We start from the raw sequence: 288,358 nt of genomic DNA on the forward strand, positions 1-288,358 counted from the left end.
TACCAAGAAGCTGTGTGTCTGTTTTTGTAAAGAAGACAAATGTTTGAAACGTAAACTCCTTGATAGACGCACAGAGCTCCTTCTTTGTCGGTCCAATCTCAAACTTTACACACTAGTGGGAGGAGGGTAATATATGCCCCTGTTTTTTTATCGTTACTGCACCGCCGTGACTCTGAATGTAAGAACTAAAGGACAGGTAACTAACATCGTAGTCTGCTTGGGGAACTGTACTTTGTAAAGTTAATGTAGTTCTGAGCATGCGCGGTATGATTTCTGTCGAGCACATCCTACTGAAAGTATCTCATGCTCTGGGCACGCGCACTGAAATGGTAGAGCAGCACATGCTACCGTGTTTACTAAGAGGAGGCACTATTGTCTCTCCGGGTCTTCAGCTTGGCAGTTTTTCGTTCCCTGTGTTCAGCTTTCCGTCACTGTAAGGTAACTCCCGAAGATCAAACCCGTTTGAGGTCGTGTAGGAATGTACCGGCAACACACAGATGAGGTGAGTCGAATCTTGTATCAGGAAGTTAATTGGGACAGTGTTTGTTGAGGTGAATCTTCTCATTTTATTTCCATTTGTGTAGACTCGAACCTGCTTTAACAGCTTGAAATCAGGCATCTCTGGTCGTAACGCCACGTCTTCACCTTTGTCTACTTATTACATCTCGCAGTTGTACCCCTTTCAGTTGACATTCATTATTTCCCCAGCGATTGCCGCTGCCACCTTATTCCGCGTTAAGCATAAAGTGCAAAAACGCATAATTTATAACTTCATGTTTCTAAAAGAGTCCTCAGTATTCCTCTCCAGTGTGGCCTGCAGCCCCCGTGATGGTGTAGCATTACACAGTTGATTTCCGTTTTGTTCTTTTTATTTTATTCATATAACTCCTTACGAAATCATCTTGAATGTATATTGACACCTTCATTCGAACCCACTTCGCACATAACGCGAGGAGGAGCAAACAAAGTAGCACGAAGTTTCTGCACCCCTGGAACATTACAGACTGACTGGCGCATCTGATTCTACCCAAAGGGTGAATGGACATCATCATCTGTAGCAACCAGCCCTGCTACCACAGCACAAGGGGCCGATATGGGAGTACACTTTACGGCCCATGTAGGCCTAGGAGACAACAGCACCTTACGGGCTGTCCAAGACACCCCCAAAGCTGATGGATGTGAATTAGGCTTGCCTCGGTTAATTAAAAACAGAGGTGCTTGGTGAACCCCATATCCTGTGACTCAAAGTCCTATGTCTGTGAAGTCTATCTGAAAATCAGTCAGAAAACATAACACTCTTCTGTGAACTGCATGTTTGTGGCAGGTGCAGCCAGTTCTACTCCTAACCGTGAGGACGGCATTAGTCATGCTGACGTTTTCCGTAACTATTAGACCATGTGGGTCTCCCATAGAAAATCATCTCCCTGGGAGCGGGTTTGGGGATTACTTCTAAATCACACTTGCTCCAGTTTCAAGACATCTTTAGGGGAAGGCAAACTACCTGCTTATGAAAGTTTAAACACTCAAAAACAGATGCTAATGTTCTGAATTATTTTACATGTGAGGGGATTAGAATCCTTACCCGTTTTCACTTCTTGGTAAAATGAGAATATTCAAAGCCCTATTAAAGGCACTGAATATGCAGAGCCCCCACCCCTAAAAACCCTCAATCACCAGTGTAGACCCTTAGAGAGAAGTTGCAAGGAAATAGAGAGTATCAGCATATTCCCCAATACAGTATTAGCATTTGTCACGTAGTCTACCTCATATTTAATATCCACTCTGCATCCATCAGCATCCTCACTACACCCTTTTTATTTTTTCAGAGAAGTAGAGTTTAGTGCCCCCAACCTATATTTGTGGCTCTTTTCTGTAAAAGGGAAGGCATAATTTTGGTGGGAGGTTAATATTGAAATATGAAACTATTTCAGATTAACACCTGGGCACTGTATTCTAAGTTCTGCTAAATATTGCGGCTGAATTAACAATGTAAATGTGTGTATTTCAGGTCCCTGCCCCTTTTCATGAAGTTTCCTCTTGTTTCTCTGAAGAGGAGTGGAAGATTTTGCAGGAATGGCAGAAGGAACTTTGTGGGAACGTGATGAAAGAAATTCACCAAGCCCTAATCTTACTGGGTAATGTTACACTGTTGATCAAGAAATAGTACTGTCTACCTGAGGCAGCTCATATTATTGCAAGATTCTAAGAATGGATTTCGTTTTAAACTTCTGTATAAATTCTACGTAAATATTTGTAAGATCACATTGTATTTGTTCCCCCAGTGGACATGATTTGGTTATGTTCAAATGAGTCAGAATCCATGGATGACAGGCCGCGATAAATAAGACAGTGAGCATTAAAAGAAAGACAGCATTGATCTTGAATAGTGGTAGATTAGGAAATATAGGACTGTACAGTGATTAGACGACTGTGTAGTCAGCCAGGCAGAGAGGAAGCTCAGTAGTGATGGTTCTTTCAGGGCATTGAAGGAGATTAGAAAAATAAACAGGAAATAAGTCCTAGAAAATATATCCTAGAGTCCATGGCCTGACGGTCAGCTCTAGTTAAAATAGGTCGCCTTTTGTATCGCCAAGTTCCCTGGGACCATCCTCAAGGTGTTGTGTTACCATACATTTGGGATATGGCAAAATAGGATTCACCCATCAATATTATATTGGTGTCTAGGGAGGTGGAAAACTAAGTGTTAAATGTTTTTACCTCTAACCATTTCTATACTAGATTGTAGTTTCTTTTCAAGGTTAAACAGAGTAGTGTGAAAGTCACAAATTGTACAAAGTAAAGTCGCAGATAGAGGATGAAGGTTGCTATTCTAGCTCATCCATGTAACACACGATGATCAAATGGATAGAAAGAGGTGTTGTATGGCACCAGGAGAGGCATATATATACATTTACAACAATGTCTCATGAAATACATGCAAAATCACTGAAAACCAAACTGAGAGCTGTGGTAGAGAAAGGAAAAAAAACAATGATCAGTATCCTAGTGAATCTTCATAAATCCCAACAGTGGCCTGTCCACAGGGAATAAATGTCTCACTATTTGTTACAATAGTGCATAGAGGATCGACATATCCAAAGTCAGTGTCTACATTTTCTAGCTTTGGAGGCAGTGGAAAGAAAACTTTGATAGTATTGACTTTAGGTGGAAACACACATCAGAGATGATATGGTAGTGAGTGCCAGGGCCCTCAACCACCAACATCTCCTCTAAAGAGCAGAGAAGGCAATTGACAACTACTATATTCAAATCAAATAAAATATTTATTGTTTCAGCCAAACCGGCCATAACAATTAAAATAATGAATCCTCAAAATACATTAAAATAACCTCGAGCTTATATAAGAGCATTTTTATCAATTGCCCTGTACAATTTATTTATCGGCCAATTCATTCAGTTACATTCAAATGAGTCCATACAAACTCTCCAAGAAAGAATCTCCCAGAAAACTGATGGCCTAATGCTGCTACCCAGGCCAGGACTAGGTCGATCTTACTAACAATTGAGTGACTTTTTAACATAGGATTCGAACAACGTTTTTGCAGCCAGGGATTCATGATAATATCTAGTGTAATTCTATGCAGGTCTTGCCTGTGCACTATCTAAAAGTGCTCCGATCATGCTATGCATGCACTAATAAAACCTTTGGATGAATAAAACCCGATAAGAAGGCATTTCACCCAGAATGACCCAAAGATCAACCAATCTACAGGCCTGGAACGTTTCCATCAGCCAATACCAGGCAAACAGTAGCTATCATCATTAGAACGGATAGAAGCGGTCAGGGACGCTGCCCTTATGGCAAACATAGTATACCATATTTTCTGTACACAAAAAGCTAATCACCCCTATTCCATTATCAATGCAGTTAATTAATTTGGCAAAATTAGTACACAACTTTACACAGCTCTTTGCCAGATGGAACATCAGTCTCAAAAGGAACTTATTACAGTGTGACAGTTGTAACTTGCCAGACATTGCTACTTCTCGAATGATTTGAAACACTTGTGTACTTAATTTCCGTGCATCACAATTGTAGGCGGAGACAGCCAGCGCAATGTCTTTATCATCAGATTGAATGCACAGGGCTTCAGCCTCCTTACATTTCCTAACACCATGCTTTTGAAAAAATCGGTGTAGATACTGCTTATGACAGGAAAGCAGGAAATTGCATAACAAAAGAAAATGAGATAATGTTTCTTGTCCGCCCAAAGCACAAGGGCAACAATCAGGCCCCTCCGAACGATTTGTGGACCACCTCTTGGTCACAGAGGCCACTGGGAATGTACCCATGGAAAATTGTATATAAAGAGATATTTTTTCTGCTGGGTAGATGTTTTCAATGCGAGTGGCCTGGCCGTGGTCCTGGTTGAATGACAGGTAACAATTTAACAAAGGGCCAGGTTGATTACAAGTCATCAAAGTGTTATGATTTTAATACGCCTTTATGGCCACAGACAGGCTGGCTTTCGTAGTTTTTTCAGGATAGACCCACAGTTCTTTCAGGCCAGTGGTAGCTAGAATGTCTGACACATGCATAAACCATGGCAACTTGTGATGATTTTGTAACTTCGTAAAATCTGCTAACAATGCTCTGTACGGGGCCAGTTCGTCCTTGGGCCAAATGCGGAACCAATATTGTATCGATGCCTGAGCAATATAGTCTTCAATTTTTCCTATACGCAGGTCTATTCTTATGGCGTCCATGAGGGTACCGCAACCCAGATTTAATAATCGCTTTATAAAGTTATTTTCAGTTATTTGTATTTCCGGGATCTTCTAAAATCCCCAGATCTAAGCACCATATAGCGCTGCCGCCCTGGCCTTCATTTTGTCCGCCAATAGTGCCGAGAATGGTTGCCTCTAGATTTTTCTAATCTCGGCACCGCTCTAGCTTGCTGGGCCAAAGAGATGTAGCTTTTGTGTACCTGCTGGGACCATACTAGTTTTCTGTCCATTCAACATCCCGGGTAGCCATATGTAGTTACATGGTCCAAAGGCCCATTATTGACCTTGAAAGTGGCTCACAGCTTCCCCTTCTGGTTTAGTAACATAAATATTGTCTTCCCACTGTTAATCATCAGTTTTCTGGAAACACAAAAAGAGTCAAACCTTTCAGTAGGCGGTGCAGCAATAGCTCTGTTCTTGCCAATAACACTGCATCATCTGCGAAGAGCAGTATTGGTGTGCTCTTATTGGATAACTTCGGCACATAAAGGTTTAAGTCTTTTAAAATTTGAACAACCTCATTTATGTAGCAGTTAAATTGGGTCCGTGCCAGGATAGAGCCTTGCTTAACACCTTGTTGAATTGGAATCTCTGGTATATATTAATTCCTAGTGCTGTATCTGACCCCAGTGGTATTGCCAGTATGAAAAGAGATTATTAACTTCAAGATCTTCTCTGAGATGCTTGTTTCCGTCAAGGTTTGCCGTAAGACCGGGCAGTCAATGCTGTCAAAAGCAGTTTGGAGATCAAAGAATACCAAGTACAGTGGGGAATTTTTTAGGCAGACATATTTAGAACAAATTAGATTCATCCTGAAAAGCTGATCTATAAGGCTTTGGCCCCTCCTGAAACCTGCTTGCCCTGTTGATATTGGTCCTCTTTCTTCTATCCACTGATCTGGATGGAAAAATATGAATTTGCCAAAGATTTTACCAGCCCTGTCTAGCAGTGAGTTTGGCCTATAATTTAATACTTGATCCCTAGATCCTTTTCTATGTAGGGGCTCAATTATTAGATTTTCTCCATGATGCTGGAATTTTTTCAGTGGACCAGATGTTATTGTAGAAGCGAGTTAATATTGGTAGCAATAATGCTAGATAGTTACGATAAACATCTGTTGGAATTTTATCTGGGCCTGCTGCCTTGTGTGATTTTTGCAAGAGAATGTCTTGAGCAACTTCCTTTAAGCAGAATTCTTGAATTTGCTTCTTAGCACAGGCCTTGCCCGAGTTCTACACAGGGGCATGGGCTGGGCTTTGGCGATGATCAGCTGATCCGAACTACTATGTTGGGTCCTGCAGCCTTAACTCTGGTTAATGGAAGATAGCAAGATCCGACCTCAGCCCTGTCCTTTGAGGCCCTCACTTTGAGAAACACCCACAACCAACCTATATACCAAATAGATGGAGACACTGCCATACAGCTCTTAATTGAAACATACCAAAACATAAGACCCACTGAATGCACAGACAAGTATTAGTGGGAGTGCTTATTGTTATTATTGGCGAGCTCCACACTTTCAGTCACCCCTTGGTCTTGGCCCTTGGTTTGCCAAACCTATACTTTTAAAAACATCTTTGGGCTGAACAGTAACACAAAAATTTTTTTTTTATATAATACACAATGTCATATTCCAGTTGTATTATCTGGCACTACACTACAGCCATGAAACAGAGCAGCACTAGTGTTCAACAAATACCATGTTCCAAATGATTTAAAGGTATCAATTACGGTCTTTGCTTTCAAAATGAAGAAGCCTGCAAAGACAAGCATGCTGGGTGTTGAGGTGCAGTGGACTGATCTATGATGAGGTGTGGTGCAGAGCCAGATTTAAAGCCCTGGTATTTAATATATTTCATTTGGATAAAAACAACAAAAATACCATATTTTTCAATATTCTGTCTAATGAAATGACGTTTGGATTCTTATCTCATTGAACTGGTGACAAGTACATGGGTTAATTGAAGGCTGCAACCTCCCCCCAAACCGAGACCTAATGCTCTTACAAGTCTGTGCCTTCCCCATTGAGTGAAGTGTTTATTTACATTATTGCACTCAGCACCACGCCACCAACAGTGGTATTCACTTCATGCTTCCACATATAAAACAGATTATTTTTTAATAACTATTCAATTCTGCCTGCTCACCAATTCATTGTTATTAAGTGTATCTAGAATTATTGTCTAATGTATATATCACAGAGTGGAATCACTCCTTTTTGCTGTGTCACATTAGTACCCAGGGAACATATCAATTTGTGTTACTCTGTTATTGTTTAGATTAAAAAGATGAAAATCTCAGGGGATCTCTCAGGATGAGAGATTTCAGGTCCAGCACTAGGAATGGAGGAGAGGCAAAGGTGGTGGAAGAGTAAACGGGCAATGAAGCAGCGGGATTAGGCACAAAGAAGGCACGTTGAGAACGTTCCTCTGCGATCTCTTCCGTGTCTCAATGCTCATTAGTTCATCAAAGTGCATAAGATTCTCAGTTTAGCATATAGAGTTATGCTAAAAATGTGGTCCAAGTTTTGGAAATTTTGCCATGATAGCTACATTTAAACTGCAGATAAATAAGCAAAATTGCTCAGAGGACAGCTTTAAAGTTACAGGCTTCTATAATGACGGATCCCATCTGTGTGAGGTCCCTTATTTGTTGGACTTCAAATATTCACTTCAGCAACTTACTGAAGGGAAAAACAAATTGTTCTTAAAGTCTTGACATTACGCTAGCGCTGTCATAAATGCTGGAGAAATCACCACTCCATTCATTAGCAGTGACTGTATTGTACAGTACTTCCCTTAAGGGAAAACAGGTTTATTTATGAGTTACAAAAGGATGTATAGTCTTTTGCATCACATAAAGGAATTCAATCTTCACAGTCTTTCGCTCTGATTTTATTTTTCCTTGTCTTAATTTGCACTTTTACAAATCATTCACAAGTTTGAGATATTAGTAAAGTTTCTTGGACTCTTCTATAAAACCAGACATAGAGCTTGACTAACCTTACCACAGTTTTTGTCAAACCATTTTGGCATGAGAGATTGTTTATAGTTTGGTAAGGCTTTGTCAGGAGACTGGAAGTGTAACCCACAGTAACAGAAAAGGCCTGGGTCATTTGATTTTCCAAAAAATATCCTTAAGAAAAAGTCACAGTGCATTGTGTGCTACCAGAATATAGAATCCTACATATCGAACTATTGAAATGTCTTAGCAAGCATATTGCCACCAAGAATAAAGGGAAGAGAAGTATAGATTTGCTAAACTCCACATGTATATGATGTTATAATTTGGCTCACATTTTAAACGTACAAAACCATAAAAACTCACCTTTAATTGTTAGAGTTATCTCTAGTAACTATAGCTCGTGCCCTAAAGTAACTATAACTTGCCCTCACCATGCGTTGTTTTTGTATACTATTATTTTTATTATATTGATATTACCAATGATGTTATCAAAGATGTCATGGGTGCCGTAATTTGTGGGGTAATTAGCAGTGCATGGTGAGGGTGTGAGTTATAGTTACCTTAGTGCACAAATTATAGTAACTTGAGATAATTATAACTATATTAGGTGAATTTCTATGGTTTTGTACGTTTAAAATGTGATCCTAAATATAACATCCCTGTAACCTTTGTTTTTTTCAGTTAATTTCTATGTTATTTTTAACGTAAAGTAATTTTCAGTACTATGCCAGTAATTGTTATTACTATGCCATGCGTGGCAGTGGTTGGCTGCGACCAGGCCTGCCGGCCAGCCCCTTATAACTAAACAACCTTGCCTTCAGTCATGTGTGGTGGGGTTGCCCGCAGGGCCTGGCCTGTGGCCAGTCCCTGCAACCAACCCCCCTAACCACCCAACTCCACGCTGTGCGTGGCCCTAGGCCGTGTGCGGTGGGAGTTGCCGGCAGGTTTGCGTGGCCCCCGCTCCCCCGGCCGATTTTAGCCCCTGGAACCCAATCCCCTGTGGCCTGTCGTTAATATATTTATGTTTTTTGGAGTGGGAGGGCCAGTGGCTTCCCACCCTAGGCTGATCTTCACCTGAGGGACCGCATCCGCCATGGTCCGGCCTTCAACAAAAACATTTTCTTGGGGGGGGGATGGGAGGACCTAGGACCCAGAATTAATATTTTGGGTTTTTTTTGGAGAGAGGGCCACATGGCCCCACTTCCGGGGACCCCAACCCCGGGGCCTGGCCTAAACATTTATTTTTTTTGGGTGGAAAGGGGCCCCGTGGCCCCCCTCCCTGAGCCAATCAGAGCCAGGGGACCCCATCCCCGGGGGCCGGCCTAAACATTTTGGTGGTCATTCTGACCCTGGCGGTCTTTGACCGCCAGGGCGGAGGACCGCGGGAGCACCGCCGACAGGCCGGCGGTGCTCCAATGGGGATTCCGACCGCGGCGGTAAAGCCGCGGTCGGACCGGCACCACTGGCGGGGTCCCGCCAGTGTACCGCGGCCCCATTGAATCCTCCGCGGTGGCGCAGCTTGCTGCACCGCCGCGGGGATTCCGACCCCCCCTACCGCCATCCAGATCCCGGCGGTCGGACCGCCGAGATCCGGATGGCGGTAGGGGGGGTCGCGGGGCCCCTGGGGGCCCCTGCAGTGCCCATGCCACTGGCATGGGCATTGCAGGGGCCCCCGTAAGAGGGCCCCTAAATGTATTTCACTGTCTGCTGCGCAGACAGTGAAATACGCGACGGGTGCAACTGCACCCGTCGCACAGCTTCCACTCCGCCGGCTCGATTCCGAGCCGGCTTCATCGTGGAAGCCTCTTTCCCGCTGGGCTGGCTGGCGGTCTGAAGGCGACCGCCCGCCAGCCCAGCGGGAAAGTCAGAATTACCGCCGCGGTCTTTCGACCGCGGAACGGTAACCTGACGGCGGGACTTTGGCGGTCGGCCTCCGCCGCCCGCCAAGGTCAGAATGAGGGCCTTTATCTTTTGGCCGATCTAAGCCCCCGGGACCCCATTCCCCTGAGGCCCCGTCATGTCACCTTGCTGCCCCCACAGGGCACCCAATCAAAATGGTTGGGGACTGGGCTCCCCCTGGGGTCCGAGAAGACTCCCCGCCTCCTCCGGGAGCTGACATTGCTGTAATACATAGAGAGCTGCTATAGATATAGCTCCTTCTCTGTGAGAGCAATAGTTTCCTCTGTTTCCCTTCCTGCATTTCTGAAGGCAGGGAAACAGGGGAAACCTCAGCTTCCTGCAAGTGAGCACTGTTTGATAGCTCTCACTTGCTGGAACCGAAGTGTTTGCTCTGACTTGGCGGTGTTGGACAACCGACACCGCCAGGCTGCCGGCAGCCTGGTGGTCCCGGTGGTTGTAATCCGCCAGGGCAGCGCTGCTTGCTACGCCGCCCTGGGGATTACGAGTCCCCATACCGCCAGCCTTGAAAGGCTGTCAGAATGGGGTTGTCGGGGGCCTCTGGGGGCCCCTGCACTGTCCATGCACTTGGCAATCCTCTGAGATTGTGAAAAGAATAGAAGCGTCCATGACTGGCACTGGTGATGTAGGGACAGAGGCAGTCAAGGGGCTTTCCACAGTCTCAGTCAAACCACTCTGATCACTGACATCAGAAACTGGTGAATGATGAGACAGACGCCTCAAGTGCAAAGAATCTTGCACAATCGACTTTTCAAGGCAGTGAGCAGTCACTATGTGTCCTTTGCTAGTCACAACTTTGAAGGGTTCAGCATCAAAGGTAGCATCAGATTTGTGTTGTCTCTTTTGTCACACCAATACTAGATCTCTTTCATTGAAAATAATGCTATTGGCACATCGCCGTTTGTTGACATATGCTTTCATCTTTTGTTCACGGCACAAGTCTGTTTGGCGAAGTTCTCCTTCTGTTGTAGATCGTCTGTTGGTCCATGATGGTAACTTGGTCCCCAAGGCTCTCCTGAACATCAAGGTGGCAGGACTTTCATCTGTCGTTGAATGAGGAGCTGACCGGTAAGCTCAAAGAGTAGCACGGAGAGCTGACCTTAGATCAAGCTTCTCCAATTTAGCACGCTGGATAATCTAAGTGTGCACATACAGCATTAGACAGCGGCCATTGGTTGTGGCCAAAAAGGTGTGATCTTCTGATGCTTCACAATGAGATAATTGAGAAAGTCTAGAATTCTTGACTGTTAAAAGGCGGATCATTGTCAGACTTTAGAATCAAAGGAACACCCCATATTGCAAAAGTGCCATCTAACCATTTGATGATTATTTCTTAAGTAATCAATGAGAGATCTTCTACTAATGGAAAATGGGAGTATTCATCAGAAAGCACCAGCAGGTGATGTCCATTGTCACTAGGACCAAAGAAATCAACAGTGATCCTCTCTCATGCATGTTTTGGTAAATCCGATATGCTCAAGGTATGTTGAGTGACTTTGGGAGATAAACAATTGTACAAACGACAGACCTTCTACTCTCTTTCAACTCTTTCTTCATGATGAGGAAACAAAACTCAGTCTCGGAGAGCTCGTTTAGAGGCAACAGTTCCATGATGTTCTTCATGGGCCACTTCAATTACTTGGTATGACAACTTTTAAATCTCGTAAGAAAATATCTTCTTGAGTAACGGACAGTTTGTCATTCACATTTTGGAACTTCTGATATTCGCTGTCATGTGTGAGAGGTTGAGTGTGCAGTTTCCAGGATTGATGTGCAATAATGTCCTTTAGTATTGTTGTGTCACCTTTTTAGTTATAACTTCATACAAGTTATTTTAGCGAACTAGGCCTGCCTCTGTGCATTTTAGCCTACATATATTTTATTCAGCTTCGTTTATTATTTTAACAATAGCCATGTTTGCGGTCTTGTTTTATTTCTCTCTTTCTAGCTGTTCTTTACCTAGGTCAGCACTGCGTTCTTAAACAAGACATTTCTTTCACTCTGTGCTTTTCTCAAGGCTGCAGTAAGATAGGTTGCCACTAAACGTGGTAAGGCTTTGTCTCCATTGTTCATAGAAACATACACATCCTTATGTACGGAAATTTTCTCAGAACATCAGCTGTCTTATTATAAAAACACTTCTCTGTCCCATACACGTTAGAGGGAAATTCCAGCCAGATGACCATGAATGTATGCTGATTGCTGAAATGCTTCGCTACAGCTGCTAATGTAGACTTCAGGTCTCTTGATCATGTATGAGGGACGATGTCTTCCCAAGGAACCTGAAGGGCAGAATTAGAGCTTAATATGCTGTGCTCTAACATAGCCTTGGTAGGAATTATTTTAATGATTCTAGTGACAATATGGTGGCGTTATTTTTATGCTTTACTCTCCTTGTCACAGTTCTAATCCTGTCTTGCTTTATCGTTCTGGTTATTGCAGTACATGCTTTATTATCTAAGATGCTGTTGCTTCATTAAAACCTTATTGAAACATATACTGCCTCTAGGTGTCCTTTTATTTGTGAGACTAATGTAAGTGAGAGAAACAGATGCAATCTGAGTGACCACGATTTCCCTGAGGAGTCAATTGTGTCATGTGCTCGGCTGCCCAATCATCCCTGCATCATGCGCTTGGCTGCCCAATCATCCCTGCTCTTGGGTGGAGATGAGGGACTGCTAGTTAGCCGGAGCAAAACCCGGATTAGGTCGACAGGTGTCACCTGTAGTGGGTTCAGACTCAGTACCCCACAGCGCCGCCAACGTTTGGTCAGGCTCTAATTTTCCGGTCCTCCTGAGTATCTCTGTCTCACTACATACAAATACACCTCAGTAGTATATACAGAGACATCTCAGTAGTATATACGGAGACATCGGTGGTATTGAGGATTTTCCTCCTCAGCTAAGTAGGGAGTACCTAACTAATGCTGTTAGTTGTTCAAGCTTGAACCATTAAAAGGATAATCCCCATTTGGTATGCTTATCTCTGAACAGAATGTACCATTCATGATGGCGAACCCGCAACAGGTAGGAATTGCAGTTAATATGCGACCACCCCATACTGCACATTTATTGGCACATGGCCTAACGGCCCAGGGGGGTCAAGTCACATTTGTTGTTGAGGCTCATTCAGCCTATAGAACAGAATTTTTCTATTCTTGGATCACATTTCCAGCAGCTCATGGGAACACAAATACATTTCATCACTATACAATGGCAAATATACCTGCACAATACAGAGAATATGCATATCTGCAAATACCTCTATCTTTATCAAGAACATAATAATTGGCTTGATGGCGCCCTACCCCATACAATTCTACATGTTAGGTTAGGTCCTCTAAGTAATGATGGTCCTACCTGGCCTTAATTGGCCACATATACACCTCACCCTGATGCAGCAACCTTGGCGGTAGCTGAAGTCCGTCGCTTATATGCTGAGTTGATGGAAATATATAAACGATTAGTACAGTTTGTAATGCAAACATTAAACACAAACCCAGCACGTGCTGCTCAAGCGCAACCACATGCAGTAACGCCAGGCATTAATCTGGCGACTGTACATTCGATCATGGGTAAGTACCCACCAAACGAGAAGAGATTCGGTTTTGGTTAGCTAAAAAAATAAATGCACTGAAAACAGTATTTCCCCATACGGGACCTCAGGATAAATATAGAATATTAACTATGTGCTTGCCATTTGGGGTGGGTCCCACTATAGATAAATGCAATACTTGGGGCAAGGTATTTGCCACGCCCTATACTACTGCACATGAAACACCGACACTTGCCAACTTACCGGAAGTGTTGAAACAAATTCAAGATGAATACGGGGCGGCCCTGGACTTGGGGATGCAGCTAATGGGCAATTTTGCCACAGTATCCTCAATTATATTAAGTAACCTTAAAGGGGAAGCAGTTGCACTAGCAGTGCGACTGCGGCTCCGGGACATTCCTCCACAGGATCAAGAGCGTGAGCTGCTTAAGATTATCGCAAAGACCTACTCTAGCATTGATCGAGATAGTCTGGGGGCCAGAACAACAAAATCACAACTTCAGGGTAAATCTAATAAAGATTCAACCAAGCAAGCTTCTGAGGGTACTAAAAAACGGTGGGATAAAAAACATCAAACACCTAAAAAAGAAAGGGGAGAATCTCCACATCCAGAGACCCCACAAAATAGATCTAATCTCAGAAATAGAGATAATATAAAAACGCCTGACAGATATCAATATACTGATACACGCTAATCTCGTTCCTTTCAGGACTTACCGGAAAAACGCGGTGAGAGAGGTGGGCGATTAGAGCGAAGAACCGAGTACCTGAAACCGAGACAGGAATCACAACGCTCAATAGAAGTTTCAGTTAAAAAAGAAGAGAAAATTCCCCAACAAAAACTCCAATTCAAAAAGAAAAAAGTGGCAGCAGTTGCAGTTCGACATGCCATTCAAGAAGAAGGCTCTAATAAAGAACAAGAAGTGGACATTAGCGCTATTAGACAGCGGAGCAGAGGTCACAATAGTTCGCCGGAATCTTTTAGAGCATCTGGAGGTGAAAGCAACTGACAACTTCTTATAAGTTGAAACTGCAGACATGCGTGTCTCCACGCCTGATAGGGTGCACAAAGGAACGTTACAGTTAAAAGGAGACATTGAGCACATAATCGACGCAATCTTTTGGGACCGCATTGTAATTATATATGATATTCTATTGGCTGAAAGGGATTGGCCACCTGAATTTGTCCGTACATGCCCATGTTATCAAACCTTCTTTCTCAACCCTTGTTCCGATGAGCTCGCAGAATCCTGCGCCATCGATTGGGAATTGGCGCAGGCCCCAGCGTTATACCGCAACCAAGTAGGGTGGGATAAAGATTCCCCTTATCCTGTAATTCCTATTAAAATCAACCCCAGACACAACCCCAGTATCCAATAAAACATGATGTTAAAGCACCTGTGAGGGAAATCCTCACACAACTGGAGTACCGGGGCGTAATCAAACCCTGTGTCTCACCAGTGAATAATCCCTTATTCCCAGTAGCTAAACCGGACCATTTGTGTAGAATAGTTTTAAACTACAGACATTTAAACAGTCGTACCCGCACATAAGCTATACAAAACTCACATAGCACAGCACTCATGAACAACATAGTGCGCAAAAAAATGCAAAACAACGCTGGACATTTCCAGTGGTTTCTTCTGTAAAAATATAGCACCTGAGAGTAGAGACTTAACAAGTTTCAGTGCACTAGGCTCCCAGGCAAAATTCTGTTATTTACCGAACAGTCCAGGACTGTTCGCTGCTTGTCTGACTTCAGTATAGCACGACATTGACCCTGAAGCATTGTCCTATGTAGATGATATCTATCTCACGGATGATGAATTACTGCAACATCTAAGATGGGTAGCCTGCATTATTGTAGAATTTGCCAAATTTGGCTATAAATTCAACTTCAAGAAAAAAAAAGTAACCTTCCTTAGTGTCCTGTTTCTGTGATCCGAATTGTCAAGTGAAGGAAAGAGCCTAGCACCACAATTCTTGGAAACATTTGCAGTTACAACCTCCAAATACAATTAAAAACTCCAATCCCTAATGGTTTCCTAAATTTTGGCAGAATTTACATTCCAGACCATGCAACACGCATAAAACCTTTATATGACTTAATACGTCCTGACTTTTCCAGTAAACTTTGGACAGTCGAACAGACACACATTCTCAGAGCTTTGCAAACAGACATGCTTGCAGCACAACACTTACACACAAGGGAAAACAAAAAACATCTGCTCATCAGAGTAAGTGCTGGTACCTATGTAACTTTCAATGACGGTGAGACAGTACCGACTGCGTACAAATCACATTTGTATTTAGCAGCAGAACAACACTTAGCTCCCACTGAGAAAAGTCTCTCTGCTGTTCAGATGGCCGTCATCAAAGAAAGACCACTAACCCAGGGGAAACGCATTATTGTCGTCTCTCCATTTCCAGCCCTTGAGGCTCTTACCAAAGCAAGCATTCCGAACGCTAAAGCATTACATCCACGTTGGATTCAATGGGCAACGTCTTTGACAGCAACTGATGTTGACTACATTTTTTACTCAAAATTACAAACACAGAGAATTTTGACAATATGAACTAGAATACTCAGTTCCAGCAAACACATTGCCTATTGATCAATATCAAAGAGTCATGTACACCGATGGCTCAGCACAACCTGCAATAGGAACAAAACATCAATACTCCGCTGCTTGTGCAGTCATAAGTAGCTACATGGAGGATAATAAATTTTGTCCCCAACATACATTCACGCAAACCCTAGGGGATTGCACAGCACAACTAGCAGAGCTAAGGGCTCTGGTAATGGCACTGGAGAAAACGGATCCTGCACAGCTAACGCTGATTGTTTGTGATTTGTACTATTGTGTCCAGTCCTTCAATGAATACCTGCATTACTTGCGCCAGAATGGGTTCAGAGATTCTAAAGGCAACACCATTAAACACAGACTTGTTTGGGGGAAAGTAGCAGATCTGAAGGAAACGCTACCAAACGTCCATGTTGTACATACACTTGGACACCAGCGCGTTGCAATACATGATGCTGGAAATACACTGGCTGATGAAGCAGCCAAATCAGCAGTAGCTACGGCTGCTGTTGCTGCAGTAACCCACTCTGGAACAAAACCGGACAATGACATATGGCCTGCATGAAAGCTACTGCTGAAGGCATGCCCTATCCAAAAGCATTTCCTGCTAAATATTCCTACCAAATGGGAGGCTTCCTTGATGCTGAAGTAAAGATACCAGGTGTGGGAGTTTGGGTAATTCTCAACAAAGACATGAGATCAGAGTTGACTAAAGCAGTGCATGAGGGGGTTGCATCTGCCCATGCTGGTGTGGAGGCTACAATAGCATTATTGCAAGCACGTTATTGGTGGCCAGGTTTATACAAACAGACCAACCAGTATGTCCTTTGTTGTGACATCTGCCAACAAATTAAGGGCTCCACTACCAAATGCCCACCGTAGACACCCCTCCTAATTTCTAGCAAACCATTACAATGTGTGTACTTGGACCATTGTGGTCCCCTAATGCCGGACAGTGCATACAAATACTTCTTAGTCGCTGTTGACTCTTGCTCCAGATTTCTATGGGTGTGGTCACAATGCTCGGCTGACGCTCGGACTGTTACTAAAGATTTGCAGGTCTTTATCGGCACATATGCAGTTGCGGCTTTCCACTTGGACCAGGGCCCTGCTTTTGCCTCAAGGCCATTCAGAGATGCTGTGGCTTTGTTAGGGGTCAAACTCCATTACTCATCTCCATTTCATCCGGAGGGAAATAGTGTAGTGGAGCGACAAAACCATGATTTAAAGCAGTCCTTAACAGCCAGAGTCTTAGGTACGGGTTGTAGTTGGCTTAATCTCCTGTATGGAGTCTAGAGAGCACTTAACAATCTCCTAGAAGGTCCCTTGGGGGTCGTACTTCATACGTGTACCTGTTTGGAACACAAATGTATGTTCCAGATCTTGATGGTCCTGGCGTGGAGACGGCAGAAACACCTTTTGACATAAATGAACGTCACTGTCTTGCAGGAATTACAATAGTTCAGTGACGACAACACTTCTGCCAGTGCTGCCTCTGCAGGAATTAAGAACGTACCAATAACATCCAATGTCTGGATTCCAAAAGTTGGGGATCTAGTACGTGAAAAAGTTGCTGTGAAAAAGGAGTTTGGTTTTTCTTATCACGCAACGGTCCCAGTCTTGGGGATATACAGTACCAGAACTGTCATTCTACCACCGTTGGCTGGTGCTAAAGAAAATCGTTTTGTATCTATCAACAATGTCAAGTTACATCATGTGGCCGATCCTGCACAGCAGACCAAGAGGAGCAGCCAGTAGTTGCCGAATCCCTCTCACTACTGGTCAAGACGTCCCTCTACAAGTTTTAAGCAACAACACTGACACCTCTCCGATCTTGGGGAGGGTGGAAAATGATCTTGCATTGGTTCCACTAACATCTGTTACAACAAACAATACAGAAATTACTGATCAATTTGACACAACTTAAACACAGAAGGATGGCGTCATTTACTATGAACCACCACCGGAGACTCCTACCAGTTCTCCCCCTACAAATACGGCTCCAGCTTTTGCACAAACTGCTTCTGTATACTTTTCCGACATCAACGACACCTTCATTTGCCTCATCCACATCTGAACGGCCAGAAAAACATAAGCTGATAAATTGGCTCAAAACAAATTACTTTATTTTCCCATGGAACTATTTGTGGCTTTCTTTGACTGTGTTAACTCTCCTCCTTTGGATTGGCTTTGTCATAACATTCTTTCTATTAATACATGGTCATTTCCTTCCTGAAAGATCAACAGTTGAACTGGTGGATGAGTTCCTAAAACCCAATTTTTCTTCTCACAAGGTCCGCAGAGACTTTTCTTTCGTGAACATTTCCACTATACCAATTCCTGATGGGATTGTTTGGGATTAAGTCACATTTGACATATACGGCCCCACTGAGGTCACTCAAATACCATATGTGTTTAAACTTTCAATTAATTACGTAATAATACCCGGAGTTGTTTCTGATGACTGGGATGTGAAAACAGTTGATTCTATGATGACTGAATTGCAGTATTTCACTGTATTTGAAAGTGAAGATGTTTATCAATCTAAAGAGAATTATGGTGATATGTTTTGCTATAATTACTGTGGACATAATTTCATTCAAAGAGCAAGTACCCGAAAGACTATTTTTAATTACACACAATGGGAACATTGTTCACCACAAGGGAGCTCTAAAACATATTCTGAAAAATTTGAATATTTTTCTGGGCACAGTGGTAAAAATGCTGAGTCATATTATTTCAAATTGCTATTAATGGAAAATGTACATATATTATTGGCAGATACGAAATTCATTTTTTCGGAATCCTTTGTTTCCCGGTTGGCTATAGAAGGCTGTGAATATTGGATGGAGTCGATTGACTTAAAAAGTGTATGGGGGACAAGAAATTGGCAAATAAGGGGGAAGGAAGCTTTATTCAGAGCATGCCTGATACCTGTTCAAATGATCATTTTTAATGAAACCGCACAACAGACAAGTTGTTTAGGCTTAGCAAACATTAAGGATTTGAATGCGCCCTGTATTCCTGCCCCTGCAAAATTTTACAAATGGCAAAAGTATATAAATGCAACTGAAGATCAGCTTGATGAATGGGTCTAGAATGGCACGTTTAGTGCTTCACTGTCACGTTCTGGCGGGTGGTTATTGTGGCCAATAGATACCAATAGGTGTCACAAATGTTTTGTAAACTCCACGGGGGTTTTAGAACAAGTAGGCCGGACCCTAGCTATGTGTCACCTGAACTTCAGGGTATAGTAACAACATACAGTGTAGGGAAACTATGCCAGCAATAGTTGAAGAGTTCCTCACTAGATGCGGTTAGAGAACACTTCAGTCTCCTGTCTAATAACACTGACTTACAGGATTTCCTGTTAGGCCCCAGAAAACAATGCAGAAAGCGCTTCTTATATGCAGTCCATAATGAAATTTGGAAGCTTTCTCAACAAGAAGCTGCTGCCAGGTTAAGGCAAATAGATCAGGAAAACTTACAGAAGGCATTAGCTGTTGTAGATAATGGGATTAATACCCGGTCCGACCGGATATATACCTTAAACAACATTGTTTCTTCTGCAATAGACATAATACAAAGTGATATGTCTTCTTTATACCATGGACAGAGTCAACTAAGGTCCACTATGCAGTTGGGTTGGACACTACAAACATCGAAGGCAGGTCACGTTCCCTGGCAACACGTTAGCGCAAGGGATATATTTTCCACATTTAATTTAACGCGACAACAACATCTAAGGGCCAAGAAAGAAGCGACTTATGTCATATTAAATATTGAAAAGTTAGAAAAGTTGCCTTTTACTGTGGCTGAAATACCATCTGCTGAGTGGTTAATACACTGGGTCATTAATCTGTCTATTTCAACACTTCAATTCACGTCCTGCTTAAAACACATTCCAGTAGGAAGATATGAAAGACTAGGAGATAGTTACATCCATGAGGTGTGGGAGCTACCCTTCTCATACAAATGTGTCAGTGGCATGAAAGAGGTTTTTCTTAGCGGTAGTGAACGCAAGACTTCTGTCAGCCATTCAATGGTTTGTAAACAGCTGTCCTTGCACTGGGCGTGTAATGCTTCAGCAGCAAACTTGGCATGCTATCTGAAGGGAGTTCCAGTCCCCTTGATTAGACTTGCGTTCCAGGTGCTCTCAAATGGCAGCTATGTTCTCCTCAATAGTGAAAACTGTTGTGGGATGCGAGCTGGAATAGTTTATGTTGTTTTGGTCTCTAAGATTGTTACATGCTGCAAGAACGTACTTTTTCCTCATGCAAGACAGAGGGAAGTAGCTGAGATGTGGCCCCATATTGCTACTTCAAATGTGAATTTTGACAAGTTGAGCAGACTCAAGGTGTTATTGTTTCAAAAACATGTGGCGCTTGCATCTGCATGCAAGACCTACGTCCTTCAGGTGGCAAGGTCATCAGCAGAGATACAGTTCCTTTTAAGTACTAACGTTCAGAGACACTTTGGTGAGCTTCTGGGACGAATATTTAATGCGTCCAGTTCTACTGGAATCGCACATTTCTTTAAGCTGTTGGTTCTGGTTTCGGTCACACCTTCTCTACATTCGGTTTAATACCATCAGCCTTCCACTCAGTATTCTCCAGTATCTTCGGAGGCTTTCCAGTAACTTGGCTATAATAGGTGGCATCTTGCTATTGCTACTTTTTCTGCGCAATGGCTGTCCCGCTGCAAAAAGGAGAACTGAAAGCGCTCCCACCGGAGCAGCTGCGTCATGAACGCATGATGCAGTACTTTGGAGCAACACTCCTTGAGCAGTTAAGAGTGTGACTGGTCTGTGTCATTCAGACCGGTTTTACGTTGTGTGCAGCCCATGGTTTGGTGCCTCTGGTGCGCGTTCGAACATACACTGAAAGTTTGTCTTTCTATGCAGCGCTTGCTTTCATTGGACCCTGATCTGCTGATGTTCTCGCTGAGGGCTAATTACCAGACGTTGAGGGTGCGTTTGCTACGGGAAGCTGCTTATGAGTTGCCCTTTGTGGGGGATGCAGCTCTAATCTGATTGTTGGGTACACCACGGAATGCTGCTGCCTTGGCTGGAGCTCTGGCTTTGGAACATGAATGCCCCTTTGTTTTCCTTGGCGATTAATTTCCTACTTTTGCTGAAGTACAAAATTTCCTGTCTTCAATTATCCCTGATTCGATTGACAACTTCCAAAATGACTCTGACTCTTGAAATACGGCCTTTTTTACGCCACAAGTTACCATTTTAAATTGTTCTTTTTACACATGCTTAAGTGACTTTTAACTTGTCATTATTGACATTTTTATATATGCCTTAGGTTAGAATTTTAGTAGCTTTTTATATATAAGTAGGCTTTGAACCACCTTTGAACTGGCAAGGGGAGGGTGTTGTGTAGCCATTTTAGTTATAGCTTCATACAAGTTATTTTAGCGAACTAGGCCTTCCGCTGTGCACTTTAACCTAGATATATATTGTATTCAGCTTTGTTTATTAGTTTAACAATAGCCACATTTGCGGGTTGTTTTATTTCTCTCTATCTAGCTGTTCTTTGTCTAGGTCAGCACTGCGTTCCAAAGCAAGACTTTTCTTTCACTCCGTGCTTTTCTCAAGGCTGCAGTAAGATAGGTTGCTGGTAAACGTGATAACGCTTTGTCTTCAGTGTTCATAGAAACATACACATCCTTACGTACGGACATTTTCTCAGAACATCAGCTGTTTTATTATAAAAACACTTCTTGGTCCCATACATGTTAGAGGGAGATTCCAGTCAGATGATCACAACTGTATGCTGATTGCTGAAACGCTTCTCTACAGCTGCTTATATAGACTACAGGCCTCTTGCTCAGGTATGAGGGATGATGTCTTCTCAGGGAAACCTGAAGGGAAGAATTAGAGCTTAACATGCTGTGCTGTAACATAGCCTAGGTAGGAATTATTTTAATGATTCTAGTGACAATATGGTAGCGTTATTTTTTATGCTTTACTCTCCTTGTCACAATTCTAATCCTGTCCTGCTTTATCGTCCTGGTTATTGCAGTACATGCTTTATTATCTAAGATGCAGTTGCTTCATTAAAACCTTATTGAAACATATACTGCCTCTGATTGTCCTTGTAATGTGAGACTAATGTAAGTGAGAGCAACGGATGCGATCTGAGTGACTATGATTTCCCTGAGGAGTCAATTGTGTCATGCGCTCGGCTGCCCAATCATCCCTGTCCTTGGGTGGAGATGAGGCACTGCTAGTTAGCCGGAGCAAAACCCGGATTAGGCCGACAGGTGTCACCCTGTAGTGGGTTCAGCCTCAGTCCCCCACAGCGCAAGTGATTCTGCCGTCCAAATCCAGTAGTCTCATTAGAATAGTGAGAGCCTACGCAATAGTATCAGCATGTCGCTATCTTTGCTCGTTGCAGTAATAATTTGTTCCAAAGAAATATCGATAGGGGTATTGGACTTTATGAAGAAGGTTAAGTAAGCTTCAGCCACTTTGGAAGGAGTACCATGACACTGTACTTGCACTAATGAAAAGTAGTCAGCAAGGTTTTGAGCTTTCCCTGGTTGGTGCACAATACTGTAGCCATATTCCTGTAGTTGCAAACCCCAACGTTCAATTCTAAGAGGCTTCTTGGCTTTCGAATTGCCAGTAATGCTTGATGATCAGTTACAAGAGTGAAAGGTGTTCCATATAAGAACACATGGAAATGTTTACACGTCCTCACCACTGCGAAACATTCTTTGTTAGGATGTTTATTGGCACATTCAGCTTATGAGAAACTACTGCTTGCTTATCTCACAATATGCCATTGAGAATTTGGGTGCCCATTGTGTTGGGCAAGGAGCGCACCTAACCAAACCCGGCGTGCGTCAACAACAACCTCTGTATGAAGCTTCGGATCAAAGTATGCCATTTCAGTGGCGTTCTCAGTTGAATGCTTGATTTTCTTAAAACTTTGTTCACATTTGTGTGCCGTGTAAAATAAAGCATTTCTTTTTGTTAAGTCTCTTAAGAGAGCACTTACTATGGCTAAGACATGTATGTACCGGGAACAATAACTGGTCATACCAAGGAATCATAGTAACATAGTAACATCTTGTGAGGGATTGGTAGCTGACACGCTAGTACTTTAGCTGGATCCAGTGTCATAACCCCAGCAGAAACGATATGGCCAAATAATTATTTGAGTTTCATTTTGTGAAACTCATGTTTCTCAGTATTCAAGGTTAAACCTGCATCAGCAACTAAACAACACACTTGTGTAAGAGCTTTATCATGCTCCGAAAACCAATGTCATCACTGTTATTGAAAGCATTCATGACAGGTTGTATGATACGTCGAATGACATCTTGAAAAGGTTCTGCAGCTGATGACACACCGAAATGTAAATGTTTATATCTGAACAAACCAATGTGGGTAGAAAAGGTGGTAATGTATCTGCAATTTTCTTAGAGTTCCAATTGATAATATCCTTTTTTCAGATCACGGCGAGAGAAGGCTTTGGTACTATTTAGTTGCACTATCATGTCGGCAATGTGCAGACTGGAAGGTGTTCTCTTTCAATTGTCTTGTTGGCTTGATGCATATCAACACAGATGCGTACAGCTCCTTGACTGTCCTTTTGGGGCACTACCACTATGGGCGAAACCCTCAGAATTGGACCAGTAGATTGCCCAATGATATCATGCTTTAATAATGTCTCAAGCTCTTTCTCAACAACTTCTTGTAAATGAAATGCAATTCCTCTGTCTTTGAGCAACAGGACAAACATTCTCATTGATATACAGTTTCAATGTCATAGTCTTAAGTTTTCCTAATCCATGAAGCAACGATGGCAACTGACTTACTATTTTGTGATGAGCGTTCAGGTTGTAGTTCATAGATATCAGTCCCATATCAGCAGCAGTATTGACACTGAGTAAGCGGGCACTTGACGCAGTACCTTGAAGTATGTAAATGGGTGCTAGTTCCTTTGCCTTTTTGTGTCTCATGGTTGGTATGAATGAACCTTGACTCTTTAATGGCATTGATGCAGCTCATGTATACACTTTAGTCGCCAAACGTGTGAGACAGGCCGATGGAGACAGTTAACTCTATTTCTCCTCAGGCATATTGTTTATCGACACACTACTGTCCATAGTAATATAATATATCGAGGAGCCTTTACTGTCATTTTCAGCCTTTAGTGTTATTGTTGGACAATATTTGAATTACTTTTATGATTTTACTTGTCAACGTTTATTTGACTCAAATTCTTCATTGCAAATGGCCAGTCCGACAGGCGCACATTTTTCTGACGTAAACATCGGCTTTGCAAATCCGTCTCCTTTCTTCACTGTCACTTGACAATGAAACTGAAAAACTCTTGGGCAAAGATTTAGATGACAATCAGCTTTGTTTAGTGCTGATTTGCCTCAGCTAATGTTTCCACTTGGCCTTGTGAGCGTGCCTAGGAGTTTGGTTCTGGAACGTCCGGGCATCCATTTTGTTTTTATCGTTGTCATGCATTTAGCTTTTCCTTCTCCTTGCAAACCATTACTAAATGGTTCTCCTTCCCACAGTCTTTGCATAATTGTCCAATCCCAAGACAACTATCTTCTTGTAGAAACAAAAATCCACATCTGAAACACATTTTCTTTTTCTTTTGAGACATCGCTTTGTGTCTTTCAATTTTGTGTTTCTGCTTACTTTTGATGTTCATGACTGACTCATTCTGGGCACCTCCAGCATCCATGTCAGCAGCTTGTTGATCAGTACATACCTCAGCTCTGGCATCAATGAGAACTCGCTCCAGACTAAGGGTTTCTCTCAGCATTTGCCATGTGAATGAATCTGACAGACTTGCGTTGATAACTCTGAGAAGTATGGCTTCTTCATAATTGAATTAATTGAACCTACAATGTTTGATGAGCGTATCAAGCCTCTCAATACAGGGAGTGCAGAATTATTAGGCAAGTTGTATTTTTGAGGATTAATTTTATTATTGAACAACAACCATGTTCTCAATGAACCCAAAAAACTCATTAATATCAAAGCTGAATATTTTTGGAAGTCGTTTTTAGTTTGTTTTTAGTTTTAGCTATGTTAGGGGGATATCTGTGTGTGCAGGTGACTATTACTGTGCATAATTATTAGGCAACTTAACAAAAAAAAATATATACCCATTTCAATTATTTATTATTACCAGTGAAACCAATATAACATCTCAACATTCACAAATATACATTTCTGACATTCAAAAACAAAACAACAAAAAAATCAGTGACCAATATAGCCACCTTTCTTTGCAAGGACACTCAAAAGCCTGCCATCCATGGATTCTGTCAGTGTTTTGATCTGTTCACCATCGAAATTGCGTGCAGCAGCAACCACAGCCTCCCAGACACTGTTCAGAGAGGTGTACTGTTTTCCCTCCTTGTAAATCTCACATTTGATGATGGACCACAGGTTCTCAATGGGGTTCAGATCAGGTGAACAAGGAGGCCATGTCATTAGATTTCCTTCTTTTATACCCTTTCTTGCCAGCCACGCAGTGGAGTACTTGGACGCGTGTGATGGAGCATTGTCCTGCATGAAAATCATGTTTTTCTTGAAGGATGCAGACTTCTTCCTGTACCACTGCTTAAAGAAGGTGTCTTCCAGGAACTGGCAGTAGGACTGGGAGTTGAGCTTGACTCCATCCTTAACCCGAAAAGGCCCCACAAGCTCATCTTTGATGATACCAGCCCAAACCAGTACTCCACCTCCACCTTGCTGGCGTCTGAGTCGGACTGGAGCTCTCTGCCCTTTACCAATCCAGCCACGGGCCCATCCATCTGGCCCATCAAGACTCACTCTCATTTCATCAGTCCATAAAACCTTAGAAAAATCAGTCTTGAGATATTTCTTGGCCCAGTCTTGACGTTTCAGCTTGTGTGTCTTGTTCAGTGGTGGTCGTCTTTCAGCCTTTCTTACCTTGGCCATGTCTCTGAGTATTGCACACCTTGTGCTTTTGGGCACTCCAGTGATGTTGCAGCTCTGAAATATGGCCAAACTGGTGGCAAGTGGCATCGTGGCAGCTGCACGCTTGACTTTTCTCAGTTCGGTTTTTCCACACGCTTCTTGCGACCCTGTTGACTATTTTGAATGAAACGCTTGATTGTTCGATGATCACGCTTCAGAAGCTTTGCAATTTTAAGAGTGCTGCATCCCTCTGCAAGATATCTCACTATTTTTGACTTTTCTGAGCCTGTCAAGTCCTTCTTTTGACCCATTTTGCCAAAGGAAAGGAAGTTGCCTAATAATTATGCACACCTGATATAGGGTGTTGATGTCATTAGACCACACCCCTTCTCATTACAGAGATGCACATCACCTAATATGCTTAATTGGTAGTAGGCTTTCAAGTCTATACAGCTTGGAGTAAGACAACATGCATAAAGAGGATGATGTGGTCAAAATACTAATTTGCCTAATAATTCTGCACTCCCTGTACATTTGATGATTATTTCACCAGCTTTCTGTTCCTGACTGAATATATATGTTTTGTAATCAGCATTCAGCACTGGATTGAACTTGGGATTTAACGCTTCTTTGATTTGAGGGTATGTGGCTTTCCAGCAGTTTCTTTATTTCCACTTTTACTCCTTCCCTGGCAAGTTTTTGAGGTATTTGACAGTCTTTTTTGTTATCTGTTTCTTCCAGTGCATTGATTAAATCATCAAACATTTCTATACAGGCAGTCCATCTGTCACCAATATTTTGCTTTTTGGCAGTATCAAAAGGAGGTGGTTGCTTTAGGAATGCGGTAGCATGGCAACCTGTGGAACTTTCTGCTGTTGAGAGCGGAGCTTGCTCCGGCAGCCTCTGCTGCCCACTTGTACTGGCACTTTCGTCGAGCAATAGCTGTGTGCTACTACCTGGGTCGTCGACTCCACTGTCTGGCTGGGAGACGCTGTCTTCTTCTTTAGAGGTGAGAAGAGGTTTTGTTTCTTGAACAGGTTCTTTAGCTTTTTCACCTCTTTGCCTTGTATTTGTTTTCTTCTGCCTCTAGCGTTGGCGTACTGTCTGACTTACAGCTCAATATTGCGCAGTGGCGCATTATCTCTTTTACAGCCTTACTAGCAAGTTTCTGGCCAATGATGAGTAAAAGTCTCAGTGAAGCTTTTGTTATCTTCACACTAGCTGGTGTGGTGCTTTAACTCCACATACATCAAACGTTGATCTTCATTTTGACTGAGGCTCTTGTGGCACATGTGGCATGCACAAGCAATTTGGTGGACTATGGCAAACTCTCTATCCCCTATCTTGTCACCAGTTGTAGCGTCCTCCCAGCCTTGGTACATGTATATGAATTGACCATGGAGCTTGGCCTCACCTGTCTTTATTGCTCTGCATGTAACTGCAAACTCAACATTCTACACATGAAATCTATTCACCACTCCTGAACACTTATGTCATAGTTCTACGGAGTCCATCAGGAACAAAAAGGGCCCCGTCATCGCTAACTCACAAGATATTACAGTCTGCTGCAGAAATATCCCAAGATTTTATACATAGAATAGTTCAGCCTGTTAAGCATGCTTTAAATTACAGTAATGATACACTGGTATTTGGAATGATAGGGAAGGAGCATAATAAGGCTCTTAAAAAAGTGTGTCAATTACTCACAAATGGAGGTCTCTTGTTAAATGCAGAGAAGTGTGAATTTCACAAACCAAACTCAAGTTCTTTGGGCATGTATTTTCCGATGGGGGGATGACTCATTGCGAGAACTGACCAAACAAAATGCTCAGTTCCGTTGGTCCTTTGACTGTGACCAAAGCTTAAAAAAACATAAAGCATGCAATTGAAAATGCATCTGAGATGGCCTGTATTGATCTTAAATTGCACACTGTAATTACTGTTGATGCGAGCCCAGTGAGGTTGGGGCAATCCTTGCCCTGCACAGTGAACATCCAGATGTTGAGAGACACATTGTGACATATGCCAGCCAAACATTGGGGGTTATTACAACTTTGGAGGAGGTGTTAATCCGTCCCAAAAGTGACGGTAAAGTGACGGATATACCACCAGCCGTATTATGAGTCCATTATATCCTATGGAACTCGTAATACGGCTGGTGGTATATCCATGTCTTCAGCAACTCATGACAAAGTCATTGAGCGGCTGGATGGCATATTGGCAGTGTGGGGCAAACCGGACACTCTCAAGTCAGACAATGGTCCACCATTCAATAACAAGGAGTTTCTGACCAGATTCAATATCAAGCACCAGAAAAGTACACCCTTGTGGCCTCAGGCTAACGGTGTCATGAAACGAGTAATGCAATGTGCATCAATGGAAGGAATTGAGCTCAGTCAAGCATTATGTCAAGCCCTCCATGCCTATCGTTTGACTTCTCACTTTACCACTGGTGAGAGTCCTGCCACCTTCATGTTCGGGAGAGCTATAAGAACCAAACTAGCCCAGGGGACCACTGAACAAAGTCAGTGTGATGAAGAGGTTTGCGCTATTGAGCTGCTCAAAAACATCAAATTAAGACATGCTGATCAACTCAGAGGGCCCATTGTTTCAATGAAGGTGACCGGGTTCTCATTAAGCAAAACCGAAGCGAAAGACCGATCCCTTTTGATGTTGAGCTTCTGAAAGTTGTGATGTGCAGGGGACCCATGATAACAGCACAGGGTCCCTGCAAATCTATCTCAAGGGACTCGTCACATTTAGACATCGGTCTCGCGATATTCGGTCCCTGTAGCCCAAGATGAGGTTGCTCCACCTGAAAGCCCAGATCAGACGTTAGACCCTGTACCCTCGGTGTCCACTGCAAGTACAGTCCAACTGCCTCTTATCACGCGGGCTGGCCGTACTGTGCGAGCACCTCGACGATTGAAGAAATATAATGCTGCTATTATTTATACCTTTTTATTTAAGAAGGGGGGAGATGTAGTGTCTTGGGACTGTGAGCACTAGGACCTTGCGTCCTGGGCAGACTCAGTGAACAAATTGCGTAATCAGTTGGGAGGTGTTAAGGTGTGGTTATTAATGGTTATGAGAAGTTTAGTTTTGAACTTTGTGTGCTTATGAATAAAGATATTAGGTACGAGCTCGATGTGTGGCGTGTTCTTGTGCCCACTCGTGAGCTGGGAAGGACAACTGGCACTATTATTTTCACACTTGGATTTCCATCCATTCTTCAGCCCTTCCCCAAATGTTAGTATTTAACTTTTCCATTGTATTAGCATTTAATGAATTTGTGCCTTCCCAAAGCAACTGTGACGTTTATTGATCCCTTCCCCCTTCCGTTTATTAGCTCTAACTTCACTGCTGGGCCTAACGAAAGAGAGGTGTTCATTTTCTCTTTTGTTTGCTGCCCATGAGGCCCCCAGAACACCCTGAAGAATACTCCTGCTGCCTGAGCCAACATGTGTTGCAGCTCAACATATGTTGCACACCTGTGACACAAATCCTTCACTGCCCTGTGAGTGCTGTAAATTATTTCTGCTAGTGCTGCTGCACATCCCCTCGTCTATGTCTTGCCAGCCCTGGAAGACATAGTAGAGGTGCATTGCACTGCGGGCTGTTAAATATTCTTTATTCATTGTAAGGGTTGTATGAAGATGGAACATTGCAGGAATAGTGTACATTAATTGCAAAATAGTACAGTGAAATACTTGGAGGAATTACCTCAGTATGATCAAAATACAAATCATGGTATAGTATTATAATTTCAAATCGCAAACACACAGAAAATAAAAAATGCAAAGATTCTAATACCTTCAGAGCAATTAGGTCTACATATTAATTTAGCTGTGTGTGTAATAATATTAATACATTCAGGATAATTTCCAGCTTTATGGTGTAATACTTGATTCATAGTGCTATTTAGGCATGCAGTTCAAATAACATATAGCAGGCTCAATGGAGTTCATGGGCTAAATGAAGTGACGCCCCAAATGAAGGGGAGTTGGGAGTGAGACGTCATGCTTACGTGATCAGTCTGGGTCAGTTGTGTTACCATTCTCCTCATGGGGCTGTCAAAGTTGTTGCAGTTACACATATTTGGATGGTATCAATCTGTTTTTTGAGGTGGGAGTAGTAGAAAATGCAGGAATTACTCGTTTTTGAAGGAATGAGGGCAGAGGCAGGTAGAGAGCTGCAAAAATGCAAAAAAAAGCCACAGTTATGAGCCGTAACATTTATATTTTGTGTACTGCAAAATTTGCTAATCCATGCTGCATTATCCAGTGGTGATCTGTTTGGGGACTCTCCATATCTTGAAGATTTTGTTATTCATTTCCTTGACTGAAATGAACATTCCTTCAGACCTTTTATGTTTGTGGTTGTGCCTTGGTCCAATAGTGTTACTACTTATGTTTATTTTTTTTCATTTCTTGTGCTTTTTTTGTGGGTTAATTTCACTTCTTAGTCTCTTTGAACCATTGATCAGCTAGAGTAGAACTTTTTAACTTGCCCAAATGATCTAGCCTGGCCTATAACCCAGCTGAAATTCTGTTTAATAATTGGAAGAATTTTTTAACTGCTTGTCACAGAAAGTCAATTTCTTCAGTGCATTTATTAACATCGCTCTGCATTGCGCAGTTGCACACTCCAGCATCACTTCAACCTCATTAACTGCGATAACCCATTTACCAGCAAACACTGATACATCTGGGAGGGGAGAATTCTAAGATCCCTAAATTCAGTGTGCTTATTAGTACCCCTTTGGCACATATGCATGCCCCAGCACCCCATTCAGCCTGATCGCCTCGCCTATATCTTTGGTGACCTATTAACGAGTAGATACAAATTAATTTATATAGATCACATCCATAAGCTCAGGGGTAGTTTTTTGTTTCCTACAGAGAGGATCTTGTACAGCTACCAGGTAATCTTTTTTAACTGTTCCAATACTGCTGCTACTTAGAGGCTCTAAATGGAAAGGCGAGAAGTGATTTAGGGGGTCATTATGACCCCGGCGATCGGAGATAATGTGGCGGTAGTACCTCCAACAGGCTGGCGGTACTTACCACATTATGAATGTACCACTCCGACTGCCATAGCGGTAGCAGCCTCCGGGCTGGAGATAACCAGCCATGCCAGCAAAACACCGCCAACCGTATCATGAGCCATGATACGGCCTGGCAGTGTTTTTCTGGCGGACGTTGCTTCTGGCAGCATCGCTGTGTCCCGTCACCTGCCGGAGGACCCCCTGCAAGCAGGTAAGTCAGGTTCTCCGACAGGAGAGGGGGGTGGGAGGTGTTGTGTGCATGTGTGGGGGTGTTGTGTGTGTCTGTTTTTGTATGCATGAATGCGGGTGTGAGTCGCGTTGAATGCTTGCGTGAATGACTGAATGCGAGTGTACGTGTATGTTGTGTGTTGTGAATGCATGTGTGCGACAGTGTATGTTGGTGTGTGTTTTGGTGTGTGGGTATGTATGTGTGCATGCATGGGTGGATGTGGGTATGCGTGTGTGTATGAGTGTGTATGTGTGCACGTGTGGATGTGTAAGTGTGCGGGGGCAGGAGAGGGAGGGAGAGGGTGGGGGAGGACTCTGGGGAGGGGGCGGCAGACACCCCTATCAGTGTCAGGGAAGGAATTCCCTGGCACTGATAGTGCCTGCCGCCATGGTTTTCGTGGCGGTACGCTTGCCACGAAAACCATGGCGGTAGGCGGGGTCATAATCCCGAGGGTGGGATTGTGACAGCCACCTGGCTGGAGACCGAAGTCTCCAGCCCAGCGGCCGTTACCACCCTGCCGGACGGAGTTTTACATTGGCGGTTTGGCTTCAGCCAAACCGCCAATGTCATAATTTGGGAAAAGGTACCACCAGCCTGTTGGCAGTACCTTTCCCCAAATTACCGGCGTCTGCCAGGGTTGTAATGAGGGCCATAGTGTAGAGTGCAGCAGCATAGAGTGCAGTGGTGCAGAGTAGACTAGAGTGGCCTACAGTGGGTTGGCGTAGAGTACAGGGGCGTAAAGTTGAGTGTTACAGAGTAAAGCATTGGCATAGAGTGTATTAGGATAGTATTAGCACAGAGTGCAGTGGCTTGGAGTGCAGTGTTCCAGAGTGGCACTGAGTATATTGGCATAGAGTAGAGTTGAGCAGAGTAGAATAGATTAGAGTGGCCTAGACTGAAGTAGTGTAGACTTCAGTGGTAAACGGTGCAGGGGTGTAGATTAGAGTGGCAAAGAGTGCATTGACGTAGAATAGAGTGGTAAAGGGTAGAGTAGATAGGCATATCGTGAAGTGGCGTAGAGTGCACTAATTTAGAGAGGATGGTGCAGATTGTGGTAAAGTGGAGTAAAGTTGAGTGGTGCAGAGTTGAAAGCAGTAGTGAGAAGTGGTGCAGAGTGGGGTGGTGTAGAGTGGAGTTTTCATGGTGTGGTAGCACACTGAATAACAGACAATACGTTTTCAATTGAAATGACCGTTACATTTGCACAGACATACAGTTTTACTAATAAAACTATACAGTGCACAGGCGAAAATGTGTTGAAATTGCTTCACCTAGTGTAATGATTTGTTGTGATCATATTAAAGTATTTGATTCGAACACACGTTGGAAATGTCAAAAATGTGCTTCATTGTTTTGCTAATTTTTATATATTTTGAAATACTTCAGTTCTTTTAAATGTTGTTGTGTGCTAGAAAAAATACCCTCTTTCCTACCTCCAATATCCAGCAGGTTTGTAACATAAATCATCGCACTTTGAAGCCAGAGAAATAAAACAAGTGCACTCACAAGTCAGCGCTTTACATTTGACCTCGGTTGTGGAATGCACAGAAAATTTGATAAGTACAAGATTTACAGGCCTGTTTACAGAAAGGGAGCTCTCAGAAAGATGCTGTAACTAAGGTTTTGGCAATGGAAGGTACAAACTCAAGCTCCACAGCCTAAAACAAATAAAGCCAGCAAATGGAATGCAAGAAAACGTGGAGTGCAGAATGCATTCCTAGGTCAGCTCTCTGAATGTTCCCAAGATGTCTTTAGCAAGCCAGACAACTACACTGTCCGGTAGGATGTGACCTAAAGAAGGACTATGATGAATCCAGCCCTAGCGTGCTTTAAAAAAAAAACACTATCCCTGGCTGTGGCCTAGCACTTTTTAAAATTAGTTTTAGCCAATCTGCAAAGCAACAGTGCTGTTGAACAGCATGGCTACAAAACATTTCCAAAGACAATACCTCTCATAAGCGAGACCAATTGGCTTTGCTGCACGAACTGGAATTGTACAGTCCGCTCATAATGAGGGCCTAAGTGGTTTAAATACTGCCCCTCTAAATGAATCCTCGGTTCCACCAGTAACCAATGTTGATGAAACAGGATTGATAAGATCTATTGCCTCTGTGACCAGCTGAGCAGCTGGTATGCATCTGAGGATTTATTTTAGTAGCCAGAGACCTAAACCCTCACAATAATGCAGCCTTGAAGAGATGAGTGCAGCAGCTGGTCAGCTGTTTTATATATCTGTGAGTAATGGTTGAATGCATTTGAGAGCTGGAGAAGCATAGATTTGGACAGTGCATCGATCTGAAGAGCCAAGGACAGGATTAATAGATTACCAACCCTATATTTAAAATCCCCACCACCTTTGAGAAGCATTGATGCAGATCACTTGACTTCCTTGTAAGAGCATAGAGGCAGGTAAACATACTGTACCCCACCATGCGGATCATTCATACTTGCGGCCAGAATTCATCCAGGGTTACTTTCGCTGTTGGAAGGTGTTACAGGAGGCCGATATCTATACATGTAGCACCCTTCCATGGGTTAAATGAAATCTCAAGGTCATCATGTAGCCATTGTATCTGCCACGAGTGGAATGTTTTACTAGATACTGACACTTAAACAAGTAACACAGTACTCTGAGCCAGATGATGCACCTGTCCAGTGCCAAAACTCAGCCCGATTTTCTGACACTGATGGTACAAACACATACACTCAGATTCATTCATTTTTTCAGAACAACTTTCTGATCTAGGGTAGTAGCAGCAACTGATAAAGGTAGCTTTGTTGTGAAATGCCCCCAAGCAGCTGGATTTATCATTTATTTCCCCTTTGTTTTCCTTTCCTAAAGTGGCTGAATTTGTACATGTGGATTCAAATGTCCAGTCAATGGAGTGAGATGTGCCTCGTATGGTCATAGAGGGCATTGTTGGTGAGAAAGTAGATGTGACATTCTAAAGGCAGTGCCATCCTTTAAAGCCCTATTTGACCACCATAAACCAATAGCCACTGTTCTTCATCTCTCCCCATTCCCTTTGTCTTGAGTAGAGCGAATGTCTGGTGTGGCAGAGGCAATCCTTCCCTGGAGAAAAAAGCATCCACTGATTCCTGTATGTATTTATGTATATAGTAAGTCTATAGCACAAACGTACCCAAAAGACAGTGTAAACTCTGCCTAATTCCTTGAAAGTCTGCTCTACCGCTTCGTGTACAACGCAATCGTTTGCAGGACTCTAGGTGAATGAAATATAAAAAAATCAAAAGATTGATCTAACTTTGAGAGTTTATAAGAACAATGCATTTTGTCTTCTCTGAGCGAAGGAAAGAGGCCAGGGGTAGGGTGAAGGGATTATCACAGAAGGAGGGTAGTCAGCCTTAAAGAGCGCCCCTACCCTTGACTTTAATTACCGAGTGAAGCTGGTCTCACTATGTAACAATCCTCACCCAGGGCCTCAATACGAGTGGCCCTTGTTGGATGTAATAGTTATTGCACCTAATAAAATCCGACACCAAATTGTGCAGAATGTATTGGTTGTTATTACTATCCACCTTTCTGATTTTATTGGGGGTTACCATGCCGATTTGTGCCTGTGAGGTGCATCTAAGCCCTGTCTGAGCATGGCTTGTGGAGTTAATAGTCTTTAATATTGAAAATTGACCTAAAATAGATTTATGTATTTATGTTTTATTTTATGAATAGGTCCTCTCATTGCCACCAGTGTGTTTTCACTGAGAGTGAAGAGAGAGCAGCAACTGTACCCTGGGGACAGTCTGGAGTTTAAGAAAAGACTTGGTGTTAATAGTTTCCCAGGTAAGTGAGGAGCGCACTATGTTCGATCCAGCAATGACAGCTTTTTTCACATTCAGAATGGCACTTCCACATATGGTCATCACAATAAGTATAGGCTGAAGTAGTGAGCACACTACCACACATACACATTCTCACCACAGGAGGTGAAGCTGGCTTACAGACTGGGACTGGAGTATTGAGTAAGCCTTTATGGTGATACCCTTTCAGGTCACACTCATAGGGTGATACGCCTAAACCTTTCTCCTGCGTGAAAAATCAGTGGGTTACTTTAGAGCTGAGCTTGACACAGCAGATCAGCGTATTTATCATGTTGTGTTTTTACCATGTCTGTGTGTTGAAGAGTCTTCTCCATCTTTTTCTCGTTTCACTCAAGATTCTGATCATGAATGCTTGTATACCGTCAGGTGTTTGATTACTGTAATTCTGTTCATTTGAAGTTACCTTATGGTTCCTTACATAGACTCGAGGTGGTTCCGAATACTGCAGCTCAGATGCTACTGAGCTCATCTATGTGCAATCATATTACTCCGGCCTTAGCTAAGTTATGTTGGCAGTGGACCTTATATAAGTCCACGTGCTTAGCACATAAAGCGCTGACCATTCCAAGGGAAATCCCATTAACTCCACCATTTAAGTGGCACCGTCCGCAGTGTTCTCCAAGTTCTAATCGTCTGTTTTTACCACAGGTTTTTAAGGCCAAACAAGTTAGAATTAGGGATACAGAATACCGTGTAGTCAATGCTACTCATTGGAATCGACTCCCTCTGGCTATTCACAAGGAATCCAATTTATTTACGGCACCTAAAGCAAATGTTGCAGAATGATGCACTGAGCATACTATTACAAAGACAAACAAGGGCACGCATGACCTCCCACAACATATAAGGACTTTTAGACTGTAGCGGTCTGCAGACGAGCACAATTAGGACTTTTGACTCTTGCATTGAGGAAGCACAAGAGGCCATCATTGAGGGCACATCAGCAGGAGGACCTTAGACGGATTCGTTCATCAAATTCACCTTCCTCAGAAGCTGCGTAGCTGAATGCACCACCTTCCTGATAAGATTTCTGAAAATACACTTCAATTTGTAATTCTTTGCACAGTTTACAGCTAACGTATTTTCCAGGATGTTTCTGCAACTCTCCTACTTCTTTAAAAAAGAAAAGAAAACCATGAATTGAAAAGTTCAGCTTTCATCCGCTCTTCTAGAGTTCAGGTATTGCTGGTTGTCTGTTAAATGCAATGCACAAAGCTTTTATGGAATTATCTCTTCCTATAAATCAATGTAATAAAGTCCTGTTTTTGTCAAGTAAATCTAAAACTATTAGAAATGAACACACTGTTATTGTCTGTAGTGAAAATGAATGGGCCATTGATAAAAATGTAAGATAGGATTTCAAAAGTGCTTTTTGTATTATTTTTCTCCCTGAATGTTTAAAATAAAAACATCACTTATGCGTTTTCTCCGTGCACCCCTTATCATTTCTCAAAAAGGAAAATAACAATTTATGCGCACCTGTTACAACACCCTATAACAGAGCAATTTATTTGGGCATGACAACTGTTATATTTTGAGTTTATTTTGGATGTTTGTATATAAAATGTGCACCATAGTTGAGGTACTCGGTATTTGTCCATTGCCCCCTCAGAAGGTTACAGTGCTCGGATGGCTATTCACTATGTGATCTCGGCAGTCCATTCACTTACCATATACGTCCACTCCAGTCCTAAGAGAGAGAGAGAAAAAGAGAGAGCGAGTGGGTGTGTGTGTGTATGTATATGTATATATATATATATATATATATGTACATATATATATATATATATATATCGGTCACCACTGGGTAGTTAGGATCTGCATTTTCAGGAATTCCATTTTTGTGCTGCTAATAACAAGTTTTCCCTGTTCATTTTTCTGTAGGAACTTTAGACACTGCTAGAGCTCAAACCACTGAACAGATTTACCCCAAATGTGGCAGAAAACTAGATCTTGGTCCAGAAAGAGTGCTTTTAGTGTTTTGGTTTAAATCCGTTCAGTAGTTTTGGAAAAATTATGGTTAAAAAAATTGTATATATCATGCCGTGGAGGATCCACAGAGCCAACAGACCCCAAACTGAGATCTCATTGACTGCCACCACTCAACCAGGAAGTGGTGGTAGCCATCTTAGGGTTTGGGACTCAGTCCAGATTCTTAAACAAACGAGAAAGACAGACATTAGGGGGAAGGATAGGGATACCCTGACCCCTCCTATGCCTGGTGGTGGAGCCCTCACCTTGGGCAATTTTTTATTTTTTTTTATTTTGCCATGAACTTGCAGAGGATCCACGAATCCACTGAAAAATGCTTCTTTTTTAAAAGCCCTGGGTGGGCTTAGGCCTGGGGGACATAACATATGTTTATTTATTGAGAGGGTGGCACGTTTGGGAAGCCAGAAGGGTCCACTTGGGCTGTAAGGCTCCCTCAGCAGCCTCCAACATGTGTATGGTGGGTGCCCTAGGTGAACACCAAGGCACCCACCTTGAAATAAGATGCAGGTCACAGGGATGGGGCCCCTGGGGCCATAATAGGCTCTGGTTGGGGGGGGGGCTCACCAGTCCTTTAAAAGAGATATGGCCATGGGGAATGGGGTCCCCAGGGCCTGGGAGGCTCAGGGAGGGGGGCCATGTGACACCGCTCCAGTTTAAAAACATTTATTTTTACCTTATTATACTGTTACTTTAAACGTTGATTTTGTCGGTAAATATCTCTCTCTCTCTATATATATATATATATATATATATATATCTACTGGCGATAGCCAGTAGGTAGTTATAGTTAGGACCTAGTTTCCATAGGAAAATTATTTTTTGGTCTGCTTATTAATTTTGTGCCATTTGATCAATCTTCACTAAACTTTCCCAAAAAAGTGCCCTCCTGTGTCTTGTGTGCATGGAAAGTTTTGAGGTGATTTGTCAAGCGGGGTCGAGAAAAAGGAGGAGGGGGCAAGAAAACTACATTTCCATTGTTAATTGCCATAGAGATTTTAGACACGACTGCATCCAAAAAACACTGAATGGAATTCACCAAATTTGGCAGAAAGCTAGATCTTGGTCCAGAAAAATCTCTTTTTGTGATTTGGTGTAAGTCAGTTCAGTAGTTTTTGAAATATTAAAAGAAAAAGAAAGATATCTAGGGATGCGTATTCTACTTGGATCCAACAGATCCCAGGCTGAGATCTGATTGTCTGCCAACATTTCAAACAAGAAGCGTTGACAACAGCCATTTTGGGACTTGGATTCAGCCGAGTTAAAAAAAAAAAAAATAGAAGGGGCAGGGTAGAACTACCTTGACCCCGTAGGCCTGGTGGTGGGGTCCCATAGGGACCCTGCCAGGGCCAAAAAGCATTTTTTTTAAAACATTATTGTCAATATAATTGTGGAGGATCCGTGAATCGTGGCAAATTGTTTAAAAAAAAAGCACAGTCTTCTGCACTTGTTTAAACCTCGGCCCCCGGGTGGGTGAGGTCCTGGGGCAAATACTGATAAATATGTTGGAAATTCAATCCGGAACATTGTACCTCACCTACCATTGTCTTAGGACCCCTGTTATTGGAACAAGACTGCTGGATTTAGGGCGGCAGTACTACAGTTTGTGGGTGACTGAGTCAATCCCACACTGTGTTGGCAGCTGTTGGCCCAACCCCTTCGGCTAGCTAGCTGCACCTCACCCAAACCTGAAAGAAAAGGCGATTTGTGGCAGCCTGGAACATGACACTCTGTTGCTTCCCTGGGGAATCTGTGATCGACAAGATTCACCCCTTTCTCTTGTTAGGAAAAGGTCTTATACACACACATAGGCCAAAGAAAGAGATGCAGGATGTTTTTCAAATTAAATATGGAAAGGACTGCAATCTACGATAAAATATATGAGCTGCAATTATTAGGTCAGTGAGACATAACAGAATTAGAATGGTGGTCACCATTGAGAAGAAAATAAACAGTCCCAACTTATTGGAATAACATACATAGATGAATTCTACCTAGCCCCTAACTCATAAGCGAGGGCATAGTGGTGATAGCCCAAACTGTCCATACTTAGTCCATGAGAGGAGCACCCACTTCCATTACCTGGAAGATAGGGGTCTGCCGCCGTCTCCTCGGGTGGTTGCAGAGACAGGGCTGAGGTCAGCAGTGAAACGGCATGTAGTGTGGACGGAATCCTGGCCTGAATGGCCTCCCTTAGCCTCAACAGAGTTTTTATAAGAAACATATTTCTGTTTCATATAAAGGCCTGACGTGGGCATGTGCCTAGGTGCCAGAGTGTTTACATACTCTTGTGGCGACAGTTGCTAGCTGGATTATCATCTACTGGTCTTTTCGACCTTGGACAGAGGCACATGGTGAAATGTTGTGCACAGAATAATAATAACAGTGCTTTTGCAGAATCACAGAGTTATAGTTGATTAGAAAATAAAAACATCCAGATAAAAGCAGGCTAACTAGAACAGAGTAAAACTGAATAAAAGAAACCAGACCACATATGTATGTATTTAAGTAAATATATATATATATATATATATATATATATATATATATATATATATATATAAAATTCACTAAAAAAAATAAAAACTTTGAAATTCACTGAAACAAACAAAGGTTAAAGGGACGTTATAGTTAGGAGATAGCACTGTGGCTTCCCAGGTGAAGTCATGGTCGACAAGACATAAATAGTCCCACCCCCGCATTTCATTTGTTCTTAGCCCCGGGGAGGTGGCAGTCCCCAGGGCTGTGGAAGGGCTGCTAACCACCCACACTCAATAAGATTAAAGCACCAGGGAGGCGGCGGTCCCTAGGGCTGTGGGGGAACAATAGCTCCCCCAAGCAATGTGATGTTTGCCCTGGGGAGGTCGAGGTCCCCGGGCGGGCATTTAAAACATAAATAATCTCCTGGGAGGTGGTAGTCATTGGAGCATGAAATGCTCTAGGAGTGGGGCCCATGTGCCCCCCTACTTATTTTCAACATGCCCCGGGACCTGGCCCATCCGGGGAAAGCTCAGGAGCCCGCCAAGGTGTTTTTAATTTTAAGCAGAATCGCTGTGAAAATGTAATTTAAAAAAAAAAAAAATAGCACCAGAACTAAGGGTTCAGGGTGTCCCTATCCTGGCCTGTTTTTTAGGTTGAGCAAGTGCTGCTTTTTTGACGTGTTGGTATGTATCTGGGCTTTTAACCACGCCTATCACTATCACTCATTCATTGGCTTGCCTTTCAAAAATCCTTTGTTATTATTGGTAAATGCTTTACGTTTGTCCCTCCTTGGGGCAATTTTGTAACCACCTTGGCCATCGACCCTGTTACATGGATAATTGCACTTTTGCCGATTTTTTTGACTGCAAGCATACTTCTTTTTCCTTTTTGTCTCTGTTTCGCGCTCATGGCAGCTGTGGCGATTTGAATTGGCTTGTCTTCGCAGTATCTGGCCTTTTCACCTAATTGCTAATATTTCCACTGCAATTAACATTCCAAGATTTTTTCACAAAGGCTTGGTGTGGCATCCTAGCTTTGGTGGTCAGAGGGACATTTACCAGGGGCATGTTGTTGTTGATAAAAGTCTCCACATGCTTGCAGATGTAGGTTTTCTTGACAGACATATTGGTGGGGCATAGGCTTCGTTGAAGAAAGACCCGATAAAGAGTTTGCATTAATAAAATGACATTGACTGACAAAAGCATTCTTGATAGATAGTAAGAATGGGCTGAATAGGCAGACATATTGTTTTGGCAGACCTCTGTCTGTTTTGCTATCTTTATTTCCGTCACATTCGTGTGCTCTGGTGTCTTCAGATCGCATGCATTCAACCCCCTCTATGAAAAACAAAACAGCAGAAAATATGTCCTGGCTCTGCTTCTTTTGTCTTGCCCCCTTCTCCCTATCTTCTTTCATTATTCAATGGTTCTAAAAATATATTCCAAGATTTCTTAAGCATAAAAACGACTCTTTCACTGGTGTTATCTCGGTCATTTACAAGTAACAGGTGTATTTGTATCAAACACATCCATTGACGTACAGAGCTAAGGTGCGCTTGATAGATAACAGATGTTTAAAGTTGCCCAACGTAATGATATCCGTTCTATCGACCACGGGAGGATGAAAGGCTGAACGGCTCAGCAGACCTCAAACGTGTGACCATAGTTTCAAATGAAGAGCGCAAGAGTGCTTGCCTGTGACCTCTTAGCCACAAGACCAATCTTCCACTCTGGTTGGTATTAAATGCATATGTTTTTTCATGAGCAACTATATTGTGTGTTTGGTGTATTTTCTATTTTTCAGTTCAGTCGATTCACTCCCTAACTCCCAATTCGGGAAAAGCTAACAACGTGGGGTGGAACTGCGTTAACAACCACGTTTTACTTTATCAGTGACATTTTTTTACATGCGAGTTACAAAAAAAGTCAAAATACAAATATAAACTACATTTACTTTTATCAGAGCGAAACATTTCCCTAAGTTAAATGTTCTCACCTGCAACGTAAATCCCTTAAAGGGAGCGCCCAAAGTTTTGGTTTGCTGGACATTGTGTTTAGTGGGGGCACATCGTCTTAAGTTTAGACAGCGTGGGAGTCGGCAAGGACGTCTTTATATGCGCAGCTGTTGCAAGTGTGGTGCACATTGTTTCTTGGTTGACCACGTGTTGTATGGTAAAAACTCATCGCAACCGTCCCATGCCACTGGCACAACATGTGCACTAGCACTGCTAGCATTGGGGCATTATTTGTTCTTTCCTCATTGGGAGATACTTCCTGACTTGATGGTGTCACAAATATGAATTATTCAATTTCAATAAAACTTACTTTGTCCAGTTTGGCACTTGAAGATGATGAAAGCACTACCCATTTTAAGTTGTCATCAATGGTGTCTTCTGGGGGTAAAAGAATAAGCCCATGTCAACACTAACTCCGATTGCTGTTGTCTTTGTGTTTCTGGGGCCGGTAGTAATAATCTTGGACTTTTTAAGACCTGGGTTATCCATAAAAGTAACATACTTGACCATCAGGTGGTTTGGCCTAGTCCAGTCCTTGAAGAAGGAGAGTATTGCCCGCATAAAGACATAGTTTACCACTACTTCTGAGAGTGTCAGTGTGCTAGCTTCACTTACCCTCTCCAATCTGTTGATGCAAAGAATGAAGAGCGCAGCATCAAACAGTACATCCCTAACGACCTCTTTTACTGACCTAAATGTACAAGTGCATTCACTATTGTGTGAACCTTTTATTAAGAAGCTCACAAGTTCTTCTACCAACAAACCCCTGAGAACCTACGGGAATTTGCATCTGTTAACAGGTTGAACACATTATTCAGGTCCATAAATTCCAGTGGTAGCCCCCTTTTTTAAAACCACTATATAGCTAACCAATGGAAATAGAAGGTTAAACATTGGTCTCTCGTTTCCAGTCTTTCTTGAAAATCAATTGTTCGCCCAAAAGGTCTATTTACTTGTTTCACATTCTTGTAGTCTGCTTAATAAGATCCTTCCCTAAAGTTTAACAGTGTTGTCTAATATGGAGATTGGTCTATAACAGCTGTGGCCCTAACCCCATTCTCGGGATAATAATGGATAGACCCTCCCCCCATATTAATGGAAAATTACACATGTAACTGTTGTCAAAAGCAGTGTTCAAAGAGAGGGTTTGTGTTTATAAAATTCTACCAGAACCCCATATTTGTTGTCAGGATTGTCACCAATGAATTAGAGCAGGGGTCTTTAAACTGGGGGTGCCCCCCCTAGGGGAGCCTCAATTGAGCCTAGGGGGACGCTTGGCTCAGGCCAAAAGAAGCATTATGCAAATAACAGTGCTTTGTTTTAAGCAGAAAGACACTTATTACATTTTTAAAAAGGTAACAGAACTTAACTGCAATGTTTAAATAAGTCTAGACACATTTAAACATTGCCAACCTAATAGAATAATTGTAAAAAATTCTGAGCCGGTGGGGTTGAGTATTATTTTTTCCCCATTGGTGGGGCTCGGCATTAAAATGTTTGAAAAACACTGAATTAGAATAATTCTGTAAACTCACTAGTTTCTAGTTTAATTCTTTGTGTGGCCATTCAGCCATTGCCACTGATGACCTCTATCTGGCCTAATAAACTCCTCATGTAGCTTCGCCATCTGTCTTCAGAAATAACCACATCTAAAGCCTGTTGTTCCTGCCCAGGCCAATGTTACCATGAGGAAGCAGTTTGACCACAGAAACTGAGATTAATTACTAAAGGTTTGCTGTTGCTTCCTGGTTTGTATAGGACCTCAAACGCTTAAAGTGTTTTAAAAGTCCTGAGACTGTATCATGGTGAGGTAGGCTTTACAGTGAAATATTGTGGGACAAAATATTGTGTCAAGAATATCGAAATCAAAAATATTGTGAAGGTAAGTTTCTTTAGGTAAGCAAAGTTTTACTATATATCACTCTCAAAATATATATGTACATGATGATATATATATTTTCAAGGTACGTAGATGTGGAGTTACGAATAGTACATTTATACTTACCTATTTGTACTTTGGTCTTGGCAGTTCAAAAACCCAGGAGGCATTCTATAGAAAATATCCTTGAGGAACCACCTTCATACAGCTCTGTTATGCCTCCGTCCTTCTCTGTAGTCAAACCTTCTCAGTAAGAGCAGGAGAAAATAAAGATGATAAAGTAGAGTCTCCACTGACATTTTTAAGTGAGTCTCACGCCCACATTTCACAACAGGTCATATCTGTATCTTGTAATTGATTTGCTTGTGCTGTGTTTCATTCAGTGCAAGAATGTACTAATGTCCTCCAGAAGGGGCATCTGTTAGAATAAACAACAAAGGTGTTGTTTGAGTGGGAGGGAGGGGATAAAAATGACAGACACTAGAGGAGATGTGGTGAGTGGTACTCCAACCATCTCACACCTCTCAGTCTTACTTGCAGGAGGCACCACTTAGGAGACGTGATAGACATTGTAAACCATTTTTTTCAATAATATGTCGCTTCCTGGAATCACAAGGGGTTGGCTTTAAAGCCACATTGATTGGTCATCAGCAGTGATATCATTCCAGTATTCTCAGTCCTAGTTCCAATATAACAAAACATCTTAGAAGTTATCAGGGTTAGACACTCTCTAGACTTAAGGGCAAGTAACCCTTGACTAACATAGTACAGCATAATTTGAAAGTTCACAGACTGTTAGCAAGGAAATTAACGGGCTTGCCCCTGCCTACCCACATTCCCTCAGGCCAAGGAGATGGAAGTTACAGATTGTCTCTTAGACCAGATACCTCTGCCACTGCAATGTCCTTAGAGAATGGACCACCCCAGAAACAATATGGCCAAGCTGAGAAAAAATAATTACACTAACTATGACCTTCATCAAAGTTTACTAGCTCCTTGTTCTTTTCAGTTGTGGGAGTATTAGCCAAGCGCATCACTATTACTGTTTTCTGTAGCCATTATTCAGTGAAAGTAAACTTTTAATAAATCGCTCTAACTGCCTCAGTCAGAAAATCTTCAGTAACTGATTCTTTTGGTTTTCTGTTGTTTGCTTGGTACTGTCAGTTATCTTTATGTTTGTATTGGCCTTGATTGCTTCCAACATCTTGTAATGCTTTCATGTATAGCCACATCTTCTCTGTGTTGGAGCTAGCACCACTGGTTACCATCTTTCCCATTAAGTAATAGGAGAGCAACTTGGGACTGCACTAGAGAAAATTGGAAGATTGCTTAATTGTGAATCAGAATTTCTTCTTTCCTCTGAGGATTACAAAGAGGTGGGCTGTTGCTTACGTATGAATAATTTCTGTCTTCTTCAGTTTAAAGAGAGTTAATTTTGTGTTATTGAGTGCCTTCTTTCCTCAGAGGTCCCGAGTGGTGGATTAGAGGCAGGCTTTTATTGTCTTCTGTTCTCACAGGTTTACAGCGAGACCATAGTTTATGAATTTTACCAATACAAGCTCACTAAAAGGTATTGAAGAGAAATGAGCATAGAGGTGAAGGAGAGTGGCTGGAGAAATGGGGATGGGAACTCAAATCAGAAAGAGTATTATTTTTCCTCAGTTAAAATCATGTTTTGTCCTTGTACACCAGGTGACCATGGGACACTCAGCATAAAAAGAGAAGATTCACTTGTGAACTGTCATCAGGAAATAGAAAGAAGGGAAACACACAATTATCCTAACAAGCGTAAGTATATGGGAAGCACTGAAAATCTGTTTACTCGCAGATACCCCTGCTTTTCTGCACTTGATACGCAAAACAAGATTGCCCACATAAGGAGTATTATGCATCACCAACAATGGTAATTCATCACAAACCTCAGGATTTTAGAATGGCTTTGTGATATTAACTTAGAAACTGTTTTGTTTTTAACATTGTAGGCAAGCTATACAGAACGAGTGGTTATAATTTCCTTAGTCCCAGAATAATTGGATTTAATGATTATAAAACATTAATTGTAAATAAAGACAATTGTGGTTTCAGCACCTTAGTTAAATTCCCCCACATGGGTCCCTTCTAGATAAGTGGCCATAGAATATCTTCTTTGCCTGTTACTCCTTCTGTAGGACGAACCAGGGGGCCATGAGAACGTCTCTCTATTCTTACTTGAACAGTTTGTTCAAATCAGCTTCTCATGAGCTTGAAATGCATTGTGCATATTAGTGATCAGATTTTTACTGGTGTGGGATACACGCTTACAGTCTAGTGTGGTGCTTCCCAAATCTTTTAGAACCACAGCCCAGTTTTTAGAATGACAAACAGTTGCAACCCATCTAGCAATAAGAAACATGGCGGGCAGTTTCTTAGTGTAACTAAAGCATTGTTTGGTAGCGCACTGTAATTTACAGACAGCACTTTTTCTATTAAACTACATTTGCACAGAAGTAAAGTTACTAATAAAACTATATTGCACAAAAATGATATGTTTGATAATCGGTTTCAGTGAGTATTTATTATTGGTGCATCACCAAGTAAAGTGTCCTGATTTGTTTTGATCCTAATCAAATCTTTTTTCCATCACACTTCAGAATTACAAAAACCTGCACATATACAGTTCATTCTACATGTATTTTCATGTTGTATGTTACAAATAAATGACCTCCTACAGCCTTTTCTTTTACACACCTTTACCGCAGCTAGATTATCACATAATTTATTTCACTCTTTCAAAACTTTAATGTTGCGATCAATGGGGAAATGTACTAGGGACAATTGGTCACTTGCAGGTCAAGTTCAGTGGGACCCACTGAGGGTAAAGGTGGTGCGTGGTCCCTGGATCAAGCTCAGACAGTCAGTTGATTTTTACCTGGCTCATAGGGCCTGGGTACAGAGTTGTCCTAGCTGGCCCTGGTGCTGAACATGGGAGTCTCAGGTGCTGGATTTGCTCCTGGGACAATACTGTTGAGGAAGGGGATGCAAAATCTCGACAACTTGGCCATTGAGGCACAGGATTGAAGATGGTGCAGGGTTCCCTCGAGGTACAGCGTTGAACAAAGTTAGTGGTAGCCCAACTGGTCATCAACAACCCTTGGTAGTAGCAAATGCAGCTTTTGGTTACTTCAACTTTCTGGAGACAGCGGAAAAACAGTTTCATCTGAAGCATGTTGAAAGTCAGGACTACATCATTGCCCACAATACACTTGACCATTTACATTTGGGTGATCGTTCGGCGGGCCAGATGGCCAGTGATTCTTTGGTTCCGGGAGTGCGATTTTCCTGCCTCTAGTCAAGGGGGCTTCTGGAGTTGCCTTTGGCTTGCAGAGTGGTTCCTCTTTCCTTGGAAGCCGGTCTCTGGTCAGGATGAGTTTTGCAGTTGCAGGATGGTTGCCACAGGTGCAGGTTATTGCGCCTTTGCTTTGTGCAGGTCCTGAGGTCACAGTCACATGTCTCTTCTTTATTCTTTGTTGCAAGTTTGTCAGATCTGAGGTTCTGGTGCCAGGGGATCCCCTTTAATCTTACAATTAGGGGTTTTAGGGGTCTGGGTGCTGGTAACCAATGGGCTATTAGCCCCAGCAGTTAATCTGCCTCTAAGGTGACCACTTCAGGTGGAGGGTGGCACCTTTTCTGACCAGATGCCTCTATCCTGCCACTTTCCTAAATGGCAGCACCCATCCTCGGCTGTACAGACCAGGTAGCCCACCCTAGGGTGTTTCTAGCCTTCTGGGGGTGTATGCCTCCTGACTACCTAATTTTCCTGCCTGCCTGGGTTGCAAATGTGCATGAGGCAGAGGGTGGATTGTCCTCCTCTCGGAGGCCACCTAATAGCATATCAAAGGCAGTGTGGGCTTTGAAGCTCACCACCTTGATGTGCCACTTCACTAGCTATCCTGCCAGGAAGAGAGGTGACACCTCCTGCCCATGCAGGCCTTCATTTCTGGCTCATGAGCGTATTCATACCTCCTGGAAGGGGTCAGGTTCCTGTCTGCAGCAGCAGCTTGTAGGCTGTCAGCCAGGGCACAGCAAGCCTGGGGCAACCAGGTGGGAAACTTTTAAGGTAGCTGGGCGCATGTCACATCAAATCCAACTTGGGGAACAAGTCGGGTTTGGTGAGACAAGTTGTTTGATTCCAAACAAGACACCTTTCAATGGGACCATAATGGAGCTGGCAACCTCGGGATGCCCAGGTGCCACCACCTATAGCCCCCTGAACACTTACAATAGCCCTTAATGGGAGGAGGCTGCTATAGGGTCATATAGGCTTGCATCTTTATGTCCACACCATTAATATACTGCACCATACCTCCTAGGCCCAGCAGACCTACCTTAAGGGTGACTGACATATTTTGAAAAAGTGCTGTGACTTTGCCACTTATGGTATGGTGAGGGCAAAGTCGAGGTTGAGCAGTTTGCACTGCTCATGCAGTCTGCAATGAAAGGACTGCTATCATCCTTTTACTTGGGTCACTCAGGGTGGCACAATCAGTACTGCAGGCCCTGGTGACCCCTTTAACTCCCATGCCCTGGGTACCACTGGTACCATTTACCAGGGACGGTTAAGGGGGTTAAAGTCCTTGCCAATTGAGGATACCAGTTTACAATCATATTGTATGGAGAGAGCACTGGCACTGGGGCATGGTTAGCAGGCTTTGGTGCACTTTCAGAGTCATAACCATTAGCATTGGAGAAATAATTGTGGGGGTGACCATACAAAAAGGGCGTGTTTCCTACAGCCACTACAACACATTTTGCAGCACAAACTTGTGTTTTATGGTGCAATTCTTTGTGTTTTAGTTTTCTGACATCCCTTGGTTTATCATAGTTTAAAGCCCCAAAACCTGAGCATGTCATTAACCTATCCTGCCTCACTCCTACAATGGTTTCAGCTTCCTCTACTATAACCACCACCCTCCCATCATTATACCCTTCTATGGGGAACCCAAATGCCAGCACCCTCTGATATTGCCTTCCTTTTACATCACCCCTCCCTTTTCTCTGCCATTACCTCACTCTTGTTATCATCCTGTTATTGTATTTTATCCTCACCCCCCTCTGTCATCACCTTCACCCTCCTTTGTCATCACCCTTGTTTACCATCAACATGCACTTTGATCACTCTGTCCTCTTCTCTACCTTTATCTTACTATTCTATCACCTTACTCACCCATAACTCTCCAATCATCAGTCTGTCATTAGACTCACCTCGTTACCACCCAACTATCATTCTCCTCTGCCAGCCTCCTCACTCTCACATCACCACCCCTCTTCCATTACCCCACACTCATCTTCCATTAGCCCGCCACCCCATCCTCTGCCATCACCCAGTGCAACTAAAGTTTCCAACTCTGCCTTCTCCCCCTTCTATCATCACCCTAATCTTTAGCTGTCATAGCCCTCTTTCGTCACAGCCGCTGCCATCACCTTCACGCTCCATTGTCATCACTCTCTGCTTTCTTCACCCCATCAGTCATTACCTTAACATCCACTGCCAACACCCTTCATGGAAGCGGCTCCCCTGGTGGGTTTCTTACAGCTTTGGGGGACATGCTTGGTATCTGCTCCAAAGAACCAGGACGGGCGGGGGTCATACTATTCCAACAGTCTCTTCCGCCCACCCTCATTTAGACCACACATGCTGCTGTGGCACTGATGCCATCGGGCACGAATCCTGGTGGCAGGGAACGTGATGCAGAAGAGGGCACGGCGAGGGTACTCATGCCACTGAGCCCCAGAGGCTGTGGAGCTGAGTAGCCCCACAGGGGAATGTGTACAGGACGCTAGTGGGGTTTGGATCTGCTGCCCATGGGAAACATACTGCTCTGGGGGGCAACAATGACAGAGTGTAGTATACTTCCGTGCCTCGAACATCGTGGTGACAAATACACCAGCAAAGGACAGCTGGCTGAGGGGAGCGGGTAGATAGATGCAAGCAGAGATTGCATCCTGGGGAGTGGGGGAAGCAGCACACTTCGGTGACACATGGAGGAGCTAATTGACAGCTGGCCACGCTCTTTTCAGTGTCCCTATTTCTGAAACAGTCCGAATCCTACATGATGAGGGCGGTGTTATTCACTTTTCGTGAATACTGTGTAAACTACCATCTGTGAAAAAAGGTAAATGTCTTATCCTTAACCGGGCACTGGTATTTTATGCCGGCTTCATACCCAGATGAACAAGTTATTAGCAGAGAACATAACGTTTCCCTCCAGTTGAGTTTTGCATCTCAGCCCCTCCCACATGTATATGGTACAACATTCACATGAAACACAGCACTCTCCTGTAACCCACAATTAGCACAGCATGCCACCACAGGAATATAGTGCAAAGGGCCAGAGGAAACTAGTGCAAAGGCCCAGGCGCTATAAAGTGGGAAATCTGTAACTCACACAAAGTAATTTAACTGCGCATGCTCAGCTTGATCCGCAAGGCACACTTTAAGAAAAATATACTTTTGTGTTTTTATCTGCGCAGTTTATCGCAGGGAGTCGTTGAGATATGCTGCGCAGATTTAAGAGACAAGTCTTAAGTCCTTGCCCTCTCCCCACTGATAATTTCCACAGCAGGGAGGAGTACTGCGTCCCCTGTCAGCTTTACACTCATATTCAGGGAGACCCGAGCGCCTACAACGCAGGCAGCAAAATATATATTACTCGGTCACCAAAGCGCTGCCCAGACCAGGTTTTCCAGTGTTCTGTTTTTTTCCTCCCTGAGCATGGTAGCACAACAAAGCTGGTGAATAATGAACACCTTACTCAGATGGAGTGAGTGACCACACCCACCTGCAGACTGCTTGGGAGGTTCAATTTGTGGTAAACAGTCAGTGTGCCTTATGAAAGCCTCTTTGCCGCTGCACTCATCTCCATAATAAGGAGCGGGCGCAAAGGCAGAGTGTTTCCTTCATTTGCCTGGGGCTATGCCACGTGCAAATGCAGAAACACTCCCTTAAAATAGTGCCACCGCTATCTGTATTACAGAAGGGGCCACACAAGCGTCTGCAACCCCTTTTTTTATACTAAAGTATCCAAGGGCACAGAAAAAAGGTGTACTGACCCATTGTGTCCCCAAGGCAATATTTATAATACAGCATCAGATGTGCTCTAGTTTGCTTTTCTCGGTCTGCATCTACCACTTGACCCATCTGCTTTTGGCTACATTTGTATGAGGAGTTTTGGTGTAAGGTACCACTGAACCATAGTTTTATAGTAAGCTTCCCTGTGAGTGATACAACTGAGCCTACTGGGGTTGTCAAAGCAGAGACTGCCCTTTTCCTCCTCCTCTGTTTCCCTGTTAAGCCCCTGATTATGAGGGTGGTGGAATGGGGTTATATATTTACTGCACCTGTTAAGTATTGATCCCCCGGCATGAGGTATTCACTGGGTGAGCTACACACCTCCTGTTCTGACTGTGAAAATGAGTAATACCATGCTGATTGAGAATTTACTTCACTGAAGTATGCAGTTTTTGCCTTTTGCTAGTCTTTCTAAGTTAATCAGTGCCCCACACTTGTCCTGCCTCAGTAGAGCAGGGTTCGGGGTTCCATTCACTTTTATATGACAAAGAAGGGTTTTATGCCCTGCTTCTTTTTTTCTGGACTTGGCTGAGCAGGGTCTGGGCCTGCACCTTCTTCTCAGTTCTAGCAGTTCAGTGACATACGTCCAGCTCCGTTTTATTATATCCCACGTGGGCAGCATTCTGGCTCCTGCTCCCTTCTGTCCTGTCCCAGCATGGCATAGTATTGTATTCTGATCATGCCTTGTGTTCCTGCAGAGCTGGTGTACGGGTCTTGTGCTTTTGCCAATTCCCTGCAGGACTGGCTGCAGGATTCCGTGTCCTTTCTTGTTCTGTAACTGAACAGCCCCTCTGGCAGCATCTGGTTTGATTTGCATTTAGTGGCTGGGTTGTGTAATTCTCCAATTATCTTTCTTGCCTCTCGTGAGCGTCTAGAATAGTCCGTCTTCATCGTGCTATGTCCACAAATTGTTCTTGCCAGTAACCTATCTCTTGCATTGATCCCTGCATGGCTATCCTGCGACATCCCAGTGTTTTAAGGCCTCCTAATCTCTTTAGATAAATAATGTTGCTTTCAAATTTTATTTTTGCAATGTGTAAAACTCTGTTTGCTTAAATCCATACCTGCTGAAGACTTGTTCTATCTGCTTTCCCTTTCTCAATACTGACATTTGATTGAGGAAAGAAGAAGTACCATCTTCACCCTTTATTGCTTATCCTGATGTGAAAGTGAAAGAGGGCAGCTCTGACTTCGACACAGGTAAGCCCAGAATTTATTGCCCTTCTTTTGGTGGCCTGTATTCAGTCACTCCTTGGTACTGAGATGCTAGATGTCTACTTTAGTGTTGGACAACAGGCAGTTGCTCCTCGGTAGCAGAGAGGTTCAATTGTATCATTGTATTTCCATAGAATGTGATTGTGCCTCAGATATGTCACAAATCTACCCTTGTGTTGGACTCAGTGTGATTGTTTCTCAACTGACACGTTACAACTCTACTCCTGTGTTGGGCTGGGTGATAGCCCCTTATCTAGGAAATGTTACAAGTGTACTCTTGTGTTAAATGCATTTGTTTATCGTATTTCTACCATTTGTGTGGTCCTGATGTGCTTTTGTAATCAGGACGCCGTTTTCCCCCTCGTATTTATGATGGTCTGAGTCACAGTGGCATGCTGATCTTGTATTTGGTTGCATTGCTTAATGTACATGCAGGATAGTATTGGGTAGTGGCAATGAGGATAAATTAATTCATGTGTTGCTTGTGATAGGTTATGTAGGAACATGGCTAGCTAGATCCTGTTATTAGTTTTTGTGGAGCAGTTGTTGTGCTTGGCTGCATATGAAACACCATTGCATATGTGAGTGTGGTAGGTGTAGTTTAACTTTTCCTGAATGATTTATTGGTATAATGCCGAATGGGTGTAGTGTTGAAGTGGCAATCAATTAGCTATCTGTATAACATGAAACCATGTTATGTGTACAGTGGTGCTAGAGTTTGTGTCTACTGCGCATTGTTAATGTGGAGTGACTATAGCTTGATCTAAATGTGCCTTTGGTGGTAAATCCTTAGTCAACTAGATGTCTTAGAGCAGTATTGTGTGTATGAATAAGGTCTGGATTAGTGTCTAATATGCATGTTTGCTATGTGTCAATGTGCAAGTAAAGCTTTATCTGGATATGGTGTTGCAATATGAAGCGCTTATTGAACTAGATTGCTTGGAGGTATGTTGTGTACATGTATGTGCCGGAAGCTGTCTCTAATGAGGACTGTTGTATTGATTTAGAAATCTTGCTGTCTAGGAGCTATTCAGTGTCAGGTTAAGCTATCAGGGCGAAACATAAGAAGAAAGGGTGCTGAAGTCTTCTACCCTCAACAAGTTCTCAATTTCTGTCTCTGATTACACAACTGTGAGGAAGACCGGTGGCACTAACTTTGCATAGGGCCATGTGAACAGTTGACTGTACATGGCGTGTACGGTGTAAGGACAGCCAGTTGTGAAGAGGATGATCTCTGCTTGTACTCTTGGGGAAAGACTCACATATATATCTACTAGAAGAAGCCTGTGTTTTGGTATAAATTATACCAATCGCTTGCTTTTTGACAGCCGCAGAGGGAAGGTAGCAGGTACAAGGAAGGAGCAGAAAGGATAAAAAGAAGGAAAGTTAAAAAGAAGAAGAATGAAACGGTGGATGTGCATATGAGCTAGGAGGTTTAAGAAGAACGCTTTTGGAGTAAAAGGAAATCACAGAGGTGGGGAGAGTGTAAAGAGAATGGTGTAGGGCGAGAAAGAGAATATGGGGGAGGAATAGTGGAGAGAAACCAGACAGACAGTAGAGGATGAAACAAAGGGGAATGAGGATAATTTGGGGAGGGGCGCCTTGTCATCGGAAGTCTGAAATTTTGCATTTGAGTCACGGCTTGAATGCCCGAAAAAATGACTGGTGTAAAAGTAGAGGAAAGGTGAGAGGACAATTGAGGGAAGCTTCTATGTATAGAGTGTCTTGGAATCATCACATTTCATAAATTTAAAGATTTGTGAAAGCGTCAGTGTTATAGGTTCCTATGAACTGGTTTTAGAGGCCGAACCTGTCCTTCTTGGAAATGCCAGTAATGCGTCCTGAGAAAAGATTAGTAGAGGGTATTTTAAGTTAACAAATATGACATTTGCTCCTTTGAGAAGGGATTCCTTCTTTCAGCAGGTTTTGAGAGGTGCTTATAGTCACTTCTAAGAGGAGTAAAAATGGGAAGACCCCGTTATGAGATTGTGCTAGATTAAGACATGGTAATTTTCTCTGTGTGTGCTTAGGACTCTCAGAGGCTATTACAGAGTGATTTACTCTCAGTCCCTGGTCCCTGTTAAGGCACTGATAGACTAGCACAGGATGATCTGGTCTACCAGACCCTAGGCCTTGATGAGCCACTAGTAGACTAGAAGACAGTGACCTACTCCCAGTATCTGTACCCTCTGTTGAGACTCTGAAAGCCTGGCAGAGCATGTCTGTATATGGTGATATACTATTTTAATGCTTTGGGCACTTGGTAAAAGCATGGATTACCACAGGGTTGTAAATATCCAGGTCCTCTCCATACCTAATAGACTTTCTGATAATCTAGTCCAAGCAATCAGGGCTCCCCCAAACTGTGCATGGGCTTAATAAGATCATTGGTAAGGAATGCAAAGAGTGTCACACTCTCTCAAGACACTGGTTTTCACTGCAAAGGATGTGCCATGTTCAATAATTGATTGTTTTGTTGTATATAGAGCATGAAATTATTACATTCGTCATGAATGACGAAGAAAAAGCGGACTGCATGAACCATGATGACAGTACGAGAAAAGAAAGTATTGACAGTCTAAGAAGTGAGTAAATGGTGATGAGCCACTTCAAACTAGAAGAGTTACAAGGCCATGCTTGAAAAGGCCTGAGGAGGCGCTTTGCAGAGGCAGTGCCATTTCTGTCATCCATACACACACCTAATCATACATAGAGGTTGTGCAGTGTCCCTTCTGTCATCAGTGTGCATCTTTTGTCATACATATGCACAGTGCTGTGTCCCTTCTATCATCTGTGTGTGTGACTTCAGAGCTATGCTTTGTCCCTTCTGTCTTCTGTGTGCACCCTCAGTCACATGTATGGGTCATCTTATATTCCAGCTATGATTTATGTGCATCCTCAGTCATATCTAGGAGCCCTTCTGTGTTCCTTTTATCATCTACGTGCAGTCTCCATCAAAGGTCATCACCTTCACCCTCCTTTGTCATCACCCTTGTTTACCATCAACATGCACTTTGATCACTGTCACCTTCTCTGCCTTTATCTTACTATTCTATCACCTTACTCACCCATTACACTCCAATCATCAGTCTGTCATTAGACTCACCTCGTTATCACCCAACTGTCATTCTCCTCTGCCAGTCTCCTCACACTCACATCACCACCCCTCTTCCATTATCCCACACTCGTCTTCCATTAGCCCGCCACCCCATCCTCTGCCATCACCCAGTGCAACTAAAGTTTCCAACTCTGCCTTCTCCCCCTTCTATCATCACCCTAATCTTTAGCTGTCATAGCCCTCTTTTGTCACAGCTGCTGCCATCACCTTCAATCTCCATTGTCCTCACTCTCTGCTTCCTTCACCCCATCAGTCATTACCTTAACATCCATCGCCAACACCCTTCATGGAAGTGGCTCCCCAGGTGGGTTTCTTACGGCTTTGGAGGACATGCTTGGTATCTGCTCCAAAGTATCATATCTCTGCACTCGCAGTGGTATGGGTAGGCTGCACTGAGTCTTTTCGCTGACCTTTGTGCACCCTCATTGTTAGACCTGTCAGCTCTTGGCGTGATTCACCCTGTACTGTTTTTCATCCTGTGTTGAATTTCGTTTCTGGTAGCTTTAGGACTCTGGGCACTTTACCACTGCTGACCAGTGCTAAAGTGCAAGCGCCCTCTGTCTAAATTGGATTGATGTTTGGTTTTCTCCATGATTGGTATATTTGATTTACTAGTAAGTCCCTAGTAAAGTATACCAGCGGTGCCCAGGGCCCGTAAATCAAAGGTTATTAGTGGGTCTGCACCACTGTTTGTGCCACCCACATGAGTAGCCCTGTGAACGTGTCTCAAATCTGCCACTGCAGTTTTCTGTGTGTGCAATTTTAAACTGCCAGTTCGAGCTGGCAAGTGCACCCATTTTCCAGGCCCAAACCTTCCCTTCTACCACATGTGAGTGACCCCTAAGGTAGGCCCAATGCAGCCCCATGGGCAGGGTGCTATGTATTTAAAAGTTAAGACATGTATTAGTGTGTTAGTATCATGTCCTGATAGTGAAATACTGCTAAATTCATTTTTCACTATTGCAAGGCCTATCTCTTCCATAGGATAACATGGGGATTGCTTTAAAATATCCTTTAAGTCTAATTTCCCATTGTGAGCAAATACAGATGTGGAGTTTGGGCTCTCTGAATTCACAATTTGAAAATACATCTTTTGGTGAAGTTGGTTTTTAGATTATATGTTGGAAAATGCCACTTTCAGAAAGTGGGATTTTTCTTGCTTAACCATTATGTGTCTCTGCCTGGCTACTGAATACACACGTCTGAGTCAGACTAACAGTTGGGCTGGTTGTGAATTCACTCTAGACAGTCACACAAAGAAAGCTGAGGTGTGTCCTGCATATCCTGATGGGTCTTCCTGGGCTAGAGTGGAGGGGGAAGCTGATACTTGCACCTGAACAGGGCTATGCCTGGCCTTACACAAAGCAGTCTCCAACCCCCTGGAGTATGTCTGGGGCCAGGACAGGGAGAGGCAGGGTATTGTGCACTACAAAGACTTTACTTTGAAGTTTGCCTACTTCAAAGGCAGAAATTAGTATAAGTATTGGACTGCTGACCCCACAACTTCAGAACACCGCTGAACTGGGGACATTCTGCCAGGGAGAAGAGCTGAATGCTTGAGGAGGACCTGCCACTCAGCCTGCTGCTTTGCTGTTCTGCTTTGCTGCTGCTACTTCTGCCCTTGAAGTGAAAGGACTGGAAGTGAGTTCTGGTAGAAACAAGAAGAACCAGTCACATCGACTCCTGACGACACCAGAACCGGCGCTCCTGCTCGACTCCATGCTGCTGCCTGCATACAGAGCCGTTGAAGTGCAATGACCGTGACCAACACTGCAGACCTGACGCCGCTGGTCTGAAGCCACCACAACGCCTCTGAAGTCCCACAACACTGTGAGTATCGAGTGCAGTGTCACCCATGTCCGTGACACCTGACTCTGCCGCCGTGCCTATGGCCCCCTGGTGTGACCGCGTCCCTGAGAGGTTACCCCATCACATCTTGACCCGCCAGATTCGTCGACCCCGCCGGATCGTAAGGAACCAACGCCTTACCACCGATGCCGCATTACCTCCCCTGCAACCGTAAGGAACCAACACCTCACCTCCCCGGTAGTAGTAAGGAACTGAAGCTGCACCGGCTCCAGCAACGCCTCACCTCTCCAACTACATGCAATGTCTTTGTTTTCCTTGTTTCTAAAGGTACTGTACCTGGTGTCCGTGTGACTCCGTGATTGGTGCTGCACTCCTTCGCAATTGGCGTCGAACTGTTGGGAACAACTTCGTCAACGACGTCGTGATAGCCCCAGTAGGAGCTATTGTGTTTCTAAGCGCTTTATGGGGGTTTAGGGGGTCATTATGACCCTGGCGGTCTCCTGACCGACAGGACAAGGACAAGGTGGCGGTCTCACCGCCAACAGGCTTGCGGTGAAGACCGCCAGATTATCAGTGTGGCGGGTTGGCCTCTGCCAACCCGCTACATCTCCACTCATACCGCCATGGTGGTTGGAGACGCTGGGCCGGAGATGTGCATCTCTGACCTGACGGTCCATAGAAGACTTCCAGCAGTATTAGGAGCTTCCTTTCCACCATGGTTTCCGCAGCGGTAGCAGTGCCATGAAAATCTTGGCAGAAAGGCTACTGGTGGCAGGACAACGACCCCCCTCAGCAAGCACAATCCCCCACACCCCGCACCCCCCACCAAGTAGAACAACCCCCTCTCCCCAACTCCACCAATTAGAGCGACCCCCACACCCCTAACCCCCTTCCCGCATACATGCACACGCACACAGCCACCCACACGCATCACGCATACACTCATTCACCTACACTTACATACATGCATTCACTCACATGCATCCATACTCGCATTCACCTCAGCACACATACACACATTCAACCACGCAGGCACACACCCATCCAAACACGCAGACAACACGCATACACACATGCAGACAAACACGCATTCACCACAACACTCATACTCACAAACACACACACATACACACTTACATGCATACACACACTCACTTCTATATTCAGACACGTATACAACCACGCATTCACACATTCATGCACACACGCAGACAACACACACCCACACACAACACCTCTCACCCCTCTCCCATGTCAGACGATCAACTTACTTGGTCCGCAGAGGAGGGCGTCCGGCAGGGAACGGGAAGGGGCGCTTCCACCGCCAGCAGCACCCCGACATCAGGACACTGCCAGGCCATATTATTGCACATAATACGGCGGGCGGTGTCTGTCTGGCGGGGCGGGGTGGGCCAGTGGTGGAACAGCCCAAGCGCCTCAGCTCACCAGCACGACTACTCCTGGATTTCCCCCCAAAGTGTGGCAGAAATTCACCAGTACTCGTAATATAGTGGGCGAAAGACCGCCCGCGCTGGCGGTCTCCTGGCGCCCGCAGCTTTGGCAGTCTCTTTAAGGAAGACCTCCAAAGTCATAATGAGGGCTTTAGTCTTTAAAAATTCATATCTCTGCTTGTGTATGTTGGATTTTTGACATTTTGGTCTTGTTTTACTTAGATAAATATTGGATATTTTTCTAAAGTGGTGTGGAGTACTTTTGTGGTGTTTTCAATGTGTTACTGCATGTTTGCGTGTGTACAAATACTTAACACATTGCCTCTGCTCTGCCAAGCTACCAAGGCGGTGAGTAGGGGTTATCTTAGTTGTGTGATTCCCCTACCCTGACTAGAGTGAGGGTCCCTACTTGGACCGGGTGCAAACCACTGCCAACTATATATATATATATATATATATATATATATATATATATGTGTGTTCGTTGGCATGTGTAGCTGCAGATACACATGCTGTGCACATCCCTCCATCTAGTGTTGGGCTCGGAGTGTTACAAGTTGTTTTTCTTCGAAGAAGTCTTTTCGAGTCACGAGACCGAGGGACTCCTCCCCTTTTGGCTCCATTGCGCATGGGCGTCGACTCCATCTTAGATTGTTTTCTTTCCGCCATCGGGTTCGGACGTGTTCCTTTTCGCTCCGCGTTTCGGAAAGTTAGTTAGAATCTCGGAAAATTTGACGGTATTGTTTGCGTTCGGTATCGGGTTAGTTACAACAGATCGACACCGAATTTTGAAGAGCTCCGGTGGCCCTTCGGGGTTTTCGATCCCCCGTCGGGGCCTGGTCGGCCCGACCACGTGTCTCTTCAAGGCTAATGGAACGGACCCCATTCCGCTTCTGCCCCAAATGTCACAACAAGTATCCTTATACAGATCAGCATCTGGTCTGTAACTTGTGTTTGTCTCCAGAACACAAAGAAGATACTTGTGAAGCCTGTCGAGTGTTTCGGTCGAGAAAGACATTAAGAGACCAAAGAGCGAGAAGACTACAAATGGCGTCGGCGCCGACAGGACAAAAACACTTGGAGGAGGAAGAAGAAACCTTCTCCATCGAGGAGTCGGACTCGGACGAGGTCGATCCCGAACAGATACCGAAAACCATGAGTAAGACGTCGACACACAAAACTCACGGAAAGACCACTAAAGCCCAGGGGACGCCACCGCCAGCAGACCATGGCTTAACCCGAAAAATAGGTGACCGATCATCGGCACCGAAAAGGGAACGCATGTGTCGAAGACATCCGACTCCTGTCAAGATACCGGCACAGAGCAGACTCGACCCCGAGATAGCGGGTCAGAGCAAGTTCGGCACCGAGAGGGCGGCACCGAAGTGAGTCGGCACCGAGAGACCGGAACGCCGAAAATTACAAAAGTGTCGTCGGAGCCGAAAAAGACTGCCGAAAAAGTTTCCATTCAGAAACATCCGGCCTCGGAACCGAAAACAAACTCCTACACAGAGGAAAAGGGACTGTCCTCACAAATGCAAGGACATAGGTTCGAACAAGAACTAGAGTCAATGGAGCCAGACTACACTCAGAGAAGGCTCCACATCCAAAAGGACACAGGGAAGATAAGTACTCTTCCCCCAATTAGGATGAAAAGAAGACTTGCCTTTCAAGAAAAAGACAAGCAGCCACAGGCAAAGGTGGCAAGACAAGTAACACCGCCACCATCTCCACCACGCTCAACGCCCACATAACCGGTAGCCACTCCACCACTGATGCAGTCCCCAACTCATACTGGAATGAGTCAGGATGATCCCGACGCATGGGATCTTTATGATGCGCCAGTATCATATAACAGCCCAGACTGTTATCCAGCAAGATCGTCGCCACCTGAGGACAGTACAGCCTACACACAGGTGGTGTCAAGAGCAGCGGCGTTTCATAATGTCACCCTGCATGCAGAGCCTATTGAGGATGACTTTTTATTTAACACACTATCCTCCACACATAGCCAATACCAAAGTCTCCCTATGCTACCTGGAATGCTAAAACACTCCAAACAGGTGTTTCAGGAGCCTGTGAAGGGCAGGGCCATAACTCCAAGGGTGGAGAAGAAATACAAGCCACTGCCAACAGACCCTGTATTCATCACGCAGCAATTAACACCAGACTCTGTGGTAGTAGGGGCAGCTCGCAAGAGAGCGAACTCACACACCTCGGGAGACGCACCACCTCCAGACAAGTAGAGTCGTAAGTTCGACGCTGCAGGGAAAAGGGTTGCAGCACAAGCGGCCAACCAATGGCGCATTGCCAACTCACAGGCATTGCTGGCGAGATATGTTGGGCTCATTGGGACGAAATGCAACATTTCATTGAACACTTGCCCAAAGAGTTCCAAAAAAGGGCACGACAGGTGGTGGAGGAAGGACAGAGTATCTCGAACAATCAGATACGCTCGGCAATGGATGCAGCAGATACAGCTGCTAGGACAGTAAATACAGCAGTGACCATAAGGAGACACGCATGGCTGCGTACATCAGGATTCAAGCCGGAAATACAACAAGCCGTGCTGAATATGCCATTTAACGGACAGCAGTTGTTTGGACCAGAGGTGGACACTGCTATCGAAAAACTTAAAAAGGACACTGATACGGCCAAAGCCATGGGCGCACTCTACTCCCCACAGAGCAGAGACACATTTCGTAAAACACAGTTTCGAGGGGGGTTTCGAGGACAAAGCACAGAACCCACAACCTCACAAACAAGGCCCACTTATCAGAGCCAATATCAGCGGGGAAGTTTTCGGGGACAATATAGAGGGGGCCAATTCCAAAAGAGTAGAGGGAAGTTCCAAAGTCCCAAAACTCCTCAAAACAAGCAGTGACTTCGACGTCACAAATCCCCAACACATAACACCTGTGGGGGGGAGACTAACCAAGTTCTACAAACATTGGGAGGAAATAACAACAGACACTTGGGTCCTAGCAATTATCCAGCATGGTTATTGCATAGAATTTCTCAAATTCCCTACAAATGTCCCACCGAAAACACACAATATGTCAAAACAACACATGGATCTTCTAGAACTAGAGGTCCAAGCGTTCTTACAAAAAGAATCAATAGAACTGGTACCAATTCATCAGAGAGGAACAGGAGTTTACTCGCTGTACTTTCTCATACCCAAAAAGGACAAAACTCTAAGACCTATATTAGATCTCAGAACATTAAATACCTACATCAAATCAGATCACTTTCACATGGTGACATTACAGGACGTAATCCCATTGCTCAAACAACAAGACTACATGACAACACTAGACCTAAAGGATGCATACTTCCATATACCGATACATCCTTCACACAGAAAGTACTTAAGGTTTGTATTCCAAGGGGTACATTACCAATTCAAAGTGTTGCCATTCGGGATAACAACTGCGCCAAGAGTTTTTACAAAATGCCTTGCAGTAGTGGCTGCACATATCAGGAGGCAGCAAATACATGTGTTCCCGTACCTAGACGATTGGTTAATCAAAACCAACACGCAAGAACGGTGTTCACAACACACTAAGTACGTCATAGAAACCCTCCACAAACTAGGTTTCTCACTCAACTACGCAAAGTCACACCTTCAGCCGTGTCAAATACAGCAATACTTAGGGGCGACAATCAACACAACAAAAGGGATTGCCACTCCAAGTCCACAAAGGGTACAGGCATTTCACAATGTAATACAGGCCATGTATCCAAAACAAAAGATACAAGTCAAGATGGTGATGAAACTACTAGGCATGATGTCCTCATGCATAACCATTGTCCCAAACGCAAGGTTGCACATGCGGCCCTTACAACAGTGCCTAGCATCACAAAGGTCACAGGCACAGGGTCAACTTTTAGATCTAGTGTTGATAAACCGCCAAACATACACCTCGCTTCAATGGTGGAACAATATAAATGTAAACCAAGGGCGGCCTTTCCAAGACCCAGTGCCTCAATACGTAATAACGGCAGATGCCTCCATGATAGGGTGGGGAGCACACCTCAATCAACACAGCATCCAAGGACAATGGGACACTCAGCAGAGACAGTTTCACATAAAACACTTAGAACTACTGGCAGTATTTCTAGCGTTGAATGCATTTCAACCCATAATAAGCCACAAACACATTCTTGTCAAAACAGACAACATGACAACTATGGCCCTCATTCTGACCTTGGCGGGCGGCGGAGGCCGCCCGCCAAAGTCCCGCCGTCAGGTTACCGTTCCGCGGTCGAAAGACCGCGGCGGTAATTCTGACTTTCCCGCTGGGCTGGCGGGCGGTCGCCTTCAGACCGCCAGCCAGCCCAGCGGGAAAGAGGCTTCCACGATGAAGCCGGCTCGGAATCGAGCCGGCGGAGTGGAAGCTGTGCGACGGGTGCAGTTGCACCCGTCGCGTATTTCACTGTCTGCGCAGCAGACAGTGAAATACATGTAGGGGCCCTCTTACGGGGGCCCCTGCAATGCCCATGCCAGTGGCATGGGCACTGCAGGGGCCCCCAGGGGCCCCGCGACCCCCCCTACCGCCATCCGGATCTCGGCGGTCCGACCGCCGGGATCTGGATGGCGGTAGGGGGGGTCGGAATCCCCGCGGCGGTGCAGCAAGCTGCGCCGCCGCGGAGGATTCAATGGGGCCGCGGTACACTGGCGGGACCCCGCCAGTGGTGCCGGTCCGACCGCGGCTTTACCGCCGCGGTCGGAATCCCCATTGGAGCACCGCCGGCCTGTCGGCGGTGCTCCCGCGGTCCTCCGCCCTGGCGGTCAAAGACCGCCAGGGTCAGAATGACCACCTATGTATTATCTGAACAAACAGGGAGGAACACACTCGACACAGTTGTGTCTCCTGGCACAGAGAATATGGCATTGGGCGATTCACAACCACATTCGCCTAATAGTACAGTTTATTCCAGGGATTCAGAATCAGTTAGCAGACAATCTCTCTCGGGATCACCAACAGATCCACGAATGGGAGATTCACCCCCAAATACTAAACACTTACTTCCAAAGATGAGGAACACCACAAATAGACCTATTTGCAACAAAAGAAAATGCAAAATGCCAAAACTTCGCATCCAGGTACCCACAAGATCAATCTCAGGGCAATGCGTTATGGATGAGCTGGTCAGGGATATTTGCATACGCTTTTCCCCCTCTCCCACTTCTTCCGTATCTGGTAAACAAATTGAGTCAAAACAAACTCATACTAATAGCACCAACCTGGGCAAGACAACCTTGGTACATAACACTACTAGACCTCTCAGTAGTGCCTCATATCAAGCTTCCAAACAGACCAGATCTGTTAACTCAACACAAACAACAGATCGGGCATCCAAATCCAGCATCACTGAATCTAGCAATTTGGCTCCTGAAGTCTTAGAATTCGGACATCTAGACCTTACACAGGAATGTATGGAGGTCATAAAACAAGCAAGGAAACCAACCACAAGACATTGCTATGCAAATAAGTGGAAAAGATTTGTTTATTATTGCCATAATAATCAAATTCAGCCATTACACGCATCTGCTAAAGACATCGTAAGCTACTTACTGCATTTACAAAAGTCAAAGCTAGCTTTTTCATCCATTAAAATACATCTTACCGCAATTTCAGCTTATCTGCAAATTACGCACTCAACTTCATTATTTAGGATCCCAGTCATAAAAGCATTTATGGAGGGCCTAAAGAGAATTATTCCACCAAGAACACCACCAGTTCCTTCGTGGAACCTTAACATTGTCTTAACACAACTCATGGGTCCACCTTTTGAACCCATGCACTCATGTGAGATACAATATTTAACATGGAAATTAGCGTTTCTCATTGCCATCACATCTCTAAGAAGAGTAAGTGAAATACAGGCATTTACCATACAAGAACCCTTTATTCAGATACACAAGCATAAAGTAGTTTTACGAACTAACCCAAAGTTCTTACTAAAAGTGATATCACCGTTTCACTTAAATCAAACAATAGAACTACCAGTGTTCTTTCCAGAACCAGATTCTGTAGCCGAAAGAGCACTACATACATTAGACATCAAAAGAGCTTTAATGTACTGCATTGATAGAACAAAACAAATACGGAAAACAAAACAACTGTTTGTTGCTTTTCAAAAACCTCATACAGGGAATCCAATATCCAAACAAGGCATTGCCAGATGGATAGTCAAATGTATTCAAACCTGTTATCTCAAAGCAAAAAGAGAACTGCCTATAACACCAAAGGCACATTCAGGAAGAAAGGTGCTACTATGGCCTTCCTAGGAAACATTCCAATCACTGAAATATGTAAGGCAGCCACATGGTCTACGCCTCATACATTCACCAAACATTACTGCGTGGATGTGTTAACAACACAACAAGCCACAGTAGGACAAGCAGTACTACGAACTTTATTTCAAACAACTTCAACTCCTACAGGCTGAGCCACCGCTTTTGGGGAGATAACTGCTTACTAGTCTATGCAAAGCATGTGTATCTGCAGCTACACATGCCATCGGACAGAAAATGTCACTTACCCAGTGTACATCTGTTCGTGGCATGAGACGCTGCAGATTCACATGCGCCCACCCGCCTCCCCGGGAGCCTGTAGCCGTTTCGAAGTTGATTTTGAACATTTGTAAATTTGTAAATATATCACTTTAAACCACATTATGTACATACATATTTACTCCATTGCATGGGCACTATTACTATAATACACAACTCCTACCTCACCCTCTGCGGGGAAAGCAATCTAAGATGGAGTCGACGCCCATGTGCAATGGAGCTGAAAGGGGAGGAGTCCCTCGGTCTCGTGACTCGAAAAGACTTCTTCGAAGAAAAACAACTTGTAACACTCCGAGCCCAACACTAGATGGCGGGATGTGCAAAGCATGTGAATCTGCAGAGTCTCATGCCACGAACAGATGTACACTGGGTAAGTGACATTTTCCATATATATATATATATATATATATTTGTTCTATCAGCTAAGTGCATCCTCAGTCTTATGTATTGGCCAGGCAGAGGCCCTTCTGTCACCTATGTGCAACCTCACTCATATTTAGTGTCCAAGCTCTGTCTCTTCTGTCACCTGTGTGCACCCTCATTCTTGTCTATATGTTGTTCTGCGTCATTTATGTCTCTGTACACCCTAAATCATAAAGATGAGCTTTGCAGTGTTCATTCTGTGTGCACCTTCAGTCATATGTATTAGCCATGCTGTCTCCCCTTTATGACCTATGTGTATCAGCAGTTCTATCTAGGAACCCCTTCTGTGCCACTTGAGTCACCTTTATGCACCCCAAATCATATGTGTTGGTCATGTTCTATCCCTTTTATTACCTAAGCTAATGCCCTATCATATGGAGGAACCACAGTTGTGCCACTTGTATCATCGCTGTGCACATTAAATCATATGTATGAGCTGCGTAGTACCCTTTCCGTCATCTACGTTGTCAGGATGTGGGTGTACTATATGATATGGCTGTGGGGGCTTTATAGTGCAGTGCATGCACAAATACCGTCTTGGGGCCTGTCAGGCTTGTTTATGTAACCTCAACCCTGGGTAGCTGTGGCTGCGAGCAGTAAGGCTTAGCAAAGGAAGTATGTGTAAAGCATTTGACAACACCAAACAACTAAATAAAAAAGCAACAGCACATGAATGAAAGAAGAACGCCAATTTAGAAGAATAGGTAATATTTTAATGAATTTTTGGAGACCTTGGTGAACAAAATACACCAAAGGCTTCCGGAGATACAGATTTTTGAAGATATTATCAACTTAAACTGCAACCTTAAACAAGCATTGGTCAACAAAAACTTTGGAAACTCTTGAAAAGTTTGAAATAATTTGTTTGGCTGCTCCGGCCCAGATTGGGCAACCAATTCCGGTAAGATAGAATGTTTAGGAGCCCAGAGTGGACACCTTGAACAGTTACCTGGCCACTTGAGCGATTTTGAAGCAAAATTCAAACTTTACAGGACAACAGCTATAGATGACAATCGAGTGGTACCGATGCTGAGGGATGCAAGCAAAAAATACTCGAAGGATGCTTCGGTTATCGTGTGGTTGATGGGGGTGACTTGGTGCTCCTCGGTCCATGGGTGAAGTGAGCCGAACTTTTCCACAGAGATCGGGGTCCCTCAAAGTCCTCAACTTGCAGTAGCAGTCCAGCTGATGCTGGGCTACAGGTCACCCTTCACCACGGTTTGGGTGAAATCCTTAGATGGGGGCTAGTGTCCCTTAAGTACGAGGAATCCGGAATTGGATAGCACTCGCAGGCCAGTCAGGCTTGAGTGTACCTTTCGGCTATCTTGGATTTGTCCTCTTCGGTGCTCGGAGACTGGTAGCAGCAAAACATCTGCATTGACTACCAGCTTGTCAGTTTGGGCTACTTTACCTCTTGTGTCACTGGAGCTGGTTCCAGGAGATCAGCCAACCGATCCTTAGAGTCACTACTGTAGCTTGGGGCTGGGAATCAACTTTCCCCTAAGGCTAAAGATGCAGACACAGTCCAATCTTTGCTAGCTCAAAGTGTAACAGGTGCAGTCCTTCCAACAGTGCAGCCTCTCTTTGTGTGTGTCAAAGGGTAGCTGGGCAGTCCTTTTTCAGTCCTTTCTCTGATTCTAGCGTGATCTGATGGTCAGAGTGCCAGAGGTGCCATATTTATCCCAGGAAAGTGCCCTGAAGGGACCACATGTTCACTAGCCAATGGGCTACTGGGTCCCCTTCTGCCTAGTGATGACGTTCCTATGGTGTGTGGAATCTAGCTATCCCAGAATGCCACATTCCTGCCCCTTTCAAAATGGCATGACCCTTCCTCAGTCGTAAGGAACTTGATAGCCCACTTAGAGATGTGGCTACCAGAGGGTTACACGCCCATGGTAGAAGCGGTTTGGGGAGGTGTTTTCCCTCCTTGACCCCGTCTCCACTTTGTCTGCATGAACAAAAGGCATCCTGCTCAGGGGTGTTGGCGCTACTTCCCTCACAAAGAGTGCTTCCCCTTTAAAGCTCGCCTTTTTACGCTTACACCCTGAGTTACGATCCTGGGGGAGGAGGTGACACCTCAGTCTGCAGCAACTGTCTTTGTTCCTCTGCCGGGAAGAAGTTCACACGTCTGCCCAGGTGGTCAGTAAGCTGTCTGTGCACCAGGACCTTTGTGAGGCTGCTGGGCTAGCTGGAGTACAGAGGTGCAGCTTCCTAAAAGTTGCTAACCTTTAATGGTGGTATTAAATTCGACCTGGGCATCACGTCGGGTTTAATGCCACAATTAATTTGATACCTTACATGACCCAGTTAGGTAGTCCTATTCAGGAGTTAACCAGGTTGGGGGGCCAAGTGGTAATCCTGTGTCAGCCTTTGGGGCTACTAATTTTATCCACAGCAAAACAACAATTAGGAAGTGTTGCTCTCAAGACACATTACAAATAAATGTCCTACTTAACAAAACACAGCTCCCTGCCGTAGGGCTCTATAGGCCCTCCTTAGGGGAAACATATATATATTGGTAAGGGATAGTAGAGTTTGCCATTGGTGTGAATGATAAAGTCGAACTGGCAGTGCAAAAACACGGTCCTTCAGTGCCAGATATTTGTAATGCTTTGGAAGGTGGTATGCTGCTAGTCACTCTGCGCTGTATCAGTGCCCGTTAGCCTGCCATAGCTTCAGGTTTTCATGCTCTGCCTCCAGCATTACAGGTTTTTTGATCAGAAGAAGTATATCAAATTCTTGTCTTTGAAGGCATGTCAAGCATTTGGGATTGTCATCTGATTTGCCCTTTAATAAGGGAATCAGTAAGTGGCTGCTTAGGCAAATATATTTAGGGTTAGTTTATTCTTTTGAGTTGTACCTATATTGGAACTGCGCTTCTTGTTTATCATTCTGTTTTCTTGTGAACAAGAGCTGTTGTTTTATCTGCAATCTTTCCTGGTAATGGAACCAGCTTTATTTGTATCCTAGGGCCAGATGTAGCAAAATCCTATTTTGCGACTTGCAAATTGCGAGTCTGAGTGACTCACAATTTGCAAGTCGCAAAATCGGATGCAGAATGGTGTCTCAGACACCTTCTGCGACTCGCTATGGGGTCGCAAAGACCCACCTCATAAGTATTCATGAGGTGGGTCGCATTTTGCGACCCCATAGCGAGTCCCTGCACTCACAGGGATGGTGGCCTGCTGTAGTCAGCAGACCTCCATGTCTGTGACTGCTTTTTAAATAAAGCAGTTTTTTTTTTTCATTTTGCAGCCCGTTTTCCTTAAAGGAAAACGAGTTGCAAAATGAAAAAAATACCGAAACCATTTGGTTTAGTTTTTTTTAGAGTAGGACCACTGCCTGCTCTGAAACAATATTTTTGTCGACATTCACAAAGGGGAAGGGGTCCCATGGGGACCCCTTCCCTTTTGCGAATGAGTTACCACCAGTGTGACACTGGTGGTAACTGAGTTGGTTTGCGACCGCATTCACGGTCACAAAGCACCTCTGAATTGCGATGCGAGTCGCAAATAGGAAGGGAACACCCCTTCCTATTTGCGAGTCGCATTCCCAAATTGCGAGTCGATACCGACTCGCAATTTGGGAATGAGTATCGCGTGAGGCCGTTTGCATGGCGCAAACTGCGATTTTCGCAGTTTGCGACATGCAAACGGCTTGCTACATCTGGCCCCTAGACTTTAGGATTTATCATGTTGTGTTCCTAGAATGCAATGAGCTGGGAGAGTATGGTAAACGTGAAACATCCTTGCAGGCTTATATTGTGCACATTTTGTTGACTGCATACTTATTTGGCAGGCACAGGCATCACATTTGGAAGCTGGTAATCAAGGTTCACATCCACAGAATGCATGCTATCATAAAAACTTTCCACCTGTCTGTCTTATTTTTTTTAAATCAGAACAATATAATTGCAAAAAGCATTATTTCTCACATAGACCCCTCTAATGATTACACCTAAGTCATTAACATACTCCAAAGAAAATGGAGTAAGTCTATTGAATAGCTTCCTTTTGCATCCCTCAATAACTAATGGGCTGACTACTAACTTTGGGCTCCCAGGTAGCGTGCTACTCTCGGTAAAGCACTTCAACATTTTGTCAGGGTTCGTAAGCACTATATAAATGCAATTGCAATATCAGTTTTCTGTTCCTGTTCTTGTAGGACATGTACTAGGCAAATCCCTGAATCTACTGCTGCTTCTCTCACTCTCTCTTTCGGTCTGATCCACCTCTTCCAGAATGTTTACATCAAAAAGCTGATATTTAGCATCGTGCCAACACTGTCAAGGGATTGTTGCATCCATACATTGTAGAGGTGATAGCAAACCAGCAACAGTTATTACAAGGCACACACTTGTTTTCATCCACTAAATCTTTGTGTTTGCATGGTGTGTGGTAGGTGCATTACTTCTGTGATGTAGTGGTTGTGATCAGAACTACTACTTGCTTTTCTCCAAGTAGAAATCCTTGAGAATGTGCGAATGCAGACCCCCTATGATATGAGGCTACAGAAGTCCCATTCGCTGTTATATTGTTAGATTATATCTTCCACACATGGCATTGATTCGGAAAAGCCACAGTTTCAATTTTGAATTGTGTAATATTAATACAATGTTGTAGAAAACATAGAAAAGACAGTAGAGGGCTGCGAACAGTCTTAAAGATGTTTGAGTTATGTGAGAAAGTAGCCTCTTTCTAGCATGTTACCCCCATTTTTGGCCTGTTTGTCAGTGTGTTTTACTGTAGCCAGGCCCCACTGCTCATAGTTTGTGGCCTATATGTGTTGTCAGTATGCTTGACTGTGTCACTGGAGTTCTGCTAACCAGAACTCCAGTGCTTATGCTCTCTCTGTGTACCAAATTTTTCACTATAGTTTAATTACTCCATATTCCAATTCTGATTGGCACACTGGTCCCCCTTATAAGTCCCTAGTATATGGTACCTAGGTACCCATGGCATTGAGGTTCCAGGAGATCCTTATGGGCTGCAGCATTTCTTTTGCCACCCATAAGGAGCTCATACAAACCTTTCTTCAGAACTGCCACTGCAGCCTGATTGAAATAGTGCACACACTATTTCACAGCCATTTTTCACTGCACCAGGTAACTTATAAGTCACCTAAATGTCTAACCTTCATTTACTGAGGTCTAGGTGCAAAGTTACCTTGTGTGAGGGCACCCTTGCACTAGCAAAGGTGCCCCCACATTGTCCAGGGCCAATTCCCCGGACTTCGTGAGTGCGGGCCCAACATTATAAACGTGCACTACAAATATGTCAATACATATATGTAGATTCACAATGGTAACTCCGAATATGGCCATGTGAGGTGTCTAAGATTGTGGAATTGAACCCCTAATCCAAATCTGGTATTGAGGGGCCAATTCCATGCACCCTGGGGGCTCCACCATGGACCCCCAGTACTGCCAAACCAGCTCCCTGAGGTTCCCACTGCAGCCCCAGCTCCTGCCTCCTCACAGACAGGTTTCTGCCCTCCTGGGGATTGAGCAGCTCAATTCCAAGAAGGCAGAACAATGCATTTCCTTTATGATAGGGGTGTTAGACCCTCTCCCATTGGAAATAGGTGTTACAGGCTTGGGAGGGGTATCCTCCCAGGGCCTCTGGAAATGCTTTGAAGGGCACAAGCAGTGCCCTCCTTGCATAATCCAGGCTACACCGGTTCAGGGACTCCCAGTCCCTGCTCTAGCCCGAACCTGGACAAAGGAAAGGGGAGTGACCACCCCCACTGTCCATCATCACCCCAGTGGTGGTGCCCAGATCTCCTCCAGAGTGTCCCTGGTGTTAGCCATCTTGGATTCCAAGGTGTGGGGACCCTCTGAAGACCTCTGAGTGGCCAGTGCCAGCAGGTGACGTCAGAGACCCCTCCTGATAGGTGCATACCGGGGTAGGTAGCCAATCCCCCTCTCAGGGCTATTAAGGGTCTCTCCTCTGGGTGTTTCCTCAGATTCGGCTTGCAAGATTCCTACACGACTCCTCTGCTTCAGCTACTGACCGTCAAATCAACCGCAGATTGCTCTAGGAACCGCTGTAACTGCAACAAAGTATCCAGGAAGACACCTGTGACCTGCAACTTCAGCTCCAGCTCCAGCCAGCAATTGCAGCAGTTTCCAAGGTGTGCACGCTCTGAGGACTGCCTGTCTTCACCCTGCACCAGAAGAACCGAAGGAATCTCTTGTGGAGTGACAGAGTCACTTCCCTGCTTCAGCAGGCACCTTTCTGCGACAACAACCGGTACTTTGGGACTCCTCTCCAGTTGACAAGCGTGATCCCTGGAACACAGGTGGTGGACCGAAGTGACCCAGACAGTCCAAAGGTCCAGCTGTCCAAATTTGGTGGAGGTAAGAGCTTGCCTTCCCGTGCAGCGACAGTACCCCTGTTCACCGCGTCTTCTGCAGCTCGTTGGGCTTCTGTGCACTTCTTCCAAAAGTTCTTTGTGCACAGCGTAGCCCAGGTCCCCAGCACTCCATCCTGTGACGCACAGCTCTCTGAGCTGTTCTCCGGCGGTGTGGGATCCTCCAGTGTAGTGCTGTGACGACTTCACTTTGCCACTCCTTTGTCCCCGTGTTCTGGGACTCCCGTGGGTGCTGTCTGGTCTTTTGAAGGCTCTCTAAGGTGCTGAGAGGCCCCTCTGTCTCCTCAGTCTGAGTTGAGACCCCCAGGTCCCTCCTGGATCCAGGCAGCTCCTCTTTGACGCCAACCCCGTACTTGCGTGAACCAAGGCTTGTTGGCGGAATCCACCGACTCAAAGAGCCTGCATCCAACGACTCGACGTGGGATATCTCTTGCACCAAGCAGGAACCCGCAGCTATCTTCTTTGGTGCATTTCTGTACTTTTCTTCCAACTGGAGAATCCACTTTTGCTCCTTCTTCCAGGTGGGCAGGGGCTCCTGTTCTTCCTGGACTCTTCTTCGACTTCTGGTCTTGGAGCTACAATCACAGATAACAACACCCAGATTCACCAGTAAACTGATAATCCACATCTCTGTTTGAAGGTCTCTTTCCATTCAGCACCTCAAACACTGCCTGAACATCATCCAGACTTGGATGCCTAGTACCTGCCTGAAGCTCAGCCCAGCCAAAACAGAATTCCTGTTATTTGCCAAGAAACACAAACAAGAATCAGTACAAACCTGGCTCAATGACATGAAAGATGACTGCTTTGAACCCTGGCTTTCACTGAAAGCTAAGTTACTTGGATTCGCCATTGACACCAACAACACCCTTAATAAACACATTACCAAAAAAAGCTGGTGTGGTACCAGCTTTCTCTTCTGAAGAAAGTGAAACAGATGATACCAGAAGGTGACTTCAGAACTACTGTTAAATCCATCATACTCTCACATCTGGAAGGTGGTAATTCCCTGCCCCATTGCCTCCCAAACTTCACACTTGCACCCCTTATGGGCACCCTACACACAGCAGCACATCTCATCCAGGAACAAAAGAGACACTGGTCACATCATCCCCATCCTCACTTTATTGGCTTCCCTTACTGTCCCACATCATCATGGAATCCAGCTATTTCTTTTACAAGGCCATGAAAGCCAGCATAGCTGCTTATCCTGCAGACAAGCTCATCATATGTGGTGGGCTGCTGCATATCCACAACCAGGACACCACCGGAGTGCTGATTAAGAATTGCAAAAAAAGGAAGAAAAAGTCAGCAGACCCTTTTCATCTGTGAAATCAGGAACTGGACAACATACCCATATCCATCAGCATCATCCCAGTGCTGTTGTAGTTTAGGAAAGAGTTAAAGGTGCACCTGAATCACAGTGCACTAAGAGTCCACCAGCTGCCTATCTCTTCTGTAGCTCGTTGACTTCATGCTAGTCTTTGACCTTTTGTAGTGTTTTGCTGCCTTTGGGTAGGTTTGTGCAATCGAAATGCCACTTTCCTACATAGACACATAAATAATTAAGACTATGGTGGTGTAGGATCCACAATGTGAGACCTTTGACTGCTTGTCTGTATTGGTGATGTGCCTAAACTATCCATGAATGGTAGAAACATGTTAGTAATTCTCTTCTGGAACAGGGGGTTTGCAGTGTAATTTAAACAACGGTGATGTTGGTGATTATGTTTTGTGGATTCTCATTATTATGATACAGGAGTGTTAGGCTTGTTCCTCAATATCATGGCCAGGATTGTCACCTGTTATCAGTAATACTTCATCATTTGGGAAATTTAAATCTATTGACGGTCCTTTGGTAGATAATTATTCAAGTCGGAATGTACCACTAATTGTTAAAATATGAAAGTGTTGTGCTATCTTGACCTTAACATCCAGTTTGGCCTCATAACTTTGCTAGCCAGGATTCCATCATCTTCAGACTAATTGTTATTTTAAACCCAAAAAGCAAGATGATAAAGTGTTTAAGGATAGTGAATTTAATTATTTAGTTTAATTATCATATGATAATCTAGCCAGATGATCTACTGATCTGCATGGCGGCTTCAATACAAAAACAGCCAGTGGTGGCATTACATGTCGTCTACTTGAATAGCAAGATTCATTCCCGGTTATTCCTGAAGCATTTTAATGATTGCTAGAAAAATTTATATGACTGGCAAGTTGTGAAAGGATTGTTTAAAAGTGTTAGATGTGCCTTTTTTCAATGAAAACTGTTATGGTGAACAGTCCGCTCATGGTTCATGGACAAGAGGTTGCTACAGCCCATTAAGTGTCTTCCCCTTTGTCTCTTGCAAAGAGTTTAATAATTATTGTGAATTTTATAGAGGGAAAAGTCTGGAAAGTGATCTCCAGTCTTATTGTCTCACATTAAGTGTTCCTTATTATCATATATTTGGATGTGAAATTGTCAAATGCTGCACATTCTTGTAAATGTAACACAGTATCTTCAAGCTAATTAAAGTCTTCCTCAGGCCTTAACAAGTTAATCCCACTAGGAGAATTGGGAGCTTACCCAGTGACCTCTTATCAGTCAAACTGGTACAATCAAAATTATTTGCAAAATTGTGTAAGCAGGTATTGTTCTATTTAGAGGTATTCCTATGTATTCACTAACAGCTCCTGCATAAGAAGTGAAATATACAAAGAAGGAAGCCAAATAATGAAAGCACATTTGTATCTAAAAACATATGCCTGAAGCAGGTGTATAAAAATCCTATTAAGAAGAACAAAGCCCTCCAGAGGAAAGTGTTGTAGAAAAACGCTGGAGACCATTTTCGAGCATGAGGAACAGGCTTTCTGGAATATGTTTTTTTTTTTTAATATTAGTGTTTTGGATGATATTGGCTGTCTTTTACTGGTATCAGACAGAGTGATAAAATCATAAAATTATCGTATACTAACCCAGGTGCATCTGCACTTGTTTAAGTAACAAAAGGGAAAACGCATTTAAGTATTGATTTTCTTGAATTAACTAAACTGAGGAGTGTCTACGCTGCAGTGCTAGTGACATAGTTAACTGGGCTAACACAGTACATAAGTTATTGTACCTTGGCTATTTTGAACCCCCAGCTAAGATTAATTTAAGTCAGTTATATAATGGTTGTCTGAGGCTGCAATATGGTTTTCCAACAAGGTTCAATCAATCAGTCAATCAATCATGGCATTTATAGAGCGCGCTACTCACCTTTGAGGGTCTCAAGTTGGAGGGGGTCACTGCTGCTCAAAGAGCCAGGTCTTGAGGCGCTTCCTGAAGGCGAGGTGGTCCTGGGTAGTCCTGAGGTGGACAGGGAGGGAATTCCACGTCTTGTCTGCCAGGTAGGAGAAGGATTTCCCCCCAGCGGTGGTTCGGCGGATGCGAGGGACGGCGGCGAGAGCGAGGCTGGTAGAGCGAAGTTGACAGGTGGGCGTGTAGAAGGCGAGGCGACTGTTGAGGTATTCGGGGCCCTTGTTGTGGAGGGCTTTGTGTTCGTGGGTGAGGAGCATGAAGGTGATCCTTTTGTTGACGGGTAGCCAGTGCAGGTGTTTCAGGTGGGCGGAGATGTGGCTGTGGCGAGGTACGTCGAGGATGAGGCGTGCAAAGGCGTTTTGTATGCGCTGAAGACGTTTCTGAAGTTTTGTGGTGGTTCCTGCGTATAGGGTGTTTCTGTAGTCCAGGCGACTTGTGACGAGGGTGTGGTTCACAGTTTTTCTGCTGTCGGCGGGGATCCAGCGGAAGATTTTTCGGAGCATGCGAAGGGTGTGGAAGCAAGAGGACGAGACGGCGTTGACTTGCTTGGTCATGATGAGAAGGGGGTCCAGGATGAATCCGAGATTGCGTGCGTGGTCTGAAGAGGTTGGTGTGGTGCCCAGGGCCGTGGGCCACCAGGAGTCGTCCCAGGCGGACGGGGAGTTTCCGAGGATGAGGACTTCCGTCTTGTCAGAGTTCAGCTTCAGGCGGCTGAGTTTCATCCATTGTGCGACGTCTTTCATTCCATCCTGCAGGTTGGCTTTGGCGGTGGCTGGGTCTTTGGTTCAGGAGAGTATCAGCTGGGTGTTGTCGGCGTAGGAGATGATGTTGATGTTGTGTTTGCGAGCGATGTCGGCGAGGTCGCTCATGTAGACATTGAAGAGAGTAGGGCTGAGCGAGGAGCCTTGTGGGACGCCGCAGATGATCTCGGTGGGTTCTGAGCGGAAGGGCGGGAGGTAGACTCTTTGGGATCGGTCCGAGAGGAAAGAGATGATCCAGTCCAGGACCTGTCCTTGGATACAGGTGGAGCGGAGGCGGATTATTAGGGTGCGGTGGCAGACGGTGTTGAAAGCAGCCGAGAGGTCAAGGAGGATGAGGGCGGTTGTTTCTCCGTTGTCCAACAGGGTTCTGATGTCGTCAGTGACTGCGATGAGGGCGGTTTCCGTGCTGTGGTTGGCCCGAAAGCCAGACTGGGAGGGGTCGAGCAGGTTGTTGTCTTCAAGGAAGTTGGTCAGTTGATTGTTGACGGCCTTCTCGATGACCTTGGCCGGGAAGGGGAGGAGCGAGATGGGGCGGAAGTTCTTTTTGTTGGGGTCCGCCGTAGGTTTTTTCAGGAGAGCGTTGACTTCTGCGTGTTTCCAGCTCTCGGGGAAGGTGGCAGATGCAAACGAGCTGTTGATGATGCTCTGGAGATAGGGGGTGATGATGGCGTCCGCTTTGTTGAAGATGTGATGTGGGCAAGGGTCCGAGGGGGCGCCGGAGTGGATGGTGTTCATGGTGGTTCTAGTCTCTTCGGAGCTGATGGGTGTCCAGGCGTTGAGGGTGATGGTTGGGGCTGTGAGTTCTGTGGTGGTCGGCGGGATCTGTGGTCCGAAGCTGTCGTTTAGGTCGGTGATCTTTCGATGGAAGAAGGTAGCGAGGGAGTTGCAGAGTTCTTGTGAGGGCGTGATGGAGTTGGAACTGGCGTTGGGATTGTAGAGCTCTTTGACGATGTTGAAGAGTTCTTTGCTGTTGTGGGTGTTCTTGTCCAGTCTCTCTTTGAAGGATGCCCTTTTGTTGGAGCGGATCAGCTGGTGGTGTTCGCGGGTGGCGATTTTGAGGGCTGACATATTTTCTGTGGTGTGTTCTTTGTGCCAGGTTTTTTCGAGGGTACTGCAGGTTTTCTTGGATTCTTTGAGGGCGTCTGTGAACCAAGGAGGTTTCCTGATGTTGGTCTGTCTTGGGTCGATTCTGGGGGGGCGAGGTTGTCGGCGCAGTTGGTGATCCACTGTGTGAGGCTGAGGGCTGCGTTGTTGGCGTCGGAGGTGATGGCAGGTTGGTTATGGTTGAGAGTGGAGAGTAGCTGTTCTGTGGAGATTTTGTTCCAGGGTCTGCGGGTGATAAGTTGTGTGCGAAGGCGGTGGGTCTTGAGTCTGAAGGTGAAGTGGACACATCTGTGGGTTCCGTTCCTCAAGTCCATGTCCACGATACCAGGTGCTGCGGCACTGACATCAATAGCAAGAAAAAGCCTTATGTGTGGGGCTGTGTCACTGTACTGTGCAATCGTAGACTAAAAGTACATCTGTGAAGAACCCTTATGTGTGGGGCTGTGTCACTTTACTGTGCAATCGTAGACTAAAAGTAAATTTGTTACAATTGATCAAGCTTCATTTTCCCTCAACCTGTGGGGTGTTTGCTACACAGTATTTGACAACCAAGGATCATGTGCTTCTTGATATAAATACAGTCTACCCAAACTGCCTTAGTATTTTACTGGGATATGGTAGCACAAATACCTGATGGTTGATTTTACAGAAATACAGATAATGTGCATATGTCAAACTGATGGGAAAAAAGCTTGCACTTCACTGGGGCCTCAGTGGCCAGTTAATCATGGGAATGTAAATAAATAGCATATTAATTTGTTGAGCTAGTTCTCACACAGAAGAATAGTGTGCCCTCACATTTGCAAAATAATTTGTGATGTTAACACAATTTATGGATGTTAGATAGATGTATCCAACTATCATTTGTGGGATTCCTGTCTGATTTCCCTACAACAATAATTTAAAAAATGGGTTTAAAACAACAGTGCTAAGGAGGTTCTTTCACCTGCAAATCACTTGGAGATGATTACAAAGGAATTTCATTTAACTTCTGTATAGTGGCATGCTTTATTTTTGTTAGTATCTTTTTTTTAACAGACTCCATGGTAAAGACCAAGATGCAACAAGGTATTTTTTTATGTCAAACTGAATATTAGGCCTTTTGTACCATTTGAAATACATTATGAGATATGAAGCAATATTTTGTGAGTTCACTACAATACCTACGATTTTAAAAATAGAGTTTAAATGTAAATTTTCTGCTTTTGCTAGGCAAGCAGAAAAGTGTGCTCTGATAATTGAAAAGTCATATGTCTTACATGCTTCATCAACTGATATAGATCTTAGCTCAGCATGTATAAGAATTATAATGGATCATGATTTGCGGCTGAGGTACATGCACATTTGTCTGGGACATGTTAAAACCTTGAAATGTATGGGTATTATCTGTGCGAATGAACTATGTATGTTATGTAAATCTGACCAATTATAAATGCGTTTATGTATAATTTTAAGTAAGTTTGGGTGTTGCTACTAGGCATGTATTTTAGCTACAATGTTAGAGCTAACTAGCTCATTACCAATTTATAAAATTTGATGGATTCTAGCAACAAGAATTCGTATTTCTGGGTCCAGTTCGAAGTATTAGCAGTATATATGTTTTGGTATATTTGTATATCAAGTTTAAGTGTTAGTGTAATATACTGTTTGGCCCTTTGTTAATGTTTATATGGCTTAAATGATAACCAGAACTTAACTATTAAATACAATAAATAATTTTGCTTATTCCCAACGTTTTGGAGTTTCTCTGCTCCGCACTCCAACATTATCATGGCTCACACAACAGTATGTTGTGCTTCACAGCTTACATGTCAGAGCCTACCTGCAGACTGTGCTCACTTTTTGGTTTAGATCTTGGATTTGTCACCTTAGCATGTTTAGTATGGCGTGCAGTTATATGTAGTATGTCTCCTCGTTTCAGGAGCTCCACATATTTCTTCCGTATTTTCACTGCACACAAAACCAGAGGATGAAACACGTTCACAGGACACAATGGAAGTCATGAAAAGGACCTCAGGTGAGCACGTAGTATTCATTCCACGATGGTAGATATTGGGACAGACTTTCAGCATCTAGGAAATTCTGCTTTATTATACACATCAAGTGTGAACTTTAGGGTATTTATGGCAAAATTATTATAGCTGAAATTTTGAGAGTGTCCCTTACGTTTCAAGACATGAGTGAATAATATTTATACAGGGAGTGCAGAATTATTAGGCAAGTTGTATTTTTGAGGATTAATTTTATTATTGAACAACAACCATGTTCTCAATGAACCCAAAAAACTAATTAATATCAAAGCTGAATATTTTTGGAAGTAGTTTTTAGTTTGTTTTTAGTTTTAGCTATGTTAGGGGGATATCTGTGTGTGCAGGTGACTATTACTGTGCATAATTATTAGGCAACTTAAAAAAAAAAAATATATACCCATTTCAATTATTAATTATTACCAGTGAAACCAATATAACATCTCAACATTCACAAATATACACTTCTGACATTCAAAAACAAAACAAAAACAAATCAGTGACCAATATAGCCACCTTTCTTTGCAAGGACACTCAAAAGCCTGCCATCCATGGATTCTGTCAGTGTTTTGATCTGTTCACCATCAACATTGCGTGCAGCAGCAACCACAGCCTCCCAGACACTGTTCAGAGAGGTGTACTGTTTTCCCTCCTTGTAAATCTCACATTTGATGATGGACCACAGGTTCTCAATGGAGGGTTCAGATCAGGTGAACAAGGAGGCCATGTCATTAGATTTCCTTCTTTTATACCCTTTCTTGCCAGCCACGCTGTGGAGTACTTGGACGCGTGTGATGGAGCATTGTCCTGCATGAAAATCATGTTTTTCTTGAAGGATGCAGACTTCTTCCTGTACCACTGCTTGAAGAAGGTGTCTTCCAGGAACTGGCAGTAGGACTGGGAGTTGAGCTTGACTCCATCCTCAACCCGAAAAGGCCCCACAAGCTCATCTTTGATGATACCAGCCCAAACCAGTACTCCACCTCCACCTTGCTGGCGTCTGAGTCGGACTGGAGCTCTCTGCCCTTTACCAATCCAGCCACGGGCCCATCCATCTGGCCCATCAAGACTCACTCTCATTTCATCAGTCCATAAAACCTTAGAAAAATCAGTCTTGAGATATTTCTTGGCCCAGTCTTGACGTTTCAGCTTGTGTGTCTTGTTCAGTGGTGGTCGTCTTTCAGCCTTTCTTACCTTGGCCATGTCTCTGAGTATTGCACACCTTGTGCTTTTGGGCACTCCAGTGATGTTGCAGCTCTGAAATATGGCCAAACTGGTGGCAAGTGGCATCGTGGCAGCTGCACGCTTGACTTTTCTCAGTTCATGGGCAGTTATTTTGCGCCTTGGTTTTTCCACACGCTTCTTGCGACCCTGTTGACTATTTTGAATGAAACGCTTGATTGTTCGATGATCACGCTTCAGAAGCTTTGCAATTTTAAGAGTGCTGCATCCCTCTGCAAGATATCTCACTATTTTTGACTTTTCTGAGCCTGTCAAGTCCTTCTTTTGACCCATTTTGCCAAAGGAAAGGAAGTTGCCTAATAATTATGCACACCTGATATAGGGTGTTGATGTCATTAGACCACACCCCTTCTCATTACAGAGATGCACATCACCTAATATGCTTAATTGGTAGTAGGCTTTCGAGCCTATACAGCTTGGAGTAAGACAACATGCATAAAGAGGATGATGTGGTCAAAATACTCATTTGCCTAATAATTCTGCACTCCCTGTAGTTGCAAACGGAATTATCTGAAGGCACATACTGATACTGTTTCCAGTTGTGGTTTTCTCAGAGCTACAAACATGCTTAGGTATTCAGAGCACTGTAAATGTGGGCACCATTATGGACATTTAGAAGAGAAAGGTCATGTCTTTTCAATAACTGGGAAATAATTTTGCAGCTTTGCTGCAAGATTAGTAAAGGATTTGCCAGGCAACCACGTGTTATCTTTGTTTCTGGCCACTCTGGGTGGAGAATACTTCCAAATACTACTTAGGGTGGTACATCGAGATGGGCAGTAAATGAATTATATCAAGGAAGCTTTATAGATTGTACCAGAGCCTGCAAAATATCTGTCATTATTCATGATCTCACAAGATTCTATCAAAATATCTCTATAAATGTAATCTTTGTTGTCAAACAGCAAAATTTTGCGGGACAGTTTATGAAATTAGGCAGTTTGTCCTTTGCTTTCTCTGCTTTCTCTGTCTGCAGCTAACTCTTGGCTACATCATGAGCCCCTAATGCCTGTCTTCACCATTTGCACCAATGTCCTACATCAACAACATCAAGTGTGAACTTTGGAGTATTTATGGCAAAATTATTATAGCTGAAATTTTGAGAGTGTCCCTTACGTTTCAAGACATGAGTGAATAATATTTATAGTTGCAAACGGAATTATCTGAAGGCACATACTGATACTGTTTCCAGTTGTGGTTTACTCAGTGCTACAAACATGCTTAGGTATTCAGAGCACTGTAAATGTGGGCACCATTATGGACGTTTAGAAGAGAAAGGTCATGTCTGTTCAATAATTGGGAAATTATTTTGCAGCTTTGCTGCATTGCCAGGCAAACACACATGGTTGTATGGAGGGATGCATGAGAGTTTTATCTTTGGATCTGGCTACTCTGGGTGGAGAATACTTCCAAATACTACTTAGGGTAGTACATTAAGATGGTCGGTAAATTAGTTATATCAAGGAAGCTTTGTAGATTGTACCAGAGCCTGCAAAATATCTGTCATTATTCTTGGTCTCACAAGATTCTCAGAAAATATCTCTATAAATGTAATCTTTGTTGTCAAACAGCAAAAAAATGCGGGACAGTTTATGAAATTAGGCAGGTTGTCCTTTGCTTTCTTTGCTTTCTCTGTCTTCAGCTAACTCTTGGCTACATCATGAGCCCCTAATGCCTGTCTTCACCATTTGCACCAATGTCCTACATCAACAGCAGCACCAGTCTGCTGTGCACATTGTCGACGCCTGGGCTCCATTCTTGTGCTCCTTCCATCAAGTATGTGTCTAAATTCTGCATGCCCATCTTTAAGATTCATGAGTTGGAGATCTCACACAGAAAGTAACAATAATGTGTCTCTTTGCAACTGACCCTAACAGTTGGTCTTTTCTGAGGTCCTGGCAGGATCTCAGTAGTGATTTCCAGGTTCTATATTGCGATGACAGAGGAACCAAAATATCACTCTTTTTTATGGGGTCCTCAGGATACTGTCAGTGAGAACAGATTGTTTTTCAGTTCCATGATGTCAGGAACTATGATGTTGAAAGCCAGCAGCTAGCACCATGGAGTTTCAACTGCGGTTCCCTGGCAGTGGCCTTCACTAATTCTCCTCTTACCTTTTCAACTCACACAGGTTTGTTCACACAGGAACCTCCAGGACCCAAAAGATCCCTATCATCTGTGGTGTTCCCTGTCTCCTGTCATCTTCCACCTTTACATGGAGCTTGGTGCTTTATTCACATAAACAGCATTGAGATTCACTAATTAGCCGATGTTACACAACTCTGCTTGAAGGTCTCCTCTGCTTTAGACATCCAATGCCTCTAACACTGCCAGAAAATCATCCAGCCTTGGATGTCCAGTGCCTACCTGAAGCTTAAACTCAAGCTAGACAGAATTCCTGTTATTTGCCAAGAATAACAGTACAAACCTGGCTCAAAGAAATTAACTATGATGACTTTGAAAGCCAACATTCACCAGTGCCAAGTTACTTGGATTTACCCTAGATACCAACTTCGCCCTCAAGAAACACCTTCCCAGAAAAACGAAGATGTTCTGGTACCAGCTTTCTCTTCTAAAGAAAGTGAAACTCTATTTTCCAGAAGGTGACTTCAGAGCTGCTGTTCAAGCACTCGTATTTTAACGTGAGGATGCTGGTAAGTCCATGCTCCAAAGCCTTCCAGACCTCTGGCATCCCTTATGGGCCTCCTACATGCTGCAGCATGTCTCACTAAGGGCCTGAAAAAACGTGATCATATCACCTCCACCCTGATGGAAATCCTCTGGCATCCCTTGCCAGCCAGTCTTTCAAAATAAGCTGGATCATTTTGAAAGCTATCACAACCAGCACTCCTCCTTATCTTGCTGACAAGTTGACCATCTCTGGTGGTTTTTGGTACACCTGCAGCAAGCACATCAACAGACTGCAGACTAAGAATTGTAAAAAAGAAAACGCAGGGCAGCAGGCCTTTTCCATTTATGCACCCATGATCTGGAACAGCGTCTCTGGATACTGCCCGATTACTTCTTCAATTTAGGAAAGAGTTGTAGACGCACTACATCAGAATGCATTATCTGTCCATAACCCAACTATTTCTCGTATCTCTAATAGACTTTATGCTTGTCCTTGTACAGTGGCTTGCTGTTTTTTGGCCATGTTTGCGCTATAGAAATACTGTATACATACATAATAGCCCCTTGCCTCTTGTAAGCCTGGATGTCTGAATAGAACTGAATGTTCAAGCAACCTACCCACAAACAACACTATGACTAACCTCTAGACACCCCCCTATACACTACACCCTTCTCCCCACTTAACCTCAAAACACTTAACAAACTTTTTAAAAGGATGTACCTGTTATGATGAACAGCAGCACCTCACTGCAGCTTGGATCCCGGAAAATAGTCTAAAAATTACACAAATAGATTGCAAAATAAAAGGTAGTGGTAAAAAAATGGGTACTAAATGAAACTAAAAAACGACTATATGGCCATAGAAATTAATAGGAAAAAATGTAAAAATATTGAATAAAGTATAAAAAAAATTAAAAATATTAAACATGTAAAACGTCAAAAAAGTTGTAAAAGAAGTTACAAAATATATATACAATTATTTAATATATACTGAAAAAAACATGTTAAAAGATGTTGGAAATATGTATTTAGAACAACTTAGGAAATGTTACAAAAGTTAAACAGTGGAAAATGTACAACTTGCAATGCTATTTAAATATGGTTTACTTTTTTTTTTAATAATAAAAAGTATTAAATGTTTCATTTACTTATCTATATATCAGTATTTATTTTTAAATTGAAATATATGTGTTTAAACATATAAAAAATACATTAAATAAGGTTTGAAAACATAAATAAATTTAGAAAAATGTGTTACATCTTTATTCTATAAAAATATGTAACATAATACCATTATTTATTACAAACCTTTGACTAAGTTGTATTATATTTCCAAACACTAACAATGCTAATTAAATAACACAAGCTATTTCTTCTACATACAAATAAAATTTAAAGAAAGTATTTCACACAAAAAAGAAAATTAAACAATCAAACTACAATGCAAACCATTTTTAAGAAAGTGTTGGACACTAAAGGGATGGATGGTATTTACTATTCCTACGCCAATCTAAACCAATTTGGGGAAGGTATTGAACACTAAAAGGGGTGACATTTATTATTTCCACGGGATGAGATTTACTCTTTTTTACTCCAATTTAAACCAGTTTGAGGAAGGTACTGGGCACTGAAGGAATGCGATTTACTATTCCCACTCCAATCTAGAATAGCTTGGGAAACCAATTTGAGGAAGGAGTCATACACTGAAGGGATTACATTATTGTTTCCACTCCAGTTTATACCAATTTGGGGAAGGTGGTGGACACTAAAGTGGTAAAACATACTATTTCCACAACAATCTAAAACATTTTCATAAAGGTGCCACCGACTAAAAAGTTTATATGCACAATCATTACTCCATGCTCACACATAATTTTTCATCTATAAACTACTAATCTAAAATTTACATTAAAAAATGACACTAACCAAAACTACAAACATATAAAAGAATAATTAAGATATTTTTAAAATATTACCTATCATTCCTAAACTTTGAACCATAAATTAAGAAATAAAATCATAATCCAAAATTGACAATGATAAATAAAAAAAATAAAAAATCGATTTGTAAAATAAGAATTGAAAAATGTGTTCTACAATGACAATATAATTATGATATTTCCAGACACCACAGAGGGAAAGAAGAGGAAAGCTCACTTACAGCATTGGCACTGAGTTAAGGGAATAGGTTGTACCAAGTACCCTAATAACATCTGAATTGGAACTTATACGCCGAGCCTCAAGCAATATGGTACGACTAAGCCTGCCAAACCCCAAGTGGCAGTCAGACAACCACACTCCTGGCAGTCCGACCACCAGATTATAACCCTGGTGGTCAAACCACCAGGGGACCGCCGCCACAGCCAGGATCATGGATCCCGATGGGGTGGCAGTGGTCGGAGTCATGGCCAGCCACGGCAGCACTAAGTTCTGCACCGCCCTGCTGATCATGAGTCCTCTTTCCGTTACCTGGTGGAAAGCTAATGCTGGTGGTCAAAGGGGGGCCCTGCACTGCCCATGGCATGACCAGTGCAGGGGCCCCTCTGCCTGCACCCTTAGAACGTGCACTGTCTTCAGTGCAGGCAGTACGCAATTCGAGGGTGCTTTTGAACCACGCCATTGGCCTTGGCCCCCTCAAGGGAGCCAAGGCCAATGCCGTGGCACTGTTACCAATGGTCAGACCAGCGGAAACGTCGTAATACGATGTTTCCACCGATCAGCCCGGTGGGAACATTGTAATATTACTGGGGGGGCTGCCAGTATGACGACAGCCTCCTCCCTGTGGCTTTAGCAGCTGGCTCGTCCGACCGCCAAAGTCATAATGAGGCCCTAAGATACAAGCTAATGGACCCTAACTGGCATAAGTATGTCACCTAGTTCCATCTCTCTCTTTTTCAGGAGACATGGCTACTGTATCTACCATATAAGTGTGGGTATAAAACATATTATATTAAAGCAATTCACTCACCGAGTAGTAGACCACTGGGGGCTGGTCCTCTGTTTAAAAAGCTCCCTAAATGTCACAGTTACTGTCTACTCTACAGATTTGCCAGATATTTTGAGAGTAAACTTAAGCATACATAGCAAGCCTCTGTTGCACTTGTGTAATGTGTACATAAAACCAAGGAGAAGTAACCAGGAGTCACAGGCTGTAGAAATATTTTATAGTGCCCTCAGAACTATAGATTCCTAGGACACAACCATTGTGTGTGGTGACTTTACCTGCATGTATGAGCCAATAAATGTCTTAGAATCTATTATGGAGGACAAGAACATGGCAAGACGTATCCCTCAACTAACATCTGGCCCACTGGTACCATGCACGGTAGCAGCTATGCAACTGGTACATCTCACATTAGAACATGGCTTGAGAGCGGGTAATGGGAGCATTATTTCTGATAATGCCAACTTCAACACATTCAAAAGGGGTAGCGTTCAATCAGAGTTAGATCACATCTTACATAGCAAAACATCATGGAATAGGATAACTGCCTTTAAAATAGACAGTAGAGAAGACAATGATCACTTCTCGCTATGTCTAGAGATGTCAACGAGTCTCCCAGAAACATGATCATTGGGTAGGAGCACACTATTAGCACAACCTTCTATTGGGAACAAGGACGGTAAAATGGCCTTCCATACTGAATAATTTAGGGACGTTGGCTATCATTTTCAACATATTTTCTGATGTAATGAGCCATTATTCTAATTTAATTGTATTTCATCTGATAAACCAATAATGGATATTCATCAATCCTTGGTTACAGCCCTCGGGTCGTATCTAACTAAGATTCCAGCACAGAAGGAAAGACAAGGGATTGATAGAGATCTTTTGAGTAATCCCTGATGTATGAAGGAATGCAAAGAGACTAACAAATTGCTACTCAAAGTTTTAAAGACTGAAAATGCAACAGCTGTGCGAAAGGAGCTGGGACGAGATGAATTGGAGCAATCTGTTACAAGTGGCTAAATGCAAACATACCGTCACATCTGGAAAATAGTTGCCCATGGAAGTAAAGACGTATTAACCTGCACAGAGCATTACTTGGAGCCCAGCACCTGGATGTTACTGACTTGTACTCTGAACCTGTGGAGCATTCCCAAGATCTGCAATGGACTCAGAATAATTGTATAAATAAAGCCATGGAATTTATAACTTTCTTTAGTATGGAAGAAACGCTGGAGGCCGTAGATGCCATTACGCCAGGAAAAGTCTCTGGTTTAGATAAAATCCCAGGAAATGTATTCAAACATGACAAAGAAGTATGGGCTCCTTATGTAAACGTAATCAGCAACACAGTGGCATTGGGAACTCCGGTTCCTCCTACATGGAAAGGGGCTTAAATTGTTCCAGTCCATAAAAAAGGGAGCAAGGAGGAACCCCGGCAATTATAGGCCAATCAACCTCAAAGATGTATTGCAAAAAAATATATATCAGGCAGATACTGAGCAAACTGAGGGCCTAATTTAGATTTTGGCAAGGGGGAATACTCCATCACAAACATGACAGATATCCCATCCTCATACTACAATCCTGTTATATCGTATGAGGATCGTAATACGGTGGATGGGATATCCATCACATTTGTGATGAGTATTCCCCTCCCCCAACATCTGAATTATGCCCTAAATTACTGGTGGATGATAATAACATCTTATCACTCTATCAAGAAGTGTTTAGGACCCGCGTAAGCACAATCAACCAGGTCTTCAGACTTCCATCTATCTTTTGGAAATACACTAAATTGAGGGGTGGGATTATGTTAATTGCATTCATAGACTAAGGGCGGCTTTTGATCTCGTCCCAAGAGGTCCCTTATGGGCCATGCTCAAGAGCTAAAGTGGACCCGATGATTTCTTAACCCAGATAATTAGATTACATCAAGGCATGGCGAACTCATAGAACCTATCCCCATCAGGGTGTGTGCTTGTACTTACCCTATTCTCACTCTACGTGAATGATGTAGTTGACATCATAAGAAGTGTAGCCTTGAATCCCCAGAGCTCTGTGGGGCCCCGTTCCAGCACTATTATTATATTATTTGCAAGTGACACCACTTTGGTGTCACATACACCAACAGGTCTCCAAAAATTACTTGATACATACTGTGCTACAAAGAGATTAGAAATCAACACCATTAAAACCAAGTATATGGCCATCAAACGCCCTAGGACCTTTAAGGAAAACTTTACAGTCCAAGAGCAAAAACTTGGGAATGTATCCAATTTCAGTTACGTGGGAGTAACACTCCAATCTAGGTTATCATGGCTTCCCCACATGAGCAAAGCAACAGTGATTCTTGTACACAACTCAATGGCTATCCCTAACAAATACCAAAGATCTAAATCCAAAGCAGTTACTCTGGCCCTAGAGGTATACAGACTCAGACCACAGCCTTATGTGGGGCCAAGTTATGGGATACAGTTGAACCAAAACAGCTCACGCTAAGTGAAAATAGGTTAATGAGGGTGGCTACTGGTGTTTTACTATGTCAACTCCACTAATACCAATGTACGAAGACTATGCTCTACTGGATGCGATTGTGGACAATCCAAGAACTGGCACATTATAGAGAAGGTATTCTGGAACTTGGTTTGGCAAGCATGGCCTTTATTCGTATTGGCGCGAACCACACAAATTAACACCAAAATCAAAGGTCCAATTGAAACAAACATATTGGGAGTATGTCTCCAATACCCTTCACCAAAACCCTAAATTAGGCAGGCTCACAACACAATTTCTCATTTGCACGTGGAACCCAAGGTTTGAAAGAGTTTCTAGATACATTTCAGCCTCACCTGGCAAAAATACTATATATGAAATTCTGCTACAAAACTCCTTAAGTCAAAACTTTTGCCACAAAATAAAAGCTGTATAATTACACTGATGCAGACACCACCTGCACTTTAATTAGGTAGTACTGAAAATATTGCACACATGTTGTTTTTTGTACAGCCTATCATAAGCATAGAAGGAAATGGATACGACTGATCTGCAGAAATATGGGGTTCAGGAGGCACATAGAAGTTTTAAGAGTCTTAAAATATGACGCAACCCCACCCCCATGTAGTCTTTGGCTTGAGCAAATACTTATTTGCAGATTATCTGATACATGTAAAGATGGATTTGAAATGTAAAATGTTTATGAACTCATGATCTATTGGTCTTAATTAATTGTTGTCTTTATTTACATTGATTGGATTTGTTATGTAAAAGGATTGATTTTAGGTTATGTGATTTAAAATTGAATACATGCTTTTAATGGTTTTTAACTGAAAAGTTATTGATTGATTGACATTATAATTTTCTACATAAAAAATGTAAAATTATTTTAATTATGTTTTTTTTTTCACAATATTAAAAAAACAACACTTAAAGCAATATTTTTTACCTTTGATATTCCACTCAACAATATGTTTGATATCCTGATACAGTATTTTTGTATGACAATATTTTTTATTTTATATTTTGTACAAACACAGAATAGTTCAATTTCTCTAATATCATTCGTAATGGCCTCCCCAGAATGGTTATTAACAGGCTGGAATGGCTACAAAACCAGGCTGCCTAAACATGCCTCACCCTACGAAAACAAGACCAAGTCATGCCTGCTTTGGAAGCTCTGTTCTGGCTACTAGTCAAAGCCATTATTACATTTAAGATTCTCTACACCTTTCACAAAGTATTCTGGGAAAAGGATCCAAAATAACTTCAGAAAAACAGCTTTAGTGTATATCCCAGCTACAAACTTTGTCCTGATCCCGTAATGATCTTTCAAGTGGATGAAACACAGAGGACAATCCTTACGTTTTCACAGTTAAAAAACTGAATACTGTCAACCCCTCCATGTGAGCTGCACTCACTGTCATGCATTTTCAGAAAAGACTAAAAACGAAACTATTTAGACTGTAATTCTAACAGACCTTCTGCCAACCAGAAGTTGTAACTGTAGAATAAGTAAAATAAATAAAATAAGTAAAATAGTGTGGCTTCCTAAAACACAGGCTTTGATGTGGAGTTTTAGTTGAGTGTCTAATGTTGACCTTTTCACTTGCAATTTGGTGCTGGCACACTAAACAGCCAACACAGAGGGCCTCATTACGAGTTTAGTGGTCTGATGTTGGAGTTGGCGGCCTCATTACGAGTTTAGTGGTCTGATGTTGGAGTTGGCGGTCTGATCACCAACAGGCTGGCGGAGAAAACCGCCAAATTATGACATTTGGGGTGATGCATACAGAATCCCGCCAAATTACCACTGGCACCACCAGTGCGGTCAGACCGTAGCGGTTGATTGGAACCACCACCAGTCTGGCAGAATTTCCGCCACGGTCGGACCACCACAGAACACCAGGCAGAAACAAACAGTTTAAAAGCAGAAACTAATCCCCAGGAAGACATACTCGTCCCGAGCCGCCATGGAACCACAACTAGATGTCATCTCCCTGCTCGTAGAAAGACAACGGAATCATTGACAACGAGGAAGACAACAACCGTAAGTACACACACTCACCTGTTACAGTTGTAAAATGTATAAATTGGAACTGTTACAAAACATACCATAGGGATGGGGGTGCGCGGGCTATACTCACATAATAGTGCAGTGACACACACACTCGCTTACAGCAACAAATACACCCACACATACACAGCACGCACACTGCAGCCATCTCACACACACACACACACACACCAGACGTCAATAACACACAGTTATGCACGGCAACACAGCAGAGGCCCAGCCTCACAAATTCACATACAACATACGAACTCGTAACAACAACACCACAATTGCATAAATATAAACACATGTCAGTAACTCACAACCGACACTGGCCAGGGACTCCACACACATGCAACACAATATACAACCATCTGTGATGAAACACACACAATTACACCATCATACAACCTAGGGATGCTGTGGTGGGTTGGTGGCTATCTGTTGGGGTGGTGACTGCAGGTATGGTGGATGTGCTGCATGTGGGTGTTCCGGTGGTTGTGGTGTCTGCGGGTGTGGTGACTGGAATGTATGTCTGAGAGTCTGTTGGGGTGCTGTATTGTGGGTAGCATAGGTATGGTGGCAGGATCACTAAATGTTGGAGTGGCGTCTGCAGGTGTGTCAGGTTTTGTGTCTGTGATGCTAGGGATGGTAGTGTCTCAGGGGAGGACATGACTGTTGCTGTGTCTGCTGGTGGCTGTTGTCTGTGTGCGTGCCGGTGGTGTGTCTTGTGGGGCTTATGTTTGTCTTCGGTACCCTTGGATGTTGAAGTGGATGCATGCCTGTCTGTGGGGGGATGTGGACTGGGAAGAGGAAGGTGGAGGTGGAGCGGTAGACAAGGGGTGACTGGCTGCCGTCATTGTGGAGGCCAGAGCCTGAAATGATCTCTGTAGGCCAGGCAGTGCACTGTGAATGCCCTCCAGGAACGCATTGCTGTGTTGGATTTGAGTTGCCAGTCCCTGGATGACATTCACGATGGTCGACTGACCCACAGAGATTGACCTCAGGAGGTCAATAGGCTCCTTACTGTGGGCAGAAGGGCTAACAGGGGCCGGGACAGAGGTGCCTGCGGCGAAGGAGATGCCCACCCTCATGGATGGGCAGGCACGGCCCACTGTTTGGGGAGCTACAGGGAGGGCGGTGATAGAATGGGGGGTTTCAGACAGATATGGTACTAGGGTGGCCCCAGATGAGTCCCCCACCACTAGGAAGTGGCCACTGGAGGAGGTCCAGAAGAAGATGTAGTGGATCCGGTCCCCCCCGTGGCACTCCCATCACCCTGTGGGCCACTGGGTCACTTGCTGTCAGTGTTCTTGTGCCTGGAGGTCCGTGGCCAGAAGCTTCCCCACTCGGATATGCCTCATCTCCTTCGCCTGCCGGTGAGGATGCTAAAAAACAGAAAGTCAGGTATGGTCATCATATTCACAAGATAACACTTCCATCATAGAGTACACATACGTCTCATTACATCCTGTTCACCATCACCGCCAGGTAGTGCCAGTAAAGTGCCAACATCATGTCACAACAAAGAATGTCCCTCAATATGAACATTGTTAAACACCAGCAAAGCTACCTAACTGATACCTATAATACCATGAATGAAGTTGACCAATCACACTGACTATACCATGGCAAGGTGACTTTGCCATATGATACAGGTTCCCTATCCTCAACAACTTACCCAGGCACCAATCAAGCAATAGGTTAGGAATGTGAACTTGGTTATCACTAATCAAAAACACATACTCATCACATACAAATATTTTACTCTGATGTGATGTACCAGGCTATGACACACGTTGTAAAGTAAAGGCAAGCAGGCCTAGTGTAGACAAGCCATATCTTCTTCATTTCACATACTTACAACCATATACAATGGACACATGCTAACCGATAACAACTCAAATGATCATACGTTTCAATTTTAGGTTAAGGATTTAGAACACATGTCACGCACACATGCACCAATAGTAATGTATCAAGGATTGAAAATACAGTGTGGACCAGGTCATCTAGGCCATTGGTCTTCTAAACACAAACTTTATCAGTCAAGTAAGGGCCAGGTAAGCTCAGACCTATGTCTCACACACAACCACAAGATGTCAAAAAGAGTGTACCTTACTTATGGATTACTATACTGTGCAGAAAGATGTCAATCAGACTTACCTAATCATGCAATTATTCTAACAGTGGACCACTGACTGAGTGGGTACATCACTTTACACACATGGGACGTGGCAAGCCTTACATCTGTCTGTGGAAGATTCTCATGGCCAAATCACATGTGTTGCTAACTTGACAGGTACACCTACCATGCTGCATGGCTCAGGCCTAGATAAACTTACAATACTACTCACATGTGTATTTGAACTACCAAACTTGCACTACTTAGGTGTCATTGCCAACATTAGGTTCCCAAACAGCCAGGGCTTATTTGCCACATTCTTCATACCAACAGCAAGTAGACATAACAATTTCTAATGTTGATACATTACTGTACCTTTCAATTGATACCTGATGTTGATACATTACTGTCAAGAATGTAACTGAATAGGCTAACATTTCCTATGTGTCATGCCTACAACAGTATGCCCAGTGACAATGCTGTATGGCCACTATTGATTAACAGAACATTATCAAGGTAGTAACATTCCTAGCCTCTGATACCAAAATATGTGTGCCCATAGAAATTTTGCAACACCTCAGTGTCATCCAACATGCATGTTGTCTACTATGATGAGACTTCACAGTTGTCAATGTACATCCCTCACTTACCAAGGAGAATTACCTTGTAACAGGTGTGAAAATGTTAACCTTGTATGTCATATGACATTTCAGATGGACGTCACAGCCTCACATGCTGTTGTCACTTATCAGAAACCATTAGATAACGAGAGATGACTTGAATATGCCTGACTCTATGTTGCACATAGGTGGTAATCTTGAGACACTGCAGAGGACAGAGGTCAAAGACTTACATACCTTACCAACATGACATTGGGAGGATTGACCTGTTGGTGGGTATTAGCAATTCTCAGAGCAGAAAATGATGTATAGTGGGACACATATGACACAGTCATATGTGCACCATACTATATACTATTGTGCTGAGGGGATATCATAGTTGAGTAACATGCCTCTAAATACATTTGTATGTACACACCTGTATGATATAGGTGGCTACAGTGTGTATACAGGAGAACAGTGACACTTTGCACTTAACACATTGTCAGAGCCAACATCCGTCTCCCTCCCTCAATCACCTGATAAAGGGACAAACATGAGTTAGGTCTGTACTTACCCCCGGTGGCTTCTGTGCTGCCTTCAAACACCCATGCAACTCAGGGTAGGCCAAAATGCAGGCCATTATGGGAGTCATGGTCCGACAGGCACCCGTCCTTGTTGGGAGGACATCCCCAGCTGGGCTTCTGCGGTCTTCAGGGCCCAGTGTCCACCTCTTCCAACAGTGGGCGCTCCGCTGGCTGTGGAGCCCCAGGGTCTGCACTTTCTTGGCAATGGTACGCCAACTTCCCTTCTTCTGTAGACGTTTACCTGCATGGATGACATAAATAAAAAAGTGTCTCATGCCCACATGTACCATACTAAAACAGGCAGGGTTACTAACTAGTTAGTACAACAAGCTTAACACAAACTGTCTTTAACATCCCCTCCACTAATAGATGAGCATATGCAGTCAGGCCAGATGTGAGGTGGAAATCAGGCAGACAACATGCATGTCCAGCAGCAGCTGTCATGTTATCACAAAGATTCCTGACAGCAAACACATTTGCAAATATGGTATTTTTGAAGGAATCTACAATATCAACTCCACTAACTTTGTGCAACAGTCACAAGGTGGGTCAGGTAACACACATCAAACACTCTCCACAATGTTTCAGGACTCAAAATCTGTCATCAAACATTAGTGCATGACCAGGAACTCATCCCGTTTGGCACCCTACAGACTTTAAGAACACAATCTGAAACATTGCCCACCACCCTTTGCTTAGTATAACAAAGTATAGTTGAGCTAATGAAACGTTTGTGCACATGGTGTACTTACCTGCTCCTCTGGTCCACCATAGAGCTGTCCCAACAGGGGTATGATATACTCCACCAGCCTCTCCAGCTCCTCGGTTGAGAAGGCAGGGGCCCTAAAACCTGTAGGACGTGGCATGATTGCTCCCTGAGGCAGTACACAGCAGCTCAAGTCGTGGAGATCTTGCTGACAGCAGCATCAGGAGTCAAGGGAGAGATGAAGTGTGAAATGGCGTTCACATCTGCCAAGTAAGAGACCGTCACCACCGGTGGACATCGCCTTTGGCCCAAGACCGCCAAAGGCAGCTATGTGTTCCGGTGGCAATAACCACTGCAGTAGTATCCGCCTACCGCCATGACGACTTCCACCAGCAGACGTAGGTCATTTCCTGATGTCCAATACAGTAGGTCAGGCAGCTGCCATTTTAAGGTCTTTAGATGGTCTTGAAAGTTTAATTAAAGATGCGTCACAAGGTCAGAAACATATCTAATCCATAGTTTTCAGTGCTGGCTGTGAGCAACCATGTTTTTAAGATCCGAATAAACGACATGTAATATTCATGATATGCGAGTAATGTATCATTAGTGGCATAGTCTGCACCCTCATGGCCATTGGATAAATGGTATTTGTGTCTTTCTTATGTGAAACATGGTAAGAATGTCATTATCACTGAGACTTTCAGTGACATACGTATCCATTTCCAAGTCCCAATTCAGGTAAGGTAATGACATTGCACCAATAAGCTATTATTTCCCTGTGTATGTCCTGTGTACCATGTTTTTACTATTTCATATGGCATTTCCAAGCATCATGTGTGATATATGTATTTTCATACTTACAATAGACACAATGACTGACAGACATACCTTCTTATATTCCTTCATCTAGTTACCCTGGGATGAGAAGGATCAGACAGCCTCCAGTGCACCGTCCACTAGAAGACCTGCAGACCATGGAGGATTGACATGTCATCCAGATCTACCACCTGGATAGGCTGACAATCATGGATCTCTGTTATCAGTTGAAAACAAATCTGATGCCTGCTATTTGTCATCCAAATAGCATTCCACCCATTGTACAAGTCATGTCAGTGCTGCACTTCCTGGCCACATGCTCATTTCAAAATACCATGGCCCTAACTCCAGGGAAGCCACAGCCTATGTTCAGTTTGGTTTTGAAGGCTGTCCTGTCAGCTCTGTTGAAACACCTGGACAGCTACATCCGATTTCCACAGCCTGAGGATTTGGCCCATGTGAAGGGTGATTTTTTACGCTTTGGCACACATCCCACATGTGGTGGGAGCCATTGATGGTACCCATGTAGCCTTGGTTCACCCAAATGGCAATGAATAAGTGTATCGGAAGAGGAAGCACTTCGACCCCATAAATGTCCAAGTAGTCTGTTTGGTGGACCTCTACATTTCCCAAGTATATGCAAAGTACCCAGGTTCAATTTATGATGCCTTCATCATGCAGAATAGCAATATCCCACTGCAGATGACATGACACTACACAGAAAGGGCCTGGCTGGTTGGTAAAGTCATATATATGATCTGTGGCCGTATCTTATGTTTCCTACCAAATGTAAGGATGTCCAAGATTTATGTTCGCACACATGTAACGATTCCATGCAGGAGATTCTGGCTGCCCAAACCGTCTCTGGTTGTTGACAGTAGTGAGGTACCCAAAATTCGCCAGGGGAAGTTTGCTTCACTGTGGCCCCCGGAAAGACAAGGTGTGTCGTGGAGCAGACTTTTGGGCTCCTAAAGGCTAGATTTTGTTGCACTGATAAGTCTTGTGGAGCCATCCTCAACTCACCCGCCAAAGCGTGTCAACTAATTTTTGCCCGCTGCATGCTCCACAACCTCGCCCTGAGACGTCAGATCCCATATATACCAGATGAGGGAGAGTCACCAGTTCCAGTGGGTAAGAATGCAGAAATGCCAATTGAGGGTGACTGTGATGAGGATCGAGGTGGAGACAGCTGGGCAGATCTCATAAATGTGTACTTCAACTGACTGTAGGTATCTGTTGTTCTGTAAAATACTTGACTCAGTGCTTTATTGGAGGGCTTAGAGATGTTTGAAAAGGGTCTTCGGATGACCATCAGACAGCTTATTAGTTGCTCAGCAGTACATAGCTCAGTTGTGCATGCAAAATCAAAATTGTACATGGAGTTGTGACTATCGTGAGGATCTCCTTTGTTAATGTTTGTCACACTGCACAATCAGTGTTACTATTGTATTTAGGACATGTATTTATAGATCTTCATTACCATTACCTGCCTATACCTTTTGTATTACATTTTTGCTTTGCAGATTTCTTCACAAGGTCATCATCGTATGGTCAATTCTGAATTGTGTTACAGGCAGGTGGGATTTGCAGGTCTGACATGTGAAGTGAAAATGGATAGATCCAGGCACTCTGTGGCATTATATTAGTGGTGTCTGAGTTCCGAGCCCAGACTGTCAGGATGGTGGGATGGTAGTATACTGTTCCACACAATGGACCTGTGTTCCATGTTTTCTGGGTCCAATAGCGTTGTATGTGTGGTCTTGTGTCTCTGACACGTCATCCTGTGAACTCCATCACCTCAGCCTTCTTATTGGTTTGATAATGATGCAATTTAACTTGTATGTATCTGTCAGTCTGTTTCCTCATTGCAGGCCACTGTGAATGTGTGTGAAGACTGACATAGGTGAGTAGCATGCTACAGATACCTGACCATGGTAAGTGGAAGGTTCCATGACTGGGGACAGTTGTACTGACCTCTGTCAGTATTATGGGGTATGGTCGTTTGAGAGGTATGGTATGGGTATGTGATAAGGCTTTAGCTGATGATACATTGAACCAATCCATTTGCCTATTTAGATAAACAAAGACTGACATGTCCCTGACTTCATTGGTCCGTGGAGTGCTTGTAATTCACACCTCTGCTGAAGCATTAAATTGTGAAGCTGTACTGCCCTGTGTGGTATTTGGCATGTTGTCAACCTGTGTGCAGGAAAGTGCAATGAATGGGAGTAGGAGTGTTTCCATTTGTATAATTTTACATATGTCTGACCCAGATTCAACAGTACTTGTGAGAAGGGACTTAACAGATGTGGAGCATATGTGAATATCATATGTAAGCAACACATTTCACAGCTAACTGTTCAATGTAGCTGAAAAGTGACTCTCAAACATGATATGTGGTTTAGTTGCGTTTATTTACAAGTGCACAGTAAAATTAAAGGAATGGGATCAAATCATTAAGTGCAAACATTGAGGGGTTCAGTCATGGTGGATGTAATCATCAGGGTGACTGCTACAACATTTGGAGTCACAAGTCCAGTGTCTTGTGCAGTTGGAAAATGGAGAGTGGTTGTAAAACAGTCAATGGGGTGTATCTGTGACATACAAGGGGAACCAATGAGTAGAGGATCACTTCCTGGCAATGGTTAAAGTCTTGGCTTCTGCTTCTCCTGGATGTTTTGGTGGACGTCCACGTTTACGGGGGGTCTTCAGCTACAGAGGCTGGAGTGTCTAAGGCATGTCCTTCACTTGCAAAGCCTCTATTCCACTGGCTGCCACAGATGTAGAAAGGACTGATGTTACATGGCCAATGGAAGAGGTCTGCTTTTGTGGACATAACCTACTCAGGGTAATATTAATGTGTCTCAGCACCCTTGTTAGGGAGGCTATGTTGGCATTGTGAGCCTCCCACTTTTGCATGACTTCCTGGTAGTTGTCTCTCTGCAGCTGCTTTATCTCCCCCATCATGACAGGCCTTGGGACTGTTGCTTCCCAGGATTTGGGAGATGATGTCCTGGCCAGTTGGATCCCTAGCAGCCTCAATCTGCTGGCCCACACCATCCCTCCTACGCACCCTACCCCCACATGCCTGTGCCCTTGGCAGTTTGCCCACTCCCACCGGTGCCAGGTCCTTCATTGTCTGGGTTCTCTGATGGTGACTCCGGTACCTGTACTGGGAGGCCCATGATGGTATTAACTTTCCTTGGGACACAGGTTTGAGGGTGAATATTTGTCTGAGCTGTAGAAACAGCAGGGCTGGGAGGAGTCAATGTTGGCAGGGTGAGGCTGACAGTTGTAGACTGACCAGGTATCCCAGATGGGCAAGAGTCATCCTCATTGTCCTCACATCCAAGGTTGTTCTCCTCACTAAGGGCTTCTTCCAAGGGGGAATTGACTGTCTCAGGTTTCCTTTACATGGTCATGATAGGTAGGTGACCTTTTGAAGAAGTAGAACAGAATGTTACAGATTGTAATGAAACATGTGGTATCAAACTTTGCCAGGTAGATATGCTTCGAGCTATGTACAGAAACACTTTGCTTGATCTCAAGATATGACTGTGACACCTGCTTTCAAATTTCAAATTTTGGGTACAGCTATTTGGAATACACAGAATTCCAATACCATACACTTTGCTACATGATATCAGATTAGCTTGGCAGTTGGAGGTCTGTTGATAGATTCATATCTTGTCTGCTGTGTAACTTTATGTTGTTCTAATACCTCCCAGATAGCAGTAGTTCAGTATTAAGTTACCAGACAGCTGCAGAATGTAAAGTGGACACTGACCTGTCCATCAGCTTAGGAGTAACCATACTACCTGGCCAGACATTTCAGGTTGTACCTAGTACAGCACAGTCGGTATATATACACCCCCCAGGTGAGTATCTTTCAATAGGGGATGGGAGGTGAAAATGCCATTTTAGCAGAGGACACAGCTGTAGCTGTGTGTTGGTGTTATTATACTGGCAGATGCCCCCAGGTGAGTTTAGTTGACATGTGATATGGCAGTGAGGGGTATTTGGCACAGGGGTGGTGAGTGTGTTGGCTGTTAAGATGTCAAAAGGTGATCAGTGAGCATGCAAGACAGAACTTTTGGGTGACATTTTCAGTGTAGTTACTTAACAGACTCCACTCCGCCAGGTATTCCTGTCAAGCCCTCAGGATGCAGGATGTCCAAGAACATTTGGGAAGGAGGTAGGGGCCCTCCGCCAGTCTTGAGGACCATCAGCTGGTGTGTGGCGGCCGTGGAACGTACCTTCCCCCTGAGGTCGTTCCACCTCTTCCTGATGTCCTCCCTTGAGCGTGGTTAGCTGCCTACAGAATTTACCCTGTCAACTATTTTTTGTCATATGTCCATTTTCCTGGCAATAGAGGTTTGTTGGATTTGGGCTCCAAATAGGTGTGGCTCTGCTCTGATGATTTCGTCCACCATGACCCTCAACTCATCGTCTGTGAAGCGGGGATATTTATGTGGGGACATGGTAGTGGTGGACGACACGATAAGGTGAAAGAAAAGGGTGATGAGGTGTGGGTGCTGTGTTATGAGTGGGTGACGGGTGGTGTCTCGTGTGGTGAACAGTTTGTGTGATATGTATGATGTGCAGGCGTGGGATGAGTGGTATTTGGAGTGATGTTTCTAATTTTGGAGTGCGGCCTCTATCTTGCTGTGTATGGTGTTTTTGATGCAACGGATTGTGGGGTGTGAAGGAGTTTGTTTAATAGTGCGGTTTGTAGGTGTGTCAGGTGTGTGGATGTGCGTCAGGTGTGTGGAATTCAAACTATCCAATGTGGTGTAGTGCATTACTGTGTAGACTACCGACCGCCAGGGTTCGCATCGCCATTGGTTTTCCACCATGGTAGAACTGCTATTGTGATTTGTGGGTCATAATTGGTTCAGAGGATTTTTGACTGGCTTGCAGTACTGGTGTTGGACCCGCCTCTTTCACACCCTCCAGAGTCCTGGCAGTGTCGGAATTTTTGCTGGGTTTAGGCAGTCCTGTCTGTGTAACTTGAATACGGCAGTCTGTATGACCACCAACATGGCGGTCTTTTGGCAGCCGCCACCGCAGCGGTCTTACTGTCAGACCACCAAACTTGTAATGAGGCTCAAAGTATTGTGAACATGCAGAGTATGAAGTTTGTAATTAAGGTAATCTCTACATCCGTCCAGCTCCCTTAGACAGCAGTGCCAGATACAAGGGCTTTCAACGCATGGGGTAACAACATTTACTAGTTGTTAGAAATGTGGTCTCTAGTTGGCAGTCGGTTTGAACCCTGTCCAAATAGGGACCTTCACTCTAGTCAGGATGAGGGAGATACCCGCTCAGATAACCCCTGCTCACCCCTTTGGTAGCTTGGCACGAGCAGTCAGACTTATAGAAGCAATGTGTAAATCATTTGCACATAACACACAGTAATAAGTGAAAACACTACAAAAGGACACCACACCAATTTTAGAAACATAGCCAATATTTATCTGTGTGGAACAAGACCAAAATGATAAAAATCCAACCAACAGTGTTAAAGATATGCATTTTGCAAGATTTACTCAAAAATACAGTTCCTTGAAGTCGATAGCTCCACCTGGTGCTATCATGGTGTTGTGGTCAACAAAACCAACAGTTCAGGCCAGCTGCAGCGTTGTGGGCCAGCTACGGTGTCAGGAAGACATGCAAAACAGTACCCTTGGAATTGCCGGGCGTTGTGATCCTCGCGGTGAGCTCTTGGGAGCGGCATCTCTGGTGTCGCAGTGTCGGTTCTGGAGTCAGTGCGGGAGTCGTTGGGCCCTTGAGGTCACATGCATGCGGATCAAACTCCGGGCAGATGAAGTCAGGAGCGCTGGCGTGGATGGCGCGGCTCGGTGATGGCGTCTAGCGCCATCGGTGAGACCAAGGCTACGGTGTGAAGCGGGGCGGTGCGACATGTCGTGCCAGGTCACAGTGCAGGCAGCGGCCTTGTCGTTGCTGAAGTGCTGTCGGTAGGCCCAAGCCAGCGGTGTGGGACGGGACTGTGCTTCATGACCCTCACGAGCGATATCCACAGGCCACGCTGCAGACAGGATGCCTCTTGGTGACACGAGTTAATGATGCTGGCGTCGGTGGACCCGGGCTGCGGTGTGGGACAGGACGGTGCTTCGGTGCACGGCCCGGCGCCAGTGTCAGCAGGAGCGGCGGCGGGGATGCCCAGGCTGCGGTGTGACCAGGCAATGCCAGAGTGCGGGACCCACAGGTTGCAGTGCGAGCAGTGGCTCGGTGAAGTCGTCCGATGATGGCATTGGTGAGACCAGGGTCCTAGTGTGAAGTGGGGCAGTGCGGCTCCGTGCGGGCCAGCGGCATCGTTGGCGGCGTCACAGTGGTTTCTCCTCTTGAACAGCACAGAACACACAGTTCCAAGTGCTGCAGGTTGAGGAAACTGAAGTCTTTAGTGACCCTGAGACTTCCAACAGGAGACAATCACTTCTCCAAGCCCTTGGAGAACTTTCTCAAACAGGACACACAGCAAAGTTCACCCTTTCCACTCTTTTCAGGCAGAAGCAGCAATTGCAGGCCAGTCCAGCAAAGCAACACAGAAAAGGAACAGTACTCCTCCTCCAGCTCTTCAGCTCTTCTACTTGAAGTTCCTCTTGATTCCAGAAAGATTCTAAAAGTCTGGGGTTTTGAGTCTTCTTCTTATACACCTTTCTGCCTTTGAAGTTCGCAAACTTCAAAGCAAAGTCTCAAGTGTTTGTGAGATCTTTCCTTGTCTAGGCCAGGCCTCAGACACACACCAGGGGGTTGGAGACTGCATTGTGTGAGGGCAGGCACAGTCCTTACAGGTGTGAACGACCACTCCTTCCTCCCCTCTAGCTCAGATGGCTCACCAGGATATGCAGGCCACACCCCGCCCCCTTTGTGTCACTGTATAGAGAGGTGCAAAACAGCACAACTGTCAAACTGACACAGACAGACAATCCACAAACAGGCAGAGTCACAGAATGGTTTAAGCAAGAAAATGCCTACTTACTAAAAGTGGCATTTTCAATCAGACAATTTAAAAACCAACTTCACTAAAAGATATATTTTTAAATTGTGAGTTCAGAGACCCTAAACTCCAAATTTGTATCTGCTCTCAAAGGGAATCTGCGCTTTAAGGATATTTAAAGGTTGCCCCCATGTTAACCTATGAGAGAGATAGGCATTGCACAGTGAAAAACAAATTAGGCAGTATTTCACTGTTAGGATATATAAAACACAATAGTATATGTCCTACCTTAAACATGCACTGTACCATGCCCCTGGGGCTACCAAGGGCCTACCTTAGGGGTGCCTGACGTAGTAAAAGGGAAGGTTTAGTCCTGACAAGTGGGTACACTTGCCAAATCGAATTGGCAGTTTAAAACTGCACACACAGACACTGCAGTGACAGGTCTGAGTCATGTTTACAGGGCTACTAATGTGGGTGGTACACCCAGTGCTGCAGGCCCACTAGTAGCATTTGATTTACAGGTCCTGGGCACCTCTAGTGCACTTTACTAGGGACTTATCAGTAACTCAAATATGCCAATCATGGATAAACCAATCAACAGTACAATTTACACAGAGGGTATATGCACTTTAGCATTGTTTTAGCAGGGGTAAAGTGCCCAGAGTCCTAAAGCCAACACAAACCTGTCATAACAATTAGGAGGAAGGAGGTAAAAAGACTGAGGATGACCCTGCAAGAAGGGCCAGGTGCAACAGTAGTTATCATTGAAATTATGTTTTACTTGAATATTGCAACTCTCACGTTTCACCCGGAGATTTTTAACCTGGTGTATGCAGATGAAATTTAAGGTGAAATACTGGGGAAAATACATGGTGTAATTGGCAAAGTAAACCCTATTTCTGCATGCTGTTGCACAGAATCGGTTCTCCTTGTTGCTTGCACCCTCTGGATTTACCAGGACACCTGTTAACAGTCAGTCCAGGGAGTGAAACAACAGGAATTATTCTTTGTAATGAGGGTTGAGTTATTAAAAAGGACAGATGGCAATATAAGTTGACGTACAACATCAAACAGCAGTCTTTTGAATGACAACAAGACATTAACCACTTACTAGCTTTCCCTAGTAAAATCGAAGGATGTTGTTACTCATGAACACCTGAAGGATGAATATGCCCAGCTCTCGTATATACTCCAGATTGCTTGAGTTATTAAAGTTAGTGATATGTATTTATCACCGTAGGGGCAGATTTACAAAACTGTCACCCAGCACAGCAATGAAAAATGCTGCGCTGCATGATAAGGAGGGAGAAGGATGAGTCTAGAATAGGTTTTGTACTGGAAGGCTACCCTTCCACTACAAAATACTGTGCTTATACACACTTTAAAACTTTTCCTACTTTGTAGGCATGCATGCATGCAAAGTTGGAAAAGGAAGGAGAAATTAAAACATTTCTCCTTTAATGCCTGATTTCAAATGTATAACTTTCAACCACATGAAATTGTAGACTTTTGCATTTAGACGCATTGGGGCTCATTCTGAGCCCGGCGGGCGGCGGGAGCCGCCCGCCTGGAGGGAGCCGCCAAATGACCGCACCGCGGTCAAAAGACCGCGGCGGCCATTCAGACATTTCCTCTGGGCCGGCGGGCGCTCTCCAGAAGAGCGCCCGCCGGGCCAGAGGAAATGCCCCTGCAACGAGGACGCCGGCTCAGAATTGAGCCGGCGTAGTTGCAGGGGTGCGACGAGTGCAGTTTGCACCCGTCGCGTATTTCAGTGTCTGCATTGCAGACACTGAAATACACAGTGGGGCCCTCTTATGGGGGCCCCTGCGGCACCCCCTACCGCCATCCTGTTCCTGGCGGGCGAACCGCCAGGAACAGGATGGCGGTAGGGGGTGTCAGAATCCCCCATGGCGGCGCAGCAAGCTGCGCTGCCATGGGGGATTCCAAGGGCAGCGGAAAACCGGCGGGAGACCGCCGGTTTTCCTTGTCTGACCGCGGCCGAACCGCCGCGGTCAGAATGCCCTGCGGGGCACCGCCGGTCTGTCAGCGGTGCTCCCGCCGACCCTGGCCGGGGTCAGAATGACCCCCATTATGTGCAACCTATTGGACCTGTATGATTGTTACCATGGACGATCATTATCACTAAGAATGAAACTGTATATATTTTATATATATCACTCTCAAAGAAACTATGGCCATCATTACAACATTGCCGCCCGCCAATATTGTACTGCCGGCCTGAAATCCGCCGGCCATAATTTGACATCCCCGCTGGGCCGGCAGGCAGAAACAAGAGTTTCCGCCCGCCAGCCCAGCGGGGAGTATGGCCATAACATTGCAGCTGGCTCCTAATGGAGCCGGCGGCAATGTGGCAGTGCGGTGGGTGCAGCAGCACCCATCGCGCAATCCACGGCCCGTAATTCAGGCAGTGGATTGCACGATGGGGCTGTGCATGGGGGCCCCTGCACTGCCCATGCCAAGTGCATGGGCAGTGCAGGGGACCCCCGAGTCACCCATTCCGCCAGCTGTTCCATGGCGGTATTTACCGCCATGGAACGGCTGGCAGATGGGGACTCGTAATCCCCAAGGCAGCGTTGCTTGCAGCGCTGCCCTGGTGAATTACAACTGCCAGAACCACCATGGCGGTAGCCTGGCGGTCCCACCACGTTCATAATGCGGGCTTTAGTACCGCCAGCCTGTTGGCGGTACTAACGCCACTTTTGCCCTGGCAGTCAAAGACCGCCAGGGTTGTAATGAGGGCCTATATGTTTGTTCGTCTGGGTGGAACCTTATACATGGTATTACTATATATCTTTGGCAGTACAGATGGACTTTTGTCCATTCAGCTACATAATTTACAGGAATAAAAAATGGATTCAGACTTCCGAATATATGAATAGGTATTTTATGATCTTGTTAAAATCTGCATGGGGCAGAGGGCCCTTTATATGTTCTTTATCGTGGTTTTTTATGATTTTTTTTAAATGGGCAAGGGGCAGAGGGCCCTCTCTTTTGTTCATGGTTCAGAATCTTTTCATGCACTTGGGTGACCTTTGTCAAAATTATCTTCAAAATAATTTTCTTTTCATCTGAAATCAGTTTCTTTTTGCTCTTAAGCATTAACCATTTGTCAGCATCCTTGTGTAAATAACCTATATATTTTGTATACTTTCAATATTATCACCTGATAACTAACATGGGATATAGATCTTTTTCCTTTTTCTCTTCACTTTTATTTAGATTCACTTTTAGAAACGGTTTCCGTTTAAATTATCACTTTTACATAGGGAAAGAACCTTTGAAGGATTTGATATTTCTGCACTTTGGGTAATGGTCCTGTCTGTACAACTTAAGTTCTCTGTTAATCTATTTTCTGTGTTCTTGCAGCCTTGAGAAAGCCCTAGGTACATATAGCGTTTAGGGGGCGAAACATGTGTCGGCTGTCGCTTTTGAAGTTTCCGTAATAAATCGTCACTGGGCTCATTGACATGGCTTAGTGTATTGATTGAAAAATGTTTGTATGTGAAGTTTGGACTCTCACATCGGATTTATGGTGGGCCTGCCAATCTTCATTCGACTACAAGGAACTTATTTGAGGCAAAGTGGTCCACACCTCATTTGGTGGCACACAGCTGTATGAAAAAAGGGCATTCTTGAATAGAAGAGAGTGCTGGACCATTGGAGCAACATATCTGCTTTCAAATACCCTTAACATTTGGCGCAAAACCCTGTCTGCTATTGTTTGTAGATACGGTTGTGCATTAAAAGGCATGGGCGGTTGCATAAGAATGCCCACTTACCAACCATGTAATGCCCCCTCAGCACTAAGTAACGCAAAGCAGTGCTTTGCACTGCTTAGCATACATTTTCGGGTACTTTTCAGTGCAAAACGTGTTTTACCCTAGAAAGTAAATTATGAAAAAAAACATTTTGTGCTGGTTACCATGACTTTTGTGATGCTAACCCAGCGCAAAATGTTTGTAATTCTCCCACTAGATGTCTAACACTTTTCTTTAGTTGCAGTGCTTGACAATAATAGAGATGATCACTATTTGCTCTGCAGTGCACATGCTGGCACTTACCTATCAAAGGATAGGATGGTATCCGTCTGTTACTTAAATATTATTGACTAATTGCCAGTTGCATTCGAATGTGCCTTTCACAAGCAGCATCTTCATCTATATTTTGTTTAGTTAAGCAAATTACGTTTTCCACAATATCTTTATGCTTTATTCTGTTTCAGGTTCATCTGACTCTGGGTGTAGGTTTGTGAAAGAGTTACCTGTGTGCTATGAAACAAAGAAGAACTTCACTCGAAAGTCCATCCTCAACCAAATAATCCAAGTTGATGAGAACCACACCTTCTTCAATGATTCTAGCAATACATATAAAGGCAATAGAAATAGTCTACTGCACCAGAAATATCAAACAGGGAAGAAGACATTTACTTGTAGCGACTGTGGGAAGTGCTTTTTTCAAAAATCTGATCTTCAGCGTCACCAGAGAATTCACACAGGTGAGAAGCCCTTTACCTGCACTGAATGTGGGAAGAGCTTTAGTGAGCAGAAAGTACTTAAGCGTCACCAGAGAATCCACAAGGGTGAGAAACCCTTTCACTGCAATGAATGTGGAAAGAGCTTTGTGTATAAGGCAGATCTGCATCGTCACCTTAGAATCCATACTGGTGAAAAACCTTTTCCTTGTACAGAGTGTGGAAAGAGCTTCACTCAAATGTCAATCCTTCAACGTCACCGGATAATCCACAATGGTGAGAAGCCCTTTAAGTGCACTGACTGTGGGAAGAGCTTTACTCGAAAGGCAGTTCTTCAGCATCACCAAAAACTCCACAAATGTGCGAAACCCTATTCCTGCAATAAATGTGAGGCGAGTTTTAACCAATACACGTGTTTTAAAAGTCACCAGATGCTCCACAAAGATGAGAAGCCATTTGCATGCACTAAATGTGAGAGTATCTTTATGACTAGTACAGATCTTCAATGTCACGTTAGAATTCACTTTGAGGAGAAGATATTTTCTTCCAGTTAGTGTAAGAAGACCTTTTTTTTAACATCATTGAGTATGGCACATGACTGAGAACTCCTTGGCATAAACAACATGCTACAAGAGATTTGCTGAAAGAAATGCCTTGTATGCTACCAGAGTATCCTCATCTGGGCAAAACAATTTAAACAAATTGTCAACTTCAAATGCTGACTCCTAGCATGAGAACTTTACCAGAGAATCCAACAAAAAGGGCACAGCGTTCTTGCTGCCCTGTTGTGAAAAGAGTTTTTTAGAGCACACACGAGGCATCACAGGAACAGTTCGTTTACATGCTTTACTTGAAGATATTTGTGCTAAATGGGACATAAGAACCCATTTAGGAATGGCACAATTTTTTCTTTACTGTTAGAGATTGCCCTTGTATTTGTTTTTGTGGATGCATGCACAGATTCCTCCCACAGATACTGGGTGTGCGATGCTGGTACTTTTTCTTTCACCATTAATTTTATGTTTTACCTTTGTGGTCTAATTGTCATCAGTTTCAAATAATGCTAAATTGCTGCTTGTTCTTACAATGTACCGACATTTACAGCTGAACAGCATACTTCCCATCCAATAGAACCTGCACTGTACCCCACTGTACCCCAGACTGCATCAAGAAATGAAGGAGAGGACAACAAAGCAGTTCTAACAATTATTTCTTGCATTGTGGGTGAGATGCATTAGACACTGATGAATGTTTACTCCTTTATCCATCTTTGCACATTTTTGTGTTTATTTTGTTTTACATCACATCAGCATCTCATCTTTCAGTTACTTCAGAGTGCCATGCATGCAATCTGACAAGTTGGATGAGAAATATGGCCGGGTAAGCACTAGGCGAGTGGTTAGCATGATCTTAAGCTGTAATGGAAAGGCAACAGTTTTGGGAACACTCATTAAAGAAACAGCCAAAGTGTCTAACAAACTTGCTGCTTTGACTGAGAAGAGAGGACTACCCAATTTATAAGAACCTAAGGCTCTATTTCATGGGCCCAGCTTCCACTCCAAGGTGTAATGAAGGAAATCTTTTTTTAGAAACTGTGGAGCCATTCCATATAGCTATCTCAAACCCACACACATTGTTTTAACTGAGATACAAGACTGGATGGTAAGCCAGAGAGGCCTTTCCAGAAGAGGCTTGGCAAGGCAGATTTAGAGGTGCCCACAATAGCTTAGCTGCAGCATTTCGATTCACTTGATGATGAAACAGCAGATGTTTAGGCATGCCCAACTGCAAAAGATGTGTGAACTAATGATCCCTGCAACGTTGCAGTCAAATATTGCATAGTTTTTGTATAGTTGTTTAAGAAGTTTCAGGCTGGTAAACATTATTGACATGTTTTTAAATGGAAAATTGACAATCCATTTTGACTTTGAAGCTAGCAGTTTTCACTGCTTTGACTGGCCGAGGAAGTCAGGTGCCTAATTCTACTGGTCAGAATGTTGTGGTATTATGAGAGTTGAGTTTAGGTTAATGGTAGCTTCACCACTTCCTGACCTCCCTCATGCAGAGTTGAAAGACTTTCAGCATACAATTTCTTTACCTTTTGTGTTCAGTTGTATGAAATAATGCTAAATGGATGCTTGTTTTCACAGTAGATTTAAAAAATACAGCAGCTGAAATGTATAGTCCCTATCTATTAGACATTGTGGCTGTCCCCCAGTGTTAGGAGAACCCCAAAAAGCTGGGGGTAACAGCAGATTTCCAGAGCCCCTAAAGACATTTTTAATCGGGTTAAAGAATAGGAAAACTGGCAGGCATTTATCTTCCTGCTACCGACTTATATTCATGTAAATTAAGGGTGTTTAGAATATGACAACCTGTGAGAGAAGCTCTTGTTCTTGCAGGTGACAGAGAAAAACCCTGCTCTGAACCCTGAGACCCAGTGCACATGTAAATATTGGTATTTTAGGATGATTGGAATTTATTATCTGTTATTATTCTGCAAATCATATGAAAATTTATCATAATAACAAATACCTCTGTAATTAAATGTAAAATGAGAAGGAATACTAGAAATACTTTAATTATTATTCATCCCTCATCCCTGTTTTAAGGTCCTGCTTACTTAATTCCCATTTGACAATACTTATTACATTTGCTGCGTTATGTAAAGCCTCCTGCGTTCCTGTAAGCCAGAAGCTCTGCTGTCAAACACTCGTTTGACAGCATCATTTGCCAACAAGCAATCCTTCTCCTTGTACTAACCCAGTTGATAGAGGTTTTTATATCTCCTTTACACACTTGAAGAGGTTCTGGGAAAAGTGGGAGTGTAATATGCTTGAATCAAGCATTTTGCCGCAAAGAACTGAAACAATGCTTCTGTTAGAATCATTAGTACATGCAGAAGAAACATCCCTCATATCTTTTGAATTCCACTACAATGGGACTTATACAAGGTTACTCTTCAAAATCATGCAGCCACTACGAGCACATTATAGAATAAAACATCCCCTTCTACTTGTATTATCACAAGCAAAAAAGGTGTGACAATTTTGTAACTACAAACAGTACATTAGCTTTCTTATACGGATGCAGAGAAGCTGGTCATAATTGAAGACTAATATCTAGGCCTAACACACTAATACTATACAGGCATATATGCAAACAATATCAAATATATATAAAAGCGTCTCATCTTGTGTGCAGTTGTATTTGAAAACGTATTGCCCCCATCTGTTATTCAAGATAGTAATTGAAGTATGTTATGTTTAATTTTCATTGATTTATGTGTAGAGTGTGATTTAAGAACAAAGTAAATAAATGTGGCTTCTTTAAAAAAAACTTTTAATACGGACACTACAACTACAAACTACTCAATGATATGGGCCAATCAGTTGTCCTCAAGGATATTCATCAGTGAACCGTTGGTTGCCAATTTGTGTTTGCTTGCAAGCTTGCACATCTTGTATATTGAAACAGCAACTCTCCAAAGATATGCATATGTTCATTTTACCATCATTGTACTTGAAGTGAAAGCTGGTACTTTGCTGCATGTAATTAAGTTCATAGGATTGCTAAGGTTCCATTGTTTTTGCATGTTTCTGGATCAGTACTGAAACCAGTTGTCCTTCATCATTTCTTTTGGGTAAAAATGTAGCATTGCTTTACCCTATTGGATACTTTTAAAAAAAGCGACAACATAGGTAATATAATCAGACCATAGAGAAAAATATGGAAATAAAAACTTCAAAAGCTTTTGCCACTTATCCTAAGGCTTTGTGAAGAGCATTCAGTAACCATCTACTAGCTGAATTTGAATGCGTAACTATTCCTGTTGTTCCCGGTGTAAAACAGTACCTTATATTCTATGAAATTAAAAGTAATGTATAATAATCACCTGCTATAGTTAATTCTGTGTCTTGTTTCAGGAGTATTGAAACTATACGTGCTAATTTATCAAGGTCTACATATGAGAGACTAGCCAGTTAAGCTTTGTGGTTGCTATATGTGGTGGTTGCAATAATGCATAACAACAACATTCAGTCTGTTCATTCATATCTGTTAAATAACTGGCCCTGGTCTCACAAAATAACATGTTAGTTTACAAAATAAATTAAATAAGACCCATTTTAGGTCTGGCAGCTACAGCTGTTTTGCAAGTATAATGTAATTTAAAAAATCATAAAACCATATGTATCTATAGATTCACAGAGGGACTTTCAATCAACCCTCTTCACCTATTGTTCTGTTTAACTGTCATTTATATTTTGCTTCCATTAACCACGGCATATAGCGAGGGCAATGTCCCAGCACGCTTTAGCCATTGGTTATATATTACTGTGAGTAACAGCATTTAGCCCGCACATGGATTCACATGCATATTTAAGAGAAGGACACTTCGATGTCACTGCTAGGTGTCAGTGCTTTACTTTACCACTGCTTTTTTCTTACCATTTTTTTGCATTTTTATATTTTTGTCCATCCTTTAAACCATGTATTTGGATTACATTAATTAAAAGGCAAAAGAACCTTTTCTTTGGTCTAATAAAATTCACATTTGTCTGTGACGTGCTTTAAAACTAAAATGGTGTCTCTACCTGTACCAAATACACCTGCCTGCCTGGAAGCAATCAAATATTTTATTAGAAGTAAATGTGATGATAAATTTATTTTAAAATGTAAAACGTCTGTTGGGATGTTTTATTTTATGCTTTTTTTGTGGCAGTGCTTGCAATAATACAAATTGCACCAGCATGCCAATATTAGGCCTATTGACTTTGCCAATGCTTTTTGAAAAGTGTTTATACTTCAGCGATAATTTGTTCTGTTGACACAATTAATGATTATTGGTTCTCCGGAACTAAGAAATTATGCTCTGACTGTAGTATGACTAGTTAACAAATGTATTATGTTACTAACATGCTAAAGCACTCAATAATACAGACTGGGCATTTGCTTAACGGTGTAGAATATGTAGAATTTCCTATTGAAGATACACAGTGACTCTTCACAGAGTATACGACCCTTCATTTCTTTCTGTTTTGATCAACCATCAAATCTTAATACATGTTTTTGTAATCAAACGATCACATGAACACGCTAGGAAATCCTAGGTGTTTCCACTGGTTAAAACAGATACAATTCAAACTTAGACCCTAAACAATACAGTGCATCTTTTTTATGTCTTGAGTTTCTCTTATAACATTGAATGTTGATGTGAGTTCAGAATCTGAGGACACTACTTGTATGGTGTTTTGATCATGTACCACATCCAACAGTTTTTTGCTTCACACTAAGGTTGGCCACAAGGCCTGAGTCTAACCTTCATTGCACAAGGCCTGCGGCTGTGCTAAGTAAGCATTGGACTCTAGGTCTGGCGTTTGGTCATGCTCTTTGCTCAGCCTACTGCAGGTGCCCAATTCCCACTGCGCAAAGCCTCCGCCTTTTTTAGGTTTAACCTCCACGTGCGCTTGCACGCTGCTTGCAAAATCTATTGTTAATAAAAAAAAAACTTAAAAGAGGCTTAGAAACAGCCCCTTACTTACCTGAACTTAACATTTTCTTACTCCAACGTCACTCAGTGCTTTTGATTGGCCAGCACGTTGTCCTGCTTCACTTCCTGGTGTCTTCGTTTTTTGGCGTCGGGTTGCCTGAGGACAAAGTACTTCTTCAGGTCATTTCCCGTTGGATGATGGCCAGTGTCCGTCCTCTTGGGCTACGATGGTGAAGGTACTTCTTTCTTCTTCGCCACATGCCGTCTTCTCAGTCATCTTCTTTCTTCATTCACATCTTTGTTCTTCGCCGCATTTTCTCTGTCTTCTTTCTTCTTTGCTGTCTTCTTTCTTCGCCACCATCAACTCTGTCGTTTTTCTTCTTTGCCAGATGCAGGAGAGGCATCCTTGGAGATCAGATTACCTGTAGCCTAACATCCTTAAACAGACATGGTCTCCGCCAATCACTATTTAGTAAGGAAAAAGAGGGGCGTTCCCTTGATTTCGTTTGCTTAATTTCCACCATAAAAAGACACAGGAAACAGACCCGCTCCTTAGGCTTGGAGAGGATATGCTATCGTGTACAAACACACTAAATGCACACACACACACATATATATTTTTGTTATACAAATACAAGATGGCACCTCTTGGAACCTAAGGCAAGTGTGCATTTGCAAATCCTCTATATAATTGCACGCGCACACACGCATGAGTGTGCCAAAAAATGCCAACCACCCTGGCTACTGCCACCACGTTGCGTGAAAGACTATCTCTTTGACTGCATTTCTTTCTTTTATCTTGGCTGCTCTGAAAATTCCGCCCAGTAATTTTCAAACAGACGTCAGTAACGAGAAATTTTCAGATTATGGTAATTGACAGGTGCAGATGAATCGCAGACGGTGTGTGTTTATGCACATGCGTCTTTGCAGGGCCCTTAAAGCACATGTCTTCCTTAAACGTGAGATTGCAGCCTGACATGTTTTTCTCAATGAGACTGTGATGGAAACTACAGGGAGTGCAGAATTATTAGGCAAATGAGTATTTTGACCACATCATCCTCTTTATGCATGTTGTCTTACTCCAAGCTTTATAGGCTCGAAAGCCTACTACCAATTAAGCATATTAGGTGATGTGCATCTCTGTAATGAGAAGGGGTGTGGTCTAATGACATCAACACCCTATATCAGGTGTGCATAATTATTAGGCAACTTCCTTTCCTTTGGCAAAATGAGTCAAAAGAAGGACTTGACAGGCTCAGAAAAGTCAAAAATAGTGAGATATCTTGCAGAGGGATGCAGCACTCTTAAAATTGCAAAGCTTCTGAAGCGTGATCATCGAACAATCAAGCGTTTCATTCAAAATAGTCAACAGGGTCGCAAGAAGCGTGTGGAAAAACCAAGGCGCAAAATAACTGCCCATGAACTGAGAAAAGTCAAGCGTGCAGCTGCCACGATGCCACTTGCCACCAGTTTGGCCATATTTCAGAGCTGCAACATCACTGGAGTGCCCAAAAGCACAAGGTGTGCAATACTCAGAGACATGGCCAAGGTAAGAAAGGCTGAAAGACGACCACCACTGAACAAGACACACCAGCTGAAACGTCAAGACTGGGCCAAGAAATATCTCAAGACTGATTTTTCTAAGGTTTTATGGACTGATGAAATGAGAGTGAGTCTTGATGGGCCAGATGGATGGGCCCGTGGCTGGATTGGTAAAGGGCAGAGAGCTCCAGTCCGACTCAGACGCCAGCAAGGTGGAGGTGGAGTACTGGTTTGGGCTGATATCATCAAAGATGAGCTTGTGGGGCCTTTTCGGGTTGAGGATGGAGTCAAGCTCAACTCCCAGTCCTACTGCCAGTTCCTGGAAGACACCTTCTTCAAGCAGTGGTACAGGAAGAAGTCTGCATCCTTCAAGAAAAACATGATTTTCATGCAGGACAATGCTCCATCACACGCGTCCAAGTACTCCACAGCGTGGCTGGCAAGAAAGGGTATAAAAGAAGGAAATCTAATGACATGGCCTCCTTGTTCACCTGATCTGAATCCCATTGAAAACCTGTGGTCCATCATCAAATGTGAGATTTACAAGGAGGGAAAACAGTACACCTCTCTGAACAGTGCCTGGGAGGCTGTGGTTGCTGCTGCACGCAATGTTGATGGTGAACAGATGAAAACACTGACAGAATCCATGGATGGCAGGCTTTTGAGTGTCCTTGCAAAGAAAGGTGGCTATATTGGTCACTGATTTGTTTTTGTATTGTTTTTGCATGTCAGAAATGTATATTTGTGAATGTTGAGATGTTATATTGGTTTCACTGGTAATGATAAATAATTGAAATGGGTATATATTTTTTTTTTGTTAAGTTGCCTAATAATTATGCACAGTGATAGTCACCTGCACACACAGATATCCCCCTAACATAGCTAAAACTAAAAACAAACTAAAAACTACTTCCAAAAATATTCAGTTTTGATATTAATGAGTTTTTTGGGTTCATTGAGAACATGGTTGTTGTTCAATAATAAAATTAATCCTCAAAAATACAACTTGCCTAATAATTCTGCACTCCCTGTATATTGGAGAAGTGTTCTAGATCATGCTCTGTGTTTTTTAACCCTTTTCATTCTGCTCCCTGAAGGTTCGCCTTTACTTGCCGTAATGGAGTCTTTCACGAGGGCCACCTTCGCTCGGGCACGGATATTATTTAAGGTGCTTGCAGTTTTACTCCCACCATTGCAAGTATTGTACAGAGTTGCACCAGTGCAGGTTTATTAACACTTTAAATAGTGTAATCATGTTTGATTTTTGTTTCAATTTCACCCAGTCCTACGCTGTTTGCATACCGAAACAGATGTTTTTTGCTAGGTGGCTATTTGGAAACGTATGTGACACAACACAGCACAGAAGGCTTAAGCCACCATCGAGGATGCTGTTTCACAAAGGCACAGTTGTGCATAAAAGAAGGTTGGAAACCGGAAAAATGCAAAAACACAGTAAATCAGTCTTTCTCGACTCACCGAGGATGCAGAGTAACACCCCTCCATGCACCAGGCCTGCACCCTCGCATTTGCAGTTTGCAATGCCCTCATCTCACCTCTCCAGAAGTACATTACAGCGGATTGTGTTTTGAGGGCTAAAGTGTTTAAATGCCTCCAAGAGTTGGCAAAACCAAGCAATCAAAGAGAGACGCACATTTTAACCAGCATTGGCAAAGCCAATAGGTTTCGCCTTTTTACATTCTATATTACTATCTAACTGGATTGAAATTTGATAAATCAGTAATAATTGTTAATGCTGCTGTTTATTATTTCAACATACATCACAACATAAACAATTATTAATGGTTTGTCAAATTTCAAACAAACAATATTATAACATGTTTCTAATATATGTAATCCAGTATGATAGTAAAACAGAATGAAAAAGGAAACAACAAAGGCTAAACTTATTGGCTTCATGGATCTGTACTGAGCCTTTAGCAGGGTTCACAATCCAGGTTCCGGATTTGCAAACCTTGAAAAGGGCCAGCACAGGCCTGTGCAACTCTTTGTTTTTTTTATTGAGCAGGATAAAAAGACATTACAAATAAAAAATTCAAAACACAACATTGTTGGGCACTTGGAGAAAAAGTCACCAAGAAAATGTTCAAATACATTACGAATACGCCTTATTTTTCCATCTACGTCCTACCTCAACCCATTTTCGTACTAAATATCTGCCCATTCACATACTAAAGTGTTGAAGCAGAAAGTGCATTTGTGCTACAAAAGTGCTTGTGCAAGCAGTGCATTTATAATACTAAAGTGCAATTAAGCCCATAGTGTCGTCTGACATTACTAGCCACCCCCAGAGAGAAACGGACATTTCCACAAACAAGAACCTAACATTGTTTTGAACAGTCAGATGCCCAGCAACTACTGCCTTTCTTTTCATTTAGTACGACTACTTGAACATAGCTTTAGGCATGTATCTAGCCTATAAAGTGCAATAGTGCTATTCCCCCTAAATTGCCAGAAACCTCAAAAGAGCCCCCATTCTTTTCGCATAAGCTTCTTCAAAGATCTTAGGACCAGATGTAGAAAGCGTTTTGCATGGTGCAAACAGCGAATTTCGCTGTTTGAGCCATGCAAAACGCACATCGCAATGCTCGTTCCCATTTTGCGAGTCGGTAACCTGGTTACTGACTCGCAAAATGGGAATGCGACTCGCAAATAGGAAGGGGTGTTCCCCTTCCTATTTGCGATTCGCATCGCTATGTAGAATTGCTTTGTGACCATGAACGCGGTTGCAAAGCAATTTGCAGTTAGCACCCATTTCAAATGGGTGCTAACCCATTCGCAAAAGGGAAGGGGTCCCCATGGGACCCCTTCCCCTTTGTGAATGGCTCTGAAAAAATAAAACAAAAACGTTTCATTTTTTCGTGTGTATTGTAACTCGTTTTTTTTTTTAAGGAAAACGGGCTGCAATACAAAAAAAAAACTGCTTTATTAACAAGCAGTCACAGACATGGTGGTCTGCTGTCTCCAGCAGGCGACCATCCCTGTGAGTGCTGCGAATCAGAAGGGGGTCGCAAATTGCGACCCACCTCATTAATATTAATGAGGTGGGTCTTTGCGACCCCCTTCCGATTCGCAGATGGTGTCAGGGACACCGTCCAGCATCCGGGTTTGCGACTCGCAAATTGCGAGTCGCAAACCCATTTTTACGTACATCTAGCCCTTGGTACTTTAAATTTTTTCTATCCATTGCTGCTGGACATTAGGAACAATTGTTGACTTCCAATTTTGCAAAATTAGTGAACGTGTCACTGAAATTACAATTGAGGTAAAACATTGGAGGTATTTACTGAACCTACTCATTTAGTGAAAGGAGTCAACTAACACCAGTGTAGCTCGGGTTGCACATTAATCTGAATTGTTTTACTAATTTCGGAGAATATCCCATTCCAAATTTGTTGCAACCTAGGACATGTGAAAAAAAATATGTCCCCAATTACCTCTGCCATTATGTTTATATCAAAATAATTGATTAAGTTGGGGAGGATACATTTTGTGAAGACTGTACGGTGTATAATATGCTAACCATCTTCAGACAAAAGCCATACTTTTACAGTTGGCTGCTCCAAGAAATTTGTACCCCAGCTCAGAGATATACTGTCTTCGCTCATAGTTAATTTACATCCTATTGCTCTTAAAACGTTTTCTAAAAAATCCCATACTACTGCTTAATTTAAAAACGTTTGAAAAAACCTGTGCAATTACCTGCTCCCGTTAATTTGTTCTCAGAAAACAAAAGTGCTAACAGACCAGTTTCTTCCTTCATTTCCTGGAATTTTACCTTTCAGAAACTAACTATTTGCCTAAAACTGAGCTGGAAGCCCAAACTATTACTCCCAAATCTCTGGGCTATCTAATCCCATGTAATTAGCTTCATACCCATATAAAAATATCCAAATTTACTAAACCCCTTAGCTTCCCATTAGTATATTATTGACTTCTCTGTGGTCAATCTCCACATTTCGCTCTACTGGAGTCAGGAATATGCATTACAAGATGGTACCTCCCAAAGTTTGAATACCACTTGCACACGCTGTTCTAGCCCCTTTAAACTCCTATACCTTGACGTTTTAGGTAGCTTTGGGATCTTCAAAAACACAGTTTATTACCACTTTCTTTAACCATAATGTTTAGCAGAAAAACATCTTAAGCCGTATCTGATTACGGAAGGTGAATCAAACTGTCCAAAAGGGCTGCCTGATAATACAACTTGGGATGCAGGAGTGCCTGCCCCCTTGCAGTATATACAATTCTAAAATTGCCTTCTTAACCCTAGGCTTTTTATTTTGCCATATACATTTTCCAAAAAATGGTATTGAGTTCTTTAAAATATGCACTCTTTATCAGTAAAGGTAGATTTATAAAAAGGAATAAAAGCAGTGCAGTATTGACATTTTGGTTAAGGCAACTCTGCCAATCAAAGTGAGTGGTATAAGAATCCAGCAAAGCCTTAATTTTACTAAGAGTTGCACCATACTTCAATTGAAAAAGTTGGGAGAAAGTATTAGTAACATATATTCCTAAATAGTGGATGGGACGCAGGGGAGTAAATAGTAGACTTGCTGGAAGATCTGATGCAGGTGCAATAAATAGTAACATTTCAGTTTTCGTCTGATTTATCTAATAGCCTTCTATACTTGTGAATTCTTTAATTTCATCTTTTGACCGATCGCTGTATATCTCCACTATCAACTTTTAAATATAAAATGATGTCTTCTACAAATAGTTTAATTTTTGACATTCCTTCCAAAGGTGGCATAATCAGATCATTATTTCGAATCTTAATTGCCAAAGACTATGAAAAATGTAAAGAGAATTGGGGACAAAGAGCATCCCTGCCTGGTGTCACGATTAACTCTCCCGCCTCTTTAGAATTCACCACAACCTTAGCCTCTGCCCCCACATACAAATTCTTCAACCTATTCAACAATTGAATTGGAATGCCATACTCTTCTAAAATATAAAATAGAGCCTGCCAATTTACTAAATCGCATACTTTCTCTGGATCGATTGTTAAAATTGGCACTTTTCTGTGTTAACTGAAAATTTTTCTATAGCTTGCATTAAAACGTGTGTTAGCGGGCATAAATCTTTTGACTAGAAATCCGCTCTGGTCTTTATATATCACCGCCTGACTCACAAGGACAAACTGATCCGCCGTAATTTCCATGAACCACTTCTAGTCTCTCTTCAGGAAACTAATTGGGCGATATGAATTAGCATTGATAGCATTTTTATCTTTTTTAAGCAAACTAGTTATTATTGATTCTTTAAATGAATTTGGATCCTCCATCCCCTCTCTGACTTGATTGAACAACGATGTTAGGAAAGAAAGCAGCTCTCTTACAAACATTTTGTATATTTCCACTGGTATACCATCACTCCCTGTCACTTTCGCATTAGCCATCTTTTTAACGGCTATAACCACCTCAGACCGCTGTCTGTTATTGATCAGAGCAATTTTTTTAAGAAATCAATATTTGCTGCAGCCGAAGTGCCTCAAAATATTGCTGTAACTTTGCCTGGGGGACCTCCTCCACTTCCTCATATATGTGCCTGTGGAGTCTTAAGAAAACCTCTGCAATTGCCCCTTCCTCCACTTCCAAACGACCAGTATCAGGATTTTTTATTGTGTCTATTACCTGACTGTTTTTTTTAATTTGTGTAGACCAGGCCAGATATTTCCCAATTTGTAGGTTTTCCTCACACAGCTTTTGTTGAAAAGCTTTACCACCCACAATTTCTTTTACAAAAAAAAAATCCTTCAAGACTTTCTTTGCTTTCTCTAGCACATCTCGCTTTTCTTGGTATTCTACTGAGGCTGCAGATGTATCTCTATTTGCCAGGTATTTGTTTAAAGCTTCATTGACTGCTGCTTGGAATGTCTAGATTTATTTTATGCCTGACCTTATTACATCTTGCTTTACCAGCTATAACTTGTCCCCTAAACGCGGCTTTAAAAGCTTCCCAAACAATAAAGTCAGAGGTGGTGTTCCAGTTTATTTCAAGAAATTATTTTATAAAATCCCTCATCTCTTCTACCCACTTCTGATCCGAAAGCAGTGACCTATCAAAATACCACCTTGGCCTCATTTTTGGGGTTGTACTCACTTTTATTTGAAGAGAAATTACTGAGTGATCAGAAAAAGAATTTGCCACTATTTCCACTGCTTCCCCATTACACTGTATTTGACATCAGGAAAAAATCGAATTGAGAGGCTGAGCTAAACATGTTTAAAAAACCCATGTATTGTGCAGCTTCTGGGTGGTTTACCTGCAAAAGATCTATTAGCCTGAAATCCTGCTTCTGTATTTTTAACAACTTAGCTGTTTTTGGTTTCAGTTGTTTTTTTGCCTTATTTGAGGTGTCTTTAGGTCCTGAAGTTCATTGATGCTCCCCCTTGTCACGAGGGAAGGTATTTTGCCAGGCTGAAGAGTTCACAACCACAGGAGCTATACATCTTCTATCTGGCAAAGTTCCAGTCAGGCAGCTGGAATACTGCACATTTAGAACAATGTCTAGCTCATGGTTGCCTGACATGAACAAGAAGAGTGTCAGGCTGACGTTTGCTCAGCCTGACAGTCACTCTTCTTGTCGTGAAAAAGGTGCTGGGGGCAAGACCCCCTCCACCTATAAAGATAGGCAGCTGCTGTTCCTATATAAAACTAACTTTATGGACCTGGTGGCTTGATTTAGACACCTTATAATGCCAATTAACAGTGGTGTAATATATTGTTTCTGTTCAATTGCTGTATTAAGGATTCTCATGTTTCATTTGGTATGGCTACATCTAGGGTCACATTTGTGATTGGACCATTTTGTGCTTCAGTTATGTCTGTTTCGTCTACACCACAAATTACTTTGTCTTTTTCCTGCAAGTGCCCAGGTACTCTACGATGATTTTGTACCTAAGAATTAATGGCCTCATCATTGTGTAATGTAATTTAAGCACCATGCTACTTGCCATGTCCTTACATTTTCAGATTGTGATGTCCAGATGTTGCCAGGAAACCCATTAACTGCCCTCTGACATTACATTGGAAGCGCTTTACTTGGACTTCATTTTTTTTAACATGAACCTCTGCTTTTATTTATTTACAATTGTCTAGAGCAGGGATTCCCAATCTGTGCGCTGTGGTACCCCAGGGCGCCGTGAACAAAGATCCTCTACTGTCCTCCCCATGTGTCGACTTGAAGTCAAGAAGAGATTGGGAGAGTGGGGTTGGGTACATAATACACAGAAAGTTGGCTGACTGGCAGGATAATTCCTTGGTTTAAATGTGGTCTAGGAAACTCAGTGGCTTCCGCTCTTTTCTCTCACATCCTAACTCACAAAAGAAAGGAACATAAATCCGTCAAATTTAAAAGCAGAGTGTTTCAACCAGTTTCCAAAGTATGAAAGCTACAGCATTTCTGCAGCACTTTTGGATGGAAAAGGACATCAGGAATAATTTCATTTCCTACAAGAAATGCTATTCCCACACCTAGACAATGTAAATGGAAACACTACTTCACAAAGAGTCATGCCTTACTGTTCTCATAATTGCCCTGTAATTAGCAGTCATGACTATAAGCTGATGATTTAGCCAAAACAAAAGGCAAAAACTTGGTGGAAAAGTTGACAGATGGATGCTAGGATCAGCTGTAAATACCACTAATTCTACAGCACAATTTAATAATTTTCCAGTCAGTAGGTGAAAGGCACAAGTTACCAATTGTGCACAGACTTATGATGCACATTTTAATGAAGTAGGTTTGTGGAAAGTTGCACATATAGGTGACGTAGCGGAGGGGAGAACAATTCACAGTGCAGTATTCAAATGTCGCCATGTAATAAACAGGTGGGTTTTCCCTGCACAGCACATGCGGCTTACAGTTTTTCAATGAACCTTTATGTCTCCAATTCACGTCCCAACACCTTGTTTCATTACACGGTGCCTATTTTTTTGCATTCAGAATCAAAACACCAATATTTATGTGTCAAAAACAGTAGCACTGTGAAGATGTATTTAAACATCCTACTTAGACCGAAAAACACACTGAAATGCTCAGAAATTGTTGTGCAATTCTGATGAGGAATAGACTTAGATTTGTAGCAGGGCCTACATGTAGTAACCACGTTTTATCGCTCTTTTGCACTATACAATTACACAGTGGTATTTCTAACTGAAATACAGTTATCCTTACTGAATTGGCCTTAAAAAACATAACCACAACAAAACAATGCATCTTTTTGGTATGCCGTAGGTCTGTTGCAAGACACAGGTGTCCCTGTATCATAAAGTAATGTGGCAGAAGATTGGGCTGCTTTATAAGTGCACTGAACTTCAACATGGCTTGCAAGATACTCTTATGTACAGCAGAGAATGTTTTGTTTGGTATATGTTATTCATTGCAGTGGCTCTTTTACTACTTGACCCAAATGTCCCTTCAGACTCACAGGATTTCCAGGGCATGCAGGCAGCAGCACAGATCATTACTGTTCAATTTAAAAAAATAAGTAAAAATGGAGCCCTTGCACATGCACAGTTTAATGAAAAATAAGCACTCCCTTCTCCCCATGTCCATTCGCTTCCAGATCCCATGAACCCTACCTCATAAACAAGAAGGCAAATGTTCACTTGTACCCAAGAAGTGAGTGAGTTGTCTGCAAGTCAGATGGTGCTAATTAACAACTGGCTCTTTGCAGATAAGGAATATCCTGCAATAGCTGTAGAGCTTGGGGCTCTCGAACAACACATTACCCTTGACCTACTCTATTGCCCATACACCCACACCGCCCACTCACCCGCAACACAGACATCTATGTCAAGCTGGCACCAAGCATCATTAAAGTGGATCAAAGCATGGTGTACCAAAGTCTAAAAACACTGCTTTGGGACGGAAACTGGCTTGGACACAGTAAAATAAAAGGGCTTCCAAGCCCGGGACATCATAGGCATTCCAAATTAGGGGATTTCTGGGGGAACAGCTCCATGTGTGCATTTCAACACCTTACAGACACATAAAGGATGCTTAGGAAAACTGTTTTACTGCTACCTACAATGGAATTGTGTACTAGCAGTATCTCTTAACTCTCTACAGGTCTTTCCACAGTACAACCCCTCACTTAACCAATTTTTTAAAGTAAATAAATAATATTATATTTTAATTTTGTTACTTCTATGATTATAATACCTTCATCAGCTTCATCCCAATTATTTTCAAGAATAAAAATGGAAGTACTCCTGAGGCCGGGCTTACATTCCCCAACCCACCAAAAAAAAGTAACAAAATGGGGAGCTGTGGCCAATGGCCAATAGGTTAAGGGAGCCGTGGGTCGAAAAGGTTTGGGAACCTCTGGTCTAGAGTGTCACAAGTCTTCTTGCGCACCACTGGAATATGTGTGATGGTGACAATGTTGGTTTAACAGCCATGTTTACGTATTCTGTTGCACACTTAGTATTACAGGTGCTCCCACTGTGTAAAACAAATTAATTGTGTGCAGATTAACTTGGAGAGCAATAGATGCTGTTTTTCTAACCACTTAATAGTTACGTTGATTGTTTTGCTAAAGTTCTTCTGCAAAATTATTAATTTGCATCCCATCTGTCATATAAAGTTATTAATTTAAGCGTCTTATTGGAACAAGATCTGATGTGTCATTATGTCATGTGTTTAATACTGTGTTACACGTCTAGTCAATCTTCTATGTGACTGACAACGTTCAGATTTTTTTGAATTAATAACATTTATTTTGCATACACTCATAAAATGATTTTCTTTGTGATATTATTTTACCCTTTTCTGGACATGTTCCTACATGAGGGTATTACGAATGACTTCTGTTATATATCTTGTCAGATTTATTCTTTTTATCTTTGTTATTTGAATATATTTGTCAGATTTGTTTTAATGTTTTGTTACGTCTAGCCTATAACTTGCTTGATATTCTGCTCTTGCTTTCAGTGTGGGGCACTTGCAACATTTTTGCTAATCCCACCAGTTAATTAAGCATTTTTGTTCTGAGTGCTGTCAAATGACATCCTTCTATTGTACATAGGTGAAAAGCTTCTGCATTATCGAAGATGTGAAATTCTTAGTGTATCAAACATTTTCTGAGTGTGTTTGCAAACTCAACTACCAACTCCTCTAATTCTTGACACAATGTATTGAATGTAAATTACTCAAAACAAATGTTGCATTCAGGACGGAAGCGTACATTTAAGTATTCTTAGGTAGTAAGTCTGAATCTGTTCTGTGGGATACATTGTGAGCAATAATTATACTTTATAGCCCACTAAATGAAACAACAAAGTTCCTGTTTGATCACCTGTGACTGAATTTTCGTGGATCCTTTAGCTAAAGTTCAAACCAACTTCTCAGTATTCCTACCTTAGTCAAGTGACTGTGAGTCATATATATAAAATGGTAGTGGACGACCAAAAACTGAGCTTGAAACACATTCTACCTTAGGCGTTCCTGCTAGGTCATACATGTTGAAATAGCTGAATCTGATTCTGCATTAATGTTTTTTGTTGATGTTATTTACTTTTATATATTCTGTTCTCCAGTTTTTTTGTTCGTTTTTATTTTCACTGTTTTTCCTTCGGTGACTATATGTTTTCTTCTTTATTTTGTTTGACTTCTAATTAACAGCCTGTTTTGTTTTGATGTTTGAAGTGCTAGATGAAGTGCTAGTTGTCATTTGCATACACCTGTTTGTAAGTAGTGTGCCAGTGTCTGTCTTTGTTTTCCTGGTAATTGAGACAGCTCTTTTGAGGCCTTTCCTCCAGTATGTGTTGCTGTATCCCTCCCCTTTCTGTGCATCACATCAGGAAGGCACTTTTTCCTTGCAAGACTCTGTTGTGTACAGTAAATAGCTTGGAGCCTGTCTGTCGCTCACCATTTGTTGGTTTCCGGACACTCCTCTTTACAGCCTCGTAATTTGTCAAAGCAGGCCTGGCATCGTTTCTATTCCTCTGTGTGGAGCAGGATCCAAGCACTGATAGATTTAACTTAATTAGTGGCCGTCCATTGCTCCCGATGTGATCCAAGTACTATTTTGTTCTTTTTAGCTTCTAGTGCCCTGCTAACAGAAGGCATGTGACTGTCAAAAACGTGCCCAGCAGGACAAACAAAATTGCAAAGTTAAAATTTTTAAAGCTAACTTTCTTTTTTTTTTGTATCGTTGTCTTTCTCACTTTCCACTTAGGTTTTTTTTTGTTTTTGCTCTTTGGCATGCTTCTCAAAAGATGACGATTGACCTGTTCAAAATATTGCAAAATGACATTGTTTTTTTATTATGTGTAGTTTCTGTAATTATGCTTTAACACATAATCACGCAGTACACCCCAATCCACCCCACTACAATCCGCCTCCCTACAATTCACCCTACTTTACCACACACCAACCTTCCCCATTCCAGTCCAAACCACTTGCCCCAATCCAATCCACTCCAGCCCACACACTCCCATCCTCTCAAACCACCTCATTTTGATGAGTCCCACTCCAGTTCGTCCAACTCTAAACAATCTGCTGAGTTCTAATCACTCCAATCCAAAACACTATGCCACACTCCAATTCAAAACAGTCTGCCCCACTATAATCCAAAACAGTCTGCCCCACTCCATTCTGCCCCAATCCAAAACAATCTGCCTCACTGCCATCTGCTGCACTCAAATCCAAAACAACCTGTCCCACTGCAATCCAAAACAATCTGGCCATCACCAGTCCAAAACAATCTGCCCCACTCCAACCTGCCCCACTTCAATCCAAAGCAGTCTGTCCCACTAGAATCTGCCCACTCCAGTACAAAACAATCTGCTTCACTCCAATCCGCTACACTCCAGTCTGCCACACTGCAGTCTGGCCCACTCCAATCCATTACAGTCTGTCACAGTCTAATCCGCCTCTTCCAACCTGCTCCACTCCAACCCAAAACAATACGCCCACTCCAATCCAGTTTACCTCACCCAATTCAATCCACCCCATTCAATCACTATTCACCCCACTTCAATCCACCCCACGTCCTTCCAATCCACACCACTCCCATCTAATCCACCCCACACCAACCCAGTCCACCTCACTCCAACCCACCCTAATACAATCTATCCCACTCCTATCCAAAACAATCTGCCCTATTCCAGTCTGCTCCACTCAAATCCAAAACAATCTGTCCCACTCCACCCCCCACTCCAATCTGCCCCATTCCATTCCAAAACAGTCCACCCCACTGCAGTCCGTTTCACCCCACGCCAATCCAGTCCACCTCACCTCAGTGCAATCCACCCTACTTCAACCCACCCCACCCCTCCAGTCCCCCACCCCATTTCAATCCACTCTTCTCCAACCCACTCAACCCCAATCTACCTCATCTCATCCCAGTTCAGTCCACCGCACTCCAATCCATCCAGCCTACCCCACTTCAATCCACCCCACTACAATCCACCCCAGTACAATCCACCCCAGCCCAATCCAATCCACCACTCGTATCCCAGTTCAGTCCACCCCCCCACTCCAATCCATCCACCGCTCTGCTCTCCAATCCATCCCACCTCCACGCAATCCATCCCACTACAATCCACTCAACCCCAGTCCAGTCCAACACACCCCACCCAATACAATCCACCCCACCACACTTCAATCCAATCCATCCCACTGCAGGCCACCACACCCCAATACAATCAACCCCACCACATTTCAATCCACCCCACTCTAATCCAATCCATCCCACATTTCAATCCACCACTCTCCAAACCACCCTACCCCATTCACTTCAATCCACCATGCTCTACTCCAATCCACCCACCCCATCCCAGTTCACTCCACCCCACTTCAATCCATCCAGCTTGCCCCACTACAGTCCATCTGGCCCACCTCATTCCACCCACTCCAAACCAATCTACCCCACTGCAGTCCAGTCAACCCCACTGCAGTCCAGTCTAATGCACCCCACTCCAGTCCAATCTAATCCACCCAACTCCAGTCTATCACACCCCAATCCAATCCACCTCACCCCTGCCCTATGAATCCAGTCCAACACACCCCACCCTAATGCAATCCACCGTACCCCTATCCAGTCCACGCCACCACACTCCAATCCAATCCATCCCACTGCAGCCCACCACACTCCACTCCAATCCAATCCACCCACATTTCAATCCAAACCAGTCCACCCCACCCCAAACACTCCAATCCACCACACACTTCTCCAATCCACCCACTCTATCCCAACCCAAATCACTCACCCCATACCAGTTCAGTCCACCCCACTCCAATCCATCCAGCCCGCCCCACAACAATCTATCCAGCCCACCTCAATCCACCCCACTCCAATCCAGTCTACCCCACTGAAGTCCAATCAACCCCACTCCAGTCAAGTCCAATCTAATCCACCCCAGTCCAATCCAATCCACCCCAGTTCAATCCAGTCCACCCCACCCCAGTCCAATCCACATACCCCCTTCCCTAATACTCTAATCCAAACCACCCATCCCAATCCAGTCTAATCCACCCCACTTGAATCCCATCCACCTCACCCATTTTAGCCCACCCCCCAACTCCAATCTACCCACCACCAATCCTCCCCACGCCACTCCACCCACTCAACCCCAATCCACCCCATTCTACTCCAATCCAGTCCATCTCACTACTTCGATCCACTCCAACTCACTCCACCCTATTCTACCCCACTTCATGACATGACACTCGGCCACTAAACCACTGAACTCTACTACTCTTTTCACAACTCTACAACACTCTAGTCCTCCTACTCTACTCTACGACATTCAAACTAATCTACTCTACAAAACTGTACTCCCTCACTCCACTCTTATCCTTAATGGCACTAACTTTTAGTCATGCTGAACAGCAGCCACACTGGTGTACAACATGGCAAAACACATTGCCAAAGACAATAGCTGTTGGCTTTGCCAATGCCTGTTTTTATTTTCTCTGCTCGCTATTCTGGCCCCATACGGCCCACCTTGTCTGTCTGTTTTTCCATAGCAGAACCAGCACTTTCTTAGGTGCCTTGCCAGATTGAAACTACATATGTTTTCAGAGCCTCATCGCCAAATGCTAAATACGAATTATGTAATGTAGTAATTAACATTATTTTTATATTACATTATCACTTCTAATGGCCCACCGATAGCTGCTCCAATTACCTTGGTATTACCATTGTTATTCCCAACTTTACAAAGTAAATGTCACCACCCCCTTCCTTTCTCATCGCTCTAGAAGTGCCCTTTAGGGTCACAACCATTTTACAGAACATAACTTTGAGCCAAAAAAAAAAAAAAACACAGGGAAAACGGAAGATTAGAGGAAGGACAAGGAAGGCAGGAAGACATAAGTAAGAATACTGTTGTGAGGATGGAACAAGTTACACCAATGAGAGACACAGAATAACCGAGGACGCACTAAGGAGAAAAGAAGATACATCACATAGAGTGATAGTGAATGGCCAGATACCAGAGAGCCCAGAAAACAATGGTAGAGAAATCTCTGAGATGAAGAAGTCAGGAAATATAAAATAAGAAAAGGGACATCTAAGTAGGGGGCATTGGACCTTCATATGTTGTCCACCTCACCCCAGGTCATTATAGACATTGTCTTCAGTCCTGAACTTTCTACTTACAAAGTAATGATTCATGGTTTCTCTAATTAGTACAATGTAAGCAATGTAAGACTACATCACCGAGAATGTATTAGGTGAGCAGCAACTGAAAACAGTGTCATTAATGACATAGAAGGAGGTATTTGCCCTAAGGCCTCAGCACATATCTAGGCCACAAGAGTGCAGCAGTGTATATGTGGAGTGAGAAGTTTTCCAAAGCGGGTATGCTGAATGAGAAGTGTTAACCATTAGTCACAAAGAGTACACTGGTTGTTCTTAAAGCGCCCAAAAATAGTATGTCTCATGTACATTGTACAGGGTGCATAATGGGTAAGGTTTGACCTCATAGTGTTTGTATTTAGCAAAAAGAATAGTCTTGTACTTTGCAATGTTTATGGTCATTTCTGGAAAATAATATACCAAAAATGGGTATAGTCTGAAAATTAATAATATTAGCTTAGCTTTACTGTTACAAGATAATAATTATTTTGGAAGACTGAGATTTTCTGGACTCTGTGGTATTTCATATTTGTATATACTCGTGCATTTGGTATTTAACATAGTTTGTATTTTCATAATTGAGATTTTATTATGTTATTGGAGCCATTTCCAGATTGTTGTGATGTGCATTTTTTTATTGATTATTGCTTTTGTTTATGGGAAAAGTAGTGTTTTGCAAGCAATCTTTCCACACTTTCATTCACCATGGAAGGAATAAGGGGTTTTTACCATAGTGAGTAAATTTGTACATCGATGGGCAAGCTGACGGGCACTAGGTTGGTGCTTAAAATGCCCAACTCTCAATGTTTCTTTTTGATGCTGTCAAAAGGGTGTGCAAGTCAATTGTCCATATTCTGCACAAAGTGGCCTGAGATGTTGCATATTACAAATGCTTGTCAGATGACTTAGTGCATCCAAGAAAAAGCTGTGAGGGAGTGTCAACTATCACATTACTGAATTTATGTCATAACTGTTCTAATGAGAGGGGAGCAGGTGGTTGGGGACTCTCCTCAACTTATTCCAAGAATGTTTTCCTTGAAGCTTCTTTGTTTCCATTGTCCACTGTTTTGTTCTCTTTTTTAGTCTGCCCCATTCTTATAGGATAAAAGAGTGGGGGACCACAGCAGCCTAGTTGGTGCGAGGATGCTCCTGGAGGTTGACGATGGTCTCCATCTGATGGATCTTGCAGTAGACTGGGAGGCAAAGGAGTTAGTAACAGATTAGCAGATTCACAATTTAAAATCTGTGAAGTCAATTTTGGCCACACAAAGAGGACCAGGAACCAGTATGGAAAGTTAAGTAGATTTATTGCAAATTAGTAATAACTCCAATATATGCGCATATCAAAATGAAATTGTAAAGGTACAGAACCAGAACCGGCAAGCTGAAAGGCAGGTATAAATTCAATCTTAATAGCATAAGGCATATAGAAATTGCAGTCCCAGCAATATAGATACTAAGAATCATGAATTGACATTCCTTGAAGGAACTCGGATTGCTCCTTCTAAACATGAAGTTACCTAATGTCATCTAAGTCAGGCTCTAACTCAACATGGGAAAATTCTGGCTAAAACGTCTCAAGGGTTCGGGAATGAAGCAAGGTAAATGTCAGCATCATAAAGACTCCAGTAGAAGTCTTCGGAAAGAAAGAAATCAGTGTTAGCATGAATCTACGCACGTTAAGGGAAAAAGGGTGCTGAGAGGTCTGCACCTCTCCAAGTCTAAAGTAATCTGCTCTATCTCTAACAATGTGAGCACTAATTTGAAGTAGAAAGTTCCAGGAACATCCATATCTCCCAGCACATGACCAGAATCCCAATTATTTCTATTTCTTACGGAGCACCCTTGCAACATCGGACAAATCCCCCATCAAACATAGCTCCAATGACCAGGTTAACCTTGAGTCTCTTCATTCTAGATATGCAATAAATAGGAGATTTCTTATGCTCATTCAATCATCCAGACCGTCCCAAAATGTCTCTTCTCAGTCCTTTCTGTCTCAAATACACAATACTTCTTTCTCTAACTAAGAAATCACAAGTGTGCACCTACAAAAGAAAAACATGCAGAGTATGGAAAAATACATCTCATGTTAAAATAAAAGCCTAATTGATGTAACTAAATAAACCATTGCCAATGTGCACTTCTAATACTCAATTTTAACTACAAGCAGGATGTCAGAATAAATGCAAACATGACTAAATGAATTCTTACATATACAAAGTGCTTTCAGCAAATGCGACATTTCAAAATACAAGTGTAAATGAGAATGAGAACTCCAAATCTTCATACCTCATTTACATCTAGGATTCATTTCCCATACCGGGTCAATAAAATGCTCCACATGATATATCTTTGAGAAACTACCCCTAACTAACATACACCTACCATCATTTGAGCAACTTGAAATATGCATTTTCTCCACAAATATAATAAACTCCAGGGATAACAGGATCTTTTCCATCCAAAAACAACCTCAATTTCCTTCGAACCCCAAGCATGTGATCACATTCACTCCTTCACACAAATACAGTCTCATCTGCAGATGTGTCTGTAAGTATGCACAACTTCCCCTTATGATTCCAATCCAAAGTCCAAGCAGCTACATTTCCTGCCATATGCTCGATTTCTTCCTTACCCTTGCTCACTTATGCTGGCTCTTGAGGTATTTCACTGCTTTCAACTTAGACTCCAGATCTCGTCTTGTCTTCAACTAAATTTAAAAATTTCTTTTAAAAATCTATCAAAATGTCAAATTGTTTCAGTGAGTATAGACAGTGTCTAATGTTGTGATGGATCTAAAGAATCTCACAATTATCCCTGGCTCTTTATGAACAGGGCCACAGTTCAAATGATCCAAAGTGGAAATTTCTGAAAGGACTAAATCATAATGTTCTGAAATGCCCATTCCCATTGAACAAACTTAACAAAAGGCTACAAGTAACTCCATAATTCAAAGGAATATGATGGTATGTGATACCTTCTGCAGCTGATGCAGGTAATTGAGTACAAAGGTAGCAATCAGTTGCATCCATAGTGTTAATTGTATTCATAAAGCAATTTAAAATAGGCAAAAATCTCCCCTAGCTGCCTTTACGTGTAATTCTTTATAATTTATTATGTGTAAACATTTACCTATAGGACTCAGGATCAGGAGAATAACACTAGGGCCCTTATTGTGACACTGGCAGCAAATCTTGCTTACCGCCACGCTGACGGTCGCCAACTTACAGCCGCGGTGGCGGATATCCGTTCACCATATTATGACATACACCCACCAATCTGACAGAATACAGCCACATACACAAATCCGTCAGACCAAAGGTCAGTGATAAACTGGCAGTCCCAAAACCTACACCGTTACACCAACAGAACAACGCCCATCACATTATGACCCACGAATCACCACGACAGACATTCAACGGTGGTAAACCATTGGCGGTACATACCGCTGCGCTCGCAATGGACACCCACAGACAAAACAACAATACATTGGCCAATTCAAACAACACACACCTGACACCCATACACACACCACACCCACACCACTATAAAAAAAACCCACAGTACCCACAACCCCTTACGAATACAAATTATTGGCACAAGACTGACACCAAGACCACTACGACAACTAGACACACACCACTCACACCCTTCACGCACTCCACATCACACACCCCAACATATTACCCAACACACCCTCACCAACACACATCACATAACACCCATGGCACCACAAAGGCACCCTCGTTTCACTGAGGAGGAGTTAAGGGTCATGGTGGAAGAAATCGTCAGGGTAGAGCCACAGCTATTTGGAGCACAGGTGCAGCAAATATCAATAGCAAGGAAGATGGAGCTATGGTGGAGAATCGTGGACGGGGTCAACGCCGTGGGACAGCACCCCAGAACAAGGGACGACATCAGGAAGAGGTGGAACAACCTATGGGGGAAGGTACGTTCCATTGCAGCAAGACACCAGCTCGCTGAACAGAGGACTGGCGGTGGACCCCCACCTCCTCCCCCACAACTCACAGCATGGAAGGAGCAGGTACTGGCAATACTACATCCTGAGGGCCTGGCTGGAGTTGCAGGAGGACTGGCCTCTGGTAAGACAACTTAAAAAAATTATCACCCCCCATACTTTCATGCCATCACACGCCCTAACCCCATCACTCCACTCCATCCCACACACTCCACCATCACATCACACTAATCCCAATGCCAAGCCCTGCATGCTGTACCAATGCATGGACACCTCTCACAGCCCTACATGGACGCTCATCACTAAAGCATGCACAGCATAGGGAAACTAACATACACAAGTAAAAGCTGGCAGGGCAACACCAACATAGAGGGGAAGCCAGGGATGTGCAATATGTCATACACATGAAGCATACTACACAATTTACATCCCCACAGGTACCCCAGCCAATGTCACTGGAGAGGAGGTGCCATCACTATCCAGTCCCCCAATAGAAGAGGCCTACAGTGATGGCAGTAACTCTGGTCTTCAGGATCTGGACGATCTACCTGGCCCATCAGGGATCACTGGACAGCCGGACACCCAAGCCCAGTCACAGACCACCACAGAGCCTCCCCCATCAGGAACCAATATCACAGCACCCACCCAGCGTCCCCAAACCTCTCTCCCTAGGACATGTCAATCAACAGTGTGCCCACCTGTACAGGGACCCCGGGCCACACCTCGCACACAAGATAATCAGGGACCTGAGGTCAGTGGCAGTGGGCACACAGTTCATGGGACAGAGGCACAGGCCAACAGGGACACTGGGAGGACTGCTGTGCGCCGGTGGAGGACAGGAGCAGGGAACCGACTCTCCAGGAGGCACTCCGGGATCCTGGGAGCCTACCAACATTCCCTGGACACAATGGGCCAAATCCTAGACAACGTGCAGGAGAACAGGCAGCTGCATGAGGGACAGTATCAGGGGATCAGGGAGGACTTGCAGGCCATCAACAACACCTTGATCTCCATCGCAGGGGTGCTGGCAGACATTGCCATCATTATGAGAGAGGCAGTGTCACACCAGTGGGCCCCTGCCACTAGCCAGTCATCTGAACAGCCCTCCACTTCCGCTGCCGCTAGTGGCCAGGAGGCCCCTCCACAGGACCAACAGGCCACCAGCACCCCTCCCCCTGCAGAAGGTGAACCCAAGAGTGTCACAGGCAAACACAAGCACCACACTTCATCCCACAGGCACTCACACAAACAACATTCATTTGCAGACACAACAACATCCACTATTTCCACTGTCTCCCCTCCTCCTCCACCTCCCACCCAGTTATGTCCACACTCACACCTGCATGCACTACATCAATATCCACTACCAGCTTTATCACCACAGCAAGCAGAACACACACCTCACTGGCAGACACCTCCACAACATCCATGCACCCGTCCCCTGTGTCCTCTCCCGTGTCTGTCCCCCCTCCTAAAGTACACAGACGCAAGCGTTCAGACACCCAACAGCCATCCACCTCACAACAGCATACAGCCCATGCACCTGCACTCAAATCCACCAGACAAACACCTCCAACAATGACTCCCTCGTCCTCCACTCCCATTACTCCTCCCTCTTCCCACCCCAGCGTCCCTAAAAAGCTTTTCCTTTCCAGATTGACCTCTTCCGTACCCCTCCACCCCCGTCCTGTATGTATGGGCAGGGTAGCAAGGACCCAGCCAAGCACCTCAGCCAAACAGTCCACGGACCCAGTGGAAGCACCACCTACTCGTGGTGGAAAGGATTCCAGGCCAACAATACTGAAGGGGAAGGAGCCTGCACCAGCCACAAAGAAGGGGAAGGATCCTGCACCAGCCACAAAGAAGGGGAAGAAGCCTGCACCAGCCACAAAGAAGGGGAAGGAGCCTGCACCAGCTGCAGAGAAGGGGAAGGAGCCTGCACCAGCAGCTGTCACAGAGCCCCCACCACCAGCCATGGTTGTGCAACCATCAGAGAGTGCAGGGGCTGAGCAGGAGCCTCCCACAACCACCACCACAGTGCAGCCATCTGAGGGTATAGGGGCTGAGCAGGAACCTCCCACAACCACCACCACAGTGCAGCCATCAGAGGCTGCAGGGGCTGGTCAGGAGCCTCCCATAACCACCACCACAGTGCAGCCAGTGGAGGGTGCAGGGGGTGAGCAGGAGCCTCCCACAACCAACAGCACCGTGCAGCCATGGGAAGGTGCAGGGGCTGAGCAGGAACCTCCCACCACCACCACCACAGTGCAGCCATCGGAGGGTGCAGTGGCTGAAGAGGAGCCTCCCACAACCACCACCACAGTGCAGCCATCACCGCCAGTGGACACCCTATAGTCTAGCATCCAAGGGCTACTGTGCGGCCAGCCCCTCCAGAACCAGTGGGCAAGGTACCCACTCGAGAGACTGTGGCCTTGCACTTCCCAGGACCAAGACCAGGGCATGTTGCCTCCTCCAGAACTAGTGGGCAAGTCACCCACTCGAGAGACTGTGGTCTTGCACTCCCCAGGACAGAGCAATGGGCATGTTGCTCCCTCCAGAACCAGTGGGCTTGTTTCCGCATCTGGCTGAGGTGCCCCCCTCCTGAGGTGTTTGTCTTTGCCAACTGATGCCCCTGCAGTGTTCTTTCCGTATTGGGGCAGGATTTGAGTGAGGCCTTAGACTTTGCCCTGTGGCCATGTGGGCCCTGTGAACTATGGACTGGGCAGTGCCCCTTTTTTTATACACTTGTACAGATCTGTTTAATGTGTGAATCGGATTGTTGAATTTATTGTTGGACTGATTACAATCATTTTCGTAAGTTCCTGTTGCCTTCGCATTATTCTGCAGATTTACGTGATCAAATAGTTTTTGTAATGCATATGGTTGTGTGTATGGTGTGTGTGTGTGTCGGGTGTGTGTTGTGCGTGTGTGTCATTCTCGTTTTCCTCCCACCCTCCTTTGTGTGCTAGGTGGCTGTACTCACCGTTGTCTTCGCCGCCGTTGGTGTTCCAGGTGAAGCTTAACGTAGAAGATCATCGGGAAAACTTGCAGTTTGTGTTCCATGGTGGCGTGGTTCTTCCCTGTGTCTCAAATGGTGAGTCCTTTGACTTTTGTGCTCTGTTTCGGCCAGGTTTTTGATGATACCTCCCCGGAAAAGGTGGTGGATTGCAGGGCAGGGTCTTAGTATGGTGAGCGGTACTTTGTCTTCTGCCTGCCTGTAGGCGGCTACCACTGTGATGCCTTTTGTTTCCGCCCTGGTGGTCGGTGTGGTACATTGACTGTCTATCAGAGATATCACCGCCATGGTCATAATTTGGCGGTAGTTACCGCCAGCCTGTTGGCGGTATTACTGCCACTTTATCACCCGGGTTCCATTTGTGCAACTGCCAAAACAAGTTCAACAAATGTGATGACTTTTTTTTTACAAAATCTTTGTGAGACTTCCATAGCCCTACTCCATGCTCTTCTAAATGACACCCTTACGTTTCTTCAGCTGCCTTGGCCCTCTGTAATCTTCTTAATTCCATAGCAAAGTTAATCTAAAAGTCTCATATATGTACACAGTTCGGAAATCATAGTAATAACAAATCGGATCAGTCAGTTTAGTGGCAAAGTAATTTCAAAACACAGTTTAGCCACTAAGGGGCATATTTATACTCCGTTTGCGCCGAATTTGCGTCGTTTTTTTCGACGCAAAACTAACTCCATATTTATACTTTGGCGTTAGACGCGTCTAGCGCCAAAGTTCATGGAGTTAGCATAATTTTTTTGCGTGAACACCTTCCTTGCGTTAATGATATGCAAAGTAGGCGTTCCCGTCTTAAAAAATGACTGCGATGCATATGCGTCGTATTTATACTCCCGGGCAAAAATGACGCCTGGGAGTGGGCGGGACTAAAAAACCCGCATTTGCGCCGGATTTTAGCGCCTGGGTCAGGGCAGGCGTTAAGGGACCTGTGGGCTCAGAATGAGCCCAGAGGTGCCCTCCCCTGCCCCCAGGGACACCCCCTGCCACCCTTGCCCACCCCAGGAGGACACCCAAGGATGGAGGGACCCACCCCAGGGACATTAAGGTAAGTCCAGGTAAGTATTTTATTTTATTTTTTTGTGGCATAGGGGGGCCTGATTTGTGCCCCCCTACATGCCACTATGCCCAATGACCATGCCCAGGGGACAGAAGTCCCCTGGGCATGGCCATTGGGCAAGGGGGCATGACTCCTGTCTTTGCTAAGACAGGAGTCATTTCAATGGGGGTTGGGAGTGAAAAAAAATGGCGCAAATCGGGTTGAGGTGAAAAATTTGCCTCAACCTGACTTGCCCCATTTTTTGACGCACAAGCCCCATATCCCCCTACGCCGGCGCTGCCTGGTGTACGTCGTTTTTTTCCACGCACACCAGGCAGCGCCGGCGGCTAACGCCGGCTAACGTCATTGATTAAATACAGCGCCCGCATGGCGCTTCAGAATGGCGTTAGCCGGCGCTAATTTTTTTGACGCAAAACTGCGTTGGCGCAGTTTTGCATCAAAAAGTATAAATATGGGCCTAAGTTCAGTTCAGGGAGGTTCAGTTGGATTTGCACTGTTATCCTCAAAATCTAAAAGTCATCCCTCTCTGGCATTAGCAGCAAAGTATGTTGATTTAGGTGGGGAATACCTGTGACAAGGTAGCCTTGTTTTTTTTTTTTACCTTAGTGTGGATCCTTAATCTACACTGACAGTCAAGCCACAATCCTCAGCATCCTCAGGAATAGTTTGAGGTTCCTCAGGCAGACTCAGGTGGTCATTACAACCCTGGCGGTCAGTGTTAAAGCGGCGGTAAGACCGCCAACAGGCCGCCGGTAAAAAATTTGCAATTACGACCATGGCGGAAACCGCCAACAAAGACAGCCACTTTAACACTCCGACCGCCACGGTGGTACAAACAAACAGTGCGGCGGTCACAGCCAACAGACAGGCGGGAGACAATGTACCGCCCACACTATTATGACAGGCCAATCCGCCACCTTTTCCGGGGTGGATTCACCGCGGATAAAAACACAGCGGGAACAGGAATTTCAAAGGGAAAACGCTCACCTCTACACACTCCCTGAGGAACGAGGACACCATGGAACCGGAACTCCAAATCCTACCTGCAATAGTCTTCCTGCTCCTCTACCAGGAGCACGAACGCCGGCGGCGAAGACCACGGTGAGTACTGCACCTACGACACAGGGGAGGGGGGAGGCAAAAAACAGGGACACACACACGCAGCACTCCCACCCCCACCCCCCTCACCACTACAACACACACACTAATGCATATCAAAACATTACAGTTACACCCCCCCAAACCTCCCGGAAGAATGCAAAGACCAAAGAAAATGAGTGTAACCATCGGAATATATTAAAAACAAGTAGGCAGAAACATATATATATACACCATGTATAAAATAAATACCAGGCATAGTAGTCCAGGTACTGCACAAAGAAAGTCCGTGGAACACTGGGACCACACAGTATGGGCGAGGCCCACGCAAGATCCCCGACCATGACGGAGAGAACACTACAGGGGCATCAGATACCAAGAAAACAGGCACCTCAGGGGGAGGGAAAGGGGGGGCACCTCAGCCGCTTGAGTGCACAACGCCAAATTCTCGAGGGGGCCACATGCCCACTGCTTGATCCTGGGGAGTGCAAAGCCACAGTCTCACAAGTCTCTACAGTGGGTGGGTTGCCCACTGCTTCATCCTGGGGAGTGCAAAGCCACAGTCTCTCAAGTCTCTACAGTGGGTGGTTTGCCCACTGGTCAATCCTGGGGAGTGCAAAGCCACAGACTCTCAAGTCTCTACAGTGGGTGGCTTGCCCACTGTTTAATCCTGGGGAGTGCAAAGCCACAGTCTCAAGTGGATAACAGTCTCCACTGGTTCTGGAGGGGGCATGGTGTCCAGAGTGCTTCATCCTGTGAAGGACATAAGTAGTGGATGGATCTCTCCACTGGTTCTTGAGGGGGCATGGTGCCCGGAGTGCTTCATCCTGTTAAGGACAGAGGTAGTGGATGGATCTCTCCACTGGTTCTGGAGGGGGACTGGTGCCCAGAGTGCTTCATCCTGTTAAGGACAGAGGTAGTGGACGGATCTCCCCACTGGTTCTGGAGGGGGACTGGTGCCCAGAGTGCTTCATCCTGTTAAGGACAGAGGTAGTGGATGGATCTCTCCACTGGTTCTGGAGGGGGACTGGTGCACAGAGTGCTTCATCCTGTTAAGGACAGAGGTAGTGAATGGATCTCTCCACTGGTTCTGGAGGGGGACTGGTGCCCAGAGTGCATCACTCACCCCGTAACGGACCCAGTTGCGTCAGTGCCCCTGCCACTCATGGGCTAGCGGTGCTTGAGTTGGCAGTGCCCTGTTCAGCGGTGCTTGAGTGGGCGGTGCCCTGTTCAGCGGTGCTTGAGTTGGCGGTGCCCTGTTCAGCGGGGCTTTTGCTGGCGGTCCTTCATGGCCCAGCGGGGCTTTTGCTGGCGGTCCTTCATGGCCCAGCGGGGCTGGTGCTGGCGGTGGCCTCCTGGGCAGCTGGGCTGGTGCTGGCGGTGGCCTCCTGGGCAGCTGAGCTGGGGCTGGCGGTGGCCTCCTGGGCAGTGGGGCTGGTGCTGGCGTTGGCCTCCTGGGCAGCTGGGCTGGTGCTGGCGGTGGCCTCCTGGGCAGCTGAGCTGGGGCTGGTGGTGGCCTCCTGGGTAGCTGGGCTGGGGCTGGTGGTGGCCTCCTGGGCAGCTGGGCTGGGGCTGGCGGTGGCCTCCTGGGCAGCTGGGATGATGGCGGTCTTCTCCGCCATGCAGCTCTTCCCAGACTTGCCGGGTTTCTTGTGGCACTTCCCCACCTTGGAAGGTGGCACAGCTGACTCCACACTCCCACTGGGACCCCTGGGAGTGGCTTTGGTGGCAGGAGTCTTCCCCCTCTCCCGCCGGACACTGGCCAACTTCTGATGCTTCACAGGTGGGGGACTGTCTGTGCTGTGGCTCCGTGCCACACTGGCTGTCCTGGTGGCCGGAGCACTCCACATACCGGTGACTACAGGCACCAATGGTGCCGGAGATGTTTTGGCTGAGGTGCTACTTCAGGATCTATGAGATGGACGGGGTGGGGGAGGTGTGGGAAAAAGGTCAAGGCTGGACAGGAAAAGTTTTTGGGACACACTGGGACGGGTAGCTGGAGGGGGTTTGGGAGTGGAGGAAGAGGTGGTGGTAGTAGGAGGTGTTTGTTTGGTGACTTTGGGTGAAGGTGCATGCGCTGGAGGCTGTCGTGAGGTGGATGGCTGTTGGGTGGGTGTGTGCCTGCGTTTGTGTATCTTGAGAGGGAGCGTCACAGACACACTGGGAGAGGACACGGGACGGGTGAATGGTAGTGTGGGTGGTGACTGCACGTGAGCGGGGTGTGCTGGTGGGTGTGCTGGTGAGGGACGTAGTGGCTGTAGAGGTAGTGCATGCAGGTGTGAGTTTAGACGAGACTAGGAGGGAGGAGGGAGACGACGAGGAGGGGGACACAGTGGAGGCAGTGGATGTTGGTGTGTCTGCATGTGTGTGTTGCTTGCGTGAGTGCCTGTGGGATGTGTGGTGCTTATGTTTGCCAGAGCTTCCCTTGTGTGTTGAGGTGTGTGCAGGCTGGTCTGATGGTGTGCATGGGATAGGCAGAGGTACAGGGGATTGGGTCTGGGTGGAGGAAGTTGGAGGGGGGAGGCTAGAGACGGGGACAATGGCTGCCATCAGTGCTGAGGCCAGAGTTTGAAAAGCTCGGTGAAGGGCTGCCTGACCAGAATGAATGCCCTCCAGGAATGCATTAGTTTGTTGCAACTGCCTTTCTACACCCTGGATGGCATTCAAAATGGTAGACTGCCCAACAGTGAGGGACCTGAGGAGGTCAATGGCCTCCTCACTGAGGGCAGCAGGGGTGACTGGGGCAGGGCCTGAGGTGCCTGGGGCGAAGGTGATGCCCACCCTCCTGGGTGAGCGGGCACAGGGCGAAGGCTGAGGGGCTGCTGGGAGGGCAGTGCTGGTAGGGGGGGTGGCAGCTGTACCTGTAGATGCGGGGGCACAGATGTTGCCGCCACCACAAGGGAGCTCCCATCACAGGACGAGTCCGTGTCGCTGGTCTCAGCTCCTGTCCCCGCCGTGGAGCTCCCCTCGCCCTCCGTCCCACTGGTGAATTCCAAGTCTGTACTCTCGCCCTCCAGGGCCATGTGGGATGCAGCTCCCTCGTGCTCTGGTGCCACTGCTCCTCCGCCTGATGATGCTAATGCACACAAGAACAGGGAGACCACAAAAAGGGGGGACAACGACAGAAGAAAGACATGTTGAGTGCATGGATTACTGCTACCGTTGGCGGACACGACAGACACAGAAGCCCCCTGCACTAAGCCGCGCTCTTGGGCTCCACTGTTCAATTCCTGGGAAATGGCCTACAAGGCTATGGACGACATCTGCACACATAGATGACACAGGGGCATGACTAGGTGTAGTTGTCACTCTACAGAGGTGGGGTAGGGTGCCACATGGCCTGCCTTACGGAGGGGCCTTGCCTACGGAACTCGCCCTGGCCTAGAGAAACCCACAGCCCTCCTCCCCCACCCAGACAACTCCACTGCACGCAAAGTCAGCAGAATGAGAGTGTACTCACCCCCTTGTGTCTGCTGTGATGCCCTCAAGCGCCCATCCAACTCCGGGTAGGCCCCCGCCAGGATCCTGAACATCAGGGGGGTCATGGTGCGACGGGCACCCCTCCCACGTTGGGAGGCCATCCCCAGCTGAGCCTCCGCCGTCTTCTTGCTCCAGCGGCGAATGTCCTCCCATCTTTTCCGGCAGTGGGTGCTCCATCTGTGGTAGACCCCCAGGGTCCGGACGTCCTTGACGATGGCACGCCAAATATTTTTCTTCTGGTGGGCGCTGACCTACATGAAATGTACAGGGGAAGAAGAGAAGTCATTACCAACTGCACCGTCAAAGTGATTGCCCCCCATCCCAACCCTTGCCATGTGGCACATGCATTCACCGTCTTTCATGCACGCAGCACTCTGCCCCCTTCCTTCTTACATCCAGCCCTCTCCACACAGGCATAGCCCATACAACATGCTCCCTGTGTACTTACCTGTTTGTCTGGAGGACCGTAGAGTAGCGTGTACTGGGGGAGGACCCCATCCACAGCTTCTCCAACTCCTCCGATGTGAAGGCAGAGGCCCTTTCCCCAGACGCACAAGCCATTGTCTCTTCCAGACCGAGGTCACAGCAGCACTTGCAGTGTATGTCCTCTCCTGTCGAAGATCAGGTATAGAGTGATTGAACAGATAGAAAATGGCGGTCACGTCCACGACGGTGTGTACCGTCACCGCCGGCGTACATCGTCATTGGCTCCTGGGACCCATAGGGTCCAATGTTAACCAATGCAGCATTGCGCCGCGGCCTTCGACCGCCTACCGCGACGGTGTACAACACCAGCGTAGTTACCTCACATCCCATTGTCCCACTTTACAGGTCAGGCAGCCGCCATTTCAGGTGCCCACATGGCTTAATTTTCAACTGCGTCACACATACCTAGGCCTAGACTCAACACACATACAGGCCACCTTTTGTGTATGATTGGTGTTCTGGGTAAACTGTGGGTACGTACCTCTGAGTTGTTTGACTCTGTGCTCGCTGTTGTCCTTCATAGGCACCGTCCACTGGGACATGTGACGAGATGGCGGCATCCTCAGGTGTACCGACCGTTGGTGGACCTGTCGACAATGGAGGAGCGACATTTGATAATCACCTACAGGCTTGACCGTGCCACAATCCAGGAACTGTGTGCCCAGTTGGAGCCAGACCTGATGTCAGCAATCCGCCACCCCGCAGGAATCCCCCCTCAAGTGCAAGTGCTGTCAGTGCTCCATTTCCTTGCAAGTGGCTCTTTTCAAACAACTGTGGCCGTATTGTCCAGAGTGTTGTCTGCCTTTCTGAAACACATGCAGAGCTACATCGTTTTCCCTCAGGTGGAGGATTTGCCTACAGTGAAAGGTGATTTCTATGCCCTGGGACATATCCCCAACATGATAGGTGCCATTGATGGGACCCATGTGGCTTTGGTCCCTCCCCACAGGAGTGAACAGGTGTACAGAAACCGGAAGAGTTATCATTCTATGAATGTACAGATGGTATGTTTGGCAGACCAGTACATCTCCCATGTGAATGCCATGTTCCCTGGCTCAGTGCATGACGCCTACATCCTGCGGAATAGCAGCATCCCTTATGTGATGGGGCAACTCCAGAGGCACCGTGTGTGGCTATTAGGTGAGCACCTGGAAGCTAGTCAGTGGGAATGGTTGTCTGGGTCTGGGGTTATCCCTCCAGGTTAGTGTGTGTCTAACAGTTGCCCCTCGCCATTTGCAGGTGACTCTGGTTACCCCAACCTGTCATGGCTACTGACCCCAGTGAGGAATCCCAGGACAAGGGCAGAGGAACGCTACAATGAGGCCCATGGGTGAACTAGGAGGGTGATTGAGCGGACCTTCGGCCTCCTGAAGGCCAGGTTCAGGTGCCTCCATATAACAGGTGGATCCCTATTCTACTCACCAAAGAAGGTGTGGCAGATCATCGTGCCCTGCTGTATGCTTCACAACTTGCCTTTGCGACGCCAGGTGCCTTTTCTGCAGGAGGATGGTCCAGATGGCGGTGTTGCTGCAGCTGTGGAGCCTGTGGACAGTGATGAGGAGGAAGCAGAGGAAGAAGACATGCAGAACAGGGACTCAGTGATCCTGCAATATTTCCAGTGAGACACAGGTAGTAATACAAACCTGCCTACTACATGTACTTTGACACTACTACCTCTCTACTGTCTGTCATTTTCACCCAGTGTATGGTCACTGAGTTGTCACTTTCCCTTACGATTTCACAGATGTGGGTCCCACTGTGTGACATCTGCTTAGATTCCTCATGGACTGAAGCTGTGTGACATAGGTATGTTGACATTACTATTTAAAAAACATTTTGTCACTGTAATTGCTAATACACTATTTCAAAATCACAGACAGACTCCAGATCATTTTGTACTTTAGGTGTGTTTATTTAAATGCTCAATATTGGAGGGGGTAGTGAAATGGTGAGGGGTGATGGTGGAGGAGTGTCCATGGCAGAGTCCAGTCTATTAGTCTGACAGGTTCATTGCCCATATGGGCATAGGAAGTGCAGCTGGGGCAGTTTAAGTATGGACAGGGTGACAAAGTGGGACAGTAGGATGACAATCAGGGTGGTCTCATTTCTTGGCGGGGGTCTTGGCATCGTGCTCTGTCTTTGTCCTGGATCTCAGGGACCGTTTGCGGGGTGGTTCTCCCTCTGCAGGGGGTGGGGTGCTGGTGTGGTGGTCCTGTGGCGGGGCGTCCTGTCCACTAGCGCGGAGGTGGTTGGCAGTTCATCGTCCATGCTAGTGTCAGGGGCCCCTTGTAGTGCCACAGTGTCCCTCCTGGTGTTGAGTACTTCCTTCAGCACCCCTACGATGGTGCCCAGGGTGGAGCTGATGGTTCTGAGTTCCTCCCCGAAGCCCATATACTGTTCCTCCTGCATGCGCTGGGTCTCCTGAAACTTGGCCAGTACCGTTACCATCGTCTCCTGGGAGTGGTGGTAGGCTCCCATGATGGAGAAGAGGGCCTCGTGGAGAGTGGGTTCCCTTGGCCTGTCCGCCCCCTGTCGCACAGCAGCCCTCCCAGTTCCCCTGTGTTCCTGGGCCTCCGTCCCCTGGACTGTGTGCCCACTACCACTGCCCCCAGGTCCCTGTTGTTTTTGGGGTGGTGGGTTATCCTGGGTTCCCTGTAGTGGTGGACACACAGCTGATTGACGTGTCATGGGGACAGAGGTATGGGCCCGCTGGGTGGGTGCTGTGCTGGTGTTTCCAGAGGGGGGAAGGTCTGTGGTAGCTTGTGCCTGTGTGAGGGGAACCGACTGTCCAGAGGTCCCCGATGGTCCGGGCTGGTCATCTAGATCCAGTTGGACAGAGGTGCTGTCATCACTGGGCCTCTTCTGTTGGTGGTGTGGACATGTGTGGACCCTCCTGTCTGGTGACGTTGGGTAGGGGTCCTGCAGGGGTATAAAAGGATGTTTATTAAATCTGTGTGTGTAATGGTGTGCAATGGGTGGGTGACCGTGTACCCCAGTGCTAGCATTCCTGTGTGGGAGCTTGTGTGATGATGGTTTAGGGGGGTGTATGGGTATGTGCAGTGGGCATGCTTTGGTGATGGGTGTCCATGCTTTGTTGTTGCATGCAGGGCTTGGTGTTGGGATGTGTGGTTTGTGATGTTGGGACATATGTGAGGAGTTGGGGTTCTCGGGGGTGGGGGAGGGTGGGGGTATATGATAGCATGCAAGTAGGGTGGGGATGTAATAGTAAAGCTTTGTCTTACCAGAGTCTATTCCTCCACCTACTCCTGCGAGGCCCTCAGGATGCAGAATCGCCAAGACCTGCTCCTCCCATGTTGTTAGTTGTGGGGGAGGAGGTGGGGGTCCGCCGCCAGTCCGCTGAACCGCCAGGTGGTGTCTTGAGACCACGGAACGCACCTTCTCCCGTAGGTCGTTCCACCTCTTCCTGATGTCCTCCTGATTTCTTGGGTGTTGTCCCACTGCGTTGACCCTGTCCACTATTCTTAGCCACAGCTCCATCTTCCTAGCTATGTAGGTGTGCTGCACCTGTGATCCGAATATCTGTGGCTCTACCCGGACGATTTCCTCCACCATGACCCTGAGCTCCTCCTCCGAGAACCTGGGGTGTCTTTGCCGTGCCATGGGGTGTTGTAGGTGATGTGTGGGGTGGGGTGGAGTGTGTGGTGATAAGTGTGGTGATATGTAGTGGTGTGTTGTGTGAGGTGCGTGGAAGTTGTGTGGGTGATGGTGTTGTGTGCATGTGGATGCTGTTGTTCTTGCTGGTGGTGTCTCTCTCTGGCCTTCTTTTGGAATTTTTGGTCGTAGGGGTTTGTGGGTGTGTGTTTTATATTGTATTGGGTGTGTGGGAGTGGTGTGTGTATGTGTATCAGGTGTGCGTATTTTGAATTGTCCAATGTGGCTCTGTTTTGTAAGAGTGTGTGTATTTTGAGCGCGGCGGTGTGTGCCGCCAATGGAATACCGCGGTTGAAAGACCGCCACGTGGATTCGTGTGTCATGATAGTGTGGGTGTATTTCTTTTGGCGTGACGGTGGAGGTTTTGTTTTTGCCAGTTTATCACTGACCTTTGGTGTGGCGGACTTGTGTGGGTGTCTGACTTTTGGCGGATTCCGAGATGTGGGTCATAATAGCTGTGGCGGAATTCCGCGGCCGCGGCGGTGTGTTGGCGGTCTTCTGCACGGCGGTAAGTGCCTTTTACCGCCAATGTTGTAATGACCGCCTCAGTCTTTCTCTCTCCTGCCTTCTTGGCCAGGGGTCTACATCTCCCACTCGCGTTTGCTCAACACTAGGTCGTTCGTCAGGGTCTGAGTCTGACTCATCCACCGCCACAGGACAAGATTCACTTGTCTAATCTACAGCTGTTGACTCATCCAGACCCCCTCAGACTGAACATGCGTTTCAGGCTCTTTTCAGTCCCGACAGCTTGACTAACCTGCTCCTTCTATCTTAATGTCATAATTGGCACTTCTGGGAGATCACATCATCAAGGGGACACTCAACACTGTGAGTATGGGAAGCATGAATCCAGATGGGGAGACCTCGGCATTTGAAAGCTTTAGTTGTCACCACACCACCGAGGTTCTAAACATGATTTCTTCACATGTTTCTTCATCAGGACCCAGTCGCTGGCATGTACCCCTGCACCTGATGTGGCAGAGCTGCGGTTGCTATGACCTGATGAGACACAGAACACACCACGTCAGCCAGTCCTTTGTAGTAATCAAGAATCATATCATCTGTAATGTTCACAAGCGCTTTTGCAGGCACAGTTGGCAGCCAAATTGCTCTGCACATGATTATCTCATGGGGGCACAATCCTGTCCTCCAATCAGGAATACTACAAAGGCTCAACAACGCAAGGGGCAAAGCATCAGACCACTTCAAAGATGTTGATGCACACACTTTAGCCAGTCTGGATTTCAGTGTGCCATTCACCTGTTCAACTATCCCTGAAGCCTCAGGTTCATAGCTGCAATGTAGTCTCTGTTCCACTTGTAATGCTGTGCACAACACTTTTAGGACCTCATTGTTGAAATGAGTTCCTCTGTCAGACTTCAGAGAAGTCAGGAAACCGAAGCAAGGGATGGGTCCCCTCAACAACAATTTAACCACGGTGAGACTGTCATTTCTTCTGGTTGGAAAAGCTTCAACCCAACGTGAGAAGATACACACTGCCACCGGGACATATCTCTACCTGTTGCACACAGGCATTTCAGTGAAGTCCTACTGCATCCTTTTGAAGGGACCTCCTGATCTTCCTATGGGCAATGTTACTGCAGTTCTTTTCCCTATGTTCATCTATTGGCACGCAACACAACTGTGACACCAGCCATCAACCGAAATCTGGGGTTAACCCAGGTTTGCCGAAACAAACAAACCATGGCACCCCTCCACACATGGGCAGGCTATCCAGCAACACATGTCTTCCATCTCCTGAAAACCAAATGCTAACATCTATTTTGACACAACCTGCTCTTACCCAACCTTGCTGTTCTGCCTCTAACACTTCTTCTTGTATCCTCTTAACTTCTTCCCATGTATCAGCTGTAGTTACCAAAAGGTTGTAATGGGTTTCATCTGTAGTGTCATTTGAATATTAACCATTGACGCCATCATTACGAGTTTGGCGGTCTTTTTGGAAGACTGCCGTGGTGGTGGCTGCCAAAAGACCGCCGTATTATGAGTCACATACTGAAGACCGCCCAAAAACAGGCACAAATCCGAGACCACCAGGCCGATCGAGGGTGGAAGAGAGGTGGTCCCATCACCAGCACCGCCACGCTGACAACATTACACCCTCCATATTACAACCCACAAATCAGCACAGCGGTCATTGCACAGCGGAAAACCATTGGCGGTGCAAACCCTGTGGTCAAAAAATGGCCTCCACCAGAACCCAACACCACAGTGGACAGTACGAATACCCCACACCTGAAACACATACACACATTAGACACACCCACACACACCACAATAAAACACACACCCACACAACCCACAATCCTTTGCAACTACAACCACAGACAGACACAGTGAGGACCCACAAACCGATTACTTAGCACTGATACATCATAGGTACATGTACACTTGACACTCAGCACACACCACACAACTGCACCATCAAAACTATACACACATCACAACTGCACACAAACACCACAACACACCAGCACACAAACCTAAGCACCCCACATAGCCCATCAAGCACCAAACACTCCCCCCTTGTGCACAACACCCCCCACAAACCACTTCACTACCACCATGACCCCCCCCATAAGCACCCATGATTCACAGACGAAGAGTTGAGGGTCATGGTTGATGAAATTGTCAGACAACTGTTAGGAGCACAGGTCCAGCAAACATCCATAGCCAGGAAAATGGAGTTATGGCGGAGGATCATCAAAAGGTTAAACTCAGTAGGCAACCATTCATGCACAAGGGAGGACATCAGGAAGAGGTGGAGAAACCTATGGGAAAAGGTGCGTTCCATGACATCACAACACCAGATTGCCATCAACAGGACTGGCAATGGGCCCCCACCTCCTCCCCCAGAGTTCACACTGTGGGAGGAGAAGGTCTTGGCCATCTTGCATCCTGAGGGCCTGACTGGAATAACCAGAGGACTGGACTCTGGTAAGTCACTAACACTCCCCTGGCTTCAACGACTCCTGTACAGCATGCGTCCCCACCACCCTATCATTCCTCTATTCACCCTATCTCACACTTCTTCCCCCCACCCAATCACCTAATGCCCCTCCCCTGCATGCCACACCACTCCACCCCACTGCCACTATCCCCACACAGAACCTCCCTAGTGCACGGGTAGCACTCATAATGGCAAGCACTTCAACTCCTACGATGCATAACTCCCTACACATTATAAGTTGCTATTCCCACTTCACAGTGGAACACCTGCACATAAAACCATCGCACCAACTACACCAACTGGATGCTTCAACTGCGTACTACTACATGGCAATTACAGTAGTTCTATCTGCAACCCTCAATGAAACATGGAACCAGTGTCACAATCCATCACCCACAAACAATGTCTGCAGGGCTGCATCTGTCATTGCCATCACTGGGAAGCAAGTCAAGCCATTGTATGCATCAGACTATGATACGAACAAGTACACCTCCACAATGTAACTCTCTCCTTCTCCATCCACAGTTACCCCTGCCACTGCCACCCTTCAGAGAATGCCAGAGACAGCCAGCCCTCCCCAGAATGAAGGCCCCAGTGACAACTATTACTCTGGATGTCTGGACATTGATGACTTAACTGGCTCATCTGGGACAACTGTTCAGTCCACCTCCACCAGCCTCACCCTGCCCACATCTGAGCCCCCCACCCCTGTGGCAACAACAGCACAGCCAACCCCTCGTCACCAAACCTGTGTTTCATGGACTGGTCAATCAGCAGTGTGCCCCACAGTACAGGGACCAGAGTCTGCCCCTCACACCCAAGACAATGAAGGTCCTGGTGTAACTGGGAGTGGGCACACTGTGCCAGGGGCACGGGGCCTGGGGCAGTGGAGGGAACCTGTGGGCCATGGGATGGGGCCCCCAAGGGAAACAACTGGGCAGGAGGTCATCTCCCAAGTCCTGGAGCATACCAGGAATCCCAGGATAAGATGGGCCAGATAGTCTCCACCTTGAATGAGAACCACAGACCGCAGATGGAATACCACCAGGAGGCAATGCAGAAATGGCAGGCTACAATGCCACCATGGCCTCCATTGCAGGGGTGCTCAAAGAACTAACAACCATCCTGCATGCGTCCTCCACCCACCAGCAGACCCCTTCCACAAGCCACATACCAACTGAGCTATCCACTTCACCTGCAGCTAGTGGAATGGAGGTCCTCCCAGAGGACCCACAGGCCCCTAGCACCTCTCCCTCTGTAGCTGAGGAACCATCACGCAAACGAGGTCATCCATTTAGACATCCTGCAGGACGTGGTGCCAAGACCAAAACCACTGGCAGGAAATGACCCTCTCCTGGACGTTCTCCCTTGTGTGCCACTGACACACCCTGTTGACTGTCCACTGCCATGTCTCCATTTTCCCATGCTCCTTGGATACTGGACCTTTACTACCTACAGCTGGGCCAACTGCTCTGATGATTTCATCCACCATGACCCAACTCATCACCCATTGCACTTGAGAATCACATTAAACACCACTGAGCACAGCTGCTGCTTACGTGTCTTTATTGTAACAAGTATGGTTTTCTGTTGTACAATATGTCATTTCAGTTAACCCCTTGACCAGCAAAAGTCTGCAAGATGGACAGAAGGGGGAGCAATTTGCAGCAAGTATGATAGTAGAACAGCCATATTCTGACATTCTGGGGGTCATTCTAACCCTGGCGGTAAAAACCGCCAGGGCGAATGACCGCGGTAGCACCGCCAACAGGCTGGCGGTGCACCGCTGGGCATTCTGACCGCGGCGGTTCAGCCGCGGCCAGAAACGGAAAGTCGGCGGTGTCCCGCCGACTTTCCGCTGCCCTTGAGAATCCTCCATGGCGGCGAAGCACGCTCCGCCGCCATGGGGATTCTGACACCCCCAACAGGATGGCGGTAGGGGGTGCCGCGGGGCCCCTGGGGGCCCCTGCAATGCCCATGCCATTGGCATGGGCACTGCAGGGGCCCCCGTAAGAGGGCCCCAAAAGGAATTTCAGTGTCTGCCTAGCAGACACTGAAATTCGCGACGGGTGCTACTGCACCCGTCGCACTCCAGCAACTCCGCCGGCTCCATTCGGAGCCGGCTTCATCATTGCTGGGTCTTTCCCGCTGTGCTGGCGGGTGGCCTTTTGGCGGTCGCCCGCCAGCACAGCGGGAAAGCCAGAATGGCCGCCGCGGTCATTTGGCGGTAACCGCATGGCGGACGGCGACCGCCGCCCGCCGCGGTTAGAATCACCGCCTCTGTGTCAAGGGAGCCACCAGGCAAGCCAGGAACCGTAGTAGCACCACCTAACTAACCTGCAAATAGACCAAGACAGGGACAACCATCATGATAGGAATCAATATTGCCCATTCAGCACACATGCAGTACATTGTCGTACTCCCTAGTGCGAATTGGCAAGTGAAATGTTAACACAAATTACCATGGCAGATCCACATTTTCAAGACATGCATTCCCAATGATCGATCCCTCACAGCTGACATTATCCAACTAAAGCCAAGTTCCACTGTCAGTATAAGTTAGGTTCCATATTCGTCCAATGTGTACCATGATTATAAGTAGCCATACTGATAACACTACTTTAGCTGGCAGTCCTTTCGCAGTTAACATAGCATTACTGGGAACATATAACATGCCCAATCCTTTGCAGTTGTGATGGTAGCCAACAGCATTGTAATCATAGCTCTGACATTGGAACTGTAACACCTCCCCTAATGGCACACACCAGGAGGAGTGATGTCATAAGGCAGACAGTTAACACATATCAGAATTTCATTGCAAGTATTGGTGGATCAACTCTGTTCTAGAGTCAGCTGCATCCTCATTATCTTCCTCCTCATCACTTTCTATGTCACCATCATCAGCCACTGGTCCAGCTGCTACCTCCTCAACATCCAGTAATAGTATGTGACGTCTCAGGGCCAGATTGTGTAGCATGCAGCAGGCAACAACAATCTGGCAGACCTTTAGTGGTCTGTAGAGTAGGGCACCTCCTGAGACGTGTAGACACTGGAATCTGACCTTCAGTAGCCCAAAGGTCCTCTCAATGACACGCCTCGTCCTGCCATTGGAACAGTTTTCCCTATCTGCTGTTGGGTATCTCACTGGTGTAAGCAGCCACTGAAGGTTAGGATAGCCAGAGTCACCTGTGTGCACCAAGGTTGGACCTATCACAATACCGGTAGAGACACAGGGTAGAATGTGAAAAGAGGTGACATTATAGTTGCACACATACTATTGGATGCATACCAATAAGCCAGGCCCTCTCTCTCTGTAGTTGTGCCATCATGTGTGAGACATTGCTGTTCCTCAGAATGTAGGAGTCATGCCCAGATCCAAGAAACTTGGCAGTCACTTGGGAGATATACTGGTCAGCAAAAAAAAACTATCTGGAGATTTATGGAGTAACATATTTTCCTGTTCCTGTACACTTGTTCATTGGCCCTGGGAGGAACCAAAGCAATGTGGGTGCCATCTGTGGCTCCTATCACATGAGGGACATGTCCCATAGCATTGAAGTCAGCTTTAACAGTGTGCAAATCCGCACGTTGGGGGAACCTGATGTAGCTGTCCAGGTGTTTGAGTAAAGTGCACAGTACATCCTTCAACACAAGACTGAACATCAGCTGTGACATCCCTGCTGCCAGGCCCACTGTAACCTGGAACGTGCCTGAGGCAAGGAAGTGTAGCACTGATAAGACCTGTACTGTGGGAGAGATGGCACAGGGATTACGTTTGGCAGGCAACAGATCCTGTTCCAACTGGGTACACAGTTCCATCATGGTCTGATGGTTCAGATGATAGGTCTGGATGATGTGTCTCTCTTCCAGGGTAGCAAAGTCGACTAGGGGCCCGTACACCGGTGCACGTCTCATTCTCACCATTGCATGGTATCTAGGAATAGGAAAGAGGAAAAGCCACAGGGTGATGTCGGCAGTTCACAAGCCACCTAACACTATACTTTTAGCACACAATAGTATTATGGACATAACTCTGAAATATACACAATCCATTTGGGCATGTAGATTGAACGTGTATGCCATCCTAGATTAATGTTAAAACCTCAGACAGCTTGCCATACACAAAACATGTGACACTTCCATTTAACAACACCCTATTCCCCCAGATAATAAGGTGTATGTAACTTTATAACATACAGATATGGTTAGCCCGGCTATGAGGTAGCAAGTGAATGCACATGTCCTGTTATTGTCATTAGTCCATCAAACTACAATGTCCATGAATGTCATGTGTGAACCAGCTTTGATGTGTGAACATAGTCAATTTATGCACATGTCACTACAATTCATTCATGACGCACTTATTATTCACCTAAAATACACTAACAACATGTAAAGTTGCAGCCGCCTGTCCGTCATGCACAGGACAAATGTAAGTGACCTCATTCCGCCAGCGTTAGTTGTCATGGCTGTAGGCAGTCGCTACCGCTGTGCAACTCCTCATTGGATAACATTGTTGTCTATGGGAGACTGGGGCCGATGATGATCACTGCCGGTGGTGACGGTCATGTATGCGGCGGCCATGACTGCCATTTTCAGTTGCATAGCTCACCTGACTCCTGACACTCTTGCAAGCAAGTCCGCCACTGCGCGAGCTGCTGTGTACTGTCTCTGGGAGCCATAATGCCACGTCCTGCAGAAGAAAGGGCCCCTGCTGATTATGTGTGCCAATACTATGCAGACAGTGACTTATAAGGGGACTAAATCCATATTTGGGTTTGTCTGGACACCCTTCACATACCATATTTTGAGAGACCAGCTCCTTCCATCAGCATCAGTATATCTGAGGTGTTAGGGCATTGCCATCAGTATTACTCTGCATTTTGACAGAGGTAATTTGTGAGTTCTCAATCAGCTGCCTTTTACTGAATGTCTAGATGGCTGCAGCAGCCAAAAAATTACTAACCACATTGTTTCATGGATTTGTGAGCATGCTACCTTACAGTGCAGGATCCGGTTGACTAAAGAGTACAGGATATGTCAATGTAATGACCATGGGAATGTGCCAAGTACTATGCAACTGTGCATTTTTAGACCTTTCATCAAGTAGTAGGTTTTATCAGCATAGCTTTTGTTTTCTCTATGATTTCCCACAGTTATGTATGTCAATGTAAAGACATGCCCTGCCATGGCATACCAGCATAAAAAACATTGTTACTCTGTGTGAATGATGGGTAGGTATTGACCCATTCCACCCTTTCTCTCCTACCCTCCCTCTCTCTCCTCCTCTGTCTTTGTGTGCATCAGTATCATCAGGCGAAGGAGAAGGGTCACAGGCGAGTGGGGAAGCTGCAGCCCACAGGACCCAGGAGGCTGACATTAGCTGAGCCGCGGGATCTGTAGGATGGAGGGCAAAGGAATTGCCATGAGGGAGACCGGATCATCCGTCCTCTTCAGATTTCTCCTCCGATGGACGCTCCCAGGCAGTGGTGGACCCATCTGGGACCAACCCAGCACCATCCTTGTCCGCCACCCCCCTTACCAGCACCGTTCTCCCTGTAGCTCCCCACCCAGTTGCCCATGCCCACTCATCCAAGAGGGTGGGTGTCTCCTTCACAGCAGGCACCTCTGCCCCTGCCCTAGTCCTCCCTGCTGCCCTCAGTGAGAAGGCTATTGACCACCTGAGGTCCATCTCTGTGGGACAGTCAACCATTATGAATGCCATCAGGGGCCTGCATCACAGATGCAGCAGACCAATGCCTTCCTGGAAGGCATTCATGGTGCCCTGACTGCCCTGCAGAGATCCTTTCAGGCTCTGGCTTCCTCGCTGATGGCAGCCAGTGTCCCATTGTCTTCCATCCCCCCTCCAGCTACCTGTGCCCAGTCCCACACCCGTTTACCCACACCCATCCAGAGCACATAGCCAGACCACCATCCATCCACCTCAACAAACATGGTTCACAAAGACAAAGAGGCACCACTAGACCCACCACGACGATACACACAGACAACACACACATGCAGACACTACAACATCCACTCCCTACACAGACTCCCCCACCACCTCCTCCCTCATAGACATTACACTACTCAAACCTGCTATCACCACATCAGCAATCCAAGATCCAGCCACAAGTCTTCTCAGACCCACTGTCACCACAATAGCAGACCCGCATACATCCACCCCATACACCACATGTGCATCCACCATGACTGCCAACAACCCCACATGCAGCACATCCACTTTACCTGCAGGTGGTACCACCCCAACAGACACTCACACATACACCCTGGCATCTCCCTGCATCTCCTCCTTTCCTCCTCCCAAGAGAGCTAAATGCCCATTCCCCCTCCCAACAGACACCCAGCACACACATGGCTTCCACCCACGCACCTGCACCCAAGACACTTACACGTACACACCTCGCAAGCACTCCCTCTCCCTCTACTCCCAAATGTTTTTCCCATGATCGCCCTTGTGTCCCTAAAAAAAGATTCCTTTATGAGTTTTCCCAGTTCCCTCCTACTGTCCCAGCCCGTGGTTCCCCCAAGCGCTGGGTTACCCTCCCCAAACCCAGTCCTTCTACCTCCCAGTCCTCCCATGCCCCCCGGTACTGCCCATGCCCCTCCCTCTGCAAAAAATACAACTCCCTCCAAACCGAAGGTCAGCCCTCCAAAACCCAAGGCCAAGAGCCCTCCCCAATGCCTAAAACAAAAGCCAAAGCCACCCCCAAACAAAAACCCAAGCCAAAGGACCCCCCCTTCAAAACCCAACGCCTCTCTCCTCTATCCCCTCACCCCTGAGGTACCTGTCTGCCCCATAGATGCCCCTGCCATGTGGAGGCCACATTGCAGTCAGGAGTCAAGTTGGGGCCAGAGACTTCCCAGTGTGCCTGGGGAACTAAAAACGTTTGGACTGGTCTGTAGGCCTATGTTGGACATAGCTGTGTAGCTGCATGAGTTGTGTAGGTCACTCGTGCTATGGACTTGTTGTGATGTGTTGTATGGCATTATGTGGTAGTGGTGTGTGTGTCCATGTGTGTAGTGATACATCTGTGATGTGCTTTGTGTGTTGGGTGGAGGTGGCGTGTGATCTGACACATTGTTTGGCAGTGTTTTGCTTTGGATTGGTTGTGTGCTGTTGTTACGTGTTGTGCCAGTATGTGTTGTCCTGTGGAGGTGTACGGTGTGCCTCTCTGCCAATGCGTTTTTGTGGTTGCGATGGTGTTGTTGTGCGACTCGGTGGTGTTTTGGTGCAACCTCGTAATATGCTTGGCAGAAACATGGGCTCTGCTGGCCTGGCGATTCCTACCGCCGGCCACGGCAGTCTATCTAACTGGCAGTACTGGTGGTGTATTGGCTGTGTTCCTTTCGGCTCACCGCCATAGTCATGATATGGCGGTCTACTCCGCCGGCTTGGCGGCATTGTGACCGCCACAGCCGGCTTGGCGGTCCAAGGACCACCTGAATGTACATGCTCTATGAGCAAAATATTTTGCAGCTCCATCTGCGTACTTATTACCCGCTGTCACATAGTCATCTCCACTGTGGTGTGCAGAACAGTTCACAAACGCAATCTAAGTAGGCAACTGCAGAGCTTTGAGTAAATAATTTACATATTCTCTGTATCTAATGGGAGACCCAGAAGAGGTCATGAAACCTTGCTGTGACCATAACTGTCCAGAGTCATGGACCACACCAAAGCCATACTGACCATCAGTGAAAATCATCACCCTCAGAAACTCAGGGTTCTCTGGTAAGAGCGACTGATTCAGCCACTTGTGGGGAGAGTACTAAACAAAGCCAGGAGGCTTGAACTACTCCTGAGACTGTACAGACTGAGTAGGCAGCTCCCAGATATCCTCCATGGTCTTTCAAACAAGACCCATCCACAAACATTATGAAGTCTGACTCAGGTAGTGACTCATCTCAAATGTCTTGTCTTCTTTGTGCATAGTTCAGTGATATCTAGGTAGTCATGCTTTCCCTCCTCTCCAGGACAGAGTAAAAGTATAGCAGGGTTGAAGGTAGCATAGCATTTTAGACTCATGTTCTCCTCCGCAAGAATGACTTGTTCATAGCGGGTTAGACGGCTGTTTGTTAAATGTTGGGTATGGTATGGGTCAACCATAACTGCATTGAATGGGGTACAAACACAGTAAGGGGATGACCAATCGCAATATTCTCAATTTCTTGATGCTGACACCTACAGCTGCAACAGCCTTAAGGCATCCAGGCACAGCTGCTTCTTCGGGGTCAAGAGCAGCAGAGAAATGGGCCACAGGCCTCCATGAGTTCCCCTGCTGTGTAAGCCCTGAAAAAAACGCACAGCCTTTCCTCTCACTGCCAAAGAAAGCAAATGCTTTATTATAATCAGGCATTCCCAGTGTGGGGCATGAGAGACTTTCAGCTCTACGAAGGAAACCAAGCAATCATTATCCCAGGGTACCAGATCAGACACATCCTTGTGTGCCGGCCTCTGTAAAGTCTTGCCCACTAGGGAAAAGTTGGTTTTCCACTGACAACAGTAGCCCACGATTCCCAGATTATTTTTCTCCTTCCTTCCTTCGCTGCCTTCTCACTGTGATGTCCAAGATACTGGACCTCTTTTTGACAGTATTGCAACTTACTCGGGAACACTTTGGGGGTCATTCCGACCCCGGCGGGCGGCCGAAGCCGCCCGCCTGGCGGGAACCGCCAAAAGACCGTACCGCGGTCAAATGACCGCGGCGGTCATTCTGACTTTCCCGCTGGGTCGGCGGGCGACCGCCAGAAGGCCGCCCGCCGGCCCAGCGGGAAAGCCCCTTCAACAATGAAGCCGGCTCCGAATGGAGCCGGCGGAGTTGAACGGGTGCGACGGGTGCAGTGGCACCCGTCGCGATTTTCAGTGTCTGCACAGCAGACACTGAAAATCTTTATGGGGCCCCCAGGGGCCCCACGACACCCGTTCCCGCCATCCTGTTCCTGGCGGTATTTACCGCCAGGACCAGGATGGCGGGAAGGGGGTCGGAATCCCCATGGCGGTGCTGCAAGCAGCGCCGCCATGGTGGATTCCTTGGGCCAGGGGTAAACCGGCGGGAAACCGCTGGTTGCCCTTTTCTGACCGCGGCTTTACCGCCGCGGTCAGAATGGCCCTGGAAGCACCGCCAGCCTGTTGGCGGTGCTTCCGCTGTCCCCGGCCCTGGCGGTCATGGACCGCCAGGGTCGGAATGACCCCCTTTATGTTGATTCTCAGCCAGGTAGTTCAACAGGGTGATGGTGTTCTGCTTACAAGCCTCCTGTGTTTCCGATGCCACCGGAAGGTCGATAATGTATTGCACTAGAACGGAGTTACAGGGCATGACTAAGGACTCAAGATTCTATTTGAGGATCTGATTAAAAATAGAGTTGCTCTTTGTGTACCCCTTTGGGTTCTGGAACCAGAAGTCAAAGAGGAACTGACTGTCCTCGTGCGATGATATGGAAAAGAAGGCCTGACACAAATCGATAACAGTGAACCACTCAGCCGCACATGGAATTTCAAATAAAATCACAACTGGATTCGGTACCATGGGACAACAATTGTGTTTATTTTTCTCAGATCTTGTATTATGCAATATTTACCAATAGGCTTCTGTAAGCTCATAATGGATGAGTTACATAGACTTCCCATTATCTCCTTCAATATGCCTTGTTGTATCACTGGTATGATACCTGCAATTGTTTCGGGGGTCAAATTGTACTATGGTGTCATTGGATACTCAAAATTTGGGTGCATATTTACAATTAATTGGGGTAGAGCAGCGTCACAGTTTTTTTTTGCTGCACCGCCCTACCCCAATTTGAAAAGGCAAGTATGCACTGTATTTACGATATATGGTGCATTCCTGTCCTTTCAGCCAACCCAGGGCACAATTTGGTGCCTAGCTCCAATGCAGGCACCCTTGCATCACAGTGCAAGGGTGTCTGCGTTGTTGGCAGGACCTTCCTGCACAAAAACAATCCATGGAGGCTTTTTCCTCTTTCTATGTGTGCTGCAGCACACATAGAGGAAAAGACGAGGAGAAATAAATATATTTTTCCTTGTTACACTTTTCTCGGGGAAGCATACAGTTTTGACTCATTCCCAGGTTTACAGATCCTTGTAAATTTGGGAATGCCTCAAAACCCATGGGTTGTGCGTGGCCAAACCCACTGCAATGCCAATGGAACACCCCCTGATGCAGTTTAGGACAACACAGTGATTTGTGCAGCATTGCCTTACATGGCATCTACGAGGCCATGACAAGCCACGCAAAGTGGCTTTGCGTGGCCGCGTAGATATGGGTCTGCACTCTGCTCCGCTGAAGCTTCATGAAAAGTGATGCACCAAGAGCTCAAGGGGCTTTTAAATAAGCTCCTTGGTTTCCCTCTAATGCGCACAGACTCATCACCTTTGATGAGACTTATGTCCTTATCTGTAAAGTCCCAGACTTCAGGTCTCACTGTGTCTCTAAGATCTGGTGGTAACTCATCAATCGTCATCATAGGAAATAGTGCAACATAAAGACCATCTGTTGTGCATTTAAAGACAGCATCTTCATCATGAGTTTGTAGTTCCACACCTCTCGGTGTACAGTAAATGGTTCAATTCAGTTTGCATAGGAGATCTCTTACCAAGAGACTCACTGGGCTAGAATAACATACCATAAATTGTTGATTCTCATCAAAGGACCCTATTTTGACAGGTACTTTTTCTGTTACAGGGTTTGTCATTTGTTTATTTGCAACTACTACAACTTGGATTCTTGTTCCCAAGAGGGGTAGGTTTGGAACCTCCAATGTCCCAACAGTAGAGTGGGTAGCACCAGAATTGATCAGAAATGATACAGGGTGGCTATTCACCTGACCATCTATGAATGGACCACTCTGGTCTACCTCTAAGTCTGTGCCAAGCATGCAGTCTTCCTCCCCTCTCAGGGACGGTCATAAAGGCAGATCAGAACCGTAGTCCTCAAATGCTTCAAACATAGGGAACTGTTGGAACACTGATTTTGGGAAAAAGTTTGATTCAGATTCGGGTCCTGATTTGAATTCAATCCAGGACCATCCATATTACGCTGTGGCATCAGGTCTTGTGGAATCTGCATCACCAGAGCTCGGGGGACAGTGAAACTTTGCATTCTCTCTCTTTGTACATTCTATGTTTGTACAGAGTTATTACCCTGGGGTTCTGTAAGAAGATTTAGACAGCATTCCTGGTTCTAATGCCCCAACGTATTGCAAAAATGACAAGGATTAGTCTTTTTCAATGTTGCCACATCAATTCCAGTACTCTGATCAATCAGAGCACAATGTCCTCTTCCTTGCTGGGGAAACCTGGTTCCGTTTTGCACCATCTGCATTCCTTGCTGATATACTCCTTGCATAGGACCAACATTTCCTACAAAAGGCTGACTCTGTCCTCCTCCTCTCTATTCAGCTTTTATCAGTGCTACCATCAGTTTTCCCTTAAGTCTCCTCTGCTTCATCTCCAATTAATCCCTGCAGTATTTTGCATATCTGAAAATGTCATCAATTGATTTGTTTTGCCAACATGTCAAATGCTGCTAAATCATTAAACTAATCTCAAATCTCTAGCTTGTCTCAAATCTAGACACAACATTTCCTTCGCTCCAAGGGTCTCCATTCCACTTTGCTGCTTAAACACTTGTAACTATTTCTCATAAAAGGATGCACTTATTCCTTAGGCTCTTGCATTGTCCTGTCAATACTAACCCAATCAATATCTTTCGCTGGTACCTTGCCTTTCAAAGGATTCAGAACATGCTGAAACCTTTTTGTCACTAATGGTGACAGAGGATTCATTACTGGATTTCTCTGTGGCTCCTTCTCTGGCCATTCTACAGCCACTTTACATTCTGCCCTCAAATCACTTGGTACCACAGTATCACAAAATATATTCTATTCAAATCTACCCACAGAACCTGCAAGATTTTCACAAACCGCTCAGCCTGTGCATACCACTCAACTGGTTTTCCTCTCAATTTGGGAAAATATTAGTAAATATGCAAGATTGATTCTGCTCCAGGGTACATGGACGTAAACTCCACCAGGAACTTCCCTCAATGGATAAGCTGACACGCCTGCGTCCTCCACTGTAGATGGAAGCAGTTCTCCCTTTGCCTTCTTTGTGTCTCTCTTCTTCTCCAATCTACTTTCTCTCTTACAATGTACCCCCCATTTTGTAATGTTATGAATCAGCTCCTTAATCTGTGTTTTCATTCCTGGAATTTTCATGCGACAAATGTTATCGTCAAAACACACATAGCTTCTCTGCAATTGGTGTCCATACTAATTGCAGCCCAACTACGGAGCGTGATTGGGTGATGGGAGGAGGCAAGGACGCCGCAAGGGCACCAGATCAACCAGAGTAAACCACAGGAGCAAACCACCAAAAGTGGGGGAAATCATAGAGCATCTTGAAGACCAAAGAGACTGGTGAAAGTGCCGGGGGAGTCTGGGGGAGCATTGTTAGTATGAGTGCTCTGCTGCACTCTTTGCACTGCTGTATTTGGAGCTTCGAGCGTTGAGCGAGAGAGGACTTCAAAGTGTGGCTTCTCTGCTCTGCCACTCCCCAGGGCCCAGCTCCCCGGCTCACACAGTTGGTTCAGTTAGACCCCTCCTAGATTGGCAAGTCCCCTTGCATCTCTCGAACCATCTTTACATGCAACCTTACCCCCTTAGTGACAACGCATGCGGCAAACGTGGTGCAAAAGGCTGCAGTTTATTCATGTAAACACAAGCTGTTAAACATAATTGCCTGTTCCCTAACTGAGTCCAAAGTGTTTGTGCCCCTCATTGTTTGAGGTTCAATTCTGTCAGTTTTACTTTGCCCAGCACTTCTGGCCAGCCCCTTGAGGGAGTAGCCCCTTTCTTTGAAATGAGATAGCACTTCTAGCGGCTTCTAGGCTACACCGTACTGCCGAGTGTTGTGGGTGGCCCCCTTATGCCTACCCGGGCTGCAAGGACTGTGTCTGCCCACTGGTGACCACTTACTTACTGTTGGCCTGCTCTCCCGTGCCCCTGCCATGAGACATCCCAAGGTGACTCTCTTGAGCAGCTCTTCTTTTGGCTATGGCGCTCACCCTGCTGACCATCTGTGCTGGTTCTGCCTCACTCTGTCTGAACCCCCTCTGTACTTGCGGCTGTGACACCTGCGCTCCGGTGTGGATGGGTGGGTCAGCGGCAAAGACGTGTGGATCCTGTTACCCCCCTTGACCATTTAAACTGTTGCTACCGTAGGGGGTGCCCGCTGATTGGGCTATTTAAAAAAATGCTGGCCACTCAGGCCACCGCCTTTGTGCGGGCTTGACCTGCTTTCCGGGTCCCGCCCCTCATTAGGGGTTTGTCGGAGGCCACTAATCAATCTGGCTGCACCTCCCTAGTCCGGGTGATAAATCCTCACAGATTGGTGAGTCCTTTTACATCTCCCAGGCCATCTTTAAATGCACCCTTGCCCCCTTAAGTAACAACACATAAGGCAAACATGGTGCAAAAAACTCCAGTTTATTCTTGCAAACACAAGCTGTAAAACATAACTACACTGTTGTGTGGCCATTTTAACTATAGCTCCATGCACGTTATTTTAGAATACTAGGCCTGCCGCTGTGCACTTTAGCCTAGATATATTTTATTCAGCTTTGCTTTATTATTGTTACAATAGCCACTTTTACAGTTTTGTTTTATTTCCTTCTATATAACTGTTTCTGCCTAGGTCAGCACTATGTTCTCAAACAAGACATTCTTGCTCACTCTGTGCCTCTTCCAAGGCTGCAGAAAGATAGGTTGCCGGTGAACTTGGTATAAGTTTAGTCTCTGAGATTCATAGAAAATGCACATCCTCACGTAGAGACATTTTCTCAGAACATCAGCTGTTATATTATAAAAACACTTCCCTGTCCTTACACGTTAGAGGGAGATTCCATCCAGAGAACCACAACTGTATGCTGTTTGCTGAATGCTTTGCTACAGCTGCTTTTGCAGACTTCAGGCCTTTGCGCAGGCATGGGGGATGATGTCTTCCCAGGGGAACCTGAAGGGCAGAATTTTAGCTTTACATTCTGTGCTCTATTATAGCATAGGTAGGAATTAGTCTATTGATTTTAGTGACAACATAGTAGCGTTATTTCTATGCTTTACTCTCCTAGTCACAATTTTAATCTTATTATGTTGTGTCGTCCTGGTTATTGCAGCTCAAGGTTTGCTATCTAAGATGCAGTCGCTTCATTAAAATCTTATTGAAACATATACTGCCTCTGTTTGTCATTATATATATGAGACTAATGTAACTGAGAGAAACAGACGAGATCTGAGTGACCACGGCTTCCCTGAGAAACCATTTATATCATGCGCTCGGCTGCCCAATCATCCCTGCCCTTGCTGAGAGATGAGGCACTGCTAGTTAGCCTTTGTGAAACCCGGATTGGAGCGACAGGTGTCGCCTGCAGTGGCTCAGACTTAGTCTCCCACACCGCAGGCGATTCTGCCACTCAAAATCCAGTACTCTCATTAGGATAATGAGAGCCTACATGACAATACAAAAGCCTGTTCCCCAACTTAGTCCAAAGTCTTTTTGTCCCTCATTGTTTGACGGTCCAGTTCTGTCAGTTTTACTTTGCCCTGCACTTCTGGCCAGGGCCTAGAGCGCATAGCCCTTTTCTTTGCAATGATCTAGCACTTCTTGCAGCTTCTAGGCTACGCCTTGTTGTGGAGTGTTGTAGTTGGCCCCCTTCTGCCTACCCAGGCGGCAAGGGCCGTGTCTCTCCACTGCTGACCACTTGCTAACTGTTGGCCTGCTCCCCCATGCCCCTGCCGTGCTGCATCCCAAGGGAACTCTCTTGAGCACCTCTTCCTTTGGCTATGGCTCTCACCTTTCTGACTATTCGTGTTGGTTCTGCCACGCTGCCTGTGGTTCCACAACCTCCGGCAGCTTCCCCACTCATCCATTCCTGTCCCTTATTTGCAACCTAGTTGTCCCAGCACCCCCCCCCCCAATGTTAAGCAAGAACAGTCCCATGCCTACCCCTGTTAAGTGGACCCCATTCGGCTCATAGTAGCCCTACGTTTTGGGATCAATTAGCCCATGCCTTACAAAACCCCTCCTATTGGTCTTGCATACCTTTGACATGGTGATGGTCAGTTTCCTCCTAGATCTCTTAACCACTGTGTGGTCTCAGCAGCGAAGGCATGTGAATCCTGTTAACCCCCTCAGTCAGTTAATCTGTTGCCACCATAGGGGGTGACCACTGATTGGGGCATTAAAAAAAATGCTGGCCGCCCAGGCTGCAGTGTTTTCGTGGGCTTGACCTTCTGCTTTCATGGTCCCGCCCCCTCATTAGGAGTTTGCCGCGGGCCCCTAATTGGTCCAGCTGCGCCTCCCCGGCCCGTGTAATTTCCTCCACTTTGCTGGTTCTCATTCTGGTTTGCATTCCAGTTGACTCCCTGACTTTGGTTTTGGCTGATGAACGTTGGGGCTCCTTTGCCTTTTTTCTTTTAGTTATAATCGCCCTTTTCACTTTTGCCTCACATGCCTCATGTGCTTTGTCTATGCTTGCTGTGGAGTAAAGTGGTCCTTGGGCTTTGCACTGTACTGGGTGGGTAGGGGGGGCAGAGAGGAGCTCGGCCTTCTGTTTATATTCAAGGAAGGGCCATTGAACGCTGAATTTAAAAAAAATTCTATCAGTCAGTTATTTTCAGTGGTGGACCTTAGAGGGCCTGGCAAGCCGTGAACAGGTTGAATTGAACTATAAGTATTGCACTAAAATCAGACCACAGATCCTGCAGGCAAGGTGCTGTGCTGTACCATGGTTTACTTGTGCTAAGGAGAATGAGAGGGTGAGCAGTGGCCATAGTTAGCCACTGCGAAAGAGCCCAGGCATCACAGATGTGCCCAGGGCAGGTCTAGGTGCAGCTTGGGGGGCAGTCCAGTGAGCTCCTGCTCTCTCTCTCTCTCTCTTTCTTATCTTCTGCTTCAGATGCTTTCCTCTTTTTGGATTATCAGTCAGTAGTTTTGAGCTTTGAAAATATTAAGGGTGGCTACTCATAAGTACTACAGTAGTAGAAATTGTTTATCATAGTTTTATCCACGATAATTCCCTGTGAATGGCCTAGGTCTAGTAATCAGTGTCTTGTGAGTAAACATGAGTATCCTCGGATAAGTAACAATAACTATAACCACAGGGAATTTCCAGTCGGTGCCTGAAGGTACAGGGGTGAGGGAATTTGACCTTCCTGTTTTTGTTTTTGGAGTAGTGTCTTCCATCTTTCTTCAGCCTGGTTTGGCTAAAATGACGTTAAGGAAGTTACACTCGGGTCATCTGATTTATGTAACGAATTCATCTAATCCGTCTAACAGCCTCTTAAAACTAAACAAATTGATTTGTTGGAAGTCTCCTTGTCCCAATTAGAGTTCTATCATCTTATTTCAAGCTTTTTCTCCATGAGCCATAAAGAATAAAATGGAGGTGGTCTCCGACGTAAATTTAAGTCCTGATGTGTTCATGGCCCCTTCATCTACCCATCATGTATCCTGTCAGGGAGCCCAATTTCAGGCTGGTCAAAATGTTTCCCCCTCATCCCAAACAAGTTCATTAAGTAGATCTCCTGGTTTAGATGAGGTAAGGGCTGGTGCCAGGAAGAGTGTCATGCAGCTGGTTACTCTAGCGCAGGAAAATAGGGACCTAGAGTTGGGTTTTAAGGAGTCAGATGTTCCACCGTTGGGCCTTGTATTGAACAGCCATGCTGTATTGAACTTTATAGGTGGCACGCCTGATGTGCAGGAACAGGTCTTAAGTTCGGCCTGGGAAACCCTTCTGAATTCTTATTGTGGCCAAGGTCTAGAGGGCTTTTCCTCAGTTCCAAATGATATGTCCGATGGTGAGGGGTATGGCAAGGGCCCTGCTGTAGGGACTGTGCGGACTGCTGTCCAGAGGACTTTACTCTCCTGGATTTAGAGATGTTTAATGATAATAACCAGCTAAGGGAGGCTTGTTTGGATTAATGTGCTGCTCTAGGAGAAGGTGAGTTGGACCAGTTTCTCAATGTTTGCCCAGTTGTCCATTTCCACCTGCTCTGTACAGCTGTACTCCCTCCCAGAGTGGCTCTCTTGCCTTGCTGAACTCTATGAACTGTGAAACATTCATGTCCTCAAGGGCACAACGGAATAGGCAGCCATTTAATCTGGAAAGGGAAGGTGGGTAGTGCCTTATCCGAAATACTCTTGTGCATTGACAAAGTGTTACCTTCTATTTTATCTTTGTTAGAAAGATTAGTCTCTAACTCTGATCATGCGTTGGATGTGTTGTCTCCAGTTCCTTTGGGGGTTCAGCACCTTACTACATGGGGTTGTGTCAAATGCCTGCCCAAGAGGAAAAATAGTTAAAAACGCAGCATACTCAAGTTAAATGTGTGGACAATGGTGGGCCTAAAGCTGTCGGTGTTCAAGTGGGTAAACCTATTAGTCAGAGAATCCTCCTCCAGTGGCGGTCCCTCCTCTTAGGCATGCGAGTCAAATGGCCCCAGAGTCTCACTCCCAACTTTCCTAAGGACTAGGGTCAACTTTCTTTATGACTTTTTACATCATGGGGGCAAGGCATAGCCTATATTGTTACTTGGCAGTGATGGCAGCTGTCTGAAGTTCATTGCTCATGTCTGGTTGGACAGGTTACTGTCTATGTCAAACCAGACATGCGGGCTTTGGGCGTCTCACACCCATGCTCTATTTGGAAACTAGGGTAAACACAGCACAGCCCCTTGGAGTCCATTATGAGTCCCGGGTTAACCTGCCCAAACCAATCCCTGAGTAAAGTCAGAATTGATTGTGGGCCGGTTGGCCTGTCTCCATGGGTGCATTTGATTAAACAGAGTGGGGCAGGATGGTTAAAGAACATGACCAACCACTATGTGGCCTTATTTTGAATCCACATGGTGATTGGTCATGTTTCTTTAAGGATGATGCAATGACAATCCTTTTTGCCTCATGCACAGCGTCAGTGACTGTGTTGTACATGAGGGGAAGGATGATCGTAATGGCATCCTTCAGCAGGCCATAGAGGGCACGAGTACAGCACACAGCATCTTGGAATGTCCACGTACTGCTAATATAATATTGTCACGTAATTAGCAATTTTCACAATACAGCTTTTCTAGAAGACGGAAATCACGCAAAAAAGGAATCACAGATCGAGGCAAATCATGCCAACAATTCCTCCACAAGTCGGTATCACTCAGTGACCCATCTCATGATCAGTATTTAAACAAAAAAGTCTTGTGAGCTTTTCTCAGATTCCATCTCGTAACTCTGTAACAGTTAAATCACTTCTACTGCGGAACAGAATGAAGAAACTAGACAAAAGAGCCAGAGCGCAATTCATCAAGCATTAAAAAAGGGCTCAGTAATCATATCTAATTAATGTTAATGTTTCCCTCTGAAATGCTTAATTAATTAGTGCCGTTTTATTACACGAACATTCTTGATGCCGAGCATACTGTGCTCGGAGAATCTGATTAGTTAAACTGTGGCATTTCTTGTTTTGAAATGTGTTTCTTCCTATTCTTTTAAAAGGTTTTGTTGGGGAGAACAACCCAAATCTTTCTAATGTCCATCAGTCTTAATCACTGTGCTTGATCTCTAAGTTAAACTTGCCTCTAACGTTTATGCCCCACCACTTTCAAAAGTCACCAGCCACCACTGTCCTTCTCCCAAGAAATTTATTGTAAAATCTAAAACTGTACTCATTAATATTTCAGGGGTGTAACAAGAATGCACTAGAGGCCCAGACTACAGTTAAAATGTAATCTGTTTTCCCGCTCTTTAATTAAAGGGTAATTCTCCCTGGTAAGGCACAGTATCCCCATGCTTGGTCCATTGTTGATCCCCTTTCAATGTCAGTTATGGCTTTAACGGGGCCATACAGGTTATGAGAGCCACCTCAGGGAGCCCTAAGATAAATCTGTCCAAGGGAAGAGGAAAAAGAAATGTCGTATTATGAAATGCAAGTCATAAAATGATGATTTGCAAGAATACCTGCTGATTCTGTGTACCCTAGGTCATTCATAAATACTCTGATGTCAAATCATGTCTTCTTGATTCCGGGTTTGGTGCCTTGTCAACTAGAAATGTCTATCCCTTCTATGCCGTCTAATGTAGCGGAGGAGCAAGGTTCTAGAGTAACACGTCAAAAAAAGGTGTCAACATCCTATAATGAGAAAACTATCCATGATACATTTATTTGTAATGATGAGGTCTGTTCCGATGGTGGTTGTAGAAGAGGGTCATGGAAAAATTGGTTTACTGAAGTCGAAGTAGACCCTACGGGTATTCCCATGGTGGGACACAGCTCGGACACAGCATTATTAGCTCCCTCTCTTGGAAAAATGCCTATCTGGCATGAGGTAAAGCCTGATAGACCCCTTAATGGGGATGCATACCCATTTTTTCCCTACCTCACAGAATCAATAGTATCGGTCTGAGACAAACCCAAATAATCCGAATGGGGATACGAAAGGTTCTGAAACTGTTTCAACTTCGAATACGTTGGATTTTATCATTCTGTTTGATCATGAACAGGGCCCTTTGAATAGACATTTCATTTTGTATTCTTTATTGGTAATTGAGGCCCTGAGATTGGTCTCAAGCAGAGATATTGATAATGTTTACATAAATTCCTCTATGATTTTTGTGAGCTCGAGAGTAACATTTGGCTCCAAGATTATCGTAAGGCTGATCTTGGAGAATGTAGATTATTTTCTGACAAAGGGAATTGATGTTTTTTGTGTGGATAGAGTTGTAGAGTCTGATTGTAATTATCCTATGTTAAACTATTCGGGCAGGTCACAGGGCCCAATCCTGATGGGGTCTGCTAGCTCTAAAAGCATCACTATCTCTGCGGTGAGAGGCCTTGGCAGGAGAGAAATAAATGTTGCGGATTCAGAGGATCTGAGTGCTTGGGAAATAGAGTGGGGAGATGAGTTTAGCAACTGTGGTTGGGTAGAAGGTATACTGAATGTGTCAGGAATTTTGAAAGTATCCAGTGCTGCGGATGTAACACTTAGGGTAAATTAGTGTCCTGGAATATGGCGGGTCTAGGCCAATCTAATAAAAAAAACAGTTATACTATGTGACTTAAGCCTTTGATCATATGCTTGCAGGAAACGTGGGCCTGTACTGACTTTACATACAAGGATTATTTTGTTTTTTCTTGTGTGGCAAAAGCTTCCTGAAAGGGCCTTGCTAGTGGATGTATTGTTATTTTACTTAAATATAACATCAATTTGAATGAAAAAGTATTTGTTCATTCATCAAACATATGGCTCTGCTTAAAGCTGGCCTGGTCCAATGAGGGAGTTGAGTTGGCATTTTTTCTGCTTGTAAATTTGTATATTCCTCCTGGTAAGCCTCAGGATAATTAAGTCAGCTTCATGCTTTAATTTGTTCGAAAAATCAGCCAATTGGAGGAATGTTCTTTGGTTATAATTGTAGGGGATTTTAACATCAAGGTTTCGAACTCAGCATGTATTACTTTTTGTAATACCAAATTGGATGAAGCATGATCTATTCCCGACATGGTTCTTCCTAATAAAGTTAGATCAGACGTGAGGTGTTTACTGTTCCTAGAAAGTTTGAGACTTCATGATTTTGTTTTTCTGAATGGTAGACTCCCTGAAGATTCTCCTGCCTCCTATACATTTCATTCCCCCAGTGATCAATCTTTAATTGACTATATGGTAGTGTTTAATCAAATGTTTAGTGCCTGCTTGTAGTTGAAGATCTTGAGGGCTGATTAAAGTGATCATAGTATCCTTTCTGTGTCTGTTGACTTCGAGTTTAAGGCTGGAACTCCAAGAAGGAAAATGTTGCTTATAATAAGTCAAATGGGTCTGGTCTCACAATAATATGAAGGATCTGGGTCAATGTCTTAGAGTAGCAAGTTTGGGCCCTTCTGGTTTCTCCTAATGTGATCATATTTCTTGTTATGAAAGCCAGATTACCTCCTTTAATGTTTTGGGGAGTAAAGAGAAAGGTAAAAGATATATACCATCTATTAAGACCTCCTGGGCCGTAAACATGGTAAACCAGGTAATACATTTTCTTGTCAGGAAACAATTTACATTTTTTACAATCTCGAGAGAGGGTGAAATTAATCTTCTAATGTGTTAGAGGACAAGATTGAAAGTTGCAGAACACAGAAGAGAAGAGGACATTAAGTGGATTAATTTGAGGGAAGACACCTCTAATAAACCGAGAAAATACTGGGCTGTAATAGCACAATACTGTGACTCTAGAGTCTTTGCTCAAGCAATTCCGGTATCAGTCGATGTTCGGTCCCTGTAGGAAAGTCCCCCCTTTTGCCCTGGTCACCCCCAAACTTTTTGAACAGATACTTGTGGTTACTGACTCTTGATTGTGCTCTGGGTAATGCTAATCACTTCCAGGGCCAGTGCTCTGTGTAAAATGGATTGTGCAAATGAGGCTAATTATAATTGGCTGTATCAATCTACCTAGAAGTCCCTAGTATATGGTAGAGCATGTAGGTTTAGGGACCCAAACAGAGGTAGTGCACCTATAGGTGCTCTGCTGAGGTGCCCAGTGTCATTCTAAAGGCAGGCCTGCCTTCTTGGCTGCTATTAAATGAAATTTAACCCCAATTTCAACTTTGGAATTAAAAGTACTCCCAAAGTCCTAAACGACCTCAATTTTAAATTGAAGTCACCCCTAGGGTATGCCCTAAGTGCCCTCAGGGCTAGGTGCTATGCAACTATAAGCAGGGACTTTATACAAGATGTTTTATAAGCCATGGTAATAGAAAAATAACCAAATTGATTTTTCCCTCACTGTAATGAATGGGCTCCATAGACTAACACGGTGTCAGGGGCACGGTATCGCGTGGTCCAGGGCCCGCCTCCACCAGTGTCTCCACTGCAGCCATCCGCAGTTCTCATGTTACACCTCTGCTAATAGTCAATTCCTGTGCAGAAGCTCGCCCTCTGCACCCCTGAGTGGTAGAGCACATTGGGCTGCAGGCACTGGTCGTTGGTGATTACGCTGCAACTACCACTGCCATGTACTCTGTGGAAACTGGGGTTTATGATCGGACTACCATTCCCAGCTTTGCACTGGTGGCGGGCATCTTGGGGTGTGGCTGCTCCATAAATACCAGCCACACCCTACTGGGCTCGCTCACTATTCTGGAGGCTTCGTGCGAGGAAGAGCTAATCTCCCCAGTGCTCACTTTGATCTCAGCCCCTTTAAACGAGTAGGTTGTACTCGTTATGGTGAGTGTGTTCCTCCGAGCGGCTCGCTCGTATCTGGATAGTATTGTATCCCTCGGCAACCTGGAACCGGACGCTTCACCGCCACAGAGATCTCTGTTGCAATTATTCCTGGAAGCGAAGGCGAAAGGTTAGAGTCACAAAAGTTTTGCCCTGTACATCTGCACCTGCTTTTATTGGCATCTAAAGAAAGACTTGAAACATTGTATTTGTGTTTACTGCAGTTCCCTGTTTTAACCAGTTCTGTGCCACAGACGTAATGGTTACGTCCTGCGGCACAGTGCTGCTGTGCCCAGGACGTAACCATTACGTCCTGGGCACACAGCCCAGAGGGAGCGCTAGCGCTCCCTCTGTGGGTTTCCCCCCCACCCCCCCAAGTCAGTGATGGAAGGGGAAGCCCTTCCCCTTCCACCCCGACCCCCGCACCCCCCTGTGATGTCAGCGAGCGCGCGCTGATTATCACAGAGCTTTGCATTTCTCTTTCGATCACGTGGGGGAGGCCGAGAGAGGCTTCAAAGGGAAGGAAATGTATTTCCTTCCCTTTGAAGTCTCTCTCTGCGTTTTGGCAGCCGGATTGAAAGCAATCCAGCTGTCAAAACGCCCACTAGACACCAGGGATGTCTTTTTTATTTATGTAACTGACATAAGGAAGCGACCCCTTGGGCAAGGGTCGCTCCCAGGGGGGGCATTTCTTTTTAAGGCCTTTTCTGCCCCCCCTGGGGGCAGATCGCCCTATTATTAGGCCGATCTGCACCCGGGGGGGGGGGGGGGGTGGGCAGAAACCTCTAGGCATCAGGAATAATTTTTTTTTTTTCTTTTCTTTTTGTTTATTTTTTTGTTTTAGGTGTGGGGAGTGATCCCTTAGGCAAGGGTCGCTCCCATAGGGGGCAAATTATATTTAGGCCATTTCTGCCCCCCTTGGGGGCAGATTGGCCTATTTTTATGAGGCCAATCTGCCCCCAAGGGGGGCAGAAACCACTAGACACCAGGGAGATTTTTTTTGTTCGTGAATTTCACGTAAGGGGAGCGACCCCTCAGGCAAGGGTCGCTCCGCTGGAGGGGCAAATTGTATTTAGGCCATTTCTGCCCGCTTTGGGGGCAGATCGGCCGATTTTAGGTCAATCTGCCCCCTAAGGGAGGAGAAACCAGTAGGCACCAGGGATCTTTTGTTTTTCGCCGTCAGGCAAGGGGAGCGACCCCATAGGAAAGGGTCGCTCCCAGTGGAGGGGGGGGGGGCACATATATTTTAGGCCATTTGTTATTAGGCTGATCTGCCCCCGGGGGGACAGAAACCTCTAGGCACCTGGGCTAATTTTTTTTTTGTGTTTTTTTTTTTGGTTTGTTTGTTTTTTTAGAGATGGGGAGCGACCCCTTAGGCAAGGGTCGCTCCCCTGGGGGGGCAAATTATATTTAGGCCATTTCTGCCCGCTTTGGGGGCAGATCGGCCGATTTTAGGTCAATCTGCCCCCAAACCACTAGGCACCAGGGATCTTTTTTTTTGCGCCTTCACGCAAGGGGAGCGGCCTTGTAGGCAAGGGTCGCTCCATGGGGGGTGTGGGGAGCAAATTTATTTAAGGTCATTTCTGCCCCCCCGGGGGCAGATCGGCCTATTGGTATTAGGCCGATCTGCCCCCAAGGGGGGCAGAAACCTCTAGGCGCCAGGGCAAATTTTTTTTGTTGTTTGTTTTTTTTAGAGATGGGGAACGACCCCTAAGGTAAGGGTCGCTCCCTGTGGGGGTGGAGGGAGCGAATTTATTTTAGGCCATTTCTGCCCCCCCTAGGGGCAGATCAGCCTATTGTTATTTGAAACCTCTAGGCGCCAGGGCTAATTTTTTTGTTGTTTTTTTTGTTTTGTTTGTTTGTTTTTTTAGAGATGGGGAGCGACCCCTTAGGCAAGGGTCGCTCCCCTGGAGGGGCAAATTGTACTTATACCATTTCTGCCCCCCTTGGGGGCAAATTGGCCAATTTTAGGCGAATCTGCCCCCAAGGGGTGCAGAAACCCCCAAGGGGGGCAAAAACGACTAGGCACTGGGGATCTTTTTTTTTGGGCCGTCACGCAAGGGGAGCGACCCTTGCCGGGTGGGGGGGCAAATTTATTTTAGGCCATTTCTGCCCCCCCCCCTGGGGCCGGCTGAGCTAGAGGCCAAAATCCACAGGTAGGCACTTTGCAAAAAACACCTCTGTTTTATGTGAAAAAATGTGATGTGTCCACGTTGTGTTTTGGGCCATTTCTTTTCGTGGGCGCTAGGCCCACCCACACAAGTGAGGTACCATTTTTATCGGGAGACTTGGGGGAACGCTGGGAGGAAGGACATTTGTAGCTCCTCTCAGATTCCAGAACTTTCTGTCACCGAAATGAGAGGAAAAAGTGTTTTTTTGGCCAAAGGTTGAGGTTTGCAAAGAATTCTGGGTAACAGAACCTGGTCAGGGCCCCACAAGTCACCCCATCTTGGATTCCCCTAGGTGTCTAGTTTTCAGAAATGTGCTGGTTTGCTAGGTTTCCCCAGGTGCCGGCTGAGCTAGAGGCCAAAATCCACAGGTAGGCACTGTTTTCTGTGAAAAAATGTGATGTGTCCATGTTGTGTTTTGGGCCATTTCCTTTCGTGGGTGCTAGGCCTACCCACACAAGTGAGGTACCATTTTTATCGGGAGACTTGGGGGAACGCTGGGTGGAAGGATATTTTTGGCTCCTCTCAGATTCCAGAACTTTCTGTCACCGAAATTTGAGGAAAATTTGTTTTTTTTAGCCACATTTTGAGGTTTGCAAAGGATTCTGGGTAACAGAACCTGGTCAGAGCCCCACAAGTCACCCCATCTTGGATTCAGCTAGGTCTCTAGTTTTAAAAAATGCACAGGTGTGGTAGGTTTCCCTAGGTGCCGGCTGAGCTAGGGGCCAAAATCTACAGGTAGGCACTTTGCAAAAAACACCTCTGTTTTCGGTAAAAAAACTTGGGATGTGTCCACGTCGTGTTTTGGGCCATTTCCTTTTGTGGGCGCTAGGCCTACCCACACAAGTGAGGTACCATTTTTATCGGGAGACTTGGGGGAACGCTGGGTGGAAGGAAATTTGTGGCTCCTCTCAGATTCCAGAACTTTCTGTCACCGAAATGTGATGAAAATGAGTTTTTTTAGCCAAATTGTGAGGTTTGCAAAGGATTCTGGGCAACAGAACCTGGTCAGAGCCCCACAAGTCACTCCATCTTGGATTCCCCTAGGTCTCTAGTTTTCAAAAATGCACAGGTTTGGTAGGTTTCCCTAGGTGCCGGCTGAGCTAGGGGCCAAAATCTTCAGGTAGGCACTTTGCAAAAAATACCTCTGTTTTCTGTAAACAAATTGGGATGTGTCCACGTTGTGTTTTGGGCCATTTCCTTTCGTGGGCGCTAGGCCTACCCACACAAGTGAGGTACCATTTTTATCGGGAGACTTGGGGGAACGCTGGGTGGAAGGAAATTCGTGGCTCCTCTCAGATTCCAGAACCTTCCGTCACCGAAATGTGAGGAAAATTTGTTTTTTTAGCCAACTTTTGAGGTTTGCAAAGGATTCTGGGTAACAGAACCTGGTCAGAGCCCCACAAGTCACCCCATCTTGGATTCCCCTAGGTCTCTAGTTTTCAAAAAAATGCACAGGTTTGGTAGGTTTCCCTAGGTGCCGGCTGAGCTAGGGGCCAAAATCTACAGGTAGGCACTTTGCAAAAAATACCTCTGTTTTCTGTAAAAAAATTGGGATGTGTCCACGTTGTGTTTTGGGCCATTTCCTTTCGTGGGCGCTAGGCCTACCCACACAAGTGAGGTACCATTGTTATCGGGAGACTTGGGGGAACGCTGGGTGGAAGGAAATTGGTAGCTCCTCTCAGATTCCAGAACTTTCTGTCACCGAAATGAGAGGAAAAAGTGTTTTTTTGGCCAAAGGTTGAGGTTTGCAAAGAATTCTGGGTAACAGAACCTGGTCAGGGCCCCACAAGTCACCCCATCTTGGATTCCCCTAGGTGTCTAGTTTTCAGAAATGTGCTGGTTTGCTAGGTTTCCCCAGGTGCCGGCTGAGCTAGAGGCCAAAATCCACAGGTAGGCACTGTTTTCTGTGAAAAAATGTGATGTGTCCATGTTGTGTTTTGGGCCATTACCTTTCGTGTGCGCTTGGCCTACCCACACAAGTGAGGTACCATTTTTATCGGGAGACTTGGGGGAACGCTGGGTGTAAGGATATTTCTGGCTCCTCTCAGATTCCAGAACTTTCTGTCACCGAAACTTGAGGAAAATGTGTTTTTTTTAGCCACATTTTGAGGTTTGCAAAGGATTCTGGGTAACAGAACCTGGTCAGAGCCCCACAAGTCACCCCATCTTGGATTCCGCTAGGTCTCTAGTTTTAAAAAATGCACAGGTGTGGTAGGTTTCCCTAGGTGCCGGCTGAGCTAGGGGCCAAAATCTACAGGTAGGCACTTTGCAAAAACACCTCTGTTTTCGGTAAAAAAATTGGGATGTGTCCACGTCGTGTTTTGGGCCATTTCCTTTTGTGGGCGCTAGGCCTACCCACACAAGTGAGGTACCATTTTTATCGGGAGACTTGGGGGAACGCTGGGTGGAAGGAAATTTGTGGCTCCTCTCAGATTCCAGAACTTTCTGTCACCGAAATGTGAGGAAAATTAGTTTTTTTAGCCAAATTTTGAGGTTTGCAAAGGATTCTGGGCAACAGAACCTGGTCAGAGCCCCACAAGTCACTCCATCTTGGATTCCCCTAGGTTTCTAGTTTTCAAAAATGCACAGGTTTGGTAGGTTTCCCTAGGTGCCGGCTGAGCTAGGGGCCAAAATCTACAGGTAGGCACTTTGCAAAAAATACCTCTGTTTTCTGTAAACAAATTGGGATGTGTCCACGTTGTGTTTTGGGCCATTTCCTTTCGTGGGCGCTAGGCCTACCCACACAAGTGAGGTACCATTTTTATCGGGAGACTTGGGGGAACGCTGGGTGGAAGGAAATTTGTGGCTCCTCTCAGATTCCAGAACCTTCTGTCACCGAAATGTGAGGAAAATTTGTTTTTTTAGCCAACTTTTGAGGTTTGCAAAGGATTCTGGGTAACAGAACCTGGTCAGAGCCCCACAAGTCACCCCATCTTGGATTCCCCTAGGTCTCTAGTTTTCAAAAAAATGCACAGGTTTGGTAGGTTTCCCTAGGTGCCGGCTGAGCTAGGGGCCAAAATCTACAGGTAGGCACTTTGCAAAAAATACCTCTGTTTTCTGTAAAAAAATTGGGATGTGTCCACGTTGTGTTTTGGGCCATTTCCTTTCGTGGGCGCTAGGCCTACCCATACAAGTGAGGTACCATTGTTATCGGGAGACTTGGGGGAACGCTGGGTGGAAGGACATTTGTAGCTCCTCTCAGATTCCAGAACTTTCTGTCACCGAAATGATAGGAAAAAGTGTTTTTTTGGCCAAAGGTTGAGGTTTGCAAAGAATTCTGGGTAACAGAACCTGGTCAGGGCCCCACAAGCCACCCCATCTTGGATTCCCCTAGGTGTCTAGTTTTCAGAAATGTGCTGGTTTGCTAGGTTTCCCCAGGTGCCGGCTGAGCTAGAGGCCAAAATCCACAGGTAGGCACTGTTTTCTGTGAAAAAATGTGATGTGTCCATGTTGTGTTTTGGGCCATTTCCTTTCATGGGCGCTAGGCCTACCCACACAAGTGAGGTACCATTTTTATCGGGAGACTTGGGGGAACGCTGGGTGGAAGGATATTTTTGGCTCCTCTAAGATTCCAGAACTTTCTGTCACCGAAATTTGAGGAAAATGTGTTTTTTTTAGCCACATTTTGAGGTTTGCAAAGGATTCTGGGTAACAGAACCTGGTCAGAGCCCCACAAGTCACCCCATCTTGGATTCCGCTAGGTCTCTAGTTTTAAAAAATGCACAGGTGTGGTAGGTTTCCCTAGGTGCCGGCTGAGCTAGGGGCCAAAATCTACAGGTAGGCACTTTGCAAAAAACACCTCTGTTTTCGGTAAAAAAATTGGGATGTGTCCACGTCGTGTTTTGGGCCATTTCCTTTTGTTGGCGCTAGGCCTACCCACACAAGTGAGGTACCATTTTTATCGGGAGACTTGGGGGACGCTGGGTGGAAGGAAATTTGTGGCTCCTCTCAGATTCCACAACTTTCTGTCACCGAAATGTGAGGAAAATGAGTTTTTTTAGCCAAATTTTGAGGTTTGCAAAGGATTCTGGGCAACAGAACCTGGTCAGAGCCCCACAAGTCACTCCATCTTGGATTCCCCTAGGTTTCTAGTTTTCAAAAATGCACAGGTTTGGTAGGTTTCTCTAGGTGCCGGCTGAGCTAGGGGCCAAAATCTACAGGTAGGCACTTTGCAAAAAATATCTCTGTTTTCTGTAAACAAATTGGGATGTGTCCACGTTGTGTTTTGGGCCATTTCCTTTCGTGGGCGCTAGGCCTACCCACACAAGTGAGGTACCATTTTTATCGGGAGACTTGGGGGAACGCTGGGTGGAAGGAAATTTGTGGCTCCTCTCAGATTCCAGAACCTTCTGTCACCGAAATGTGAGGAAAATTTGTTTTTTTAGCCAACTTTTGAGGTTTGCAAAGGATTCTGGGTAACAGAACCTGGTCAGAGCCCCACAAGTCACCCCATCATGGATTCCCCTAGGTCTCTAGTTTTCAAAAAAATGCACAGGTTTGGTGGGTTTCCCTAGGTGCCGGCTGAGCTAGGGGCCAAAATCTACAGGTAGGCACTTTGCAAAAAATACCTCTGTTTTCTGTAAAAAAATTGGGATGTGTCCACGTTGTGTTTTGGGCCATTTCCTTTCGTGGGCGCTAGGCCTACCCACACAAGTGAGGTACCATTGTTATCGGGAGACTTGGGGGAACGCTGGGTGGAGGGAAATTTGTAGCTCCTCTCAGATTCCAGAACTTTCTGTCACCGAAATGAGAGGAAAAAGTGTTTTTTTGGCCAAAGGTTGAGGTTTGCAAAGAATTCTGGGTAACAGAACCTGGTCAGGGCCCCACAAGTCACCCCATCTTGGATTCCCCTAGGTGTCTAGTTTTCAGAAATGTGCTGGTTTGCTAGGTTTCCCCAGGTGCCGGCTGAGCTAGGGCCAAAATCCACAGGTAGGCACTGTTTTCTGTGAAAAAATGTGATGTGTCCATGTTGTGTTTTGGGCCATTTCCTTTCGTGGGCGCTAGGCCTACTCACACAAGTGAGGTACCATTTTTATCGGGAGACTTGGGGGAACGCTGGGTGGAAGGATATTTTTGGCTCCTCTCAGATTCCAGAACTTTCTGTCACCGAAATGTGAGGAAAATGTGTTTTTTTTAGCCACATTTTGAGGTTTGCAAAGGATTCTGGGTAACAGAACCTGGTCAGAGCCCCACAAGTCACCCCATCTTGGATTCCGCTAGGTCTCTAGTTTTAAAAAAATGCACAGGTGTGGTAGGTTTCCCTAGGTGCTGGGTGAGCTAGGGGCCAAAATCTACAGGTAGGCACTTTGCAAAAAACACCTCTGTTTTCGGTAAAAAAATTGGGATGTGTCAACGTCGTGTTTTGGGCCATTTCCTTTTGTGGGTGCTAGGCCTACCCACACAAGGGAGGTACCATTTTTATCGGGAGACTTGGGGGAACGCTGGGTGGAAGGAAATTTGTGGCTCCTCTCAGATTCCAGAACTTTCTGTCAATGAAATATGAGGAAAATGTGTTTTTTTAGCCAACTTTTGAGGTTTGCAAAGGATTCTGGGTAACAGAACCTGGTCAGAGCCCCACAAGTCACCCCATCTTGGATTCCCCTAGGTCTCTAGTTTTCAAAAAAATGCACAGGTTTGGTGGGTTTCCCTAGGTGCCGGCTGAGCTAGGGGCCAAAATCTACAGGTAGGCACTTTGCAAAAAATACCTCTGTTTTCTGTAAAAAAATTGGGATGTGTCCACGTTGTGTTTTGGGCCATTTCCTTTCGTGGGCGCTAGGCCTACCCACACAAGTGAGGTACCATTGTTATCGGGAGACTTGGGGGAACGCTGGGTGGAAGGATATTTTTGGCTCCTCTCAGATTCCAGAACTTTCTGTCACCGAAATGTGAGGAAAATGTGTTTTTTTTAGCCACATTTTGAGGTTTGCAAAGGATTCTGGGTAACAGAACCTGGTCAGAGCCCCACAAGTCACCCCATCTTGGATTCCGCTAGGTCTCTAGTTTTAAAAAAATGCACAGGTGTGGTAGGTTTCCCTAGGTGCTGGGTGAGCTAGGGGCCAAAATCTACAGGTAGGCACTTTGCAAAAAACACCTCTGTTTTCGGTAAAAAAATTGGGATGTGTCAACGTCGTGTTTTGGGCCATTTCCTTTTGTGGGTGCTAGGCCTACCCACACAAGGGAGGTACCATTTTTATCGGGAGACTTGGGGGAACGCTGGGTGGAAGGACATTTGTGGCTCCTCTCAGATTCCAGAACTTTCTGTCAATGAAATATGAGGAAAATGTGTTTTTTTAGCCAACTTTTGAGGTTTGCAAAGGATTCTGGGTAACAGAACCTGGTCAGAGCCCCACAAGTCACCCCATCTTGGATTCCCCTAGGTCTCTAGTTTTCAAAAAAATGCACAGGTTTGGTGGGTTTCCCTAGGTGCCGGCTGAGCTAGGGGCCAAAATCTACAGGTAGGCACTTTGCAAAAAATACCTCTGTTTTCTGTAAACAAATTGGGATGTGTCCACGTTGTGTTTTGGGCCATTTCCTTTCGTGGGCGCTAGGCCTACCCACACAAGTGAGGTACCATTTTTATCGGGAGACTTGGGGGAACGCTGGGTGGAAGGAAATTTGTGGCTCCTCTCAGATTCCAGAACCTTCTGTCACCGAAATGTGAGGAAAATTTGTTCTTTTAGCCAACTTTTGAGGTTTGCAAAGGATTCTGGGTAACAGAACCTGGTCAGAGCCCCACAAGTCACCCCATCTTGGATTCCCCTAGGTCTCTAGTTTTCAAAAAAATGCACAGGTTTGGTGGGTTTCCCTAGGTGCCGGCTGAGCTAGGGGCCAAAATCTACAGGTAGGCACTTTGCAAAAAATACCTCTGTTTTCTGTAAAAAAAAATTGGGATGTGTCCACGTTGTGTTTTGGGCCATTTCCTTTCGTGGGCGCTAGGCCTACCCACACAAGTGAGGTACCATTGTTATCGGGAGACTTGGGGGAACGCTGGGTGGAAGGAAATTTGTAGCTCCTCTCAGATTCCAGAACTTTCTGTCACCGAAATGAGAGGAAAAAGTGTTTTTTTGGCCAAAGGTTGAGGTTTGCAAAGAATTCTGGGTAACAGAACCTGGTCAGGGCCCCACAAGTCACCCCATCTTGGATTCCCCTAGGTGTCTAGTTTTCAGAAATGTGCTGGTTTGCTAGGTTTCCCCAGGTGCCGGCTGAGCTAGGGGCCAAAATCCACAGGTAGGCACTGTTTTCCGTGAAGAAATGTGATGTGTCCATGTTGTGTTTTGGGCCATTTCCTTTCGTGGGCGCTAGGCCTACTCACACAAGTGAGGTACCATTTTTATCGGGAGACTTGGGGGAACGCTGGGTGGAAAGATATTTTTGGCTCCTCTCAGATTCCAGAACTTTCTGTCACCGAAATGTGAGGAAAATGTGTTTTTTTTAGCCACATTTTGAGGTTTGCAAAGGATTCTGGGTAACAGAACCTGGTCAGAGCCCCACAAGTCACCCCATATTGGATTCCGCTAGGTCTCTAGTTTTAAAAAAATGCACAGGTGTGGTAGGTTTCCCTAGGTGCTGGGTGAGCTAGGGGCCAAAATCTACAGGTAGGCACTTTGCAAAAAACACCTCTGTTTTCGGTAAAAAAATTGGGATGTGTCAACGTCGTGTTTTGGGCCATTTCCTTTTGTGGGTGCTAGGCCTACCCACACAAGGGAGGTACCATTTTTATCGGGAGACTTGGGGGAACGCTGGGTGGAAGGAAATTTGTGGCTCCTCTCAGATTCCAGAACTTTCTGTCAATGAAATATGAGGAAAATGTGTTTTTTTAGCCAACTTTTGAGGTTTGCAAAGGATTCTGGGTAACAGAACCTGGTCAGAGCCCCACAAGTCACCCCATCTTGGATTCCCCTAGGTCTCTAGTTTTCAAAAAAATGCACAGGTTTGGTGGGTTTCCCTAGGTGCCGGCTGAGCTAGGGGCCAAAATCTACAGGTAGGCACTTTGCAAAAAATACCTCTGTTTTCTGTAAAAAAATGGGGATGTGTCCATGTTGTGTTTTGGGCCATTTCCTTTCGTGGGCGCTAGGCCTACCCACACAAGTGAGGTACCATTGTTATCGGGAGACTTGGGGGAACGCTGGGTGGAAGGATATTTTTGGCTCCTCTCAGATTCCAGAACTTTCTGTCACCGAAATGTGAGGAAAATGTGTTTTTTTTAGCCACATTTTGAGGTTTGCAAAGGATTCTGGGTAACAGAACCTGGTCAGAGCCCCACAAGTCACCCCATCTTGGATTCCCCTAGGTCTCTAGTTTTCAAAAAAATGCACAGGTTTGGTGGGTTTCCCTAGGTGCCGGCTGAGCTAGGGGCCAAAATCTACAGGTAGGCACTTTGCAAAAAATACCTCTGTTTTCTGTAAAAAAATTGGGATGTGTCCACATTGTGTTTTGGGCCATTTCCTTTCGTGGGCGCTAGGCCTACCCACACAAGTGAGGTACCATTGTTATCGGGAGACTTGGGAGAACGCTGGGTGGAAGGAAATTTGTAGCTCCTCTCAGATTCCAGAACTTTCTGTCACCGAAATGAGAGGAAAAAGTGTTTTTTTGGCCAAAGGTTGAGGTTTGCAAAGAATTCTGGGTAACAGAACCTGGTCAGGGCCCCACAAGTCACCCCATCTTGGATTCCCCTAGGTGTCTAGTTTTCAGAAATGTGCTGGTTTGTTAGGTTTCCCCAGGTGCCGGCTGAGCTAGGGGCCAAAATCCACAGGTAGGCACTGTTTTCCGTGAAGAAATGTGATGTGTCCATGTTGTGTTTTGGGCCATTTCCTTTCGTGGGCGCTAGGCCTACTCACACAAGTGATGTACCATTTTTATCGGGAGACTTGGGGGAACGCTGGGTGGAAGGATATTTTTGGCTCCTCTCAGATTCCAGAACTTTCTGTCACCGAAATGTGAGGAAAATGTGTTTTTTTTAGCCACATTTTGAGGTTTGCAAAGGATTCTGGGTAACAGAACCTGGTCAGAGCCCCACAAGTCACCCCATCTTGGATTCCGCTAGGTCTCTAGTTTTAAAAAATGCACAGGTGTGGTAGGTTTCCCTAGGTGCCGGGTGAGCTAGGGGCCAAAATCTACAGGTAGGCACTTTGCAAAAAACACCTCTGTTTTCGGTAAAAAAATTGGGATGTGTCAACGTCGTGTTTTGGGCCATTTCCTTTTGTGGGTGCTAGGCCTACCCACACAAGGGAGGTACCATTTTTATCGGGAGACTTGGGGGAACGCTGGGTGGAAGGAAATTTGTGGCTCCTCTCAGATTCCAGAACTTTCTGTCAATGAAATATGAGGAAAATGTGTTTTTTTAGCCCAATTTTGAGGTTTGCAAAGGATTCTGGGTAACAGAACCTGGTCAGAGCCCCACAAGTCACTCCATCTTGGATTCCCCTAGGTCTCTAGTTTTCAAAAATGCACAGGTTTGGTAGGTTTCCCTAGGTGCCGGCTGAGCTAGGGGCCAAAATCTACAGGTAGGCACTTTACAAAAAATACCTCTGTTTTCTGTAAACAAATTGGGATGTGTCCACGTTGTGTTTTGGGCCATTTCCTTTCGTGGGCGCTAGGCCTACCCACACAAGTGAGGTACCATTTTTATCGGGAGACTTGGGGGATCGCTGGGTGGAAGGAAATTTGTGGCTCCTCTCAGATTCCAGAACCTTCTGTCACCGAAATGTGAGGAAAATGTGTTTTTTTAGCCAACTTTTGAGGTTTGCAAAGGATTCTGGGTAACAGAACCTGGTCAGAGCCCCACAAGTCACCCCATCTTGGATTCCCCTAGGTCTCTAGTTTTCAAAAAAATGCACAGGTTTGATACGTTTCCCTAGGTGCCGGCTGAGCTAGGGGCCAAAATCTACAGGTAGGCACTTTGTAAAAAATACCTCTGTTTTCTGTAAAAAAATTGGGATGTGTCCACGTTGTGTTTTGGGCCATTTCCTTTCGTGGGCGCTAGGCCTACCCACACAAGTGAGGTACCATTTTTATTGGGAGACTTGGGGGAACGCTGGGTGGAAGGAAATTTGTGGCTCCTCTCAGATTCCAGAACTTTCTGTCACTGAAATGTGAGGAAAATGTGTTTTTTTAGCCAACTTTTGAGGTTTGCAAAGGATTCTGGGTAACAGAACCTGGTCAGAGCCCCACAAGTCACCCCATCTTGGATTCCCCTAGGTCTCTAGTTTTCAAAAAAATACACAGGTTTGGTAGGTTTCCCTAGGTGCCGGCTGAGCTAGGGGCCAAAATCTACAGGTAGGCACTTTGCAAAAAATACCTCTGTTTTCTGTAAAGAAATTGGGATGTGTCCACGTTGTGTTTTGGGCCATTTCCTTTCTTGGGCGCTAGGCCTACCCACACAAGTGAGGTACCATTTTTATCGGGAGACTTGAGGGAACGCTGGGTGGAAGGAAATTTGTGGCTCCTCTCAGATTCCAGAACTTTCTGTCACCGAAATGTGAGAAAAATGCGTTTATTTAGCCAAATTTTGAGGTTTGCAAAGAATTCTGGGTAACAGAACCTGGTCAGGGCCCCACAAGTCACCCCATCTTGGATTCCCCTAGGTGTCTAGTTTTCAGAAATGTGCTGGTTTGCTAGGTTTCCCCAGGTGCCGGCTGAGCTAGTGGCCAAAATCCACAGGTAGGCACTGTTTTCTGGGAAAAAATGTGATGTGTCCATGTTGTGTTTTGGGCCATTTCCTTTCGTGGGCGCTAGGCCTACCCACACAAGTGAGGTACCATTTGTATCGGGAGACTTGGGGGAACGCTGGGTGGAAGGATATTTTTGGCTCCTCTCAGATTCCAGAACTTTCTGTCACCGAAATGTGAGGAAAATGTATTTTTTTAAGCCACATTTTGAGGTTTGCAAAGGATTCTGGGTAACAGAACCTGGTCAGAGCCCCACAAGTCACCCCATCTTGGATTCCGCTAGGTCTCTAGTTTTAAAAAATGCACAGGTGTGGTAGGTTTCCCTAGGTGCCGGCTGAGCTAGGGGCCAAAATCTACAGGTAGGCACTTTGCAAAAAACACCTCTGTTTTCGGTAAAAAAATTGGGATGTGTCCACGTCGTGTTTTGGGCCATTTCCTTTTGTGGGCGCTAGGCCTACCCACACAAGTGAGGTACCATTTTTATCGGGAGACTTGGGGGAACGCTGGGTGGAAGGAAATTTGTGGCTCCTCTCAGATTCCACAACTTTCTGTCACCGAAATGTGAGGAAAATGAGTTTTTTTAGCCAAATTTTGAGGTTTGCAAAGGATTCTGGGCAACAGAACCTGGTCAGAGCCCCACAAGTCACTCCATCTTGGATTCCCCTAGGTTTCTAGTTTTCAAAAATGCACAGGTTTGGTAGGTTTCCCTAGGTGCCGGCTGAGCTAGGGGCCAAAATCTACAGGTAGGCACTTTGCAAAAAATATCTCTGTTTTCTGTAAACAAATTGGGATGTGTCCACGTTGTGTTTTGGGCCATTTCCTTTCGTGGGCGCTACGCCTACCCACACAAGTGAGGTACCATTTTTATCGGGAGACTTGGGGGAACGCTGGGTGGAAGGAAATTTGTGGCTCCTCTCAGATTCCAGAACCTTCTGTCACCGAAATGTGAGGAAAATTTGTTTTTTTAGCCAACTTTTGAGGTTTGCAAAGGATTCTGGGTAACAGAACCTGGTCAGAGCCCCACAAGTCACCCCATGATGGATTCCCCTAGGTCTCTAGTTTTCAAAAAAATGCACAGGTTTGGTGGGTTTCCCTAGGTGCCGTCTGAGCTAGGGGCCAAAATCTACAGGTAGGCACTTAGCAAAAAATACCTCTGTTTTCTGTAAAAAAATTGGGATGTGTCCACGTTGTGTTTTGGGCCATTTCCTTTCGTGGGCGCTAGGCCTACCCACACAAGTGAGGTACCATTGTTATCGGGAGACTTGGGGGAACGCTGGGTGGAGGGAAATTTGTAGCTCCTCTCAGATTCCAGAACTTTCTGTCACCGAAATGAGAGGAAAAAGTGTTTTTTTGGCCAAAGGTTGAGGTTTGCAAAGAATTCTGGGTAACAGAACCTGGTCAGGGCCCCACAAGTCACCCCATCTTGGATTCCCCTAGGTGTCTAGTTTTCAGAAATGTGCTGGTTTGCTAGTTTTCCCCAGGTGCCGGCTGAGCTAGGGCCAAAATCCACAGGTAGGCACTGTTTTCTGTGAAAAAATGTGATGTGTCCATGTTGTGTTTTGGGCCATTTCCTTTCGTGGGCGCTAGGCCTACTCACACAAGTGAGGTACCATTTTTATCGGGAGACTTGGGGGAACGCTGGGTGGAAGGATATTTTTGGCTCCTCTCAGATTCCAGAACTTTCTGTCACCGAAATGTGAGGAAAATGTGTTTTTTTTAGCCACATTTTGAGGTTTGCAAAGGATTCTGGGTAACAGAACCTGGTCAGAGCCCCACAAGTCACCCCATCTTGGATTCCGCCAGGTCTCTAGTTTTAAAAAAATGCACAGGTGTGGTAGGTTTCCCTAGGTGCTGGGTGAGCTAGGGGCCAAAATCTACAGGTAGGCACTTTGCAAAAAACACCTCTGTTTTCGGTAAAAAAATTGGGATGTGTCAACGTCGTGTTTTGGGCCATTTCCTTTTGTGGGTGCTAGGCCTACCCACACAAGGGAGGTACCATTTTTATCGGGAGACTTGGGGGAACGCTGGGTGGAAGGAAATTTGTGGCTCCTCTCAGATTCCAGAACTTTCTGTCAATGAAATATGAGGAAAATGTGTTTTTTTAGCCAACTTTTGAGGTTTGCAAAGGATTCTGGGTAACAGAACCTGGTCAGAGCCCCACAAGTCACCCCATCTTGGATTCCCCTAGGTCTCTAGTTTTCAAAAAAATGCACAGGTTTGGTGGGTTTCCCTAGGTGCCGGCTGAGCTAGGGGCCAAAATCTACAGGTAGGCACTTTGCAAAAAATACCTCTGTTTTCTGTAAACAAATTGGGATGTGTCCACGTTGTGTTTTGGGCCATTTCCTTTCGTGGGCGCTAGGCCTACCCACACAAGTGAGGTACCATTTTTATCGGGAGACTTGGGGGAACGCTGGGTGGAAGGAAATTTGTGGCTCCTCTCAGATTCCAGAACCTTCTGTCACCGAAATGTGAGGAAAATTTGTTTTTTTAGCCAACTTTTGAGGTTTGCAAAGGATTCTGGGTAACAGAACCTGGTCAGAGCCCCACAAGTCACCCCATCTTGGATTCCCCTAGGTCTCTAGTTTTCAAAAAAATGCACAGGTTTGGTGGGTTTCCCTAGGTGCCGGCTGAGCTAGGGGCCAAAATCTACAGGTAGGCACTTTGCAAAAAATACCTCTGTTTTCTGTAAAAAAATTGGGATGTGTCCACGTTGTGTTTTGGGCCATTTCCTTTCGTGGGCGCTAGGCCTACCCACACAAGTGAGGTACCATTGTTATCGGGAGACTTGGGGGAACGCTGGGTGGAAGGATATTTTTGGCTCCTCTCAGATTCCAGAACTTTCTGTCACCGAAATGTGAGGAAAATGTGTTTTTTTTAGCCACATTTTGAGGTTTGCAAAGGATTCTGGGTAACAGAACCTGGTCAGAGCCCCACAAGTCACCCCATCTTGGATTCCGCTAGGTCTCTAGTTTTAAAAAAATGCACAGGTGTGGTAGGTTTCCCTAGGTGCTGGGTGAGCTAGGGGCCAAAATCTACAGGTAGGCACTTTGCAAAAAACACCTCTGTTTTCGGTAAAAAAATTGGGATGTGTCAACGTCGTGTTTTGGGCCATTTCCTTTTGTGGGTGCTAGGCCTACCCACACAAGGGAGGTACCATTTTTATCGGGAGACTTGGGGGAACGCTGGGTGGAAGGAAATTTGTGGCTCCTCTCAGATTCCAGAACTTTCTGTCAATGAAATATGAGGAAAATGTGTTTTTTTAGCCAACTTTTGAGGTTTGCAAAGGATTCTGGGTAACAGAACCTGGTCAGAGCCCCACAAGTCACCCCATCTTGGATTCCCCTAGGTCTCTAGTTTTCAAAAAAATGCACAGGTTTGGTGGGTTTCCCTAGGTGCCGGCTGAGCTAGGGGCCAAAATCTACAGGTAGGCACTTTGCAAAAAATACCTCTGTTTTCTGTAAACAAATTGGGATGTGTCCACGTTGTGTTTTGGGCCATTTCCTTTCGTGGGCGCTAGGCCTACCCACACAAGTGAGGTACCATTTTTATCGGGAGACTTGGGGGAACGCTGGGTGGAAGGAAATTTGTGGCTCCTCTCAGATTCCAGAACCTTCTGTCACCGAAATGTGAGGAAAATTTGTTTTTTTAGCCAACTTTTGAGGTTTGCAAAGGATTCTGGGTAACAGAACCTGGTCAGAGCCCCACAAGTCACCCCATCTTGGATTCCCCTAGGTCTCTAGTTTTCAAAAAAATGCACAGGTTTGGTGGGTTTCCCTAGGTGCCGGCTGAGCTAGGGGCCAAAATCTACAGGTAGGCACTTTGCAAAAAATACCTCTGTTTTCTGTAAAAAAATTGGGATGTGTCCACGTTGTGTTTTGGGCCATTTCCTTTCGTGGGCGCTAGGCCTACCCACACAAGTGAGGTACCATTGTTATCGGGAGACTTGGGGGAACGCTGGGTGGAAGGAAATTTGTAGCTCCTCTCAGATTCCAGAACTTTCTGTCACCGAAATGAGAGGAAAAAGTGTTTTTTTGGCCAAAGGTTGAGGTTTGCAAAGAATTCTGGGTAACAGAACCTGGTCAGGGCCCCACAAGTCACCCCATCTTGGATTCCCCTAGGTGTCTAGTTTTCAGAAATGTGCTGGTTTGCTAGGTTTCCCCAGGTGCCGGCTGAGCTAGGGGCCAAAATCCACAGGTAGGCACTGTTTTCCGTGAAGAAATGTGATGTGTCCATGTTGTGTTTTGGGCCATTTCCTTTCGTGGGCGCTAGGGCTACTCACACAAGTGAGGTACCATTTTTATCGGGAGACTTGGGGGAACGCTGGGTGGAAAGATATTTTTGGCTCCTCTCAGATTCCAGAACTTTCTGTCACCGAAATGTGAGGAAAATGTGTTTTTTTTAGCCACATTTTGAGGTTTGCAAAGGATTCTGGGTAACAGAACCTGGTCAGAGCCCCACAAGTCACCCCATATTGGATTCCGCTAGGTCTCTAGTTTTAAAAAAATGCACAGGTGTGGTAGGTTTCCCTAGGTGCTGGGTGAGCTAGGGGCCAAAATCTACAGGTAGGCACTTGGCAAAAAACACCTCTGTTTTCGGTAAAAAAATTGGGATGTGTCAACGTCGTGTTTTGGGCCATTTCCTTTTGTGGGTGCTAGGCCTACCCACACAAGGGAGGTACCATTTTTATCGGGAGACTTGGGGGAACGCTGGGTGGAAGGACATTTGTGGCTCCTCTCAGATTCCAGAACTTTCTGTCAATGAAATATGAGGAAAATGTGTTTTTTTAGCCAACTTTTGAGGTTTGCAAAGGATTCTGGGTAACAGAACCTGGTCAGAGCCCCACAAGTCACCCCATCTTGGATTCCCCTAGGTCTCTAGTTTTCAAAAAAATGCACAGGTTTGGTGGGTTTCCCTAGGTGCCGGCTGAGCTAGGGGCCAAAATCTACAGGTAGGCACTTTGCAAAAAATACCTCTGTTTTCTGTAAACAAATTGGGATGTGTCCACGTTGTGTTTTGGGCCATTTCCTTTCGTGGGCGCTAGGCCTACCCACACAAGTGAGGTACCATTTTTATCGGGAGACTTGGGGGAACGCTGGGTGGAAGGAAATTTGTGGCTCCTCTCAGATTCCAGAACCTTCTGTCACCGAAATGTGAGGAAAATTTGTTCTTTTAGCCAACTTTTGAGGTTTGCAAAGGATTCTGGGTAACAGAACCTGGTCAGAGCCCCACAAGTCACCCCATCTTGGATTCCCCTAGGTCTCTAGTTTTCAAAAAAATGCACAGGTTTGGTGGGTTTCCCTAGGTGCCGGCTGAGCTAGGGGCCAAAATCTACAGGTAGGCACTTTGCAAAAAATACCTCTGTTTTCTGTAAAAAAAAATTGGGATGTGTCCACGTTGTGTTTTGGGCCATTTCCTTTCGTGGGCGCTAGGCCTACCCACACAAGTGAGGTACCATTGTTATCGGGAGACTTGGGGGAACGCTGGGTGGAAGGAAATTTGTAGCTCCTCTCAGATTCCAGAACTTTCTGTCACCGAAATGAGAGGAAAAAGTGTTTTTTTGGCCAAAGGTTGAGGTTTGCAAAGAATTCTGGGTAACAGAACCTGGTCAGGGCCCCACAAGTCACCCCATCTTGGATTCCCCTAGGTGTCTAGTTTTCAGAAATGTGCTGGTTTGCTAGGTTTCCCCAGGTGCCGGCTGAGCTAGGGGCCAAAATCCACAGGTAGGCACTGTTTTCCGTGAAGAAATGTGATGTGTCCATGTTGTGTTTTGGGCCATTTCCTTTCGTGGGCGCTAGGCCTACTCACACAAGTGAGGTACCATTTTTATCGGGAGACTTGGGGGAACGCTGGGTGGAAAGATATTTTTGGCTCCTCTCAGATTCCAGAACTTTCTGTCACCGAAATGTGAGGAAAATGTGTTTTTTTTAGCCACATTTTGAGGTTTGCAAAGGATTCTGGGTAACAGAACCTGGTCAGAGCCCCACAAGTCACCCCATATTGGATTCCGCTAGGTCTCTAGTTTTAAAAAAATGCACAGGTGTGGTAGGTTTCCCTAGGTGCTGGGTGAGCTAGGGGCCAAAATCTACAGGTAGGCACTTTGCAAAAAACACCTCTGTTTTCGGTAAAAAAATTGGGATGTGTCAACGTCGTGTTTTGGGCCATTTCCTTTTGTGGGTGCTAGGCCTACCCACACAAGGGAGGTACCATTTTTATCGGGAGACTTGGGGGAACGCTGGGTGGAAGGAAATTTGTGGCTCCTCTCAGATTCCAGAACTTTCTGTCAATGAAATATGAGGAAAATGTGTTTTTTTAGCCAACTTTTGAGGTTTGCAAAGGATTCTGGGTAACAGAACCTGGTCAGAGCCCCACAAGTCACCCCATCTTGGATTCCCCTAGGTCTCTAGTTTTCAAAAAAATGCACAGGTTTGGTGGGTTTCCCTAGGTGCCGGCTGAGCTAGGGGCCAAAATCTACAGGTAGGCACTTTGCAAAAAATACCTCTGTTTTCTGTAAAAAAATGGGGATGTGTCCATGTTGTGTTTTGGGCCATTTCCTTTCGTGGGCGCTAGGCCTACCCACACAAGTGAGGTACCATTGTTATCGGGAGACTTGGGGGAACGCTGGGTGGAAGGATATTTTTGGCTCCTCTCAGATTCCAGAACTTTCTGTCACCGAAATGTGAGGAAAATGTGTTTTTTTTAGCCACATTTTGAGGTTTGCAAAGGATTCTGGGTAACAGAACCTGGTCAGAGCCCCACAAGTCACCCCATCTTGGATTCCCCTAGGTCTCTAGTTTTCAAAAAAATGCACAGGTTTGGTGGGTTTCCCTAGGTGCCGGCTGAGCTAGGGGCCAAAATCTACAGGTAGGCACTTTGCAAAAAATACCTCTGTTTTCTGTAAAAAAATTGGGATGTGTCCACATTGTGTTTTGGGCCATTTCCTTTCGTGGGCGCTAGGCCTACCCACACAAGTGAGGTACCATTGTTATCGGGAGACTTGGGAGAACGCTGGGTGGAAGGAAATTTGTAGCTCCTCTCAGATTCCAGAACTTTCTGTCACCGAAATGAGAGGAAAAAGTGTTTTTTTGGCCAAAGGTTGAGGTTTGCAAAGAATTCTGGGTAACAGAACCTGGTCAGGGCCCCACAAGTCACCCCATCTTGGATTCCCCTAGGTGTCTAGTTTTCAGAAATGTGCTGGTTTGTTAGGTTTCCCCAGGTGCCGGCTGAGCTAGGGGCCAAAATCCACAGGTAGGCACTGTTTTCCGTGAAGAAATGTGATGTGTCCATGTTGTGTTTTGGGCCATTTCCTTTCGTGGGCGCTAGGCCTACTCACACAAGTGATGTACCATTTTTATCGGGAGACTTGGGGGAACGCTGGGTGGAAGGATATTTTTGGCTCCTCTCAGATTCCAGAACTTTCTGTCACCGAAATGTGAGGAAAATGTGTTTTTTTTAGCCACATTTTGAGGTTTGCAAAGGATTCTGGGTAACAGAACCTGGTCAGAGCCCCACAAGTCACCCCATCTTGGATTCCGCTAGGTCTCTAGTTTTAAAAAATGCACAGGTGTGGTAGGTTTCCCTAGGTGCCGGGTGAGCTAGGGGCCAAAATCTACAGGTAGGCACTTTGCAAAAAACACCTCTGTTTTCGGTAAAAAAATTGGGATGTGTCAACGTCGTGTTTTGGGCCATTTCCTTTTGTGGGTGCTAGGCCTACCCACACAAGGGAGGTACCATTTTTATCGGGAGACTTGGGGGAACGCTGGGTGGAAGGAAATTTGTGGCTCCTCTCAGATTCCAGAACTTTCTGTCAATGAAATATGAGGAAAATGTGTTTTTTTAGCCCAATTTTGAGGTTTGCAAAGGATTCTGGGTAACAGAACCTGGTCAGAGCCCCACAAGTCACTCCATCTTGGATTCCCCTAGGTCTCTAGTTTTCAAAAATGCACAGGTTTGGTAGGTTTCCCTAGGTGCCGGCTGAGCTAGGGGCCAAAATCTACAGGTAGGCACTTTACAAAAAATACCTCTGTTTTCTGTAAACAAATTGGGATGTGTCCACGTTGTGTTTTGGGCCATTTCCTTTCGTGGGCGCTAGGCCTACCCACACAAGTGAGGTACCATTTTTATCGGGAGACTTGGGGGATCGCTGGGTGGAAGGAAATTTGTGGCTCCTCTCAGATTCCAGAACCTTCTGTCACCGAAATGTGAGGAAAATGTGTTTTTTTAGCCAACTTTTGAGGTTTGCAAAGGATTCTGGGTAACAGAACCTGGTCAGAGCCCCACAAGTCACCCCATCTTGGATTCCCCTAGGTCTCTAGTTTTCAAAAAAATGCACAGGTTTGGTACGTTTCCCTAGGTGCCGGCTGAGCTAGGGGCCAAAATCTACAGGTAGGCACTTTGCAAAAAATACCTCTGTTTTCTGTAAAAAAATTGGGATGTGTCCACGTTGTGTTTTGGGCCATTTCCTTTCGTGGGCGCTAGGCCTACCCACACAAGTGAGGTACCATTTTTATTGGGAGACTTGGGGGAACGCTGGGTGGAAGGAAATTTGTGGCTCCTCTCAGATTCCAGAACTTTCTGTCACTGAAATGTGAGGAAAATGTGTTTTTTTAGCCAACTTTTGAGGTTTGCAAAGGATTCTGGGTAACAGAACCTGGTCAGAGCCCCACAAGTCACCCCATCTTGGATTCCCCTAGGTCTCTAGTTTTCAAAAAAATACACAGGTTTGGTAGGTTTCCCTAGGTGCCGGCTGAGCTAGGGGCCAAAATCTACAGGTAGGCACTTTGCAAAAAATACCTCTGTTTTCTGTAAAGAAATTGGGATGTGTCCACGTTGTGTTTTGGGCCATTTCCTTTCTTGGGCGCTAGGCCTACCCACACAAGTGAGGTACCATTTTTATCGGGAGACTTGAGGGAACGCTGGGTGGAAGGAAATTTGTGGCTCCTCTCAGATTCCAGAACTTTCTGTCACCGAAATGTGAGAAAAATGCGTTTATTTAGCCAAATTTTGAGGTTTGCAAAGAATTCTGGGTAACAGAACCTGGTCAGGGCCCCACAAGTCACCCCATCTTGGATTCCCCTAGGTGTCTAGTTTTCAGAAATGTGCTGGTTTGCTAGGTTTCCCCAGGTGCCGGCTGAGCTAGTGGCCAAAATCCACAGGTAGGCACTGTTTTCTGGGAAAAAATGTGATGTGTCCATGTTGTGTTTTGGGCCATTTCCTTTCGTGGGCGCTAGGCCTACCCACACAAGTGAGGTACCATTTGTATCGGGAGACTTGGGGGAACGCTGGGTGGAAGGATATTTTTGGCTCCTCTCAGATTCCAGAACTTTCTGTCACCGAAATGTGAGGAAAATGTATTTTTTTAAGCCACATTTTGAGGTTTGCAAAGGATTCTGGGTAACAGAACCTGGTCAGAGCCCCACAAGTCACCCCATCTTGGATTCCGCTAGGTCTCTAGTTTTAAAAAATGCACAGGTGTGGTAGGTTTCCCTAGGTGCCGGCTGAGCTAGGGGCCAAAATCTACAGGTAGGCACTTTGCAAAAAACACCTCTGTTTTCGGTAAAAAAATTGGGATGTGTCCACGTCGTGTTTTGGGCCATTTCCTTTTGTGGGCGCTAGGCCTACCCACACAAGTGAGGTACCATTTTTATCGGGAGACTTGGGGGAACGCTGGGTGGAAGGAAATTTGTGGCTCCTCTCAGATTCCACAACTTTCTGTCACCGAAATGTGAGGAAAATGAGTTTTTTTAGCCAAATTTTGAGGTTTGCAAAGGATTCTGGGCAACAGAACCTGGTCAGAGCCCCACAAGTCACTCCATCTTGGATTCCCCTAGGTTTCTAGTTTTCAAAAATGCACAGGTTTGGTAGGTTTCCCTAGGTGCCGGCTGAGCTAGGGGCCAAAATCTACAGGTAGGCACTTTGCAAAAAATATCTCTGTTTTCTGTAAACAAATTGGGATGTGTCCACGTTGTGTTTTGGGCCATTTCCTTTCGTGGGCGCTACGCCTACCCACACAAGTGAGGTACCATTTTTATCGGGAGACTTGGGGGAACGCTGGGTGGAAGGAAATTTGTGGCTCCTCTCAGATTCCAGAACCTTCTGTCACCGAAATGTGAGGAAAATTTGTTTTTTTAGCCAACTTTTGAGGTTTGCAAAGGATTCTGGGTAACAGAACCTGGTCAGAGCCCCACAAGTCACCCCATGATGGATTCCCCTAGGTCTCTAGTTTTCAAAAAAATGCACAGGTTTGGTGGGTTTCCCTAGGTGCCGTCTGAGCTAGGGGCCAAAATCTACAGGTAGGCACTTTGCAAAAAATACCTCTGTTTTCTGTAAAAAAATTGGGATGTGTCCACGTTGTGTTTTGGGCCATTTCCTTTCGTGGGCGCTAGGCCTACCCACACAAGTGAGGTACCATTGTTATCGGGAGACTTGGGGGAACGCTGGGTGGAGGGAAATTTGTAGCTCCTCTCAGATTCCAGAACTTTCTGTCACCGAAATGAGAGGAAAAAGTGTTTTTTTGGCCAAAGGTTGAGGTTTGCAAAGAATTCTGGGTAACAGAACCTGGTCAGGGCCCCACAAGTCACCCCATCTTGGATTCCCCTAGGTGTCTAGTTTTCAGAAATGTGCTGGTTTGCTAGGTTTCCCCAGGTGCCGGCTGAGCTAGGGCCAAAATCCACAGGTAGGCACTGTTTTCTGTGAAAAAATGTGATGTGTCCATGTTGTGTTTTGGGCCATTTCCTTTCGTGGGCGCTAGGCCTACTCACACAAGTGAGGTACCATTTTTATCGGGAGACTTGGGGGAACGCTGGGTGGAAGGATATTTTTGGCTCCTCTCAGATTCCAGAACTTTCTGTCACCGAAATGTGAGGAAAATGTGTTTTTTTTAGCCACATTTTGAGGTTTGCAAAGGATTCTGGGTAACAGAACCTGGTCAGAGCCCCACAAGTCACCCCATCTTGGATTCCGCCAGGTCTCTAGTTTTAAAAAAATGCACAGGTGTGGTAGGTTTCCCTAGGTGCTGGGTGAGCTAGGGGCCAAAATCTACAGGTAGGCACTTTGCAAAAAACACCTCTGTTTTCGGTAAAAAAATTGGGATGTGTCAACGTCGTGTTTTGGGCCATTTCCTTTTGTGGGTGCTAGGCCTACCCACACAAGGGAGGTACCATTTTTATCGGGAGACTTGGGGGAACGCTGGGTGGAAGGAAATTTGTGGCTCCTCTCAGATTCCAGAACTTTCTGTCAATGAAATATGAGGAAAATGTGTTTTTTTAGCCAACTTTTGAGGTTTGCAAAGGATTCTGGGTAACAGAACCTGGTCAGAGCCCCACAAGTCACCCCATCTTGGATTCCCCTAGGTCTCTAGTTTTCAAAAAAATGCACAGGTTTGGTGGGTTTCCCTAGGTGCCGGCTGAGCTAGGGGCCAAAATCTACAGGTAGGCACTTTGCAAAAAATACCTCTGTTTTCTGTAAACAAATTGGGATGTGTCCACGTTGTGTTTTGGGCCATTTCCTTTCGTGGGCGCTAGGCCTACCCACACAAGTGAGGTACCATTTTTATCGGGAGACTTGGGGGAACGCTGGGTGGAAGGAAATTTGTGGCTCCTCTCAGATTCCAGAACCTTCTGTCACCGAAATGTGAGGAAAATTTGTTTTTTTAGCCAACTTTTGAGGTTTGCAAAGGATTCTGGGTAACAGAACCTGGTCAGAGCCCCACAAGTCACCCCATCTTGGATTCCCCTAGGTCTCTAGTTTTCAAAAAAATGCACAGGTTTGGTGGGTTTCCCTAGGTGCCGGCTGAGCTAGGGGCCAAAATCTACAGGTAGGCACTTTGCAAAAAATACCTCTGTTTTCTGTAAAAAAATTGGGATGTGTCCACGTTGTGTTTTGGGCCATTTCCTTTCGTGGGCGCTAGGCCTACCCACACAAGTGAGGTACCATTGTTATCGGGAGACTTGGGGGAACGCTGGGTGGAAGGATATTTTTGGCTCCTCTCAGATTCCAGAACTTTCTGTCACCGAAATGTGAGGAAAATGTGTTTTTTTTAGCCACATTTTGAGGTTTGCAAAGGATTCTGGGTAACAGAATCTGGTCAGAGCCCCACAAGTCACCCCATCTTGGATTCCGCTAGGTCTCTAGTTTTAAAAAAATGCACAGGTGTGGTAGGTTTCCCTAGGTGCTGGGTGAGCTAGGGGCCAAAATCTACAGGTAGGCACTTTGCAAAAAACACCTCTGTTTTCGGTAAAAAAATTGGGATGTGTCAACGTCGTGTTTTGGGCCATTTCCTTTTGTGGGTGCTAGGCCTACCCACACAAGGGAGGTACCATTTTTATCGGGAGACTTGGGGGAACGCTGGGTGGAAGGAAATTTGTGGCTCCTCTCAGATTCCAGAACTTTCTGTCAATGAAATATGAGGAAAATGTGTTTTTTTAGCCAACTTTTGAGGTTTGCAAAGGATTCTGGGTAACAGAACCTGGTCAGAGCCCCACAAGTCACCCCATCTTGGATTCCCCTAGGTCTCTAGTTTTCAAAAAAATGCACAGGTTTGGTGGGTTTCCCTAGGTGCCGGCTGAGCTAGGGGCCAAAATCTACAGGTAGGCACTTTGCAAAAAATACCTCTGTTTTCTGTAAACAAATTGGGATGTGTCCACGTTGTGTTTTGGGCCATTTCCTTTCGTGGGCGCTAGGCCTACCCACACAAGTGAGGTACCATTTTTATCGGGAGACTTGGGGGAACGCTGGGTGGAAGGAAATTTGTGGCTCCTCTCAGATTCCAGAACCTTCTGTCACCGAAATGTGAGGAAAATTTGTTTTTTTAGCCAACTTTTGAGGTTTGCAAAGGATTCTGGGTAACAGAACCTGGTCAGAGCCCCACAAGTCACCCCATCTTGGATTCCCCTAGGTCTCTAGTTTTCAAAAAAATGCACAGGTTTGGTGGGTTTCCCTAGGTGCCGGCTGAGCTAGGGGCCAAAATCTACAGGTAGGCACTTTGCAAAAAATACCTCTGTTTTCTGTAAAAAAATTGGGATGTGTCCACGTTGTGTTTTGGGCCATTTCCTTTCGTGGGCGCTAGGCCTACCCACACAAGTGAGGTACCATTGTTATCGGGAGACTTGGGGGAACGCTGGGTGGAAGGAAATTTGTAGCTCCTCTCAGATTCCAGAACTTTCTGTCACCGAAATGAGAGGAAAAAGTGTTTTTTTGGCCAAAGGTTGAGGTTTGCAAAGAATTCTGGGTAACAGAACCTGGTCAGGGCCCCACAAGTCACCCCATCTTGGATTCCCCTAGGTGTCTAGTTTTCAGAAATGTGCTGGTTTGCTAGGTTTCCCCAGGTGCCGGCTGAGCTAGGGGCCAAAATCCACAGGTAGGCACTGTTTTCCGTGAAGAAATGTGATGTGTCCATGTTGTGTTTTGGGCCATTTCCTTTCGTGGGCGCTAGGGCTACTCACACAAGTGAGGTACCATTTTTATCGGGAGACTTGGGGGAACGCTGGGTGGAAAGATATTTTTGGCTCCTCTCAGATTCCAGAACTTTCTGTCACCGAAATGTGAGGAAAATGTGTTTTTTTTAGCCACATTTTGAGGTTTGCAAAGGATTCTGGGTAACAGAACCTGGTCAGAGCCCCACAAGTCACCCCATATTGGATTCCGCTAGGTCTCTAGTTTTAAAAAAATGCACAGGTGTGGTAGGTTTCCCTAGGTGCTGGGTGAGCTAGGGGCCAAAATCTACAGGTAGGCACTTGGCAAAAAACACCTCTGTTTTCGGTAAAAAAATTGGGATGTGTCAACGTCGTGTTTTGGGCCATTTCCTTTTGTGTGTGCTAGGCCTACCCACACAAGGGAGGTACCATTTTTATCGGGAGACTTGGGGGAACGCTGGGTGGAAGGAAATTTGTGGCTCCTCTCAGATTCCAGAACTTTCTGTCAATGAAATATGAGGAAAATGTGTTTTTTTAGCCAACTTTTGAGGTTTGCAAAGGATTCTGGGTAACAGAACCTGGTCAGAGCCCCACAAGTCACCCCATCTTGGATTCCCCTAGGTCTCTAGTTTTCAAAAAAATGCACAGGTTTGGTGGGTTTCCCTAGGTGCCGGCTGAGCTAGGGGCCAAAATCTACAGGTAGGCACTTTGCAAAAAATACCTCTGTTTTCTGTAAACAAATTGGGATGTGTCCACGTTGTGTTTTGGGCCATTTCCTTTCGTGGGCGCTAGGCCTACCCACACAAGTGAGGTACCATTTTTATCGGGAGACTTGGGGGAACGCTGGGTGGAAGGAAATTTGTGGCTCCTCTCAGATTCCAGAACCTTCTGTCACCGAAATGTGAGGAAAATTTGTTTTTGTAGCCAACTTTTGAGGTTTGCAAAGGATTCTGGGTAACAGAACCTGGTCAGAGCCCCACAAGTCACCCCATCTTGGATTCCCCTCGGTCTCTAGTTTTCAAAAAAATGCACAGGTTTGGTGGGTTTCCCTAGGTGCCGGCTGAGGTAGGGGCCAAAATCTACAGGTAGGCACTTTGCAAAAAATACCTCTGTTTTCTGTAAAAAAATGGGGATGTGTCCACGTTGTGTTTTGGGCCATTTCCTTTCGTGGGCGCTAGGCCTACCCACACAAGTGAGGTACCATTGTTATCGGGAGACTTGGGGGAACGCTGGGTGGAAGGATATTTTTGGCTCCTCTCAGATTCCAGAACTTTCTGTCACCGAAATGTGAGGAAAATGTGTTTTTTTTAGCCACATTTTGAGGTTTGCAAAGGATTCTGGGTAACAGAACCTGGTCAGAGCCCCACAAGTCACCCCATCTTGGATTCCCCTAGGTCTCTAGTTTTCAGAAAAATGCACAGGTTTGGTGGGTTTCCCTAGGTGCCGGCTGAGCTAGGGGCCAAAATCTACAGGTAGGCACTTTGCAAAAAAGACCTCTGTTTTCTGTAAAAAAATTGGGATGTGTCCACGTTGTGTTTTGGGCCATTTCCTTTCGTGGGCGCTAGGCCTACCCACACAAGTGAGGTACCATTGTTATCGGGAGACTTGGGAGAACGCTGGGTGGAAGGAAATTTGTAGCTCCTCTCAGATTCCAGAACTTTCTGTCACCGAAATGAGAGGAAAAAGTGTTTTTTTGGCCAAAAGTTGAGGTTTGCAAAGAATTCTGGGTAACAGAACCTGGTCAGGGCCCCACAAGTCACCCCATCTTGGATTCCCCTAGGTGTCTAGTTTTCAGAAATGTGCTGGTTTGCTAGGTTTCCCCAGGTGCCGGCTGAGCTAGGGGCCAAAATCCACAGGTAGGCACTGTTTTCCGTGAAGAAATGTGATGTGTCCATGTTGTGTTTTGGGCCATTTCCTTTCGTGGGCGCTAGGCCTACTCACACAAGTGAGGTACCATTTTTATCGGGAGACTTGGGGGAACGCTGGGTGGAAGGATATTTTTGGCTCCTCTCAGATTCCAGAACTTTCTGTCACCGAAATGTGAGGAAAATGTGTTTTTTTTAGCCACATTTTGAGGTTTGCAAAGGATTCTGGGTAACAGAACCTGGTCAGAGCCCCACAAGTCACCCCATCTTGGATTCCGCTAGGTCTCTAGTTTTAAAAAATGCACAGGTGTGGTAGGTTTCCCTAGGTGCCGGGTGAGCTAGGGGCCAAAATCTACAGGTAGGCACTTTGCAAAAAACACCTCTGTTTTCGGTAAAAAAATTGGGATGTGTCAACGTCGTGTTTTGGGCCATTTCCTTTTGTGGGTGCTAGGCCTACCCACACAAGGGAGGTACCATTTTTATCGGGAGACTTGGGGGAACGCTGGGTGGAAGGAAATTTGTGGCTCCTCTCAGATTCCAGAACTTTCTGTCAATGAAATATGAGGAAAATGTGTTTTTTTAGCCCAATTTTGAGGTTTGCAAAGGATTCTGGGTAACAGAACCTGGTCAGAGCCCCACAAGTCACTCCATCTTGGATTCCCCTAGGTCTCTAGTTTTCAAAAATGCGCAGGTTTGGTAGGTTTCCCTAGGTGCCGGCTGAGCTAGGGGCCAAAATCTACAGGTAGGCACTTTACAAAAAATACCTCTGTTTTCTGTAAACAAATTGGGATGTGTCCACGTTGTGTTTTGGGCCATTTCCTTTCGTGGGCGCTAGGCCTACCCACACAAGTGAGGTACCATTTTTATCGGGAGACTTGGGGGAACGCTGGGTGGAAGGAAATTTGTGGCTCCTCTCAGATTCCAGAACCTTCTGTCACCGAAATGTGAGGAAAATGTGTTTTTTTAGCCAACTTTTGAGGTTTGCAAAGGATTCTGGGTAACAGAACCTGGTCAGAGCCCCACAAGTCACCCCATCTTGGATTCCCCTAGGTCTCTAGTTTTCAAAAAAATGCACAGGTTTGGTACGTTTCCCTAGGTGCCGGCTGAGCTAGGGGCCAAAATCTACAGGTAGGCACTTTGCAAAAAATACCTCTGTTTTCTGTAAAAAAATTGGGATGTGTCCACGTTGTGTTTTGGGCCATTTCCTTTCGTGGGCGCTAGGCCTACCCACACAAGTGAGGTACCATTTTTATTGGGAGACTTGGGGGAACGCTGGGTGGAAGGAAATTTGTGGCTCCTCTCAGATTCCAGAACTTTCTGTCACTGAAATGTGAGGAAAATGTGTTTTTTTAGCCAACTTTTGAGGTTTGCAAAGGATTCTGGGTAACAGAACCTGGTCAGAGCCCCACAAGTCACCCCATCTTGGATTCCCCTAGGTCTCTAGTTTTCAAAAAAATACACAGGTTTGGTAGGTTTCCCTAGGTGCCGGCTGAGCTAGGGGCCAAAATCTACAGGTAGGCACTTTGCAAAAAATACCTCTGTTTTCTGTAAAGAAATTGGGATGTGTCCACGTTGTGTTTTGGGCCATTTCCTTTCTTGGGCGCTAGGCCTACCCACACAAGTGAGGTACCATTTTTATCGGGAGACTTGAGGGAACGCTGGGTGGAAGGAAATTTGTGGCTCCTCTCAGATTCCAGAACTTTCTGTCACCGAAATGTGAGAAAAATGCGTTTATTTAGCCAAATTTTGAGGTTTGCAAAGAATTCTGGGTAACAGAACCTGGTCAGGGCCCCACAAGTCACCCCATCTTGGATTCCCCTAGGTGTCTAGTTTTCAGAAATGTGCTGGTTTGCTAGGTTTCCCCAGGTGCCGGCTGAGCTAGTGGCCAAAATCCACAGGTAGGCACTGTTTTCTGGGAAAAAATGTGATGTGTCCATGTTGTGTTTTGGGCCATTTCCTTTCGTGGGCGCTAGGCCTACCCACACAAGTGAGGTACCATTTGTATCGGGAGACTTGGGGGAACGCTGGGTGGAAGGATATTTTTGGCTCCTCTCAGATTCCAGAACTTTCTGTCACCGAAATGTGAGGAAAATGTATTTTTTTAAGCCACATTTTGAGGTTTGCAAAGGATTCTGGGTAACAGAACCTGGTCAGAGCCCCACAAGTCACCCCATCTTGGATTCCACTAGGTCTCTAGTTTTAAAAAATGCACAGGTGTGGTAGGTTTCCCTAGGTGCCGGCTGAGCTAGGGGCCAAAATCTACAGGTAGGCACTTTGCAAAAAACACCTCTGTTTTCGGTAAAAAAATTGGGATGTGTCCACGTCGTGTTTTGGGCCATTTCCTTTTGTGGGCGCTAGGCCTACCCACACAAGTGAGGTACCATTTTTATCGGGAGACTTGGGGGAACGCTGGGTGGATGGAAATTTGTGGCTCCTCTCAGATTCCACAACTTTCTGTCACCGAAATGTGAGGAAAATGAGTTTTTTTAGCCAAATTTTGAGGTTTGCAAAGGATTCTGGGCAACAGAACCTGGTCAGAGCCCCACAAGTCACTCCATCTTGGATTCCCCTAGGTTTCTAGTTTTCAAAAATGCACAGGTTTGGTAGGTTTCCCTAGGTGCCGGCTGAGCTAGGGGCCAAAATCTACAGGTAGGCACTTTGCAAAAAATATCTCTGTTTTCTGTAAACAAATTGGGATGTGTCCACGTTGTGTTTTGGGCCATTTCCTTTCGTGGGCGCTAGGCCTACCCACACAAGTGAGGTACCATTTGTATTGGGAGACTTGGGGGAACGCTGGGTGGAAGGAAATTTGTGGCTCCTCTCAGATTCCAGAACCTTCTGTCACCGAAATGTGAGGAAAATTTGTTTTTTTAGCCAACTTTTGAGGTTTGCAAAGGATTCTGGGTAACAGAACCTGGTCAGAGCCCCACAAGTCACCCCATCTTGGATTCCCCTAGGTCTCTAGTTTTCAAAAAAATGCACAGGTTTGGTAGGTTTCCCTAGGTGCCGGCTGAGCTAGGGGCCAAAATCTACAGGTAGGCACTTTGCAAAAAATACCTCTGTTTTCTGTAAAAAAATTGGGATGTGTCCACGTTGTGTTTTGGGCCATTTCCTTTCGTGGGCGCTAGGCCTACCCACACAAGTGAGGTACCATTGTTATCGGGAGACTTGGGGGAACGCTGGGTGGAAGGACATTTGTAGCTCCTCTCAGATTCCAGAACTTTCTGTCACCGAAATGATAGGAAAAAGTGTTTTTTTGGCCAAAGGTTGAGGTTTGCAAATAATTCTGGGTAACAGAACCTGGTCAGGGCCCCACAAGCCACCCCATCTTGGATTCCCCTAGGTGTCTAGTTTTCAGAAATGTGCTGGTTTGCTAGGTTTCCCCCAGGGGCCGGCTGAGCTAGAGGCCAAAATCCACAGGTAGGCACTGTTTTCTGTGAAAAAATGTGATGTGTCCATGTTGTGTTTTGGGCCATTTCCTTTCATGGGCGCTAGGCCTACCCACACAAGTGAGGTACCATTTTTATCGGGAGACTTGGGGGAACGCTGGGTGGAAGTATATTTTTGGCTCCTCTCAGATTCCAGAACTTTCTGTCACCGAAATTTGAGGAAAATGTGTTTTTTTTAGCCACATTTTGAGGTTTGCAAAGGATTCTGGGTAACAGAACCTGGTCAGAACCCCACAAGTCACCCCATCTTGGATTCCGCTAGGTCTCTAGTTTTAAAAAATGCACAGGTGTGGTAGGTTTCCCTAGGTGCCGGCTGAGCTAGGGGCCAAAATCTACAGGTAGGCACTTTGCAAAAAACACCTCTGTTTTCGGTAAAAAAATTGGGATGTGTCCACGTCGTGTTTTGGGCCATTTCCTTTTGTGGGCGCTAGGCCTACCCACACAAGTGAGGTACCATTTTTATCGGGAGACTTGGGGGAACGCTGGGTGGAAGGAAATTTGTGGCTCCTCTCAGATTCCACAACTTTCTGTCACCGAAATGTGAGGAAAATGAGTTTTTTTAGCCAAATTTTGAGGTTTGCAAAGGATTCTGGGCAACAGAACCTGGTCAGAGCCCCACAAGTCACTCCATCTTGGATTCCCCTAGGTTTCTAGTTTTCAAAAATGCACAGGTTTGGTAGGTTTCCCTAGGTGCCGGCTGAGCTAGGGGCCAAAATCTACAGGTAGGCACTTTGCAAAAAATATCTCTGTTTTCTGTAAACAAATTGGGATGTGTCCACGTTGTGTTTTGGGCCATTTCCTTTCGTGGGCGCTAGGCCTACCCACAAAAGTGAGGTACCATTTTTATCGGGAGACTTGGGGGAACGCTGGGTGGAAGGAAATTTGTGGCTCCTCTCAGATTCCAGAACCTTCTGTCACCGAAATGTGAGGAAAATTTGTTTTTTTAGCCAACTTTTGAGGTTTGCAAAGGATTCTGGGTAACAGAACCTGGTCAGAGCCCCACAAGTCACCCCATCATGGATTCCCCTAGGTCTCTAGTTTTCAAAAAAATGCACAGGTTTGGTGGGTTTCCCTAGGTGCCGGCTGAGCTAGGGGCCAAAATCTACAGGTAGGCACTTTGCAAAAAATACCTCTGTTTTCTGTAAAAAAATTGGGATGTGTCCACGTTGTGTTTTGGGCCATTTCCTTTCGTGGGCGCTAGGCCTACCCACACAAGTGAGGTACCATTGTTATCGGGAGACTTGGGGGAACGCTGGGTGGAAGGAAATTTGTAGCTCCTCTCAGATTCCAGAACTTTCTGTCACCGAAATGAGAGGAAAAAGTGTTTTTTTGGCCAAAGGTTGAGGTTTGCAAAGAATTCTGGGTAACAGAACCTGGTCAGGGCCCCACAAGTCACCCCATCTTGGATTCCCCTAGGTGTCTAGTTTTCAGAAATGTGCTGGTTTGCTAGGTTTCCCCAGGTGCCGGCTGAGCTAGGGCCAAAATCCACAGGTAGGCACTGTTTTCTGTGAAAAAATGTGATGTGTCCATGTTGTGTTTTGGGCCATTTCCTTTCGTGGGCGCTAGGCCTACTCACACAAGTGAGGTACCATTTTTATCGGGAGACTTGGGGGAACGCTGGGTGGAAGGATATTTTTGGCTCCTCTCAGATTCCAGAACTTTCTGTCACCGAAATGTGAGGAAAATGTGTTTTTTTTAGCCACATTTTGAGGTTTGCAAAGGATTCTGGGTAACAGAACCTGGTCAGAGCCCCACAAGTCACCCCATCTTGGATTCCGCTAGGTCTCTAGTTTTAAAAAAATGCACAGGTGTGGTAGGTTTCCCTAGGTGCTGGGTGAGCTAGGGGCCAAAATCTACAGGTAGGCACTTTGCAAAAAACACCTCTGTTTTCGGTAAAAAAATTGGGATGTGTCAAAGTCGTGTTTTGGGCCATTTCCTTTTGTGGGTGCTAGGCCTACCCACACAAGGGAGGTACCATTTTTATCGGGAGACTTGGGGGAACGCTGGGTGGAAGGAAATTTGTTGCTCCTCTCAGATTCCAGAACTTTCTGTCAATGAAATATGAGGAAAATGTGTTTTTTTAGCCAACTTTTGAGGTTTGCAAAGGATTCTGGGTAACAGAACCTGGTCAGAGCCCCACAAGTCACCCCATCTTGGATTCCCCTAGGTCTCTAGTTTTCAAAAAAATGCACAGGTTTGGTGGGTTTCCCTAGGTGCCGGCTGAGCTAGGGGCCAAAATCTACAGGTGGGCACTTTGCAAAAAATACCTCTGTTTTCTGTAAACAAATTGGGATGTGTCCACGTTGTGTTTTGGGCCATTTCCTTTCGTGGGCGCTAGGCCTACCCACACAAGTGAGGTACCATTTTTATCGGGAGACTTGGGGGAACGCTGGGTGGAAGGAAATTTGTGGCTCCTCTCAGATTCCAGAACCTTCTGTCACCGAAATGTGAGGAAAATTTGTTTTTTTAGCCAACTTTTGAGGTTTGCAAAGGATTCTGGGTAACAGAACCTGGTCAGAGCCCCACAAGTCACCCCATCTTGGATTCCCCTAGGTCTCTAGTTTTCAAAAAAATGCACAGGTTTGGTGGGTTTCCCTAGGTGCCGGCTGAGCTAGGGGCCAAAATCTACAGGTAGGCACTTTGCAAAAAATACCTCTGTTTTCTGTAAAAAAATTGGGATGTGTCCACGTTGTGTTTTGGGCCATTTCCTTTCGTGGGCGCTAGGCCTACCCACACAAGTGAGGTACCATTGTTATCGGGAGACTTGGGGGAACGCTGGGTGGAAGGATATTTTTGGCTCCTCTCAGATTCCAGAACTTTCTGTCACCGAAATGTGAGGAAAATGTGTTTTTTTTAGCCACATTTTGAGGTTTGCAAAGGATTCTGGGTAACAGAACCTGGTCAGAGCCCCACAAGTCACCCCATCTTGGATTCCGCTAGGTCTCTAGTTTTAAAAAAATGCACAGGTGTGGTAGGTTTCCCTAGATGCTGGGTGAGCTAGGGGCCAAAATCTACAGGTAGGCACTTTGCAAAAAACACCTCTGTTTTCGGTAAAAAAATTGGGATGTGTCAACGTCGTGTTTTGGGCCATTTCCTTTTGTGGGTGCTAGGCCTACCCACACAAGGGAGGTACCATTTTTATCGGGAGACTTGGGGGAACGCTGGGTGGAAGGAAATTTGTGGCTCCTCTCAGATTCCAGAACTTTCTGTCAATGAAATATGAGGAAAATGTGTTTTTTTAGCCAACTTTTGAGGTTTGCAAAGGATTCTGGGTAACAGAACCTGGTCAGAGCCCCACAAGTCACCCCATCTTGGATTCCCCTAGGTCTCTAGTTTTCAAAAAAATGCACAGGTTTGGTGGGTTTCCCTAGGTGCCGGCTGAGCTAGGGGCCAAAATCTACAGGTAGGCACTTTGCAAAAAATACCTCTGTTTTCTGTAAACAAATTGGGATGTGTCCACGTTGTGTTTTGGGCCATTTCCTTTCGTGGGCGCTAGGCCTACCCACACAAGTGAGGTACCATTTTTATCGGGAGACTTGGGGGAACGCTGGGTGGATGGAAATTTGTGGCTCCTCTCAGATTCCAGAACCTTCTGTCACCGAAATGTGAGGAAAATTTGTTTTTTTAGCCAACTTTTGAGGTTTGCAAAGGATTCTGGGTAACAGAACCTGGTCAGAGCCCCACAAGTCACCCCATCTTGGATTCCCCTAGGTCTCTAGTTTTCAAAAAAATGCACAGGTTTGGTGGGTTTCCCTAGGTGCCGGCTGAGCTAGGGGCCAAAATCTACAGGTAGGCACTTTGCAAAAAATACCTCTGTTTTCTGTAAAAAAATTGGGATGTGTCCACGTTGTGTTTTGGGCCATTTCCTTTCGTGGGCGCTAGGCCTACCCACACAAGTGAGGTACCATTGTTATCGGGAGACTTGGGAGAACGCTGGGTGGAAGGAAATTTGTAGCTCCTCTCAGATTCCAGAACTTTCTGTCACCGAAATGAGAGGAAAAAGTGTTTTTTTGGCCAAAGGTTGAGGTTTGCAAAGAATTCTGGGTAACAGAACCTGGTCAGGGCCCCACAAGTCACCCCATCTTGGATTCCCCTAGGTGTCTAGTTTTCAGAAATGTGCTGGTTTGCTAGGTTTCCCCAGGTGCCGGCTGAGCTAGGGGCCAAAATCCACAGGTAGGCACTGTTTTCCGTGAAGAAATGTGATGTGTCCATGTTGTGTTTTGGGCCATTTCCTTTCGTGGGCGCTAGGCCTACTCACACAAGTGAGGTACCATTTTTATCGGGAGACTTGGGGGAACGCTGGGTGGAAGGATATTTTTGGCTCCTCTCAGATTCCAGAACTTTCTGTCACCGAAATGTGAGGAAAATGTGTTTTTTTTTAGCCACATTTTGAGGTTTGCAAAGGATTCTGGGTAACAGAACCTGGTCAGAGCCCCACAAGTCACCCCATCTTGGATTCCGCTAGGTCTCTAGTTTTAAAAAATGCACAGGTGTGGTAGGTTTCCCTAGGTGCCGGGTGAGCTAGGGGCCAAAATCTACAGGTAGGCACTTTGCAAAAAACACCTCTGTTTTCGGTAAAAAAATTGGGATGTGTCAACGTCGTGTTTTGGGCCATTTCCTTTTGTGGGTGCTAGGCCTACCCACACAAGGGAGGTACCATTTTTATCGGGAGACTTGGGGGAACGCTGGGTGGAAGGAAATTTGTGGCTCCTCTCAGATTCCAGAACCTTCTGTCACCGAAATGTGAGGAAAATGTGTTTTTTTAGCCAACTTTTGAGGTTTGCAAAGGATTCTGGGTAACAGAACCTGGTCAGAGCCCCACAAGTCACCCCATCTTGGATTCCCCTAGGTCTCTAGTTTTCAAAAAAATGCACAGGTTTGGTACGTTTCCCTAGGTGCCGGCTGAGCTAGGGGCCAAAATCTACAGGTAGGCACCTTGCAAAAAATACCTCTGTTTTCTGTAAAAAAATTGGGATGTGTCCACGTTGTGTTTTGGGCCATTTCCTTTCTTGGGCGCTAGGCCTACCCACACAAGTGAGGTACCATTTTTATCGGGAGACTTGAGGGAAGGCTGGGTGGAAGGAAATTTGTGGCTCCTCTCAGATTCCAGAACTTTCTGTCACCGAAATGTGAGAAAAATGCGTTTATTTAGCCAAATTTTGAGGTTTGCAAAGAATTCTGGGTAACAGAACCTGGTCAGGGCCCCACAAGTCACCCCATCTTGGATTCCCCTAGGTGTCTAGTTTTCAGAAATGTGCTGGTTTGCTAGGTTTCCCCAGGTGCCGGCTGAGCTAGTGGCCAAAATCCACAGGTAGGCACTGTTTTCTGGGAAAAAATGTGATGTGTCCATGTTGTGTTTTGGGCCATTTCCTTTCGTGGGCGCTAGGCCTACCCACACAAGTGAGGTACCATTTGTATCGGGAGACTTGGGGGAACGCTGGGTGGAAGGATATTTTTGGCTCCTCTCAGATTCCAGAACTTTCTGTCACCGAAATGTGAGGAAAATGTGTTTTTTTTTAGCCACATTTTGAGGTTTGCAAAGGATTCTGGGTAACAGAACCTGGTCAGAGCCCCACAAGTCACCCCATCTTGGATTCCGCTAGGTCTCTAGTTTTAAAAAATGCACAGGTGTGGTAGGTTTCCCTAGGTGTCGGCTGAGCTAGGGGCCAAAATCTACAGGTAGGCACTTTGCAAAAAACACCTCTGTTTTCGCTAAAGAAATAGGGATGTGTCCACGTCGTGTTTTGGGCCATTTCCTTTTGTGGGCGCTAGGCCTACCCACACAAGTGAGGTACCATTTTTATCGGGAGACTTGGGGGAACGCTGGGTGCAAGGAAATTTGTGGCTCCTCTCAGATTCCAGGACTTTCTGTCACCAAAATTTGAGGAAAATGTGTTTTTTTAGCCAAATTTTGAGGTTTGCAAAGGATTCTGGGTAACAGAACCTGGTCAGAGCCCCACAAGTCACTCCATCTTGGATTCCCCTAGGTCTCTAGTTTTCAAAAATGCACAGGTGTGGTAGGTTTCCCTAGGTGCCGGCTGAGCTAGGGGCCAAAATCTACAGGTAGGCACTTTGCAAAAAATACCTCTGTTTTCTGTAAAACAATTGGGATGTGTCCACGTTGTGTTTTGGGCCATTTCCTTTCGTGGGCGCTAGGCCTACCCACACAAGTGAGGTACCATTTGTATCGGGAGACTTGGGGGAACGCTGGGTGGAAGGATATTTTTGGCTCCTCTCAGATTCCAGAACTTTCTGTCACCGAAATGTGAGGAAAATGTATTTTTTTAAGCCACATTTTGAGGTTTGCAAAGGATTCTGGGTAACAGAACCTGGTCAGAGCCCCACAAGTCACCCCATCTTGGATTCCGCTAGGTCTCTAGTTTTAAAAAATGCACAGGTGTGGTAGGTTTCCCTAGGTGCCGGCTGAGCTAGGGGCCAAAATCTACAGGTAGGCACTTTGCAAAAAATACCTCTGTTTTCTGTAAAAAAATTGGGATGTGTCCACGTTGTGTTTTGGGCCATTTCCTTTCGTGGGCGCTAGGCCTACCCACACAAGTGAGGTACCATTTTTATCGGGAGACTTGGGGGAACGCTGGGTGGAAGGAAATTTGTGGCTCCTCTCGAGTTCCAGAACTTTCTGTCACCGAAATGTGAGGAAAATGTGTTTTTTTAGCCAACTTTTGAGGTTTGCAAAGGATTCTGGGTAACAGAACCTGGTCAGAGCCCCACAAGTCACCCCATCTTGGATTCCCCTAGGTCTCTAGTTTCAAAAAAATGCACAGGTTTGGTAGGTTTCCCTAGGTGCCGGCTGAGCTAGGGGCCAAAATCTACAGGTAGGCACTTTGCAAACAATACCTCTGTTTTCTGTAAAAAAATTGGGATGTGTCCACGTTGTGTTTTGGGCAATTTAGTTTCTTGGGGGCTAGGCCTACCCACAGAAGTGAGGTACCATTTTTATCGGGAGACTTGAGGGAACGCTGGGTGGAAGGAAATTTGTGGCTCCTCTCAGATTCCAGAATTTTCTGTCACCGAAATGTGAGGAAAATGCGTTTTTTTAGCCAAATTTTGAGGTTTGCAAAGGATTCTGGGTATCAGAACCTGGTCAGAGCCCCACAAGTCACCCCATCTTGGATTCCCCTAGGTCTCTAGTTTTCAAAATTGCACAGGTTTGGTAGGTTTCCCTAGGTGCCTGCTGAGCTAGGGGCCAAAATCTACAGGTAGGCACTTTGCAAAAAATACCTCTGTTTTCTGTAAAAAAATTGGGATGTGTCCACGTTGTGTTTTTGGCCATTTCCTTTCGTGGGTGCTAGGCCTACTCACACAAGTGAGGTACCATTTTTATCGGGAGACTTGGGGGAACGCTGGGTGGAAGGAAATTTGTGGCTCCTCTCAGATTCCAGAACTTTCTTTCACCGAAATGTGAGGAAAATGTGTTTTTTTAGCCAACTTTTGAGGTTTGCAAAGGATTCTGGGTAACAGAACCTGGTCAGAGCCCCACAATTCACCACATCTTGGATTCCCCTAGGTCTCTAGTTTTCAAAAAAATGCACAGGTTTGGTAGGTTTCCCTAGGTGCCGGCTGAGGTAGGGGCCAAAATCTACAGGTAGGCACTTTGCAAAAAACACCTCTGTTCTGTAAAAAAAATTGGGATGTGTCCACGTTGTGTTTTGGGCCATTTCCTTTCGTGGGCGCTAAGCCTACCCACACAAGTGAGGTACCATTGTTATCGGGAGACTTGGGGGAACGCTGGGTAGAAGGAAATTTGTGGCTCCTCTCAGATTCCAGAACTTTCTGTCACCGAAATGTGAGGAAAATGTGTTTTTTTAGCCAAATTTTGAGGTTTGCAAAGGATTCTGGGTAACAGAACCTGGTCAGAGCCCCACAAGTCACCCCATCTCGGATTCCCCTAGGTCGATAGTTTTAAAAAATGCACAGGTTTGGTTGGTTTCCCTAGGTGCCGGCTGAGCTAGGGGCCAAAATCTACAGGTAGGCACTTAGCAAAAAACACCTCTGTTTTCTGTAAAAAAAATTGGGATGTGTCCACGTTGTGTTTTGGGCCATTTCCTTTCATGGGCGCTAGGCCTACCCACACAAGTGAGGTACCGATTTTATCGGGAGACTTGGGGGAACGCTGGGTGGAAGGAAATTTGTGGCTCCTCCCAGATTCCAGAACCTTCTGTCACCGAAATGTGAGGAAAATTTGTTTTTTTAGCCAACTTTTGAGGTTTGCAAAGGATTCTGGGTAACAGAACCTGGTCAGAGCCCCACAAGTCACCCCATCTTGGATTCCCCTAGGTCTCTAGTTTTCAAAAAAATGCACAGGTTTGGTTGGTTTCCCTAGGTGCCGGCTGAGATAGGGGCCAAAATCTACAGGTAGGCACTTTGCAAAAAATACCTCTGTTTTCTGTAAAAAATTGGGATGTGTCCACGTTGTGTTTTGGGCCATTTCCTTTCGTGGGCGCTAGGCCTACCCACACAAGTGAGGTACCATTGTCATCGGGAGACTTGGGGGAACGCTGGGTGGAAGGACATTTGTAGCTCCTCTCAGATTCATGAACTTTCTGTCACCGAAATGATAGGAAAAAGTGTTTTTTTGGCCAAAGGTTGAGGTTTGCAAAGAATTCTGGGTAACAGAACCTGGTCAGGGCCCCACAAGCCACCCCATCTTGGATTCCCCTAGGTGTCTAGTTTTCAGAAATGTGCTGGTTTGCTAGGTTTCCCCAGGTGCCGGCTGAGCTAGAGGCCAAAATCCACAGGTAGGCACTGTTTTCTGTGAAAAAATGTGATGTGTCCATGTTGTGTTTTGGGCCATTTCCTTTCATGGGCGCTAGGCCTACCCACACAAGTGAGGTACCATTTTTATCGGGAGACTTGGGGGAACGCTGGGTGGAAGGATATTTTTGGCTCCTCTCAGATTCCAGAACTTTCTGTCACCGAAATTTGAGGAAAATGTGTTTTTTTTAGCCACATTTTGAGGTTTGCAAAGGATTCTGGGTAACAGAACCTGGTCAGAGCCCCACAAGTCACCCCATCTTGGATTCCGCTAGGTCTCTAGTTTTAAAAAATGCACAGGTGTGGTAGGTTTCCCTAGGTGCCGGCTGAGCTAGGGGCCAAAATCTACAGGTAGGCACTTTGCAAAAAACACCTCTGTTTTCGGTAAAAAAATTGGGATGTGTCCACGTCGTGTTTTGGGCCATTTCCTTTTGTGGGCGCTAGGCCTACCCACACAAGTGAGGTACCATTTTTATCGGGAGACTTGGGGGAACGCTGGGTGGAAGGAAATTTGTGGCTCCTCTCAGATTCCACAACTTTCTGTCACCGAAATGTGAGGAAAATGAGTTTTTTTAGCCAAATTTTGAGGTTTGCAAAGGATTCTGGGCAACAGAACCTGGTCAGAGCCCCACAAGTCACTCCATCTTGGATTCCTCTAGGTTTCTAGTTTTTAAAAAATGCACAGGTTTGGTAGGTTTCCCTAGGTGCCGGCTGAGATGGGGGCCAAAATCTACAGGTAGGCACTTTGCAAAAAATATCTCTGTTTTCTGTAAACAAATTGGGATGTGTCCACGTTGTGTTTTGGGCCATTTCCTTTCGTGGGCGCTAGACCTACCCACACAAGTGAGGTACCATTTTTATCGGGAGACTTGGGGGAACGCTGGGTGGAAGGAAATTTGTGGCTCCTCTCAGATTCCAGAACCTTCTGTCACCGAAATGTGAGGAAAATTTGTTTTTTTAGCCAACTTTTGAGGTTTGCAAAGGATTCTGGGTAACAGAACCTGGTCAGCGCCCCACAAGTCACCCCATCTTGGATTCCCCTAGGTCTCTAGTTTTAAAAAAAATGCACAGGTTTGGTGGGTTTCCCTAGGTGCCGGCTGAGCTAGGGGCCAAAATCTACAGGTAGGCACTTTACAAAAAATACCTCTGTTTTCTGTAAACAAATTGGGATGTGTCCACGTTGTGTTTTGGGCCATTTCCTTTCGTGGGCGCTAGGCCTACCCACACAAGTGAGGTACCATTTTTATCGGGAGACTTGGGGGAACGCTGGGTGGAAGGAAATTTGTGGCTCCTCTCAGATTCCAGAACCTTCTGTCACCGAAATGTGAGGAAAATGTGTTTTTTTAGCCAACTTTTGAGGTTTGCAAAGGATTCTGGGTAACAGAACCTGGTCAGAGCCCCACAAGTCACCCCATCTTGGATTCCCCTAGGTCTCTAGTTTTCAAAAAAATGCACAGGTTTGGTACGTTTCCCTAGGTGCCGGCTGAGCTAGGGGCCAAAATCTACAGGTAGGCACTTTGCAAAAAATACCTCTGTTTTCTGTAAAAAAATTGGGATGTGTCCACGTTGTGTTTTGGGCCATTTCCTTTCGTGGGCGCTAGGCCTACCCACACAAGTGAGGTACCATTTTTATTGGGAGACTTGGGGGAACGCTGGGTGGAAGGAAATTTGTGGCTCCTCTCAGATTCCAGAACTTTCTGTCACTGAAATGTGAGGAAAATGTGTTTTTTTAGCCAACTTTTGAGGTTTGCAAAGGATTCTGGGTAACAGAACCTGGTCAGAGCCCCACAAGTCACCCCATCTTGGATTCCCCTAGGTCTCTAGTTTTAAAAAAAATACACAGGTTTGGTAGGTTTCCCTAGGTGCCGGCTGAGCTAGGGGCCAAAATCTACAGGTAGGCACTTTGCAAAAAATACCTCTGTTTTCTGTAAAGAAATTGGGATGTGTCCACGTTGTGTTTTGGGCCATTTCCTTTCTTGGGCGCTAGGCCTACCCACACAAGTGAGGTACCATTTTTATCGGGAGACTTGAGGGAACGCTGGGTGGAAGGAAATTTGTGGCTCCTCTCAGATTCCAGAACTTTCTGTCACCGAAATGTGAGAAAAATGCGTTTATTTAGCCAAATTTTGAGGTTTGCAAAGAATTCTGGGTAACAGAACCTGGTCAGGGCCCCACAAGTCACCCCATCTTGGATTCCCCTAGGTGTCTAGTTTTCAGAAATGTGCTGGTTTGCTAGGTTTCCCCAGGTGCCGGCTGAGCTAGTGGCCAAAATCCACAGGTAGGCACTGTTTTCTGGGAAAAAATTTGATGTGTCCATGTTGTGTTTTGGGCCATTTCCTTTCGTGGGCGCTAGGCCTACCCACACAAGTGAGGTACCATTTGTATCGGGAGACTTGGGGGAACGCTGGGTGGAAGGATATTTTTGGCTCCTCTCAGATTCCAGAACTTTCTGTCACCGAAATGTGAGGAAAATGTATTTTTTTAAGCCACATTTTGAGGTTTGCAAAGGATTCTGGGTAACAGAACCTGGTCAGAGCCCCACAAGTCACCCCATCTTGGATTCCACTAGGTCTCTAGTTTTAAAAAATGCACAGGTGTGGTAGGTTTCCCTAGGTGCCGGCTGAGCTAGGGGCCAAAATCTACAGGTAGGCACTTTGCAAAAAACACCTCTGTTTTCGGTAAAAAAATTGGGATGTGTCCACGTCGTGTTTTGGGCCATTTCCTTTTGTGGGCGCTAGGCCTACCCACACAAGTGAGGTACCATTTTTATCGGGAGACTTGGGGGAACGCTGGGTGGATGGAAATTTGTGGCTCCTCTCAGATTCCACAACTTTCTGTCACCGAAATGTGAGGAAAATGAGTTTTTTTAGCCAAATTTTGAGGTTTGCAAAGGATTCTGGGCAACAGAACCTGGTCAGAGCCCCACAAGTCACTCCATCTTGGATTCCCCTAGGTTTCTAGTTTTCAAAAATGCACAGGTTTGGTAGGTTTCCCTAGGTGCCGGCTGAGCTAGGGGCCAAAATCTACAGGTAGGCACTTTGCAAAAAATATCTCTGTTTTCTGTAAACAAATTGGGATGTGTCCACGTTGTGTTTTGGGCCATTTCCTTTCGTGGGCGCTAGGCCTACCCACACAAGTGAGGTACCATTTGTATCGGGAGACTTGGGGGAACGCTGGGTGGAAGGAAATTTGTGGCTCCTCTCAGATTCCAGAACCTTCTGTCACCGAAATGTGAGGAAAATTTGTTTTTTTAGCCAACTTTTGAGGTTTGCAAAGGATTCTGGGTAACAGAACCTGGTCAGAGCCCCACAAGTCACCCCATCTTGGATTCCCCTAGGTCTCTAGTTTTCAAAAAAATGCACAGGTTTGGTAGGTTTCCCTAGGTGCCGGCTGAGCTAGGGGCCAAAATCTACAGGTAGGCACTTTGCAAAAAATACCTCTGTTTTCTGTAAAAAAATTGGGATGTGTCCACGTTGTGTTTTGGGCCATTTCCTTTCGTGGGCGCTAGGCCTACCCACACAAGTGAGGTACCATTGTTATCGGGAGACTTGGGGGAACGCTGGGTGGAAGGACATTTGTAGCTCCTCTCAGATTCCAGAACTTTCTGTCACCGAAATGATAGGAAAAAGTGTTTTTTTGGCCAAAGGTTGAGGTTTGCAAAGAATTCTGGGTAACAGAACCTGGTCAGGGCCCCACAAGCCACCCCATCTTGGATTCCCCTAGGTGTCTAGTTTTCAGAAATGTGCTGGTTTGCTAGGTTTCCCCCAGGGGCCGGCTGAGCTAGAGGCCAAAATCCACAGGTAGGCACTGTTTTCTGTGAAAAAATGTGATGTGTCCATGTTGTGTTTTGGGCCATTTCCTTTCATGGGCGCTAGGCCTACCCACACAAGTGAGGTACCATTTTTATCGGGAGACTTGGGGGAACGCTGGGTGGAAGTATATTTTTGGCTCCTCTCAGATTCCAGAACTTTCTGTCACCGAAATTTGAGGAAAATGTGTTTTTTTTAGCCACATTTTGAGGTTTGCAAAGGATTCTGGGTAACAGAACCTGGTCAGAACCCCACAAGTCACCCCATCTTGGATTCCGCTAGGTCTCTAGTTTTAAAAAATGCACAGGTGTGGTAGGTTTCCCTAGGTGCCGGCTGAGCTAGGGGCCAAAATCTACAGGTAGGCACTTTGCAAAAAACACCTCTGTTTTCGGTAAAAAAATTGGGATGTGTCCACGTCGTGTTTTGGGCCATTTCCTTTTGTGGGCGCTAGGCCTACCCACACAAGTGAGGTACCATTTTTATCGGGAGACTTGGGGGAACGCTGGGTGGAAGGAAATTTGTGGCTCCTCTCAGATTCCACAACTTTCTGTCACCGAAATGTGAGGAAAATGAGTTTTTTTTGCCAAATTTTGAGGTTTGCAAAGGATTCTGGGCAACAGAACCTGGTCAGAGCCCCACAAGTCACTCCATCTTGGATTCCCCTAGGTTTCTAGTTTTCAAAAATGCACAGGTTTGGTAGGTTTCCCTAGGTGCCGGCTGAGCTAGGGGCCAAAATCTACAGGTAGGCACTTTGCAAAAAATATCTCTGTTTTCTGTAAACAAATTGGGATGTGTCCACGTTGTGTTTTGGGCCATTTCCTTTCGTGGGCGCTAGGCCTACCCACAAAAGTGAGGTACCATTTTTATCGGGAGACTTGGGGGAACGCTGGGTGGAAGGAAATTTGTGGCTCCTCTCAGATTCCAGAACCTTCTGTCACCGAAATGTGAGGAAAATTTGTTTTTTTAGCCAACTTTTGAGGTTTGCAAAGGATTCTGGGTAACAGAACCTGGTCAGAGCCCCACAAGTCACCCCATCATGGATTCCCCTAGGTCTCTAGTTTTCAAAAAAATGCACAGGTTTGGTGGGTTTCCCTAGGTGCCGGCTGAGCTAGGGGCCAAAATCTACAGGTAGGCACTTTGCAAAAAATACCTCTGTTTTCTGTAAAAAAATTGGGATGTGTCCACGTTGTGTTTTGGGCCATTTCCTTTCGTGGGCGCTAGGCCTACCCACACAAGTGAGGTACCATTGTTATCGGGAGACTTGGGGGAACGCTGGGTGGAAGGAAATTTGTAGCTCCTCTCAGATTCCAGAACTTTCTGTCACCGAAATGAGAGGAAAAAGTGTTTTTTTGGCCAAAGGTTGAGGTTTGCAAAGAATTCTGGGTAACAGAACCTGGTCAGGGCCCCACAAGTCACCCCATCTTGGATTCCCCTAGGTGTCTAGTTTTCAGAAATGTGCTGGTTTGCTAGGTTTCCCCAGGTGCCGGCTGAGCTAGGGCCAAAATCCACAGGTAGGCACTGTTTTCTGTGAAAAAATGTGATGTGTCCATGTTGTGTTTTGGGCCATTTCCTTTCGTGGGCGCTAGGCCTACTCACACAAGTGAGGTACCATTTTTATCGGGAGACTTGGGGGAACGCTGGGTGGAAGGATATTTTTGGCTCCTCTCAGATTCCAGAAGTTTCTGTCACCGAAATGTGAGGAAAATGTGTTTTTTTTAGCCACATTTTGAGGTTTGCAAAGGATTCTGGGTAACAGAACCTGGTCAGAGCCCCACAAGTCACCCCATCTTGGATTCCGCTAGGTCTCTAGTTTTAAAAAAATGCACAGGTGCGGTAGGTTTCCCTAGGTGCTGGGTGAGCTAGGGGCCAAAATCTACAGGTAGGCACTTTGCAAAAAACACCTCTGTTTTCGGTAAAAAAATTGGGATGTGTCAAAGTCGTGTTTTGGGCCATTTCCTTTTGTGGGTGCTAGGCCTACCCACACAAGGGAGGTACCATTTTTATCGGGAGACTTGGGGGAACGCTGGGTGGAAGGAAATTTGTTGCTCCTCTCAGATTCCAGAACTTTCTGTCAATGAAATATGAGGAAAATGTGTTTTTTTAGCCAACTTTTGAGGTTTGCAAAGGATTCTGGGTAACAGAACCTGGTCAGAGCCCCACAAGTCACCCCATCTTGGATTCCCCTAGGTCTCTAGTTTTCAAAAAAATGCACAGGTTTGGTGGGTTTCCCTAGGTGCCGGCTGAGCTAGGGGCCAAAATCTACAGGTGGGCACTTTGCAAAAAATACCTCTGTTTTCTGTAAACAAATTGGGATGTGTCCACGTTGTGTTTTGGGCCATTTCCTTTCGTGGGCGCTAGGCCTACCCACACAAGTGAGGTACCATTTTTATCGGGAGACTTGGGGGAACGCTGGGTGGAAGGAAATTTGTGGCTCCTCTCAGATTCCAGAACCTTCTGTCACCGAAATGTGAGGAAAATTTGTTTTTTTAGCCAACTTTTGAGGTTTGCAAAGGATTCTGGGTAACAGAACCTGGTCAGAGCCCCACAAGTCACCCCATCTTGGATTCCCCTAGGTCTCTAGTTTTCAAAAAAATGCACAGGTTTGGTGGGTTTCCCTAGGTGCCGGCTGAGCTAGGGGCCAAAATCTACAGGTAGGCACTTTGCAAAAAATACCTCTGTTTTCTGTAAAAAAATTGGGATGTGTCCACGTTGTGTTTTGGGCCATTTCCTTTCGTGGGCGCTAGGCCTACCCACACAAGTGAGGTACCATTGTTATCGGGAGACTTGGGGGAACGCTGGGTGGAAGGATATTTTTGGCTCCTTTCAGATTCCAGAACTTTCTGTCACCGAAATGTGAGGAAAATGTGTTTTTTTTAGCCACATTTTGAGGTTTGCAAAGGATTCTGGGTAACAGAACCTGGTCAGAGCCCCACAAGTCACCCCATCTTGGATTCCGCTAGGTCTCTAGTTTTAAAAAAATGCACAGGTGTGGTAGGTTTCCCTAGATGCTGGGTGAGCTAGGGGCCAAAATCTACAGGTAGGCACTTTGCAAAAAACACCTCTGTTTTCGGTAAAAAAATTGGGATGTGTCAACGTCGTGTTTTGGGCCATTTCCTTTTGTGGGTGCTAGGCCTACCCACACAAGGGAGGTACCATTTTTATCGGGAGACTTGGGGGAACGCTGGGTGGAAGGAAATTTGTGGCTCCTCTCAGATTCCAGAACTTTCTGTCAATGAAATATGAGGAAAATGTGTTTTTTTAGCCAACTTTTGAGGTTTGCAAAGGATTCTGGGTAACAGAACCTGGTCAGAGCCCCACAAGTCACCCCATCTTGGATTCCCCTAGGTCTCTAGTTTTCAAAAAAATGCACAGGTTTGGTAGGTTTCCCTAGGTGCCGGCTGAGCTAGGGGCCAAAATCTACAGGTAGGCACTTTGCAAAAAATACCTCTGTTTTCTGTAAACAAATTGGGATGTGTCCACGTTGTGTTTTGGGCCATTTCCTTTCGTGGGCGCTAGGCCTACCCACACAAGTGAGGTACCATTTTTATCGGGAGACTTGGGGGAACGCTGGGTGGATGGAAATTTGTGGCTCCTCTCAGATTCCAGAACCTTCTGTCACCGAAATGTGAGGAAAATTTGTTTTTTTAGCCAACTTTTGAGGTTTGCAAAGGATTCTGGGTAACAGAACCTGGTCAGAGCCCCACAAGTCACCCCATCTTGGATTCCCCTAGGTCTCTAGTTTTCAAAAAAATGCACAGGTTTGGTGGGTTTCCCTAGGTGCCGGCTGAGCTAGGGGCCAAAATCTACAGGTAGGCACTTTGCAAAAAATACCTCTGTTTTCTGTAAAAAAATTGGGATGTGTCCACGTTGTGTTTTGGGCCATTTCCTTTCGTGGGCGCTAGGCCTACCCACACAAGTGAGGTACCATTGTTATCGGGAGACTTGGGAGAACGCTGGGTGGAAGGAAATTTGTAGCTCCTCTCAGATTCCAGAACTTTCTGTCACCGAAATGAGAGGAAAAAGTGTTTTTTTGGCCAAAGGTTGAGGTTTGCAAAGAATTCTGGGTAACAGAACCTGGTCAGGGCCCCACAAGTCACCCCATCTTGGATTCCCCTAGGTGTCTAGTTTTCAGAAATGTGCTGGTTTGCTAGGTTTCCCCAGGTGCCGGCTGAGCTAGGGGCCAAAATCCACAGGTAGGCACTGTTTTCCGTGAAGAAATGTGATGTGTCCATGTTGTGTTTTGGGCCATTTCCTTTCGTGGGCGCTAGGCCTACTCACACAAGTGATGTACCATTTTTATCGGGAGACTTGGGGGAACGCTGGGTGGAAGGATATTTTTGGCTCCTCTCAGATTCCAGAACTTTCTGTCACCGAAATGTGAGGAAAATGTGTTTTTTTTAGCCACATTTTGAGGTTTGCAAAGGATTCTGGGTAACAGAACCTGGTCAGAGCCCCACAAGTCACCCCATCTTGGATTCCGCTAGGTCTCTAGTTTTAAAAAATGCACAGGTGTGGTAGGTTTCCCTAGGTGCCGGGTGAGCTAGGGGCCAAAATCTACAGGTAGGCACTTTGCAAAAAACACCTCTGTTTTCGGTAAAAAAATTGGGATGTGTCAACGTCGTGTTTTGGGCCATTTCCTTTTGTGGGTGCTAGGCCTACCCACACAAGGGAGGTACCATTTTTATCGGGAGACTTGGGGGAACGCTGGGTGGAAGGAAATTTGTGGCTCCTCTCAGATTCCAGAACTTTCTGTCAATGAAATATGAGGAAAATGTGTTTTTTTAGCCCAATTTTGAGGTTTGCAAAGGATTCTGGGTAACAGAACCTGGTCAGAGCCCCACAAGTCACTCCATCTTGGATTCCCCTAGGTCTCTAGTTTTCAAAAATGCACAGGTTTGGTAGGTTTCCCTAGGTGCCGGCTGAGCTAGGGGCCAAAATCTACAGGTAGGCACTTTACAAAAAATACCTCTGTTTTCTGTAAACAAATTGGGATGTGTCCACGTTGTGTTTTGGGCCATTTCCTTTCGTGGGCGCTAGGCCTACCCACACAAGTGAGGTACCATTTTTATCGGGAGACTTGGGGGATCGCTGGGTGGAAGGAAATTTGTGGCTCCTCTCAGATTCCAGAACCTTCTGTCACCGAAATGTGAGGAAAATGTGTTTTTTTAGCCAACTTTTGAGGTTTGCAAAGGATTCTGGGTAACAGAACCTGGTCAGAGCCCCACAAGTCACCCCATCTTGGATTCCCCTAGGTCTCTAGTTTTCAAAAAAATGCACAGGTTTGGTACGTTTCCCTAGGTGCCGGCTGAGCTAGGGGCCAAAATCTACAGGTAGGCACTTTGCAAAAAATACCTCTGTTTTCTGTAAAAAAATTGGGATGTGTCCACGTTGTGTTTTGGGCCATTTCCTTTCGTGGGCGCTAGGCCTACCCACACAAGTGAGGTACCATTTTTATTGGGAGACTTGGGGGAACGCTGGGTGGAAGGAAATTTGTGGCTCCTCTCAGATTCCAGAACTTTCTGTCACTGAAATGTGAGGAAAATGTGTTTTTTTAGAGCCACATTTTGAGGTTTGCAAAGGATTCTGGGTAACAGAACCTGGTCAGAGCCCCACAAGTCACCCCATCTTGGATTCCGCTAGGTCTCTAGTTTTAAAAAATGCACAGGTGTGGTAGGTTTCCCTAGGTGCCGGGTGAGCTAGGGCCCAAAATCTACAGGTAGGCACTTTGCAAAAAACACCTCTGTTTTCGGTAAAAAAATTGGGATGTGTCAACGTCGTGTTTTGGGCCATTTCCTTTTGTGGGTGCTAGGCCTACCCACACAAGGGAGGTACCATTTTTATCGGGAGACTTGGGGGAACGCTGGGTGGAAGGAAATTTGTGGCTCCTCTCATATTCCAGAACTTTCTGTCAATGAAATATGAGGAAAATGTGTTTTTTTAGCCCAATTTTGAGGTTTGCAAAGGATTCTGGGTAACAGAACCTGGTCAGAGCCCCACAAGTCACTCTATCTTGGATTCCCCTAGGTCTCTAGTTTTCAAAAATGCGCAGGTTTGGTAGGTTTCCCTAGGTGCCGGCTGAGCTAGGGGCCAAAATCTACAGGTAGGCACTTTACAAAAAATACCTCTGTTTTCTGTAAACAAATTGGGATGTGTCCACGTTGTGTTTTGGGCCATTTCCTTTCGTGGGCGCTAGGCCTACCCACACAAGTGAGGTACCATTTTTATCGGGAGACTTGGGGGAACGCTGGGTGGAAGGAAATTTGTGGCTCCTCTCAGATTCCAGAACCTTCTGTCACCGAAATGTGAGGAAAATGTGTTTTTTTAGCCAACTTTTGAGGTTTGCAAAGGATTCTGGGTAACAGAACCTGGTCAGAGCCCCACAAGTCACCCCATCTTGGATTCCCCTAGGTCTCTAGTTTTCAAAAAAATGCACAGGTTTGGTACGTTTCCCTAGGTGCCGGCTGAGCTAGGGGCCAAAATCTACAGGTAGGCACTTTGCAAAAAATACCTCTGTTTTCTGTAAAAAAATTGGGATGTGTCCACGTTGTGTTTTGGGCCATTTCCTTTCGTGGGCGCTAGGCCTACCCACACAAGTGAGGTACCATTGTTATTGGGAGACTTGGGGGAACGCTGGGTGGAAGGAAATTTGTGGCTCCTTTCAGATTCCAGAACTTTCTGTCACTGAAATGTGAGGAAAATGTGTTTTTTTAGCCAACTTTTGAGGTTTGCAAAGGATTCTGGGTAACAGAACCTGGTCAGAGCCCCACAAGTCACCCCATCTTGGATTCCCCTAGGTCTCTAGTTTTCAAAAAAATACACAGGTTTGGTAGGTTTCCCTAGGTGCCGGCTGAGCTAGGGGCCAAAATCTACAGGTAGGCACTTTGCAAAAAATACCTCTGTTTTCTGTAAAGAAATTGGGATGTGTCCACGTTGTGTTTTGGGCCATTTCCTTTCTTGGGCGCTAGGCCTACCCACACAAGTGAGGTACCATTTTTATCGGGAGACTTGAGGGAACGCTGGGTGGAAGGAAATTTGTGGCTCCTCTCAGATTCCAGAACTTTCTGTCACCGAAATGTGAGAAAAATGCGTTTATTTAGCCAAATTTTGAGGTTTGCAAAGAATTCTGGGTAACAGAACCTGGTCAGGGCCCCACAAGTCACCCCATCTTTGATTCCCCTAGGTGTCTAGTTTTCAGAAATGTGCTGGTTTGCTAGGTTTCCCCAGGTGCCGGCTGAGCTAGTGGCCAAAATCCACAGGTAGGCACTGTTTTCTGGGAAAAAATGTGATGTGTCCATGTTGTGTTTTGGGCCATTTCCTTTCGTGGGCGCTAGGCCTACCCACACAAGTGAGGTACCATTTGTATCGGGAGACTTGGGGGAACGCTGGGTGGAAGGATATTTTTGGCTCCTCTCAGATTCCAGAACTTTCTGTCACCGAAATGTGAGGAAAATGTATTTTTTTAAGCCACATTTTGAGGTTTGCAAAGGATTCTGGGTAACAGAACCTGGTCAGAGCCCCACAAGTCACCCCATCTTGGATTCCGCTAGGTCTCTAGTTTTAAAAAATGCACAGGTGTGGTAGGTTTCCCTAGGTGTCGGCTGAGCTAGGGGCCAAAATCTACAGGTAGGCACTTTGCAAAAAACACCTCTGTTTTCGCAAAAAAAATTGGGATGTGTCCACGTCGTGTTTTGGGCCATTTCCTTTTGTGGGCGCTAGGCCTACCCACACAAGTGAGGTACCATTTTTATCGGGAGACTTGGGGGAACGCTGGGTGCAAGGAAATTTGTGGCTCCTCTCAGATTCCAGGACTTTCTGTCACCAAAATTTGAGGAAAATGTGTTTTTTTAGCCAAATTTTGAGGTTTGCAAAGGATTCTGGGTAACAGAACCTGGTCAGAGCCCCACAAGTCACTCCATCTTGGATTCCCCTAGGTCTCTAGTTTTCAAAAATGCACAGGTGTGGTAGGTTTCCCTAGGTGCCGGCTGAGCTAGGGGCCAAAATCTACAGGTAGGCACTTTGCAAAAAATACCTCTGTTTTCTGTAAAACAATTGGGATGTGTCCACGTTGTGTTTTGGGCCATTTCCTTTCGTGGGCGCTAGGCCTACCCACACAAGTGAGGTACCATTTGTATCGGGAGACTTGGGGGAACGCTGGGTGGAAGGATATTTTTGGCTCCTCTCAGATTCCAGAACTTTCTGTCACCGAAATGTGAGGAAAATGTATTTTTTTAAGCCACATTTTGAGGTTTGCAAAGGATTCTGGGTAACAGAACCTGGTCAGAGCCCCACAAGTCACCCCATCTTGGATTCCGCTAGGTCTCTAGTTTTAAAAAATGCACAGGTGTGGTAGGTTTCCCTAGGTGCCGGCTGAGCTAGGGGCCAAAATCTACAGGTAGGCACTTTGCAAAAAATACCTCTGTTTTCTGTAAAAAAATTGGGATGTGTCCACGTTGTGTTTTGGGCCATTTCCTTTCGTGGGCGCTAGGCCTACCCACACAAGTGAGGTACCATTTTTATCGGGAGACTTGGGGGAACGCTGGGTGGAAGGAAATTTGTGGCTCCTCTCGAGTTCCAGAACTTTCTGTCACCGAAATGTGAGGAAAATGTGTTTTTTTAGCCAACTTTTGAGGTTTGCAAAGGATTCTGGGTAACAGAACCTGGTCAGAGCCCCACAAGTCACCCCATCTTGGATTCCCCTAGGTCTCTAGTTTCAAAAAAATGCACAGGTTTGGTAGGTTTCCCTAGGTGCCGGCTGAGCTAGGGGCCAAAATCTACAGGTAGGCACTTTGCAAACAATACCTCTGTTTTCTGTAAAAAAATTGGGATGTGTCCACGTTGTGTTTTGGGCAATTTAGTTTCTTGGGGGCTAGGCCTACCCACAGAAGTGAGGTACCATTTTTATCGGGAGACTTGAGGGAACGCTGGGTGGAAGGAAATTTGTGGCTCCTCTCAGATTCCAGAACTTTCTGTCACCGAAATGTGAGGAAAATGCGTTTTTTTAGCCAAATTTTGAGGTTTGCAAAGGATTCTGGGTATCAGAACCTGGTTAGAGCCCCACAAGTCACCCCATCTTGGATTCCCCTAGGTCTCTAGTTTTCAAAAATGCACAGGTTTGGTAGGTTTCCCTAGGTGCCTGCTGAGCTAGGGGCCAAAATCTACAGGTAGGCACTTTGCAAAAAATACCTCTGTTTTCTGTAAAAAAATTGGGATGTGTCCACGTTGTGTTTTTGGCCATTTCCTTTCGTGGGTGCTAGGCCTACTCACACAAGTGAGGTACCATTTTTATCGGGAGACTTGGGGGAACGCTGGGTGGAAGGAAATTTGTGGCTCCTCTCAGATTCCAGAACTTTCTTTCACCGAAATGTGAGGAAAATGTGTTTTTTTAGCCAACTTTTGAGGTTTGCAAAGGATTCTGGGTAACAGAACCTGGTCAGAGCCCCACAAGTCACCACATCTTGGATTCCCCTAGGTCTCTAGTTTTCAAAAAAATGCACAGGTTTGGTAGGTTTCCCTAGGTGCCGGCTGAGGTAGGGGCCAAAATCTACAGGTAGGCACTTTGCAAAAAACACCTCTGTTCTGTAAAAAAAATTGGGATGTGTCCACGTTGTGTTTTGGGCCATTTCCTTTCGTGGGCGCTAAGCCTACCCACACAAGTGAGGTACCATTGTTATCGGGAGACTTGGGGGAACGCTGGGTAGAAGGAAATTTGTGGCTCCTCTCAGATTCCAGAACTTTCTGTCACCGAAATGTGAGGAAAATGTGTTTTTTTAGCCAAATTTTGAGGTTTGCAAAGGATTCTGGGTAACAGAACCTGGTCAGAGCCCCACAAGTCACCCCATCTCGGATTCCCCTAGGTCGATAGTTTTAAAAAATGCACAGGTTTGGTTGGTTTCCCTAGGTGCCGGCTGAGCTAGGGGCCAAAATCTACAGGTAGGCACTTAGCAAAAAACACCTCTGTTTTCTGTAAAAAAAAATTGGGATGTGTCCACGTTGTGTTTTGGGCCATTTCCTTTCATGGGCGCTAGGCCTACCCACACAAGTGAGGTACCGATTTTATCGGGAGACTTGGGGGAACGCTGGGTGGAAGGAAATTTGTGGCTCCTCCCAGATTCCAGAACCTTCTGTCACCGAAATGTGAGGAAAATTTGTTTTTTTAGCCAACTTTTGAGGTTTGCAAAGGATTCTGGGTAACAGAACCTGGTCAGAGCCCCACAAGTCACCCCATCTTGGATTCCCCTAGGTCTCTAGTTTTCAAAAAAATGCACAGGTTTGGTAGGTTTCCCTAGGTGCCGGCTGAGATAGGGGCCAAAATCTACAGGTAGGCACTTTGCAAAAAATACCTCTGTTTTCTGTAAAAAAATTGGGATGTGTCCACGTTGTGTTTTGGGCCATTTCCTTTCGTGGGCGCTAGGCCTACCCACACAAGTGAGGTACCATTGTCATCGGGAGACTTGGGGGAACGCTGGGTGGAAGGACATTTGTAGCTCCTCTCAGATTCATGAACTTTCTGTCACCGAAATGATAGGAAAAAGTGTTTTTTTGGCCAAAGGTTGAGGTTTGCAAAGAATTCTGGGTAACAGAACCTGGTCAGGGCCCCACAAGCCACCCCATCTTGGATTCCCCTAGGTGTCTAGTTTTCAGAAATGTGCTGGTTTGCTAGGTTTCCCCAGGTGCCGGCTGAGCTAGAGGCCAAAATCCACAGGTAGGCACTGTTTTCTGTGAAAAAATGTGATGTGTCCATGTTGTGTTTTGGGCCATTTCCTTTCATGGGCGCTAGGCCTACCCACACAAGTGAGGTACCATTTTTATCGGGAGACTTGGGGGAACGCTGGGTGGAAGGATATTTTTGGCTCCTCTCAGATTCCAGAACTTTCTGTCACCGAAATTTGAGGAAAATGTGTTTTTTTTAGCCACATTTTGAGGTTTGCAAAGGATTCTGGGTAACAGAACCTGGTCAGAGCCCCACAAGTCACCCCATCTTGGATTCCGCTAGGTCTCTAGTTTTAAAAAATGCACAGGTGTGGTAGGTTTCCCTAGGTGCCGGCTGAGCTAGGGGCCAAAATCTACAGGTAGGCACTTTGCAAAAAACACCTCTGTTTTCGGTAAAAAAATTGGGATGTGTCCACGTCGTGTTTTGGGCCATTTCCTTTTGTGGGCGCTAGGCCTACCCACACAAGTGAGGTACCATTTTTATCGGGAGACTTGGGGGAACGCTGGGTGGAAGGAAATTTGTGGCTCCTCTCAGATTCCACAACTTTCTGTCACCGAAATGTGAGGAAAATGAGTTTTTTTAGCCAAATTTTGAGGTTTGCAAAGGATTCTGGGCAACAGAACCTGGTCAGAGCCCCACAAGTCACTCCATCTTGGATTCCTCTAGGTTTCTAGTTTTTAAAAAATGCACAGGTTTGGTAGGTTTCCCTAGGTGCCGGCTGAGCTAGGGGCCAAAATCTACAGGTAGGCACTTTGCAAAAAATATCTCTGTTTTCTGTAAACAAATTGGGATGTGTCCACGTTGTGTTTTGGGCCATTTCCTTTCGTGGGCGCTAGACCTACCCACACAAGTGAGGTACCATTTTTATCGGGAGACTTGGGGGAACGCTGGGTGGAAGGAAATTTGTGGCTCCTCTCAGATTCCAGAACCTTCTGTCACCGAAATGTGAGGAAAATTTGTTTTTTTAGCCAACTTTTGAGGTTTGCAAAGGATTCTGGGTAACAGAACCTGGTCAGCGCCCCACAAGTCACCCCATCTTGGATTCCCCTAGGTCTCTAGTTTTCAAAAAAATGCACAGGTTTGGTGGGTTTCCCTAGGTGCCGGCTGAGCTAGGGGCCAAAATCTACAGGTAGGCACTTTGCAAAAAATACCTCTGTTTTCTGTAAAAAAATTGGGATGTGTCCACGTTGTGTTTTGGGCCATTTCCTTTCGTGGGCGCTAGGCCTACCCACACAAGTGAGGTACCATTGTTATCGGGAGACTTGGGGGAACGCTGGGTGGAAGGAAATTTGTAGCTCCTCTCAGATTCCAGAACTTTCTGTCACCGAAATGAGAGGAAAAAGTGTTTTTTTGGCCAAAGGTTGAGGTTTGCAAAGAATTCTGGGTAACAGAACCTGGTCAGGGCCCCACAAGTCACCCCATCTTGGATTCCCCTAGGTGTCTAGTTTTCAGAAATGTGCTGGTTTGCTAGGTTTCCCCAGGTGCCGGCTGAGCTAGGGGCCAAAATCCACAGGTAGGCACTGTTTTCTGTGAAAAAATGTGATGTGTCCATGTTGTGTTTTGGGCCATTTCCTTTCGTGGGCGCTAGGCCTACTCACACAAGTGAGGTACCATTTTTATCGGGAGACTTGGGGGAACGCTGGGTGGAAGGATATTTTTGGCTCCTCTCAGATTCCAGAACTTTCTGTCACCGAAATGTGAGGAAAATGTGTTTTTTTTAGCCACATTTTGAGGTTTGCAAAGGATTCTGGGTAACAGAACCTGGTCAGAGCCCCACAAGTCACCCCATCTTGGATTCCGCTAGGTCTCTAGTTTTAAAAAATGCACAGGTGTGGTAGGTTTCCCTAGGTGCCAGGTGAGCTAGGGGCCAAATTCTACAGGTAGGCACTTTGCAAAAAACACCTCTGTTTTCGGTAAAAAAATTGGGATGTGTCAACGTCGTGTTTTGGGCCATTTCCTTTTGTGGGTGCTAGGCCTACCCACACAAGGGAGGTACCATTTTTATCGGGAGACTTGGGGGAACGCTGGGTGGAAGGAAATTTGTGGCTCCTCTCAGATTCCAGAACTTTCTGTCAATGAAATATGAGGAAAATTTGTTTTTTTAGCCAAATTTTGAGGTTTGCAAAGGATTCTGGGTAACAGAACCTGGTCAGAGCCCCACAAGTCACTCCATCTTGGATTCCCCTAGGTCTCTAGTTTTCAAAAATGCACAGGTTTGGTAGGTTTCCCTAGGTGCCGGCTGAGCTAGGGGCCAAAATCTACAGGTAGGCACTTTACAAAAAATACCTCTGTTTTCTGTAAACAAATTGGGATGTGTCCACGTTGTGTTTTGGGCCATTTCCTTTCGTGGGCGCTAGGCCTACCCACACAAGTGAGGTACCATTTTTATCGGGAGACTTGGGGGAACGCTGGGTGGAAGGAAATTTGTGGCTCCTCTCAGATTCCAGAACTTTCTGTCACTGAAATGTGAGGAAAATGTGTTTTTTTAGCCAACTTTTGAGGTTTGCAAAGGATTCTGGGTAACAGAACCTGGTCAGAGCCCCACAAGTCACCCCATCTTGGATTCCCCTAGGTCTCTAGTTTTAAAAAAAATACACAGGTTTGGTAGGTTTCCCTAGGTGCCGGCTGAGCTAGGGGCCAAAATCTACAGGTAGGCACTTTGCAAAAAATATCTCTGTTTTCTGTAAAAAAATTGGGATGTGTCCACGTGTTTTGGGCCATTTCCTTTCTTGGGCGCTAGGCCTACCCACACAAGTGAGGTACCATTTTTATCGGGAGACTTGAGGGAACGCTGGGTGGAAGGAAATTTGTGGCTCCTCTCAGATTCCAGAACTTTCTGTCACCGAAATGTGAGAAAAATGCGTTTATTTAGCCAAATTTTGAGGTTTGCAAAGAATTCTGGGTAACAGAACCTGGTCAGGGCCCCACAAGTCACCCCATCTTGGATTCCCCTAAGTGTCTAGTTTTCAGAAATGTGCTGGTTTGCTAGGTTTCCCCAGGTGCCGGCTGAGCTAGTGGCTAAAATCCACAGGTAGGCACTGTTTTCTGTGAAAAAATGTGATGTGTCCATGTTGTGTTTTGGGCCATTTCCTTTCGTGGGCGCTAGGCCTACCCACACAAGTGAGGTACCATTTGTATCGGGAGACTTGGGGGAACGCTGGGTGGAAGGATATTTTTGGCTCCTCTCAGATTCCAGAACTTTCTGTCACCGAAATGTGAGGAAAATATATTTTTTTAAGCCACATTTTGAGGTTTGCAAAGGATTCTGGGTAACAGAACCTGGTCAGAGCCCCACAAGTCACCCCATCTTGGATTCCGCTAGGTCTCTAGTTTTAAAAAATGCACAGGTGTGGTAGGTTTCCCTAGGTGCCGGCTGAGCTAGGGGCCAAAATCTACAGGTAGGCACTTTGCAAAAAACACCTCTGTTTTCGGTATAAAAATTGGGATGTGTCCACGTCGTGTTTTGGGCCATTTCCTTTTGTGGGCGCTAGGCCTACCCACACAAGTGAGGTACCATTTTTATCGGGAGACTTGGGGGAACGCTGGGTGCAAGGAAATTTGTGGCTCCTCTCAGATTCCAGGACTTTCTGTCACCAAAATTTGAGGAAAATGTGTTTTTTTAACCAAATTTTGAGGTTTGCAAAGGATTCTGGGTAACAGAACCTGGTCAGAGCCCCACAAGTCACTCCATCTTGGATTCCCCTAGGTCTCTAGTTTTCAAAAATGCACAGGTGTGGTAGGTTTCCCTAGGTGCCGGCTGAGCTAGGGGCCAAAATCTACAGTTAGGCACTTTGCAAAAAATACCTCTGTTTTCTGTAAAACAATTGGGATGTGTCCACGTTGTGTTTTGGGCCATTTCCTTTCGTGGGCGCTAGGCCTACCCACACAAGTGAGGTACCATTTGTATCGGGAGACTTGGGGGAACGCTGGGTGGAAGGATATTTTTGGCTCCTCTCAGATTCCAGAACTTTCTGTCACCGAAATGTGAGGAAAATGTATTTTTTTAAGCCACATTTTGAGGTTTGCAAAGGATTCTGGGTAACAGAACCTGGTCAGAGCCCCACAAGTCACCCCATCTTGGATTCCGCTAGGTCTCTAGTTTTAAAAAATGCACAGGTGTGGTAGGTTTCCCTAGGTGCCGGCTGAGCTAGGGGCCAAAATCTACAGGTAGGCACTTTGCAAAAAATACCTCTGTTTTCTGTAAAAAAATTGGGATGTGTCCACGTTGTGTTTTGGGCCATTTCCTTTCGTGGGCGCTAGGCCTACCCACACAAGTGAGGTACCATTTTTATCGGGAGACTTGGGGGAACGCTGGGTGGAAGGAAATTTGTGGCTCCTCTCGAGTTCCAGAACTTTCTGTCACCGAAATGTGAGGAAAATGTGTTTTTTTAGCCAACTTTTGAGGTTTGCAAAGGATTCTGGGTAACAGAACCTGGTCAGAGCCCCACAAGTCACCCCATCTTGGATTCCCCTAGGTCTCTAGTTTCAAAAAAATGCACAGGTTTGGTAGGTTTCCCTAGGTGCCGGCTGAGCTAGGGGCCAAAATCTACAGGTAGGCACTTTGCAAACAATACCTCTGTTTTCTGTAAAAAAATTGGGATGTGTCCACGTTGTGTTTTGGGCAATTTCCTTTCTTGGGGGCTAGGCCTACCCACAGAAGTGAGGTACCATTTTTATCGGGAGACTTGGGGGAACGCTGGGTGGAAGGAAATTTGTGGCTCCTCTCAGATTCCAGAACTTTCTGTCACCGAAATGTGAGGAAAATGCGTTTTTTTAGCCAAATTTTGAGGTTTGCAAAGGATTCTGGGTATCAGAACCTGGTCAGAGCCCCACAAGTCACCCCATCTTGGATTCCCCTAGGTCTCTAGTTTTAAAAAATGCACAGGTTTGGTAGGTTTCCCTAGGTGCCTGCTGAGCTAGGGGCCAAAATCTACAGGTAGGCACTTTGCAAAAAATACCTCTGTTTTCTGTAAAAAAATTGGGATGTGTCCACGTTGTGTTTTTGGCCATTTCCTTTCGTGGGTGCTAGGCCTACTCACACAAGTGAGGTACCATTTTTATCGGGAGACTTGGGGGAACGCTGGGTGGAAGGAAATTTGTGGCTCCTCTCAGATTCCAGAACTTTCTTTCACCGAAATGTGAGGAAAATGTGTTTTTTTAGCCAACTTTTAAGGTTTGCAAAGGATTCTGGGTAACAGAACCTGGTCAGAGCCCCACAAGTCACCACATCTTGGATTCCCCTAGGTCTCTAGTTTTTAAAAATGCACAGGTTTGGTAGGTTTCCCTAGGTGCCGGCTGAGCTAGGGGGCAAAATCTACAGGTAGGCACTTTGCAAAAAATACCTCTGTTTTCTGTAAAAAAATTGGGATGTGTCCACGTTGTGTTTTGGGCCATTTCCTTTCGTGGGCGCTAGGCCTACCCACACAAGTGAGGTACCATTTGTATCGGGAGACTTGGGGGAACGCTGGGTGGAAGGATATTTTTGGCTCCTCTCAGATTCCAGAACTTTCTGTCACCGAAATGTGAGGAAAATGTATTTTTTTAAGCCACATTTTGAGGTTTGCAAAGGATTCTGGGTAACAGAACCTGGTCAGAGCCCCACAAGTCACCCCATCTTGGATTCCGCTAGGTCTCTAGTTTTAAAAAATGCACAGGTGTGGTAGGTTTCCCTAGGTGCCGGCTGAGCTAGGGGCCAAAATCTACAGGTAGGCACTTTGCAAAAAATACCTCTGTTTTCTGTAAAAAAATTGGGATGTGTCCACGTTGTCTTTTGGGCCATTTCCTTTCGTGGGCGCTAGGCCTACCCACACAAGTGAGGTACCATTTTTATCGGGAGACTTGGGGGAACGCTGGGTGCAAGGAAATTTGTGGCTCCTCTCAGATTCCAGGACTTTCTGTCACCAAAATTTGAGGAAAATGTGTTTTTTTAACCAAATTTTGAGGTTTGCAAAGGATTCTGGGTAACAGAACCTGGTCAGAGCCCCACAAGTCACTCCATCTTGGATTCCCCTAGGTCTCTAGTTTTCAAAAATGCACAGGTGTGGTAGGTTTCCCTAGGTGCCGGCTGAGCTAGGGGCCAAAATCTACAGTTAGGCACTTTGCAAAAAATACCTCTGTTTTCTGTAAAACAATTGGGATGTGTCCACGTTGTGTTTTGGGCCATTTCCTTTCGTGGGCGCTAGGCCTACCCACACAAGTGAGGTACCATTTGTATCGGGAGACTTGGGGGAACGCTGGGTGGAAGGATATTTTTGGCTCCTCTCAGATTCCAGAACTTTCTGTCACCGAAATGTGAGGAAAATGTATTTTTTTAAGCCACATTTTGAGGTTTGCAAAGGATTCTGGGTAACAGAACCTGGTCAGAGCCCCACAAGTCACCCCATCTTGGATTCCGCTAGGTCTCTAGTTTTAAAAAATGCACAGGTGTGGTAGGTTTCCCTAGGTGCCGGCTGAGCTAGGGGCCAAAATCTACAGGTAGGCACTTTGCAAAAAATACCTCTGTTTTCTGTAAAAAAATTGGGATGTGTCCACGTTGTCTTTTGGGCCATTTCCTTTCGTGGGCGCTAGGCCTACCCACACAAGTGAGGTACCATTTTTATCGGGAGACTTGGGGGAACGCTGGGTGGAAGGAAATTTGTGGCTCCTCTCGAGTTCCAGAACTTTCTGTCACCGAAATGTGAGGAAAATGTGTTTTTTTAGCCAACTTTTGAGGTTTGCAAAGGATTCTGGGTAACAGAACCTGGTCAGAGCCCCACAAGTCACCCCATCTTGGATTCCCCTAGGTCTCTAGTTTCAAAAAAATGCACAGGTTTGGTAGGTTTCCCTAGGTGCCGGCTGAGCTAGGGGCCAAAATCTACAGGTAGGCACTTTGCAAACAATACCTCTGTTTTCTGTAAAAAAATTGGGATGTGTCCACGTTGTGTTTTGGGCAATTTCCTTTCTTGGGGGCTAGGCCTACCCACAGAAGTGAGGTACCATTTTTATCGGGAGACTTGGGGGAACGCTGGGTGGAAGGAAATTTGTGGCTCCTCTCAGATTCCAGAACTTTCTGTCACCGAAATGTGAGGAAAATGCGTTTTTTTAGCCAAATTTTGAGGTTTGCAAAGGATTCTGGGTATCAGAACCTGGTCAGAGCCCCACAAGTCACCCCATCTTGGATTCCCCTAGGTCTCTAGTTTTAAAAAATGCACAGGTTTGGTAGGTTTCCCTAGGTGCCTGCTGAGCTAGGGGCCAAAATCTACAGGTAGGCACTTTGCAAAAAATACCTCTGTTTTCTGTAAAAAAATTGGGATGTGTCCACGTTGTGTTTTTGGCCATTTCCTTTCGTGGGTGCTAGGCCTACTCACACAAGTGAGGTACCATTTTTATCGGGAGACTTGGGGGAACGCTGGGTGGAAGGAAATTTGTGGCTCCTCTCAGATTCCAGAACTTTCTTTCACCGAAATGTGAGGAAAATGTGTTTTTTTAGCCAACTTTTAAGGTTTGCAAAGGATTCTGGGTAACAGAACCTGGTCAGAGCCCCACAAGTCACCACATCTTGGATTCCCCTAGGTCTCTAGTTTTTAAAAATGCACAGGTTTGGTAGGTTTCCCTAGGTGCCGGCTGAGCTAGGGGGCAAAATCTACAGGTAGGCACTTTGCAAAAAATACCTCTGTTTTCTGTAAAAAAATTGGGATGTGTCCACGTTGTGTTTTGGGCCATTTCCTTTCGTGGGCGCTAGGCCTACCCACACAAGTGAGGTACCATTTGTATCGGGAGACTTGGGGGAACGCTGGGTGGAAGGATATTTTTGGCTCCTCTCAGATTCCAGAACTTTCTGTCACCGAAATGTGAGGAAAATGTATTTTTTTAAGCCACATTTTGAGGTTTGCAAAGGATTCTGGGTAACAGAACCTGGTCAGAGCCCCACAAGTCACCCCATCTTGGATTCCGCTAGGTCTCTAGTTTTAAAAAATGCACAGGTGTGGTAGGTTTCCCTAGGTGCCGGCTGAGCTAGGGGCCAAAATCTACAGGTAGGCACTTTGCAAAAAATACCTCTGTTTTCTGTAAAAAAATTGGGATGTGTCCACGTTGTCTTTTGGGCCATTTCCTTTCGTGGGCGCTAGGCCTACCCACACAAGTGAGGTACCATTTTTATCGGGAGACTTGGGGGAACGCTGGGTGGAAGGAAATTTGTGGCTCCTCTCGAGTTCCAGAACTTTCTGTCACCGAAATGTGAGGAAAATGTGTTTTTTTAGCCAACTTTTGAGGTTTGCAAAGGATTTTGGGTAACAGAACCTGGTCAGAGCCCCACAAGTCACCCCATCTTGGATTCCCCTAGGTCTCTAGTTTCAAAAAAATGCACAGGTTTGGTAGGTTTCCCTAGGTGCCGGCTGAGCTAGGGGCCAAAATCTACAGGTAGGCACTTTGCAAACAATACCTCTGTTTTCTGTAAAAAAATTGGGATGTGTCCACGTTGTGTTTTGGGCAATTTCCTTTCTTGGGGGCTAGGCCTACCCACAGAAGTGAGGTACCATTTTTATCGGGAGACTTGGGGGAACGCTGGGTGGAAGGAAATTTGTGGCTCCTCTCAGATTCCAGAACTTTCTGTCACCGAAATGTGAGGAAAATGCGTTTTTTTAGCCAAATTTTGAGGTTTGCAAAGGATTCTGGGTATCAGAACCTGGTCAGAGCCCCACAATTCACCCCATCTTGGATTCCCCTAGGTCTCTAGTTTTAAAAAATGCACAGGTTTGGTAGGTTTCCCTAGGTGCCTGCTGAGCTAGGGGCCAAAATCTACAGGTAGGCACTTTGCAAAAAATACCTCTGTTTTCTGTAAAAAAATTGGGATGTGTCCACGTTGTGTTTTTGGCCATTTCCTTTCGTGGGTGCTAGGCCTACTCACACAAGTGAGGTACCATTTTTATCGGGAGACTTGGGGGAACGCTGGGTGGAAGGAAATTTGTGGCTCCTCTCAGATTCCAGAACTTTCTTTCACCGAAATGTGAGGAAAATGTGTTTTTTTAGCCAACTTTTAAGGTTTGCAAAGGATTCTGGGTAACAGAACCTGGTCAGAGCCCCACAAGTCACCACATCTTGGATTCCCCTAGGTCTCTAGTTTTCAAAAAAATACACAGGTTTGGTAGGTTTCCCTAGGTGCCGGCTGAGCTAGGGGCCAAAATCTACAGGTAGGCACTTTGCAAAAAACACCTCTGTTCTGTAAAAAAAAATTGGGATGTGTCCACGTTGTGTTTTGGGCCATTTCCTTTCGTGGGCGCTAAGCCTACCCACACAAGTGAGGTACCATTGTTATCGGGAGACTTGGGGGAACGCTGGGTGGAAGGAAATTTGTGGCTCCTCTCAGATTCCAGAACTTTCTGTCACCGAAATGTGAGGAAAATGTGTTTTTTTAGCCAAATTTTGAGGTTTGCAAAGGATTCTGGGTAACAGAACCTGGTCAGAGCCCGACAAGTCACCCCATCTTGGATTCCCCTAGGTCTCTAGTTTTCAAAAATGCACAGGTTTGGTAGGTTTCCCTAGGTGCCGGCTGAGCTAGGGGCCAAAATCTACAGGTAGGCACTTAGCAGAAAACACCTCTGTTTTCTGTAAAAAAAATTGGGATGTGTCCACGTTGTGTTTTGGGCCATTTCCTTTCATGGGCGCTAGGCCTACCCATACAAGTGAGGTACCGATTTTATCGGGAGACTTGGGGGAACGCTGGGTGGAAGGAAATTTGTGGCTCCTCTCAGATTCCAGAACCTTCTGTCACCGAAATGTGAGGAAAATTTGTTTTTTTAGCCAACTTTTGAGGTTTGCAGAGGATTCTGGGTAACAGAACCTGGTCAGAGCCCCACAAGTCACCCCATCTTGGATTCCCCTAGGTCTCTAGTTTTCAAAAAAATGCACAGGTTTGGTAGGTTTCCCTAGGTGCCGGCTGAGCTAGGGGCCAAAATCTACAGGTAGGCACTTTGCAAAAAATGCCTCTGTTTTCTGTAAAAAAAATTGGGATGTGTCCACGTTGTGTTTTGGGCCATTTCCTTTCGTGGGCGCTAGGCCTACCCACACAAGTGAGGTACCATTGTTATCGGGAGACTTGGGGGAACGCTGGGTGGAAGGACATTTGTAGCTCCTCTCAGATTCCAGAACTTTCTGTCACCGAAATGATAGGAAAAAGTGTTTTTTTGGCCAAAGGTTGAGGTTTGCAAAGAATTCTGGGTAACAGAACCTGGTCAGGGCCCCACAAGCCACCCCATCTTGGATTCCCCTAGGTGTCTAGTTTTCAGAAATGTGCTGGTTTGCTAGGTTTCCCCAGGTGCCGGCTGAGCTAGGGGCCAAAATCCACAGGTAGGCACTGTTTTCTGTGAAAAAATGTGATGTGTCCATGTTGTGTTTTGGGCCATTTCCTTTCGTGGGCGCTAGGCCTACCCACACAAGTGAGGTACCATTTTTATCGGGAGACTTGGGGGAACGCTGGGTGGAAGGAAATTTGTGGCTCCTCTCAGATTCCAGAACCTTCTGTCACCGAAATGTGAGGAAAATTTGTTTTTTTAGCCAACTTTTGAGGTTTGCAAAGGATTCTGGGTAACAGAACCTGGTCAGAGCCCCACAAGTCACCCCATCTTGGATTCACCTAGGTCTCTAGTTTTCAAAAAAATGCACAGGTGTGGTAGGTTTCCCTAGGTGCCGGCTGAGCTAGGGGCCAAAATCTACAGGTAGGCACTTTGCAAAAAACACCTCTGTTCTGTAAAAAAAATTGGGATGTGTCCACGTTGTGTTTTGGGCCATTTCCTTTCGTGGGCGCTAAGCCAACCCACACAAGTGAGGTACCATTGTTATCGGGAGACTTGGGGGAACGCTGGGTGGAAGGAAATTTGTGGCTCCTCTCAGATTCCAGAACTTTCTGTCACCGAAATGTGAGGAAAATGTGTTTTTTTAGCCAAATTTTGAGGTTTGCAAAGGATTCTGGGTAACAGAACCTGGTCAGAGCCCCACAAGTCACCCCATCTTGGATTCCCCTAGGTCTCTAGTTTTCAAAAATGCACAGGTTTGGTTGGTTTCCCTAGGTGCCGGCTGAGCTAGGGGCCAAAATCTACAGGTAGGCACTTAGCAGAAAACACCTCTGTTTTCTGTAAAAAAAATTGGGATGTGTCCACGTTGTGTTTTGGGCCATTTCCTTTCATGGGCGCTAGGCCTACCCACACAAGTGAGGTACCGATTTTATCGGGAGACTTGGGGGAACGCTGGGTGGAAGGAAATTTGTGGCTCCTCTCAGATTCCAGAACCTTCTGTCACCGAAATGTGAGGAAAATTTGTTTTTTTAGCCAACTTTTGAGGTTTGCAAAGGATTCTGGGTAACAGAACCTGGTCAGAGCCCCACAAGTCACCCCATCTTGGATTCCCCTAGGTCTCTAGTTTTCAAAAAAATGCACAGGTTTGGTAGGTTTCCCTAGGTGCCGGCTGAGCTAGGGGCCAAAATCTACAAGTAGGCACTTTGCAAAAAATACCTCTGTTTTCTATAAAAAAAATTGGGATGTGTCCACGTTGTGGTTTGGGCCATTTCCTTTCGTGGGCGCTAGGCCTACCCACACAAGTGAGGTACCATTGTTATCGGGAGACTTGGGGGAACGCTGGGTGGAAGGACATTTGTAGCTCCTCTCAGATTCCAGAACTTTCTGTCACCGAAATGATAGGAAAAAGTGTTTTTTTGGCCAAAGGTTGAGGTTTGCAAAGAATTCTGGGTAACAGAACCTGGTCAGGGCCCCACAAGCCACCCCATCTTGGATTCCCCTAGGTGTCTAGTTTTCAGAAATGTGCTGGTTTGCTAGGTTTCCCCAGGTGCCGGCTGAGCTAAGGGGCAAAATCCACAGGTAGGCACTGTTTTCTGTGAAAAAATGTGATGTGTCCATGTTGTGTTTTGGGCCATTTCCTTTCGTGGGCGCTAGGCCTACCCACACAAGTGAGCTACCATTTTTATCGGGAGACTTGGGGGAACGCTGGGTGGAAGGAAATTTGTGGCTCCTCTCAGATTCCAGAACCTTCTGTCACCGAAATGTGAGGAAAATTTGTTTTTTTAGCCAACTTTTGAGGTTTGCAAAGGATTCTGGGTAACAGAACCTGGTCAGAGCCCCACAAGTCACCCCATCTTGGATTCACCTAGGTCTCTAGTTTTCAAAAAAATGCACAGGTTTGGTAGGTTTCCCTAGGTGCCGGCTGAGCTAGGGGCCAAAATCTACAGGTAGGCACTTTGCAAAAAATACCTCTGTTTTCTGTAAAAAAAATTGGGATGTGTCCACGTTGTGTTTTGGGCCATTTCCTTTCGTGGGCGCTAGGCCTACCCACACAAGTGAGGTACCATTGTTATCGGGAGACTTGGGGGAACGCTGGGTGGAAGGAAATTTGTAGCTCCTCTCAGATTCCAGAACTTTCTGTCACCGAAATGAGAGGAAAAAGTGTTTTTTTGGCCAAAGGTTGAGGTTTGCAAAGAATTCTGGGTAACAGAACCTGGTCAGGGCCGCACAAGTCACCCCATCTTGGATTCCCCTAGGTGTCTAGTTTTCAGAAATGTGCTGGTTTGCTAGGTTTCCCCAGGTGCCGGCTGAGCTAGGGGCCAAAATCCACAGGTAGGCACTGTTTTCTGTGAAAAAATGTGATGTGTCCATGTTGTGTTTTGGGCCATTTCCTTTCGTGGGCGCTAGGCCTACCCACACAAGTGAGGTACCATTTTTATCGGGAGACTTGGGGGAACGCTGGGTGGAAGGATATTTTTGGCTCCTCTCAGATTCCAGAACTTTCTGTCACCGAAATGTGAGGAAAATGTGTTTTTTTTAGCCACATTTTGAGGTTTGCAAAGGATTCTGGGTAACAGAACCTGGTCAGAGCCCCACAAGTCACCCCATCTTGGATTCCGCTAGGTCTCTAGTTTTAAAAAATGCACAGGTGTCGTAGGTTTCCTTAGGTGCCGGGTGAGCTAGGGGCCAAAATCTACAGGTAGGCACTTTGCAAAAAACACCTCTGTTTTCGGTAAAAAAATTGGGATGTGTCCACGTCGTGTTTTGGGCCATTTCCTTTTGTGGGCGCTAGGCCTATCCACACAAGGGAGGTACCATTTCTATCGGGAGACTTGGGGGAACACTGGGTGGAAGGAAATTTGTGGCTCCTCTCAGATTCCAGAACTTTCTGTCACCGAAATATGAGGAAAATGTGTTTTTTTAGCCAAATTTTGAGGTTTGCAAAGGATTCTGGGTAACAGAACCTGGTCAGAGCCCCACAAGTCACTCCATCTTGGATTCCCCTAGGTCTCTAGTTTTTAAAAATGCACAGGTTTGGTAGGTTTCCCTAGGTGCCGGCTGAGCTAGGGGCCAAAATCTACAGGTAGGCACTTTACAAAAAATACCTCTGTTTTCTGTAAACAAATTGGGATGTGTCCACGTTGTGTTTTGGGCCATTTCCTTTCGTGGGCGCTAGGCCTACCCACACAAGTGAGGTACCATTTTTATCGGGAGACTTGTGGGAACGCTGGGTGGAAGGAAATTTGTGGCTCCTCTCAGATTCCAGAACCTTCTGTCACCGAAATGTGAGGAAAATGTGTTTTTTTAGCCAACTTTTGAGGTTTGCAAAGGATTCAGGGTAACAGAACCTGGTCAGAGCCCCACAAGTCACCCCATCTTGGATTCCGCTAGGTCTCTAGTTTAAAAAAATGCATAGGTGTGGTAGGTTTCCCTAGGTGCCGGGTGAGCTAGGGGCCAAAATCTACAGGTAGGCACTTTGCAAAAAAGACCTCTGTTTTCGGTAAAAAAATTGGGATGTGTCCACGTCGTGTTTTGGGCCATTTCCTTTTGTGGGCGCTAGGCCTACCCACACAAGGGAGGTACCATTTCTATCGGGAGACTTGGGGGAACGCTGGGTGGAAGGAAATTTGTGGCTCCTCTCAGATTCCAGAACTTTCTGTCACCGAAATATGAGGAAAATGTGTTTTTTTAGCCAAATTTTGAGGTTTGCAAAGGATTCTGGGTAACAGAACCTGGTCAGAGCCCCACAAGTCACTCCATCTTGGATTCCCCTAGGTCTCTAGTTTTTAAAAATGCACAGGTTTGGTAGGTTTCCCTAGGTGCCGGCTGAGCTAGGGGCCAAAATCTACAGGTAGGCACTTTACAAAAAATACCTCTGTTTTCTGTAAACAAATTGGGATGTGTCCACGTTGTGTTTTGGGCCATTTCCTTTCGTGGGCGCTAGGCCTACCCACACAAGTGAGGTACCATTTTTATCGGGAGACTTGGGGGAACGCTGGGTGGAAGGAAATTTGTGGCTCCTCTCAGATTCCAGAACCTTCTGTCACCGAAATGTGAGGAAAATGTGTTTTTTTAGCCAACTTTTGAGGTTTGCAAAGGATTCAGGGTAACAGAACCTGGTCAGAGCCCCACAAGTCACCCCATCTTGGATTCCGCTAGGTCTCTAGTTTTAAAAAATGCACAGGTGTGGTAGGTTTCCATAGGTGCCGGGTGAGCTAGGGGCCAAAAGCTACAGGTAGGCACTTTGCAAAAAACACCTCTGTTTTCTGTAAAAAAATTGGGATGTGTCCACGTCGTGTTTTGGGCCATTTCCTTTTGTGGGCGCTAGGCCTACCCACACAAGGGAGGTACCATTTTTATCGGGAGACTTGGGGGAACGCTGGGTGGAAGGAAATTTGTGGCTCCTCTCAGATTCCAGAACTTTCTGTCACCGAAATATGAGGAAAATGTGTTTTTTTAGCCAAATTTTGAGGTTTGCAAAGGATTCTGGGTATCAGAACCTGGTCAGAGCCCCACAAGTCACCCCATCTTGGATTCCTCTAGGTCTCTAGTTTTCAAAAAAATGCACAGGTTTGGTAGGTTTCCCTAGGTGCCGGCTGAGCTAGGGGCCAAAATCTACAGGTAGGCACTTTGCAAAAAATACCTCTGTTTTCTGTAAAAGAATTGGGATATGTCCACGTTGTGTTTTGGGCCATTTCCTTTCGTGGGCGCTAGGCCTACCCACACAAGTGAGGTACCATTTTTATTGGGAGACTTGGGGGAACGCTGGGTGGAAGGAAATTTGTGGCTCCTCTCAGATTCCAGAACATTCTGTCACTGAAATGTGAGGAAAATGTGTTTTTTTAGCCAACTTTTGAGGTTTGCAAAGGATTCTGGGTAACAGAACCTGGTCAGAGCCCCACAAGTCACCCCATATTGGATTCCCCTAGGTCTCTAGTTTTCAAAAAAATACACAGGTTTGGTAGGTTTCCCTAGGTGCCGGCTGAGCTAGGGGCCAAAATCTACAGGTAGGCACTTTGCAAAAAATACCTCTGTTTTCTGTAAAAAAATTGGGATGTGTCCACGTTGTCTTTTGGGCCATTTCCTTTCTTGGGCGCTAGGCCTACCCACACAAGTGAGGTACCATTTTTATCGGGAGACTTGAGGGAACGCTGGGTGGAAGGAAATTTGTGGCTCCTCTTAGATTCCAGAACTTTCTGTCACCGAAATGTGAGGAAAATGCGTTTTTTTAGCCAAATTTTGAGGTTTGCAAAGAATTCTGGGTAACAGAACCTGGTCAGGGCCCCACAAGTCACCCCATCTTGGATTCCCCTAGGTGTCTAGTTTTCAGAAATGTGCTGGTTTGCTAGGTTTCCCCAGGTGCCGGCTGAGCTAGAGGCCAAAATCCACAGGTAGGCACTGTTTTCTGTGAAAAAATGTGATGTGTCCACATTGTGTTTTGGGCCATTTCCTTTCGTGGGCGCTAGGCCTACCCACACAAGTGAGGTACCATTTGTATCGGGAGACTTGGGGGAACACTGGGTGGAAGGATATTTTTGGCTCCTCTTAGATTCCAGAACTTTCTGTCACCGAAATGTGAGGAAAATGTGTTTTTTTAAGACACATTTTGAGGTTTGCAAAGGATTCTGGGTAACAGAACCTGGTCAGAGCCCCACAAGTCACCCCATCTTGGATTCCGCTAGGTCTCTAGTTTTAAAAAATGCACAGGTGTGGTAGGTTTCCTTAGGTGCCGGGTGAGCTAGGGGCCAAAATCTACAGGTAGGCACTTTGCAAAAAACACCTCTGTTTTCGGTAAAAAAATTGGGATGTGTCCACGTCGTGTTTTGGGCCATTTCCTTTTGTGGGCGCTAGGCCTATCCACACAAGGGAGGTACCATTTCTATCGGGAGACTTGGGGGAACGCTGGGTGGAAGGAAATTTGTGGCTCCTCTCAGATTCCAGAACTTTCTGTCACCGAAATATGAGGAAAATGTGTTTTTTTAGCCAAATTTTGAGGTTTGCAAAGGATTCTGGGTAACAGAACCTGGTCAGAGCCCCACAAGTCACTCCATCTTGGATTCCCCTAGGTCTCAAGTTTTTAAAAATGCACAGGTTTGGTAGGTTTCCCTAGGTGCCGGCTGAGCTAGGGGCCAAAATCTACAGGTAGGCACTTTACAAAAAATACCTCTGTTTTCTGTAAACAAATTGGGATGTGTCCACGTTGTGTTTTGGGCCATTTCCTTTCGTGGGCGCTAGGCCTACCCACACAAGTGAGGTACCATTTTTATCGGGAGACTTGGGGGAACGCTGGGTGGAAGGAAATTTGTGGCTCCTCTCAGATTCCAGAACCTTCTGTCACCGAAATGTGAGGAAAATGTGTTTTTTTAGCCAACTTTTGAGGTTTGCAAAGGATTCAGGGTAACAGAACCTGGTCAGAGCCCCACAAGTCACCCCATCTTGGATTCCGCTAGGTCTCTAGTTTAAAAAAATGCACAGGTGTGGTAGGTTTCCCTAGGTGCCGGGTGAGCTAGGGGCCAAAAGCTACAGGTAGGCACTTTGCAAAAAACACCTCTGTTTTCGGTAAAAAAATTGGGATGTGTCCACGTCGTGTTTTGGGCCATTTCCTTTTGTGGGCGCTAGGCCTACCCACACAAGGGAGGTACCATTTTTATCGGGAGACTTGGGGGAACGCTGGGTGGAAGGAAATTTGTGGCTCCTCTCAGATTCCAGAACTTTCTGTCACCGAAATATGAGGAAAATGTGTTTTTTTAGCCAAATTTTGAGGTTTGCAAAGGATTCTGGGTAACAGAACCTGGTCAGAGCCCCACAAGTCACTCCATCTTGGATTCCCCTAGGTCTCTAGTTTTCAAAAATGCACAGGTTTGGTAGGTTTCCCTAGGTGCCGGCTGAGCTAGGGGCCAAAATCTACAGGTAGGCACTTTACAAAAAATACCTCTGTTTTCTGTAAACAAATTGGGATGTGTCCACGTTGTGTTTTGGGCCATTTCCTTTCGTGGGCACTAGGCCTACCCACACAAGTGAGGTACCATTTTTATCGGGAGACTTGGGGGAACGCTGGGTGGAAGGAAATTTGTGGCTCCTCTCAGATTCCAGAACCTTCTGTCACCGAAATGTGAGGAAAATGTGTTTTTTTAGCCAACTTTTGAGGTTTGCAAAGGATTCTGGGTGTCAGAACCTGGTCAGAGCCCCACAAGTCACCCCATCTTGGATTCCTCTAGGTCTCTAGTTTTCAAAAAAATGCACAGGTTTGGTAGGTTTCCCTAGGTGCCGGCTGAGCTAGGGGCCAAAATCTACAGGTAGGCACTTTGCAAAAAATACCTCTGTTTTCTGTAAAAAAATTGGGATATGTCCACGTTGTGTTTTGGGCCATTTCCTTTCGTGGGCGCTAGGCCTACCCACACAAGTGAGGTACCATTTTTATTGGGAGACTTGGGGGAACGCTGGGTGGAAGGAAATTTGTGGCTCCTCTCAGATTCCAGAACATTCTGTCACTGAAATGTGAGGAAAATGTGTTTTTTTAGCCAACTTTTGAGGTTTGCAAAGGATTCTGGGTAACAGAACCTGGTCAGAGCCCCACAAGTCACCCAATCTTGGATTCCCCTAGGTCTCTAGTTTTCAAAAAAATACACAGGTTTGGTAGGTTTCCCTAGGTGCCGGCTGAGCTAGGGGCCAAAATCTACAGGTAGGCACTTTGCAAAAAATACCTCTGTTTTCTGTAAAAAAATTGGGATGTGTCCACGTTGTGTTTTGGGCCATTTCCTTTCTTGGGCGCTAGGCATACCCACACAAGTGAGGTACCATTTTTATCGGGAGACTTGAGGGAACGCTGGGTGGAAGGAAATTTGTGGCTCCTCTTAGATTCCAGAACTTTCTGTCACCGAAATGTGAGGAAAATGCGTTTTTTTAGCCAAATTTTGAGGTTTGCAAAGAATTCTGGGTAACAGAACCTGGTCAGGGCCCCACAAGTCACCCCATCTTGGATTCCCCTAGGTGTCTAGTTTTCAGAAATGTGCTGGTTTGCTAGGTTTCCCCAGGTGCCGGCTGAGCTAGAGGCCAAAATCCACAGGTAGGCACTGTTTTCTGTGAAAAAATGTGATGTGTCCACATTGTGTTTTGGGCCATTTCCTTTCGTGGGCGCTAGGCCTACCCACACAAGTGAGGTACCATTTGTATCGGGAGACTTGGGGGAACACTGGGTGGAAGGATATTTTTGGCTCCTCTCAGATTCCAGAACTTTCTGTCACCGAAATGTGAGGAAAATGTGTTTTTTTAAGACACATTTTGAGGTTTGCAAAGGATTCTGGGTAACAGAACCTGGTCAGAGCCCCACAAGTCACTCCATCTTGGATTCCCCTAGGTCTCTAGTTTTCAAAAATGCACAGGTTTGGTAGGTTTCCCTAGGTGCCGGCTGAGCTAGGGGCCAAAATCTACAGGTAGGCACTTTGCAAAAAATACCTCTGTTTTCTGTAAAAAAATTGTGATGTGTCCACGTTGTGTTTTGGGCCATTTCCTTTTGTGGGCGCTAGGCCTACCCACACAAGTGAGGTACCATTTTTATCGGGAGACTTGAGGGAACGCTGGGTGGAAGGAAATTTGTGGCTCCTCTCAGATTCCAGAACTTTCTGTCACCGAAATGTGAGGAAAATGCATTTTTTTACCCAAATTTTGAGGTTTGCAAAGAATTCTGGGTAACAGAACCTGGTCAGGGCCCCACAAGTCACCCCATCTTGGATTCCCCTAGGTGTCTAGTTTTCAGAAATGTGCTGGTTTGCTAGGTTTCCCCAGGTGCCGGCTGAGCTAGAGGCCAAAATCCACAGGTAGGCACTGTTTTCTGTGAAAAAATGTGATGTGTCCATGTTGTGTTTTGGGCCATTTCCTTTTGTGGGCGCTAGGCCTACCCACACAAGTGAGGTACCATTTGTATCGGGAGACTTGGGGGAACGCTGGGTGGAAGGATATTTTTGGCTCCTCTCAGATTCCAGAACTTTCTGTCACCGAAATGTGAGGAAAATGTATTTTTTTAAGCCACATTTTGAGGTTTGCAAAGGATTCTGGGTAACAGAACCTGGTCAGAGCCCCACAAGTCACCCCATCTTGGATTCCGCTAGGTCTCTAGTTTTAAAAAATGCACAGGTGTGGTAGGTTTCCCTAGGTGCCGGCTGAGCTAGGGGCCAAAATCTACAGGTAGGCACTTTGCAAAAAACACCTCTGTTTTCGGTAAAAAAATTGGGATGTGTCCACGTCGTGTTTTGGGCCATTTCCTTTTGTGGGCGCTGGGCCTACCCACACAAGTGAGGTGCCATTTTTATCGGGAGACTTGGGGGAACGCTGGGTGGAAGGAAATTTGTGGCTCCTCTCAGATTCCAGAACTTTCTGTCACCGAAATTTGAGGAAAATGTGTTTTTTTAGCCAAATTTTGAGGTTTGCAAAGGATTCTGGGTAACAGAACCTGGTCAGAGCCCCACAAGTCACTCCATCTTGGATTCCCCTAGGTCTCTAGTTTTCAAAAATGCACAGGTTTGGTAGGTTTCCCTAGGTGCCGGCTGAGCTAGGGGCCAAAATCTACAGGTAGGCACTTTGCAAAAAATACCTCTGTTTTCTGTAAAAAAATTGGGATGTGTCCACATTGTGTTTTGGGCCATTTCCTTTCGTGGGCGCTAGGCCTACCCACACAAGTGAGGTACCATTTTTATCGGGAGACTTGGGGGAACGCTGGGTGGAAGGACATTTGTAGCTCCTCTCAGATTCATGAACTTTCTGTCACCGAAATGATAGGAAAAAGTTTTTTTTTGGCCAAAGGTTGAGGTTTGCAAAGAATTCTGGGTAACAGAACCTGGTCAGGGCCCCACAAGCCACCCCATCTTGGATTCCCCTAGGTGTCTAGTTTTCAGAAATGTGCTGGTTTGCTAGGTTTCCCCAGGTGCCGGCTGAGCTAGAGGCCAAAATCCACAGGTAGGCACTGTTTTCTGTGAAAAAATATGATGTGTCCATGTTGTGTTTTGGGCCATTTCCTTTCATGGGCGCTAGGCCTACCCACACAAGTGAGGTACCATTTTTATCGGGAGACTTGGGGGAACGCTGGGTGGAAGGAAATTTGTGGCTCCTCTCAGATTCCAGAACTTTCTGTCACCGAAATGTGAGGAAAATTTGTTTTTTTAGCCAAATTCTGAGGTTTGCAAAGGATTCTGGGTAACAGAACCTGGTCAGAGCCCCACAAGTCACTCCATCTTGGATTCCCCTAGGTCTCTAGTTTTCAAAAATGCACAGGTTTGGTAGGTTTCCCTAGGTGCCGGCTGAGCTAGGGGCCAAAATCTACAGGTAGGCACTTTGCAAAAAATACCTCTGTTTTCTGTAAAAAAATGGGGATGTGTCCACGTTGTGTTTTGGGCCATTTCCTTTCGTGGGTGCTAGGCCTACCCACACAAGTGAGGTACCATTTTTATCGGGAGACTTGAGGGAACGCTGGGTGGAAGGAAATTTGTGGCTCCTCTCAGATTCCAGAACTTTCTGTCACCGAAATATGAGGAAAATGCGTTTTTTTACCCAAATTTTGAGGTTTGCAAAGAATTCTGGGTAACAGAACCTGGTCAGGGCCCCACAAGTCACCCCATCTTGGATTCCCCTAGGTGTCTAGTTTTCAGAAATGTGCTGGTTTGCTAGGTTTCCCCAGGTGCCGGCTGAGCTAGAGGCCAAAATCCACAGGTAGGCACTGTTTTCTGTGAAAAAATATGATGTGTTCATGTTGTGTTTTGGGCCATTTCCTTTCATGGGCGCTAGGCCTACCCACACAAGTGAGGGACCATTTTTATCGGGAGACTTGGGGGAACGCTGGGTGGAAGGAAATTTGTGGCTCCTCTCAGATTCCAGAACTTTCTGTCACCGAAATGTGAGGAAAATTTGTTTTTTTAGCCAAATTCTGAGGTTTGCAAAGGATTCTGGGTAACAGAACCTGGTCAGAGCCCCACAAGTCACTCCATCTTGGATTCCCCTAGGTCTCTAGTTTTCAAAAATGCACAGGTTTGGTAGGTTTCCCTAGGTGCCGGCTGAGCTAGGGGCCAAAATCTACAGGTAGGCACTTTGCAAAAAATACCTCTGTTTTCTGTAAAAAAATTGGGATGTGTCCACGTTGTGTTTTGGGCCATTTCCTTTCGTGGGCGCTAGGCCTACCCACACAAGTGAGGTACCATTTTTATCGGGAGACTTGAGGGAACGCTGGGTGGAAGGAAATTTGTGGCTCCTCTCAGATTCCAGAACTTTCTGTCACCGAACTGTGAGGAAAATGCGTTTTTTTACCCAAATTTTGAGGTTTGCAAAGAATTCTGGGTAACAGAACCTGGTCAGGGCCCCACAAGTCACCCCATCTTGGATTCCCCTAGGTGTCTAGTTTTCAGAAATGTGCTGGTTTGCTAGGTTTCCCCAGGTGCCGGCTGAGCTAGAGGCCAAAATCCACAGGTAGGCACTGTTTTCTGTGAAAAAATGTGATGTGTCCATGTTGTGTTTTGGGCCATTTCCTTTTGTGGGCGCTAGGCCTACCCACACAAGTGAGGTACCATTTGTATCGGGAGACTTGGGGGAACGCTGGGTGGAAGGATATTTTTGGCTCCTCTCAGATTCCAGAACTTTCTGTCACCGAAATGTGAGGAAAATGTATTTTTTTAAGCCACATTTTGAGGTTTGCAAAGGATTCTGGGTAACAGAACCTGGTCAGAGCCCCACAAGTCACCCCATCTTGGATTCCGCTAGGTCTCTAGTTTTAAAAAATGCACAGGTGTGGTAGGTTTCCCTAGGTGCCGGCTGAGCTAGGGGCCAAAATCTACAGGTAGGCACTTTGCAAAAAACACCTCTGTTTTCGGTAAAAAAATTGGGATGTGTCCACGTCGTGTTTTGGGCCATTTCCTTTTGTGGGCGCTGGGCCTACCCACACAAGTGAGGTGCCATTTTTATCGGGAGACTTGGGGGAACGCTGGGTGGAAGGAAATTTGTGGCTCCTCTCAGATTCCAGAACTTTCTGTCACCGAAATTTGAGGAAAATGTGTTTTTTTAGCCAAATTTTGAGGTTTGCAAAGGATTCTGGGTAACAGAACCTGATCAGAGCCCCACAAGTCACTCCATCTTGGATTCCCCTAGGTCTCTAGTTTTCAAAAATGCACAGGTTTGGTAGGTTTCCCTAGGTGCCGGCTGAGCTAGGGGCCAAAATCTACAGGTAGGCACTTTGCAAAAAATACCTCTGTTTTCTGTAAAAAAATTGGGATGTGTCCACATTGTGTTTTGGGCCATTTCCTTTCGTGGGCGCTAGGCCTACCCACACAAGTGAGGTACCATTTTTATCGGGAGACTTGGGGGAACGCTGGGTGGAAGGAAATTTGTGGCTCCTCTCGAGTTCCAGAACTTTCTGTCACCGAAATGTGAGGAAAATGTGTTTTTTTAGCCAACTTTTGAGGTTTGCAAAGGATTCTGGGTAACAGAACCTGGTCAGAGCCCCACAAGTCACCCCATCTTGCATTCCCCTAGGTCTCTAGTTTCAAAAAAATGCACAGGTTTGGTAGGTTTCCCTTGGTGCCGGCTGAGCTAGGGGCCAAAATCTACAGGTAGGCACTTTGCAAACAATACCTCTGTTTTCTGTAAAAAAATTGGGATGTGTCCACGTTGTGTTTTGGGCAATTTCCTTTCTTGGGCGCTAGGCCTACCCACACAAGTGAGGTACCATTTTTATCGGGAGACTTGGGGGAACGCTGGGTGGAAGGAAATTTGTGGCTCCTCTCAGATTCCAGAACTTTCTGTCACCGAAATGTGAGGAAAATTTGTTTTTTTAGCCAAATTCTGAGGTTTGCAAAGGATTCTGGGTAACAGAACCTGGTCAGAGCCCCACAAGTCACTCCATCTTGGATTCCCCTAGGTCTCTAGTTTTCAAAAATGCACAGGTTTGGTAGGTTTCCCTAGGTGCCGGCTGAGCTAGGGGCCAAAATCTACAGGTAGGCACTTTGCAAAAAATACCTCTGTTTTCTGTAAAAAAATTGGGATGTGTCCACGTTGTGTTTTGGGCCATTTCCTTTCGTGGGCGCTAGGCCTACCCACACAAGTGAGGTACCATTTTTATCGGGAGACTTGAGGGAACGCTGGGTGGAAGGAAATTTGTGGCTCCTCTCAGATTCCAGAACTTTCTGTCACCGAACTGTGAGGAAAATGCGTTTTTTTACCCAAATTTTGAGGTTTGCAAAGAATTCTGGGTAACAGAACCTGGTCAGGGCCCCACAAGTCACCCCATCTTGGATTCCCCTAGGTGTCTAGTTTTCAGAAATGTGCTGGTTTGCTAGGTTTCCCCAGGTGCCGGCTGAGCTAGAGGCCAAAATCCACAGGTAGGCACTGTTTTCTGTGAAAAAATGTGATGTGTCCATGTTGTGTTTTGGGCCATTTCCTTTTGTGGGCGCTAGGCCTACCCACACAAGTGAGGTACCATTTGTATCGGGAGACTTGGGGGAACGCTGGGTGGAAGGATATTTTTGGCTCCTCTCAGATTCCAGAACTTTCTGTCACCGAAATGTGAGGAAAATGTATTTTTTTAAGCCACATTTTGAGGTTTGCAAAGGATTCTGGGTAACAGAACCTGGTCAGAGCCCCACAAGTCACCCCATCTTGGATTCCGCTAGGTCTCTAGTTTTAAAAAATGCACAGGTGTGGTAGGTTTCCCTAGGTGCCGGCTGAGCTAGGGGCCAAAATCTACAGGTAGGCACTTTGCAAAAAACACCTCTGTTTTCGGTAAAAAAATTGGGATGTGTCCACGTCGTGTTTTGGGCCATTTCCTTTTGTGGGCGCTGGGCCTACCCACACAAGTGAGGTGCCATTTTTATCGGAAGACTTGGGGGAACGCTGGGTGGAAGGAAATTTGTGGCTCCTCTCAGATTCCAGAACTTTCTGTCACCGAAATTTGAGGAAAATGTGTTTTTTTAGCCAAATTTTGAGGTTTGCAAAGGATTCTGGGTAACAGAACCTGGTCAGAGCCCCACAAGTCACTCCATCTTGGATTCCCCTAGGTCTCTAGTTTTCAAAAATGCACAGGTTTGGTAGGTTTCCCTAGGTGCCGGCTGAGCTAGGGGCCAAAATCTACAGGTAGGCACTTTGCAAAAAATACCTCTGTTTTCTGTAAAAAAATTGGGATGTGTCCACATTGTGTTTTGGGCCATTTCCTTTCGTGGGCGCTAGGCCTACCCACACAAGTGAGGTACCATTTTTATCGGGAGACTTGGGGGAACGCTGGGTGGAAGGAAATTTGTGGCTCCTCTCGAGTTCCAGAACTTTCTGTCACCGAAATGTGAGGAAAATGTGTTTTTTTAGCCAACTTTTGAGGTTTGCAAAGGATTCTGAGTAACAGAACCTGGTCAGAGCCCCACAAGTCACCCCATCTTGCATTCCCCTAGGTCTCTAGTTTCAAAAAAATGCACAGGTTTGGTAGGTTTCCCTTGGTGCCGGCTGAGCTAGGGGCCAAAATCTACAGGTAGGCACTTTGCAAACAATACCTCTGTTTTCTGTAAAAAAATTGGGATGTGTCCACGTTGTGTTTTGGGCAATTTCCTTTCTTGGGCGCTAGGCCTACCCACACAAGTGAGGTACCATTTTTATCGGGAGACTTGGGGGAACGCTGGGTGGAAGGAAATTTGTGGCTCCTCTCAGATGCCAGAACTTTCTGTTACCGAAATGTGAGGAAAATGTGTTTTTTTAACCAAATTTTGAGGTTTGCAAAGAATTCTGGGTAACAAAACCTGGTCAGAGCCCCACAAGTCACCCCATCTTGGATTCCCCTAGGTCTCTAGTTTTCAGAAATGCACAGGTTTGATAGGTTTCCCTAGGTGCTGGCTGAGCTAGGAGCCGAAATCTACAGGTAGGCACTTTGCAAAAAACACCTCTGTTTTCTGTAAAAAAATTGAGATGTGTCCACGTTGTGTTTTGGGCCATTTCCTTTCGTGGGCGCTAGGCCTACCCACACAAGTGAGGTACCATTTTTATCGGGAGACTTGGGGGAACGCTGGGTGGAAGGAAATTTGTGGCTCCTCCCCCAGATTCCAGAACTATCTGTCACCGAAATGTGAGGAAAATGTGTTTTTTAGCCAAATTGTGAGGTTTGCAAAGGATTCTGGGTATCAGAACCTGGTCAGAGCCCCACAAGTCACCCCATCTTGGATTCCCCTAGGTCTCTAGTTTTCAAAAATGCACAGGTTTGGTAGGTTTCCCTAGGTGCCGGCTGAGCTAGGGGCCAAAATCTACAGGTAGGCACTTTGCAATAAATACCTCTGTTTTCTGTAACAAAATTGGGATGTGTCCACGTTGTGTTTTGGGCAATTTCCTTTCGCGGGCGCTAGGCCTACTCACACAAGTGAGGTACCATTTTTATCGGGAGACTTGGGGGAACGCTGGGTGGAAGGACATTTGTGGCTCCCCTCAGATTCCAGAACTTTCTGTCACCGAAATGTGAGGAAAATGTGTTTTTTTAGCCAACTTTTGAGGTTTGCAAAGGATTCTGGGTAACAGAACCTGGTCAGAGCCCCACAAGTCACCCCATCTTGGATTCCCCTAGGTCTCTAGTTTTCAAAAAAATGCACAGGTTTGGTAGGTTTCCCTAGGTGCCGGCTGAGCTAGGGGACAAAATCTACAGGTAGGCACTTTGCAAAAAACACCTCTGTTCTGTAAAAAAAAAAAAAGGGATGTGTCCACGTTGTGTTTTGGGCCATTTCCTTTCGTGGGCGCTAAGCCTACCCACACAAGTGAGGTACCATTGTTATCGGGAGACTTGGGGGAACGCTGGGTGGAAGAAAATTTGTGGCTCCTCTCAGATTCCTGAACTTTCTGTCACCGAAATTTGAGGATAATGTGTTTTTTTAGCCAAATTTTGAGGTTTGCAAAGGATTCTGGGTAACAGAACCTGGTCAGAGCCCCACAAGTCACCCCATCTTGGATTCCCCTAGGTCTCTAGTTTTCAAAAATGCACAGGTTTGGTAGGTTTCCCTAAGTGCCGGCTGAGCTAGGGGCCAAAATCTACAGGTAGGCACTTTGCAAAAAATACCTCTGTTTTCTGTAAAAAAATTGGGATGTGTCCACGTTGTGTTTTGGGCCATTTCCTTTTGTGGGCGCTAGGCCTACCCACACAAGTGAGGTACCATTGTTATCGGGAGACTTGGGGGAACGCTGGGTGGAAGGAAATTTGTAGCTCCTCTCAGATTCCAGAACTTTCTGTCACCGAAATGAGAGGAAAAAGTGTTTTTTTGGCCAAAGGTTGAGGTTTGCAAAGAATTCTGGGTAACAGAACCTGGTCAGGGCCCCACAAGTCACCCCATCTTGGATTCCCCTAGGTGTCTAGTTTTCAGAAATGTGCTGGTTTGCTAGGTTTCCCCCGGTGCAAGCTGAGCTAGGGGCCAAAATCTACAGGTAGGCACTTTGCAAACAATACCTCTGTTTTCTGTATAAAAATTGGGATGTGTCCACGTTGTGTTTTGGGCCAATTCCTTTCGTGGGCGCTAGGCCTACCCACACAAGTGAGGTACCATTTTTATCGGGAGACTTGGGGGAACGCTGGGTGGAAGGAAATTTGTGGCTCCTCTCAGATGCCAGAACTTTCTGTTACCGAAATGTGAGGAAAATGTGTTTTTTTAGCCAAATTTTGAGGTTTGCAAAGAATTCTGGGTAACAAAACCTGGTCAGAGCCCCACAAGTCACCCCATCTTGGATTCCCCTAGGTCTCTAGTTTTCAGAAATGCACAGGTTTGGTAGGTTTCCCTAGGTGCTGTGTTAGCTAGGAGCCAAAATCTACAGGTAGGCACTTTGCAAAAAACACCTCTGTTTTCTGTAAAAAAATTGGGATGTGTCCACGTTGTGTTTTGGGCCATTTCCTTTCGTGGGCGCTAGGCCTACCCACACAAGTGAGGTATCATTGTTATCGGGAGACTTAGGGGAATGCTGGGTGGAAGGAAATTTGTGGCTCCTCTCAGATTCCAGAACTTTCTGTCACCGAAATGTGAGGAAAATGTGTTTTTTTAGCCAAATTTTGAGGTTTGCAAAGGATTCTGGGTAACAGAACCTGGTCAGAGCCCCACAAGTCACCCCATCTTGGATTCCCCTAGGTCTCTAGTTTTCAAAAATGCACAGGTTTGGTAGGTTTCCCTAGGTGCCGGCTGAGCTAGGGGCCAAAATCTACAGGTAGGCACTTAGCAAAAAACACCTCTGTTTTCTGTAAAAAAAATTGGGATGTGTCCACGTTGTGTTTTGGGCCATTTCCTTTCATGGGCGCTAGGCCTACCCACACAAGTGAGGTACCATTTTTATCGGGAGACTTGGGAAAACGCTGGGTGGAAGGAAATTTGTGGCTCCTCCCCCAGATTCCAGAACTTTCTGTCACCGAAATGTGAGGAAAATGTGTTTTTTAGCCAAATTTTGAGGTTTGCAAAGGATTCTGGGTATCAGAACCTGGTCAGAGCCCCACAAGTCACCCCATCTTGGATTCCCCTAGGTCTCTAGTTTTCAGAAATGCACAGGTTTGGTAGGTTGCCCTAGGTGCCGGCTGAGCTAGGGGCCAAAATCTACAGGTAGGCCCTTTGCGAAAAACACCTCTGTTTTCTGTAAAAATATTGGGATGTGTCCACGTTGTGTTTTGGGCCATTTCCTTTTGTGGGCGCTAGGCCAACCCACACAAGTGAGGTACCATTTTTATCGGGAGACTTGGGGGAACGCTGGGTGGAAGGAAATTTGTGGCTCTTCTCAGATTCCAGAACTTTCTGTCACCGAAATGTGAGGAAAATGTGTTTTATTAGCCAAATTTTGAGGTTTGCAAAGGATTCTGGGTAACAGAACCTGGTCAGAGCCCCACAAGTCACCCCATCTTGGATTCCCCTAGGTCTCTAGTTTTCAAAAATGCACAGGTTTGGTAGGTTTCCCTTGGTGCCGGCTAGCTAGTGGCCAAAATCTACAGGTAGGCACTTTGCAAAAAACACCTCTGTTTTCTGTAAAAAAATTGGGATGTGTCCACGTTGTGTTTTGGGCCATTTCCTTTCGTGGGCGCTAGGCCTACCCACACAAGTGAGGTACCATTGTTATCGGGAGACTTGGGGGAACGCTGGGTGGAAGGAAATTTGTAGCTCCTCTCAGATTCCAGAACTTTCTGTCACCGAAATGAGAGGAAAAAGTGTTTTTTTGGCCAAAGGTTGAGGTTTGCAAAGAATTCTGGGTAACAGAACCTGGTCAGGGCCCCACAAGTCACCCCATCTTGGATTCCCCTAGGTGTCTAGTTTTCAGAAATGTGCTGGTTTGCTAGGTTTCCCCCGGTGCAAGCTGAGCTAGGGGCCAAAATCTACAGGTAGGCACTTTGCAAACAATACCTCTGTTTTCTGTATAAAAATTGGGATGTGTCCACGTTGTGTTTTGGGCCAATTCCTTTCGTGGGCGCTAGGCCTACCCACACAAGTGAGGTACCATTTTTATCGGGAGACTTGGGGGAACGCTGGGTGGAAGGAAATTTGTGGCTCCTCTCAGATGCCAGAACTTTCTGTTACCGAAATGTGAGGAAAATGTGTTTTTTTAGCCAAATTTTGAGGTTTGCAAAGAATTCTGGGTAACAAAACCTGGTCAGAGCCCCACAAGTCACCCCATCTTGGATTCCCCTAGGTCTCTAGTTTTCAGAAATGCACAGGTTTGGTAGGTTTCCCTAGGTGCTGTGTTAGCTAGGAGCCAAAATCTACAGGTAGGCACTTTGCAAAAAACACCTCTGTTTTCTGTAAAAAAATTGGGATGTGTCCACGTTGTGTTTTGGGCCATTTCCTTTCGTGGGCGCTAGGCCTACCCACACAAGTGAGGTATCATTGTTATCGGGAGACTTAGGGGAATGCTGGGTGGAAGGAAATTTGTGGCTCCTCTCAGATTCCAGAACTTTCTGTCACCGAAATGTGAGGAAAATGTGTTTTTTTAGCCAAATTTTGAGGTTTGCAAAGGATTCTGGGTAACAGAACCTGGTCAGAGCCCCACAAGTCACCCCATCTTGGATTCCCCTAGGTCTCTAGTTTTCAAAAATGCACAGGTTTGGTAGGTTTCCCTAGGTGCCGGCTGAGCTAGGGGCCAAAATCTACAGGTAGGCACTTAGCAAAAAACACCTCTGTTTTCTGTAAAAAAAATTGGGATGTGTCCACGTTGTGTTTTGGGCCATTTCCTTTCATGGGCGCTAGGCCTACCCACACAAGTGAGGTACCATTTTTATCGGGAGACTTGGGGGAACGCTGGGTGGAAGGAAATTTGTGGCTCCTCCCCCAGATTCCAGAACTTTCTGTCACCGAAATGTGAGGAAAATGTGTTTTTTAGCCAAATTTTGAGGTTTGCAAAGGATTCTGGGTATCAGAACCTGGTCAGAGCCCCACAAGTCACCCCATCTTGGATTCCCCTAGGTCTCTAGTTTTCAGAAATGCACAGGTTTGGTAGGTTGCCCTAGGTGCCGGCTGAGCTAGGGGCCAAAATCTACAGGTAGGCCCTTTGCGAAAAACACCTCTGTTTTCTGTAAAAATATTGGGATGTGTCCACGTTGTGTTTTGGGCCATTTCCTTTTGTGGGCGCTAGGCCAACCCACACAAGTGAGGTACCATTTTTATCGGGAGACTTGGGGGAACGCTGGGTGGAAGGAAATTTGTGGCTCTTCTCAGATTCCAGAACTTTCTGTCACCGAAATGTGAGGAAAATGTGTTTTATTAGCCAAATTTTGAGGTTTGCAAAGGATTCTGGGTAACAGAACCTGGTCAGAGCCCCACAAGTCACCCCATCTTGGATTCCCCTAGGTCTCTAGTTTTCAAAAATGCACAGGTTTGGTAGGTTTCCCTTGGTGCCGGCTGAGCTAGTGGCCAAAATCTACAGGTAGGCACTTTGCAAAAAACACCTCTGTTTTCTGTAAAAAAATTGGGATGTGTCCACGTTGTGTTTTGGGCCATTTCCTTTCGTGGGCGCTAGGCCTACCCACACAAGTGAGGTACCATTTTTATCGGGAGACTTGGGGGAACGCTGGGTGGAAGGAAATTTGTGGCTCCTCTCAGATTCCAGAACTTTCTGTCACCGAAATGTGAGGAAAATGAATTTTTTTAGCCAAATTTTGAGGTTTGCAAAGAATTCTGGGTAACAGAACCTGGTCAGAGCCCCACAAGTCACCCCATCTTGGATTCCCCTAGGTCTTTTGTTTTTAAAAATGCACAGGTTTGGTAGGTTTCCCTAGGTGCCGGCTGAGCTAGGGTCCAAAATCTACAGGTAGGCACTTTGCAAAAAACACCTCTGTTTTCTGTAAAGAAATTGGGATGTGTCCACGTTGTGCTTTTGGCCATTTCCTTTCGTGGGCACTAGGCCTACCCACACAAGTGAGGTACCATTTTTATCGGGAGACTTGGGGAAACGCTGGGTGGAAGGAAATTTGTGGCTCCTCTCAGAATCCAGAACTTTCTGTCACCGAAATGTGAGGAAAATGCGTTTTTTTAGCCAAATTTTGAGGTTTGCAAAGAATTCTGGGTAACAGAACCTGGTCAGAGCCCCACAAGTCACCCCATCTTGGATTCCCCTAGGTCTCTAGTTTTCAAAAATGCACAGGTTTGGTAGGTTTCCGTAGGTGCCGGCTGAGCTAGGGGCCAAAATCTACAGGTAGGCACTTTGCAATGTCCACGTTTGTTTTGGGCCATTTCCTTTCGTGGGCGCTAGGCCTACCCACACAAGTGAGGTACCATTTTTATCGGGAGACTTGGGGGAACGCTGTGTGGAAGGACATTTGTGGCTCCTCTCAGATTCCAGAACTTTCTGCCACAGAAATGTGAGGAACATGTTTTTTTTTAGCCAAATTTTGAGGTTTGCAAAGGATTCTGGGTAACAGAACCTGGTCCGAGCCCCGCAAGTCACCCCTCCTTGGATTCCCCTAGGTCTCTAGTTTTCAGAAATGCACAGGTTTGGTAGGTTTCCCTAGGTGGCGGCTGAGCTAGAGGCCAAAATCTACAGGTAGTCACTTTGCTAAAAACAGCTCTGTTTTCTGTGATATGTCCACGTTGTGTTTTGGGGCATATCCTGTCGCGGGCGCTAGGCCTACCCACACAAGTGAGGTATCATTTTTATCGGGAGACGTGGGGGAACGCTGGGTGGAAGCAAATTTGTGGCTCCTCTCAGATTCCAGAACTTTCTGCCACAGAAATGTGAGGAACATGTGTTTTTTTAGCAAAATTTTGAGGTTTGCAAAGGATTCTGGGTAACAGAACCTGGTCCGAGCCCCGCAAGTCACCCCTCCTTGGATTCCCCTAGGTCTCTAGTTTTCAGAAATGCACAGGTTTGGTAGGTTTCCCTAGGTGGCGGCTGAGCTAGAGGCCAAAATCTACAGGTAGTCACTTTGCTAAAAACAGCTCTGTTTTCTGTGATATGTCCACGTTGTGTTTTGGGGTATATCCTGTCGCGGGCGCTAGGCCTACCCACACAAGTGAGGTATCATTTTTATCGGGAGACGTGGGGGAACGCTGGGTGGAAGGAAATTTGTGGCTCCTCTCAGATTCCAGAACTTTCTGCCACAGAAATGTGAGGAACATGTGTTTTTTTAGCCAAATTTTGAGGTTTGCAAAGGATTCTGGGTAACAGAACCTGGTCCGAGCCACACAAGTCACCCCTCCTTGGATTCCCCTAGGTCTCTAGTTTTCAGAAATGCACAGGTTTGGTAGGTTTCCCTAGGTGGCGGCTGAGCTAGAGGCCAAAATCTACAGGTAGTCACTTTGCTAAAAACAGCTCTGTTTTCTGTGATGTGTCCACGTTGTGTTTTGGGGCATATCCTGTCGCGGGTGCTAGGCCTACCCACACAAGTGAGGTATCATTTTTATCGGGAGACGTGGGGGAACGCTGGGTGGAAGGAAATTTGTGGCTCCTCTCAGATTCCATAACTTTCTGCCACAGAAATGTGAGGAACATGTGTTTTTTTAGCCAAATTTTGAGGTTTGCAAAGGATTCTGGGTAACAGAACCTGGTCCGAGCCACACAAGTCACCCCTCCTTGGATTCCCCTAGGTCTCTAGTTTTCAGAAATGCACAGGTTTGGTAGGTTTCCCTAGGTGGCGGCTGAGCTAGAGGCCAAAATCTACAGGTAGTCACTTTGCTAAAAACAGCTCTGTTTTCTGTGATGTGTCCATGTTGTGTTTTGGGGCATATCCTGTCGCGGGTGCTAGGCCTACCCACACAAGTGAGGTACCATTTTTATCGGGAGACTTGGGGGAACATAGATTAGCAAAACAAGTACTATTGCCCCTTGTCTTTCTCTACATTTTTTCCTTCCAAATATAGGAGTGTGTGTAAAAAAGACATCTATTTGAGAAATTCCCTGTAATTCACGTGCTACTATGGTCACCCCGGAATTCAGAGATGTGCAAATAACCACTGCTCCTCAACACCTTATCTTGTGCCCTTTTTGGAAATGCAAAGGTTTTCTTGATAGCAATTTTTTACTCCTTATATTTCAGCAAATGAATTGCTGTATACCCGGTATAGAATGAAAACGCACTGCAGGGTGCAGCTCATTTATTGGCTCTGGGTTCCTCGGGTTCTTGATGAACCTACAAGCCCTATATATCCCCGCAACCAGAGGAGTCCAGCAGACGTAACGGTATATTGCTTTCGATAATCTGACATTGCAGGGAAAAGTTACAGAGTAAAACGTAGAGAAAAATTGATGGTTTTTTCACCTCAATTTCAATATTTTTCTTTTTCAGCTGTTATTTTCTGTAGGAAACCCTTGTAGGATCTACACAAATGACCCCTTGCTGAATTCAGAATTTTGTCTACTTTTCAGAAATGTTTAGGTTTCTGGGATCCAGCATTGGTTTCATGACCATTCCTGTCACTGACTGGAAGGAGGCTGAAAGCACAAAAAATTGCACAAATGGGGTATGCCCCAGTAAAATGCCAAAATAGTGTTGAAAAATTGGGTTTTCTGATTCAAGTCTGCCTGTTCCTGAAAGCTGGGAAGCTGCTGAGTTTAGCACCGCAAACCCTTTGTTGATGCCATTTTCAGGGGAAAAACCACAAGCCTTCTTCTGCAGCCACTTTTTCCAATTTTTTTGAAAAAAACAAAATTTTCACTGTATTTTGGCCAATTTCTTGGCCTCCTTCAAGGGAACCCACAAAGTCTGGGTACCTCTAGAATCCCTAGGATGTTGGAAAAAAAGGCCGCAAATTTGGCTTGGTTAGCTTATGTGGACTAAAAGTTATGAGGGCCTAAGCGCGAACTGCCCCAAATAGGCAAAAAAAGGCCCGGCACAGGAGGGGGAAAAGGCCTGGCAGCGAAGGGGTTAAAGAAGGGAAGGACATTTGGGCCAGCAAGTGGACCTCCCCCATTTCCTGCAAAACCAGACAGCCAGGTGCCCCCTGATTAGATTAGGAGAGGGCTGGAAAGAGGTGTGTTAAGGGAAACTTAGGCACACCAGTGGGTGGGCTTAGCCAGACCTAACCTCTGAGATTGAAAATCTGCCATTTTGGATTTTTGAGGAATGTTACTCCCTGGGATTGATTTTGCCACACCTATTAGGGGGTGGTCATCCAAGAGGGTGGTGGCCTGCCTGTGATTTAACAGTTGCCCCCCCCCTGCTTTCCACCCCAGGAGCAAAGGTAAATATGGCAGAGCTGCACCCACACTTCAGATCCCTACAAGGAACAAGATAAAGAATAAGAAGGACTGCCCGGCTGAGCCCCTGACCTGTACTTTGAAGGACTGCACCAGCTGCACACTTGGGCTTCACCACTAAAAGGACTTTGCCTGTCTTCATCTACTTCAAGAAGGGACTCCCTGTTTGCTACATGTAGAACATAGCTGACCAGAGTCCCCTGCATCAAGCCCTGAAGAAAATGACGAGTGACCAGTAGTAGGTGCATTCTGGGAGTTGTAGTCCTAACCCTAAAGGAGCAACTCAGAGCTCCTGGAACCTTGGGGTGAGTTGTGCACTCCTAAAGGACTTCAAAGACCTTCTGGAATAAGATCCAGAAGTTTGGAGGAGATTGGAGCACTTTTGGAAAAAAAGCTCCATAAGTAGAGCGACCTGATGACATGAGTCTAGCCGGCTTACGTCGACCATGACCCAGCCTGACTTGCAGGTTCGTCCTGCTGGAAAGCTCCGGAGCCCCAGACTTCCAGGAATTCACTGTGGGTTCATGGAAAGGCAATCCGATAATATTGACTCAAAATCAGCTTGCTGCGGAGAGTCATCTGACGTCGGAGAGAAAAGCTCCAAAAAAGTGACAAAGTCCAAATGTAAAAAGTTGACTGACTCTTTCCGCGCAGTGTATCCGAACAGGACTCCAGGGAGGTCGGCTTCAATTTCACATTTGTCCCAGATGAAGATTTCCGTCACTTAAAATCGTCTATGTCCGAAGGTAGAATTTTTCACAGAGGTCTCCTGTGATGCGTATCCAAAGAGGGCTGCAGGGAGGTTGGATCCAACTTGTGATGTTGTCTTTGTGAAGAAAATCTTCAAGAAAAAGACTAAGGCCCTCATTACGAACATGGTTATCCGTTCCGCTACGCCGGCGGTGGCGGTAGACACCGTCAACAGAGGAGCAGTCCAGACGTCAAATAATGAACCAAACGAAACACACGCATCCCACGAACCACCCACCGCCAGGGGAGGAGTCCCGCCGACGATGGCAGAGTCCGCCCACAGGCCGTCGGAAGGGCCCAACCCGCCCATCAAATAATTAACCACCATTCCGCACCAGTTCCGGGGCGGGAACCACCGCAACACAAAGCCAGGTGGAAATAAACCAAATATAAGGAACCACGTACCGGAGTCCCACAGAACGTGCAGTGGCAGCCATGGATAGAGAGCTGCAGATCATGCCAGCCCTGCTCCTTGCCATATACCTACACGACCGTGTCCGCCGACGAAGACGACGATGGTAAGTACAGCAACCTAAGACACAAGGGAGGAAAGGCCACAGTTACATACCCACCCACTCCACCCATCCGGCAATGCCTCCCCAACCCTTTGCAGCAGCACAAGTCATACACCCCACATCAAGAGGTACTTATCCGGCACAAGGCTAATGCAACTTGACCATAGTATATAAAAATAGCCCCACACCCATAAAAAGTAATACAAACACCAGGGTGTAACTGCGTGCAGCCCAAACACAGGCAACACAGAAACTTTAATAAGAAGTTCACTGAGCCAAACAGTGCAAACAGGGCCAATGGCCAGTCCGTAAAATCCCAATCGTCATGGGCCACAACGGGCCCCACCTGACTCCCACAAGTGCTGCGTACTCCACAGAACGGGACACCATATGGGGATCCAGGCACCTCACGGAAGGGGGGCAGGGGGTGGTTTGGGTGGGGATTTTTGATGGGGTGGACCTTTGAATTTCTTGTGGGGGGTGGAGGGGGTGGGCTTCTCCTTTGAAGGGGGTGGGGGCTGTTTGGCTCGGGTGGAGCTGGATGGCCTAGGCTCTGATGGGGCCTTCTTCTTCTCTGGGGAAGGGGCACGGGAATGTGAAGAGTGGACCGGGGTGGGCTGTGATGTGGAAGGAGCAGAAAGGGCAAGGAGGTGGGCACGTTTGGGGACAAGACGGGGTGGGCCAGTGGGTGGAAGAGGTCAGCACGGGAGAGGAAAAGTTTCTTGTGAGCAATTGGGGTGGGCTTGGGAGGTGGGGGGTGGACACAGTGGGAGAAGACAGACAGCTAGTGTGGATGTATGTTGTGTGGGTGTCTGCATGTCTGGAGAGTGTGCTGCATGTGACAACTACAGTAGAGGTGGTGAATGCAGGTGTGGTGTATGGGGTGCATGAATGGCTGTCTGCGATTGTGGTGAGTGCAGGAATAGGAGCAGTAACAGTGAGTGAAGGTGCAGTTCATGAGGGTGTGGATGTAGAGGGGACAGGCAGGGAGGCGGAAGAGGTGGGCACACTGGGGGAAGTGGACGTTGTTGTGTGTGCAGGTGTCTGTTGGCTGTGTGAATGCTTGTGGTGGGAGGTGTGGTGCTTGTGTTTTGAAGTGTGCTTCTTGTGTGTTGATGTGCCAGTCAGCAGGTCTGATTGTGTGCTTTGGACGGGTGAAGGGAGTGGGGTGCTGGAAGGGGTACAGGAGGTTGGAGGGGGGACGGAATGCCCAGGGAAACTGGCTGCCATCCGAGAGGAGGCCAGAGCCTGAAAAGATCTCTGTAGGGCAGACATGGCACCGTGAATGCCATCCACATAGGCATTTGTCTGCTGCACCTCTGATGCTAGCCCCTGGATGGCATTGACTATGGTTGTCTGCCCTACAGAGATTGTTCTCAGGAGGTCAATAGACTCCTCTGTGAGGGCAGCAGGGCTGACTGGGGCAGGGGAGGAGGTGCCTGGGGCAAAGGAGACGCCCACCTTTCTGGGTGGGCGGGCACGGGCAACTCGGTGGGGAGCAGAAGGGAGGGCAGTGATGGTATAGGGGTGGCAGAAGATCTCACGGTAGTGGTGTGTGCACTAGGGTCTGCCACTGCCAGGGGACCCCCATCAGAGGAGGTCTCAGAGTCACTACCTCCTGTGGTAGTAGCCTCCCCGGTGGAAGTCCCCTAGCCCTCCCACCCACTGGTCCCCTGGGCATCAGTTTTCTCTGCCTCGGAGGATCCGTGGGCTGCTGCCTCCCCACTTGCCAGTGCCGCAGCTCCCTCGTCTGATGTTGATGCTGTACCAAACCAACACACGAGAACAGGGAAAGGGAGACAAAACAGGAGAGACACTTGTAAATAGCTGAATGCAGATACAGAATGGCCACCCAGCAAACCCACCAAACAGGCAGCACCGTACACTATGGCCATGGCCATGCCCCTGACTACTGACCAGAATACTGCTCTACACCCATCCCCTGAAATACTTTTGGAGCTGAGGTAGGTGAAACCTGACAGGGACACCCCTACACCCTTTGGGGAACATACAGTAGATGGACACCAGTCAAATTCCCTGCTTTAAGCAGCAGGAGCCCTATTGCACACCAAGACATCCTTCCAGACTGAAGTATGGTCAGTGAGTACTCACCCCTTGTGACTGCTGTGCAGCCTTCAAGCGCCCATCCAGATCTGGGTACGCCACCGCCAGGATCCATCGCATGAGGGGGGTCAGTGCCCGATGGGCACCCCTTCCACGTTTGGAGAACTTCCCCAGCTGGGCCTCACTGATCTTTCGCGCACAGCGCCGCAGGTCCTCCCACCGCTTTCGACAGTGGGTGCTATGCCGGTTGTAGACCCCCAGGGTCCGCACCTCCTTGGCAATGGCATGCCAATGTGCCCTCTTCTGGTGGGCGCTAACCTAGAAGGGCGACACAGAAATGGAACACAGAGGTCAGGCACTTGCACGCTAGGAACAGCTGGCAGAGGAGCACACATATGTCCAATCCAAACCATCCATTACACACACAGTGCCCTCCAAACCCAGACTCACCTGTACCTCTGGCCGTCCGTAGAGTCTGCCATACAGGGGCAGGACCCCGTCCACCAGCTTCTCCAGTTCTTCCTGGGTGAAGGCCGGCGCCCTTTCACCTGCACCACGTGGCACATCCATAGCCAGAGGCAGGCCACAGCAGTACACAGAGTAGAGTACCTTTCCGCACGAGATCAGGGAGTAAAGTGATCAAACTATGACGAATGTGCGTACGTTCCGCGATCATGATACGCCAGGATTCACCATTGGCATCCATGTTAGCCAATGAGGGTGCGAACAGCGGTCAACACCGCCTTATGCTGTGACGTCAACCGCTAGCGGTATGAGGTCACTTCCACAACGAAGGGGCAGATCTACAGTGGGCAGACATTTTGCCATCACCTAGAATTTCATACTACTCACAATGCAGGGCCTACTAGCCACACGAAGCACCCAGGCCTCTATCCATTCCGTTTAGTAGCACATATGAATTACTCTGTTCCTTCCTAGTGATGTACATGTCCATCTGTCGGGTAGCAGTTACTGTTGAGACACTGCAGTGCAGAAATGATGAGAAGTGTGCCTATGAATATGTCTTCATCACTCCTTTTTGTAACCCCTCGTAGGTACCGACCCTTGTGGCGAGGAAGGGCACCATCGGTGTACAGACCACTTGTGGATATGGGGACCATGGTGGAGCGTCAGATCATAATCACTTACAGGCTCACAAGTGCAACTATTCAGGACCTTTGTGTATTACTGGATCCTGCACTAACTCCGGAAATCGTAATCAGCATGCCATTCCAACTGAGGTGCAGGTGCTCTCTGCACTCCATTTCCTTGCCACGGGCTCATTTCAAGTGACAGTGGGCATTGGTGCTGGTTTCTCACAGCCATGTTTAGCCAGGTACAGACAAGATTTCTGAATGCATTTGTACAACATCTGCAATCCTATGTGCGGATTCCCCAAAGTACTGACCTCCCTGCCATCAAGTCTGACTTCTATGCCTTTGAAAACATTCCTCATGTCATAGGTGCCATCAATGGCACACACATACCCATCATCCCCCCAAGAGTGAGTGAACAGCTGTACAGAAACAGGAATAACTTTCACTCCATGAACATCCAATTGGTATTATGTACTGCAGACCAGTACATTTCCCATGTGAATGCCATGTTTCCAGGTTCAGTCCATGATTCATTTGTGTTGAGGAACAGTAGTGTGCCACAGAAGATGGAACAACTACGAGAGGACAGAGGGTGGATCATAGGTAAGTTTGCCTGTCAATAACTGACACATTGCAGAAAACCAGCCTGTCTGACTAAGGGACATAACAATGACGAGTCTGTATTGTAGGTGATTCTGGCTATCCAAACTTGCGTTGGCTCCTGACACCAGTGAGGAATCCCAGGACGGATGCAGAGAGGAAATACAATGAGGCCCATGGACGTACTAGGAGGGTAATAGAGCGTACTATAGGTCTCCTGAAGGCTAGATTCCGGTGTCTACATATATCTGGGGCTTTCCTGGCCTATGGGCCTGATAAGGTGTGTAGAATAGTGGTGGCCTGCTGCATGCTGTACAACGTGGGAGTGAGACATTCTATCCCCCTCTTGGAGGTGGAGGGTGCTATAGGTCCTGATCAGCTACCTCAGAGAGGTGAGGATAGTGATGGTGAGGATGAGGAAGGGGAAGATGTCCATTCCAGGAACCAACTGATACAACTCTACTTCCAATAACTGTGTGGGACTTAAGCCTGTCATTGGGGTTAGTGACTAATACTGTCAGTGTGCTCTGTCATATGGGGGGGGGTTGGTCATGATAGGCGATACATGGACCACTTCTGCATGATATTGACAGAAAATATATGCATTCCCTCCTTGCCACCATTTGGGCACACAGTACCACCATCATGCACAAATTGACAATACATTTGTTCTCTGCCAGTTGCATCCATACTCCACTTTGTTCACAATTTAAGACAGGGGACAGTGTTACAGGTGTGAAATGTGTTTTATTGGTAGATTTGAGTGAATTGTGCTATATACAGTGTTGGGAGTCGTAAGGGTTGGGTGTCCTCAAAACCAACTTGGTGGCAGCCTTGTTGGATGGTTTAGATGGGTCCATATTGTCGAATAGTACTTTATATTGCCCTCAGCTAAGTGTTGTTGGTGAATGGGTGGGATGGTTGCTTTGCATTAGTAGCAGAGTCAATTGTTTGAGGGGGCCTTGTTCTTACCTGGGTTTCCAGTGCCATATCTTGGCCTAAGAGTACGTTTGGGCGCATGTTGTTGAGCTTCTTGGGGTGGCATGGTTGGCCCTTGGGTTTCCTGGGAGGGCATTTCCTGGGATGTTTCTGCTGTTTGGGTCGTCAGATGCTGGTTGTCCTGGGCTGCTGTGGGGGCCTCTTGTCCGGTGTGAGTGTCAGACTGTTTTTTTTACCAACTACAGCAGTGCTCCAGCAAAGGTGGCCATTGTGGCATTGTGCTCTTTCCACTGCTCCATGGCCTGTTGGTGTTGTTGCTACTGCATCCTCTGACTTTACTCCAGGGTGGACACAATCTGTGCCAACCTGTCTTGGGTATGTTGGTAAGCCCCCAATACCTCTGCAATAACGTCCTGGGCTGCTGCATCCATTCTGTGGCCTCCCCCGGCCCACTGGGACACTTGAACTTGCCCTAGCCCCCTGTGCCTGTGTCCCCTGCACAGTTCTGGACGTGCCACTTGTACTGGGTCCCTCGCCTTCCTGCATGTTAGGAGTGGGAGACTGTGGCCTCTGTAGCTGTGTTCCACCAGTCTGTGTCCTGGGTACACTGGTGTGGGTACGCCTCCCCTGGCCTGCTGGTCTTGACTGGGTGTTAGGGGTGACAGTGGTTTCCTGGGTGGGGCTGCTGCAAGCTGAAAATCCAGGACTGTGTGAGGGGCCTGCCTGCTCATCAGTGTCCAGGGTCCCTCCGCAAAGGTCCGCAAAGGTCTTGTGAGGTGGCTCTGTCTCCCTGTAGGGCTGTGGCACTCCTTGTCCTGTCCGTTAGGGTTGCATGGGTGGTGGTGCCTGTTGGGGGACATACACATGTCTGATACATATGCATGTAGGCTTGAGGTGTACATGACTGTGCTATTTTGGGCTGTTGTTAATTTCAGTGGCCTTCCAGGGTGCCTTTGTGAGGTTGACATAGCATTTAGCGCCAGTGGTGGGGTTGCATTGTGGTGGGGGGTATTGTTCAATTGTGGGTACGTGCAGGGGTGGGTGGCTGTGCACAGCAGAAGTGATGTGGGCCTGTTAGTGGGTTGTAGGTCATGCAGGGTGGTGGATGTGGTGGGTAATAGCTGGGTGGGGTGTAGGTCCAGGTGGGTGTGGGTGGGGTGGGGTAGTGTATGCATTGCAACTGTGGTGTATATGGGGTAATTGTAGATGACTTACCCGAGTCCATTCCTCCAGTGAGTCCAGTGAGTCCCTCTGGGTGCAGGATGGCAAGGACCTTCTCCTCCCAGTCTGTGTAGTCAGGTGGTGTTGGTGGCGCCCCCCCCCAGTCTTCTGCACTGCAATGTGGTGCCTAGATGCCATGGCCCTGACCTTCCCCCGCAGGTCATTCTATCTCTTCTGGATGTTGTCCCTGGTGTGTGGATGGTGTCCCACTTCATTCACCCTGTTGACAATGGTCTGCCACAGCTTCAGTTTCCGGGCGATGGGTGTGTGCTGCACCTCGGCCCGAATATTTGTGGCTCCACCTTCAGGATCTCGTCCACCATGTCCTTAGCTCCCTTTCGGTTAACTGTGGATTTTTGGGGGGGACATGGTGAGTGTGGTGGATGGTGTCAGGACTGGGAACGGAGTAAGGGTGCTCCTCTGCGGGTCGATGTGCGTCTCCTGTATGCTGCCGTTCGCTGTCTGGCTCTGGTGCTCTCTATCTTCTTGTCCTAGTTTCGTTGCAAGGGATTGTGGAGTGTGTCTGGGGGTGTTTTAAGGGGTTCTGGATGTGTGTCAGGTGTGTGGGTGATACGCCTATCCAATGTATGCACTTGTTGCTGTTGAGTCCACTTGCTGCCCGTGGCGGTCACAGCCGCTAATGGTCATCAGGCCTCCACTGTCCGCCCAGGTGATTGTGCATCATTATTTGGAGGGCGGGATGTGGGTGTGCTTGGCGGTGGCGGTGGCGGGTGTGGTGGGCCGGGATTCCCGCCGACAGAGTCCTGAGAGGGAGTGGTGGTCTGGGTATTTTTGGCAGGGTTGGGTTTTTCGTTCATTATATGGCGGGTTTCCATTCACCGCCAACGGCGGGATTCTGTTCACCGCCGACACGGCAGTCGGCGGTCTTTGCCGCCATGTTCATAATGACTGCCTTAGTCCGAAGGTAAAACTTTGACTGAGGCCTCCTGCTCAATGTAGCCGAGCAGGGCTCCATCATGGTCAGCCTCCACTTTTGACTTTGTCCCATTTGAGTGCGACCAGCTGTCCAGATTGGCGCTTATGTTTTCTATGCACTAAAAAACTTTTATTCTTTTAAAATTCATATCTCTGGTTCCCTGTATTGGATTTTGTTGTTTTAGTGTAATTTTAAACATAAACATATATTATGATTTTATAACTTGGTGTTGGATTTTTGTTGTGATTTGTGTTGTACTTATTGACTGTTTTGTGATCTTTAATTGCTTTACAAACCTGTCTCCTACGTTAAGACTAACTGCTCATTGCCAAGCTACCAAGGGTTGAGCTGGGATTAACCCCTTAGCTGCTGGCCGTTTCCCCACACCCCCAGTGCTGAGCCCTTTTTTGGCTAATTGGGGTAGTTTGCGCTTAGGCCTTCATAACTTTTTGTCCACATAAGCTATCCACGCCAAATTTGCGTCCTTTTTTTTCCAATATCCTAGGGATTCCAATGGTACCAAGAGTTTGTGGTTTCCCCTGGAGGAGACCAAGAAATTAGCCAAAATACAGTGAAAATTTCATTTTTTCAAAACAAATGGGAAAAAAGTGTTGCCGAAGAAGGCTTGTGGTTTTTTCCCTGAAAATGGCATCAACAAAGGGTTTCTGGTGCTAAAATCACCATCTTCCCACCTTTCAGGAATGGGCAGACTTGAATCAGAAAACCACATTTTTCAACACAAATTTGGCATTTTACTGGGACATACCCCATTTTTACTATTTTTGGTGCTTTCAGCCTCCTTCCAGTTAGTGACAGGAATGGGTGTGAAACCAATGCTGGATCCTGGAAAGCTAAACATTTCTGAAAACTAGACAAAATTCTGAATTCAGCAAGGGGTCATTTGTGTAGATCCTACAAGGTTTTCCTACAGAAAATAACAGCTGAAAGAAAAAAATATTGAAATTGAGCTGAAAACAACAGCCATTTTTCTTTATGTTTTACTCTGTAAATTTTTCCTGCGATGTCAGATTTTTGAAAGCAATATACTGTTATGTCTGCTGGACTCTTCTGGTTGCGGGGATATAAAGGGCTTGTAGGTTCATCAAGAACCCTAGGTACCCAGAGCCAATAAATGAGCTGCACCCTGCAGTTGGTTTTCATTCTATACTGGGTATACAGCAATTCATTTGCTGAAATATGAAGAGTGAAAAATAGGTATCAAGAAAACCTTTGCATTTCCAAAATGGGCTCAAGATAAGGTTTTGAGGAGCAGTGGTTATTTGCACATCTCTGAATTCCGGGGTGCCCATACTAGCATGTGAATTGCAGGGCATTTCTCAAATAGACGTCTTTTTTATACACTCTCTTATATTTGGAAGGAAAAAATGTAGGGAAAGATAAGGGGCAATAACACTTGTTTTGCTATTCTATGTTCCCCCAAGTCTCCCGATAAAAATGATACCTCACTTGTGTGGGTAGGCCTAGCGCCCGCGACAGGAAATGCCCCAAAACACAACGTGGACACATCCCATTTTTTGACAGAAAACAGAGCAGTTTTTTGCAAAGTGCCTACCTGTAGATTTTGGCCTCTAGCTCAGCCGGCACCTAGGGAAACCTACCAACCCTGTGCATTTTTGAAAACTAGAGACCTAGGGGAATCCAAGATGGGGTGACTTGTGGGGCTCTGAACAGGTTCTGTTACCCAGAATCCTTTGCAAACCTCAAAATGTGGCTAAAAAAACAAGTTTTCCTCACATGTCGGTGACAGAAAATTCTGGAATCTGAGAGGAGCCACAAATTTCCTTCCACACAGCGTTCCTCCAAGTGTCCCGATAAAAATGATACCTCACTTGTGTGGGTAGGCCTAGCACCCGCAACAGGAAATGCCCCAAAACACAACGTGGACACATCCCATTTTTTGACAGAAAACAGAGCTGTTTTTTGCAAAGTGCCTACCTGTAGATTTTGGCCTCTAGCTCAGCCGGCACCTAGGAAAACCTACCAAACCTGTGCATTTTTGAAATCTAGAGACCTAGGAGAATCCAAGATGGGGTGACTTGTGGGGCTCTGACCAGGTTCTGTTACCCAGAATCCTTTGCAAACCTCAAAATGTGGCTAAAAAAACAAGTTTTCCTCACATTTCGGTGACAGAAAGTTCTGGAATCTGAGAGGAGCCACAAATTTCCTTCCACCCAGCGTTCCCCCAAGTCTCCCGATACAAATGATACCCCACTTGTGTGGGTAGGCCTAGCGCCCGTGACAGGAAATGCCCCAAAACACAACGTGGACACATCCCATTTTTTGACAGAAAACAGAGCTGTTTTTTGCTAAGTGCCTACCTGTAGATGATGTCCTCTAGCTCAGCCGGCACCTAGGGAAACCTACCATACCTGTGCATTTTTGAAAACTAGAGACCTAGGGGAATCCAAGATGGGGTGACTTGTGGGGCTCTGACCAGGTTCTGTTACCCAGAATCCTTTGCAAACCTCAAAATGTGGCTAAAATAGCACGTTTTACTCACAGTTCGGTGACAGAAAGTTCTGGAATCAGAGAGGAGCCACAAATTTCCTTCCACCCAGCGTTCCCCCAAGTCTCCCGATAAAAATTATACCTCACTTGTGTGGGTAGGCCTAGCACTCGCGACAGGAAATGCCCCAAAACACAACGTGGACACATCACATTTTTTCATAGAAAACAGTGCCTACCTGTGGATTTTGGCCTCTACCTCAGCCGGCACCTGGGGAAACCTAGCAAACCAGCGCATTTGTGAAAACTAGAAACCCAGGGGAATCCAAGATGGGGTGACTTGTGGGGCTCTGACCAGGTTCTGTTACCCAGAATCCTTTGCAAACATCAAAATTTGGCCAAAAAAACACTTTTTCCTCTCATTTCGGTGACAGAAAGTTCTGGAATCTGAGAGGAGCCACAAATTTCCTTCCACCCAGCATTCCCCCAAGTCTCCCGATAAAAATGGTACCTCACTTGTGTGGGTAGGCCTGGTGCCCGCGACAGGAATAGATCACACAACGGTCAATGTTGGTCCTTACATGAGGCAGTTGTTGACCCTGGGGTGATCCATTCCTGACGCAAGCACTAGGTGTAGGCACTCAAGTGGGGTAGTGTTTTTATCAGGACAGGTGAGGAATCACTGGGTGGTAGGAATTTTGTGGATCCCAGCATATTCCTGTAGTTTGTGTGACAGAAATGCGAGAACAATAGAGTTTTTATTCAACATTTCAGCTTTGCAGGGTATTCTGGGTAAGAAAACTTTGGGGAATCCACACAAGTCACACCTCTGTGGACTCCCCCGAATGTCTAGTTTCCAGAAATGTTTGGGTTTAGTGTGTTTCTCTATATGGCCGCCGAACCCAGGACCAAAAACACAGGTGCCTGCCTTACAAAATCAGATTGTTTTGCTATAGATAATTTTGATGTCTCCACAATACGATATGGGCGGTGGAATTTGGGGATGAACTAAATTGGGGAGCTCCCAAGAGAGCACTCTCTCTCTCTCTCTGCTTGCCGCCGCATTCACCTGCTCTCTGGGTTGGCCTAACCCACTATTACCCAGTTGCACAGACTGCTTGCGAAGGGACAGCAGGACTGTCCTCATCACCTCCCTCATAATGTACTGGAAGAGGAGTTATCGAATGGGACTCCTCCGACTGAAAAATCACTCCCAGAGTCTGCGCCATTGTCCTTTCCCTCAAATGCTGTCTCAGTATCTGATGTCTCAGTCTCTGATCCTATGTCAGAGCTGTCCTCTATAACCTGAGTGACGGCAGCAGTCATCCATCAAGATGCCATCTCTGCTATTGGCTAAACTGTTGCTCTAAAACACTAGCCTACGTAGACAGTCACAAAATCGATGGTGTGTGTGAGATACGTGCAACAGTAGAGGCCACCTTACCTGCGCTTCTTCCCTCAATCAGCACGTTCTTTCAAGACACTCAAAAAACACCTTGTCACATACCATTCGTCACAGTCTTTAGCACCTACTGCGCCCAGTCCAACAATCATTACTGGTGCTCCCACTCCCTCCTCCTCGGATTCCCTCATTACCACCCAGCAAAAGTGCCCTTCATCTCTCCATAGCCGCCCTCCACCCGCACATACATTTCATTTGTATTATAGCGCAGGTAATGGCTGACTTTACTAATGTACTCAGCTATTTACATAAAATACAGATTTGCTCTTTGCAGTAGGCATATAAACCTTCTGCGCTTCTTTATGGCACTAAAACTGCCAAAAATTAGCCCCGGGGGCCGACCCCCCCCCTCCCTGGTGTCTAGTGGAGTTTCCCTGCGATCGGGGGCCAGGAAACACTTTCAGAAGGCCTTGTAAGAAAGGGGAGACTCTCCCATTTCTTACAAGGCCTTCCTGAAACTGTTTCCTGGCCCCCGATCGCAGCTGTGCTGCGGTCGGGGGCCAGGAAACCTGAAAAGTGTTTCCTGGCCCCGATCGCAGCACAGCTGCGATCGGGGGCCAGGAAACACTTTCAGGAAGGCCTCGTAACGTGGGGAAGGCCGTTTGTGGCCATTTTCCCCATCGGAGCAGGAAGCGGCCGCAAGGCTGCTTCCTGCTCCGATGGGGAAATCAACATTGTAACGTCAGCACAAAGGGGCGTGTGGGGGGAGACACGGAAGAGCTTCCGTGTCTCCCAGGGGGTAAAAATAAAAAAATCGACGCACCCGAGGATTTATTAACCCCCTCCCTGGTGTCGGCCACTGGTCGTGACCCACACCAGGGAGGTAGTGTGGGCGTCGGCCAGTGGTCGACACCCGCACTTAAGCGGTTAATTATTGAGACCTAACTGGACCTAGTGGAGGTTAGTGGCCTATTGCTAAGTGTAGGTACTTACATGCCCTTACCGATAATCCACTTTCCAACAGTCCCAGTATATTTCAAAATTAAATGCTTGTAGTTCAAGTGGTAGTGTCTTACCCGTTCTAAGTGTTGAAACAGATTTCCTTGAACTGTACTGTCCTCGTAATGTAGAGAAATCGAGGAAATTGGGGGATTCATCAAAGGCGCAATAACTTTGCAATAACTTCAGGTGCCATGGGCTCTGATGAATCCCTGATAGCACTCATCAAGCAGTAGGTTTCTTTATGGGCTAAAGTACCTTCAGTCAAGAGGCATGGCATGTACTCTGCATTTATCGATTTCTCCCCAGCGTTCGACAGGGTAGACTGTGGAACGCTGTGGAGAAAACAGTTGGGGCTAGGATTTCCTGTCCATCTTTTGAGGTTAATAATAGCCTTTCACTCCTCTATGTGGACTCAAGTTCTGATGAAAGGGAACCAAGGCTTGTTGAGAAGAGTAGTGATGAAGAATGGCTTGAAGCAGGAGTGCCTGCTGGTGTCTCTTCTCTTCATATTCAGGATTTGCCCTGCAGAGTTGGTCTAGTGAAGGGGGACCACCTAAACTTGGCTTCATGGATGACTGTTGTCTCTTATATACTGATGATATTATCTTGCTGGATTTAACTCCAATAGATCTCTAAAGGTGCCTCTCGGTCTTAGAAAAGTATGCAGAGGATCATTATCTAAAAATAAACACCTCCAATATGAAGGTTATGACCTTTAGAAAGAAGGGGATCAGAACATTTTAACTGGTTCTTAGGGAGTGTCAAGATGGGAAGAGTGCAATTTTATCTTTATCTTAGTAGGATTTTTCAAGCAATTGTTCAGATAATGATCATATAAACCATTGTAAAAGTATGGCATTGTCCGAGGCCTCTGCTATTCATAGACTGTACAAGTGTTGTGGGAGAGGCACTTTGCACAAATGGACAGGCGGCTCTGCACCTTCTTCGATATTGTTGAAGGGCATGTTTGGCGTTAAATTTGTAGTTTGAATTGCCTGGCCTCTCCATCTGCTCTTTGACTTGAATTCGGGTTACCCTCCACGGTCATGCTTGCTATGGCAGTAGTTCTGAGGTAGGGGAACAGTTTGTTAGGAAGCCAACTGGGGCCTATCCAAGCCGCATTAAAGCTCAAGATTTTCTACACTATGCGAGAGAATAATGCACTTTATTCTTCCTACATAAAAGCAATCAACATTTTTGAGATTGTCCAGAATGAGAATTCACCATTTCCAAAATACTTTTTAAAACGCATAATAAAAAAAATCATTGCATATAGTATGTAGGAAAAGGGACATTTTACTCAGTATACAGCAGGTTAGGAATAAGATTGTAATAGTAGGTAGTATCTGTAAAAATCCTTAACCCTACCTTCGATAGAATCTTCCACATGGTGTTCAGAGAGTTATCTTGCTTTTAAGGCTAAATTTTCTCCCTCTATAGTTGACCACAGGAATATGGGAAGATATTCTGAAGGATGAGAGGTTTTGGGATCTTTGTCTCAAACATATTCAAGATCTAAATAATGTTGTGTTTGTACATCCATATCTACATGACGTCGCCACTTTATGAGACCAATTTTTTTTTAAATACAACATAACTTTGACTGCTGAGGCTCGTCCATGTTTATTTACTCCCCAAACTGAAATGGCCTGTGCAAAATGTTCATCTTTTTTAAAATATGTTTTAAATCTGTTTTAAATTTGCATGAGTATGTGTACCGGCACACTGCTCTCTAGTAGTGAATCTTAGTCATACACTTTATTTGCTGTGACCTAGGCTGGTTGTTGCGTATATTTGTATCATCACACTCTACAATTGAGATGTACATTTCTTCTTTGCAGTCATATGTTTCAATTGCATTTGAAATGCTCATACTCAACTGTTTTGGGTATTTGCACCTCTTAGACCTGTAGCATTTCATCATGGAATGTACTGTATGTATTGTGTTGTACTTTTGCACATTTTAGAGTTTTAGGCCTTTATTTTGGAGTGAATTTTTCCAGTGCATTTTAAGCATGCAGTTATATGTTTTATCCTTGTTCTTTATATTCTGTACTACTATGGGTATGGTTATGTACTTTTGCACTTTGTTATCGCGCGGATGGAATGGTATATCTTTTTATGCAGTCATATGCATTAATCGTGATTTTCATACTGTGCTCTTTTGGGAATGTTTTATTATGTTTAGTGATGTTTGTTGAAATTATGTATTTCTGTATCCTTTACGTGGTCCTCATTTGAGTTCTAAAACATAAATAAATAAAAATGTAATTGAACTGAGTGAAGTGAGATATGGAGGTCGTTCCAGATTTGTGGTGCAAGGAGTATCAAAGAGCAAAACTGCGAAGGGGTCCAAGAAGGTCTGGAGACAGAAAAGCAGAGCTACGAACAAGACCAAAGAGTGAGAAGGAGTGTCTGAAGAGCTCAAGGAGCATAGGTAAGGTGGAGCAAGTGAGCGTGGACATTTGAAGACAATGTAGAGATAAAAGCATCTGAGCTGACTAGTAATCTGAAGCCACCATTGCTGTGCCTGGTAGGAAGATGCATGCATACCATAGTCGAGAGAAAAGAAGACAGAAACTTGAGTGTTGAATAGACTGGAGCAGAGTAAGAAGGTATTTAGGAAAGCCAATGTTAAGTAAATAGCAGTAGTTAGTGCTAGAAAAAAAACAATCATTAAGGAAGTGGTTTGAGTGAAAAAAGGAAAGGATTTGATGTTATGATTGTTAGATGAAAGTGATAGTTCTTCAATGCAGATGAGAGGTGGTAAAAAACACAATGATGAGTCAAGGATGATTCCAAGATATTTAACTCAAGGATAAAACTTTATAGGTATTGAAAAGAATTGCATTGGAATGTGGGAAGATGAGGAAGCAGGAAAGAAGAGAATCTCAGTTTTCTTAGGACTGAGTTTTAAGAAATGCAATGTTTTACACTGGCAAGGTAGGCAGTGATCTGATTCTGAAAAGAATTAGTAGAGAAAGGAAATAAAAGAGATCTAAGAATCATCAGCATAGAACCGTGGGTTAAAATCAAAAGAACCTATAATGGAAGTTAAAGGAATATTATGTATGGAGAAGCAGAATGCTTGTGGAACACCCTACAACACAGAATAGGAAGAGGGTACTGCTCCTTTCCTGGAAACTGAGAGGGAGTGTGAGGATTTGGGTGTACTATGTGATATGGCTGGGGGGCCTTACCATGCAGTACACTCACAAATACCGACTTTGGTCCAGTAAAGTACATTTACTTAACCTTAGACTCAACCCTGGGTAGCTGTGGCTGTGAGCAGCAAGGCTTAGCAAAGGAACAATGTGTAAAGCATTTAAGAGGACTAAACAATGAAATATAAATATTCACACAACACAAAAGAAATAGGATACCAATTTATAAAAATAGATTATATTTTTATGAACTTTTAGAGACCTTAATCATCAGAATTCACCAGGGGATTCCGGAGGTACGAATTTTAAAAGCAATAAATAATTTTTATATCAACTGCAAACAAGCATTGCCAACAAAAACTTTGGAAACTTTTGAAAAGTTTGAAACATTTAGTCCGGCAACTACAGCCTGAGTTGGGTGACCAAGTCCAGCAGGACAGAGGTATAAGACGCCAGAAAGTATACTTTGAACAGTTACCTGGCCAGCAGAGCATTTTTAAAGCAAGATCAAAATTTATAGCATGACTGCCATATATATCAATTGAGTGGTCCTGATGCTGATGGCTGTAGACAAAAAGCTGCTCAAAGGGTGCTCCGGTTGTGATGCGGTCAATGGAGGTGTCTTTGTGTTTGCTCCTCGGTCCACAGGTGAAGTGGGATGAACATGGCCACAGAGATCAGGATCCCTTCTAATTTGCTTTTGCAGGCAAGTTGATTTTGGGCTGCTGGTCACTCTGCACCGCAACTGGGGCAAAATCCATTGGTGGGGCTAGTGTCCCTTGGGTACGGGGAATCTAGTCCTGAATAGCACTCCTGAGGTCAGTAGACATGGTTGCAGGTCTTGGCTATCTCAGATTTGTCCTCTTGGGTGCCCACCAACTGGTAGCGGCAAAACGTCTGTGATGGCTACCAACTTTGTGACTTGGGCGACTTGGGCGACTTCAGCTCTTGTGTCCCTGGAGCTGGTTCCAGGAGATCAGCCGACTGATCCATGGAGTCACTGTTGGTTTGGATTTCAGGAATCAACTTTCCCCTCAGCCAGGAGCCCTAGACACAGTCCAATCTTTGCTAGCCCAATGTGCAGCAGGTGCAGTCCTGCCGAGCTTGCAGCCTCTCAATGTGCGGGTCCAAGGGCATCTGGGCAGTCCTTCTTCGGTCCTCTCCTTGATTCCACTTTGATCCCAGGATCAGGGTGGCAGGAGTGCCTTATTTATACCAGGAAAGTGCCTCAAGAGGACCATGTGGTCGCTAGCTAAGAGACTACTGGGTCCCCTCCTGCCTAGTGACAAGGTTCCTGTGATGTGTGACATCTGGCTATCACAGAATACCACGTTCTTCCCCTTTCAAGGTGACACGACCCTTCCACAGTCATCAGGCGCATGGTAGCCCACCATAGAGGTGTGGCTACCTGAGGGCTTCACGCCCACAGTTTAACCGGTTTGGGGGCAAGTTTTCCCTCTCTGTTCCTGTCTCCATGCTGTCTATGGGAATGAAAGGCATCCTGCTCAGGGGTGTTGGGCCAGGCGGTCCATCAAAGGCAGCTTCCCCTTTGAAGCTCGTCTTCTTGGCTAACCCCCTAAGTGGCCATCCTGGCAGAGGTGGTGATACCTTACTCTGTGGCAATGGGCTACTGGGTCCCCTCCTACCTAGTGGCAAAGGTCCTGTGATGTGTGGCATCTGGCTATCTCAGAATACCACATTCTTCCCCTTTCAAGGTGGCATGGCAGGGAACAACTCCCTCTGTAACAACTGCCTTTGTTCTTGAGCCAGGAGTCATTCACACATGTGGGCAGAAAGCTGTCTTTGAGTGTCTTTGAGTGTATGTCTTTATGAGGCCACTGGACTAGCAGAGGCACAGATGGCAACCTTCTACAAGTTGCTTAGCGTTCAAAATGACATTAATTATGACTTCAACATCAAGTCACACTTAATGCCATACTTAATTGATTTTTACCCCCGGGAGGTGGTGGTCCCTGGGCCACAGGGGGCCCACAGCCTCCTGCATTAATTACATTGATCGCCCTGGGGAGATGGTGGTCCCCAGGGCAGTGGGGGGGGCATGCATCCTCCCACATATTTAATATTTGCCCTGGGGAGGTGGTGGTCCCCCGGACAATGGGGGGCACGCGGCTCCACGCATATGACTTATAAGCATTGGGGTGGTGACACTACCTGGGGCAGCTGGAGGAGGCCAGGAGGTCCCCCGCATTTTTACACAAAAGCCCCCAGGACTTGGCCCACCCATGGGCTTCATAGTAACGAAGTGCGAAAGCCTGCGCTTTGTTTTTTTTAAATTTTATGGCAGATCCACCATCACACTATCCATAAAATAAAAAAAGAAATGCTTTTTAGCTCTAGGAGTGGACCCCACCACCAGTGCCCTACAGTAACTATAACTCGCGCCCCTGCTATGCAGTTTTTTCATCAAAACCTTTCCTGCAAATATTACTTTGATGTTATGAAAGATGTCTTGAGTGCTGTAATTTGTGGGGTAATTAGAAGTGCATGGCGAGGACGTGGGTTATAGTTACCCTATGGCACAAGTTATAGTTACTTAAGATAACTATAACTATAACAGCTGAATTTCTGTGGTTGTGCACTTTTAAAATGCAAACCTAACTATAATGTCCCTGTAACCTTTGGATTGTTAAGTGAATTTCTGTTTTTGTTAATTCTATTTCCTAACTATAACGTTTCTGTAACCTTTGGGTTTTCAGTGAATTTCTGTGTTTTTTTAACATAAAGTAATTTTCATTACTGTACATTAATCCAACCACCACCGCGCGCGGCCTTTGACCATGTGCAGTGGCGGTTGGCCGCAGTACCTGTCCTGTGGCCAGGCCTTGCCGCCAACCCCTATAACTACTCGACCCCACGCTGTGCATGGCCTTTGGATATGCGGCCCCCCCTCCCAGGGGCGATCTGAGCCCCGGGTACCCCATCTACCGGGTCCCATTCATGTGACCTGGGTGCCGCCCCCAGGCACCCAGTTGTAATGTTGGGGACAGCAGAGAGAGCCTGAAGGCCTCCGCGGTCCCAACCAGCTCCCACCTCCTGTTGGAGCTGGCATTGCTGCCAAAGAGAGGGGGCTGCTTTCCTCTGTTTCCCTGCCTGCATGCAGGGAAACAGAGGAAACCTCGACTCGCAGCGAGGGAGTGTTTGCTCTGACTTGGTGCCAGCTGTCAAAGCTGCAGCCAAGTCAGAGCAAACAGCTATGTCCTAGGGGTGGGCACCCCAGTACATAGCAGGAGCTGACCCTGGGGGGTGGTGGTCCCAGGGGCCATCTGTGACTCCTCGAGGGGGGCCACGTGGCACTCCTCCAATGTAAATAGCCCGAGGAGGTGGTGGTGCCCGGGGACAGGGGTCCAAAACAGACCACCTATCTTTTTTAAATATAGTGCTGGGGAGGTGGCAGTCCCTAGAGGTACAGGGGGGTTACCCCGCCAACATTTTTTTTTAAAACTCTGCCCCAGGGAGGTGGCAGTCCCTGGGACTTGAGGGTCTGCAACACAGCCCTCTGTATTTCATTAAACAATGTGCCCCGAGGGAAGGGGAATGGTCCCTGGGGCTGCCGGGTGGCCCCCTGCATTCTCTTTAGTTGTTGCCCCAGGGAGGTGGTGGTCCCTGGGGCTGCATGGGGGGCATGCGGTCCCATCCTCATTACATTTACTTGAAGCCCTGCGGAGGTGGCAGTCCCCAGGGCAGCAGGAGGACTGGGCAGCCCCCCGCATTGGATTTGAATGTATGGCTCACAGAGGTGGCTTGTCCCCCGAGCTGAAGGTGGGCGAACAGCCCCCCCACATTTCATGAACTTAGTGCCCCGGGGAGGTGATGGTCCCCAGGCTGCAGGTGGGGCCTGGCGGCCCCCCACATACAAACTTTCAATGCCCCAGGGACCTGGCCCACCCTGGGATTCCACTTAAACAAGCGTGGTAGCCCACGCTTGTTTTTTTGGGGTGAATTTAAAAAAAAGTTTCATCAAGATTCAGCAAGTGGTGGCAAAGGTATAGGCAAGTTAAGAAAAACGCTTTTTCTATAGAAACTATGTCCTAACTTTAACTACCTAGTGGCAAGGTAATAATAATAAAAACAAATATATATATATATATATATATATATATATACACACACACACATATATAGATATGGATATATAGTATAGTTACACATTTTCGTGGTAAAGGCATGCGTGATAGGGCACATGTGTGGTAAAAATTGTCATTGTAAATACATGTTTATTAATGACTCATGCATTGTTTTGACAGCATTGTAAAGGTGTGCATGGTAATTGCATGTGTGGTTCCATCATACAACCGCTGTTTTTTCGATTCTGAGAGTGCACTGCGGCCTGCTAACCAGACCTCATTGTCAGTGTTTTAACCCTGTACACATTACATGTCAAATTAGATACACCCTATTGGCAAGGCCTGACCTACTTTTAAGTCCCTGGTATATGGTACCAAGGGCATGTAAGACAGAGGCCCTCATCATGAACATGACGGTTTTCACCGCCATGTTCAGGCTGGCGGTCTTTCTATTGACTGCCAACCCCCCTGGGACCACGCCGGCCGTATTACAAACATTCTGCTGGGACGGCAGGCGGAAACATTGTTTCCGCCCGCTGGCCCAGCAGAATGCTTGGCCAGGACATTGCCGGCGGCTCCACATGGAGCCACCGCCAATGCCTCTGTGCGGCGGGTGCAGCTGCACCCATCGCGCAGATCACTGACCGTAAATCGGGCAGTGACCTACGCGATGGGGCATTGCACAGGGCCCCTGCATTGCCCATGACGAGTGCATGGGCAGTGCAGGGGCCCCCAGGGGGGCCCCAGAGCACCCCTCCGGCTGGGGGAATTGGGATCATTATCCGAGGGGCAGCAGCACTGCCCTGTCGGATAATGATGCCTGTCGGAGGCAGCCTGGCGGTGGAGGAGGGTCGCCTATGGCGGCCCTCCCTGGCTTCATTATGTGGAGGTCTGGGCTGCCATTGCGGTTGGCGGGATTTTCCGCCACCATCGGCATGGCGGCCCAGACGGCCAAGAACATAATAAGGGCCAGAGTGTCCACTCAGGGCTGCAGCACTGTTTGTGCCACCATTCGTGTGACAAGGTACAAAATGAAAAAATTAAACCAATGGCAAAGCCACCGTGTCTCTTGATGAACAGCAACAGTTCCAAATTGTTGTTTTGCTGTTTCTAAAGTTGGTAGCCCCATTGGCTAACACAGGGTTACCGAGTGACATCCCAACTCGGCTAACTTTTGACTGGGAGTACCAAGCTAGGTCATGTAAGGTCATGGATTAAATGTGAACTGATGGCCTGGTGGAAATTAACGTCACTATTAAAGAACAACAACTTCAGAAAGTTGCCACTCTGTACTTTGTGCTTGTCCAGTAGCCTCACAAAGGCACACACACAGTGTGGTTCTAAAAATTCTGGACCCATGTAATTTACTTTGCCACAGCAGTACGATTTTAGTATCAAAAGACCGATAATGACTAGTACACTAAGCATGAGCATTTTCGCTCAATTCCAGCAGCGTTTTCACCTCGAAATCGCCATTTTCGTCCTGCACTCGTGGCTCCCATTTTATACACGGCAGCCATTTTTAAAAGTTGCCCTCACATAGGCTTATAATACAGTCAGATTTGATTCCAAGGACACGTACACCTTGATTGACTTTTCTCTGACCTGGGCAAGCTGGAACCATTGCCTCAGGCCAAACCTGTTTGGTCAGTCCCTCTCCCAGTGGCCGAATCAGATAGCATCAAGGCACACCATGCCATAAAACCCTTATTATCGCTCACACACCCTACCTAATCTTGCTCACACCTGCACCTGCTCTTTTCTTCTTCTTACTTTACGAGGGGGAGGTGCCCGTTTTTATTGGGGGTCCATACTTATCTGATGTAAAATACAAGGCCTTGCCGGGTAATTTATTATGGGTTGGATGACATGAAATATGAGGTTTCATCATGACACTGTTTTTTCCTTTGTAGTGAAAACATGTGAATGACCAACCAAAATGTCAAGAATGTTTGCCTGAAGCTTAAAAAACTGTATATAAGGAAACCTGACTTTGCATTGAAACACAGTCTCCTGAGAACATACACACCGTGCTGTTGTACTTCTAGGACGCTTGTTACTTGGCTGCAGCCAATAAATTCGATCTTTGACTTCACCTAGAAGACTCTGAGTTTCTGTGGTCTGAATCAGGAAAGTACCCGAGGTCTTTGGGTGTACCCTGCCACCGCTGGGTTACCGGATCAGTACCGGTTCTGAAAAACCCAGTACCTCAACAGACAGCTTACTGACACCCTGGGGAGATGTGTGAACAACTCCTAGGTTCAGGAGCAGAGGCAGTGCTGCAACAGTGAAGTGTCACCTCCTCTGCCAGGTTGGCCACTCAGGGGGTTAGCCCAGAGGTGAGCTTCAAAGGGAAAGCTCACCTTTGATGGACGCCCTGGCCCTAGAAAGAGGAAGAATGTGGCATTCCGGGATAGCCAGATGTGACACATCACAGGAACTTCATCATTAGGTACGAGTAGACCCAGTAGCCCATTGGCTAGTAATCGCATGGTCCCCTTAGGGCACTTTCCTGGAATAAATATGGCACCCCTGGCATCCTTACCCTCAGGTCACGCTGGAATGAGAGAGAGGACCGATGAACGACTGCCCAGCTACCCTTGGGCCCACACAAAGAAAGGCTGCACGCTCGATAGAATTGCACCTGCTGCACTTTAGGCTAGCAAAGTTTGGACTGTGACTAGTGCTCCTGACTTGGGGAAAAGTTTATTCCTAACACCCAACAACACCAGTGGCTCTAAGGATCAGTCGGCTGATCTGACACTAGCTCCAGGGACACAAGAGCTGAAGTCACCCAAGTCTCAAAGTTGGTAGCCACTGCAGACTTTTTACCTCTACAGGTCGCCGAGCACGTAAGAGGACCATTTTCGAGATAGTCAAAACCTGCACCCATTCTGGTGACCGCTGGAATGCTATCCAGGCCAGATCTGTGGGACCCAAATGACACTAGCCACCCCCCCAATGGACTGTGCTCCAACCGCTGCGCAGACTAACCAGCAATCTAGCATTGGCTGGCCAGCTACTGTGACACAGAGGACTTCGAGGGACCCTGACCTCTACAGCCAAATTTGTCACATTTCAGCCATGGACTCAGGAATCACTGCACAGCCAGCCCCGTTAACCGCACTACAACTCGAACATTCTTTCAGCATCTTTTTGACTACATCCCTCAGCATCAAGACCACTCCATTGACTTATGTGGTGGTTGTCCTTTAACCTTTGGATCTTGCCTTAAAAACTCAGCATTAGACTTTGCATACCTCATCGTTTCATTACAGGCTTCTCCTGGCATTACTGTTCTTATCTGTGGCACAAGGCATCTTAATGCTCACAGATATAATAAATGTGCCACCTTGACATTAGCATGCACACTTTAGAGACAGCGATAAAGCATCCCTTTGTGATGGCCATCTATCAGTCTGTGTCTATGCCTAGCGTGGGAAACGATTGTACGACAAAACAACGACTTTAAAAACAACTACTGCCTTAACAACGAGGTCGGAACACCGACCTCGTTCTTACTACTAATGATTTTACCATGAATGCCTTAACAACGATATTTCGTTGTAAAGGCATTCCTGATAAAAGCATTAGTAATAGGCACCATTCACCCTACATCCCTCACCCCACCCCCCCAACCCCACCCCAAAACCTAAAACCCCTAACCCCCCACCCCCTCCCCAAAACCAAAAACGCTCCACCCCCCCAACCCCACCCCAAAACCTAAAACCCCCTGACCCCCCACCCTCTCCCCAAAACCAAAATCGCCCCACCCCCCATCCCCACCCCAAAACCTAAAACCCCCTCACCCCCCACCCCCTCCCCAAAACCAAAAACGCCCCACCCCCCCAACCCCACCCCAAAACCTAAAACCCCCTGACCCCCCACCCCCACCCCCTCCCCAAAACCAAAAACGCCCCACCCCCCAACCCCACCCCAAAACCTAAAACCCCCTCACCCCCACCCCCTCCCCAAACCAATAACGCCCCACCCCCCCAACCCCACCCCAAAACCTAAAACCCCCTCACGCCCACCCCCTCCCCAAAACCAAAAACGCCCCACCCCCCCAACCCCACCCCAAAACCTTAAACCCCCTCACCCCCCACCCCCTCCCCAAAACCTAAACCCACCACTTACCTTAGTCGACCCCTTCTCACCTGCATCGTCCTCCTTCGCCAACTCCCTTCTTTGTACCTTAACCACGCATGTTCGTTGTTCAGAACATACGTAGTTAAGGCACAAAATAACGGAGTCGTGGTTAAAAAAAGCGTTGTTGCGCTTTCGTTAACCACGACTTTCGTAAAAAGAAAGTCGTAAAAAAGGATGTTTCCCGTGGGAAACCGGCAGATACAGTTATTGTAAGGAAATTACGCTTTTTGCATGATCACCCTCCAAACGTTTGGACTGATGCTGCTGTTTTTTCAACCCTGAGAGTATACTGAGGCCTACTAACCTGATCTCAGCTCAAGTATTCTAAACCATTACAAAATGTATGTTGAATTTGCTACCCCCAATTGGCATAAGCTAACTTACTTATAGGACCCTATTATCTGGTAACAGTGGTACCCAGGACGAGTAAAACAGAGTGTCCCCTCATGGCTGCAGCACTGATTGTGCCACCCTGTGTGTGACAAGGTACAAAATAGCTCCCAGCATGCCACTGCAGCATGATAGAGCAGTTTCAAAACTGCTATTTCAACTTTGCCATTGAAACCAATGGCAAAGTTCCCACTTCCCTTAACAATATATATAACTCTCCGCTAAGGAAGGCCTATGGAGCTTTAAGGGATGGAGCTGTATATTATTGAGTAGGAAATATACGCAATATGTCCTAAGAACAATACCTCCAAATTGTTTTTGCTGTGGAAAAGTTAGTAGCCTCATTAGCTAATACAGAGATTCCGGTTGACCTTTCAGTCCAGCTAACTTCTGAATGGGACTACTAAAATTAGTCCTTCTAGGTATACAATTAATTGTGGCATTGAACCTGACTTGATGCCAAAGTCGAGTTTAATGTCACTTTTAAAGAAAGGCAACTTTTTGAAAGTTGTCACCCTGTTGCCCACTTTGTTTAGCAGCCCTGCATGGTTGTTGGCCACTAGATAGCCTTCTGCCCTCCCGGGGAGTAGTGTGAATGACTCCCAGACTCAGGAACAATAGAAGCTGGCTACGTGGAGAGGTGTTACCTCTCTCTTGCAGGAAGTCACTCAGGGTTTTGGCCCAGAAAGCGAGTTTCAGAGGTGTAGGAGCCTTTGGTTTGCAAATGGTTGCCCCTTTGTTCAGGTGGACAGGCTGGTGGCAGGAGCAGAGAGGGGAAACCAGTGCCCAAACCGGTTTTCCCGTGGTCATGTAGCCCATAGGTAGCCACACCTCTAGGGTGGGCCACCAAGTTCCCAACATCCAGGGAAGGGTTCAGACATTTTGGCAGCAGGTAAAATTGTGCACTCTATGAATGTTAGATGCCACGCACAGCTGGAAGTCATCGCAGGGTATCAGAGAGCCTGGTAGCTCATTGACTAGGGACTGCATCATCCCCCCAGGGCACTTTCTGGGCATAAATATGGCACCCCTGGAACCCTGAATCTCAGGTCATGAAGGAACTAGAGAAAAGACCAAAGAAGTATTGCCCTCCTGTCCTCCAGACCTGGCAAGAGAGGAACCACGACTGCTGGAATACACCTGGTGCACCTTGCGATAGGAAAGTGTGGACTTTGCCTGTGGCTCCTGGCTCATGGAAACTGCACTTTTGAGCCCTAGACCAAAGAAGTAACTCCAAGTGTCAGTCAGCTGACTCCCTGGAAGAACTAGCACCAGGGCAATCAAACCTGAAAAAGCCCACTCTGGCAAGTCAGTAGTCACATGTTTCGAATCACTGCTGACCGCCGCTGGGCAACCCAATAAACTGATCCTCGATAGTCAAAGTTGCACCCGAGTCTGCTGCACCAGGAAGTGTCACCTGAGTCCTGATTGGTTGCCAAAGAGGGAGACCAGCCTTCATCAAAGGATACCACAGGAACCGGTGTGTAAGGAGACAAGTAGCCTAGCTGGTCTTCTAGAGGCTCAAAGAGAACTTTGGGGGACACTGACCCCTGTGGCCAAAGTCACCCCAACTTACCCGTAGACCCAAGAATAACGGCAAGAACACCCCTCTTCCCTGGTCTACTGCAGAGCACCAAGAGCATCTTAAAGCATCCTCAGCATCCCACATTCCCAGCATCAAGGTTATGGTGGTCTTGATGTACAGCATCTAGTCTAAGGAGGTCTTGATGAAAAGAGGACTTGAGAATACTTTGGTGACCAGGTAGCTGTCCAAATTCTCCTTAGTGGTCCCCTTAACCTTCTTCCTGTTAGATATTGTCACCCTGCTTGGGCTGGAGTAGCTGAACAAAACTCTAGGGTTACCAATGCTTGTTTTGCGCTTTGAACTAAAAAGCTGAGATTTACGTTGTACTTAAAAATCTATCTCTGTAGAAACCACCAGTGGATTTTGCGCATCTAACAATTCATACAAATATATTCTATTTAATAAATTGGTGTTGGATATCTTTTGTGTTGTGTGACTTCCTTTTGTCATTGTTCGTAGCTTCAAATTGTTTTACAATAGTTCCTTTCTCTAAGCCTTGCTGCTTGAAGCCACAGCTACCCGGGGTTGAGCAAAATGTATTAGAGATGAGCCTGACTGGACCCAAGAAAGTTTTACATGTGTAATGCATGGTAAGGTTGCACAACAATACCATATAATACACCACAATCTTCACAGTTTTAGTTTTGACACTATTTAGCAGGTGAATTGCTACAGGAATAGTATGATTTCCAGGATACAAATGTATTCATCAGGTTGAGGGACTTCATTATATGGTATCTATAGGTGTGTGAATAACAACAATACTACTCAGAACCAACACAATGATTGTTACAGAGAAACAAATGGTTATCAATGTTAATTGAAAAATAGAAATGGAGAGCTTGAAATGTATTACAATGAACTATTTCCATTATTACAGAATAATCAATATGCACATACAAAGAGATTTTCCCACTATTAAAAATTGCCACCTGTCTGTTAATTTCCTCTCAGAATCAATACCGTGTTGAGGTCACCTGCACGCAGATTCCTATTTCTTTTTCTCAGATACAAACCACTTTAGACTATCAGCTGGTTGACGAACCCTAATGAAATGTTCTACAAGTGGAGCCCCTCACTTTGCACACTGTATTCTACTGCAATGCTATAGGATTCTGGCCTTCACTTTCTGCCTTCTGACAGGTCTTTCCAACATATGCTAAATCACCTGGACATTTAGGTACCTAAATTACATTAGTGCTGTTACAACAAATGTGGTTTTTGAAAATGAATTTCTTGTTATTATATGAAAAAGTCTTTATCTCTACAGTCAAGTCAGGGCCTTGCATCTGCCACACTTGAAATGTCCCAGTATAGATGACTAGTTTCATTGTGCCAACAAATCAGGTGGGTTGTTGTCCTTAATAAAGGACTCACAACATGGTCTCAGACACTTTCGCCTTTCTTGAAGGCAAGTAAAGGCTTCTCTCTAGTGTCTACTCCATCACATACCACGTCCCAGTGCTTACTGATTATTCTCTTGATGTTGTTGCTGCTTGTACAAAAAGTGGTAACACATATCATTTTGTCACTTTTGTCTTGTACTTTGTCTCTGGGTACCAACAAGCATTCACATGGGCAATAGAAAGCTCTTTTGTGTGAATGCTGTAATAGCTCTTTGGGGTAGCCTCTGTCAGGGGGATCTCTAAAAGGGACGTGGCCTATGTAATCAAGGGCGTAGCTTAAACAGGACAATTTACCTTCTTTGATTCCCATGCTGTGCCACCCAATTGGTATTTTGGCTTCCTCTCTGAACTTTTTGCTATTGCATCCAGATATATAACAAAACAACTGATACTGACCTAAAACCACTCAGCACTATTGGCTTTGTCATAGTTGTTTAAGATAAATGGGGGGCAACAATGATTTTGTTGTAAATTATACTGAGAATGTTTCAATTCTGAAACTGTGACACTTTGAATTATACGTAAGACCTGTGGAGCGGGCAGTGGTCTTCAGTGTCTCCATCACTCCATTGATGTTCGCCCTATGTTAGACATGTATGCCCTTTATCTCTCTGCATCTCATCTACTTGCATATCTCACACCTCATCTCTTTCCCCATCTGCATCCTCTTTTCACACTCTCTTAAATGCATTTCCTCGCATCTCTTTCACTGCACTGCCCCCCAAAGACACAACACACTCACTCACATGTAAGCACTGCATTGTCTTTGGCTTTCACCTTGGTAATATTTTGACAACAGTGTAACTCCTTCACACACAATTGTACGGAATCACAATTGCAACTGACCATTGATCTGGCCACTGTACTAAGAGGTCAAGAATTGGATGGCCATGTATTCTGAACACCCTTCTGACCCACTGACAGGCACTGTGAGACACTCCCACTGCCTTGAGACTTAGCTCCAGAGTGCTCAATCATAGTCCGTATAATTCAACACCTGGAGATTCCTCAGTGCAAAGAACACACTATGCAAATGTAATATGGTACACGAAAAAAGTACAGAAACACAACAATCTGGAAATAACTACCAATAGTCTTATGGAACACAAGTTTACAAAAAGCGTGAACTATAAACAGCAACTGAATTGACGACATTGATTACCTTAATGTGGGGGCCGTGGCTAAGATGGCGGCACAATTGGATGTCCGGTAAAGTGTTCCACTGAGGCCCACTAGAATCCTGACGTATATCCTGGGCATCATTGATTAGGGTGCCCGTAATTCCCACATATGCCCCCCCAAGACATTTGAACCCACAGAATTGGCTTACAGGTGCTTTCAGGCAACCTGAAGCACATCCACTAGGTGGGCCCACAACGCATTCCCAACCTGCAGTGCCCTGGAAAGGCCTCTCCATGCCACAAGCTTCCTCATCAGAGACAGGGATACAGGGCGGCCCAGGAGGATCTACAGGGACTCCGCTTGGGAGGTGGCCAGACTTATGCGGGATTGCTTTCCCGCTGCCACCCAGGGAGTGGACCCGAATTGGTGGCCTTGGTGCCTGGCCTGGGCGGGTGGACTGACCAGCAGTGACCAGGAGAGGCCAGCCTCCAGAGAGAGACAGCAGAGTTGCTGCTCGAGGGAGTGGGATGACTGCAGGGGCCTCTGTGAACGGGACTATTGAAGCAGCTGGGATCACTTCTGATTGGTTTCCCATTGCTACCTGAAGGACTACACTGCCTGAAATCCTCATGCCACTGGGAAGGGTGGTGTCCCCTGCTGGCGATTACAGAGGAATTTCCCTGGAGGCCCGGGCCGCTCAGCAGGATGTGACAGGAGCGGCGGGAGAGCCCAGTGATTTCTGACGTTGTGAAAGCAGAACACCTGAAGCGTAAAAGCCATGCAAGCAACTGCAGTCCCTGGTGCAGTGCCCATGGTGGCAGAGGAAGCCTAGGCCTATTTTAACGCAGAAGTTTTATAGAAAGTACTAATGAATATTGAGTGTT

General features: G+C 45.8%; 1 protein-coding gene across 4 annotated transcripts; it reads left to right on the forward strand.

The window, feature by feature from the left end:
- Positions 1-321: 321 nt before the first annotated feature.
- On the forward strand, positions 322-109,995 carry LOC138292724 (zinc finger protein 501-like). 4 transcript variants are annotated; one of them, XM_069231460.1, is made up of 7 exons: positions 322-502; positions 2,009-2,135; positions 34,669-34,779; positions 44,873-44,968; positions 51,417-51,488; positions 78,335-78,430; positions 105,853-109,995. In XM_069231460.1, the coding sequence occupies exons 1-7, from the start codon at positions 479-481 to the stop codon at positions 106,653-106,655; spliced, it is 1,329 nt and encodes a 442-aa protein (XP_069087561.1). In that variant the 5' UTR covers positions 322-478; the 3' UTR covers positions 106,656-109,995. The 4 variants fall into 4 exon arrangements, with proteins under 4 accessions (XP_069087561.1, XP_069087564.1, XP_069087563.1 ...); XM_069231463.1 differs by lacking the exon at positions 105,853-109,995 and adding an exon at positions 81,814-82,722; XM_069231462.1 differs by lacking the exon at positions 78,335-78,430.
- Positions 109,996-288,358: the final 178,363 nt, after the last annotated feature.

Source organism: Pleurodeles waltl, chromosome 4_2 (genome assembly GCF_031143425.1).
Source record: "Pleurodeles waltl isolate 20211129_DDA chromosome 4_2, aPleWal1.hap1.20221129, whole genome shotgun sequence".
NCBI lineage: Eukaryota > Metazoa > Chordata > Amphibia > Caudata > Salamandridae > Pleurodeles > Pleurodeles waltl.

Coding starts and splice junctions, on each gene's coding strand:
- LOC138292724 (XM_069231460.1), top strand. CDS start 479: ATGTACCGGCAACACACAGATGAG. Junction 44,969..51,416: donor ACACAATTATCCTAACAAGC/GTAAGTATATGG, acceptor TGAGGAAAGAAG/AAGTACCATCTTCACCCTTT. Junction 51,489..78,334: donor CAGCTCTGACTTCGACACAG/GTAAGCCCAGAA, acceptor TCCTCGTTTCAG/GAGCTCCACATATTTCTTCC.